Genomic DNA, 288,358 nt, shown 5'->3' with positions numbered 1-288,358 from the left:
TGTTAATTGTTTCTCTGTTTGGAACTTGCTGTTTTTACAGAAAATTTACTTGAATTTGCAGTGGTGTGATTGGGTTCTTGCTATGTGCCAAAGAAGGTCCACCGGTCAACTTCCTGACTCCTATAAATCCAATTGAAAAACTGAAAGGAGCTACAAAAGCTGGAAGGGAGATTAGATTTTATAATTCAGAGGTCCGTTCTCTTTAAAGAGTTACATAGGAATCTTCTTTTGCCAATATTTTTATTCACCCTGTCCTGCTTTTTATCCTAGTCTGCGGAACTTATTCCCAATGATGTGATCCAGAAATTCTAATTTCCCTTAATAACCTTCTCTGTTATGATGAAGTCTGTGCTATTTGTACTGTTCCTATTTTTTTTGTTCATCCCTTCTTTAAATACATTTAAATGCAACCCAGATGTGATTCCTTGTTCTATCTGGTAGCTAAGCAACCTGATTAATTCAATTGTTGAACAGATGCATAGGGCAGCATTTGTTCTTCCGACCTTTGCAAAGAGAGAGCTAGAAGCATATTGTGGTTCCACTGCAAGAGTAAGTTTTTCCAAACCTGGATAAGTGATAACCCTTCTTGTGATGTTTGCTTGACTGATTTGATGTTTTACCACAGTTTGAGAATATCTTTAATGCAACATTTACTTTCTGCCATCGCCTACTTTCTAAGATGAGTTGTTAGCTATCTCTTTCCATGATAACATAATCAGAACAACAGTCCACAATGTCACTGATTGATTGGTCCCTTCTCAGACTGCTTTCAATTATTGTGGAATCTAACGTCTTCACCTTAGGACTCAGTAATCTTTTTATGGACAATTGGCAGTAGTTGGTCTCCAGAGAAGGAATACAGGGGTTAAAAATGGATTGCTAAATTGTATTGAGGTATAGGCACCAAGTAAATATGATGACTTACCTTCTAAGTTGGTCGCGCTTGTTAGATCTTAGAAATGTTTTTTTATAAAAAATATGTTCAGCTATACTTAATGATTCTACTGTGCCGAACCTGGCTATGCTTCTTCCGTTTTCCAGTAATCAGAATTTGTGCACCATTTTGCAGGAACAGCCAGGGGAAACAGCGGCAACACCACCGAAGCTGACTGTTGCGCCAAACAGTGAAATTCTTACTGCATCCTAGACCAGGGTTCGTGTGGTGACCCATTTCGGGTTATCAAGAAACTATTCCCTCCCTCAGTATCCTCATTGGATAGCTACTTATGTACTATCACATATACATCCGTGGCATCGAGTTGCGAGCTGCATTGCGATGGACACATTACGAGGCATAAGTTAATAATCCCTGATCTGAACAGTGAAATGAGGTCCAAAAGCAGACCGAGCAATGTATGATATGAGCCTGATTTGATGCATTTCACATTGAATTTATCATATATATTTTTTGGCTGTGTTGATATGTGGTGGTCATTTAGCATCGCCAGGTGTGCATTGCAACATGCAATAACGAATACGATTGGCTTGAATTTTTGGCGTGGATCAAACCAGTGGACATTGTGTGGTTGTAGTGAGTAGTGACGTGCTGATATATTTTGCTGACCGTATTGTCTCGCCACCTGAGGAGTGAAGATTTGTCCACGAGGGATCTGGATGTATATTATGAGCTAATGGTGCCACGGCGATCTAATGCTTCTTGGTCATGGTACATGCGAGACTACATTTCTTTTCTCTGCTAGTCGATGAGCAAAGTTTGTATTCTAATCGAGTTAGAAGCACACTGATAAGCGTCACTTGGTCACGTACGTGCGAGACTACATTTTTTATTCTTCTCTACTCAGTCTGAAATGACAAGCAAGTTCAGGGATGATAATGGATACAGATTATTTATGTGTTTGTGGGTAAAAACTCTAATGGCCGTAGGTTTAGGTTACATTATTTATCCATAGGTTTGAGTACCAGATTGTATCTAAATCTAATGGGTACAAATACGTGGGCATAAAAAGAGTTTACTCGTGTCCACTTTACCTGCATACTTGCTCTAAGTACTGGGCATGTGTGTCTAAATACTTATAGGTGTGTGCTTGATTTTTGTCTTATTTTTTACTCTCGTTTTCTTGCTACTTTAGTTTTTTCAAACATAATTTGTAACCGGTACATCTTTAAATAGATGTTTCTATATTATCTAAACATAAGTACTACCAGAGACGTAATATCCGAAGCAAGTAACCGTCGGAGACACAACGACCCTTCTCTTATCGAAATATAAGGATTTGTGTAGTCTCTATCCGCGGGTTTTGTGCCTATTGCTACCCCTAAGCAGGTTATCCAAATAGGGAAAGAAATCTCTACCTCACCTGCAGATCCCATGAGCATGGGAAGCTACCAGAAGGGCAAAAAAATTGAAAAATAGATAGTGGCTAGAGTGGGTCCATGGTGCAGCTGCCTCTTATCCTTCCATCATCGAAAGCGGGCAATGTCTGTTTGAAAAAATTGCAGAAGGAGCAACATGTGGTGGGCCTCACGGTTGAACGGAAAAATAATTAACTGCGGAGCCACAATGGCTGTCATGTTGAATTGTTGTCGGTTGGAGCGTCTACGCATCTCCGGATCCACTTAAAAAGGTGTCATCCGTTGGAAGGAAGACACATTTTCCTTTATAAAGGGCTACGACTAGGGCTTTCACACCGCCCATTTGTTCCTAGCCACCAGGAGAGAGGGGGGGGGGGAGGTAGAAGAAAACGGCGAAGTCCTATCAAAATCTATCTCCGGCGAAGGTAAGCGTTATGTTCTTTGATTTTTTTACAAATAACTTAGGTTAGTCACCATATCTTAAACCAGAGAGGTGGTACTAAGGGCATCTTCAATAATTAGAGATAGTGTTAGTTTTTAGGTAAAAGAGTATTTTTTTAAAAGAATTATATTAATGTTGTCGTCCACAATTTTCTATACCTCACATAGAAGTGAAGAGTTGAGATAAGACCTACCCGTACTAACTCTTAAATATGACTGGTTCAGAAGCTGGCTTCCTTCCAAGTTTGTGTGGCTTCTCAACGAAATCGTCATTAGCTTCGGTCCTTCCAAATTTGCGGGATTCCTGTTTGATGAGAGTACTATATGACCTTTCAACTGTAATCCAGCAAAAATACTGTACAATTTCGGTTGCATGCCTTATGGAAATTTATGTTTTTGCTCTACTTCTCTAAATATTCCCGCAGTAGTTCTAGTAAAACGGGACAGTGTGATGCTAACTTTTATGGAACGGGACTGAAGTATCAATTGGTTGACCTTTCCTATTACTAATCTGAAATTCTGAAAATACCTGATGGAAAGAGTGCCTATAGTGGGGCATGCATCAGCTGGATTAATTGGCCTGAGTGGAGGTGTGAGATCACTGAGCAATGACTGACGAGGAGTGCAGGACTGGTAGGCAATGCACTGAAACAGCACAAGGAAAATGGGTGTGGCCTGGCAGTGGGAGTGTCTTAACCGATTGGAATTTGGAGAAGGGATAGGAAGTCCAATAATTATCAGGCTGTTACTGCACTGGAAATGGATTGGAATGCTATGTCACATAACTTTGTTATTTATTTTCTTTTCAGTTAGCAAGCTGTAGCTGTCAAGCAAGGATACTCCAATTAGGCATGTCATGGAAACGCGACATCCTTCTCTACAATGGAGGCTCCTGTACTACACATGCAGTTATCATGCAATCTTCCCTTCGCCGCGCATATAGTCGCATCGTTTCTTTAGTCAATGCAGATCTGGTGGCTATTGCACTCTGCATGTGTTAACGGTGCAGGAATTTTGACTGACAAACACTGGAAAAGAGGATGACTGCAATCATTGACAAGCACGAGTTTTGAAAATCTGGTATCTTTCGATGAGAGAGAAGAAATGAACGATCAATGCTGTTTTTTCAGTAGAAGAGGCCATCCGCCTCCCCACCTCAACAGCCTCCTCGCACGGTTGCCGCCGCCACCACCATCACCAGCACCAAGCGGTGGCCGTCGCGGCTTCCTTCTTCCCTTCTCAACCCCTCATCTTCCCCTTCATGTGGCTCCAAGTTAGTGCACCCGGTGGCCAGATCTACGCGTTCGGCATGACTGTGGCGCCTGACGACCGGATCCGCACGCCTGGCAGCCCAGAGGTGCATTGGAGCGTTGGTCGGTTCCGCGAGCTAGTGTCACGACACGATGGTGCTGGGCGGCGTGGCTACCCTACGACGTGGGGGCCGGATCGGCACGCTTAGCGGTGCGGTGTGACGGGCAGTGCAGGGGCCTGTTCCACGCGCCCGGTAGCGCGGCAAGGCGGTCTGACACGACGACGTGGTGGCGCGGGGACTAGATTTGCGCGCCCAGTGGTGCGGCACAACGGCCTGGTGACGAGGAGGTTGGATCCACATGCCAGACGGCATGCTTCCAGCCTCATGGCACTTGCTCTATCACGGCCTCCCAATGCCATTCTAGCTCCTCCCCTTATCGATATGTTTCTTCCCACCAGATCTGGCTCGTGGGGAGCTTGGTGACGGGTGGTGGCCGTGAGGATGACATGTGCATGATGTGTCGGCCGTAGCCTGGTTGGTGGGGCGGCCTTGGCAGTGGTGGCTCTGCAGTCACCGTGCGCAGTGGGTGGTTTTGGGGGAGGCACCATGCGCAGTGTGACTAGTTGCTGGTGCCAACAACGGCGACGCCTTCGAGCGCCGTTCTCATCCATAGAGGTGTTGTTGTGGCGCCTCCCCCTCTCCCACCTGTGGGACTCTCCAGGTGAAAACAGTGTCTGGGCTTTTGGATGGGTGATGGTGGCATTTAATATATCGCGTCCTCCTTGGAGGCGTCACCTTTGGAGGTCCATCGCTGTATATTGGTGGCTGCTGGTTTGGGTGAAGCGTGGTCGGTTTTGGCGGCGGCTTTGACCACTCTAGAAGGCGCATAAGTGTCGGCATGGTTGCTGCTTCTTTGCTGTTTTCGCTTTGTGTTCGGGTGGCGGTTGACACGCTTTAGGAGGAGCGTGCTAAGGTGGAGTCAAAGCTGCTGCATCGATAGGGTCCAATGGAGCTCGACAACGATGACACGAGGCACTGCTCTTTTTCGTGATGTCAGTAGTGGCCATGGGCGTGAGCGTAATAACAATGAGGCAGCAGTTGAGATCCGTTTTTAGAAGTCGGATCTGCTATGCTACTGGAGCGGCAGGATTTGCAACGATGGCCTGTACTGGTCTCTGTCTTCTGTCTTTTCGAGCTATGTTGAGTGATGTGCGAGCCACTTTTGGTCTAGTTATCTCCGTCGTCCAAAGTCCAAGGGTTTTAGTTGGTTTCCCTCTAATTAATCGTGGGTTTTAGTTGGTTTCCCTCTAATTAATCGTGCTGTTGTAAGAATTTTGGACTCGATTTTTCTCATAAATTAGATCAATTCTTTTCTCCTATGATAAAATAGACAGAACTCATGCCGTATTTTTGAAAAAAAAATGCTGTTTTTAGTAGTACCATGGTCTTTGTGAGATGAATGATACATTGCACCTATTTGGATGTCTGATTATCACTGTTATCGATTGTTCGTTGGAAGGTTAATTTGGTCACTCTCGGAGGTCAGCCTCGAGTTTGCTTTTGTAGATGTACCTTCTACGAGCTATTCTACTGGTGCATTTCCTGATTTAGACAGTGGAGAGGGTGAGTGTCACTCTGTTATTTGTTGGGGTCTTTAGTGACGTTGAAAAAAGAAAAGAAAAGTGGTGATGTGTTGGCAGCTACTTGTCAACCGTGCTATTTTTGTATTCCTCATGAGAGGTGGGTAGTTATGATTTCTCGATCACTGTTGTATATGTGCACTGTGCTCATTTTATATTGGAGTAAATGTGTGAATTCACTATATGCGCTGGTGCACTATGTAGTCTCTGGCCAGTTTCATTCATGTTCTTGAAACCAAAATTTAAACTGAATTTGTTGATGATGCCTTCCACTCTGAAGTAAACTCAGTGTCAGGAAACCTTTGCTGTGCATCCTCTCCTCTTCCCTGTGCATTCCAGGCATTCTTAAGGAATTGCAATCTTGCAGTTTCGCTCTGGCATCGTTGCGATTGTGATACCCTAACAGCTGTTCTTGTCGACACTCTATGTCCTGGGATCAGCGATGGATGGAAGGGTCCCCAGACGCATGCATGATGCACGCACCACATCATTTTTGTATCATTATCTGCAAAAAATGTCTTGTTTCCTTGCAGCTGTGGAGCCCAGATTTTCTTATCATATTGCATTCCTTCTTGTAACGTAGCAGTAGTGCCATGCTCTTGTGGTCATTCAACTTTTGCAGGCCAAGTTGCAGAGAAAGAGCTCTGAACATGCAGCGTTTATTCCAGCACCATCGGTTCACATATATATCTTTATGTTTATCGTTCTCATCAAAATTTTATAAACTGTTGCAGCTGCAGCTTCAGCTTGGCCGATTCCATCTCAGATGCTGCTGCCGTTTTGCACCATCTTCTCCTGTTTCTTCAGCTGCTTGTCTTTTGTACCCTCCTCGTACGCATAATGGGACTACTGACGAGGGGTGCTAACGGACTATTTTATACAGTGATGACACACTTTACCGATTAATTCCTTCGTTTTTTAGGCAGTTTCTGAAGGCATGAGTTGCATCAGCTTGATGCTATGCCCATGTCAGCCGACCAACCTTTTGAACTTTCTGAAACTAGCCGCGCAATTGCCTGGACGATGGATGATGGCAACCCTTATCCAGCCCCCAGCCCCCAAGGTTGGACGTTGCTCTGCCGGTCAGGACCGGCTTCGTTCTCCAGCTTCTTCCCACAGTGCAGTAGGCGGCTGATCATGACAGGTCTCTAACCATCCAAGTCATCCTCTTAGGCGTTTCTTTTCTTCTTCTACTTCTTTTTCCAATGCAGTTAGGCATTTCTTTGGCTTCTGTGTCGACGTCGTCGTCGACGACGACGGTAACATTGTCATCTTCTACGGTGCTCGACGGAAGGTACACAAGTGAAGTCAGGTACTCGGGCATATATAGCAGACAATATTTGCACACGATAGCCAACCTAAAGAAAAAAAAGGAGACATTGTAGGTCAAAGATACAACTGTTTGACAGTAGTACTATTTAAAGGGGAAATAAAAGATAAGTTTAACAGAAAAGAGGTTGAGTCATATTATTGTACGTTTCCCCGTCATACTACCTGATGAATGCGTGACAGGTCCTAATGACGCGTCAGATCAGATTACTTTTACCTTGTAATTAATAGTCTTGTTACAACATGCGAGTCCTCTTACCAAGACATCCGTCACTATCTAAAAAGTTGAAGCAAGCACATTTTAATTTGTTTGGGAGGGCTCATTCCAAGACAGAGTTAGCCAGGCTAACCCAGAAATAAGTCAAGAACTAGTTGTTCGTTGATGCAAGAATAGATACATAATTAAGCTATGAATTGACGAATCAACTGCTGATATATATAATATATATTTATGTCTGTCCAGAGCATGACGATGCAGGTAATGTTGTAGGCTTCTGGAGCCCTTAGTCTCTGCAGGCTTCTCTACCAGATTGATATTCTGATTCTAGTCTTGTACTGTATAAGGACACTTATAATTTTGGGGTCGGGTTTGGTGAACCGGGTCAAATTAAGTTTGATGATCGACGCGGTCTGTCCAAATCCACCGTAATTTTGACCTAAGTACTGTACTGAATCCTCGAAGTGAAACGTGCATATATACTCATGGAAAAAAATTAATAAATCATAAGCACGAATCGCCACACAAGCAAACGAGCTTATGGCTCACCGGTAAGACGCAAGGGCGCATTTTCACTGGTCTGGGGTTCGTTTTCTTTCCATGAATAAAGATGGCGTTTTATATTTTACTTAAAGTTGGATTACAATCTTGCAGTATATGAAACGATCTGCACGTATATAACTAACATCTTAGAAGTTTGAAATAATGTTTAGTGCATATATACATTTTTTTCTCATTCAGAAGAAAATCTAGCTACCTGCTACGTGAATATATACACGAGATGTATGTACGTACGCCTGCGTAATCGATCTCATATGTTGCGTTGTCTACCTTTTCGCAGATAGGGCAATCGATGCTGATCTGGCTAGACTTTTAAGGTTGAATGTTGAGGTTATGGACGAATTGAAACGGGATCTCGTGTTCGTTCCCATCGGCCTATAATTGTGCTGGTGCATGGATGGTAGCGAGTTCACGTGCGCAGCTAGCAACGTCGGGCTGTGGACGTGTCCCCTAATTTTGTCATCTTACCCTGTGAGGGTGTCCGGGTTTGTTTCTTCCTCTCTAAATGTTCTTATACCTACGCGCAATGAAACAAAATCGTATAACAATAATGTATGTACTTGTAGCAACGTACGTACCACTGGCATAAATAGATATGTAGCAAAGTACCACTGGCATAGATAGATACTTTAACGATGTGCCGGAGGGTTGAAATGCATGGTTGCACGAGAGTTGTATGTGAGGTATTATCTACCGTAACTATTGAAAGAGCTAGTGACCGCATTGAGTGATCGTACCATAATCATACGAGATATATATTCTAATGCAGTGATTATTATTTTTTAAACCTAACCGCTAGGAGAGCTGCCCAAAAAGAGGAAAGCCCAACGGGCTAAAGAACACAAGGTGACATGAGGGATCTCCGCGAACCAAAGGCCCCGAAACCCGAAAAATAGGAGCAATATAATCATACGAGAGAAGAAAAACAAAAGCATATTCTTACGACATGAAGCACCCTAAATGGTGCACCTAAAAAAAAAATCAAGATATCAGCCTCCTCAAGGATGATATTTAAGACTCCAACAACTGATTTTTCTTTGCTCTCAAAGGTGTGTCTGTTTCTTTCTTTCCAAATCTCCCATGAGACAAGTATTGTAAGTGTTCTCAAAGCCGTCCTAGAAGAGCAGACACAATTTGCTATTGAAGACCACCATTCAATCATAGATGCACTATACGTCCACGCCTCATGAAGGATGGCCGGCTGTTTCAGCTTCCTTGCTACCTTATGCCAGACCCTTCTAGGAAATGAGCATTCTGCAAGCAAATGAAGATAAGACTCTTGGGAATGCTTGCATAAGATGCATACAGGGTTGCAGGGCCATCCCCTACGACCAAGCCGATCCGTAGTCCAGATTCTATCTTGGACTGCAAACCACACGAAGAATTTGCACTTCAGCGGTGCCCACGCCTTCCAGATAAGCTTCATAAATATCATGCCAGCGGACCCTTTGGACATCAAGGAGTAAACGGATCAAGCAGTGTAGGTGCCCTGACTCAAGTACTTCCAAGTTTTGGAGTCAGGGGCAACATGTTGTAGGCTTATCTCCCTCGTAGCCTGCTAAAGCCAAATGAATTGGGAAACACGGTCCCGCGAAACATGCTACAACGAGGCCAAGTTGGATATCCAATGCCTCTGAGCCATTGCCTCCTGGAGGGAGCACCTTTTAGCATTAGAGATAGCAAAAAGTAGAGGGGCACGATCCTTAGGCCTAAGACCTTTATCCTATGGAGAGTGCCAAAAGGACACCCTTTCGCCATTTCCAACTATAATGGAGGTGGCGACCGCGAAGATGAGTCTGTCTGTGTTATCACATGGCACCTCGGTTCCCGCCTAAGTCTTCTACAATGAAGTCCATTCATGCCAGAGCCAGTGCTGCCTTAGCGCCCTTCCAAAGAGTTCAAGGTCAAGAACTCCAAGACCGTCAAGCGCTTTCACCCTACAAACTCTCTTCCAACTGACCTTGCACTTACCGCCCATGATAGGTTTGCAACCCGCCCAAAGAAATTGCTTCCTTGCCTTGTTGATTTGGCACAAGATCGAGGCCGGAGCTTTGATAGCTGAAAGGAAATGAATGGGCCGAGAAGTCATCACAGCTTTGATGAGTGATAGGCAACCCGATGATGACATATTCCTTCCTTTCCAAGAAGACATCTTTCCAATCACCTTATCGGCCATTGGCTACAAGGCCATGGCCTTAAGGTAGCCTAAGGAGAGAGGCAACCCAAGGTAACTAATCAGGAACTTGGAGATAATGACAGGCATGTCGGTGAGGATCGTGGCCAGGTCAACACCATCGCAATGGGTTGGTGAAACCAATGTCTTGGCGAAGTTGGTCTCGAGGCCAGAAGCCCTACCAAAAGAGTGTAAAATTCATGCTAGCATGGCCACATCCTGGGCATTTGGGGTGATGAACACCATCGTGTCATCAGCATACATGGAAACCCGCATCTTGTTTGAGTTGAAACAGATCCCAAACCCGCCAAGAAGTCCCCACCAAGTGGCCAGGGAGAGCAGGCGCTGAAGAGGATCGATGGCTAAGGTGAACAAGATGGGGGACAGAGTGTCCCCCTATCTTAAACCTCTTTCATGCGCAATGAGGGCTCCAGGGACTCCATTAAGGATGATTCTCGATGTGGAGGAGGCAAAGAGAATTGATAGAAGATCCCTCCATCTTTGTGGGAACCCTAGATTGGAGAGGAGATCTAGAAGGTAGTCCCAGCGGATGGAGTCAAACGCTTTGGAGATGTCCAACTTGAAGAGTAGGGTGGGGATGCGACTTCGATGTAGAAGCCTAGTCGCTCCCCTAACAGTCATGTAGTTATCATGAATGCATCATTGCTTGATGAAGGTGCTCTAACAGTCTGAGACCAACTAATCAAGTAGTGGAGCAAGCCATAGAGCCAGGATTTTGGAGACCTGCTTGGCGACAGAGTCGATCATGTGATTATCTAAATTCTGAGATCACCTCCGCCCCCACTTGTTTTTGGGAGTAGCAAAATATTTGCCGAATATAGAAGGTGGAGGCCAGGGTAGCGAAAGCCAAAGAAGGCCCTAACAACAGTTATCACGTCATGCTTGATGATGTGCTAGGAGGTCATGAAGAAACGCTCGGTGGAGCCATCTGGGACCGGTGCCTCATCCTGCGGCGATAGCTTAATGGTAGAGAGAATTTCTTCCTCAGATGGATGCCTGTCGAGGGAGGAAAGATCCACCTGTGGGAGGCCAAGAAGGTGCCAATTGATGTTAGTGTCCCTCTAACATGGCCTTGCCGTAAACTGCTGAAAATGAAGCTAGGCCACAGAAGCCATGTCCTCATGTGAAGTGGCCCACTGGTGCTCCGAGCGCAGCCATAAGTTTTGATTGCACTTCCTACAAACATTAACCATGTTGTGGAAGAATCTGGTGTTGGTATCACCTTATTTGAGAAAGACAATTCTCTAAGCCTACCTCTTTCTTGGATGCTCGATGGCGGCCAAGGAAAGCACCGTTCTTTTCAAACGTGCCCTGAAGGCTGTTTCCTATGGAGATAGGCTGCAGCGCTCTTGGGCAGAGTCCAGACAGAGGATAACCTCCAGAGCCATGATTAATTGAATCTTGGCGCATGATAATGGCATCTTGCTCCAAGCTCACAGACGGAATGCAGTGTTTTTAAGCTTTTGGTTAAGGATGTGGTAAGGGTCATTATGGCTAGTCTAAAGAAACCAAGCCAAGGATACAATTTCCAAGAAGTCGGGCATACGCGTGAGCAGTGATCTCAGTGGAGGAGGATAGGGCTTGCAGACCATGCAAGCTAAAGCTGGCATCCCATTCAGAGTTGCACATGAAGCGATCTAGCCTAACCAAGGTAGGGACATGCCTATTGTTTGACCATGTGAATTTTCTATTTTGCAGATGGATGTCTCTAAGCAGGCAGTGGTTGATGGTCATGCGGAAAAGCCTCATGTGATGCAGGTTGAGGTTGTTGTTATTCTTCTCAGCGGCCTTGTAAAAAATGTTGAAGTTACCAAGGATGAGCCAACAAGCTCCTTTCACTGGGTGCAGATGCTTAAGCTCATGGATGAAGGATGTGCGCAGGGCTTCAAGGTTGTTACGGTGGTGGAGATATGAAATGTTCCCATGGAGATACTGGAAGCCTCAACTACATTGTCATACTAGAGAATGAGAATTCCACCCCCTGAGCCACGGGGCATCAGAAGCTGGGCAGTGCACAAAGTTGGTAAGGTTTCTTCCACTAATGTAATGTGCAATTAGGTCATCTCACTACTACAGAACATGTCATAAGTAGCGCCTCATCAGTGTCAGTTCGAGGGTAACTGGTACAGTTAACGTATCAGTGCTAGTTCTTAAACTCTCGCACTTGAACCGTGATTGAGGCACCACGAACTGGCACTGGTAGTGCCTATTAGTGCTGGTTCTTGGTGCCTCAATTATTGTTCACGCGTGGAAGTTTAAGAACTGACACTGATGGTCACTATCAGTGTCGGTTGAAACTAGAACCGACACTGATGGTCACTATCAGTGCCGGTTGGAACTAGAACCGGCACTGATGCCTGTGTTATATTTATATCCAGCACTTAGCCGCTCTCCTCGTTTGCTCCATTCAGCCTGACACCGCTCATCCTCCCCGACTGCTGCCTCCTCCCCGTCCGTAGCCTTCTCGTCACGCGTCGGCTTGTCACCTCCTCGTCCTCATCATGCGTTGGCCCGTCGGCTCCTCCTCCTCATCGCGCGGTGACCGCCGCCTCCTCGTCCTTGTCGTGCGTCGTGTGTCGGCCCAGCACCGCCTCCTCCTCCTCTTCGCACACCGACCGCCGCCTCCTCATCCTCATCGTGCATCAGCCCACTGTTGCCTCCTCGTCCTCATCGCGCGCCTGCCCACCATCGCCTCCTTGATGTCCCTATGGCGAGCAACAACGATAGTGGAGGTGGAGGGTGTATATCTATGCAGCATGAGGCGGGCGCTCCATCTTATCTGGCTACTCGGGTTCGGGTGACCACCCTCGTACTCCTGGCCTCCAGATCCTCAACGGCGTATCCGCTTCCTACCCAGAAGGGTCACGAAACACCTGGGTTAGTTCTCAAATTCAAGTTAGCAAATTGTAGTTAGCAAATTATAGTTAGCAAATTGTAGTTAAAAAATTGTAGTTAGCTATTTTAGTTAGCCAATTTAGGCCCTGAAATCAAATATGTATTTTAGTTCAAAATATGTTGGCTTATTATTAGATGTGTATGTCATGATATTAGATGTGTATCGCTATATTGATGTTTTAGATGTTACTGTCACTTCCCGATGAGTAACTAGTTTGGTACTTCCTTGTTCTGCAATTGATGACTTGACATAATTGTGAGATTATCCACATGTGCGGATTGATACGGCATTGGCGTTTTTTCTATGGGCATATAGACATACCTATGACTTATTTTAGGTACATCTGCAGACTCAGAGATGAAGCCCTTTTCTATAAATTATAAGAAGGTCAATTAATATTGCAGTTTGTAGTTAACAAATTTAGAAAGTAACATGCCGATTGATGTAGATGCTTCCTTATCTACAATGGCTACATGACATTATTGTGGATCTTGGTGGCACACCACCTGTAGTGATTACCACATTGACTGATAACAATAAAATGAAGATCACTATCTCTTTTAGCATTGCTTGTTCTAAAGAAGGATATATTACTTTAACAACATCAAGTTCTGAAACAAACCAAAGACTTATAGATGAAAGATCTACCGGTCATGCACTTCTACAATCGGTCGGTTAAACTGCAACTTGGATATATGTTTCTGAACTACAACTCTTTCAAATTGAATATGTTTGAACAGAATGAGGATGTGCTTGCAATGACTCCTAGGCTCTCGCGCTTACATGCAGCTGAAACGGTTGGTGACATGAATTTATAGTTTGTAGCTAGGATTATTTCAATAATATTAAAATTTTCCTCTATATTATTGCTCTTTGTCCATAGGATTTTTACTGGAACACTTGGATGTGGATGGATTGTAGCTTGATTTTGATCTTACGTCTTCTTTTCCAGCAGTGGGGGTACACTTACTTAGTCCTCAATGTAGGAAGGTCTGGGAAGGAAAGTACTCGTCACACCTTAAGTTTCAGTGTGATAGTAACAGTTTCGAAAGTCCAATGGAACTTCTATTTGAAGCAACAGCTAGTGCGCTCATTTATGCACTGAATCATTTTGATGTAATATTTGGAGTTGAAATTTTAGATATCAATTATGCATGTAATGATATTTGATGTAATTTTAGAAATGACTATAGTTTGAATTAATGTATTAAGTGTTTACCGTGACTTAAACATTAAAAAATGGATACATGTGCATGTGATGTATTTTGGATTGTACAATTTTTTTGGCTGCCAAATATCTATCAATGTCAGTTCTATTTTAGAACCAACACTGATAATCAGTATCAGTGCCGGTTCCTAATAGGTAACCGATACTGATAATTCACTATCAATGCCGGTTTGTGAATAGAACTGGTACTGATAGCGATTTTTAGGATCAATTCTATATCCGATACTAATAATCACTGACTATCAGTGTTGAATAATCAGTATCGATTTAAAATCCACTACTGATGATAATTTAAGCTTTCCATTACTCAGCCGACTATTCTGCACTAGTTACTCGGCCACAACTGGATTATTCATCGCCATCGCCAAATATATACCGCCAGCTCCTTACAACCCCCACCCTCTTACATCTCATTTGCTCAGCTGCACCAACCCAACCCAAGCCACCCCCAATCCACCAAAGCTAGCTGCTTGAGCTATCTATTCGCCAGTTGAGCTTGTTAGGTACAGTCACGGAGTAAGACGGCCATTTTGCCATGGGCAACTGCGTCCAGAGCAGCAGCAGTAGTAGCTGCAGCTACGGCGCCAGTGAAGACCGCCTGGTGCAGCTGCAGAGGAGGAGGGGAACAAGCGGCGGCGAAGGGGAGGAAGACCAGCAAGGGGCGCCGTCGCCGCCGGTAGTGAAGATGAAGATCGTGTTGACCAAGGGCGAGCTCGCCGAGCTCGTGGCGCGGCTCAAGGGCGGCGACCGCCGCCTCGAGGACGTGCTCCACGAGATGGCGTGCAGGCGCGAGGGTCGGGCCAGCGGCGACGGGTGGCGGCCCAGCCTCGAGAGCATCGTCGAGTGCCCGGTCGAGACGGCCGCCGCAAGCTGCGATGATTAGTTAGCCGCTGCCATGCCTACTTCTTTCGCGTTAATTATCTCCTACCTGGTTCTGGTCTGCGGCCGGGTGGAAAATCTGTAGGACAGAGCAAGTTAATCGCTGAAGAGCGATCATTAGCCGCCGGGTTAAGTAGCATTTGCAGCCTTTTTTTGTGTGTATAGAGACTTGTGACGCCGCCGCCACCGCATACATGGTGATTAAGGGCTCGTTTGGCAGGGCTCCAGATTTTTTTAGAAACGTTTCGGTTTCAGATTTTTTCTGGAAACGTTTCTCCGGTGAATCACCCTTAATTTTCTGAAAACGTTTGGCAGGGATTCTGGATTCGGATTCTTGAAGAAAAATAAACTGAGTGATTCTAGAAACGGGTGAAACACCATTTTGGGTGATTCTACTCGTAGTGTTAAAAATGAGAAACGTTTCAGGTGATTCAAGGTGAAACGTTTCACATTTTAGTGCGTTTGACAGAGATTGTAGAGAATTACCAGAGAATCTGAAACGTTTCTTGCAACCAAATGAGACCTAAATAGAGGGATAAGTGCTGCACATACAGTGCTAGTTAAATTGCTTGTGCTAGCTAGCAGCTGCTTGCATGATCGCTTGTCCTTTCTAAAGTGCTTCGTCTCATTATTTGGAAGTTTGATCCCTAACTCTGTTCGATCTGTACTTTTATTTTGCTCCCAGTTCCCCTGAACTTATTTCGTCTTCTCTCTTTTTTCCTGTTCGTTTGGTCTTCCCTGGGCAAAAGAATTATATAAGATCGATCCATTTCTCAGTGCTTCCCACTACGTGAAAACTAGATGAAGGATCGTATAAATGAAGGATCATTGTTATGATCTATCATTTATAACTCGTCATTAATGATAAATTATCTTAGTTATTTATAAGTGACAGGTCAAGTTGTGATTTGTCACTATGATGAGTTATACTAGAGAGTCATTAGTGATATGTCACATCTAATATTTCAAGTATTGACTTGTCACTAATAACCAGTTAGATTAAACAAAACAGATGAAGAAATCTTAATTAGTCAATCATTAGATGTATTAGTCAATCAGTTTAATGAAACATTAGTCCATCAACTGTTCAATATTTTTACATAGTCGTGACATATCTAATATATATTTCATAATGTATCAATTATAAATCTAGCTACTATATTAATTAAAAATAATAACTATATAATAGTTGTCGAACAATGTATATTTCCTATATCCAACAGTAAAATTTGTATTTATTTGTAAACCATAAAATATGTAGTAAAATGGTAAAAGAAAATATCATTTCTAAAGCAATTTGATTTATTGTAGTGTATTCATAAATATTATTTATTTTTATTTTAGTTTTCTCTTATTTTTTCTCACCTTAGTAACACTAGAATATGAACCATTGTATATTTCTTCTCAAATTTGATGTAAGGGGAGCCTTCTATACACACAAACGCGATTCTAAAAACGGTGCAAAAACTTCCCGGGCAAGAACTCAATCTTCCAAGCTACTTTCGGCCTCAAAAAATTCACTGAACCCTACGAAGATGAGGAGAAACGGATGTAACTTTTTCTATAGATGTCCGTAGAGTAAAAAATATTGAAATCAAAGTCTGTATATAAAAATTATACCCGTTTAACCGAAGGTACTCTAAGTCAACTGTTATGTGTGTCTATTTTACAATGAACATTAGTGACGGGTCATAAAAATGACCTGTCACTTATTACAAGTCATAAGTGATAGGTCACAGCTATGAAAGTCACTTATGACTTTCAGTAAAAAGATTAAAAGGATAAAATAACCTGCTCCTTCAGAACGCACGTGAGGGTGAGGTGGTAAGGCTGCTACATGCGAGGGTATGTCGCGAGGTCGATTCCCACGGAACACACACTATTAAAACAGCTTGAAAAATAGCAAGTGACACATGGTGAGTGGGGATGGCCCTGGGTTAGGTTGGCTTGGGTGAATTTTTTTTTGACTTTTTTCATGTCCAAAATATGTGAAAATCTTTCATCAGTTATATGTGACGGGTCACGACCTGTAACGCCTTGATTTTTAGAATTTACAAGTTTTTAAAAAAATTCAAGATTGTTGAAGAGCTTCACCAGTAGAATAGGTTTAAAAACTATTTTCTTAACCATCAATCAATATAGTTTATTATTTTACGTACATTGCATGCTAAGTTTTGTTAGAAGCCAGGTAAATGCATAAAATTCCTTTTCTTTTTCTTTCTCTTTAGTGTTTCAAGTGAAAATGGTTTTAAAAAGGTTTTTGTAAAACTCAATAGTGAATAAGCTAAAGATCTTAATGGTTGGAATTCAAAATTTTCAATTCATCATCTATTCAATCATTAATCATATTTAATCATTCTCTAGTTCAATTCAAATTTCTCTGTAAAAGTTTCTTTTATAAACCCTAGATATACATAAAGAGTCTTTAGTCTCAATCTTTCTCAAGTCCAAACTCTTAGCTAAGTCTTCTAGAAATCCCAACAAAAAGATCCACAAAATCTGTAAATATTCGCAGAGTCCTAGATATCCTCTTCTCCGCACGCGGTTTCATAGTTCAAGACTAACTCAAATGCAAATCTTGACAATACCAAAGTTGTAGGTCTCGTTAAGAGCTTCGATTTGAACATATAGAAGTACCCTTTTGGATAATGGGTCTAGGAGTTATGGCCACTGAAATCAGTGCTATGCAGATAACTCTGAGTTCAAACAGTTTGCCTTTTGGTGCGTTTGTGAAAATTAAGATGGCATTTTGAGAAGTTTCAATGAATACCAAAGTTGTAGATCTTTTCGAGTAATACAATTTAGAGTCTAGAAATGTCCAATTTGGAGTCCGAACGGTAGAGATATTATCCTTGGAATATAGAGTTACGAAAAAGGAAATCGTAACCGACTCGAACTCGAACCTGAATCGTGTCCGGCTTGGACTTCACCTCAACTAGCCACCTCTAGCCCTATAAATAATAGTTGCATGCCCTCTACTACCCCTATTCCATGCCCCCAAGCCCTAGACACCGCTGCTGCCCTGTCCGTGTGCTACCGTTCACCGGAGCTACCGCCCGTGATGCGCTACGTCATCGTCTTCGCAAATCCTCTTTCCTCGACCATCGAAGCAAGGTGAGGACCCCTTCCTTTTCTCACTTACTACTATTTTATCATCATACTAAGTCCCTAGCCCTGGCCAAATCCCGATCTATGCAGTCATAGTTGTCACCGTCGCGGATAGTCGCGCCATTACCGATTGGCATCGACGTTCTCGGCAGACCATAGGTCTAATCACTATACCCTTTGTCCAGATCATGCCCCAGGATGTGTCCCATGCCCTCTCTAAATAGAACAGCTATTAGAGCACCGAAGCCCCTGGGAATACGATCACCATTCCTGCTGCCCCAGTCTGGACGCGTTCTGCACACGCACCAGATTTGCGTTAGCGTTCCCTGTCAATCCAGAAGCTGTATGGATGTGCCATCAGCATCACAGCGTGTCCCGTAGAGTCATATACTTGACCCTAGGATTCCTTCACAGTTTGAGAAGCGACACAATGAGAATGTTGTTGCCCACCACAGCATGTCACATCCGTCACCCGTCTCATCTCTGCCGATTGTTCTTCCTCTCAGGGGATGATCTGCCCAAACCCGTGCTATAACATTGTGTTTTCGGGAAATATAAACATCTCTATTCATATGGTTCCTTAAAACTCATAGCCAATCTACTGGAACGCGAGTGTCTTTGTTGCTGCATCTGTTCGTAGTCACTACCAAACCTAGTAGCAGTCGTCTCTGTTTTGCTGCTACCTTGGACGATCCGTTCCAAAACTGATCATGCCTTTGAGTTAGCCTTTCTGCGTTTTACACCATGTATCCCTCGTTTTGCTGAAATGCCACAGAAAACCAATGTCAATATCAATGGTCACACGCCCGATCACTATCTTCGATGAAACCCGAGCCATCGCTACTATGTAGACTTTCCGGTAGTATCCTTATCCTAGAAGCGTAACACCGGCTATTTGATCATGGGTGGTCAAGACTTGACCTCAACATACCTATTTTTTAATCCAAGTCGATGCTTGCATAACATGCCAAGTCAGCATCACATCTTCCTCCTTAGTCTAGTCAGACCTATACTTCTTGAACCATGCATAATGACATTGTCAAAGCCTAGCGAAATGATTGCACAATAAACACTTTTTCCATAGGAAGATAACTCTAGTAAACCTATACTTCTTGAACCATGCATAATGACATTGTCAAGCCTAGCAAAATGATTGCACAATAAACACTTTTTCCATAGGAAGATAACTCTAGTAAACCAGTCTTTCCTTTTTAGCCTAATCCATCTTCCGAAAGCCCATTCTCTTTCACCTTAACTCCGATTTAGACGATTCTTGTATCTAAATGTTTCTAAAATCATACCTATCCAACCATAGTATTTTTAAAGTGTTTTGATGATATTTGGTACGTTGTTCTTAGTGTTTGCTTTGTGTTGTTTGTCGGTAGTTTCTGTGATTAGTCAATAGCGTTCTGAAATAGTTCAAGGGACTTCAAGACCAAGGTTTCTTCAACACTGAGCAACGTTGGGTAAAGGCAAGTGTCCTTGATTATCTTGAACCTATGTTTTAAATGTTTTATTTTACAAAATTGTATGTAATGTCTATCAACTTGATGAGTAGTCACCTATGTTAGGGTTTACCTAGTTCTTCATTTACATTTCTTGAAGCTTAAGTGGTAGTTGATATAAGTCTCTTGGGTAGAATTAGTTAGCCATACTTTTGGGATGTTAGGAAGTGTCATATACATGTTTAGTGGATATATACAATATCGATGATGAACTTGTTTTAGTAACATGGAGCCCTAGGACTTGGGCAAGGAGTTGGTTTAATAATGGTGGTTCATGTGGTGGGCTTATGGATACGTTCCAAGAAAAGGAGTTAGGTTTTGTTGGTTATTTCCGCGCTGGATAGTCTTTGCCCAAGTGACACATATAAGGACCGATTCATAGAGTGACAACCCAAGAAATACTGTACCAAACACGAGGTCGATATGGGTAAGGTTTAACATATCAATTAGACACCTAGCTAGCATTCGTTGGAGTAACAGGACCTAATTGATGGACCATGCTTTGTAGTGATCTACTGGTGGCACACCACAGGCGTGTGTTAAGTGTTTGCACAACACGACATCATGGATATCACGACTTGTGGCTAAAAGTTGGACAACCTCTGCAGAGTATAAAACTGTTATAACAACCATGCCCACGGTTATGGGAGACTTGGATCCTCGTATAATTAGTTGGTCATGGTAATGGTTTGGCTATAGGTTGGTGATATGAGTGTTGGTTGGATGGTTATGGTATAATATAGGTGGTACTAGTTTGTTATGGTTTATAATACTTACGCAAATATATCATGTGTTAGCCTGTTCTTGTTGAAAGCCTACATGTTATTACTTTACCACACTTGCCGAGTACTCCATGTGCTCACCCTTTCTATCTCCCACAATACATATGTTGCTCAATGGAAGACTTTGAAGACTATCAAGATGAGGTTGTGATGTTCTAGACGCGTGTCTCCTGGTCGGTTGTCTGCGGTGTTGTTGGGCACCAATGCTTCTGTTCTGCTGTAGATATCTACATAGAAGACAATATATGTCAATTGTCAATATATGCCCTTATGTGTGTTGAACTTCCTGGGCACACATAAGTCGCACTTAGTTTTGTCCGTTAAAACCGGGTGTGACACGACTCATCACTGATGAATGTAATAAGTGACGGGCTAAATTTTGACTCGTCACTAATGACCTTATTGGTGACGGGTCCCCGTCACTTTTGAGCTTTTTTCACATAGTGTCGACTAGCTAGTTGTTCCTCAGTTCAATTGCCCTCAAGACCGTCAGTTCACTGACAGAGTGTGAGCTTAGATATGTCAAACTTATGCCAAATTGAACTGACGAGAGGGAAAATAATTTGACGTGGACTTTCTATGTGTAACCTTGAATTAATTTAGCTTAAGACCTCATGTGACGCCCGTTTTGCTTTGCCACCGGGCCGGCCCATCTTCCCGCGTGCCATGGACCGAGGCCAACTGAAGCCCAGCCCACTCCCTCCCTCTCTCCATCCCGCTGTCGTGCCGGGCCCACCCGTCAGCCCCTTCCTCCACCTCTAGCTGCACGCGTAACCGCTCGCCGAAATTGTCGGCACATGCCTCTACCCCCGCGCCCCACGTCTCTGCAACGGGCCACACCCTCTCCGCAGTATAATGGCCTCCGTAGCACCCCACCGCCCTCCTTTTCTCCCCCACCCCATCGCCAAACACGCTGAGCGCTATTGCCGACGCGCAAAGCACTGCCGCGCACTGTCCACCGCACCTGAGCCCTCCTCATCGCAATTAAGGACGTCGCCGACATCGTAGGAGCATGAGAAGCCTTCTCTTCCGCTCCTCAACGTCGTTTCACCACCGCAAGCCATTTCCCGCCGAGCTCCGGTAAGCATTTTCGCCCTTCGTCGTCGCTGGTTTCCCCGTTGCACCCCGAGGGCGCTAACACATCTTCGGCATCACACCGCTGACCAGCCTTCATAATCTTCAATTTCACTTCTCCATCACCGTAGCTGAGCCCCCGCTGAGCTCTGATCTCACCGCCACCATCTCACCGTTGTCGGCCACCACCGAGCCACCTTCGACCGCCTCAAAGCTCTTGGTGAGACCCCCTGTCCCTCCTCTTTATTTTGCGATGTTTCCCATCGTGTTTGGTAGCTCGTAGCACTAGATCGAGTTTCTCTAGTGACGCTTTGGCTATGCCCACAGCGGCGACACCGTTTTCCTGTCACCGTCGGTCACTAAACCCTCCCTAATCGCCCTAAGCCGTCGGATCCCTCACGTGCAGTCAAGATTAGAGGTTTGGATACCCCTTCGTTCCTTTGAATTGTGGTCGTCGGTTTTGAGATCAACGGATTAGATTTAAATAGAGGTAGCCCATTCAGCCTTGCCACGTCAGCGCCTCGTGTCGCAACAACATCAGCAGCCTTGTTAGCAATGACATCATGCTTACGCAATAAATAGGTTTTCAATACAAAAATTAACTCTTTTATTCCATGAAATTAGGTAATTTTACATTTAGGCCCCAAAACTTTTCTATTTTCACAAATAAGCCTTTATCAGCCACTGTTATTTTACTTTTAGCTCCATGTAATTTTGTTTATTTGCATATAGGTCCCTAAACTTTTACAAATAGTCCTTGAAACGTTTTGCTTTTTATCAAATAGCCCTTGTTCTTTTACAGAAAATCCCTTGTAGCTTAAAACCCTTATAACTTTTTGTTATTGCTCTGTTTTAGATGATTCTTGTGCTCCCGTGATCGTAGCAGCGAGTTCTCTCTGTTAGTAAGCTTTTATAGTGCTTTGCTACTGTTTGGTGTACTGTTATTAGATATTTCTACTTGCTTGTTTTTGGTTGTCACGATTGAATTAGGAGACGAGCAGTTCGTGAATATACAGGACCAGACATTGGAGGAGTTGAGCAACCCGTTGTTAAAGGCAAGTGTCCTTGATCACATTGACCCTATTGTAGGAAAGTGTATCTTTCACTTTCTAATTGCATGCTTTGTCAATATGAATCCCATATTTAGGGTTTATTAGTATTTTCCATGATTATCCTTGTCACCGGTGTTGTAGTTTGGGTGCCAAAAGGATAGAAATGCTTAGTTGTGCTGTCAAGTCGGGTGGAATAAATGTTAATTTGATTAATGGTCTATGCAACATGAACCAGTTTGGGTAATCTTTTGTAGTAACATGGACCATAGGGATCTAGGTAGGTTGGTTTGGTTGGTATGACTGCTATGTGCGTATTGGGTGATGTGCAAGTACCTGCTTTAGATGCTAAGGACCGGTTTGTGGAGCATGTTACCTGACTAAACAACACAACTATGAGGCTTATATGGGTACGGTCTGGCCAATTAATTAGATGTCATCCTTATTCTGTGTGCACCATTTGGCTGTTGAGTGACACAAGAGGGGGTCTCTATAGTGGATAGAATTATTGTTAAAGATGAAACTTTTGTGGGTGCATATGGATTTGGAGGCGCTTTGTAAAGGCCTTGTAGTGAGACCCGGGCTCAACACCTCGGAAGTGTGAAGCAAAACTGATCGATCAGCCATGCTCACGGTCAAGAGCGTGCTTCGACTTCTTCATGATTAGTGGGTATCTTGGATGGTTAGTTCTGGTAGTCGGGTGGTGGTAACTCGATGAGTTGGTAGCCGGATATGGAATATCTGGTGAGTTTGGTAGTCGAATAGAACCCGATGAGCTATTCTTGTGAAGTTAGTGTTGTCACACATATTAAATAGGATTGCTATGTCTTTTTGAGTCTTAGGCTAGGATGGCTTAGTTTCAGTAAACCTGAGTCAAGACTTTCTTGTCTTAAGCCTTCATATCATATTTTTTTCTACACTTTACTAATGGAAAAATCATTTTTACAGACGGTTCGGAAACCCCGTGTGGGAAAGTTTTTTGAACCGTCTATGGAAAAGAGTTTGTACAAATCAAATTTGTACATACGGGTTTTGAAATGTCTGTACAAAACTTTTGTACAGACGGCTTCAATCACTAGCCATCTATACTATGGAATATCACAGATGGCTCAGAGTCATGAGCCGTCTGTGATATAGTAATAGTACAGACAACTCCAAACAAGAGCCATCTGTACTGTGATATATTAATAGTACATACGGCTCGTTATTGGAGCCGTCTGTACTATGGGACAGTACAGACGATTCCAATTTCGATCCGTCTGTACTATATAACAGAGGCCATTATAAAAAGCATTTGTACAGACGGTTGTATTCCTAAAATCGTCTGTCCTGTCATATATACAGTACAAAATTCATGTATTACTTAATGTAAATGACATATCAACAACAAAATACACACAACAGTATGTCATACACACAACAAATCATTTGCATTCAAACTCCATACACTTTGTAAATCGAACATCTTCATTCAATATCACAAAGTAAATATTACAAAGCCTCGCAACATTACAAAGTCACAAAGTCACAAAGTTTTCGGGGTCATAAAATTTGTCGGTCTCCTTTATGATCTCTGCAAGTATGAAATGGATGAGCCAATTTTTAATATACATTAGACTGTCCTTCACGAGATTACCTGTAGGAAATTTATACGTTTGTAGAAGAAAATTTAAGTAGTTAGGCACACCGATGAAAAATGTATTTTAATATACTATAATTATACTAACCAGAGGATATACTGGTGGACTAGAGCCAACAATTTGCAGCATATACTGGGCAACATAGAACCCATAGAGGTTGGTGCCCTACGGCTGCCTGTGACACTGTAGAAATTTGTGCACGATACATTTAGTTCTATGGAATGCATATTATAACGGTAAATTGATGTGCAACAGAGGGAATTATTACTGAGAACTGATGTTGGTGGGAAGCCGAGGGTTTATCTCTATGTACAATCCCTTCCATCAAAACATAGTTTGCGAACGCCCTTGTCAACAAGTCTATCAGATCTGAATACCTCTCTGGGTCATAGTACATCGAGTCGAGGTATATGTACTGTTGATTGTGTGTATAGATACAAACTAGCATCCAATGATCTCGGTAGTTGTACGGTAGAAGAATAAGGTCCTTCGATCCACAAAGAGTGACCATGGCCTCCGCGACGTATTTCTCGACCACCCCCGGAGACCAAGTGATCATTGACCCACATACGACTTGTGGGTCGAGGAATCCAATTCTCGGATTCTCTCTCTTGGCTTCTTGAATCATAAGTCTACACATAAGAGTAATATAGATGAATGAGCATATCAATGAGTTAGGCGGTTCATTAAGCATAGACCGTGATTAATAACACTTTCAGTGTCCAGCATCTCAGTAGACCAACGTCCAGCTTGTCAAGATGGCAGAGGAGGAATAAATCCTCGAAGGTCATGAGGAAGGTTCCAGCTGGTTGCAGGAAATGTTATCGCTGGTACTTGGCGCTAAAACAAGGAGAAAGATGTTTCTCCTCATGGAACCTTTTCATGTATAGGTCGTGCAGAATCATACTTGTCCAGCCCAATTGCTCTAACTCTTTCTTGCTCAGTAATGGCTGGCCTGCCATGTAGGTGTTTGATAGAGGTTCTTATTCTACCACCTTCTTATCCTTCTATTTGTTGGCTCTACGCTTTTTGAGAGGTGCTATTTTGGCAGACTGTTGGCCAGATTTGCTAGAAAATTTTTGTTGCTCATGTGGCGCAGAAGGAGATTTGACCTTCAGCAGAGCACGTCGAAAAGATAAGTTGCTACCGTCACGTACTGGAGATAGAGGCTGCGGAGGTGGTGTAGGGGCAACCAGTTTTATGAACTTCTTCAGCCACTGGATGAAGGAGTGGACGGCCTCCTCAAGTGTCCTGACGTCATCCTCTAGGGGAATATGGAGTGGGATGGATGTGCAATTCGTGTACACCAAGTCCAGTGACACCCTAGTGTAACCAGGCTGTAGTGGGAGTTCGTGAATCGTCTGTTCCCCGCCACATGGGAATGCCAAGCTCGTGCCAGCCTCAATGATGTTATTGGAGCAAACAGTGGTGGGCAGTAGGATCTTGCACTTGGTGACCGCCTCTATGTCGTTGATGGGGTATCTCTTGCTAGGGACCTCTTTCTGAATGTTGTCGACAGGGAGGGGGGGGGGTCACCATCAAATCCGCCGATAGGGAAGTCATGTTGATCGAATATGTTATTTGGAGTGTTATCTGGTGTAGATGTGTAGCTGCTTCGATGCCGAGTCGGTGGAGATTCAAGTGTCGTGGCTGCAACCTGCTTCCTCATAGCCCGTACTCGCTCCTTGACCCGTTGTTCCATCCTTTCTACAAGCATATCCATATGTTCTTTCATCCTTGCTTCGACCTCAGTGACAATCTCCATTCTCATCCATTCACACTTGGCTGCTTCGCACTCAGCTTTGTTTCTCCTGCGGCTCCTATATGAATCGGCGTTGTTAGGGAATCCCAACTTCAATGGAACAAGAACACCTATGCCACACGTGCGACCTGGGTGCTCTTTGTTCCTCATAGCCGAGGTTAGTATGTCTTTTTCTCAAGATGACTAGAATGATCCTTGAGTGGATTCTTCCGAAAGTTGTAGGATCCTTTGAGCCACTTGCTCGTTTTCTTGCTTCCTGAAGGTGATAGAACCATCAGCCGAGCGTACAACCCTTCCTCGAACCAGTTCCAATCCCGCCTTTCCGGGATCTGTGAAAATGGTGTGGAGCGGTTCTCCCGAGCTGCATGCTCATCCTCCTTGTCCCAGTCTAACTCATTGCACACGTACCCACCAGTGCCGAGTCTGTGGTGGTGCATGTTGCGTGACTAACACGCCTTGTTAATCTGACTCTACTGCTGAAATTCCTCAAACTGGCACCTCGCCACAAACTCTGCCTATTGATCCGCCAAGTACCCATAAGCAATATTATTGGGTACGAGATCCTACTTCACATATGTGTTATACAACTCGCTCTTGAAAGTCTTCCATGCCTTGCCCATCTTGGCTATTGCCTGTCTTTCCATGTCCTCCAAGGAGCATCCTTCAGGGAAGTCAAATTGGGCTTTAATTTTTTCCCACAAGAAGTTTTTCTCACTCTGCGGCACGACCTTCTAGTTTGGGTAGGTTATCCTGACCCTTGTCCGTCTAAGTGAGGCGCATGCTCTACAAAATGCCGCCTGAGCTTGTTAAGGCTGTGTTGGCAAGCCTACCTCATTGACATGCATTATGGTGTAGTGACCCATGGGCATTTGGTTTTTGCCTCGACCACCTCGCTTTTGCTTCTACACCTAAGTTTTTTCTGTTTGCTCCTGAGAAGTGGCCTCTGCATCTTGTTGAGCAGTAACCCCGTCTGTTGTTGAGGAGAAGAGACCGGAGGCAGTTCAAGTTCATCTCCAGATGCCATCTTCAAAATAGGAAAAGTCACATGCTTATTAGGAACTTGTTATAATGGTAGTAGATTATTCACAAAAATAGAGGAAAGAAAAGGAATCAAGGTATGTGTTTTAACTAGATCCATCTATTTTGTAATGTTCCACTTCTAACTTATCAGGCTTAACTAGGTCACTTCTAGCAGTTGTATCATGGATAGGTCTCACCGAGGCTAAGGCACATCTCTCTCTCTCTCTCTCTCTCTCTCTCTCTCTCTCTCTCTCTCTCTCTCTCTCTCTCTCTCTCTCTCTAGTCTCCAGGAGTTGTATCATAAAAAGAGGGATTCTAGTAGCTGTATCATGAAAAGAGGGATTATGGATTTTCCTATTATAATTAAGATGGCCTATATTCTATAGATGCATTCAATCTTCATTCATTTAGATCTTAAAAAACAGGAAGCTAAGGTATGTTTCTTATCTATCATCCTAAATCTTTGTGCTAATTAACAATTTAACATTACAATAATGATTCCAATTCACATTTATATATTCATTTCAGTGGTAAATATTGTTTCACAAGATAAGCCAAATGCATGACATTCCTCCTCTTTACCAAGAACAAACATTTATACACTGGAAAAGTCTTACCACCATGATTGTTTGAGACTTTGAGCCTATCAGGCTACCATGCAACACTAGTTGGCTTGATCATATATCTCCGGAGTTCTATATACATGATATGGAAATAACAGAACTGTAAAACAACAGTGACAATAATAAACATCATGTATAGCTCAAGGAGCTAACAGTAAGCATTAAACATGTATGAAATTGCTCTCAGATTATGTATAACAATTGGCCCCAAGACATTAGGTGTCCTGCCTCCTAATTGTTCTGTTGAACTCATCATTGATTGGGCTATTATCTAAGTTCTCAACTAGCAAATAGAGCCTGGACACATATCAAAAGATTAATAGACAGTGCTGCTGTGATCAACAAAGGGCACAAACATGAATAGACTTAGATAATTCAAACTGATAGTAGCTAAAGGAACTGAATCAGTATCAACATCATACATAAACGAAATTAACAAGCCTCCTCTAAACCACAGTAGCTCTGCACCATAAATAAAACAACAGGTAGCACTTCGGTACTCCAACTACAGATGTGTATCAGTGAGCATGAACATATTAGATTATATCACCAACACAAAAGTCCAGGGCTACCGAACACAGGCTTAAATGTTATCGTACTTAGATAAAAGGCCCAATCTCAATTCAACTACTCATCACAGAGCAATACCCGCAAGCAACTCATGGCACGAAGGCTAATGAACCACAACAAGCCAACACGGCACAAAGGCCGGTGGAACACAACTAGCCACACCTCTCCAACAAGGCATGAAGGCCGGCGGACCACATCAAGCCAACATGACACGAAGGCCAGCGGACCACAGCAAGACAACACGGCACGAAGGCTGGCGGACCGCAACAAGCCAACACGACACGGAGGTCAGCGGAACTCATCGGGGAGTAGCACGGTCGCCGGGGAGCACTCGCGGGGAGGAGGGTATCGAGGAGGAGGGCCGTCGGGGAGGAATCACCGGGGAGGAGGGTTGTCGAGGAGGAGGGTCGTTGGGGAGGATTCGCCGGGGAGGAGGGCTGATGGGGAGGAGCACTGTCGCTATCATCAACCGGGAGGAGCACAAGAGGCAGCTAGGGTTTTTTGGAGAACTTGGTGCGGTGCGGGTTGGACGAAACGGTATATATAGCGGCTTAAGTATAGGCGGTTCTATAGTAAAAGCCGTCTGTAGTAATATATTTTAGATGAGTTATAACTTCAAACCGTCTGTACTAATATAGTACATATGGTTCTATAGTAAAAGTCATCTGTACTAATATATTACAGACGGGTTATAACTTCAAATCGTCTGTACTAATATATATGTACAGACAGTTCTATAGTAAAAGTCATCTGTACATATATTAGTACAGACGGCTTTTACTATAGAACCGTCTGTACTATTGATTTTTCATAATCATTAAAACTTACAAAATTCATAAATAATTCATACGTACTCCAAATGAGATGAAATTTTTATGTAAATTTTTTATTAAATATGTACAATCACATGGTGTAGGTATCATTCTTGTTACTGTAACAAAAAATTTAACTTGAATATTAAACCTAAATATTAAATTGAACTAAAACTAGCAAAATTCATAAATAATTCATATGAACTCCAAATTAATGAGATCAAATTTGTAAGTTAATTCATAACTAATTCTTTTTTACATATTATATTTCAATATATAGGTACATAAAAATCAAGTAACATCATATAGCTTTAACAATCAACCCTTCTTGATGATCGACGCACAGATAGCAAGCGGCCCCAGTTGGAAGTTGATCTTCGTTAAGGGCGATGCCATCTCCATGAGAGTACTCATCAAATTGATTACACTCTTCTTCGTCCAAGATATTCTCAACTCTGACAGTCCTTCTTTTTCCCTAAAGGACTACGTGAAGCTTTAGATTTACTGCGTCTTGCACATAAAAGACCTGGACAACTTGCTTAGCGAGTACAAATGGTTCGTGTTTATATGCGGCACGTTTGAGATCGACAGTAGTCATTATGTACTTGTCTACCTTAACACTTGAGAGTGTGACCCAATGACACCGAAAGAGGGGAATCTTGAAACGTACATAGTCGAGTTCCCAAATCATCTCTACGTACCCATAGTACGCACAGACCTCACGTTTATCTTAGAAGGCATTTATGTGCACACCATTGTTCTATACCGTGCTCTTACTATCCCGTACTCTGGTAAAAAGGTGTACCTATTTATGTCGTATGCTTGAAATGTCACGATTGTGTGACTTGGCCATCTTGCCAACCATCCAATATTATCCTCTGTTGAACTATTATTACTGAATCGCGTTGCCAACCAGTTATTGAAGCTGCAGTTGTGCTATTTTGTGATCCAAGCCTCCGTACGACCTGGATTCTCTCTACGTAGCACATCCTTTTGCATGTCGATATGCGGGGATACTTTAGTCATGTGTTGCAAGACTGTGAAATGGGCTTTAGATAATGTGGCAAAGTCAGCAATGATTGATTTCCTACCTATGGTCCCCTTCCCATCCAGTCTCCCCTCATGGCGAGACATGGGCACACCAATTGTTTTGAGCTGCTCCATGTAATCGATGCAGAACTCGACTACCTCTTTTGTTGTGTATCCTTGGACGATACTGCCCTCCGGACGAGATCGATTACGTACATACTTCTTGAGAATTCCCATGTACCTCTCAAAAGGGTAGATCTGACGTAGGAATACCAGGCCGCATATCTTTATCTCTCTCACGAGGTGAACGATAACATGTACCATGATATCGAAAAACGATGGAGGAAAGTACATCTCAAGATGACACAATGTCTTCAACACATCGGCCTGTAAAACATCAAGTACTTCGGGATCGATGACCTTCTGAGAAATTGTGTTGAAAAAGTAACACAACTTGGTGATTGTGTCTCGGAGATAGGTCGGCTGGATATTTCGGATTGAAACGGGAAGCATCTGTGTCATCAACACATGGAAATTATGGGACTTCATGCCAACTAATTTTAAATCTTGCATCGAAACAAGTTTCGAGATGTTGGCAGAGTAACCGAATGGAACTTTCACAACATGCAAGCACCAGCATAGTTCGGTTCTCTCAGTCTTTTTCAGATTATAGTAGGCAGGAGGAAGCATCATTCTACCTTTTACAAAGGGCTCAGGTGCCAACTCGGGCCTGATCTTCAAGTCAACCAAGTCAAGCCTTGCGTTGAGGCCGTCCTTTGTCTTCCCTGGAATATTAAGTAAAAGACCAACCAAGTTTTTGCACATGTTCTTCTCTACATGCATGACGTCGATGCAGTGGCAAACTTCAAGGTGCTTCCAATACGGTAGCTCCCACAATATCGATCTCTTCTTCCACATGCCACCGGTATTATTAGATTTTTTACTCCCCTTTCCAAATACAACATCGAGGTCTTTAACCATATTGTGGACCTCTAGACCACTGTAGTGGCTTATACATAAATCTCTCTCCCTCATTTCGTCAAATTGTTCCTTCATGTTGTGGTACGGGTGATACCTATTAAGGAACCTACGGTAGCACATTAACACCATTTTACACGAGTGGGGCAGCCACATACTTGCGGTACCATCTAAGCAATGAGGGCACACCGTGTCTACTTGTTTACTCTTGCCCGAAAAGTTACGTAGTGCAGGCAAATCATTGATTGTGTAGAACAACAAGACGCGTATAGTGAAATTCTCTCTTTTGTACGCATCCCATACTTGCGCCCCTTCGTTCCATAATCTTTTTAGATCTTCCACCAATGGTCTTAGGTATACATCAATATCGTTTCCAGGTTGTTTCGGGCCTTGGATAAGCAGCGACATCATCAAGTACTTCCGCTTCATACATAACCAAGAAGGTAGGTTGTAAATACTGAGAACAACTAGCCAAGTATTGTGCCTACTCCTCATGTTCCCAAAAGGATTCATCCTGTCCATGCTCAAAGCAAACCTTATATTCCTCGGTTCTACACCAAAGTCATCGAAGATCGTGTCGATGTTTCTCCACTGGAGTGAATTGGCAGGGTGCCTTAGCTTTCCATCTTGCTAGCAGCCCTCTGAGTGCCAGCACAACAATTTGGCTTCTTTTCGATTCGCAAACAAATGCTCAAGATGTGGAATTATAGGCAGATACCACACCATCTTAGCAGAAATTCCTTTCTTCACCTCGCTGTCATCTGATTGACTCTTACGCTTGTATTGAGATGCTTTGCACACTGGACATGAATGCAAGTATAATAGATCTTTATGGTAGAGGATACAGTCATTCGGATATGCATGTATCCTTTCTACATCCATCCCCAACGGACAAAGAACCTGCTTTGCTTCGTATGTGCTTTTGTGCAGCTCGTTTCCATCTGGACGCATATCCGATAGGAGTTCTAATAGCGTCGTGAAACTCTTGTCCGACCAACCATCACTTGCTTTCAATTTATGCAGTTCAAGCATGGATGACAACTTTGTGTATTCCGATTTGCATCCAGGGAACAACGGCTTCTCTGAGTCCTCAATCAAGCATATGAATTTGTTAAAGTGTCTCTGAGTACTCAAGTTTACGTCTGCATCGCACAGCATATGATCCAACCTATCATCGTTGCCTGCAACACCACAATCATCATCATCTACACCAAATTCCTCATTATCTTCTCTTCTTACGTCGACTTCGGGTTCTTCGATGATACCAACGTCTTCATGTAACACATTTTGCTCTTCATCATGTTTGGTCCAACACATGTAGTCCGGTTTGAAGCCCCTGATAATCAAGTGCTCTTGGATCTGTAGGGCTACGTTTTGTCTAAGAAAGGATCTTTCGTTTCTACAATCGCAACAAGGACAATATATAAATTCAATACCCTTCTCCAATTGATCCTCCTCAGCAGCTGCCAGAAAAGCCATCACACCATCAAGGTACTCTTGGTTCATACGAGAACCTTGCATCCAGCACGATCCATCTACAATGTACGAAGTAAATTAATGCAAATCAACCTAATAAAAAAGAGCAACCAAGCTTTTCGTCGAAAAAATGGAGCTACCATGCATACATGCATGAATGAACCATACAAATGACAATTAATTAGAAAATAATGAATGATTACCATTATATTATATACATGAATACCTAAAACTAAGGGCAAACATTAATTCAAATTGTCGTTAAATACTATATAGTTATTGATAATTTTATGTTTAAATACCAAAAATCCAAAATTTATCTGCAACACTACATTAAAGCTAGTCATCTATAGTATCACATAATTAAACCTTCATCTATACTTTGAGCTTCATATATACCTAGAACAACTAATATATTCTAGATCATCATGCAAAAAAATCTAAGTCTAGATGTAGATATATTTGATCTCTCAAGACTAAATTAGAACACAAATCTACATCATCTAATGAATAGAACAAAACTATGTCATTATGGAAAAAAATCTAGATCTAGATCTAGCTAGCTCTCCAAACCAAAATCTAGACCATGTAAACCAAAATAGAACATAATGCCTATCTTGGGGAAATAAATACCAATAAATCTTCAAATTTTAACCAAAATCTAACAAATTTTTTGGTCAAAATCGCCCTCCCCTCCAAAAGCTGCGCGCTGTTCTTTGGCGCCCCTGCTCTACTTCAATCTGGAGGTAGGAGATGATGTACTGTTCTAATATTACATATGGCTTCATGTTTAGAGCCGTCTATAATGAAGTGTCCCACCTCCCTTCGGCCATTTTCTCAGATGGCTCCAAATACGAGCCGACTGTATTAATTATACGGATGGTTCCTGTTTGGAGTCGGCTGTGATATCCTTTTTATTACACACGGTTCCAAACATGAGCCGTCTGTATTAATATTACAGATGACTCCAATTTGGAGCCATCTGTGTTATTGATTTTATTACAGATGGCTCGTATTTACAGCCATCTGTAATGTTAATATAGACAGTTCCCAACAGGAACCGTTTGCACTAAAAGCGTCCCATCACTTCCAGAGGGTCTTTTCATTATCACAGACGGTTCTTGTTTAGAGCCGTCTGTGATAATCTTTGCACAGACGGCTCCATAGAACCATCTATACAGGAGCATCCTACTAAATTATTTCTGTAGTAGTGCTTGCTGAGTACTCCATGTACTCATGCTTGTTTTCTCCTAACCTCTTGTTGCTGGTCAGAAGGAGAAGACTTTGATGAGCTCCTGGGTGATGGAGCTGAGTTCTACATGGATGAAGACTTCAACCCGGAGAAAGTGTTCTAGGCTGACGTTCCCCCAGACAACGCCTGAGGATGGATGAAAGACCCGCTACTGCTGAAAGTTATCTTAGTGTTTTCTTTAATACCAACGAGTCCTTTGTAATGAATTATATCGTTATGTAATGACACTGTAATAATTTCACTTATGACATCATTGCATGTATGGAAATTGATCCTGGCATACATATGGAATGCATATGATAAGTTCTCTTGAAACCGGGTGTGACAGAGGTGGTATCAGAATCTTGTTGACCGTAGGACGCAAGCTTAGTTAGAAATGGTCATCATTATGGACATATCTCTATCAATAACTAATTTCTGAAAATCTTTTACTCTACCAGTATCGTTTCTACCCTCATTACTATTGCTATTATTTATAAAATCTTTGTAAAATGGTTACCGACTCCTCTCTTTTTTTTGAAATTTTAGATGGCCCGCACGAAGTAGACGCCCCACAAGAAGGTTGGAGGTTTCGTTCTTGCTAGAGCTCACGTAGAGGCTACTTGGGCATTCCAGCTGCCTGAGAAGTTCCACTTTTCTGGACTTCAGGCGGGGGAGTTCCCTCGCAAGCTTTGGATGATCCTTGAGGGATTGGGCTACCATGAGGCCCTGATCTACAAAGAAACCAGGACCCCACTTAGCAACCACGATTATGCTTAGATGGTGGAGGTGATCATCTTTGAGAAGCTTCTGAGCGATGATGGACACAAGTTGCGTAGGATCCACTCAACCTTTGCCCCGAGAGAGACTTTCGCAGTTGGGTTCTGTGATGTAGCTCGCCAGGCACTTTTTGTCCTCTACGTAGAGTACCATAACACTATTTAGACTGCACAGTACAGCTACTACCCGCAGTGTAGGAGTGGTAGCTTGGAGGTCACCTTTGCCACCACCAACAGGGAGGGTGACGCCAAACTCGAGAAGCAGGTTTGCCTCACTGACACCTTGGCTCGGGAGATGTACAGAGTCCTTGTCGAGCTAGACAACATGCACCTGCGGCTTGCCGAGGTAGAGGAAAGGTTCGCACCCTTTAGGCTATGATAACTGATGACTCAGAGGAGGACCCAGAGGAGAGGCCTGAGCCAGAGTTGCCCCGCTCTCCCTCCCGCAAGAAGCTATGTTTGGATGCCGCTCTATATGTTGCACCGCAGGACCTTTCTGAGGGTAGAGACAACTCCTGAGCTAGTGGTCTACCCCAGTAGCAGCTTAGTGTCGTTTAGAGTAATTTGTTTCATGATGTAATGGACCTTTTTGCTTTCTATGCTGAGAACTTGTGTATTAGGTTTGTTTTGTGTGTGTCAATGTGATTTGAAGTTTGTCTTTTGCAGTTGTATCTGTCTTTAATATATATTAGCTTGTGAGTTCTTCGTCTTGCTTCATCTATCCTTGCTCTGTTCTCGTTTCCCAATCTCATGTTCTTGCAACTGTCAGATGATGAACACGAGGAAAGCGAACAATGCTGTCACCAATAGGAACAACGCCGAATGTAGCAACCCCAATGCTCACCCCCAAGATGACAACCAGGACGTCTTTCCTTCATGGAACATGTGGACCAACTGGAACCCAGTGGACCCAATGCAGATGATAGCCGCGTAGACTCAAATTTTGCAGGGACTGGTGCAGGCCGTGGCAAGACTTCAACAAGCACCACCACCACCACCACAAATGTAGTCGCAGAACAAACTAAAGGACTTCCTAAGCACCAAGCCACCTATGTTTGGACTGGCAGTCGAGCGAATGGACGATGATGATTGGCTCAAGACGATTGAGAGTAAGCTGTAGATTTCTCAGTGCACAAGTAGGGAAAGAGTCCTCTTTGCTTCTCATTAGCTTGTAGGACCAGCTTTAGATTGGTGGGTAGCTTACATTGCAACCCATTATGACCCGCATGAGATCACTGGGAGGGAATTCAAGCACATTTTCTACAAGCACCACATGCCAGTAGGGGAAGTGAAACTGAAACGGAAGGAGTTTCTTAGATTAAATCAAGGTCCCATGTCGGTGCGTAAATATCTTACCAAATTTATGCAGCTATCCCGCTATGCCCCCAGAGATATGGATATTGATGAGAAGAAACAAGACTGTTTCTTGGAAGGTTTGGACTCTGGACTCCAGTATTCTCTCTTAGCAATGAGTACCCAAGCTTCCAAAAGCTTGTTGATAGAGCCTTCACTCTTGCGAAGAAGAAATATAATTTAGGAGAGGAACGCAAGCGGTGATGTAGGGTCAGTTTTCAGGCAGCAACACCCATCCCTGCTTTGACCCACCACCCACAGGACAGGTGTACCATCAGACAGGCCAGAATCAACAACAGAGGGGACCCAACCAGTCTTCGAGATCTTTCAGTCAGCCAAGGCAGCAGTAGCCCCAGCACCAGCAGTGCTCCCGCTACCAGGCCCCACACCCAGTGAACTAGAACCAGAGAGCTATGCTAGCCTAAAACAAAAAACTTCTACCGCATTCACCCAGGAAACCATGCAAGTAGTAGATCATAGATTTTTACCACTTGACGCGCAGTGCACCGAAAGAAGAGTTGGGGTAGACAAATCCAATGTCGTGCGCGTCAAACTTCTCGAATAGCTTCTCGATCAGGTCTGTGACCAGCCTTGCGCAGGTGGTCACGCTCCTCGACCAGCTCCGAGCCGGTGGTCACACTCCTCAACTAGCTCCGAACAGTGTTGTCATGATCCGCGACCACGAAGGGAAATCTCGACCACGCCCTCGACCACGAAGAAGTAGTCAATCTCGTCGACCACCTTGTCGACCAGGTACTCGCACTCCTCGAGCACCCCTAAGCGGGTACATTGCACTCCTCGACGATAGAGCACGAACAACCCCGTAATCAGAGAACATGATCAGCACTGTGATCTTCATACCGAAGAGATCAGCATTGCAGTAGCAGCAACACCTCTATGGTATCCACACATACAGGGATGGAACGCTGTATGCCGGTGTGCTAGCACAGCACTCCTGACTAAGATTTCATAAGGAGTTTGGGAAGAGGTGGCAACCAGGGTTTTGGTGGTAAAATCAACTCATGCGCCCACGGCTCCTGCCTTCACTTATATAGAGTACACTAATGGGTCTCTAATCGTATTGAAGTCCATCATGACTCTAAATCCTAATGGGCATCCAATCATATTAAATCTCATTCGCAGATCCAATCTGCATACACAATCGCCTCTAGCGCATATCACTAACACATGGTGGGCCCTACCCTTGGTTGTTCCCTAACAATTCTACAAAATAGTAGGGATTTGTTATTCTCCCTAAATTTCTAACATTGCATGGTAGGGAAAATTTCTTTCCCATGGCCTTTCCAGAAGGGGAATGTTTAAACCGTAAGGGACACGGGGAGTTCCAGTAGTGAGATCCCGCAGCCATATTATATTTAATGGTTCAATTCTTGTGGCAAATTGAAGGTAACAACAATGGTTTGTGTGCACTTTTCAGTGGGTAGCTATGTTGATGTTGTGGATTGTGATGTGGTGCCAATGCAAGCATGTGTGTTGCTTCTTGGAAGGCCTTGACAGTATGACAATGACACAATTCGTTATGGTCGTTCCAACAAGTATTCATATATGCATAAGTAGAACAAGATTTCACTTGTTTCGATGACACCAGAAGAAATCATACAAAATGATTTAGATAGGGCTGAACGTGAGAAAAAAGAAAGAGAGATGAGTGATATCCACAAAATAGGGAGTGGGAGCCACAAACCCAAATTGAGAGAAAAGAAAGGAGAGAGTCAAAAGAAAAGAGAGATACAACTTAAGGGGCAGGTTTTATTAGCCACATAAAGTGAGATGCGAGAGCTAGAAACCCATGCTCGTGAGTGCTTTGCCCCTGTGTGCAAAGATGCTCTCTTTTCCACTCACACTTTATCGTCTACCTTGCCTATTTTGGCTGTCTCTTTGATGTAGGAGAATGTTGAAGTGTTTCTTGATGAGGATCTGGTAGGACTGCCACCGCTCTAAGGAATAGAACATCAAATTGACTTGATTCCAAGGGCAACTTTACCTAACCATCCTCCATACTGCACCAACCCCAAGGAGATGAAAGAGATTCAACGCCAAATGCAAGAACTTCTTGATAAAGGGTATGTCCATGAGAGCTTTAGTCCATGTGTTGTTCCTGTGTTACTTGTACCCAAGAAAGATGGATCATGGAAAATGTGTATAGATTGCAGAGCTATTAACAATATTACTATTTGATATTGTTATCCTATTCCTAGGTTAGATGATATGCTTGATGAATAGAGTGGCTCTATTATCTTTTCAAAGATAGACTTACGTAGTGGTTACCACTAAATTAGGATGAAGATGAATGGAAAACTTCTTTCAAGACTAAATTTGGATTATATGAGTGGTTGGTTATGCCTTTTGGACTTACAAACGCACCTAGTACCTTTATGCGATTGATGAACTAGGTGTTAAGAGCATTCATAGGAAAGCTTGTGGTTGTTTACTTTGACGATATACTCATTTATAGCAAGTCTATGAATGAACATTTGGGTCATTTGGGCCATTTTTTTTCCTTGCATTGAGAGAAGCACTCTTGTTTGCTAACCTTGAGAAGTGTACATTTTGCACAGATCAAATTGTTTTTCTAGGTTTTGTTGTGACTCTGCAGGGCATTGAGGTGGACAAGCAAAAGGTGTAAGCCATTAGCGCCTGTACTACACCTACAACCGTTACACAAGTGCGCAGTTTTCATGGACTCGCTAGTTTCTACCATAGGTTCATGAAAGATTTCAGCACACTCACTGCGCCACTCAATGCGTTGACAAAGAAAAATGTGCCTTTCAAGTGGGGACAAGCACAAGAGGACGCCTTCAACACACTGAAAGATAAGTTGACCAATGCACCACTCTTACAACTTCCTGATTTTAACAAAACTTTTGAGATAGAGTGTGATGCTAGTGGTGTTGGAATTGGCGGTGTTCTTATGCAAGATAAGAAACCCATTGCTTACTTTAGTGAAAAACTGAATGGTCTAGCGTTGAATTACTCCACATATGACAAGGAATTATATGCTTTGGTTAGAGTGCTAGAAACATGGCAACATTATCTTTGGCCAAAAGATTTTGTCATACATTCAAATCATGAATCATTAAAGCATATTCATAGCCAAAGTAAGTTGAATCAAAGGCATGCTAAGTGGATCGAATTTATTGAAACCTTCCCATATGTTGAAAAATATAAGAAAGGTAAGGATAACATAGTTGTCGATGCTTTGTCTAGGCGATACACATTGTTGTCCCAACTTGATTGTAAAATTCTTGGTTTGGAAGGTTTAAAAGAATTATATGCTACTGATGTTGACTTTAAAGGTATTTATTCTAATTGCAAAGAAGGAAGATGTTGGGATAAATATGTACCAAATGATGGCTATCTATATAGAGCTAATAAGCTTTGTGTTCCTGCAAGCTCTGTTCGTCTTTTATTGCTGAAGGAGGCTCATGGAGGTGGCTTGATGGGACATTTTAGGATACACAAAACTGAGGAAGTACTGGCCACCCATTTTTATTAGTCAAAGTTGAGGCATGACGTCAAGCGCTACGTGGGAAGATGCACTACATGTCGAACAGCTAAGTCTCAATTAAATCCATATGGTTTATATACTCCTCTACCTATCCCAAAAGTTCTTTGAGAGGATATTTTTATAGATTTTGTACTGAGATTATCAATGACTAGGAGGGGGAGAGACAATAAATTTGTTGTAGTTGATAGGTTTTCTAAGATGGCTCATTTTATTCCTTGCAACAAGAGCAATGATGCTACTCATGTTGTTGACTTATTTTCCAAGGAGGTCGTTCGTTTACATGGAGTACCTGTGATGCCAAGTACCTAAGCCACTTTTGGAGGACTCTGTGGGGGGAAGCTTGGAACAAACTCCTATGTTCAACTACTTGTCACCCTCAAACCGGTGGACAAACTGAAGTCGTCAATCGTACACTTGGTACTATGATGCGAGCTGTATTAAAAAAAAGAATTTGAAGCTTTGGGAGGACTGCTTACCACACATTGAGTTCGCCTACAATAGAGTTGTGCACTCTACCACAAAGCTTTGTCCTTTTGAAGTTGTTTATGGATTCAAACCAATAGCTCCTATTGATCTACTACCTCTACCACCTTTAGAAAGAAGTAATCCAGATGCTGAGAAGCATGTTGAGGTTATCTTTAAGCTGCATGAGACAACCAAGGCGAATATTGAGAAGGCGACCTAGTTTGCTTGCATTTACGCAAGGATCGGTTTCCAGAACAGCGCATGTCCAAAATAATGCCGTGAGGTGATGGACCATTCAAAGTGCTTGCAAAGATCAATGACAATTCTTACAAATTGGAGTTGCCTGATGAGTATGATGTGAGTGATACATTCAATGTGGCTGATTTATCACCATACTTAGGTGAATATAATGGGCTACAGTCGAGGTCGACCCTTTCTCACGAGGGGAGTATGATACAGACATCGCTAGCCCACATGGAGCATCCAACTATTGTACCAGACCCGATGACACGAGCTCGTGCGTGTTGTCTTGGACAACAGGTGAACATGTTACTTGGGAAAATGAATTTTCTAATTACAGGACATACGATATTACCTAATGATTCTTGTTTACTTGTTCTTACATGTGAAGGAAAATTGAATAAAGAGCTTGAGGCTGTATATGGAGGCCAAGCAAACCAGGTGAGAGAATATATAATACTGCCCACCTACAATTGCTGGCGTGAGAGAGTCAAGGAAGAAAAATAAATCAGCCTTTCCTATTTTTGTGTATCCAAAGGAAAGGAAACTATGTGCATGCATGCAGCTGATTTTGATCTGCCCACCATCCTTGCTGTTGTTGCTATTTTGGTGATGACAACAAAAGGAAATATGGATGCGCATGCATGCAGGAAGAGAACTGCCGCACAAACCAAAGGAAAACATCTAGTATTTGTTAGCTGGGTGGGGGAGGGGGAGGCAGACTTGATGTTATTTTGTTTTAGTGTTGCTGCTAGCCACTATGAACAATTGAGTCTCTCCAATTAAATCATCCATTGAGTGATTCTTCCGCTGTTGCTCTTGCGTTTTCTCCTAGAATTGCTCGAGCCGTTCTTCGTGAATAGGCCAATTGTGTTTGACATGATTGGTAACCAATCGAGGAGCGGTGTAGCGATTGCGAGGTTGCTGATCACGAACAGATCATGGTTAGCCTCTCCTTCGTCAACGTGCACTAAAGTTATTGGATTTTCTCCTACGACGGAAGATCAGGAAAATTTATTTGAGGCGTGCACATATCAGGCATCCGATAGAGTAATAGCCATGCGTCATGTCTTATCTCAATTAATCTCAGGAAAAGATGATTACAACTAGGGAGTGTATGGATATAATCCTAAGAATCTTAGTGAATCTGCATGTTTTATGTCCTGAAGCTCTAGCCGGATGAATCCGTCATCATATGATGTTGTCATAGATCTTCGCTAAGTGTTTCTGTTTCCTATCCGAATAGGCCTTCTCTGTTCTTCCCCTAAAGCTTCTCTAGGCTCTTGGCTTAGATTGGCTTGTCTCTAGCCTCGAATCGTCTCTCTTGGACGTACCCCTCCTTATATAATTAGGGCGATATAGTCGTAACCTACTCAGACTCCACCGAGCATAACCTTTCCAGTTTATACCTCTTTTGGATATCTGAAAGATTCTTTCCTAATCCAATGATGATTTCCTAGTCCAAATAAACAAGTGGAGGGAAGTAGTTTATACGGTAGGTGCTGCTGATCGAATTCTAGCACCGATCAGATTGATCAAACGTAGCATGCTATAACATAACAAGTCATAGGAAGAACTAAGCATAGTTCAGTTAGCTAGGGTCTAGTGTGGGATCCTGCAATTTTTCCGGGAACACCCATGTGGCCTACTGGTGTGGTGAAGCGTGTTCCAGTTCTAATAAAGCACAAGTGCTGCTGTGTATTTGGCGTTAACAGAATGGAAATTCGCTGGAAGAGTTCCATTTGAGGGGCCCTCCCGATCCTCAGATATCGAGAACTCGTAAGCATTAACTGAATTTGTACCTATAAATTCACTGGAACAAGACGTGTCTGTTATGTTCCTGGCTGTAATTGGTAGCTGAGAGAGAAGGAATAGAGTTTAGATTAGGATATAGCAAGGAATTTGGGTCAGAGTAACAAGAATTCGGAGAAAGATCAGAGGAGAGGGGAGCAGCACGAGACGGGGGAGGAAGACAGCAATACCGTTCTGTTCTTTTGTTTTTCCCGGAAAGACTATATGTATGTTTGGTTTTTTTTCCCACCTTTGTCTAGTCTTGCCTAATAAGGTTGGAGAAAAAGCAAATATATATGTTTGATTTTTTTTGCTTGGTTGAATTTTGATAAGGTGAGCAAGGATTTCCTTGCTTTGCTCAATTTCCAGGGAACGACATCAAAACCAATTTTGATCAACTGCATCAACTATTTACAGGGTTTGTATCAATTATTTTGATCTGTATCAACTGCTCCTTGTTGAACCTAATCAATTATTTTGTGATACATATCAAAATTCAGAATCGATTGTGATCTGTATTAACTGCATCAACTGTATCACACAGGTAAGGTCAGGTTTCTGCATCAACTGCATCAGAACCAATTTTGATCTATATCTCAAAATAATTGATCTGCAACAAGTTTAAAAACCAAGACCAAGCTATACTAACAATCACAGATTATTGGGAAACAGAAACACCTGAAACTTTTAGCCACCTTTCGGGTATTTTAACAGATTTAAATGGAAAAATATTCAACTATAAAGATGTAGATCTTATATAATGACAATTTTCATATAAAAATTATCTCCATTACAAATCATATGAAAAAATTATAAATATTTTTTGAATATCATCTGTATAACCCCTCCCTCATAGACAAGGACAGTTAGGAGTGGTGAGCCCAGAGGTAGAGCCTAACAGCTCTCTCGAAGATCAGTAAGAGCGGCATGAGTCTAACCGCTCTATAAGAGAGTGGTAAGGACTGTCTGTACTATCGTAACAAGTTTATCGTCCTCTGAAAGAACTGCAGTCCTTTGAGATGATGGTAGATGTTTATTTATATAAAATTTTCTATTCAAGATATATTTTTATAAATATTTATGTTAAAAATATAAATAAAAAACTCTTCAATGCCGATCTTCTTTAATACGCTGCTGTTGACTTGCATGGCCCAAAGGGCCAACCCATATGGCCCAAAGGGCTAACCCATCCTCCATTATGTAGCCCAGTTGTAGAGAGCCCGTGTCCATGACAGTGTCCACGGCGGATTGCCATAGCTTAGTCGTTCATAAGGTTAACGTCGCTGGAGACGGAGTCGAACATACGAGAAGAGGGCAACGTCGTCCATGCTGCCTCGATCATTCTTCTTCTTCTTCTTACTAATAACCATGGGCTGGACCCTTTTATGTAGTGTTGGGTCTGGCATGACGAAAGCCCAACAAAACCTATCAGAAACTAGGCCGTCTCTATTCAACAAGACACCAGTTGGAGCGCACCAAATTGATTTCTCGCTCCAGGAAATAGACTGTGGGCTTTGATCTCTGAACCCATTCAAGTACAAAAGGAAAAGCTTCCTGAAAGTTGCTAAACGTACCAGCAAATTTCTATCCAAAAAATGTACCAGAAAATTAAGTTAAAAACTATACCCTTTTAACTAACGATAACCATATAGTCCTTTCTTCTCATATTTTTTGAACGATTTTCTTCCATATTTGATGAACCTATATGCATAATACATTGAGTGAATTGCCAAAAAAATAAGTTTTTTTTCCATATCCTGACAATATACGTTGTTTTAGACTTACATAAAACACCAGGTTTTGGCCCCAACATTCTCACGCTACGCCAAGTTTAACTTCTCACCAAGCTTGAGTATCTTTTGGCTGCCATATGTGCGCAGCTAATCTAGATTTGGTGGGAGAATGGCAGGCTAAAATGGTGCTAAGCCTTATTAAAATAGCAGTTGCGTTTCTGTTTGTGCATACTAATCATATGGTTTTTACGTACATCAAAAAATTAAGACACCACAAACAGATAAAATGAGGCATTTAATGATGGTTTTACATTTCCTTCCTACATAGCACCACAATATTTTCAAATGATCACGAAGGTTTTACATTCTCTTATATACTATTTAGCACCATAATAGTTTCAGATAATCACGAAGGTCATCCTAAACTCTCTTAAAAATATTTAACCATCTCTCACCTTACCAACTACATAACCAGATATATTTGACTATGTACCATCACCTATTAACAAACTTTCAAATTTTGATTTGGTTAAGTGTGATAGCATTCAATCATGAAAGAAAACCCATGTGAAAACTTTCAATCCAAAATCTGATTATGACGCGTAGATATGGCAGCACACGTGGCCCATCCAAAGCATTTGTGCTACAACCATATGGGCCCAAGACTGGTGAGAGGTTAAACCTGATGTAATATGAGAAGGTTTGGACTAAAACTTGGTATTTTATTCAAGGAAATCTAAAACCTTACCACTACAAAAAGTAACCCTAATCAGATCCAAAAGGTTACCCAGTCGGTTGCAAAAATGGACTACATACTCTTTTCACAATTGGTTCATAAACTCTACCGTCTAAGATGGTCAAGTGGCTAAATAATTGACTATAATAAAGCATTATTTCAGTAGGTTTATGGCTAGAACCGACTAGAATAATAGCATTCTTATTCCCTTCGGTTCATGGCTAGAACCGAATAGAATAAAAACATTGTTATAGTTAGTTCATGGCTAGAACATGCTAGAATAAAAAAAATTATTATTCTAGTCAATTCTAGCCACAAACTGATTGTAATAATATCTTAATATAGTTGATTATGCTAATAAACTATCAATAATAATATTTTCATAATTAATAATTTTGATGAATAATATTTTTAAGTAATGTATATGAAAATATTTTCACAACTAATAATTCGTACGCCTATGGTTTGCAACTCATATAATTCCAATAAATATGTAGGAAAAAGAATGGTCAAAAGGAATACGTATCCTACTATAACACAAACTAAAGAGACCATTGTAATATTATCACAAGTATCATTTTGATGAAAAATATTTTCACAATTACTAGACTCAAACTAAAGAGATTATACTAATATTTTCACATAAATATTTTTAGTGAAATTGTGTGCGTGTAACATTGACCATAGAGACTAGTGAAATGATGATGAACCCAAGAAACTAGTATCGGTTCTAAGTCTATAGTGACATATAGTGACATATTTGAAAGTTCATAATGCATTCATACAAAATCGGATGGAAAAAATCTTTATATGAAAATTTTAGATGTTGATGATACTACAACTTCTAGTTGAGAACTTTTTCATTTGAAGCCATGCATCTAGATACTCAAATAATTGGTGAAAGGTTCAACCAACAAGGGTGAAAAGGAATAGAGCTCTAACTATAAGGACAACACTAGTATTGATATTCCTTAATTACTTCCCTTTTACTGACGATCAGTCTACAAGAGCTCTAACTATTTCTGAGAGTTCTATTTTTAAGTGGACAACGGTTTAGTTTATTTGCTTTACATTAATTTGTTTGTATACCAAAGGCCTTGTTGGTAATTCTTAGTCGGTTAATGTACTAAACTGTTGGCCACCAGCAAATAACCCTCGGAAAAAGTCAGAGATCTTGTAGACCATGCTTCACTTATAACTCCAACGAGTGCCTAACAAATTAAAAAGTTTTTGCCAAATTTAAACATCATCAAGAACAAGTGCAACCGGGCTACGACGAACCAGGATGCCGCACACAGTAAAGGCGCTTATATACATTCCAAGAACCACTAAAATATTCAGAATGAAAATAGATCAAACGGATCAACCATTAACGTAACCTCACGAAAATTACAAGAGCTCATCTGCCCCAAGAACAGATTACACATCGTTTCATCTACTTAGATAACCTGAGGAGACCTGCGGCCTCGCAGCCAAGGTAATGGAGAACAGGCAGCCTCTGCAGTGAAGACGCGCTCATTTCCATCAGCTGCTGTTGTTGATAATTAATGGTGAGGCGCTCCTACGGCTGCTCCGCCGAGCTTGCCATGGAAGAGATGGTCAAGGTTCTGGTGCGACGCCAGGAGCTTGTCCAAGATCGACCAGTCCGCGGCGGCAGCAGCAAAGCGGTCGCTGCCGTTCAGCAGCATGTCACCGGCAGTGCCACCGGACGTTGTCAGCTTCATCATATTGTGAGGAGAGCAGCCCATGTCGAGCTGATTCACGGTGATGGCTGGCGCGCCGGACATGAACGCCGGGGCGCCCGTCAGCGCCTCGGCGCTCGTGAGCTGCGGTAGGTGCACGGATGGGTCGAAGGTGGGGAAGCCACCGTGCATGAGCTGGTGGAAGCCGTGCTTCTGGTCCACCGGCGTTGCACCACCGACCGGGTAATGGAAGGACTGGAGCTCGTCGTCGTCGCCCGACACCGCAACACCCGGCTGGTCAAAGTCCCTCTGGATGCTCTTCTTCTTGAAAACCCTACACACTACCCATCCAATCTCCTGAAATCCACACATTTCAAGAACCACCATTAACCGACCTGTGAATATACTATCACTGCGCACTGCACCAAAATTACTAGTCGTGTGTTTAGTGCTTACCGTTACTGGCACCTCGACGTTGTCGTCATCGAGGCGGTACTCATGCATGATCCAGTCCGTCTTCTTGCCGTGCGGGGCCCTACCAGTGTAGAACACCAGCGTCTTCCTCAGGCCGATCCTCCTACCGGCGTTACAAAGGAAGATGGCCTTGTCCCGCCCCGTCGCTTTCCAGAACCCGGCTGTCGTCGCCCGGTTCTTGCGCGTCCCTGTCGGGTACTTCTTGTCCTCGTGGCTGAAGAAGTAACACTCCTCCTGAGGCCCCGTCTCAATCTTGCACCGATCTGTATGCTTGCACCATGAATAGCCCAGCAGGATTAACAGATAGCCATTAGCATCTTGCTTTTTACATGACATGGCTGGTTGCATCAGCAGTTACCTTTCAGATCCCATGGCTCAAGCTTGTTGAGGTCAATCTCCCTTATGACATCAAGATCAATGGGCTCATAAGCGACCTTCTTCCTCAGGTAGTAGTAGAGGAGCTCCTCGTCGGTCGGGTGGAATCGGAAGCCCGGCGGCACGAACAACGGCGAGCTGCTCGGATGCATATTTCTTGACCTGAGAAATCACATTCGTACATCAGAAGCTTGCTCAAGCTCCAACGAACAACATTATATAATCTCCCCACTGGACAAGGTAAAAACCCACGGGCATACCTTGAAAGACTCCTTTCCCTTAACTTTCTTTCGTTTTGCTCAGCTTGAAAGCAACAACAACAGCCTAGAGACAAGCAAGAGAACCAAGATCGTATATGAGTTATAAAGAGACGGCAGGTAGGGTTGGGGACTTTGGATATCAGCTGGGATGCTCATCACAAGAGCTGGGCAATAAAATATGTAAGGGCTGTGGAGGAATGGGAATTAGCTGTGAAATCCTGTAGAATGGATCAGTGCTCTGTACAGTGAGGATGTTTGCATTTGGTCATGACTGGTTTTGGAAGTACTAAAGGAAAAGAAGGGGGATTGTCTCTGGACTAGGGGACCTGCCACACAAATGGCCTCAGAGGGGAGCAATGGAATGTCTCCATCTGCAAATAGCTTCATCACGTGATCTTTTGCAATTATATCCTTGCAAGAGATGTTTAATTAGTCACTACGAATAAGTAGCACTCTTCACATAAACATCTTTTTAATGTATGCATGGATATTTTAAGCATGACAGGGAGCTTATGTAAAGTTTTAGTTCATGAGAACAAACTTTGGATCGTCTCTTTTGACCATCCGTATAGGAGTAAGTGTCACACAACCAAATATATTTCATATGTACGTCAGAATCAATTTATCATATATGTAGTGATTTCATCAATGATAAACAATATTATAATGAATAAAAACAATTTTATTGAAATAAATACTAGAGTTTTAAATAGCAGCGAAAAAACAAGAGAAAACTCCAACAAAAACTTCAGGGCACACCATAGGCAATCGACTGGGGCATCGCGACCTAGGATGCCTCTCCTTTATTGTTCTTGATCTCCGCGTAGACTTCTCCAACTGGGCAATATTTATTATTGAAAATAGCAAGTGTAAGTATATATCGTATTCCACAAGTGTGAGAAATTATGACATGAGGGTTTAAGACAAGAAAGATTTGTCTCAGGTTTACTGCATTTATGTCATCCTAAGACTAGGACACAAAAATGTACATCAGTCCTATTTACTATATGAGACAACACGACTTTAAAAGATACATTTCATCATATTCCATCTAACTACCAGACTCACCAGGTATTCTATAACCAGCTACCAACTCATTGCGTCACCACCACCCGACTACCAACCCACCATCCAAGATTTCCCACTAATCATGAAGAAGTTCAAGCTTGCTCTTGACCGTGAGCACGGCTGATATATCAGTTTTATACTCTGTAGAGGTTGCACACTTTACCCACGAGTCGTAATTCCCGAGTTGCTTCACACTTTCGAGGTGTAGAGCTGGCGTCTCACTACAAGGCCTTTACAAAGCGCTTCCTAATCTGTGTACACCCACTAAGATTTCACTGCCAACAGGGGTTTCATCCACTGCAAAGGCCCCCTCTTGTGCCACTTAACAGCCAACTAGTGCATACAAAATAAAGATGATATCTAATTAATTGGCCAGACCGTACTCATATAAGCCTCGTGGTTGCACTGTTGTGCAAGGTTACATGCTCCATAAACCATCCATAGAATCCCAAGCAAGTACTATCATCAGCCCACATTGCATACCCTCACCATCATTAAACCACATCCTACTCAGAATCCCTATGTTCTATGTTGTTAAAAAGATTGCCAGACCAGTTCATGTTGCATAGACCATTAAAAAATTAACATTTAAACCACCCAACTAGACATCACAACTAAGAAATTCTACCCACGACACCCAAACTATAACACAAGCGACAAGGATAACCATGAAAGAATCTAGTAAACCCTAGTCATAGGATTCATATTGACAAGCATGCAATAGAAATAAAATGCACACTTTTCTACAATGGGGTCAATGTGATCAAGGACACTTGCCTTCTCCGAAATACTGCTCAAAGTCATCGAAGTCTTGATCTTAAATATTCTTGAACGGCTCCGAGACATGATCGTCTACACACGGAGAGAACAACACACTAAGAACAAGCGTAAAATGAAGCTAACACAACAAACAAACGCTAGGGCTGGCTAGGGCACAATTTCAGGAAGATTTAGGTGCAAGAACCGCTCAAATCAAAGCTATGACGCGAAAGCTTTGGCTACATGAATTTTTAAATAGCTAAAAAACATAAAAACTATTTTTCTAGAATTAAACTTAATTTTTAAAAGGCCTAGATATTTATTTAAAATTTTCTAGAATTATTTCAGGAAAAAACTGAATAAAACAATTTTATAATTTTTTTTGCATTTTCTAGAACTAAAACTAATTTTATATGCAACAAAACATATTAAAAGCATTTATTTTACTAAATAAAACATATTTAAAACATTATTAGAATTATCTATATTTTCTAAACTATTTTCCAAAATAAAAACATTTATTCTAACATTAAAACTATTTTCAGAATAAAACATAATAAAAAACCTATTAAAAACATATATTTAAAACATATACTAATCTCTGGAATTTTCTATTAAAAGAAAACCTATTTTTTGGAATATTCTATTTTCACAAATTATTTTTCTAAATAAAATTTGAATTATTGTGCAACGATGATGTCATCGTTGACAGGGATGCTGACGTGGCAAGGGAACGCTGACTGGACCTGTGAGGGTGACGTGGACCGACACGTGGCACTGACCGGAGCACATAATCTGACTGGATTATGTGTACACGTGGCGGCTTCCTATTGGCTCACGAAGGGGTATCTCTACATCTAATCTTAGCAGTTGAAATCAAATCGGACGGGTCACCTTGGGTCTTCTTCCTTTGGGTGATGCGAACGATGGCGCGGGCTCTAGTGAGGCGGTGTAGGCTTGGGGAGGTCGCTAGAGTTGAGCTCTAGTGGCCGGTCTTCGACGGCGAGCGGGGAAACAAGGAGAAGAGACGATAGCGAACTCATTTGAGGGGCAAGTTTGCGTCGGGGCGGTATCCAGCAGCTCGACGACAGCGGTGACCTTTGGGGATTGTTCAACAGCTGTGAGGAACGGTGACGTCCTAAGAGGAGGGTGAATTAGGATACCTAGAAACTTAAAATAAATTGGCTTCAAACAACTTCATAAGATAAATCTATATCAATTTCTATCTAAATGTATTCTAGGTTTATCTAGTATCTCTACTTTACCGTTTAAGAGGATTGCGACTTACTCTAGCAAGGTAAATTGTAAATATGTAAATGCGGAAACGTAAGTAAGGTAGAAAGACAAACTCGACGCAAAGGATTTTTATCACGTGGTATCGATAACATGAATTTCACCCCTAGTCCATGTTAGAGTTTCACAAAGGATATGCTCTCGTTCAACACGACTCTTCCAGTCACAGCTCTTGAGGTACCAAGTCACCAAGACAAGGTCTCCACCACGATGAGCCACCAAGCCAAAGTCTCACTACTAGCATCTCTTTCAGTCACTTGCCATCGTGATCACTTCAGTGCTTGAGCCACCAAGATAAGGGTCTCTATGTCCCTATACACGTGTCTTACCACGGCTCCACACCAAGTCGGAGGGTCAACAAGCTTGAGCCACTAAGGCCCAAGATGCCAGTGAGTCACCAAGACTCCAATGCACTGATGTACCATTCGGTATAAACTAGGATCACTTTTTGATCCCTTCTTCAAGCTGCAGCAATTAGCTACAACTCACTCTAGGCCTATAAACACTAAACACTATCCAATTTTATGCTTAATTGCCTTGTATAATCACTTTAAGCACTTTAGTGCCTTGGATGTCTTCTCTAGACTCTAGTAGCACGCCACACGTCAAATGACTAAGTGAAGAGGTATTTATAGCCTAAAACCTACCAACTAGCTGTTTTCCCAATGGCTCAGAAAAAGCTGTTAGTACCGGATGATCCGGTGGGAAAAGTAGTACTAACACCGGATCATTCGGTGAGTACAAACTCAGAAACTAGCTATTGGAACTCCACTCAATGCCTTTGTGGACACTGGACATTTCGATATGCCTTTAAATCCATCACCGGACCTTTCAATGAGTTATCTTGAGCTAGACTGCGCCACTTCTTCTCTGTGTAAAATACTCTGATACATTCATCTATGTGATCACTAGACTATCCGGTGAGTTGATCTTCATTCTTCAGCACTTGCAGTCACCACTGTAAGAAATGCTCTGGTGCCATACTACGGTGTACACAAACCAAGCAGCAGACCTTCCGGTGCGTTGATCTTTAGTCTTCTGCACTCGTATTTTTCTTTGCAAGAAATGCTCCAGTGTTACCCAGTGCAGATCACCGGACTATATGGTGAGGTCCTCAGCCTTCTTCCCCTTTGTCAGAAATACTCTGGTGAGTTCAACACACAGGACACACAGAGCACCGGACTATCCGGTGAGGCTATCAGGCAATGTGCATAATGCTCCGGTGAGTGCAAACTCTACTGCACCGGACTATCCGGTGAGGTCAATTCTCCTGAGACTTCTCTAATTCAATCAAACTTTATCCCAGTTGTGGTGTCTTCTTGATGTATTGTATTCATGAGACCTACTAACATATATTCTTGATAATTATGTTAGTCCTAATGATTATATTATCATTAATCACCAAAATCACAATCATGGCCTAATAGGGGCATTTTCGCTACAGCGGCGGCTAGAGCTTCGTGCGGTGATCGAAACTCGATGACGAGCAGTTGGGGACGACAAGGTGTGAATGGAGAACACGGGCTAGCATTGGGGGAGGTTGGAGCAGCCCAGCGATGATGACGGGGTGTGGCGCAAGCGCTCTCGGGTGGGGAAAACCGATGGAATTTAGGGCCTATTTGGCAGAGCTCCCAGAGTAGCTTCCCGACTAGAATCAGGAGGAGCTCTGCCAAACAGTAGCTTTCAACTTTTCCCTGAGTGGAATCAGTGAGAGTGATTATTTGAAATGAACTAGAAACCGAGGAGCTGAAAAAAGCAGCTTCCTCTTATTCACTTCCCGCATAGAATCACTTCCTCCATATATTTTATTTTAGAGAATCACTTTCAGCCACATAATCACTTTCTCCAGAGAATCACTCCCCGCAAAGAATTTGGATCAGATCCTTGGTGGTCTTGGGCACAGTGGAGCGAGAGGAAGCTCGGCTGGGGGTCAATCACGAGTTTTATAGAGGGAGGGGGCGGTTGTGGAGATGAGGGGAGGAGGGCGTCGAGTCATGCGACAGTTTCGAGCGGAGTGGGGCGAGCGGGAGGTTAGTAGTGATGGTGGGGCCCACATGATAGAGAGAGATCAGAGGGAGGGGAAAACGAGCGTCATAGTTAGGGAGTTAATATCTTCCATTCCCTTAATATTCTACATTTCATTTCTATTCTCCTTCTATCCATCCCTCATGCTGCCTTATTTTATCACAATAGACTACTCACTCCGGTAAAAAAAAAATATCATTTTAGGCATCGATACAGTCACTAATACATTACTTTGATCACTAAATACTAGTAAAGATGTATGCAACATATAATCACATTGTAACCATGAAACCACTCTTTAAGATAAGTCTTCTTACTATTTTCAAAAATTCAATCAAAGTATTAAAAAATATATTAATGATCAAAATTTAAATAGGTTGACTCTACGCAACACAAACCAATACTCATTTTGTGACCGAAGGGAGTAAGAGTTCTATTCGTTGAGTGGCGACTAAATCACATTGATCAACACATGATTTACTTATCCAAGTATAGATCTACCGCTAATGTAAAATTGTCCTTACCAGACTTGGAATTAAATTCAGACATGGAATTTGACCAGCTTGTGTGAATTGTCTTATCCTTTTTCATTGTTGTCAAAATAAATCACATTTTGTTTGACATGCCTATCTAGCTTACCATACAACAATGGGTTATACTCCCTCTATTTGCAAATGTAGTTTGTTTTAGCCTCCTCAACTATTCTCTAAATATAAGTTATTCTCGAACTTTTATATATTTTTTTTTTCTTTTTTTCCCATCTTGTCCTTATTTAATAAATACTTCTACACTCACAAATGAATAAGTTATCTTTTCCAATACAGAATAAATAAAGGGCAACAAAGTTATTTGATCTACTTTCTTAATTCTTGTGCACCAATCTAAAACGATCTACATTTGCAATCGGAAGGAGTATTTAAAATAAACTGTAGGAGTTGAGACCTCAAAATGATTGATGGGGTATTGATGAGAATCGTGTCCTTTATATAGAGTATACATGAGGTCTAGGGTTTGGTTAAGTCTACCGACGTGCTACAGATCAGGCGATGGTTACAGAACGTGCAACGGTCGTGCACATGCAGTGGAGAAGCAACTCTTGAGGAGCAAGTGTGCTGCTGTCAGACTCGGTGAAGTAGTTGCACGTCTTGACAAAGTTGGTGCCGTCGTGACGAAGCCGTAGCCGTGTGAAGCGGTTTTCCTCAAAGAAACATAGTTGTCTATTCCCTTGTTTAGAAATAGTAAGTATATTTTTTGAGCTTGATCTTCAAAAATAAATTTTGATTAAATTTTTTCATAAAATATATCATTTATAATTACAAAACCTATATAGTGTAAAATCATTTTAAATTATGAATCCAGTTGTATATTTTTATACACTAGATATTCTTATAATTTAATTAAAACATATAAAATTTGATTTTTCTAAAAATATACATCTTCTATTTTTAAATGGAGTAAGTACTCGTCTTTGTTCCCAAAGCTTGCTATTCACTTCACAGAAGAAAAAAAAACCACTTACAAACGAAACTACACATTTTTCAAGACATGGCTGTCTAGTGCAGAGAGCGAGACAGAGACGGATTGAGATACTCTATCTTTACAGAGTAAAGTCATCGTGCTACAGTATCTCTGACTTTAGCTTTTTCGCGAGCTGTTGGATTGAGAATGGATGATCGAGATTTATTGCTATAACGAGGTTACAATACGAAGGTACTCGTGCTACATTGATTCACTGTAAATTACTGTAGCACCACTCATATTTTACTGCTTTAAATACTGTAGCACAATGACTTCACTGGGTAAAGGAGGTAAGGGTAAAGGATCTCAATCCGACAGAGACATAATCATAGAAAAAGCTAGAGTGAAAATTTCCATGAATGCATTGATCTCGAAGTTTGCTTGCGTTCTTGGCAAGCTTGCATGCGTACAGTACGCTAGTTACATTTTCTAGTGAAGATTACAGTGATCATATATACTAGTCAAGATGTGCAATTGCTAACTACTGACACTGATACAGTGCTTTAAGTCTGCTTCGCAAATATCACTCGCATTTGCGCACTACAATTGGTTAAGAGCGTGTATACATCTACACAAACACTAAAAAAAATATTTTTCGAAATACTTAGGGTAATTTTCTACATACGGTTTATTTGAAAAATCGTCTGAACAATTGGCGAGAACCTCCTACAGTTACGGATCGCCTGTGTAAATATATTTTATTTTCACAGGCGGTTCCTATAAAGAACCGCCTATAAAAATGGTCATTTCCACATGCGGTTCTTTATGTGAACCGTCTCTGCAAATGATCATCTATTAAAAAATTCATAAATTTTGTATATGAAGTCGGATGAGGAAAAAAATCTATATGAAAATTGTAGCTCTCGATGAGATATACAACTTTGCAGTTGACATTTGTTTTATTTGGAGTCATTTAGATATCCAAATAATCTTTTGAAGTTTCAAACAATTATTTAGGCATCTAAATGACTTCAAATGAAAAACTTTTCAACAAAAAGTTGTAGATCTCATTAAGGACTACAATTTTCGTATAAATTTATCCTCATCTGACTTCGTATAAAAAAATTATGAATTTTTGAAGATAAACTGTCACTCATTTTCACAGGCGGTTTTTTATGTGAACCGTCTATAGAAATGACCACATTATCGCAGGCGATTCGTTTAAGGAACCGCCTGTGGAAATAGGTGACAACTTACTTTTAAAAATTCATAATTTTTTTATACGAAGTTGGATGATGATAAAGTTTATATGAAAATTGTAATCCTCGACGAGATCTATAACTTTGTAGTTGAAAAGTTTTTCATTGGAAGTCATTTATATGCCTAAATAATCATTTAAAGTTTTGGATTGCAGATATCAAAAGAATTATATATGCTCATATATGATGGTGGGGAGGGTTCGCGCGACCCGACAGGTTTCGAGTTCGAGTGTCAAAAACCGCGTAGCGCGCGTATTTCGTGCGAAAAAACGCGTGACTTGTGACTTGCGACGTCGCGACCGCGTGGGGTTTCTGGTCGGTCAAATTTTTTTTTTTTTGCTTTTTTTGGTTAAAAAATATCGATTGAGGGACCGATTATCGCAGTTGGTCCGCTTAAAGAACCGCCTATGAAAATTGATTTTCACAAACGGTTCGCTTAAGGAATCGCCTGTGGAAACCTATTTTCACAGGCGGTTCCTTAAATAAACCGTCTGTGGTAATAGATTTATACAGACAGGCACTTTTGCGTCTGTAAAAATCATTCATTTCTACAGGTCTTCGATCGCAGGCGGGTACACTAAACGTCTGTGAAAATGAGTTATCATCCATTTTTAGAAATAATTTTTTAAGTAGTTAAAGTAAGTCTGTCCAGGTTTTGGATACCTAGGAGCATTGGATAATGACTTCGCTTGTGCGTTAAGCCGTTGACTAACTAGCTAGCTACACTTTTATCTAAGTTCCTGTACACTTTAGTTGCTGCCATGGCTATACGAAGATGTGCCACCAGTAGCCATGCATCTAGAATCCTAACTAGGTCTTGAGCACTGCGCCACAATGTCATCATCCGGCGCCGGCGCACAACTACCGTGCCATACCGGCCGGTTGCAGCTGCCTGCACATTGAAGGATGCAGGCGAGTACATTCATTAATCGGTACCTCAGATCGACCAACCTGGACGCATGTCAAGAACACCTAGAGCTAGGACTTAGCTCCTGTCATTCTTACACTGCCCACGGTACGAGTTTTAGCACGGCTTAAAACACAGGAGGACACAAAATATTTTAAGCTGGATCGACACGAGACAAACACGAGAGTTGTGCCGTGCTTAGGACCTTGATACGTGGTGGGTATGCCAGCATGCACGACACGATGGTTTAGATGATGCACGTGTCGGTACAATACGAAAAGAACCTGACATAATCTGTATGGTCATTTTTTCTATTTATTCTTTAATATCTCTTATACAAAAGATAAGATATTAAAAGAGATGTGTGATAAAGATATAAATACGAGATGGTAAAAGATAAATATATAAATATTATTAGACCATATGTAGTATATATGAGTATGAGAAATACAAGTATAAGATAATAAAAAATAAATATATAAGTATTATCAGACAATATAAACAGATTCGTATCTGGACTGACACGGTACGACAACATGACATAACGATTTGATCATATCTAGTGAATATGATACGGCGTGATATAAGACACGACAGGATCAGCGGTGCACGGCCAGCACAAGTCCCGGCGCTAAGAACAGCTAGCAAACATTCAGGTGTAGTGCACCGGCCGGTCAACTCACCGCGCGCGCAGCCGCCGGCCGGTCGACGGAAAAGATGGACGGGTGCGTGGCCATTAGCTGGCATATGCAGCTCGCCGGCGATCCCGCGCCAGCGGAGCGTGCGTGCATGCATTCATACGAAGCCAAGCGAAATTATTGGGGATGTGTGACCACTAGTGTATGCAGTGCATGAGTGCATGGCGCGGGAGGGAATGGAGAAATATTATCTTGATTTGTCGCTGTCGATCGATCACCGATCGATTACTTAATTGGCAAGCGGCAGGAGACCTGGAACTCGGGGGGTGGCACGGGTGTGTCGTTGCAGTTGCACGTGCACGTGCGCGCGCCGCGCGCTGATCGGCCTGTATCCCGCCGAGGCCGGGCCCTCAGTTTGAGGGACAAAAGAAAAGGAAAATCTGAAATCCATCATATCCTTACACGCACATTTAAGCTCAGATCGCTAGAAAAATGCTGCTGGTGCACTGACCTACCTTCTTGGATTATAAATACTTGATGTTTTAGATAATGACACCATAATTAAAATATTTGAGAAAATAAGTGGAAATGTGTATTGGTTCATGTGTGATGACAAGTTTATATGAATTTGGATTGATGATTTGACACTTTGACCATGGATTTTTATTGAATATACTTATAAAATTCAATAAACTTATATCATTATGTGAGAAAACAAGTGAAAATGTGCCTTGGTTCATGTGTGATGAGTGATTGATAAGTTTGTACGAATTTAGTTTGATGATTTTTGGATTACTTGAATATGTATATGTACTGTAATGATAATCGTGACTAATCAAAGTTAAAAAGAAATAGAGTAGGGAGTTTTATCTCTGTCTCAGGAAATTTACACACGTTGGAAGGTCTGGTGCACAAAAGTTTATGCACGTCGGATGATCCGATGATGAGGCATTAGGCACACCAAATTGTTCCAGAAGATGGAGCTCAGAAGATCAGTACATTGAATGGTCCGACGATGTAATCTTGTGAACGCCGGACTAATTCTTGCATAGAAGAAGTTTTCAAAGGAAATCAAGCCTTGAACGATGGTCCGGCGATGGAAGTATTGAACATTGGATGCTTCGCCAAAGCAATTCTTGCAGAGAGGTTGCAAGATTGCTGGTCCGGAGGAGTTGCATACGCCGGATGGTCCGGCGATTGGAGGTGTGCATGTTGGAGAATACGTCGGAACATTTTTTGTATAGAGGTTGTAGAAGTTGTTGGCTTGATGGTTCGCACACGCCGGATGGTCCGACGTTCAGGAGGTGTGCACGCCGGATCTTCTAGCGTTCATGATTTTTCTAAGATATGATTTAATGGAGGATTTTAATTATGGACTAATCTATAATGGAGTTGGAGATGTGTGTTTGCTTGTCTAATGTTGTGCATGTGATGGATGCAAGTTGGCGATCGATGACGGGATGATTAGGGCCAAGCAGGGTGCTTGGTGTTGGACGATCGAGGAGGTCAGGTGGAGTCAAATGTGATCCTAGCTGTGTACATGGAGGCCAAACAAAGTATGAAAGGAAGGATGAAGATAGTGTGTTGACAAAGTCAAAAGATGGGGACGCCGGTGCAAGTGACAAGGAGGTTCAAGAGATCAGGAGTGTGAGAGACTTGCCGGCAGTCAAGATCGCAAGACGGAGTACACACGTTGATATCAGGATGCTTGCTTGAGGTCAAAGCAAGCGGCAGTGAGTCACACTTTGAAAAGCATGCAAGGCGGTTTTGCGGTTTGGCCTCAAAATCGTGGAAGGATGGAGCGCACGTGGCATCATTGCGAAGCTTGCGTCGAGGCGAAGCTAAGTCATGAAGGTGCCACAGTCGTTCGATAGATGGATGAGAAAATGGACCAAAATTCTCTCGATTGTAGGTATGAGTGTACTGCAAAAGAGATATATTTTGGAAAAAAATAAAAAACTTAGGGGTTAAGGAACATAGCCTTATAAATAGAGGGGTAGGGCTATGTGAGAGGGGGAACTAGCCACTTGAGCCCCTGAGCTATCCATATGAGAGTCTTATGCTAGGGTTTTAGAGGAGATGAAGATGAGTGCTTAGCCTATGTATTATGTGGGAGTTTTGTGAGAAAAAACTTTGTAATCTGCTTAAAAGAGAGCTGACCTTTAGAAATAATGAAGTTTATTTTTCTTCTCATGCTTGTATTCACCTCTTTCTTCTAGTCTCCCTTTATTGGTTCCTTTACAAGTTTGCAAGTTTTTCGGTTTCTACTTGTGATTTTCGTTTTTATGCTTGTGCTGAAATTTTTCATCTTGTTGGAGTCATTTTTCTCGTTGCTAGAGGAATAAAATTCACGTACTATGGTGCAATATTGGGTTTTAAATTCTCTTGCCTCTAAACCATCAATTTGAGGAGTTTCTTCCCTTGGTCTCTATCCTTTTGGATCAAAGTGTTTCTTCCTTCAAGTTGCAATCTTTTGTGGTTATGACTCGTGAAATTAGTTTTAATGTAACATAGAGTTCATATACAACCATGAGAGCCATGATTTCATTTATGTTTTTGATTGCTACTTGCTTCTTCCCAGATTTTGCTTCTACTTGAGTTTTGAGGTGCGTTGGGTGAAACAAAGGAGAAGGCCATCCGATTCGAAAGAATTTGGTAAAATGCCTATTCACCCCCTCTAGTCATCATTCTCGTTCTTACAATTGGTATCAGAGCCAATTTGATCACCTCTTGACCTTAACCGACTTTGTGATCCGTAGGCGATAATGGAGAGAAGTGGGAAGATTTTGCTATTTAATGGTTGTGATTTTTTGTACTGGAAGGTGCGCATAGAGGCTTATCTTCTAATCTAAGGAAGTGCAATATGGGAAATAGTTGATTCTAACTATGAGATCCCTGTTGCTCGTAGGACTCAGGTTTAAATCGAACAGTATGAGGCCAAAAACAAGGCCAAAATTATTTTGTTCACTAGCCTGAGTCGAAATGAGTTAGACCGAGCTCAACACCGTTGTACTGCTTGTGAGATTTGGTCCACCCTCAGTGCCTTCCATGATGGCACGAACCCCAAATCAAGGCCAGGTGTCAAAGCACGTATAATCAAGAATACCAAATGTTTGTGCAAGGGCCCGATGAATCATTGGATTCCATGTTTATTTGTTTTGATGGAATTATGAGTAAACTTAGATCTACTGGTGTTTTGCCCTATTCTGATCATGAGAGGATGATCAAGCTTCTCTATGCTCTTGACTGTAGCATATGAGAACTAAAGATATCGAGCATTGAAGATTCACCACGTTACGATACGTTGACTTGTGATGAACTCTTCTGCAAGCTCAAGTCCATCGAGATAGCCAAGACGGTTCAGATTGGTCTTGGAAATCCACTATCTTAGAACATTACATTGGTTTTTGGACCTAGTGGTGGCAACCAGTCTGTAGTTGGTTTTTTTTATGCTAACGCTTCATATGGTGGATTTGATTTATCTTCCTTGGTTTCTATCATAGAGGAACAGGTGGATGCGTTTGATAATGATGACCTTGCGCTGATTGTAAAGAAGTTCACCCACTTCTATAACAATAGAAGAGACCGGAGGAGAGAGGGTTCTCGCGCTTGTTTTGTATGTGGTGATACCACTCACTTCAAAACAGATTGCCCCAAGTTCAAGAAGAGGGAAGACCGCGACCACAACTAGGACAAGTACAAGAAGAAGAGCAAGAAGCCCTTCTTCAAGAATAACCACGACAAGATGGCCAAGAAGGCAACCAAGGCGGCTTCAAGGGCGTTCGTAGCAACTCTCAGCAACATCGAGACCTCTTCAAGTGAGGAGGAAAGCTCTAAGGAGGAGGAGATGCCAGTGAAGGACAAGAAGAAGAAGAACAAGGACTTCACCAGCCTCTACTTAATGGCAGACGACAACGATAACTATAGCGACCCGAGCTCGATTCCTCAGAGGTATCACCTTCCTACGACCAACTTTCCATCCAAGTCAATAACTTAAATGATGCTCTCGTTAGCCAGGATATGTTACTTAAGAAAGTTGTACGTGAGTTGAAGGAGTTTAGTCCTAAGTATGAGTCTGTATCTACTGAACTTGCATTATTTAGGTCTAGGCCTGATGTTGAGGATTATGAGAGTTTTTTATTGTCATGGCTAAACTTACCAAGATTCGAAATGTGTATGCTTTAGTAGCCAGTCGGCTTGAGAGTGCCAAGAAAAAGCTCATTGACAAGGAGTCTAGGTCTACTGTCTTAGGTGCTTGCATGAATTGCCCTTTGCTTGAAAAGGATGTCAAACTGAAAGACACGCACTTTAAGGAGCTAGAATCTAGATTGGAGAGTGCTGGTTGTTCGAAGGACGTGCAGTCGAATTGTTCCACCTACATAGTCTTTCAGGACAAGCTCAACTGGGTTGAAGGGCAAGGTCAGAATCTCTTGACTGAGAATGAGTACTTCCTTTCTCTAGTAGATAAGTGCTTAGAGAGCAAAGAAAAAATGAATTTGATCTTGGCCAAGACTAAGATGTGTGCTGATAAAGACGGATTTGGCTCTTGAGTTGGTGTTTGAGAGGGTGGCTTACAATAGGGAGAGTCAGACTGTGATCACTACACTTACTACCATAGAAGTTGATGTTACACCCGGTTTTAAGGTCAAACCAAATGTAAACTATATTTATGCCAGGATCAGTTACACATAAATATAGTGACGTCATTAGTGGAAAGCAGACACAATGATCATTATTACAACATTTTTTTATTACAAAATGGCCACAAGGGTCTAAAAAAAACTTACATAGTAGCGGAAAGGAAACACAACATAATGCCCACTCCTCAAGCAGTCAACCAAAAGCTCCACAAACCTAGAACTCTGTGCTGTCTTCAGGATATTCTTCAAAAATTTCACCCTGAAAAGCATGTGTGAGCATTTCCAATACTTAGCAAGTGGGGGAAAGTATGACATGGAGGCTTAAACCAAGATTTCCTATCCTCTAAGGTTCAATTTGCATAAAAGCCAGTTTTTAGACTATAACTACAGAAAACAATTTTTAAAAAGGAAAGAAGTACAAAAGATCTCTTTTAACCTCTGAGAATTCAACAATATCTTTACCACGGTAAACATCCACCCAACTAATCATGTGAGCGTCCATGTCGCTTGTAACCATGAGCAAGGCTGAACATTTAGTTTGACACTCTGCAGAGGTTGTACACTTTACCCACGAGTTGTGATCAACTCTTTTACAGGTACCCATCTGTCGGAGGGTTAACTCATGTCGTAGGGATCCTGAGGGACCCCTTTTTAGAGATTCGGTCGGGGAGATGATCTTGAATATGTTTGTCGGAGAAATAAATGGGTATAAATACGATGGCCGGTGGGGTGGAATGATCTAGTGTGGAACGAAGTAAATGCACTGGGGTTTAGACAAGTTCGGACCGCACGGAGCGTAACACCCTACTCCTGTATGGATACTATAAATGCCCTGAGAATGTCCCTCAAGGATGTTGCTGGTTACAAGAATATTTATCTATCCTAGAGCTTGGGGCTCCTGGTTCTTCGGTCTGTGTGTATCCGTTGGCTTTGGGTGCTCTTGGGCTTCTCTTCCCTTCTCTACCCACTTCCTCTGGGATTTTCTCACTTCCGAGAGATTGTCTAACTTGTCGAGCGTCTTTCTCCCTTGTCTTTGTCCGTGCTGCCGGCTGCTTTAAATACCCACCGGCAGTAGCGTGCCCCGAACGGGAGGGCACGAGTTCCAAGGCACCATAAATGGAAAGGGCGCCATCATAGCCTCTGTGCGAAGTGATCGGGGGTGGAAAATACGTCCCGCGCCCGGTCATCCGTCACCATAAATGCACTGGCAACGGGCGCCGTAGAGAGGGCCACCGGGCAGCCGCAGAGCGGCCCGGCGTGCCCACCCTGTCTTGTTCTCCTGCCATAGCAGCGCGACAGACGGAACGCCTCGGCCCTCACGACGTTATCCCGAGACGGGCCGGATGGCACGGGATGGGACCCGTGCATTTAATGTCCCCACGCCCCTCTGCCAGAATGTGGTAGGAACTGACACCGAGCGTGGCGGGAGCAATTGGAGGTGACAGGCCACGCACGCTCTTAAATGTGGCCTTGAGCCTTTGACTGGCTGACACCTCATCAGTGGGCCCCTGTGGGGGCCATTGTCAGAGGGCTTCCTGGGTCATTGGGGAACCGAGTGCTTGGGGGTCACTGTTCACCTCCCCGAGCACTCTCTCCCGAGAATGCCCTTTTCTTGGTCCTCAGGGAACTGAGTGCTCGGGGGTTACTGTTCACCTCCTCGAGCACTGTCTCCCGGGCACGCTTGTATGGATCCTCGGGGGACCGAGTGCTCGGGGGCCGCTGCACGCAGCCCTGAGCGCTCTCTCCTGGAACTTTTTTCAGTGAGTCATCGGGATACTTGGGTGCCCAGGGGGCCACAGCTCGCGGCCCCAGGCACAGTTCTCCCAGTACTTAGCTTTCCTGGTCGTCGGGGGACTCGGGTGCTCGGGGGTCACCGTATACCTCCCCGAGTACTTTCTTCCCGGCACTTAGACTTCGCAGATCATCGGGGAACTTGGGTACTCGGGGACCACTGACTGTGGCCCCGAGCGCCCTCTCCCGGGACTTAATCTTTTTTGCTTTGCGGAGGCGACCCCGCGAAATAGCGCCACGTGGCGGATTGCTGGCCTGGCCTCGGGATTCGGGGACCCCCGGCTCCTGATTCACCGACACCGTCGGTACCTTCCAAACTTCTGAGGTGTACGCTTAGAGATCACTATGAGGCTTTTCCAAAGAGTTTCTCAGCATGTATTTGCCCACTGAGGTTTCACCGCTGTACATAAGTGGAGTAACCCACCACCCTAGAATCCCCCTCTTGTGCCAGGTAGAATTAGAAAGTACCCCTTCCTTCTCTACACATCCATCTGACTCATACACCACTGGGAGAATATCTAATTACTTAGCCAAGCTGTACCATATAGGTCTTGTGGTTGTATTGTTTTCATAGGTGGTCACCCCAAGAATCGGTCCTTAACATGGTCTGGGCTAAAACCCTTCTTGCCCAAACCCTAGATTACTTGTTGCTAAAACCCTTAACAACATTAATTATCACTTATCTCAACTTTTTAATTCCATAACTCATGATTCATCACCTATATACTACATGTTCATTTAAAAGCATGGCTAAGCAGTATACTCATGTTATCGAATAAAACATCTACACAGGAAAACTACATATGTTGCTAGTGTTTAATAAACCACCCAATTTCACCACAAAAATAGCATGCATGTTTTGTAAAACTGAATTTAATTGAAAACTAGGCTCACAACATGTTCAAGACACTTGCCTTCGTCAAGGTAATGCACGGTTCCTTCAAAGTCTTCTTCCTGGAGATTTCCAAACTGCTCTTGAACTAATTTGTCTACATGAGCACACAAACAACATAAGAACAGTACACCAAATAGTACTAACATTTGGTAAAAACCCTATAAAAATATTTTACACGTTGCTACGAGAATTTGAGCACAAAAATCGCCTAAAATGGAGCAACAAGCAAAAAGCTATAAGCATTTGAAGTTCTAGGGGTGTTTCCACAAATTTTCTTATTATCAGAGAAGTAACGAATTAATTTTTATACTGAAAAACTTATTTATTGCGCATGCTGACATCATTATTCATAATTGAAAAAAAAATTTATTATTGAAAAACACGTGGACTGGGTCTACGCGGCTGTGAACAGAAGGGGGGCCTCGGTCCACGGTGGACCAGAGGCGCCAGCGGATGGCTGGAGAGCGGCCGGAATGGCACTCCAACGGTTGGGGAGCTCTGACAAGCGATAGAAAAGGGAGAGGAGGTACCGCCAAGCTCACCCCGAGTGAGAACAAGGCCGAAGGGGGGTCCAGGCGGCCGGGCGACGGAGATGGAGATGACGAAGGGGTTCCATGGCTGAACGTCGATGAAAACCCACGGGATCGATTCTGGAGGGTCCTGCAATGCTGAAGAGGGAGATAGCTTGGCCGGAGACGGCACAAACATGAAGAATGGTGGTGGTGGAATTTCCTCACCGGAGATGATGAAGACGACGACGTCGATGGCAATTCGAGCGGTGAAAAGGGGTGTGAGATAGTGAAGGAGTTACGGAACCTCGTCGTGGAGGTAGAGGGTGGCTTAAATAGGGGAGAGGGTGAGCGAAGTAGCCGGAATTCAAAGGTGAAGGGGCGGCAACCATGGCTTTAAAGGCTGATGGTTTTCTCATTGATTCAACATTAAAGAGCGAATAAAGAGGGGGAAATGAGCGAGGGTGCCTTGATGGTGCTTAATGCCTCAAATTCTACCATTTCAGGGAGGAGAACGGGTGCAGGGAGGCGTGGATTTGAACGGCGGCCGGTGGAGGGGATCGAGCCGGGCGGGAGAAGGAAGAAGGCAAGCTGGCTCGGTCCGGCGGCTTAGCGGCTTGCCTCAGGCCCATGTGTGTGTGTGTGTGTGTGTGTGTGTGTGTGTGAGAGAGAGAGAGAGAGAGAGAGAGAGAGAGAGAGAGAGAGAGAGAGAGAGGGTGGCTCAACATGGGAGAGGGCTGGCTCGGCCGGACGGGCCAGCTAGCAGGGGAGAGGGGAGGGAAAGAGACTTGGCCTGGGCTGAGAGGAGAGGAGAAGAGAGGTTTTGGGCCGGATTTGAGAGGAAAAATAGTCCAGTTAAGATTTTAGAATTTGGAAAATCTTTTCTATTTGCTTTTGAACCATTTTTGCGAAAGGTTTTAAACGAGCTCCTTCTAGCGAACTTTTGCAAATATTTTTCACCAATAAAAACCTATTGCAAACTACAGCAGCACGAATGCATCAAGCATGGTTATAACCTATAGCAAATTCAATTTAGAAATTAATTTTCTTTCTAATTGAATAAAAACCTACTACCCCTATTTAATTCTAGCAAAATTTTATACTATTGAGAAAATTTGAAAGTTAGGGTGTTACAGCTGAAAAATCTAAGATTAATGTCACACCACAACCTATCAAGAAGAAACCCACACCACAATCCATCAAGAAGAAACCCACACCGTAACCCAAAAAAGCTCCACAACCTAAGGTGAGAGTCCCTGTGAGAGAGCCTAGAGTGACCGACAGTCGAATTTCCGAGAGATGCTCCCACTGCACCTACTGCCATTGAGAGGGTCACTTGATTAGGTATTGCTTTCGCCGTAGGAAAGATGAGCGGCGTGAGTGGGAGTGGAGCACTTGGGACATTTAGCGCCCCTCTGTTGTTGTACATGAGCTTTTTCCTCGCTCCCACTCATGAGTTTCAGACGCTCTTCAGCTCTCCTTTAGAGGCGGTGCCCGGTATGGATCATACCATGACTCATATAGTTTTGATTCACGCGTAAGAGGTTTTGAGTCCCAATGCTTTGACGGACCACGTTTTCCTCATCGTGCACTAGCCTTTACTACTTTGGGGCGGATGACCTTGTACTGGATTCCCAGGAGGTTTATAACTAACCCTAGTATTGAGCCATCCACCTACTATTCTTCTCATCTGTAGGTGGCAGGTGGATGTCTGGAGAACAAGTTGCTTATTGACTTTGGTTGTCCGCACCATATGACTGGAGATTCAGCATGGTTTCCCAGCCTCACCCCCGTGAAGCAACATGAGTACATCACATTTGGGAATGATTGAAAAGGAAGGGTGAAAGCCAAAGGTATGGTGAGGATAAATGAGAGTTTCACTCTCAAGGATATGGTTTTGGTGGAGCATCTGGGATACAAGATTCTCTTTGTATCTCAGTTGTTGGATGAGGACTTGGAAGTGCGTTTTAAATGCAATACTTTTCGAGTTCATGATTATTCTGGTGCTTTAATTTGTCAGATTTTTAGAGTTGGGAGAGTTTTTGGAGCAAATTTTCCTAAGGATGTTGGTTCTTCTCAATGCTTAATTGCTCAATTCTCTTCTGAGCTTTGGATATGGCATATGATACTAGGGCACATGAGTTTTGATTTATTTTCCCGTTTGAGTGCCCTAGGCTTGATCCGAGGATTGCCCAAGCTAAAGTTTGAGAAGAATCTTGTTTGTACTCCTTGTCCACATGACAAGATGGTTGTCACGTCTCACCTACCAGTTAATCTAGTGATGACTGAACGTCCAGGAGAATTTCTCCATATGGACACTGTCGGTCCTCCCCAGGTTTGTTCAGCGGGTGGAAAGTGATATGTACTTGTTATTGTTGATGATTTCTCTCACTATTCTTGGGACTTTTTTCTTGTGAGCAAGGATAAAGTGTTCTCACACTTTTGGAGCTTGATTTGGAGATTATTCAAGGAACTCCCTAGTGCATTGAATTTAATTAGCAATGATAATGGCACCGAGTTCAAGAACTATCTCTTTGATGCTTTCTGTCTTGAACATGACACTGAGCATCAATTTTTTGCCCCACGTGTTACTCAACAGAATGGCATGGTTGAGAGGAAGAATCAAACTTTGATAGAGATGGCTAGGACGATGCTCGATGAGCATATGACTCCTAGGAAGTTTTGGGCTGAGGCTATTAGCACCGCTTGCTACATCTCCAATCGAATTTTCTTGCACTCGATCTTAAATTTGACTTCTTATGAGTTGCGGTTTGGGAGGAAGCAAAATATTTCTTATTTGATAGTTTTTGGCTGTCGATGCTTTATTCTAAAGTGTGGCAATTGTGACAAGTCCAAGTCACATTCTTGCGATGGTATTTTCTTGGGGTATTCGCTTCATGGTCATTCTTACAGGGTTCTTAATTTTGACACTAACACCATCAGGGAGTCCTGTGATGTGACCTTTGATGAATCAACCCCTTGTGCTAGCCTTATTCTTGAGTGTGTAGGTGATCAGGAGATGAGCGAAAGCATCTTTGTAGATGGCGACCTTCCAACTCTCAGGGATAACGAGGATGATCCACTACTTTCTACTACCACACTTGCTCCCGAGCTGGTTCATGCTTCTTCTACACTGGCAAAGAGTCCTGTAGTCTCTACTTCCACTTCAGTGGCTTTCGAGCCTACACCAGCAGTGTTTGAGGGGGAGATCATCATGTAGTGTGAGGCTCCTCAACACATTCAGCGGTGACACCCTCCACAGATGATGATCGGTGACATCAATGAAAGGGTAACAATGTTGGCCATACATTATGCTCATTTCACTGATTCTACATTTGTTGCTTATTTTGAGCCCCATGATGTTGGCCATACTTTATCTGATTTAAATTGGGTCAGTGTCATACATGAAGAACTAGAAAACTTTTAGAGAAACCAAGTTTGGGTCCCTGTAGAGCCGCCCCCTAACATTCACACCATATGCATTAAATGGGTCTTCAAGAGCAAACAGGGGGCGGATGGGTCTATAGTGAGAAACAAGGCTAGACTTGTGGCTTAAGGTTTCACTCAAGTAGAGGAGATAGATTTTGGAGAGACCTTTGCTCTTGTAGCTAGACTAGAAGCAATTAGAATCATCCTTACATTTGCGGTATCCTAAGGGTTCAAGTTGTATCAAATGGATGTCAAAAGTGCTTTTCTAAATGGTTTCATAGAAGAAGAGTTCTATACTAAGCAGCCCCCAACTTTGAGCACCCCAAATACCCACATAGAGTGTTGAAGCTTCAGAAAGTTTTGTATAGGCTTAAGCAGGTACCTAGGACTTGGTATGATAGACTTAAGTCATTTTTGCTAGAGCACGGGTATAAGATAGGGTCCATGGATAAAACCTTGTTCATATTTAGGCATGGTAAATATTTTCTACTTGTTCAGATATATGTGGATGATATTATTTTTTAGGGCTCTTCTCATGCACTTATGGCCAAGTTTGCAGAAACTATGAGCAGAGAGTTTGAGATATTGATGATTGGCAAGCTCAACTTCTTCCTTGGGCTTCAAATTAAGCAATGCAAATAAGGTACATTTGTTCATCAGACGAAGTACACCAAAGACTTGCTAAAGCAGTTCTACATGAGCGACGCAAATCCCTTGGTAACACCAATGGCTACCTCGACCGTGCTTGATCCAGATGAAGGTGGCAAGGAGGTAGACCAGTGGGAGTATAACAGCATGATTGGCTCCCTCCTGTACTTGACGGCGATAAGACCTGACATCCACTTCGCCGTCTGTTTGTGTGCCCGCTTCCAAGCATCACCAAGGACTTCTCACTGCTAAGCGGTGAAGCACATATTGAGCTATCTCAAACACACCATTGAATATGGTCTTTGGTTTTCTGCTTCCTCTTCGCTTTCTCTTTGAGGTTTTTCGGATGCCGACTTTGTTGGTTGTAGAATTGACCGGAAGAGCACCTCCGATACTTATCATTTCTTGGGTACTTCTCTTGTGTGTTGGTCTTCTCGCAAACAGTCTAGTATTGCACAATTAACTACTGAAGCTGAATATGTTACTGTCGCTACCTGTTGTTCTCAGATTTTGTGGATGGTTGCTATCTTGAGGGATTTTGGGTTGAATTTTCAAGAGTATGCCACTTTTATGTGACAACTCCAATGCCATAAGCTTAGCTAATAACCCAGTTCAACACTCCAGAACTAAACACGTAGATGTGATATTCCACTTCTCGAGAGATCACAATGAGAAGAGAGACATTGAGTTGAGCTACATAGATACCTAACATCAGCTAGCCGGCGTCTTCACCAAGCCTCTTGATGCAACCAGATTTACCTATTTGAGGGGAGAGATTGTAGTGTGCCATCCCTATGGCATTGTGTGAGGGAAAGTTGTCTATGTACACACTTTATCTTACTTTTGTTGTTTTTGCATCGTATAGCATTTTGTAAGATAATCATAGTAGTTGAGCTTCACTTATATGTTTATTGCATTTTGTTGTACTAGTTGTGAATTTGTGCTAAGTGAAATAGATTTATAACAATCTATGCAAGCTTAGACTCTTTTTGAAACATGGCATAAAATCTATTGGGAAATGTTGAATTTTCTAAGCACAAACTTGAAATATGAATCTAATCACCTATCACCATTGAGTATTTGCTTTAGCTTAATCAGTGCTTACATTAGGGCTAGTTCTGTGAAAATTTTGTGCTGGGTCGCTTTGTTTAGTTCAGCGGATTGGAGGTCTTTGACCTTTGTCTATGTAAATATTTAGCCCATGATTAACCCTTGGGAGAGCATGTGCTCTTTTGTGTCTCAAAGGCACAACTTGTTTTGGTTTTGTGAAACATTGCATATCTTCAATCCTATGCTGAGTTAATTAAATAAATGATCAAGTTTTTGAGCTAAAATTGAATCCAATACGATGACTTAAGGTTTCATGTGGTTTGCCAATGAAGTGAACCCATGGTTGCTTAAGTTCACTTGAGGATAGTTAAATGATTAACTGATAAAGCTAACTTTTGCTTTTTAATGTGCTAAGAATGATCCTTTTTATCTTATCAAACTAAGTCTTGGATTGTTATGTGGGTGTTTGCATAGCCCATCAGGTTGAATTTGGTTGCCTAGTTTGAACTTGACATAGAACTAATTTCTCTAATCTTTGCGCTGATTATGACACTGTGGATGCTCTTGTGGTGACATATGTTGGATAATTAAACAACTTGATCAAAACTTACTTCACTCCCGATGCTTATGACTTGGAATCACTTTGAGACTTTGTGCGCCTTTGAGTCATATTGCTTACTCCTCATAGTGGTTTGACATCTCTAGTCCTTGCAAGCACTTTGTGATCTATATGTAAAGCTTTGTAGGCCTGCATTTTATTTGCACATTGCATGGAATTTTATCTCAAAGGAGGAGAAAGTTTGTCCTTGATGTTTGCATTGCCAAACAGGGAGAAAATATGCATTAATCCACAAAGAAAAATCTTGCATAATAAAAGGGGGAGAAAATCCATAATGAAAAATGTGCATTCATCAAGGGGAGCATGGAGCATATGCATTTGATCTTTTGAGGTTTTTGGCTTGCCTCTCTTCTCTTCTTGGGTTGTTGCAATCTCTTTTATGCCTAGTGAAATGTTTTGCTCTTTCTTGAGTTTGTTTTGTCAATGAGCTTCTCGTGTTGGTGTTGTTCAATCCAAATTCTTTGTGCTTTGAGAGTTGTCGATGCACTCATCAAGGGGGAGGTTGAGAAACCAAGTGGAAATGTGTCTTGGTTCATGTGTGATGAGTGATTGACAAGTTTGTGTTAATTTGGTTCGATGATTTTTGGATTGCTTAAACATGTATATGTAATGCAATGATAATCATGACTAACTAAAGTTGGAAAGAAATGGACTTGGAAGTTTTGTCTCTATCCCAGGAAATTTACACACGCTAGAAGGTCTGGTGCAGAGAGGTTTATGCATGTTGCATGGTCCAGAGATGAGGAATTAAGCATGCCGGATTGTTCCAGGAGGTGGAGCTTAGAAGATCAGTACATCAGATGGTCCGGCGATGTACTCTTATGAATGTCGGACTAATTCTTGCAGAGAAGAAGTTTTCGAAGGAAATCGAGCCTTGAACATCGGATGGTCCGGCGATGGAAGTATTGAATGCTGGATGCTTTACCGGAGTAATTTTTTCAGAGAGGTCGCAAGATTGCTAGTCCGGAGGAGTTGCATACGACGGATAGTCCGACGATTGGAAGTGTGCATGCTGGAGAATACGTTAGAGCATTTTATGCAGAGAGGTTGCAGAAGTTATTGACTTGATAGTTTGCACACACCGGATGATGTGGTGCTCAATAGGCGTGCACACCGGACCATCTGACGTTCACGATTTTTCTGAGATGTGCTTTAACTGAGGATTTTAATTATGGGCTAATCTATAATGGAGTTGAAGATGTGTGTTTGCTTGTCTAATATTGTCCAGGTGATGGATGCAAGTTGGAGGTCAGGCGGAGTCAAGGGTGATTCTAGCTATGCACATGGAGGCCAAGCAAAGCATGAGAGAAAGGATAAAGATAGCGTGTTAACATAGTCAAGAGATGGGGATGCTGATGTAAGTGACAATGCAGTCCAAGGGATCGGGAGCGCGAGAATACACGTGTCGACATTAGGATGCTTAATTAAGGTCAAAGCAAGCGGCATTGAGTCACGCTTTGAGAAATGTACAAGACGGTTTCACGGTTTGACCTCAGAACCATGGAAGGATGGAGTGCACATGGCATCATCGTGAAGCTTGCATTGCGGCATAGCTAAGTCATGAAGGCGCCATGGTCGTTCAATGGATGATGAAAAAATGGACCAAAATACTCTCAGTGCTATATAGGAGTGTACTAAAAAAGAAGGGTATTTTGGGAAAAAGCTAGGAAACTTAGGGGTTAAGGAACATATGCCTATAAATAGAGGGGTAGGGCTATGTGAGAGGGGGAACCAGCTACTTGAGCCCCTTGAGCTATCCATATGACAGTCTTGTGGTAGGGTTTTAAAGGAGAGAAAGAGGTTTGTGAGGAATTTTTTTTAATCTGCTTAAAATAGGGCTAACCTTTGGAAGTAATAAAATTCATTTTTCTTCTCATGCTTGTTTTCACCATCTTCTAGTTTCTCTTTATTGGTTTTCTTACAAGTTTGCAAGTTTTTTAGTTTCCGACTGTGATTTTTGTTTTTACGCTTCTGCTAACATTTTTCACCTTGTTGGAATCATTCTTCTCATTGCTAGAGGCATAAAATTCGTGTACTAAGGTACAAAATTGGGTCTTGAATTCGCTTGCCTCTGAATCATCTTGGAGAGTTTCTTCTCCCGGTGTCTATCCTTTTGAATCAAAGTGTTTCCTCCTTCAAGTTCTTTCTTGGTTATGACTCGTGGAATTGGTTTCAATGGAACCTAGGGTTTATATACAACCATAAGAGCCATGATTTCATTTATGTTCTTAATTACTACTTGCTTCTTTCTAGATTTTTCTTCCGCTTGATTTTTGAGGCGTGTTGGGTGAAACAAAGGAGAATGCTTTCCGATTTGAAAGAATTTGGTAAGGCACCCATTCACCCTCTCTAGTCGTCATTCTTGTTCCTACATTATGAAAGTGCATCTCGAAAAACATCTATCGTGTTTCAACATACATATTTTGAAAGATATTGATCATCAAAGTTTTAAAGTTAACGCAAGCCTTATCCAAACTGTCGTGTATTTGTGATTGAATGAAGTAATTACCTCATATAGCCATATTTAGAAAAAGTTAATAATAGTAAACAAAACACTTGTATGATTTTGAGTAGTATCGAAGAGACGAGAAAGCCCAGTAGGAGAGCACCAGAGGCATCTGAATGCTCAATTGTTTTTTCAATTATTGTTCTTTAGGTTGTTGTCACACCCCAAAATTCTAATTTTGGGTTGCGAGCATTTTAAAAACAATAAAATAATATTTTTCTGAAATTTGAAAGCTTTTCCAATTTTTTTTAGAGTTGAAATAGAATTTATTTTGTATGTTGAAACATGTATTTATAAAATATTAGAATAGGTTAAGGAATTTCAAAGTTGGATAAAATCCTTGTTCTATTTTTCCAATATTATCCAAAATCCCTATATCAATTTCTTTCATTTTATATCTTGTCACCCTTCTCCAAAGCTCTGAAATTCTTTATCTTTATTTCTCCCTAATTCCTTCCCATACAAAGATAGCCTAAGCTGCCCTGTCCCTTCTTCTATCTCTAGATCAATAGGAGGACATGAATGATGCCATTCACCTTCCCGACTCTGTGACTGCTCATTGGAGCTCCCAAAATCGATGAATTTATTGTGCACTCATGTCGTTTAATTACCAAAATTGAACATGTTGTTGTCATCATTCAATCCCCTCATCATTTATCTCTTTATTTCCCTCAATTTAAGGTCATAACAGATGCTTTAATTGTCTCTAATGGCCATTACAGCGGCTGTCAGTTACTCCTCGCCACCCAGCCTCATCTTCTCGTGCAGTTTTGGTGTTCCAGACGGCCTCAAATGCAAATCTTAACAATACCAAAGTTGTAGGTCTCGTCGAGAGCTTCGATTTGAACCTATGGAAGTCAACATTTGGATAATGGATCTAAGAATTATTGCCCTCAGTCGATTGCCTGTGGTGTGCCCAGAAGATCCATATGAGTCCTCTTGTGTTCTTTCGCTTCTGTTTTGTAAACTCTGATATTTATTTTAATAAAGTTATTTTACTCGATATAGAACTGTATATCGATAATGTCACCGCATATATGATGAAACTGATCCTGACATACATGTGGAATGCTCCGGGTTAGTCTTTTGAAATACCAGGCGTGACAAGTGGTATCAGAGCTATATGTTAGTTGTAGGAACGTGACCCTAGATAGCATGGATATTTGGAACCCTTGTTGCTGAAGGTGAAGGTTCATTGCTAAAGATGAAGGTTCGTTGCTGAACATGAAGGTTCATCGCCGCTGAAGATAAAGATTCGATTTTGAAGATTCTCCTTAACAACTAATTTGCTCCACTCACTTAGGTTCCCTTTTTGTTTAGTGATTAAAAGGCCATCCTTGTAAACAACGAAATAGTAAATGTTGTTTGGTGTTTCCTTATCGAACAAATTTTTAAGGGGTAGCTGATCTCATGACAAACCATAATCCCACATGCTCTTCCTTCTAATCTCTCTAGTCCACTCAAATCTTGGGGTGAGATTTTTTTTAAGGGGGGTATTTTGTCACACCCTAAAATTCTGATTTTGGGTTGTGAGCATTTTATAAACAATAAAATAATATTTTCCTAAAATTTGAAAGCTTTTCTAAAAAATTAGAATTTAAATAGAATTTGTTTTGTGTGATGAAAAATATATTTATAAAATATTAGAATACGTTAAGGAATTTCAAAGTTGGATAAATTCTTGTTCCATTTCACCAATGTTATCCAAAATCCCTATCTCAATTTCTTTTATTTTATATCTTGTCACTCTTTCTCCAAAGCTCCGAAGTTTCTTATCTTTATTTCTTCTTAATTCCTTCCTATACCAAAGATGGTCCAAGCTGTCATGTCTCTTCTTTCATCTCCAGATTGATAGGAGGACATGAAAAATGCCATTCACCTTTTTGACTCCATGATTGCTCATTGGAGCTCCCAAAACCGATAAATTCATTATGCACTCATGTCGTTTAATTGTTAAAATTGAACATGTTGTTGTCCTCATTCAATTCCCTCTTTATTTTCCTTAATTCAAGGTTATAACCGACACTTTAATTGTCTCTAATGGCTATTACTCCGGCTGCCAGTTACTCGTTGTCGCCCAGCCTCATCTTCTCGTGCAGTTTCGGTGTTCAAGACGGCCTCAAATGCAAATCTTGACAATACCAAAGTTGTAGGTCTCGTCGTGAGCTTCGATTTGAACCTATGGAAGTCTACATTTGAATAATGCATCTAAGAGTTATTGCCCCAGTTGATTTCCTGTGGTGTGCCCAGAAGATCCTTAGGAGTCCTCTTGTGTTCTTCCGTTGCTGTCTTGTAAACTCTTGTATTTATTTCAATAAAGTTATTTTGTTCAATACATAACTGTATATCACTGATAATATCACCGTATGTATGATGAGATTGATCCTGACATACATATAAAATGTTTCTAGTTAGTCTTTTGAAAAACCGGGCGTGATAGTTGTAAAAAGTTTTGTTAGAACTTAAGTATTATACTCTATCTGTCTCAAAACAGATAACATTTTAATCTCTTCTACAATATTCAAAATGCACGACATTCTACAATTTCAAGATAACTTTAGCCTAAGTTTTTCAATCTTACCTCTTCATTAAGTAACTTACTTCCCAATGCAAGTCACATTTTCCATGCAATAAATGGTACTCCATTCGTATCAAAATAGATGACGTTTTAGAATTGTGCACGAATATTAATGTGAACAATAAAATGATCATCTTACCCTCTTTTAATACTATTTATTATGTGGAAAATAAGACTTGCATGGGAGAAGTTACTTAATGTAGAGGATAAAATTGAAAAACTTAGGCTAAAGTTACCTGAAAATCATTGAACGTATTGTATTTTGAACACTGTAGAAGAGACTAAAACATCATCTATTTTGTGACAGGGTAGTATTAAAAAGGGTAAGATTGTCATTTTATGGTTCGTCTTAATATTTATACTACTCTAAAATATTATCTATTTTAAGATAAGGAGATTATCAAATAAAATTATATGATGTAGTTAGCTTAGAGCATCTACAAAGTGGTGACATCAGCTCTATAAAATGTCGTCTCGTAAGCAAGAGATAGTTTGTAGCACGTGAAACAAAATAAGATGTCTATTATACTGCATTTATTACGAGACAATATTAATAGACAATAACTTGTGTAATTTGTCTTTTAAACTGTCACTAGATTACATAGATGGTACTATAGTCATAAGCTGTCTTTGTCATGCCCTTTCATACTCCATCGTCTCGTCTGCTTACGTTTCACCCTTGACTGAAAAGTGCTCCAGGTCACTCCTAATACTTTATTTTTTAATGATATCTTACAGAAGAGGGAGAGTTAATATATGGTGCCTCTATACGTGTTTTTTTATGTCTCTTAAAATAATTAATGATTATATGTAGTTTGGTCAAAACCATTATTTTGATCATATGGTCATCTGTGTTATTTTACGGGGAGAGCAAAAGTAAGTAGTACTTGTTTCCTAAGGACGTAGAGGATTAAATGTGAAAAGATAAAAATCATAAGGAAGAAACTGTAATATTTCAATATGATGTCTTACGTCTTGAATGGCTAAATCAACCAATTTCTTTAATAAAAAATAAGTTTTATCTCTTCTTTTTAAATAACTTATCACGTTAACTATTTACTTATATAAACAACTAATTAATACGAAAGAAATCAGTCATGTTGGATGTTAGAGTATCGGCAGTGGCGTCGCTAGCTGGGTGCATTCATATTGGTACTACTACTACTAGTACTTTTTCTCCATTTCGTGTACACTGCATTCGTTAGCTAACTTATCTACACAAAGTTACTCTCCTTTTCTTTTCGAAGACTTCGCTCGAAGTTCCATGATTACAGATTTTTATCATATCATTTTACTTACATAATTAATAATATTTGGGGTCTTGATCGCCGGCCGGAGGGATTCTCACGCTATCTAAAATGCACGAGCTCCGATGCACGCGTGTGGCAGGGTCAAACATGCATGGAGCCCAGAACTTACTATTTTATTTGTTCAGAAATAGTATGCATAATTTTTTAAATTTGGTATTTAAAGTTGGAGTTTGATTATAGTTTTCTTACAAAAATATATTCTTTATAGATACAAAACATATATAATGTGAAATTATTTTGAATTTTGAATCTAGTTATATAATTTACACACTAGATATTCTTATAATATAATTAAATATTAGTCAAAGTATATAAAATTTGATTTTTTTCAAAAAAATATACATTCTATTTTTTAACGGAGGGAGTAGTAATGAGGGAGCCAAGGCATCTAAATGCTACAGTGCAAAGATCATGCTCAAACCTAGCCAATTGGACCTCTCGGACCGACTTGGCACAACCCATCAAGCTTGGCTAACTAAACGGACCGTGCCGTGCCAACTCGTGTGCCGGAGGCTCGGCCCACGACACGCCTCGTGAGAGACTGTGCTGTGACGGGCGGCGGAACGACACGAAGGCACGGCGAGGTGACGACAGGTAGAGCAGGGCAAGGGCGAGGTGAAGTCACGACAGGGCAATGATAGACACGACAGCCAAGTTTGAGTCGTGTCGTGCTTGAGCCGTGCCTATAATAACCAGCCTCGTACAAGCCCAGTTAGCCAACTCCAATCATGCTATTGTTCCGACTTCAGAGAAGCGAGATGTGTTGTCAGGTGGAGCGCTATGTGTTGTCAGGTGGACTTGTGCGAGGCAGATCGAGTGCACCTATGATCCACCGTTAACCGCTGAGCTATCGACGGTTGGGTTGGCTGCACGTGAGGGATCTAACAGTTGCGCACACCTAGGGGTACACGTCAGACATGGGCTAGCGAGGCCTCCGTTTCCCGGTGCCATTAGGAATATTATATTAAACACATGCATGAGATCAAACTAACCACAACTCTTCACTACATGAAAAACAAACAAATATGACATAATTTAGTGACGAGTAATTATATGACACATCATTTATGTCACATCCTGTCAGGACTGGGTATAGACCTGTCATTGATTTTAGGTCATAGCTAATAGGTTATAATATTATCCGTCACTTATTATATGTGATGGGTTATAATTACACATGTCACTTATGACTTGGTCATAGGTGACGGGTCTCCCTGCATAAGTAGTAAGTGACAGGTCATATTACGATCTGTCACTTATAACTTGGTATAAGTTATGGGTCTCCCTGCATAAGTAATAAGTGATGAGTCATATTATGACTCGTCACTTATGACTTAGATCTGTTATAAGATCTGGCCTACTACTGTTCATGCTCAACAGTTAGAGACTATCTAGCACTGTGCACACACAATAGATCGGCAATTTTCTCTGATTCCACCAAAGACTCTCTAATATTTTGTTGATTTGAAGCTTGAATTGGTGCTAGGTCTTTGAAGGTTTGTATCTCCCTCTTTACCCCTTCTCTAATCCCTATTTGGTAGATTTATTGTGCTTTGAGTTGTAATTGGTCGTTTTACATGTTTATCCAAAATCTTAGTACAAGTGAGTTGTATTTATATTAGATTTGGTATTAGTTTGCCCGATCTACCGTGAGATGTCATAGATCTAGTGTAATTATATAAAATTTTTAATCGTATGCTTAACCATGCAATTAAGGTAATTGTTAATGAATAATGAATATTTTTAAATTAATTGTAGATAACAGACAGAAGTTGGATGTACCTTGAGACCCGGACTTGTCCGGAGTACCTGAGCGGGGTGAAGCATTTCATGAGTGTTGCCTTGGCGGATATGAAAGATCATGGTAAAATGACAATGCATTATCCATGTCACCACTGCATGAATGATAAGAAGTTCCCGAAACTAGACAATAGGCATGCACATTTGGTCATGCGTGGATTTAAAGATAATTATATATGTTGGAACAAATATGGCGAGAAAGGCATTAACAAGGGAGAGATGGATCGAGCCTTCCGTACCAACAATGTGGATCAAGGATTTACACCTAGTGAAATGGATCATGATCTTAGGGATATGGACATATTAGGTTTTAATGATAATGATCTCGAGGATTTTATGGAGAATATGGACCAGATGGTGCGGGATGTCGAGCGGCACGACGAGTATAACAATGGTAAGTTTGCTAAATTTTGTCCGGGATTCCAAGACCCCTATTTATCCCAACTATAAAAAGAAGTACATACGGATATTTAGAAATCTAAAGCTTCTACTGCTGAAGGTAACCAATGGTTGGACTGACAAGAGTTTTGAAGCATTACTGGATCTACTAAGGGACATGCTACCGGATGAGAACTTGGTGCCCGAGAGCGTTTACTGGATCTGCTAAGGGACTGCAAAGAAGATAATTTGTTCTTTACAACTGGAAATAAAAAAAATACATGCATGTAAGCAGGATTGTATCTTGTTTCGTGGAGAGTATGCAGAGCTGGATCAATGCCCTGTTTATGGAACCCATCAACATAAGTGTAGAAATGACGGTGGTGATGGGGATGGAGGCAAGAAAAGTAAAGGGCCTCCTAGGATGGTGGTGTGGTATTTTCCTATAATTCCTCATCTGAAGCGCTTGTTTGCTAATGGAAAGGAGGCTCAATTGGTGCGTTGGTATAAGGAGGATCATAAGAACGACGCCATGATATGGCACCCAATGGATTCCACTCTGTGGCGAATCATTGATTCCACATTTGGTTGGTTCACTAAAGAATTGATAAATATTAGGTTTGCTATGAACATAGATGGCATGAATCTATTCGATAACATGAGTACCTCACATAGCATCTGGCCTGCTGTATTATCGATCTACAACCTTCTACCCTGGCTTTGTAACAAGCAGAAAAACATTATGTTGCCAATCTTGATATCAAGACCGAAACAACCTAGCAACGATATCGATGTGTACCTCAAGACTTTAGTTGATGATCTTAAGAAACTCTGGTCAGAAGACATCGAGGTTTGGGATCAGCCCAAGCAAGAGTACTTTACATTGCATGCCATGTTGTTCGTCACTATCAATGATATGCTAGCACTTCGTAACTTGTCAGATCAGAGCAAAAGAAAAAGGTGAAGCTTACCCCCATTGCTTAGATAACACATGCAGTTTAGGTTGACCAACTCAAACAAAATAGTGTACATGCGACATCTACGTTTCCTTCCCAGGAAGCACCCATACTGAAACATGGACAAACATTTCGATGGCACAAGGGAGAAAGCGTTACCTCCAAAGCATTTCAGCAGGGAAGATGTCCACAATCAGGTTAAGAATATCAATGTTGTCCTTAAAAAGCGAAAACAATCCTCCAAGGATGATGAACAAAAAGGAATATTGAACAAAAAATTAATACTATTCGAGCTAGAGTATTAGGAAAAAATAGATGTTCGTCACTCTATCGATAGCATGCATGTAAAGAAGAATATATGCAAAAGTCTGATCGGTACATTGCTCCAACTGAAGGGAAAAGGAAAGGATCGTGAGAACGCATGAGCTAACCTTGAAGAAATGGGCTTAAGACCGGAGCTCCATGCACATGATACGGACAAAAGAAAGCACTTACCCCTAATAGCTATCACTCTATCCAAGGAGAAAAAAGAATTTTGCTAGTTCTTACACAACATGAAAGTTCCCTCCGGTTACTCGTCCAATATTGCAAGACTTGTTTCAGTGAAAGAGCTAAAAATGAATTTGACCATGATAAAGTCCCATGATTGCCATGTGATGATGACGTTAGTGCTTGCGGTAGTTATTAGGAACATCCTCCCAAATAAGGTTCACAAGGCTATCCTGAGCCTGTGGTTTTTCTTCACTACAATTGAACAAAAGATGCTCGATCCAGACTCGCTAGAGGAGCTGGAAATATGACACTTTGAGATTTTATGTATTCTTGAGCTGTATTTCCCACCATCCTTTTATGATATCATAGTATATCTCACCGCTCACCTTGTGAAGGAGATACACTACCTTGGCCCTGTGTTCCTGCATCATATGTTTCCATATGAGAGATATATGGGATTTCTTAAGTCATACGTAAGGAATTGAGCCTTTTCTAAGGGATACATTGTTCATGGTTATGCGGCGGAGGAGAAATTGGAGTGGTTTGTTGATTACATTGACCCAAATAACCCAATTGACGTGCATAAGGCTCGCATGTGTGGCAGTTGGAAGATGGCAATATCTCCTGATCCGCAGGCATACGACCAAGCTCATTTCCTTGTGCTGCAACAAATGAGTGAAGTGTGCTCATATGTCGATTAGCACAAGTAGATGCTACTTGAAGAGAATCCGGGGCAGACTGAAGCTTGGGTTGCGAGGCAACTTATGCGAAGGTTCACAACTTGGTTCCAAGATTGAATCAGACAATCGAGTACTCATACAAGTGCTCTGATAAAAAAAACTAGTATCGGGAATCCTTGGTTGCATTTCTCGGAATGATCACATTCATATTTGCATGCAAGGGGTGAGCTGTCCGAAAGTGGAGAAATCACGATCAGAAATAGCGAAACCTAGTCAGTCACAGAAAAAGTAAAAGAAAAGGCAGCTGAAGCTAGCCAAGGTTCTTTCACCGGGGTCAGGGAACAAGATGTTCCCTCAACGGTGCTTGGAAACCCAGAGCACCCAGGTCGAGTGCGAGGTGTATCAAGTTTCTAGGGCTGGAAATACGGCTTTCCCGAAGACCTCGGAATGTACAAGAAGAGGAAAAGGTCTACAGTGGACGTGGATGCAATTGCACAGGACATCACTTGAAATGTTTATGCAAGCATCATGGGGCAGCTTGCATCACAGGGAATAGAGATTTCCTTGCCATGGTAAGCTAGCCCCGAAGCTACAGGGAAGAGTAGTTACGCATCCAAGGAGGTCAATCAACAAGTATCTTCTACCGTGACTAAGCCAGATACGATTGACCTGCTAGAAGGGCACACACCCTGCAGCCTTGTAATCATGCCTCACGGGTATCTCATAGAGGTTGCAAGGGGCCAAATGCTTCCAAAAGTTTGTATCTTACATACGGTCCCGATACATGATGGCTACATCGTGGTTACGGTGGACATGGTACATAGCAATATCACCGATCACGTGTTAGAGCTCACCCCAAAGATGAAGTCACAACTTTGGGTGAAGCTCTTCATCAAAGGATCTAGTGGAAGATAGGTGATATCATGGTCTCCAATGCATCTCAATCTGGACGAGCTTCAAGTGCACCGCCACCACGCCCCTCGCTTCCAGATAAGGCAGCTTCACTGCCTTCTCCTTCTCTAGAGAAGCTAGCTTCACTGCCTTCTCCTCTACATATGGTAGCCTCACTTCTAGATCAAATTCCGTCTCCCCCAGAGAGCCCAAAGAAGAAGGAAAAGGAGGCCGAGAATAAAGGCTCTAAGAAGCATTTGCCAGAGAGGTTGAAGGCCATTGTATCAGTGAAGAAGTCTACAGATATTGGAGCAGCATGGACTAGTGCCAACACGAAATTCCAATATGCGAAGCCCTTGATGATGGTAGCTGACCTAACAAGGCTGAGAAAAGCATGTGTCGACCTACATAATTACTACATACAGACTTCTAGAGACAATAATGCTGAAACCATAGTCGTACAGTACAAACGACAACACTTCTTAACTAATGACAACATCTACTTCATTGTGGGTTTCAATGACTTATATGACCTCTTCAACCTTGATGGCTTGGACGTATCATTATTATGGATCTTCACATTGTAAGTCTCTTGAAATTGGACATTCATTAATTAATACCACTAAGTCTTGAATCTAACTATGTTCTTATTTATAAACACTTGATGAAAGAAACAAAGAAGAACAAGGAGCCCATAGCATTTCTTGACCCTGAGGCCATTACAATATCAGATATCCAACTTCACCTAACTATGCTGTGGACCATGTGCCAGGGCAATGCTACAATATTCCAAAATGCACTACATGTTGGGCGCCCACAACACCGGTGGCCATTGGATCTTACTGGTTATTTGCCTCAAGTGAAACTTGGTGTGGTATCTCGACTCGTCAAGACCAGTAGGACCAAAAGGCAAACTTAGGCAGCGTGATAATAGCGGTGTAAAAGGACTCCTCGACGCGTAAGTTCTGCCTGACTTAGTATACATATTTAACTTTTCTAATATTCAAATGCTTCATAATCAATCCCTCTTTATGCAGGACTTTTGACAAGTACCTTCTTGCTCAACCTGACTATAATGCAAAAGACGACCGCAGACTAACACAAGACCGGGTTTGAAGTAAGTGTTACCAAACATATTATCAAATGCTCTCTATTGCAGTTTTTTTCCTTTTGATCTAACACTAAATTTTCTTTTCAGCAGTACCACCAATAACCATCGGGCAATGCCTGCGGATTCTATGTTGAGTGGAACATGCTCCTCATGCTCCGCATGAAGGATATCAAATCCATCGATGTATGTTCAATACAAGATTATTCGTAACTAATTTCAGTAATGTTGGGGGAAAAAATTCCTAACAATGATTCCGGGGTATATCGGACGATGGGTACATGATCTTTGTTTGGGAAGTGCCTACTGAATTTGTTTGTGTGTGTGTGTGACTCAAGAATACCAAGAATTATTCAGGTTCAGGCCCCCTATAGGGTAATAGCCCTACATCCTATGTATTCTTTTCTGGTGGACTAAGTTGGTTACAGATGATCTTCTTTCCCAGCATTCTTCTCCCTCCCTTTATATATCAGAGGCAGAGAGGATTTACACATGAGTCATGACATAGACCCAGGCCTAGCTAGAGCTTCCCACCTAGGCCCATCATTACTAAGAGCAGATGTATCCCACTTGCTCTATGGTGCTACAGAGCCCGTTCCATCGCTCCATTGCCTGCGTCATCCCGGTTACCTAGACTGCTCCGTCCCGTCCCCACGCACCTGCAAAAAACCTCCTGACATGCCTGTCAGGCCATCCCATAGCATTTAATGCTACGGGACGGGACACGATAGCTCTGCGCCAACCACGCCTTGGTTGACTAGAAAGAGGACATGGGGAAGAAAAATACTCGAGTGAAAATACATTTAGTGTGATTAGACTGTTTAAACACATACCTGCCTCGCGACCCGAGGAGACTGGTCATGGGGTTTGCTCCTGAGACCTGGTGAGTGGTCACGGGGTTTGCTCCTGAGACCTGGTGACTGGTCGCGGGGTTTGCTCCTGAGACCTGGTGACTGGTCGCGGGGTTTGCTCCTGAGACCTAGTGACTGGTCGCGGAGCTTGGTCGGAAAGCCTGGTTGCGTGGTCGCTGGCTGGTCGCGTGACCCGGACAAATGTGTCATACAGTACCTGCTGATATCTTACCGGTGTGGGTCCACATGCGAGGGGACCCCACTATTCTTTACACCGACAGTAGCCCCCAATCTCCTTCGTGGATACGATAGACTAAGCAGTTTGTCAAATGGTCGTGGTTGGACCCAGTCGAACCACTTGGGCCCTATGTGAACATAAGTTCACCTGCGGAGTGGTCAGCGATACGGTCCACTTTCGTGGTTAGCCCCGAAAACCGCATCCCGAGGGGAGGTTAATCGTCTATAGAAAAAGGATAGTGGGAGAAAGAAAATAGGGAAGCGTGCACAAGGGAGAGAATCGTGGGAGAGAGGAACCTTAATGGACACTGGATTTCAAGGGAATTTTGGTTCCCCAGATGGATCCTCGGGAGCCAGGGCGGTGGAACCGAGTTGATCCTATAAATGGGAGGACAGAAGGTCCCAGAAATCTCTCCGCCATCCAAGTCCTCACGCTAGAGACCTTCGCCTCCAGTCCCCACCAGAGTCTTTCAAACAACCACCACTGCATCCCCATGGCACCGCGCACTGGAAAGGAGGTCGACTTCCCGAAGTCCAAATGCATCGCCGCGAAGCTAAAGCAAATGTACGAGAATCGACTGCTTCCGTGTTGCCTGTCCTCCGGGTACCGCGCTGGGGGAGAAGTTCTAGCTCCCCACCAGGGGAGATTGTAATCTTTGCTTCGTTTTTCTTGGCAAGTCTCATCCCCTCCTTCTTCGAGTTCTTCTGCATTGTCATTTTCTTCTATGACATTTGCCATCTTCATCTAAACCCCAACTCCAGCATCATGCTGAGCATCTTCGCTCACATGTGCAAGAACTTAATTGGGGTCGAGCAATGTCTCGATCTCTTCAGATTTTTCTATGTGGCCCGGCTGCAGCCATGGTCGGCCATCGGGAGCTACAATTTTCGTCTTCGAGACAGTGTTGCCAGCTCTTACTTGGAGATGAACCTAAAATCGTCGTGGTCGGGCTAGAGGGAGGCGTGATTCTACCTCACAACCATCGATTCCCTCGACAACCTTTGCGTGCCCGAAGCACCGGCATGCCTTGCAGAGAGTTGGGCGAGCTCTCCCACACCGATCGTCGAGCTACTATCCCTTGCCAACCGGGTCAGGGCGCTTGCAAAAGCTGATCTGTCGGGGCCTAATGTCTTCCACGACTTCATCAAGCGCCGGATGTGCCCCTTACAGCGAAGGGTGCGCTCGGCCTACCTGTACACCAGAAGCGATGATGATACCCGGGAGAGCTCCGCAGGTAATATTACAACCGTCCCCTTGCCTCGAGAGGCTTGATTGAGTGGTGTTTTACTATCATTGTTTTCAGATCTTCCTGATGAGATCATCGACCTGCGGGTCCGATCGCTGATGGCAGTGGCCGCCAGGAAAGGTGGCCCTTCGTGTATCCCTCTATGTGAGCTCCATCCAGTGGAGAGGGCTCGGGTTAGGCTGGTATGTTTAGTATTTTCCCAAAATTTCCTATTCCAAGTTTTTTCCTTGGTCAGAGTTTTATTTTCTGAGCTATCTTCATCATCTTCCCGAGGTCGATGCCCTGAGGCCAATAATTAACGAGGTCGATGAGGACCTTCGGGGGATCGATTGGGAAGTGTATGCCCCCACCCTGGACGTCCCCCATCCTAGTTGCGCTTCGCACCCAACTGGGCCGGGAGGCAGCCAACCTCCGCAGGGTCAGGTGGTGGTCGAGGGCGACGGCCCCGTGAGTGCTGCCTGTCAGCAGGAGGCCGACCAGTTGCCCTGTGATAGGTCCAGGACTGACCCGGCGTCTCGCGCCCTGACCGGGACGAACAAGGCGTCCCGCGGCCAGTCTGGGACCGACCCGATGCCCCGCGACCAGATTGGGACCGACCCGGTGCCCCTGCGACCAGACCCACCCTAGCCAAGCGTGGTCCGACCCCGCCGCCGTGGACCTAGCATATGCACGGTGCGGGAAGAGGGCAGCGGAAGGATCGTCGGATGCAGAGGCGTCAAAACATCCCTGCGAACCCCGAGTGCCAGCGGCCCACCCGCGGGGTTGTCCTCTCCGACCAGCCGATCTGGCGGTTTCGTGAGGACCAAGCTGGGGCTCCGTCCTCCGTCGCTGAGGTAAGCTTTTCTAGGCAGGTGTCGATACTTTGAATTGCTCTTTTCTTCTTGCTTCCGCAACTTTGCTCGTTTGTCATAGGCCCTCGACGACCACCATGACACCCCCCCCCCCCCGACGGTGCCCCGGCCAGATACCCCCGCCCCTCTGTCAGCTTTGGCCTTGACCCTCGAAGCACCGACGGTGGCTCCAGGCCCCATGGGCTCGCTTGAGGAGTCCGTTTCGACTCCTGACTTACTCTCATGGGTTAGCAATTTCCCGGCTACCGTCTGCCAGCTGGTCAAAGAGAAGGAGACGGCAACCAGCAGATGCACCAAACTTGAGAAGCAGCTGGTCATTGAGCGCTCTCAGCTCAAGGAGGATGAACGCACTACCCTCAACATCCTCCAGGAAGCCTTCAGAGCGCTAGGGGATCCCCTGGGTAGCCTCGGGTTGGGGGTGATTGAGCCGAAAGATGACCGCACCACTCGAGCCTGGGCCTACGCCCTCCGGGTCCTTGCGGAGCACTTCTCTGGGCTCCCAGCCACCCTGGCATTGAGGTGCACGGAAGACGTCTCGCAGGCGACGAGGGCGACCGCAGAGTATATCTTCCGGTGCTACCGCAGCCGTGACCCCAACTTCAACCTGGACTTGGTCTGGGAAGGGGCCATGGTTGCCAGACCCGAAGCCGAGGAGAGACTTCAGCAGGAGTGCCAGGGGGCAGTGGACTACGTGATGTCCATATTACGGGTGGAGGCCGCCAAGGTGTAAAAAACTCGATTGTAACCTTTGTTATATAATATTTTTTTAATAGAGCCCCCATGCCTTTGTTTCCTGAAAAGTTTGTGTCATTGTGGTTGTAGAGTTCCCGGAGTGTCCGAGCCCTCCGCCCGAACTGATCCCCTACCTATGCTGATTGGCCCTCCAGCCCTCATCGAATCCCTGACCATATCCGTCGACCACCCTTCCGACCGATATTTCTTGGAGGCGGTGGCTAGATGTGGGCAGGGGTCTATTGCCGAGCGAGCGAGGACGTCGAGCGACCATTAAGGTGCATTGCACCGACCACCCGCATCACGTGATGGTTCTAGGTTACACATGTAGGATTCGACCGGCTGACACTAGTGTGGATTTCGCTCTGTTTTTTGACTTGCCTGTCAGGAGGAGTTACTCGGGGCACAGAGGGACTTGGAACGGGTGACCAGGGAAAGTACCTAGTAGAGAGAGGAGTTCTACGACCGCCTTCGCTGCTGCCAGGAAGATCTGCATGCAGTACAAAAAGAACTCGAGTGGCTGACCAAGGAGAGCGACGAGCGGCGAGTGGCGTTCCACGACCAACTTAGCCGAGCTTTTACCCCTTTTGACTGATTGCTTTGGTCCGCCGGTGTCTAGGTTCGTTCGACCCTTGGGAACACCGTGACCAATCATATTGAGTGGTTTCTAGCGGCCTCCGAGGAGGCAGGTGGCTTCGAGCAGAGGATTCGCGAGACCGTCGGAGACCATCTTTTCAAGGTCGGAGTCTCCGGTGCCTGCTTGGCCCTTGCCTGTGTCCGTGAACACTTCCCCGACCTGGACCTCTTGCCGGCAGTCGGTACTAGTTTTGAGGGTACTCGGATGACCGCGGAGGAACTTGACGTCCGTGCTGATTCATTTTTGTATGTCGTTCGTTCCTGTCTTTGGACCGTCCGGTTCGACCCTCTCAGGGGTGTTTTTGGGTCCTAGGTGGAATGTCGTAGGTTCATCTGGAACCAGTCCTCAGGCTTTGTAATGACATGCATTGGCCTTTATGTGGGTCTTTTCCGTGTTTGGATGATGAATAGCCTTCGGAGTGCCTGTATCACTTAGGGAGGATCGCATCAAGCCGCTCGTGAGCAACATTCCTGGTGCTGAGGGAGACCCTTAGCACGACGAGCCTTTCAGTGGTGATCAGCGCTCGACCCGATTTAGTACTTGTGGCCTTATGGTCGTTAACACTCGAGCGCCTTTACCCTGTCATCGTGCGAGTGGGTTAGCTTCGGATCTCATCCCATCAATACGAGCGAGTGGGCTAAACAAATCTTGGAATTTGGTGGGGACCGTGTTTGTCTGTGGAGTCCTACAACATAGAGAGTTCGATTACTTGGATTTGGAAAAACTTACAAGTCATGTCCACGCTCGTCCGGAAGGTCCTGTAAAATATACAAACAAGCTTGTCTCCAAGCAGCCTCATACATAGAGCTGTATGGTCGGCGACCGACCACCCTGGTAAAACCGACCACGTGAGGCCAGGAAACTGGAGGTCGCCAGTGACCTGCGACCAATTTTGCGCGTGGTGGTAACGGTCGTGCCTGAGGGTAGGAATTTAGGATTGCCTGGGGCTTTAGCGAATGGTCCCACAATGTCCAGCCTCTAGACAGTGAAAAGCTGAGAGAGTGGTATAGTTTGCAGTGACCGGGCTGGTAGGATGGTATTCCGGTCGTGGTGCTGGCACGACCCGCACCTTTTCACCTGCTCGCGAGCATCCTGGAGGGCGGTGGGAGGTTCGGCCTCCATGTCTACCTCCGAGGATGTTAGGGAGTGTTGTGCTCCCCTCATCCTGAGCGATGTATTTCAGTAAAAGGTCGTTGCTCCCTTGGTGGTAGAGGCGTCCCTCTACCAAGGAGGATTCTCGCTGTTAGTCCGTGTGACCTTTTTTGCTGACACATCGCCGTCAGGGGTTGCTTGATTCTGAAGGTAGTCTGAGATCTGATCCATCCAGGTCATACCCAAATCAAGCAGGGCGACCATATGATGGCCACCTGAGGTTGACGGCACCGAGAGAAGGGTTGCCTCCAAAGGTATTGCCTCTGGTGTTCCGTTTCCAAGCGGAGCATCCCTTCCACGTCAGCCCGAGACTGCAACGAGTGGCCGTGTGAGTCTTTTTCTCAAAGACTTCAACCGGGACAGGTTCGCAAGAAGAGGTTAGACGGTTTAGCCTATCGGCCAGGGAAGAAATCCTTGCGAGGGGCGTGTGTGACTTCCCAGCCGATCGATCATTGCTCTAGCTTTCTCACTTCGGAGAGTTATGTCGCTATCGTCTGGTCCGAGTATTGAAAAACTCTCGGCGACAGGGTTATACCTAGTAGTAGGCGTTTTTCCCAAGCGCGGGTGATGCTCGTGTTCCAGTTAAGAGGCCCTCATACTCCACTTCACATTTAATAATTGGAAAAAACAAAACTAAACCATGTACCTGATGATTCATGGTCCTGTGCTCACTCCTTCCTTGTCGGAGGAAAGCATTCCTCGCTTTAGCGACCAATACCATGTCCGTGGCCCTTTGAAATCCTGCAAGATAGAACAAGGATTCCCCATTCTAATCGAAAGGTGGTCAGCATCGGGAAAGGAGAGGGTTACCTTTCTAAGATTCTGGTAAGCTGCCTCCCTTTCTAGTACCCAACGAGGAGTGGTCGTTACTCATGCCAAAAGTTCAAGGTGTAGACCCTTCTATTCGTCCTTGGGTTGAACCTGCTCGGAGAAACGACACACGTGATTAGTTCCCCGATACTCTTTCGCCGGATCGAATCATACCTGCCTGATGGTGTCGGTTCGTGTCACGAGGCTGGGGGGTGGCAGTCCTGACACGGTGAGAACTCTTTCAGATGGGGCTACCACCAAAGAAGCTCGTTCCTCCAGAGCTTGCAGTCCGTGAGCTCTCCTTGGCGTCGGGAGCATGGATGCCTCTGCTGCCTCCCGTCGCCTCCCAAAGACCTCGGATCCTGATCCGATGTCCTGAGTTTTGGACGTATCGACTCCGTCTGGGTCGTACCCAATGAAGAACACCTCACAGCAACTCAGATCCCGAACTCGGAAACGCAGCCCCCTACCTGGCGCGCCAGTTGTCGGGGGAAAAATTCCTGACAATGATTCCAGGGTGTATCGGACGACGGGTGCGTGATCTTTGTTCGGGAAGTGCCTACTGAATTTGTTTGTGTGTGTGTGTGACTCAAGAACACCGAGAATTATCCAGGTTCAGGCCCCCTTTAGGATAATAGCCCTACATCCTGTGTATTATTTTCTTGTGGACTAAGTTGGTTATAGATGATCTTCTTTCCCAGCCTTCTTCTCCCTCCCTTTATATATCAGAGAAAGAGAGAGGATTTACACGTGAGTCATGACATAGACCCAGGCCTAGCTAGAGCTTCCCACCTAAGCCCATTATTACTAAACGCAGGCGTATCCCACTTGCTCTACGGTGCTACAGAGCCTGTGCCATCGCTCCATCGCCTGCGTCATCTTGATTGCCTGGACTGCCCCATCCCGTCCCCACGCACCGCCTGCGCACCTGCAAAAAACCTCCTGACATGCCTGTCAGGCCGTCCCATAGCGTTTAATGCTACGGGATGGGACACGGCAGCTCTGAGCCAACCACACCTTAGTCGACCAGAAAGGGGACCTAGGAAAGGAAAATACTCGAGTGAAAAAATATTTACTGTGATTAGACTGTTTAGACACATACATGCCCTGCGACCTAAGGAGACTGGTCACGGGATTTGCTCCTGCGATCTAGTGACTGGTCGCGGAGCTTGGTCGGAGAGCCTAGTTGCGTGGTCGCTGGCTGGTCGCGCGACCCGGACAAACGTGGCATACAACACCTGCTGATATCTTACCGGCGTGGGTCCACCTACAAGGGGACCCCACTATTCTTTACACTGACAAGTAATATGTTTAATTCCATAATAATATGACATTGGTTACGCGTCAAATTATATAGGAATTTGATGCTTGTTTTTTTGATGATGGTGCACTCCCGGAGATTGGACGATGGATCACTGAGTTCATTGTGTCTGAAGTCATCAGCCCACACGGCGAGTTTCACTATAGAATCCCTAGGTTGTGAGGTCATATGTATTATGAGTTGATCGAAACTTTGTAACATTTGTGATTCTATAATGAATTGATTAGAACTTTGTAACCTTTGCGATTCTGTGACGATGTGAGTTCTTTTATAAGTGTGTTTGTCGATATGGATTTGGATGCGTTGCTGTTGTTTCTAGGGAGAAGAAGGCTACCAAATCCTAGCTACGCTACAGGATGCAGCCTGAAAGCAAAACAATCTAGCAGGATAACATACACATAAGTGACAGGTGAAGAGGTTATCCATCATAAGTTATTCTCCCCATCTCATGTAGACGTTTATAAGTGACGGGTTCTTACCCGTCACTTATAACTAGTTAGTCATCAGTAACACATTCAGGGTGACAGATACGAGACCCGTCACCCATGCTGGGTATAACCCATCACCCATAACCTTTTTTCCTGTAGTGCTTTTAAAGTTATCATTTTAATTGTTATCATGTCCTATATACATCTTTGATAACTAATATATTTAATTTTATGCAAGTGAATAATATCGAAAAGTTGATCGTATAGAAGTATTCCCTGCAAATGTATTATATTTACATGTGAGAAATTTAAATTCCCTTAAAACATTTCAGGAATTGGAAGTATATCTATTTTGAGATGGATGTACGTAGTAGTAGGTTAGATATGCAACATATATATATATATATATATATATATATATATATTATTTGGAATTCTAAACTATATATCGATCAGATAATAGGCATATATATTGGATAAATACTATCAAGGTCGTCATCTAAACAGGACCTCAGTTTTCCTACACGTTTTACATACTACACTCCGTTTGTCGATTCATGTGAGACTTTTTGGGTCCTTAATTACTGCCAGGAAAGATTATTACCTTTGCACAGTAAGTGATCAAATAATGTATCAGTAGATCTTTTCTCAGTACAGCTTGCACACTTTGGAGTGATAGGTACTTATATATAATAAATTGTACATATATTAATATAGAAAAGGTCATCTATACCTTATTATCACTGTCGGTACTATTATAACCGACAGTGATAATTTATCACTGCCAGTTCATAAACTCAAGGGACACAGAAAAAGTCAAGCTAACAAGAACCGGCAGTGATAGTGATTATCACTGCCGGTGCGTAGATGGAACCAGCAGTGATAATCAACTTATCACTACTGACGCGTAGATAGAACTGACAGTGATGCTTGTTCGTAAAAAGATAATGATAGCCCAAAAACTGTATGGCTTCCATCCCTCGCCTGCTCAGCTTCTCTTGAACGCTTTTAAATTTAACTCTCTAGCGCTGATCACTCGGCTTACTCTCACTCTCACACGTGCGCACTCTCTCTCCCTATCTCTCTTCCGCCCTCTCCCCTCCACCGCTGCCGCCATTGTGCGATGGAAACTCCACCACCATCTCCCGCTCTAGCCACTCCACCACCCCTCCAACATCATCATATCCTGCCACACCACCCACCCCCGCGCCTTTGTCTGACGATGAGGCTCCGATGCTGCCGAAGAGCTCAGATGAGGAACAGTCCTCGGACTCCGGATCGGTGGGGTCCCACTCCAATGATGACGTTTGGGATTACTTCATCGATGAGCCGCAGTCGAAGAGGCTCTAGGACAACTCGGATGGAGACAACGATGAGGAGGAGGAGGAGGAGGAAGACAAAGATAGCGAGGAGGAGGACGATGATAGTGGTGGCAACGACGACAGTGACTACTGCTTCGTCTCGTCGTGACCGACTCCAACTGGCCATGGTAGATGCACGCAACAGGTGCAACTAGTAGCCTTTTGTGGTGACAGTGAACTGGCAGTTTTAGAGTTCATTTGTGTGTGCGTGGCTGCATCTTTTGTTTTTGGTATATACTGATTCTAGAGACGAAGAATTATTAGTGATTTAATTAATTATTAGTGTGATTTAAACCAATAATTTAAGAGATTAATAAAATAAGGCTTAGATAAATTATTGCCTGCTTATTTAAATTTTATTTTTTCGGAGATTGAGTATCACTGTCGGATCGTCGCTGGAACCGACAGTGATAAGTATAATCAATCGACAGATTAAGCTCCGATAGTAGTACAAACTATCACTATCAGCTCTTGGATCCAACCGGTACTGATAATGAATATCAGTGTCGATTCTCGAGCTGACAGTGACAACCTATGATTATCACTGCCGTTTAATCACTATTAGTTAAAAACCAGCATAAGCACTATTAATTAAAAACTAACAGTAATATAGTTTTTAAACCAACAATGATATCGTTTCTGTGACATGTGCACTGTTCAGAGCATTATTGTTCCTTCCCAAACCATTCCATCTACAGCTCAGAGCGTTGTTCCTTCCCGAATTATTCCATCTCTTGCAGATCATTAGTCTTGTGTTGCACTGACTTCCAACTATACTGTTCCTACGACTGGTGTAATTTTGAACAGATTGCGTACAGGCATATTACAGTTCACAGCAAGCAGGTCGTCTAAGGATAGATGTATTTCTCTATTGTTTTTTGTCCCGTTGGCCTGTGGACACACGCGCAAACATTGAATAATAGCGATCAATTCTTGCAATCTTTATATGATCAGTGTGTGTATGCATCTGAACATCTGATCAGTTTACAACGAAACGAGCCGTTAAGCCGGCCATTTAGTTTGATCATAGTTTAATTGGTTAGGAACTGCTAGCTAGTACTAATAACAAAAAGTCTCATGACTCGATCGATCAGGAAGATCTAGCGGCCGGTCAATAGTCATGGGTCGCAAGTAAGGGGTTGTGGGCCATACTGTGTTCCTACGGCTGCTTATCTTAATCTATATATGTATATACAGGTATTGTTTTTCTTGTGATCTAGGTTACATATATACTAATTACTATTTTGTGCAGGTCGGTCGGCACTTTTCAGGGGATGGTGTTGGAAAACGTCTCTGCAGCATGTGCATGCATGTCAAGTGCGTAGCGTTTTTCGGCATCACTTGCTAGCATGGATTATTCACAATGCATCAGAGCCACAAACTTTTTTTTTTTCAAAATTTAATCTAACGGAAACTGATTACATGATTACCTAAAACATTAAACATTTGGGGTCTGTTTGGGAGCATTGTAAATTTTTGCACCTGTAATTGCATTCCACCTGTGTATTTTCCCGTGTACAAGAATATCCCTGGAATTAGCATTGTAAATTTTTGCACCTGTAATTGCATTCCACCTGTGTATTTTCCTGTGTACAAGAATACCCCTGGAATTCAAAGGATTTTTACACCCCTAGAAAATGTTGTTTGGGGAGGAAAAAAGGCAGCCCTATAAATATGGTGAGTACAAAGCAACGTTGACATCGGCATGCATGCAGCCATCTCCCGGTTACAATTCTAATTCAAAAAACACTTCACTTCAAAATATATAGTGCAAGATCAATGGCCCTAGCAGTGGGTTAATATGATTTTAGTGATTAATATTAACATAGTCAATACAACTAAAATTATTTACTAGTATACAAGATTTAGTCTCATATATTCTATTTGATGAACTTGATTTTCAAACATCTTAAAAGGATGAACGTCAATGTCAAAGAAGAGCTTCAAGAAGATATAGGTACCTGTCGGAGGGTGAACTCCTCAAGCACTTGGTCTTCTTAGATCATCAGGGAACCCGGGTACTCGGGGACCACTGTTCATGACCCCGAGCACCCTCTCCCGGGACTTAGTCTTCTCGTACCTCGCGGAGATTATCCCCGCGGAAGGTCGTCACGTGGGAAATTGCTGATCTGGCCTCGGGACTCGGGGACCCCTGGTTCCTGATTCACCGACAGTACCGGTGTTGGAAGCCTAACTTGTGTTGATAAGTTTGTTTTCTTTGGCCCTACCATAAATAGGGATTTGGGTTTAGTAGTTTGATCTAATATCTTTATATTGGTTATTAAGTAAGTGTTGCATACTAAGTTTAGCTAGCTCTAATAAGCCAGAATGAAGACCCAAGGCATCAAGTAAGAGAAGCCATAAAGATTGCAACTTGAGATGGATTGAATTGGATAAGTCACCTATGAAAAGCTTGTCACTATATCTTATGTTTTCTTTTCTATTTGGATATGGTGCTGCCTCACTCTGATGCATTGTGACCGAAACATGAGTCTTATCTTGGAATGGCAACGGGGTGAGGCAGGGCCGTGGGGTGCCCCCATCCCCGCCTCAACCCAGAAAGGCGTATCAAGGCAAAAGATGACCCTGTCTCTGGCCCCACCGGACCCTCGAACTCTGGCAGGGACCACGGCTCTCGGTGAGCAACGCGTGGCGAGCGGTGAGTATGAGGAGGAGGAGAGCTTGCCAGCTCTAGCTGCGGCGATGGTGGGGAGCGTGAAGTGCAGGTGTGTGCTGCTACGGGCTCAAGGAGGAGGCAAAGGGTGTGCGGTTTAGGGGCGTGCGACAGCAGCGATGAGGGCAATGGGCGGCAGAGATTCATGACCCGCAGCGGCGCCACCGCATGTAGCTTGACACTTTCGACACTACCGAGGAGGCTGCCGCCGCATATGATATCGCGTGCCTTCGCATCCGCAACCCCGGAGCCGCCACCAACCTATCGCCTACGCATCGCCCCGCTGTGGCCCTGCCACTGCGCCCCCCGTCATGACCACCTCCGCTTGAGAAGCTGCTGCAGACTCCACCGGCTCGAGGCCCCATGGAGTCCCATGGGGAAAACTCTATCCTTACCCCACCTCGACCTGGACTCGGGGCCCTACCCCATGAGCCCCACAGGAGGAAAACTCGACCCATCCCTTCCCCGTTCAGAGCGGATCCCTGCCTCCATGGGAAAAATTGCCATACCTAGTCTTATCTATTGCACCTAAACAGTTCTACAAGGAGGAAAAGCTATTACTAATTGAGAAATAAAAGAAAATGGCAGAATTTGCTAGCTGCACAACTTTATGGCATTTCTTCCTCAAAGTATGGTCTAAAGTGTGGATTGGATGATATTTTCCGGTATGTCTCAGTTGATGGAGGCTTCATAAAATCAAATGTTAATGACGTGATTGCATCAAAGCATGCACCAACATGCTTGTATATTGTTTCTCTACTATGTTGAAACCTGTTACCTAGTGCTCGAAAACCAGCATTTCGTGCAAGCATGTACATAAATATAGCAAGCTGCTCTTCTACTGTAACATCTCTTGTACTCCCTTCCCCGTTCAGAGCGGATCCCTGCCTCCATGGGAAAAATTGCCATACCTAGTCTTATCTATTGCACCTAAACAATTTTACAAGGGGAAAAAGCTATTACTAATTGAGAAATAAAAGAAAATGGCAGAATTTGCTAGCTGCACAACTTTATGGCATTTCTTCCTCAAAGTATGGTCTAAAGTGTGGATTGGATGATATTTTCCAGTATGTCTCAATTGATGGAGGCTTCATAAAATCAAATGTTAATGACGTGATTGCATCAAAGCATGCACCAACATGCTTGTATATTGTTTCTCTACTATGTTGAAACCTGTTACCTAGTGCTCGAAAACCAGCATTTCGTGCAAGCATGTACATAAATATAGCAAGCTGCTCTTCTACTATAACACCTCTTGTACTCCGCAAAAGATTTTTTGAACTAAGGTAATCCGAGAGTGTCTGAAAAATGCGCGGCTCCATTGGAAGATTGTTATAACATCGACTCCAATGGCCCTCAAGAATTTCACAAGTATATTATGCACCACTAAGCTTTTGACGTATGGCAAGAAGTTTTGATTTAGGTAGAAACTACATATAATTTTAGAAAGACAAGCATCATCATTTCGTCATCTTCTTCTTCCTCGGAATCAGATTCAGTCACTGTACAGTCTTGCTCGTCCATTTTCCGGATGTATCTACTAGCACTCGAGAAAATCAAACTTAAAATGAAGCATTACTAATGATCAATAAAACAATTAAAAGCAATTTATTAGCGCCCAATTTATTAGAGTCCCCTCCAGTCCAGCCCACTATGTTGACCCCTGCTGGAATTAGGCCCAAGCTCCGCCAAGGCATACAGGTATATATATGAAGTTTGAGAACAAAGCAACATCATATCCCGTTGCTATTGTTTTGATCGACGCAGTGCATGCCTCGTATGATCCGATCAGGGAACAATTAGTTTTTAGTGATATGAAACCAAAGAAGAATTCCACGCACGTCGATAGGTTCTTCGCCAGGTGAACTAATTCAATACATAAATATGGTTTTTTAAAAGAAAGAAAATTGTTTCCAAGCTACGCTTAGCGGCCTAGGGTCCATCGTTATTTGTGGCTGGTTATCTGCGAGCAGCATGATGGGCCGTGAAGACCTAGACTGAAATATGCGACCTTTTGCAAATCAATGAGAGCATTACTCTGCAGGCCGTACCTTCTCCGATGCTCGATGTTGTTTGTTAGGCCTTTGTGGGTGTGCCATCTCTCTTTACTGAGAGGCCTCGACAGAATCATCTCTGGAATAAAATACTCCATCTGATTACAAATATAAGTTGTTTTAGTCACTTCAACTATTCTCTAAATATAAATTATTTTTGAACTTTTATATATTTTTTCTCTTTTTTCCTACCTTGCCTTTTTTAATAAATACTACCACTCTCACAAATAAATTAATTATCTTTTTCAATGTAGAATAAATAAAAAATAACAAAATCATTTGACCTGCTTTTTTTAATCCTTATACACAAGTCATTTACTCGTTCGTGTAAAGCAACAATGCACAAGCTAATGCTTCTCCCGAGAGAGACATGGATCTCTCACGTTCAAGTACTTGCAAGTGGGTGGGATGGAGCCAGTTGACAGCTCTCGCGAACCAGCAACCACCAAGCTCCACCACACCAAAATATACCAAAATCCACAAATCCCACACCCAGATCCTACTAAACCCCACCCTGATCCAAGCCCTCTGCACCACCCGTGGCCCCATCCCCACCCCAGCTTTCGTTTTCTCCAGGGCCCATGAAGAGGTGCAAGCAATTCATGAGACTCCAGATCTACAGCTTTCGGAAGGATCTTGATAGAAATCTAGCAATTCCAAGGCAGGATCTGTTGGACTAAAACTCGGACATCTGGCAGCCAATGGAAGCTGAGCTATGCAAAGGTCAGTTAATGAAGCCGTCAGCAATGCCCCCCTTGCTCGATCCCCTTGTGCTTGACCTTCAAAGGCGCAAGTTTTCATGTCTTGGGCGGTGAAGATGACCAGTCGCCCCCATCCCTTCGGCATGCTGTCCTATCAGAGCTGGATCTGATCGAGTGAGGAAAGGCAAGATATAGTGCTCCATTCAAGAGGGACAGAGTAGATCGGCGCCGTGTTTAGGGTTTGCAGCATTCAACAATGGTAGATAAACATCACCTCCCTTTTTCTGAGCAGAGTTTAGCGTGCCACATTCACTCCATGGAGCTTTCTAGTTAAGCGGATGCAGATGCACCGCTACCTGATCGCAACTATCATCCAAGCATCTGCAAGGCTGGACGAATGTGGCCAGGGTCCTCTATCATCGCCACCCCGATGGGGAACAGCTCCTTGACGCGACTGGACAGAGTTACTCTGGCATGGGAGCTGGATCTCCCTCAAGTTCTTCGCTCCGTTCAAGATACTCAAAAATCAATTCTGAGCGACCCTGGACCCAGCCGAGCACAGTCAGCCGAGCACCAGTCTCAGAGCAGAGCTCTTCTTTCTGCGGAAACCTCAACACCTACTGCCAGAAGGGCTAGCTGTAGAGCCACAAAGGATATTGACGAGGGCTGGACTTTGGTGAGGCATACGCATTGGTGGAGAAAACCTGTGTCTCATTCACTATGTCGAACTCTAGCCCGTGCTTTAGTTGCTGGGGAGATGTAGCTCAGGAAGAAGGATTTCTTTTGCAGAGGCCATGGGAAATGCTTCAATTGCCTCTTTCCACATCACAGAGTAGCAGCCTACCGTGAACTACCGCGATGCTGGAAATGCAAGAGGTCCGGACACCGGCCTTTTGAGTGCCTCACCGAAGCCCCTGCTACTCCAACTGCCACCTCCAGCACTACTATCCCAAGGCACCCTCCGGCACTGATGCCCTACTTTTCTCCAACCAACGAGCAGCCGCACCCCTCCTACAAAAAAGTCATGTTAGGATCTTCACCCCACAAGCCACTCCTCAGCCGGCCCCCCACGCAATGCCAGCACCCAAGCAGCTATGGCTGCCTTCCGGGGAGATCTAGCGGCCAGACCTCTTGAGGATGAAGTTGTCGTCTCTACGACTAGAGCTATGACGCGTCGGATGAAGAAACTGCAGGACCGTATAGCAGTGTGCTGGCTGGCTGGGAGCAAGCCAGACACGGAGGAAATTCTCCCTGCTGATGCACTGGTAGTGGAATTTGGTGTTGCTGTCCATGAGTGCCAGGTGGTTAAGCACCATCCGGAATACTTCCTTATTGTCTTCAGTAATTGTCGCAAGTAGGATGAGGTCATCTCTTCGCGCAGCCTGCTGTACGATGGGCAAGATTTCTGCTTCGCCAGCTGGTCTGAGAGGCGGTATGTGGAAGGGACCCATTTTGATTATCACATTCATCTAAGGCTCAAGGGCCTTCCGGCCCACTATTTCTTTGAGGAGATTGCCGTCTAGATCATCGGCAAGCACTGTACCATCCATTATGTGAAGGAACATTCACAAAGACGGGAGAGAACTTGGATTTATGATCTTTGGGCATGGTGCAAGAACCTAAGCCAAATTCCTAGAATCGTCTGGCTCACCGTTCTAGAGGGCGATAAGGAGCTACCATCAACTGACATTCCTCTTCTGCAACTGCAAATCCATCACGATGCACCATCTGGGCTCAAGAAGGGTCAGAACTACTGGTGCTTTGTTCATCTGGAGGTGGTCCACGACTTGGCCTTCCTCACTGATGATTCGTCGAGGGAGCCAGACAGCGTGAGGCGCTGGGAAAGAATCCTTGCCTGGATCTATGGTTCACTGGATGTTGGCATGGCTGTGCCATTTGTTCCACCTTCAAGGTCTTGCCGCAAGGACGATATGCCTCGGCGAGGCCATGATGATGAGGCAGATGAGGATCATAGCAGGTGGGGCGTACGGAGGCACCGTAGTCGCCCTCTCTGGTCCCACCTGTCTAGGCCTTGTAGGGACTCAAGGGACTTTATCAAGGAGCACGTTGACCGCGGCCTCCTGTTCTCCCACAATTTTGAGGTCAAACTGTGAAACCTTAGCACACTTCTCAAAGCGTGACTAGCCTACACTTCTTCCACCTGAAGCTAGTGCTCCGATTATGACGCATATCCTCCGTCTTTCGATCTTAACCATCGGCAAGTCTCTCCCGTTCCCAATCCCTCGAGCCGCCTTGTCACTTGCACCGACATCTCTTTCGCTTGGCTTTGTCAACACACTATTTTGATCATTTGTTTCTTGTTTTGCTTGGCTTTCGTGTGTACAGTTAGGATCACCCTTGACTCTGTCCGACCCTCCTTGATCCTCCGGCACCAAGCACCATCTAGCCTCGATCTCTCGCCGTTGACCGTCAAGTTGTATCCGTCACCTGCACACCTTGAAATAAGCAAAAATATTTCTTCATACTCCAAAACATTTTCAAGTTAATATTAAATCAAAAACTTCAACTCAGAGCACATCCTACAGAAAACGTGAACACTGGATGTTCCGGTGTGTTCTGCTCCTTACGACCAGACCATCTGGTGAGTGTAACATTATCTGTTCCAGGAAAACTTTGCTCTCTGCAAGAAAAGATCCGGTGAAAGCTTCCGGTGATCTCATGTCCATTACTGGATAATCCGATGTGTGTCAATCCATTGAGCCACCCTTCTGCATCCTCTCTGCAACAAAATACCTGGTGCATTATCTGGTGTTCACAATCTCAACACCGGACTATCCGGCGTACATAATCAAACTTGGCACCAAAAATCTCCTCTGTAGAAAATACTCTGGTGCTCTCAAAGTCCATCACTAGACCATCTGGTGTTTGCTTTCATTTCTGCTTTAGTACTAAAAATGCTTCGGTGATACCCTCCGGTGTATTCATCACACTCACCGGACCTTCCGGTGCATTGATCTCTAATTTCGCTCAAAAAATGCTCTCTGCAAGAGATAGTCCAGCGAGTATACACTGTCTATACCAGAACTTCTGGTGAACTCCGGAACATCTGATGTTCACACTAGAACTTCCGATGTGTGTAATTTTTCTGTGTATAGAGAAAAATTCGCTAATTCCAAACACCGTTAACTCGAGTTAGACATGAACAAGAATAAACATCTATAAACACATGCTAACTAAGTTCAAAACACAAACTATTTTCAATACCTCATCATATGCAAACCAAGGCACTTCTCCACTTGGTTTCTCAAATTTTCCCTTGATAAGTATATTGACAACCCTCAAAGTATAAAGATTTGGGATAGAAAAAGTGAAGCACATCTAAGTGACCAAAAACTCAAAAAAGAGTAACATAATTCACTTGGCATAAGATAGATTGCAAAAGGCCGAAGATAGGCAAAGACAAGTTAAAACCTCAAAAGAGCAAGAAAAGCTCAAAAACTTAAAAACAAATGCTCCCCCTTTATGAATGCATATTTTTCATTTTTCTTTGAGATTTGTTGCAAATTTTCTTATTTCTCCTCCTTTGTAGCATATTCTCTTTTTTTGCATATGCTCTCCCCCTTTGGTAACGCAAATATCAAAAATAAAATATTATGCAATGCATGAAGATGCAATCCTAGTGAGCTTTCACAAGTATACCACAAAGTATTTGTAAGTGCTAGAAATGTCAAAAGGGCTTCAGAAAGGAGAGGATGAAGCTCACAATTGCATAGAGGCTCAAAAAGAGACTGTGACATAAGAACATGAAGCTTGACAAGCTAAACCCGAAGAGTTGATTGACGCATTTAATTTCACATAACTGAATCATGTGCAAGGTGACCACCACATAAGCATACACTCATGCCAAGTCAATACAAGCATTATGAAGTAGCTAACTTCAATCTCAAACTAGGCAAACAAGCATTCATGATAATAGGCTTTGCAAATACTCTCATATGAAACCAAGACTTAGTTAGATCAAGTGATTAAAAGAAAATTGATCATTTAGGCGCATTTCTTTCATTTTTTAATCCTCAAGTTGACTCTTATCCAAGTAAAGTGTTGCACAACTGGTTACGGTAAACACCTAGAGGCTTCAAGATAACTGTATTAGATCACATTTGAGCACAAGATACTTGAATTCACCAGAATATTCATATTTTCACAACGAAACAAGTTTTTACATTATCAAGTCAAGAAGTGTCTTTGCGACACAAGGAACACATGTTCCCCTAAGGTTCTATCATGAGTTAAATATTTGACAAAGACAGAAAACATAGTGTAATATTCCTCAATTCACAATCTTGAATCAAGAAGCCAAGAGAGAGGTATCCATCAAGCTACCCTTAATAGAAGTATTGACTAAGTCAAAGCAATTATGAATATTGTGATCAAGAATGTAGCATTTCATAGTCTACATGATTCATAAAATTGCCAAATTTTATTTTAACAAAAACTAGCTTGCTTGAAATGTATCATGTCAAAGTATCAAAAAGAGTCTAAGGTTAAGAGCTTGCTACACACAACTACTCAACTTAGTCCAAATTCAAGTCTAACAACTGAAAATGCTAAATACATACAAGTCAAAGCTCAACTACAATGATCATCCTACGTAATAAAATGTAATACAAATGCAATAAAAGTAAGATAGAGTATGTACAAATGATAACTTGTTCTGACACAATATCATAGGGATGGCACACACCAAGCTTTCCTCTTAAAAAGGCAAATATTATAGCATCTAGAGGCTTGGTGAATATATCGGCTAGCTGATGGTTGGTATCTATATAGCTCAACTCAATATCTCCCTTCTCAATGTGGTCTCTTAGAATGTGGAATCTAACATCTATGTGTTTGGTTCTGAAGTGTTGAACTGGGTTGTTGGTTAAGCTTATGGCACTGGTGTTGATGAGGACATCCCAACCAACACCACACCAAAACCGGTTACACACGTATTGGAAGGACCGATTACGTGCAACCGGGCAAAGAAGCTACAACAACAGGTGAACGTGCTACTCTCTTAAATATGTTTTAATATTGATGAGAATTACATAGCCTAAGTCATGTATATTGCTCTTGCTCAGATATATGCATGAGGCTGCTCTGGAACAAAAGGATTATGAGGAGATGGAGATGGGTTACGCGGGAGACCGGTTCTGCGAACTGACACATGCCTCCGCTCCCACGAGTCACACCACCTAGTCTGTTGTGAATCAGTATGCATAATATACATGGTTGGAAAGCTTATCAAGTCTACTTTCACCTCCAAAAAATGGCTTGTCATTTGGATTTCCGAGGAGGGAGTAATGACCATTTAACTAAAGACTGCACATGAGCCAAACAGATGCACGAGAACTCGAGAACTAAAGACATGTTTAATGACCAACAATCTGCTCCTTTTCACCTCCTAAACATGATGACTTGTGTTCATACCTTGTTGGGAGGGTTGTTCCTAGTATAAATATCTCCTATGTTTTACCATTCAGTAGCTTTTGATCATTGGATAAATCGATATATGGTACCGCAGTCGAGCTGTTGAGTGTCTTACACTTTTGCTTGTTAGTTCTCTTGGGCTTGTGAGAGATCCCTCTGGGATCCCCTAATTCATGCTCCAGGCTTTTGGGCCTTTTGTGTGGATTAGTTCTAGATTGTGGTTCTGTGAACGTTCGGAGATCGAGTTAGAGTCCAGGAGGCTTCCGATCGTTTCTCCCCGTCGCTTGGTCGCATGACATGTTAAAGCTATTTACCCTTACTGTTCGCGGCTAGTTATCCTTAGTTCATCCACCTACTACAGTGAAGATCGGGCCACCTCTAGTGTGTTCCCATCATTGGTATCAGAGCTTAGGTTATCACTGTAGGTTTGTCACCCACAAATTAGTCTTTTTAGTTTATCACTAGTCCATGTGTTTTTTGTTGTTTTGTTCCCTGTCCTAGAGTCCAGAACTGAAACCCACCACAAAAAAATTACTAAGCCTTTGTTTAGTATTGTTATTCTTGTGTCGTTTGTGTTCTTCTAGTTCATGGTTACCATCGTTGTTGCACCGTGTTAATTTTTTCTTCATATCCACACTCCCCATATTTTAGTTCTTTTATTTGCTAGTTAGTGTCAAAAAAGAAGAAGAAAAAGAAAACAAAAAGTGCGAAAGAAAAATAAAAAAAGTGAGGAAGAAAGAAAAAAAAAGAATAGTAGATAAAAGCTAAAAGGGGTTGTGTTGATGATCGTTTAATCACAAGTTTCAGTTTTGTAGCCCTCAATTCTTGGTTCATCTGATCAGCAACGTTTTTTCATCCTTTGGGTGCGAAACAGCACTTGATAGCGGTACTACATCCCCTCCTTGATCAGCCTTCCAAGCTCCACCAAAACCCATAGACAGATCTTTTCAACTCGTAATCCTTTGGATCACGGGATCACAGCTGTGGTACTGTCGCCTTTGCACACTCGTGGTCCTTTGGGAACACATAAGAACATTCGTGAGTAAGAGGTGAGGTTGTGTGATTCCACAAAAGTTACTTATTCCACTTTCTTCGCTTTCGCTAACATGGCAGGATCTGACCCAAGTGTTCATGGTGAAAATCATGGAGAGGAAGAGGTTCCAGTTGAGGTGTGACAACTACAGACGATGATTCAAGCTATGGAGAGGCTGCTCAATGAGTGCCTCCCCGCTGCTGGAGGTAGGGTTCTACAGCAACATGACCCTGCTGCTAGTAATATTGTGGTCCATGATGAGCACTCCATGGATGGCGCTGAAGATGAGTTTGATGATGGCCGAGCAGCTGGTCATAGACAGCAGCGACCTCATCATCGTGGTGCTATCCATGGTGATGGAGGCCACCATCGTGGTCATCATGATAGGTATAATCCAAACAATATTGCTCGAATCAAGCTGAGTGTTCCAAAGTTTACTGGAAGAGAAGACAGTGATGCCTATCTTGACTGGGAAGAGCAGTGTGATCAGATTTTTAGTGTCCATAATCTTTTGGGACAATTGTAAATTTGCCACTGTTTTGAACTGTTATTGCAAATTTGCCACTAAAAAATTGCAAAAATGCCACCAGAACTGTCATTCGAATGGCATTCTTGCAAAAAATAAAAAACCAGTGGCAAATTTGCAAAAAGCCCCTAGATGAGAAACGGGTAAATCTTGCTTTTGTTGAGTTCTCAGGTTATTCTCTCTCTTGGTGGAATCAAATACAGGAGAATCAACTTGCATTGGGGTATGATTATATCAATATAAGGGTTGTGATGAAGCAAGTGATGAGAAGGTGTTTTGTTCCTTCCAGCTATCAGCATGACCTCCGCAATAGGTTGCAAGCTTTGAGACAAGGATCTAGATCAGTAGATGAGTACTATAAGGAAATGGAGTTGCTCTTGATCCGTTCTGGAATTAGAGAAGACCCTGAATCCAAGATGGCCAGATTTTTGCATGGTCTTAATGATAACATCTCATGATTTGTTGAGATATTTCCTTATAATAATATGCAAGATCTTGTTGATCAGGCTATGCGCACCAAAAGGAAAATTCAGCAAGAAGGATGTGGACGGTCGTTTGGGAGCCGTTCAATTACAACACCATGGCGTCGACAGCAACCAAGTGCATCTTTTGCTGGTGGCTGTTCTCAGGGTGCTGCAGCTAGGACTTCTCCATCTAATCCTGTTGCAAAGGCACCACCATCTTTGGCTTCTTCTCCTTCACCTAACAATGATAATCGTCGTCCTGCTGCAAACATTGGGGCGTCTTCTGCTACATCGGCAGTGGCATCCACCTCTCGAACCCGTGCAATATTGTGTCACAAGTGCAGGGGGCGTGGTCACATTTCTTTTGAGTGTCCTAGTAGGACAATGTTTGTCAACGAACAAGGTGAATGGGAATCTGAAAGTGAACCGGAGGAGGATGGATTACATGAGGAAACATTGGCTCATGAAAAAATTGAATATGATGATATTCAAGCTGATGATGGAGACAACAATTGCTTTGTCTCTCGTCGTGTGCTCAGTGTCAATGTTGGGAAAGAAGAGAACAACCAGCGCTATAACATTTTTCATACTCGTGGTACCATCAAAAACATTATATGCAGAATTATTGTTGATAATGGCAGCTACAATAATATTGCAAGTTTGGAATTGGTGGAAAGAATGGGATTAAAGCAACGATGACACCAAGCTCCATACAAGATGCAATGGCTTAATGATTATGGAACGTTGCGGGTGACAACAATGTGACAGTCCAATTCTTTATTGGAAAGTATCAAGTTTAGGTGGTGTGTGATGTGGTTCCAATGCAAGCATGTCAACAACTTCTGGCACGGCCTTGGTTATATGATCTGATGTTCAGATTAGTGGCCGAGCAAACAAGCTTGCTTTTATGTATAAAGGGGAGCGTATCTCTTTGCTTCCTTTAACTTCAGAGGAAATAATGATGGATGATCTGAAAAAGAAACAGCGAGAGAGCGAGAAACACTTGAGTGAGAACACAAACATAGTGAGCGAGTGATTACAAAACCAAACAAATCTCCACAACCACAAATAGCTAAGCCACGAGGAAAAGAGGGATTAATAATGAGGACTAGGAAAGGGGATATGAAAGAATTGAGAGAACCCAATGCCATGTTCTTTGTACTCTTGTACAAGGAAACCCTTTTATCAACTAGGACTTACCCTTTACTTTGCCTAGTAATATTTTTGATCTCTTGCAGGGCTATGAAGATGTGTTTCCCGATGAAGTACCACCTGGGCTGCCACCCAAAAGAGGCATTGAGTATCAAATCGATCTTGTTCCAGGTGCTCCACTCCCCAACTGACCACCATACTGCACAAACCCGGAGGAAACCAAAGAAATTCAGTGTCAAGTTCAAGACTTACTCAACAAAAGGTATGTGAAAGAAGTCTCTCACCTTGTGTTGTACCGGTTCTTTTAGTTCCAAAGAAAGATGGCTCACGGAGAATGTGTGTTGATTGTCGGGCCATTAACAACATAGTGGTGAGGTATAGGCATCCAATACCTAGACTTGATGACATGCTTGATGAGCTCAGTTGTTCTATCATCTTATCTAAAATTGATTTGCGAAGTGGTTACCACCAAATTCGAATGAAAGAGGGTGATGAGTGAAAAACTGCTTTCAAAACAAAATTTGGCCTGTATGAATGGTTAGTCATGCCTTTTGGATTGACCAATGCACCTAGTACTTTCATGAGGTTCATAAATCATGTGCTTAGAGCTTTTATTGGCAAGTTTATTGTGGTTTACTTTGATGATATCTTAATTTACAGCAAGACCCATAAAAACATATTGAACATATCGAATGTGTGCTTACTGTCCTGAGGGTGAAAAAATTATATGCTAACCTTGCCAAGTGCACATTTTGCACCCACAAGGTAGTTTTTCTTGGCTTTGTTGTGTCAGATCAAGGTGTGGAGGTGGATGAGGAAAAGATCAAAGCTATTCGTGAGTGGCTACCTCTGCAAAATGTGAGCCAAGTGCGGAGCTTCCTTGGCCTTGCTAGTTTCTACCGTCAGTTTGTGAAGGACTTTAGCACCATTGCTACCCCAATCAATGAGTTACTAAAGAAAGAAGTGCCTTTTCAATGGGATGACACACAAAATAAGGCATTTGAGGAGCTGAAAGCTAAGTTGATAGCAGCACCACTCCTTGCACTACCAGATTTCGGTAAGACTTTTGAAATTGAATGTGATGCAAGTGGTGTAGGGATTGGAGGAGTGATTATGTAGGAAAGTAGGCCTATTGCTTATTTTAGTAAAAAGCTTAGCGGACCAACTCTCAATTACTCTGTTTATGATAAAGAACTGTATTCACTTCTGAGAGTTTTGGAAACTTGGCAACACTATATATGGCCTAAGGAATTTGTGATACATTCAAATCACTAATCTTTGAAACATCTTAAGGGTCAACTGAAGCTGAATCGAAGGCTTGCGAAATGGAGTGAATTTATAGAATCGTTCCCTTACATTGTCAAGTAAAAAAAAAAAAGGAAGGATAATGTTGTAGCTGATGCTTTATCTAGACACCATGCTTTATTTTCTCAATTTGATGCTAAAATTCTTGGATTAGAAAGTATCAAGGACTTATATGCTAATGATTCATATTTTGCTGAACCATATTCCAAGTGTGGTAATGGAAAGGGCTGGGAAAAGTATCACTTGCATGATTAATTTTTGTTTCGAAGTAACAAACTTGCATTCCAGATTGCTTTGTACGTCTATTGCTTTTGCAGGAACCTCATGCAGGTGGACTTATGGGTCATTTTGGTGCCAAGAAGACTGAGAATGTGTTGGCTGATCATTTCTTTTGGCCAAAGATGAGGTGCGATGTTGAGAGATACGTCCAGCGATGTGAGACATGCCATAAAGCTAAGTCCCATTTTGAACCCTCATGGCTTGCACCGTGGGAAGATATTTCAATGGATTTGTTCTTGATTTACCTCATACTAAAAGGGGAAGGGACTCAATTTTTGTCATTGTTGATAGATTTAGCAAGATGTCTCACTTTATTCATTGTCATAAGAGCGATGATGCTTCATTCATTGTTGAATTGTTTTTCAAGGACATCATGCAGCTACATGGTGTACCACACACCATTGTTTCAGATCGTGACACCAAATTTCTGAGCTACTTTCAGAAGACCTTATGGGGGAAGCTTGGAACTAAACTACTATTTTCTACAGCATGTCATGCCCAAACCGATGGAAAAACTGAAGTAGTAAACCTCACATTATCAATGTTGCTGCGAGCTGTCCTAAAGAAGAATCTGAAGATGTGGGAAGAGAGTCTACCTCATGTGGAATTTGCATATAATAGGGCAATACATTCGACCACTAAGTTTTGTCCATTTGAGATAGTATATGGTTTCAAACCCACTGCCCCCATAGATCTTTTGCCTTTGCCTATGTAGGAGCGTGTTAACTCTGATGCAAGAAAGCATGCTAAAATTGTCAAGAAGATTCATGAACAGGCACAAGAGAACACTGAGAAGATGACCAGGCTGTACGAGATGTGTGCCAACAAGGGACAAAAGAAGATGTTGTTTTCACCGGGGGATTTTGTCTGGGTGCATCTACGCAAGGATCATTTTCCTGAACAACGCAAGTGCAAGCTACAACCACGAGCAGATGGACCTTTCAAAGTGCTTCAAAAGATCAATGACAATGCTTATGAAATTGATCTTCCAAGCGAGTACGGCATAAGTAAGACCTTCAATGTTTTTGACCTCTCTCTGTTCTTTGGATCAATAGAGTCGAGGATGACTCCTTTTCAAGAGGGGGAGAACGATGAGGACATCCCAACCAACACCAAACAAAAACCGGTTACACAAGTTTTGGAAGGACCGATTACGTGCAACCAAGCAAAGAAGCTACAACAACAGGTGAACACGCTCCTCTCTGAAATACATTTTAATATTGATGAGAATTATATATTTCCTAAGTCATGTACATTGCTCTTACTCAGATATATGCGTGAGGCTGCTCTGGAACAAAAGGGTTACGAGAAGATGGAGATGGATTACGCGGGAGACCGGTTCTGCCAGCTAACACATGCCTCCAATCCCATGAGTCACACCACCTAGCCTGTTGTGAATCAGTATGCATAATACACATAGTTGGAAAGCTTATCAAGTCTACTTTAACCTCCAAAAAATGGCTTTTCATTTGGACTTCTGAGGAGGGAGTAATGACTATTTAATTGAAGATTGCACAAGAGCCAAACAGACGCACGAGAACTCGATATATGGTATTGCAGCTGAGCTGCTGAGTGTCTTACACCTTTGTTCTTGTGAGTTCTCTTGGGCTTGTAAGAGATCCCTCTGGGGTCCCCTAATTCGTGCTACATCCTTTTGGGCCTTTTGTGTAGATTAGTCTTGGATTGTGGTTCTGTGATCGTTCAGAGATCGAGTTAGAGTCCAGGAGGCTTCGGATCATTTCTCCCTATCGCTTGGTCGCATCCAACCTTGGAAGGTTAAAGATATTTACCCTTGCTGCTTGCAGTTAGTTATCCTTGGTTCATCCACCTACTGCCGTGAAGATCAGGCCACCCCTAGTGTGTTCCCATCAGGTGTTATCACACAAAAGTGGCACACTCCTGAAATTCAACCCAAAATCCCTCAATGTAGCAACCATCTACAAAATCTGTGAGCAACAGCTAGGAGCAGCTACATATTTAGCTTCAACAATAGACTACACAATGCTAGACTGTTTGCAAAAAAACCAACACACAAGAGAAGTACCTAAGAAGTGTCAAGTACTGGAGGTACTTTTCCTATCAATTCTACAATCAGCAAAATCCGTATCCAAAAACCTTGAAGAAAAAGTGAAGAGGAAGCAGAAAACTAAAACCCATACTCGAGAGTGTGCTTGAGGTACCTCAGAATGTGTTTCACCTCTTGGCGGTGAGATATACTTGGTGAAGCCTGGAAATGAGCACATAAGCAGACAACAAAGTGGATGTCGGGTCTTGTCACCATCAAGTACAGGAGAGAGCCGGTCATGCTTCTATACTCCCGCTGGTCCACCTCCTCGACATCTTTATCTAGATCAATCACGGTCGGGGTATCCATCAGTGTTGCTAAGAGCTTTGCATCACTCATGTCAAACTTATTTAGTAAATCCTTATTGTATTTCGTCTGGTGGACGAATGTACCTTGCTTGCATTGCTTGATTTGCAGCCCAAGGAAGAAGTTGAGGTCGCCACATCATTGATATCTCGAACTCTCTGCTCATAGTTTTTGCAAAGTTGGCTACAAGTGCATGAGAAGGGCCACCAAAAATGATATCATCCATATATATTTGAACAAGTAAGAAATCATTATCATGCCTGAGAGTGAAAAAAAATTTATCAGCTGACCCCATCACATACCCATGCTCTAGCAAGAAAAAATGAAGCCATACCAAGCTCTAGGTGTCTGCTTAAGCCCATATAAAGTCTTTCTAAGCTTGTAAACTCTATGTGGGTATTTGGGATGCTCAAAGCCTAGGGGTTGCCTAACATAGATCTCTTTCTGAATGAAACTATTTAGGAAAGCACTCTTGGCATACATTTGATACAACTTGAAAGCCTTGGATGCTGCGAATGCAAGAAGGATCCTAATGGCTTCTAGCCTAGCTACGGGTGCAAAGGTTTCTCCAAAGTCTATCCCCTCTACCTGAGTGAAACACTGAGCTACTAGTCTAGCATTGTTTCTCACTATAGACCCATCCTCCACCTGTTTGTTTTTAAAATCCTATTTTGTGCATATGATGCAAACATTGGGAGGTGGCTCTACAAGAACTCAAACTTGGTTTCTCTCAAAATTTTCTAAATCTTCATGCATGGCATTGACCCAACTTGAATTAGAAAGAGCATGTCCAACATCATATAGTTAAAAAAAAGCAAGGAATGGAGAATTAGTAAAATGAGCATGAGAAGTGGTCTTGAAACTTGTTACCCTCTCATCAAGATCTCCGATCATCATGTGGCCATGTTATCTCAGCAGGTGGAGTAGTTGCAGATCCAAGCAAAGTTAAAAAAGTTTTGAATTGGAAGCCACCTCAGTCTGTCTCAGAGATCTGGAGTTTTCTTGGATTAGCTAGGTATTATCGTCGATTCATAGAAGGTTTTTCTAAGATAGCCAAGCTGCTCACGGAATTGTTAGAGAAGGACAAGAAGTTTCAATGGTCTGAAGCTTGTCGAGCCAGTTTTGAAGAGTTGAAGAACAGATTAACTACAGCCCCAGTGCTCATTCTACCGGATGTTCGTAATAACTTTCATATCTATTGTGATGCTTCTTGACAAGGTCTTGGATGCGTTCTTATGCAAGAAGGAAAGTCGTGGCTTACGCATCAAAGCAATTGAGGAATCATGAGAAGAACTATCCGACTCATGATTTAGAGCTAGCCACAGTCGTTCATGCTTTGAAGATTTGGAGGTATTATCTTGTCGGCAATCGGTGTGAAATCTATACGAATCACAAGAGCCCGAAATAAATCTTCACTCAGTTAGACCTAAATCTAAGGCAATGCAGATGGCTGGAATTGATCAAGGACTACGATGTAGGAATCCACTACCATCTTGGTAAAGCCAACGTAGTCGCAGATGCTTTGAGTTGGAAGGTGTATTGCAACACTATCATGGTACAAGAATCTCAACCAGCTCTGTACGAGGAATTCCGGTGACTCAACTTGGGATTTGTCATGGATAAAGGACATTTAGTCATGGAAATCGAGCCTACCTTAAATGACGATATCCGTAAAGGACAGCTAGAAGATGAGAAAATCAAAGAGATCAAGCAGAATATAAAGGAAGACAAAGCCTCTGGATTTTTCGAGGATGATCAAGGTATCATATGGTTTGGAAAGCGCATTTGTGTACCAGATAAAAAAGAGTTTAAGGATGTAATCCTGAAGGAGGCCCACGAGTCAGCCTACTCCATCCATCCAAGTAGAACCAAGATGTACCAAGATTTGAAAGCACGCTATTGGTGGTATGACATGAAGCGTGATGTCACAGAATATGTAGCTATGTGTGACACATGTTAGAGAGTAAAGGCAGAACATCAGAGACCTGCTAGATTACTTCAACTCTTAAAGGTTCCTGAATAGAAATGGGAAGAGATTGGTATAGATTTCATCATTGGGTTACCTCGCAACCAGTCTAGCTATGATTCAATATGGGTGGTAGTAGATCATTTGACAAAGGTTGCTCACTTCATCCCAGTCAAGACCACATATACAAGTGCACAGCTTGCAGAACTGTATATGTCACAGATTGTTTGTCTACATGGTGTACCCAAGAAGATTGTGTCAGATCGAGGCACTCAGTTCACTTCGTGATTCTGGCAGAAACTTCATGAGTCCATGGATACAAAGTTAAACTTCAGCTCATCATACCATCCTCAAACCGATGGCCAGACAGAAAGGACAAATCAGATCTTAGAAGATATGTTGAGGGCATATGCTCTGAAATATAGACGCAGTTGGGATAAGAGTCTTCCATATGCAGAAGTCTCTTATAACAACAGTTATCATGCCAGTCTCAAGATGTCTCCATTTGAAGCCCTGTACGGTAAAAAGTGCAGAACTCCGTTATATTGGAATGAAACTGGAGAAAGTCAAGTGTTTGGACTGTAAGTATTGCAGAATGCAGAAAAGCAAGACCAAATGATCCGAGATAATCTAAGAATTGCACAGTCAAGGAAGAAGAGCTACGCTAATAATAGATGTAGAGAATTGACTTTTGAAATTGGAGATCTCATGTATCTCAAAGTCTCACCTATTAGAGGACCTCGAAGGTTCAAAGTCAAGGGAAAACTAGCACCCAGATATATTGGACCATTCAAGGTGTTGAACAGAAGAGGAGAAGTGGCATATCAACTAGAGTTACCATCTCAACTCTCAGATGTACATGATGTCTTTCATATCTCTCAGTTGAAGAAATGCCTACGAGTTCCTGAAGAATAGTTGCCTATGGAGGATTTGGATGTTCGAGAAGATCTCAAATACTCAAAGCACCCAGTCAAGATTCTTGAAACATCTGAGAGGGTTACTAGAAGGAAAGTGATTCACATGTGCAAAGTGCAGTAGAGTCATCATTCTAAGGAGGAAGCTACTTGGGAAAGAGAAGATCTTAAGGCAGAATTTCCCTAGGTGTTTGGAGATCATCCCGAATCTCGAGGACGAGATTCATCCTAAGGGGGTAGGTTTGTCACGCCCGTTTCTTCCTCCCTCTGATTTCTCTATGTCATGTGGGTCCTGCAGGTCATCCCTCTCCTCTCCCCGATTCCCCTCCTTCCTTTGCTGTGAGTTGCATCATCCACCCATTTGATTTCCATCGATCCTGCGCGCATTCAAGCCGTTTCAATGCCAATTGAAGACACCCATGGAATCTCCCGGCCTCTAACTACAGCATGACATCAATTTGGCGAAGGAAATCGACGGGAGAAAAGGAAATCGAGCCACATTTCTTGCCGCCGCATTATGACCCCATCGGTCGATTCAATTCGCCCTCCTCCCACTATAAAACCCGAATCAAACCTTCGACTGAGTTTCTTTGCACTCCACCGCGGCGAAGCCCTCAAACCTCAAGGAGTTTCCTCCACCCGAGAGCTCTTGCGCCGTCACCAAAGTTTCGTCGCACCCAGCCGTCATCGCCGGTTATCTCCAAGCCTCCTTGACACCATCCGAGTGTGCGGTGGTGTTCTCTGTCCACATCTCGTCATCCCGACCAACCGCCGTCGAGTTCTGCCGCCGTAGCCAATCTCCTAAGGTCGGCGAACCTTCGCTGTTGAAGCCCGTCATCGCCGAGTCTCTGCGGTCTTCCTCGACTCTGTCCAAGCCCTCAAATGTGTTCGCCGTCACCCACTCGAGCTCCTCCGCCGTTCTCCGTTGTCCTCTGAGCGTCGCAACGCCGTTTCTTCCCTTCGTCAGTCGTTCTCCGTCGTTCCGAGCTCGCCGTCGTTGCTTGTTTTGCCAGAGCTGACGTACGTCGCTTCTCCACTGTCCGATCGCATTTGTGTGGTTAGGATTAGATGGTAGATACCCTGTCACCTCAAGTATATATCGGCCCTCCATTTAGAATCTTGCGGCTCCGATTTAATGTATACCTCGTCAGCTCTTTTGGCCACGTTAGTGTGCCACGTGTGCGGCAACGTAGGCGTCCATATCTTGCATGGCAGTCCAGTCAACTAGCCCAAGCTCAGTCAGCCATCTGCGTCAGTAGTGACGTCAGCGATTCTGCAATAAACTCAATTTTCCTTTAGAAAAATAATTCATGGTAATTCATGAAAATAGGAAATGCTTTATATAAATGTTTAATATGTTTTTAATAGGTTTTAATTATGTTTCATTTTTGAAAAATAGTTTTAAGGTTAGAATAAATGTTTTTACTTTGGAAAATAGTTTAGAAAATATATATTAATTCTTTGATAAAATAGATACTTTTAATTTGTTTTGATGCATATAAAAATTGTTTTATTTCCAAAAATGCAAATAAATTTCATAAAATTGTTTTAATCAATTTCATGCTATAAAATAATTCTACAAAAAATTAATAAATGTTTTAGGCCTTTAAAAATTAGGTTTAATTCCAGAAAAATAGATTTTGTCATTTTAGTCGATATGACATTCGTTTAGCCGTAGTTTTGTATCATTGCTCCGATTTGGGCGGTTCTTGCATCTAAATCTTCCTAAAATCGTGCTCTACCTTGTTCTAGTGTTTGTTTTTAGTTTTTTCTTTGTGTAGTGTTTATTCATAATGGTGCTTGTTTGCTCACTTCTAGAGGAGTTTGTCCCAGAGGCGTTTGAGAATTATCCAGGATCAATCCAGTGTCCTTTAACATTTTGTACCTATTTTTATAAAGTTTTCTTTTACAAATTGCATGCTCGTCAAACATGATATCACATTGTTAGGTTTTACTAGTTTTTCATAACCTTCCTTGTAGCCGTAGTCTGGTTGTCATGTTCTAGGTAAAGAATGCTTAGTTGTGCTTACTCATGGGTAGCATAGGAAAAATATGTTTTGGTTAATAATGATGAACTTTGATAGAAGTCTTTTGACTTGGAAAGTAGGGTCTGGGCAAGTTAGCATGTTTGTTGGCCTGTGGATGTGTTTCAGGCAGAAATGTTAGTTTTTGGATAATTGGTTATTACCCTATTGTTGGGTTGATAGCGGTCTTGCCTAGACCATATTAAGGACTGGTTCATGGAGCGATCACCCATAAAAATAGTACAACCATAAGCCTAGTATGGGACGGGCCTAGCTGAGTAATTTGCTATCCTCTCAGCATTGTGAAGGTCATTTGGTGGTACGGGAATAGAAATGTGTACTTCCTAGAACCATAAGGTGCAAGAGGGGGCTTCTGGGGTGGAGGGTGTACTCCACTTATGTACGGCGATGAAACCTTAGCAGATCGTCACTTGCTGAGAGAGGCGTTAGAAAGGCTTTGCAGTGAAATCCTGGCCACACACCTTGGAAGTGTGTAAGTGTTTGATCAACACGGGCAAGAAGGATGACACGTCTTGCGGGTAAAGTGTATGACCTCTACAGAGTGAAAACTAATATATCAGCCATGCTCACGGTCATGAGTGGTGTGGACTCCTCATATGATTAGTTATGTGGTTCCCGGGGTGGTTTGGAATTGGATCTGGTGGATCACAGTGGTGGGAATTGTGATTCAAGTTAGCTTTATTTAGAGTTGGTTGGAACCTCGGTTGGGGAGCCAGGTGGTCAGAACCTTGGCTCAGGTCTTAAAGAATCATTCACTTAGAAAATAGATTGCTTTGATAACTGTTTTATTACTAAAATGACATTAACGCAAACAAACCCTTGAGTTAAGCCTATCTTGACTTTTGACCCACATGTCATATTTTTTCCACACTTTCTGAGTATTCCATATACTCACGCTTTCTCTCTCTCCCATAATCTTGTTACTGCTCAGAAGGCGAAGACTACGAGGACTTCCTAGAAGATAGAGCTAAGTTCTAAGCAGGTGACTTTTCGATCGATTGCCTGTGGAGTTGGGCATCGTGCTAAGTTTATTTCTACTGCTTTGTAATCTTCTTATAGACTCTTTGGTCATTGATGTAATAAAGTAACATTATAGTAATGGATATTGTGTCTGCTACTCACTTATGACGTCACTATTTGTATGTAATTTGATCCTGGTATATATGTAGTTTACAATCGGTTTAGTATTAAAACAGGGTGTGACAAAGCATCAAAAAGATAGTTTTTGAACTCGGTGCCATTATCACTGCGAATTGCTTTCAATGTACGAGGGAGTTCCTTGAACAATCTCAAAGCTAAGCTCTGAAAATATGAGAACACTTCATCCTTTCTCACAAGAAAGAGGTCCCAAGAGTAGAGAGAGAAGTCATCAACAATGACAAGAACATACCACTTCCCACCCGCCGAACGAACCCGAGAAGTACCAACAATGTGTATATGGAGAAGTTCAACTGGTCGTTCAGTCATCACCAGATTCACTAGTGGGTGGGAGGTAGCAACCATCTTGCCATGTCGACAAGGACCACAAATAAGATTTTTCTCAAACTTTAGCTTGGACAATCCTCGAATCAAGCCTAGGGCACTCAAAAGAGTAAGCAAATCAAAGCTCATGTTCCCTAGTCTCCTATACCACATCCAAAGCTCAAAAGAAGATTGAGTAATCAAGCAACGAGAAGAACCAAGAGACTCAGAAAAATCAGCTCCTAAAACTCGCCCAACTCGAGAAATCTTGCAAATCAAAGTGGCAGAAGAATCTAGAACTCGAGAAGTATCACGTTTGAAATGCACTTCTAGGTCCTCCTCCAACAACTGAGATACAGAGAGAAGGTTGTACCCCATATGCTCCACCAAAGATACATCCTTGAGAGTATAACTCTCATTCACCCTTACCATTCATTTGGCTTTGACCCTTCCTTTCCGATCATCCCTGAATGTGATGTACTCGTGTCGCTTCACAGGGGTGAGGTTGGAGAACTATGACGAATCTCCGGTCATGTGGCATGAACAACCGGAGTCAATGAGTCACTTGTTCTCCAGGCTCAGTACTGGGGTTAGTCAAAAACCTCTTGGGAATCCAGTACTGTGTGATCCACCCTGAAGTGGTAAAAGCAGGTGCAGGTAAAATAGTTCTAATACGCTGAGAGCTAGTACCACGATGAGGAAAATGCGGTCTGCCAAAGCGCTGAGACTCAAAGCTTCTTACACGTGGACCAAAACCATATGAGTCATGGCAAAATCCACGCCGGGCAACACCTCTAGGAAGAAACTGAAAAACACTAGGGACCCATGAGTGGAAGCGAGGAAAATGCTCATGTACATCAATAGAGGGGCGGTACATGTCCCGGGTGCTCCAATCCCACTCACATCACTCATCTCTCCTATGTCAAAAGCAAAACCCAACCAAGTGACTCTCTCTCTCTAGCAGTAGGTGCAGTGGTAGCGTCTCTCGGGAACTCGTCTGCTGGTCACTTAGGGCTCTCTTATCTTAGGCTATGGAGATCTCTTGAGTTGTGGTGTGAGTTTCTTCTTTGTGGGTTGAGGAATATGTTTGTTGATGGGTTGTGGTGTGGCATTGATTTTGGACTTCTTAGCTTCTAGGGTAATAGCTATGGTGAATATAGTCTTACTCTCCCCATTGTAAGCTACCCTCTCAAAACTCAACACAAGAGTCAAACCCGCCTTATCAGCACGCATCTTGGTCTTATCCAAGATCAAATTTATTTTCTCTTTGCCCTTTGAGCATTTCTCCACCAGAGAAAGGCGGTACTCATTCTCAATCAAAAGCTTTTGAACTTGCCCTCTAACCCAACTGAGTTTGTCCTGAAAGATGGTGCAGATGGAACAATTTGGTTGCACATCCTTAGAACTCTCTAATCTAGACTCTAGCTTCTCCGGGCGCTTGTCTTTCAATTCAACATCCTTTGCAAGCAAAGGACAATTCTTACAAGCACCTAAGAGAGTAGACCTAGATTCCTCCTCAAGGAGCTTCTTCTCGGTACTCTCAAGTTGACTGGCGACTTGAGCATGCACATTACAAACCTCAGCAAGTTCAGCCATGACAATTAGGCAGCTCTCACACTCCTCAACATCAGGCCTAGACCTAAGTAATGCAAGTTTAGTAGAGACAAAATCATACTTAGGCCTAAGATCCTTCAACTCACGCATAGCTTTTTTAAGTAACCTATCCTGCTAACTAGAGCATCATTCAAGGTATTGACTTAGATGAAAAGCTAGTCGTAGGAAGGCAATACCTTGGAAGGATCCAGCTTGGGGTCGCTGCCGTCGTTGTTGTCGTCCGCCATGAAGCAGAGGCTAGTGAAGTCTTTGGCCTTCTTCTTGTTCTTTGCTTACGGTTCATCCTCCTCCAAGCTCTCCTATTGATGGAAGAAGTGTCAATGTCACTAAGAGCCACCACGAATGCCCTAAAAGCTACCTTGGCCGCCTTCTTGGCCATCTTATTCTGATTCTTCTTGAAGATGGGCTTCTTGTTCTTATTATAGTCATGGTCATCGTCCTCCCTCTTCTTGAGCTTGGGGTAGTCTGCCTTGAAGTTGGTAGTGTCACCACACTCAAAGCAAGCATGAGAACCACCCCTCCTCCGGTCTCAGCAATTGTTGTAGAAGCGGATGAACTTCTTCATGATCAGTGCAAGGTCCTCATCATCTAGCTCGTTCACGTGCTCCTCTAAGACAGAAACCAAGGAAGAAAAAGAAAATCCACACAATGAAGTGTTAGCACAAGAAAAGCCAGCTACAGATTGATTGCCACCACCAGGTCTAGAAACCAACGCCATGTTCTGAGACATGGGATTTTCGAGACCGATCTGAGCAGCCTTTGCTATCTCGGTGGATTTGAGCTTGCTGAAGAGCTCATCATAAGTCAACGTGTTGTAACTTGAAGACTCTTCAATGCTCGAGATCTTCACTTCCCATATGCTACGTTCAAGAGTATAGAGAAGCTTGATCGCTCTCTTGTGGTCAGAATAGGGCAAAACACCAGTTGATCGAAGATTGCTAACAATCCCATCAAAGCGAGAAAATATCGCATCCAAAGACTCTCCGGGGCCTTGCACAAACATTTCGTATTCTTGGTTGTATGTGCTTTGGCATCTAGCCTTAATCTGATTAGTACCTTCATGAAAGACTCAGAGTATTCCAGATCTCCCAGGCAGTACGAAGGTGCTGGATCCTGTCAAACTCATTTCGACTCAAGCTAGTGAACAAAATATTTCTAGCCTTGTTGTTGGCCTCATACTATTCAATTTGAACCTGAGTCGTGCGAGTAGTAGGGATCTCCTAGTTGGAATCAACTACTTCCCATATTGCACTTTCTTGGCTTAGAAGATAAGCCTCCATGCGCACCTTCTAGTACGAAAAATCACGACCATCAAACATTGGAATCTTTTCACTTCTCTCCATGTTGTCTACGGATCATAAAGCCGGTTAAGGTCAACAAGTGATCAAACTATCTCTGGTACCAATTGTAGGAACAAGATTGATGACTAGAAGGGGGTGAATAGGTGCCTCAACAAATTTTTTTGCGAAATCGATGGTCTTCTTGTATTTGGATCACCCAACGCACCTCAAAACTCAAGTGAAAGCAAAAATAGAGAGATGTTTTAACAAGAGAAAATCAAGGCAACATGAATCCACGGATGGTATATGAATCATAGGTTCCATTTAAGATCAATCCATGTGTCTTAGCACTCGAAAGATCACAACTAGCAAAAAAAAAAGATGAACACTGAGCAACGAAACTCTCCAAGTTGATTGTTAGATAAGGGAATTCAAGAACCCATCATATAAGTGTGTGTATACGAATTTTATGCCTCTAGCAACAAGAAGAATAACCTTACAAGGTGCTGAAATTTCAGCCCAAGAACCAAAACGAAAATCAAAATCAAAAAGGAAAAACTTGCACACAAGGCAAGGGAACCAAGAGAGGGAAACTAGAAGGAGGGGAATTCAAGCATATAAAACAAAATAAATTTGATTACTCAAAGAGATCAGCACTATTTTAGATGGATTACAAAGATTTTCCTCTCAAAACTCTCACATATTACATAGGTTTAGCACTCATCCTCATCTCCTCTAAAACCCTAGCACAATGCTCTCATACGGGTGGCACAAGGGGTTCAAATGGCTGGTTCATCATCTTTCATAGCCCTACCCCTCTATTTATAGGCTAGAAAACTTAACCCTTAAGTTTCCTAGCTTTTCCCCAAAATACCCTTCTCTTATAGTACACTTCTACTTATCACCAACGGCCGTGGCACCTTTACGACTTAGCTTTGCCTCAACACAAGTTTCACGATGGTGCCATGTACTCCTCCTGTCCTCCCACGGTTTTGAGACCAAACCATGAAACTCTAGCACAATTCTCAAAGCGTGACTAGCCGCCACTTGCTTCCACCTGAAGCTAGTGCTCTGATGATAATGCGTGTCCTCCGTCTTGCGATTTTGACCACTGGTAAGTCTCTCCCGCTCTTGATTCCTTGAGCCACCTTGTCACTTGCACCGACTTTCCCTTCGCTTAACTTTGTCAACATGCCATCTTCATTCCTCGTTTCATGCTTTGCTTGACCTTCATGTGTACAGGTAGGATCACCCTTGACTCTGTCCGACCCTCCTTGATCATCTGGCACCAAGCACCAGCTTAGCCTCGATCACCTGTCATCGATCGCCAAGTTGCATCCGTCACCTGCACATCTTAAAACAAGCAAACACATATCTCCACACTCCAAAACATCTTCAGGTTAGCTTTAAATAAAAAACTTCAACTCAGAGCACATCCTGTAGAAAATGTGAACACCGGATGTTCCGGTGTATTCTTCTCCTGAACACCGGACCATCTAGTGAGTGTAACACTATCTGTTCCAGAAAACTTTGCTCTCGACAAGAAAAGGTCTGGTGAAAGCTTCCGGTAATCTCATGTCCATCACCGGATAATCCGGTGTGTCCTAATCCACCAAATCACCCTTCTGCAACAAAAGGTCTGGTGCATTCTCTGGTGTTCAGAATCTCAGCACCAGACTATCCGGCGTATATAACCAAACTTGGCGCAAAAAATCTCCTCTCTGTAGAAAATACTCTGACGCTCTCAAAGTCGATTACAGGGTCATTTGGTGTTTGCTTGCATTTCTGCTTCAACACTGAAAATGCTCTGGTGATACCCTCTAGTGTAGCTACCACACTTACCAGACCATCCGGTGTATTGATCTCCAATTTCACCTGAAAAATTTCTCTTTGCAAGAGATGGTCTAACGAGTATACATTGCCCACACCGGAACTTCCGGTGAACACTGTTATATCCGATGTTCACAATGGAACTTCCGATGTGTGTAATTTTTCTACGTATAGAGAAGAATTCGCTAATTCCAAACATAACCAACTGGAATTAGATATGAACAAGAACAATTGATTTGCAAACCATAAAATGTGTAAAATCATAAAAACAAATATCATTTTTCTAAAGCAATTTGATTTATAGTTGTATATTCACAAATATTTTTATTTTTCTCTTATTTTTTTCTCACCTCACAAACACTAGAATAGGAACCATTGTATATTTCTGCTTAAGTTTGATGTAAGGGATGGCGGCTATCGACACAAACGCGCATTCCGGAAATGATGCAGAAACTTTCGAGGGTGAGAACTTCCAAGCCATTTTTAGCCTCGAAAAATTCACCAAACCTGACAAAGTCGGGGCAAAACAAATGTAACTTTTTCTGTAAATGTCTATATAATAAAAAAATGTCAAAATCGAAGTCCGTGTGTAAAAGTTATACCCGTTTAACCAAAGATACTCCGAATCAACTGATTTGTATGTTTATTGTACAAAGCTCAAAAGTGACAAGTCGTAATTATGACCCGTCACTTATTACATGTCAAAAGTGATCACTTATGATCTTCGGCAAAAAGGCTAATAGGATAAAATATCCTGCTCCTTTCGGAATGCAAGGGAGGGTGAAGTGGTAAAGCGGAGACGCGCACGATGGTAGATCATGTTCGATTCCCACGGTATGCATATTATGAAAATAGCTTGAAAAATAGGAAGGGACATGTGGCGAGTGGTGATGGCTCTGAGTTGGGTTGACTCGGGTAAAAATATATTTTTTGACTTTTTTCATATAAAAAAACGTGAAAATAGTTCATCAGATATAAATAATGAGTCATAATTGTGACCCATCACTTATAACTTGTAATAAGTGACGGGTTTACGACCCGTCACTTATAAAGATTATAAGTGATGGGTTAAATTTTTATCCGTCGTTAATGACTTTATTGATGATGGATCTTTAACCGTTATTTATGACTTTTCATTAGTAATGTGTTCGAGATGACGAGCGTGAGATCTGACACTCATAGCAATTATGACTCATTAGTTTAGAGTTTTTTTTTTAACGTAGTGAGTCGTTGGCTAGTTAAGTTTCTTAGCTTGTAGCTCTAGTTGCTTAAGGTGCAGCGTATAGTCCTTTCTGTTACTCGAGTTGTGGAGCACTCAGTTTGGGACTCCAAAGGATAGCTCGGACTTCTCTGCATGCAGTATGTGGCTTGCATGCTGCCTATAACCTTACGGATGTTTCAAAAAAAAAATGCTTGCAAGTGGGGCAATAATATTACTAGTCACACTTTTATATAAAAAAAAATAGTAGTAGTCACACCGCCGATACGCTGATTGCTAAGATACGAGGACGACCTCATCAGAACCAACTGCAGGCAAAGTTTGACTAGTTTGTGAGTGTGACTCCGAGTCTCCGGTCCCTAGTTGGAATTATTCCAACCATACTTGTAGTTCCACTTTGATGATCATTCCATTTTTCTTACTTACTGGGTCATTCCTATATGTTACTGTATCATTGTGCCTAATAAAAATAAAGTTTAAATACATAAAAGCTTGGTAGAAGCCCAATTTTTTTTTACATTGCTTGTAAGGTTTTAAAAAAATATACAAGTTTTTTTTAACCAAATTTATGATGACATCAAGGGACAATATATACTTCCCGCAACAATTTGAGCAAATGCTTGCAGCACACGTGTACTCGGAATAGGATGCGCAACATGAGGACTGCATGCCTGGATCGATCCCTTGGGTAGCTCTGACCTCTTCGCTTGATACTAGTTTATGCATGCGGACTAGTTCATCCGATGATAGAGTCAAATAATGTCAGTGCACTCCAGGATCTGATGAACATCACTGGAAGCAGGCTCTTGTGTTGCTGGTGTGCAGACTGCACAAGATGCATGTTTCGAAGGAAAGGGAAAGACGAAGATGCATGTACTATCACTACACTCATATGGGGTGTGGTGCAGCAGCGAGGAAGATGAAGAGCCGTCAAAGTGAGCGCTTGACCAGGTTGCGCACGTGCGCCAGGAACGAGCCGTTCCCAAAAGTTGACCGTCGCCTGACCAGACGACCAGTCATACGCCTCATTGGCCCACCACATGACCAAGCCACCTCTCTTACTGCCATGTCGGCCCCGCCACCTTTTAGCCCGACTTGTCACTGTCCACGTCACTATTCACTTCCTGCAACTTGCAAACCTACCAGAGTAGGCTAGTAGTACCTGTACGTATATATAATGAGCCCAAAAGCCCTTCTTCATCAACACATCCGACCTAGCTAGCAACATACGTCGAGTGAGCCAAGGAAGAAAGAAGCATGGACAAGAACGGCGGCGTCAAGGTCACCTACATCGAAACGATGTTCGTCACCTCCGACGCCACCAGCTTCAAGGGCCTCGTGCAGCGCCTCACCGGAAAGTCCAGCGCCGCGCCCGTCCCTGCCGCTCTGCACAGGCCGCAGCCGCCCCGCGCTGGCGCCGACTCCGGGAGGAGCGCTGCTGCGCCGCAAGCTGGCTATTACTCAGTGGCGCCACCATGCCTGGAGGATCTGCACCAGATGGGCGACTTCTCCGACCTGTTCTACGCCACTGCCAGCGAACGGCCCCATGGGCACAGTGGCGGCTACAACGATTTCCCATATTGATCGACGGCCACCAGCGATTTCATTTTTAGAATAGTGTGTCCTCTGTGTTAACGGAACAGTCCCATTCAGGACCATGCGTCTGCATACATCCGCGTCCACAGCGCCAGGAAGCCACGCCGGATCACGACCAGAGCTGGAGATTAGTTTCCTTGATTAGGCGATTGTTTAGCATTTCTGTTAGGGAGTTTTCTTGACATGTATGATACGGCCGGCACTGTATACCGTTGTACCTATATATGTCGATCCATGCAATACAGATCGCTAAAAGCAATAATGCAATTCGCCTGCATGGTATCAGATTTGTTACCATTGTAACCACCTCTTTCCACCTACCTCTTCCTAACGCTCCCATGGCGCCGACCCTATCCTATGCTGACAAGGCTGTCGCCGCCGAGCAGCTCGCAGCCTTACCCAAGGCTGAGCTCAAGGCCAAGGCCTCCCTCTGGGTGCAGGCCGTCGCCGTCTCCAGCGTCAAGCTACTCATTCCCCTCACCCTTGATCTTTAAGCGGACAACAATGCCCAATGACATGGCCTCTTCGAGGTTGCCCTCGAGAAGTTTGCCCTCGACGATCACATTCATGCGGCTACTCCCTCTTCTCCCAACGCACAATGGCTTCGTCTCGACGCCCTCCTCCGTTCTTGGTTCTATGCCGTCATCTCCGCCGATCTCCTCGCCATGGTGATGGACACCATGGCCACCGCGCACGACATCTGGTCGCACATTGAGGGTCTCTACCGTGACAACACCAACACACATGCCATCTACCTCGAGCAGGAGTTTCATGGCCTCATGTAGGGTTCTATATATGTCTGTGGCAGATTATTATCGCAAGCAGAAAACCCTCACTGATGAGCTCATTGTCGTTGGCATGCCAATCGTTGACAAAAGCCTCGTCCTCAACGCTCTTTGTGGCTTGAATTGGCGGTTCGCCCACATTCGCACCCTACTCTCCATGCAACGACCAACACCGACATTCCTCATTGTTTGCTTGGCTCTCCTCCTCGAAGAGCTCACCATGGCGTCTGAGGAATCGATACCCTCGGCCCTTGTCGCGAAGACCAGGGACGCCTCCATGTCAACTTCTTCCAGCTCCTCTTCCTCGCCTCTAGTGGTGGTTCTTCTCGCGGCACACCCACCACTGGAGGCGGTGACTCCGGCCATCGCTCCAACAATGGCAGCAATCATCGTTGCAACCGTAACCGCGGCGGCCACATATCAAACGGTGGTAGCGCATGCAACACAGCGCAATCCAGTGGCTGCAGCAACACGCGTGCCTCTTGGCCCTCCTTCTAGCACCCCTGGCCAGGGTCGATCCACATGAGGCCCAGCCAGGGTCCTTGTCCTAGCCAGGTCCTCCTGTGCCCCTGTCCTACCGGTACTTTCACAGCCTAACTGCCAGAACAGGCACCCTCACTCTGTTAGGCCTAGCCCAAGGCTATGTACTAACCCGCCTATGCTCCTGGGCCTACTGCTCCTCAACCGGCTTCATGGGATCAGCAGCAACTCATGCAAACCTTCAACATGACAACATTGACGAACCATCCTTCGATTGGATCATGGACTCTGGCGCATCCACTCATATGACCTCGGACAGTGGTAACCTCTCATCTTCCTATCCAATTCCCTCCATGACATCCCCTTATGTTGTTGTAGGTAATGGGTCTCACATTCTGATCACCCACACCAGCATCGCCTCCTATTTCCCCACCATTCTTTCAAATGTCATCGTCACTCCTTCACTTATTAAAAACCTTATTTATGTTCACCATTTCACCATTGTTGATCACTGTTATGTTGAATTTGACCCGTTTGATCTCTGTGTGAAGGATCTTCACACCAAGAATGTGATCATCAGGTGCAATAGCCATAGCGACCTCTACACCCTTGAGTGGCCACCATCTACTCCTCATGCACTCTTCATCACTACTCCGCCCACCACGTTATGGCATCGTCATCTAGGACATCCCGGCAAACAAGCTTTGTCTCATCTAGCTAGTGCTTCTCATATTCCATGCAATAAAGTAGCGGCAGATCTTCTGTGTCATGCCTGCCAGTTGGGCAAACAAGCATGTCTCTTATTTTATCCTTCTCAAACTCGCACTACTAGAGCTTTTGAGTTGCTACATTGTGATATTTGGACCTCGCCAATTCTAAACATATCTGGTTACAAGTACTATCTTATTGTCCTAGATGATTTTACACATTACTTGTGGACCTTCCCACTCCGTCTAAAATCTGAAGTATTCGACGCATTTCACAATTTCTTTGCTTATGTCAGTACATGGTTTTCTTCGATTGGTCGTGGGATCTAGTGTGACAATGGTTGTGAGTTTGATAACCACACCATGCGCCTCCACCTCCTTTCTCATGGCATTGCACTTCGTGTGTCATGTCCACATACATCTCAGGACAACGACAAAGCAGAATGCATCATTCGCTCCACCAATGATATACTCCACTCCCGTCTCTTCCAGTCTAGCATGCTGCCTCCCTACTAGGTTGACACTCTCCATACATCCACACACCTTCTTAAGCTCCACCCCACCAAGTCCCTAAACTTCGGTATACCCATCAATCTCTCTTTGGTTCACTACCCAACTACTCTCATCTTTGGGTCTTTCACCTATCGCCCTGTTGCATCAGACCGTGTCAGACCTACTCTGACCAGATGGGCATGAGAGAGTACTCAGAAGTTGGCCAGTGGGCGCCCTTGCGCGTGCTAAAGTTGGGACGTGAAGACTGATGGGACTGTCCGAGGGGTGCATTTTTAACCCTCTGTAACATCAAATGTAGACCCATGATGGTTGTTTTCATTTATTATTTACGGGAACTTGTGCCTTCGTTCTGGGCACTCCGTGGAGGGCCTCCCCCGGTAGATAAAAGGGGGGAGCACTTCATAGACAAAGAAGGAGAGAATCGGAAGCTGTCGGTGTATCAGGAACCGGGGGTCCCCGAATCCCGAGGCCAGGCCAGCCATCCGCCACATGGCACCATCCCATGGAGTCTCTCCCGCAAGATGAGAAAAGATCAAGTCCCGGGAGAAGGCGCTCGGGGCTGCAGTCCGTGGCCCCCGAGTACCCCAGTGCCCCGATGATCCACGAAATCTAAGTACCGGGAAGAAAGTGCTCGGGAAGGTGTACAGTGGCCCCCGAGCAACCTAGTCCCTCGACGATCAGGAGAAACGTGCCCGGGGCCGCCGGCAGTGGCCCCTGGGCACCCAAGTATCCCGAGGACCCACCGAAGGAAGTTCCGGGAGAGAGTGCTTGGGACTACGTGCAGCAGCCCCCGAGCACTCGGTTCCCCGAGGATCCGTACAAGTGTGCCCCGGAGGTGAACAGTACCCCCGAGCACTCGGTTCCCCGAGGACGAGAAAGGGCATTCTCGGGAGAGGGTGCTCGGGGAGATGAACAGTACCCCCCGAGCACTCGGTACCCAGACGACCCAGAAAGCCCCCTGGTGGAGGCCCCCGAGGGGCCCACCGATGAGGTGTCAGCCAGTCAAAGGCCCGAGGCCGCATTTAAAGAGCGTACGTGGCCTGTCACCTCCAACTGCTCCCGCCGCGCTCAGCGTCAGTTCCTACCGCGTTCTGGCAGAGAGGCGTGGGGTTATTAATTGCACGGGTCCCGTCCCGTGCCATCCGGCCCGTCTCAGGATAACGTTGTGAGGGTCGAGGCGTTCCGTCTGCTGCGCTGCTATGGCAGGGGAACAAGACAGGGCGAGCACGCCGGGCTGCTCTGCGGCTGCCCGGTGGGCCCTCTCCACGACGCCCGTTGCCAGGCCATTTATTGTGACAGATGACCGGGCTTGTGCCACATTTTCCACCCCCAGTCACTTTGCTCAGAGGAAATGATGACGCCCTTTCCATTTATGGTGTCTCGGAACTCATGCCCACTCCTTCCCCATTCGGGGCACGTTGCTGCCGGCGGGTACTTAAAGCAGCCAGCGGCCCAGAAGCATATATAGCTGAATGCATCCGGAAAGGGTATGAAAAAAGAGAGGGCGCACAAGCATAGACAAGAACACAGCACAAGAGAAACACGGTTGAGGAGTGAGCAGCACGAGACAGGCCGAAGAACAGAGAGCCTCAGGCTCTAGGATAGACCAACATTCTTGTAACCAGCAACATACTTGAGGGACTTCCTCAGGGCATTTACGATATCCATATAGGAGTAGGGTGTTACGCCCCCATGCGGCCCGAACCTGTCTAAATTCGGGTGCATTTACTTCTTTTTGCACTAGATCATTCCACCACCATCGGCAGTTGCATTCATTCCTATTTATTTCTCCGACGAACATACTCAGGATCATCCCCCCGGCCGAATCTCTAAAAAGGGGTCTCTCAGGATCCTTGCGACTGGAGTTAATCCTCCGACAGCTAGCGCGCCAGGTAGAGGGGAAGCATCCCTGAATCTGTTTGTTTGTTTTCTTCCGTAGAAAAAATGGCCGGTGGTCATCGCCTCCTGCGTTCCAGCTCCAGTTCCAGCGGGGAAATGCAACCCCTCACACAGGAGGCCCCAGCCGCTGCTGCGTCCCAGCAGCAGCCGCGATCTGCATGCGCGGCGTTCCCCTCCGAAGGGGACCAGGGCGCCGGGCCCATGAGGCCCACCGCCGCCGTCGCCGGTGCACCATCCGACCCCCAGTCGGTGGTCGAAACTCCTGCCGCCAGGTCCGCGTCTGGACAGCGCCTGGCGCCTCTCCGGCGTAGGCTCGCCTTCGGCGACGTCAGCCCCGGGAGCGAGCTGCTTGTAGCGCACGCCCTCCTCAGGCATCCGCCAATCCAGGCAACGGGGGAAACCCCGGAGGGCTGCTGGCTCCAAGAAGTCGCTGCCCTGGTCGGCACTGCCCACCGCCAGGCGCTGGCCGAGAGTTCTCGCGCCACCACCCAGTGTGGCGCCGCTGGGACCGGCCCATCGTCAGGTGGCGTTCGCGCTGGCCGGGGAGCCTCCAGGCGGAGCGCCGTCCCCCAGGCCGTTTCTGGAGCCCATGACCTCCGCTTGCACCTCAATGAGCGGAGGGGCATCGAAGACGCGCGCGTCACTCTTGAGCGCCAGCGGGAGACCCGGCAGGAGGCCGAAGCTGAGGACCAGAATTTCTCTTTGCCGGCCTATGATCACCGGGGCTCCCCGGCTCGCCGGCGTTCACCGCCCAAGGGTGCTGCCTGCGTCACAGGGTACGGCACCGGCTACCGTGCCTTCACTAGTGAGCTCCGCCGGGTCAAATGGCCCACCAAGTTCCGCCCCGAGCTGCCAGAGAAGTACGACGGGTCCATCGACCCCGTTGAGTTCCTCCAGATATACACCACTGCTGTCCAGGCGGCTGGTGGCAGCGAAAAGGTGATGGCTAACTACTTTCATATTGCCTTGAGGGGCTCTGCCCGCTCTTGGCTTATGAACTTACCCCCAGGGTCTATCAGTTCCTGGGATGATCTTTGCCACCAGTTCGTGGCTAACTTTCAGGGCACGTTCACGCGCCCCAGCCTGGAGTGCGACCTCCATGCCGTCAAGCAGCAGGAGGGGGAGACGCTGCGGCGCTTTATTCAGCGCTTCAGCCAGGTCAGCAACACTATCCCGCAGATAACCCCCCACGCTGTCATCGTCGCTTTCCGGCAAGGCGTCCGCGACGAGCGAATGCTCGAGAAGCTAGGCACGCATGAGGTCAAGACCACTGCGGAACTTTTCGCGCTGGCCGACAAGTGCGCTAAGGCGGCGGAAGCTCGGGCTTGGCACGTTTCATGCCCTGAGCACCCCGCTGCCGATCAACCAGGTTCTTCCCGCTTTGACAAGCAGGAAAAGAAAAAGAGAACGAGGCGCGAGGCCGTCCCCGTCGAGCCGGCCCAGGGCCCCGCCCGAAGGCCGGCCCAAGAGCCCGACCGCCGGCAAGCACGCCGGGCAGCCACCGACAGACGGCCTGCGCCCGCGAGAGCCCCGGCCTGGGCCCCTCCTAGGGCTCCGGCTCCCGCAAGGGCTCCGGGCCCCGCCCGGGCTCCCGCTCCAGCAAGGGCCCCCGCTCCTGCGGGGCCCGAGCCAGGCAAGTGGTGCCCGATTCACCAGACCAGGTGGCATGACCTCACGAAGTGCCGCACGGTCAAGGGCCTCGTCGAGCAGCGCCAGAGAGACCGCGATGAGCTCCGCGGGGGTGGTGACGATGAAGCCGCCCCCAACAACACTGAACTCGGCTTCCAGGAGCCCGAGCACCTCGTTGCCTTCATCGACGGAGGTGCGTACACGCCCTCCTCCCGACGCAGTATCAAAACCATGCGGCGTGAGGTGTGCTCGGTGACCCCGTGTGAAGAGGTCATAAGGCCCCTGAAATGGTCAGACGCTCCGATCACGTTCAGCTTGGCCGACCACCCCGCCAGTACTGCAGGAGTGGGGCGACTACCCCTGGTAGTGTCCCCCACCTTCTGCAATGTGAAGGTCAGTAGAGTGCTGATCGATGGGGGAGCGGGCCTTAACCTCCTCTCCAAGGAGGCTTTCGAGAAGATGCAGGTGCCCTCTAGGCGCCTAAAGCTATCGCTCCCGTTTTACGGGGTGACGCCCGGGCATTCCCTGCCCCTCGGGCAGGTCGAGTTGCCTGTGACATTTGGGAGCTGGGACAACTTTCGGATGGAGAACGTCATCTTCGACGTCGTGGAGCTCCCCCTCCCCTACAATGCCATCCTCGGGCGCCCAGCGCTCGCTCGGTTCATGGTGGTTACGCACTACGCGTACCTCACGGTCAAGATGCCGGGCCCAGCGGGCCCCATCTCCGTATCCGCCGAGACCAGCAGCGCCGCCTCCTGCGCCGAGCAGTTATACTCGGCCTTGATCTCAGCCTGAGCTGAGGTCAAAGGTCGTCCAGGGGGCCTGGGACTCTCTACATCCAAACCCCAACTCGCTGCCGACGCCTCTGTTCCTACGAAGGAGGTCGTGGTGGGCGAAGGCACCTCCCAGGTCGTCCGAATCGGCGGTGACTTGGACGGCAAATAGGAAAGCGTGCTCGTCGCCTTCCTCCAGGCTAACGTCGACGTGTTTGCATGGCAGCCGTCCGATATGCCTGGGATCCCTAGGGAGGTGATCGAGCAACACCTGGCTGTGCGTCCGGACGCACGCCCGGTGAAGCAGAAGGTCCGACGGCAGGCGCTTGAGCGCCAGGAGTTCATCCGGGAGCACGTCAGCAAGCTCCTTGACGCCGGATTTATCCGAGAGGTCCTCCACCCCGAGTGGTTGGCAAACCCAGTTGTCGTCCCGAAGGCCAACGGCAAGCTCTGCATGTGCGTGGACTACACCGATCTAAATAAGGCTTGTCCCAAAGATCCTTTTCCTTTGCCCCGCATAGATCAAATTGTAGATGCAACCGCGGGATGTGATCTTTTGTGTTTTTTAGATGCAAACTCTGGTTATCACCAGATTCGCATGGCCATAGAGGATGAAGAAAAAACTGCTTTTACCACTCCGGTGGGGACTTATTGCTATGTGCCAATGCCTTTTGGTTTGCGCAACGCTGGGTCTTCTTTCCAGCACGCTATCCGCATCACCCTTGATTCGCAGGTTGGCCGCAACGTCGAGGCCTACATCGACGATCTCGTGGTCAAGTCCCTAGACCGCGCCACCCTACTCGAAGACCTTGCCGAGACTTTCAACAATCTCCGCACCACCCGCCTGAAGCTCAACCCTGAGAAGTGTGTCTTTGGGGTACCTACGGGCAAGCTCCTCGGATTCTTGGTTTCCAGCCGAGGGATCGAGGCCAATCCAGAGAAGAGCTAGGCCATCGAGCAGATGCGACCCCCGGTTCGACTAAAAGAGGTCCAGCGTCTTACCGGCTGCATGGCGGCCCTCGGGCGCTTCATCTCCAAATTTGGGGAGCGGGGGCTCCCCCTCTTCAAGCTTCTGAAGAAGACCGGTCGTTTCGACTGGACGCCGGAGGCCGAGCAGGCCTTCCGCGATCTGAAGAAGTATCTCACCTCACCACCCGTGCTGGTGGCCCCGTCCGAAGGCGAGCCACTGCTACTCTACGTATCGGCCACTCCTCAGGTCATCAGCATGGTGCTGGTGGTAAAGCGCGATGAGTGCATGGGGTCAGGTGCTGGGTCCTAGCTCCCAGTCGCCCCCGGGCACTCCTCCATCCTCGTGGCACCTCCCGAGCAGGGGGTCGAGCCCGAGCACTTGGCTCCTCCCGAGCAGGGAGTCGAGTCCGAGCACTTGGCTCTTCCCGACCAGGGAGTAGAGCCCGAACACCCGGTCAGCCCCAACCATGTCGCCGAGCCTGGGGGCTGTAGCAGGCCCTCAGGCGAGGCCGCAATCCGGGCCCACCGGGTACAACGACCGGTGTACTTCGTCAGTGAAGTCCTCCGGGAGGCCAAAACAAGGTACCCCCAGGTTTAGAAGCTACTCTACGCCGTGCTCATCGCCTCCTGAAAGCTGCGCCACTACTTCCTAGTGCACAAGGTCTCGGTGGTTACCACGTACCCACTGGGGCCCATCCTCCAGAACCGAGAAGGCACCGGGCGTGTAGTCAAGTGGGCGGTGGAGCTGGCGGAGTTCGACCTGCACTTTGTCAGCCGCCAGGTGATCAAAAGCTAGGCACTCTCTGACTTTGTGGCAGAGTGGACGCCCGTCCCTGAGGCCGTCCCAGAAGAGATCTCCACATACCCTGGGCACGATTCACCCGGGTACTGGATCATGCATTTCAACGGTTCCCTCACGCTGAAAGGCGCGGGGGCCGGAGTGGTTCTCACCTCCCCAACGGGTGAAGAAGTCCGGTACGTCATGCAGCTGCTGTTCCGCGCATCCAACAACATGGCGGAATACGAGGGCCTTATCGCCGGCCTCCGAGCCACGGTGGGCCTCGGGATTCGTCACCTCCTGGTCAAGGGGGACTCCCAGCTGGTGGTAAACAAGGTATCTAAAGAGTACCAGTGCACAGATCCTCAAATGGCGGCGTACGTGGCGGCAGTCAGGAAGCTAGAGAAGCGCTTCGATGGCCTGGAGCTGCGGTACATCCCTCACCGCGATAACGCTCTGGCCGACGACCTCTCCCGCCTGGCCTCCTCCCATGCGCGCGTCCCTGCCGGAGTCTTTGAAGAAAGATTTACACGGCCTTCTGTCCTGCCTGCCGAACAGGACGAAGGGGAAACCTTGAGCTTAATTCAGGAGACCCCGGCGGCGCCCTCAGTGGGGAGCCCCGACAGGGTGTCGCCGTCCGGCGAGTGCACTGCGCTTGCTCATTGTTCTCAAGATGCCTCGTGGATGGACGAGATTCGAGAGTACTTGAAGGAAAAGTTCCTCCCCGGGGATGAGGCGTCTGCCAAAAGAGTTGCTCGGCAGTCCAAACGCTATGCCATAGTAGATGGGGATCTCTACCAGCGTAGCGCAGGCAGCATTCTCCTGAAATGCATCTCCTGGGAAGAAGGCGGCGAGCTTCTCGCTGAGGTCCACGAGGGCGAGTGCGGTGGCCATGCATCGTTCCGCATGCTGGTCGGGAAGGCCTTCCGGCAAGGTTTCTACTGGCCTACAGCCCTCCAGGATGCTTTCGAGCTGGTTCGGCGCTGCAGAGCATGCCAGTTCCATGCAAAGCAGGTTCACCAGCCAGCTCAGGCTCTTCAAACCATCCCCCTGTCATGGCCTTTCGCGGTCTGGGGACTGGACATTCTGGGTCCATTCCCCCGAGCAATCGGGGGCTATGAGTACCTTTACGTCGCCATCGACAAATTCACCAAGTGGCCGGAGGCGGTCCCAGTCATCAAGATGACCAAGAACACGGCGCTCCAGTTTATCCGCGGCATCACCAGTCGATTCGGTGTCCCGAACCGGATCATCACCGACAACGGCACCCAGTTCACAAGTGCCCTGTTCGGGGACTACTGCGAAGACCTCGGCATCAAGCTCTACTTCGCCTCTGTCGCTCATCCTTGGAGCAATGGGCAAGTCGAGCGCGCCAACACGGAGATACGGAATGTGCTCAAAACCCGGACCTACAACGTGCTCGCAAAGCATGGGAAAGGGTGGATCGACGAGCTGCCTGCTGTGCTATGGGCCAACCAGACCACGCCAAGTCGCGCTACCGGGGAGACTCCTTTCTTCCTTGTGTACGGCGCTGAGGCGGTCCTCCCCTCCGAGCTCACTCTAGGCTCCCCTCGGATGCATGCCTACTCTGAAGGCAAACAGGAGCAGCAGAGGCGCGACGATGTCGACTATTTGGAAGAGCGCCGGTGTTATGCCGCCGTCCGAGCAGCCTGCTACCAGCAAAGCCTGCGGTGCTACCATCAGTGCCACGTCCGGGCCCGGTCTCTCGAGGTGGGGGATCTAGTTCTCCGACACATCCAGTCGCGCGAAGGAAGGAATAAGCTGTCCCCTATGTGGGAAGGCCCCTTTACCGTGATCAGTGTCCCGCGAGAAGGCTCTTATCGGTTGGCTGCAGAAGATGGGCAGCCGCTCCCCAACGCGTGGAACATCGAGCACCTGCGCAAGTTCTTCCCGTAGATGGCCATGTTTGCAGGCTCAGGTCACCCAGGCCGGGGGCTTCCCCCCGCCCAAGTTGACCGGGGGCTACCACTAACTGGGTAAGTCACCCAACCTTGTAAAAAAAATTGTCAATACAGTATGTATATCAATGTGCAATCATATGTCAATTTCATTTTTCTAGATTCCATATGTTTAATCAGTCTGGTGAGATGCTCGATTGTGCAAGAAAAATTTGCTCTCTCATTTTCCCCGCTGATAAAAGAATCCCGATCGGTATGCACGCAGTTAGTTGTGCTGACTTACATCTGTTGTGGTAGGCTGTGGTGTTCGGTGTCGTGACAGTCTCCCAGGCACTACCGAGTCCCTGGGGCTCTCGGGTAATCCTATCGCTCGAGCCGCTCGAGTAGTCTGGAGTCTAGGCCCCAGGGGCGGGCTGTCGGTGCTCGGTCTGGTCTGTCATACCCGGGCGCCACCGAACCATAGGACCTCTGGGTTATGCCTCTGTCTGCTCTTGTCCGCCGGTCTGGGCATTCGAGAGGTCTCAGTCTACAATAAGTACCGCACTAACAGAGCGCACCAAGCAAAGAATTTCTCTATTTTTTCTCAAGTCACAGATCGACAATCAAAAGTAAAAGCAGGTCGACCGCGAGGGCCTCCGTGCCCAGGTCGCTGCTCGGCCCCAAGGGTCCTCGGGTGGTCCTACCGCTCAGGCGTGAGCGGTCGGGATCGCCTGATCCCAGGCTCCTCATGCGCCCCCTGGTGCTCGGGCACCCCGGCCGTGGGAACCAAGTTCCCGGGCACCCCGAGATCGGAGCGCGTGCCCCTCCTGGATCGGATGGCCGAAAGGCTGACAGCTATCCGGTGAGTGGTTAAATTCAGACGAATTTACATTAAGTAATATATTGTTCCCGAGTCATCCTCGGGGGCCCTCGTACTCTAATCTGCTCGGTGAGATGGTCTCCTCGCGCACAAAACCCTGCCGCGTGTCCACTTTTTCCTAGAACGACAGAATAGTCTGTAGAAAGGTGTACCGTATGTGCGGTAATATCCGATCAAAGTCTTTCATGGTGGTCGTGGTGTTCAGTCCGCTTGTAGGGCCCCGAGCACTACCGAGTCCCTGGGGTTCTCGGGTAATCCTATCGCTCGAGCCGCTCGAGTAGTCCGGAGCCTAGGCCACAGGGACGGGCTGTCGGTGCTCGGTCCGGTCCGTCCTAAGCCCGGGCACCACCGAACCGTGGGGACTCTTGGTCGCATTACCTCCCGCGCATGTCTCCAGTCTACTAGCTGAGTGGTCGTAAGGTGGAAAAGTGTTCACCGATCATGGCGTGCTCCGTGCTGGATCGATCTATTTCCCGAGCAAGGAAGATCGTGCATTTGTCTTTTGACTTAGCTGTTGCGGACTCGCGAGGGCTCGGGGGTTGAACGCGCCGAGAAGGACGGTCGGGGCGATTTCATTCTCGGGGAAGGAAAGGTCGGGGTCGGTCCGACTGAGTACTCCTCGGGGCATCAAGATAAAACGGCAGAAACTTCATCAAGCACTCAGAAGAATACTGGAGTTGTGACCCCAAAGAAAGGCTTCCGTTATATTCACAAAAGGGGCAGCTGTTCTGAGGGATCACTCCCATATTTACATCAAGACAAAGAAAAAGAAAAACTAAAAAAGCCTACTCTAAGTTGGAGCCCTCGCCGTTGCTCCCCGGGTCTGAGGTTGGCGGTGCCTCGCACGTAAAGCAGGCCGCCACTTCGGTGGCGACGCCCCGAACTGCCTCCCGGGCAGCCTCCTCCTCGGCTTCAACCACCCCTTCCCGAGCTGGTTCCAGTGAGAAGTTCGGGTACCGGCTTCGGTAGCAGGCCAGGACATGTTCGGCCACTGCCTGGGCCAAACCCTGCCCTTCCCGGGCGGCGAGTTCCTGGACGGCCTGGGGCAGTGCCTCGAGGCGCTGGCTGATCCTCTGGAAGCCGAGGGCAACCTGGCCAAGGCCAGTCCCCTTCGCTTCCACATCAACTCGCCTGAGCCCAGTCGCCCTCACGGACCTCCGCATATGTCGGAAGATGTCTTCCATCATCCGCTTCACATTGGCCCGTTCGGTCTCGGCGGCATCGAGCTCCTCCGCCGCGTGCCACAGCCGCTCCTCGAAGCCCTGTTCCCCGGCCGCGCCGGTCGCCTGGGCTTCAGCCCGCTTCACCCGCTCTGCAAGGACGGAAAGGGTCTGCTCGCGGGCGGTCACCTCGGACTCCCACTTGGTGGCCCGCTCCTCCCGACCGGCCGTGGCTAGCACCGCCTCAACGGCCTTCGTCTCTCAACGAATCAGCAGTTCCTCCCAGGCTTCCAGGTCCGCCATCGTAATGCCGACATCGGACTCCCTGATGGCGACGTCCTCCTCCCGGCTCTGGAGCTCCTCCTCTCGGTGTTGGAGTTCGGCGCGGACCTGGTCAGCCTCGCCTTTCAGGCGGGCCAATTCAGCTTGGGAGGCTTCCGCCGCCCTCTCGCGGACCAGAACCGTCTCCTCCCGCGCCTGCGCCTGCCTCTCCCTGGCGAACGCCTCGGCAGCCTGCTGCTGCAACGCCTCGGCCAGACGGACGGCTTCTTCCCATTCCCGCGCAGCCTCTGCGCAGGTGCCCTCTAGGGCCTTCCGCTCCTCCTCCAGGGCGCGCCGCTCGCCCTCGTTGGCGGCGCGTGCCGCGGCGACGCGGGCCTCAAAAAGGCGCCAGCCCACGACAAGCCGTGCCCTCTCCGCAGCAGGGCGGCGCGGTCTGCCTCAAGCTGCATCATCTCCCCCGCCACAGCTGCCTCCAGCCGCCCGATCACCTCCCGGTCGCTTCCCAGCATGACTGCGAGGGGGTCAGCGGGCTGGCTGGGTGACGGCTGGGCGCTAGGTCCCCTGCGAGCCTCCTTCGAGGGGCTCGGGGTCCCCGAAAATTGCCATGCAGGCACCACCCACGACGAGGTTGACCGCCCCACGCTCGACACGCTCGGGGCGGACTCAGCTGGCACCGGCTGCTCGGGCACAGCCGCTGCCACCCGCTCGGGGCTGGGCGACACCAGTGTCTCCTTCTCGGCCGGCGCGCTCAGCAACTCTGGCTCCACCAGCGCACTTGGCTCAGGTGTGCTCGGCTCAGGGGCTGGAACCGGCCTCGGCGCCTCCGCCGGTGGCCTGCAAAAGAAAAACGAAGGTTAGTCTTCAAAGCCGCTCTGGGCGAAGTACACTCACAAAGGGAAGGGGGAAAACTTATGTAGATTTGGGTCCTCTGTATTGCCATCTCGATGCCGGGATCCTGTACCCCGGGCCCGATGACATGGGCCCGGAGTCCTCCCTCCTCCGCTTCAGCGGGGGGCTCTGCGGGGCCGCCGTGCGGTCTCCGGGCTCCAGACCAGGCCCAAGCAGATCAAAGTCTGGTTCCAGAACCGCAAATGCCGCCCCCGCCGATGGCCCCGCGCTGGATGACTGACCGCCCCGGCCTCCCTCCTCGCCAGGCGACGGCGACGACGGGGACACCGGCGCAGGAACAAAAGTCCGGGGGCGCTTCCCTCTGTCCCCCGGCGCTATCGCCGCCCCGCTGTGGGCGGCACCTCCTCCTCCGGTCTGGCGGCTGCTGCCCGCAGTAGCCCCACCGCTGGCCTGCCGCTCGCCGCATGCGGCGCCCGGGCCACCAATCTGCGCCGGATCGCTTGCGGCCTCCTCGCCGGCCGCTTCGTCCGCTCCGGGGATCTGAATGGTCCCGGGGTTTTGGCGCCCTGGCCTATCGACCAGCCCCTGGGCGTTGAACTCTGGCAGCTTCGCCTGCAGCGCCACCCGGTCCGGATTGACGCAGAGCGCCATCTCCTTCCACGAGAGCTCCGCTCGGCTCATATCATCCACCCCGATCACCACCCGGAGCAGTCCCTTCAGCGCCGGCCTGCCCAAGTCCCACTCCTCGCCGATCTGTGTCCGGGTGATGTCCTGGGGGCCGGTGTAAAACCTGCAGGGCTGGGCCCGCTCCCGCAGGGGCGCCAGGCGACGGCGCAGGTAGTCCGCCACCACCATTACCGAAGTGAGCCCGGCCTGGCGCAGGAATTCGATGCGCTCCAGGACCGGCGCCATCCGCGCGTCCATCTGTGGTGGCACCTCCCAGGCCATCCTGCAGCCAGAAGTTGCAGCAGCCGGCGACATCCGCGGTGGAGAAGCCCCTATTCTTCCCGGCCGACCGCAGCACGAAGAAGTGCCGAAAGAGCGTCACCGATGCCGGCACCCCCACGAACATCTCGTAGAGGTGGATGAAGACCGCCAGGATGACGACGGAGTTGGGGCTGAGATGCATCAACTGGATCCCGAATGTCTCCAGGACCTGAAGGAAGAACGCTGAAAGTGGAGGCACCAACCCGGCCGCCACGAAGGAAGTGAAGAGGACGATGCGCCCCGGGCGGTTTGTCACCGGCAGGAAGCTCGCCGGCGTCACCACCGAGACCCCCCACTAGCCCTCGGGGACCATCAGCTTCTGAACCCTGTCCGACGCCTCCTCGTTCACCAGGCGGGACTCTGGCAGTACGCTGTCGGGAGTCCTGTCGCGGCGGCTCCCTCCTGCTCTTGACATCTCGTCGGGGTGGGGGATGATCTGGACAGTGGGGAAAGGAAGGTGCTCTGATCGCCTAAGGAAAGTCTAGGGCTCAAGAGCGCAAAGAGGGCAAGAGCTTGATCACAAGATGGCGTAAAGAGGGGGACGGTTCGTTTCCCTCCTCCTTTTATACCCCAGGGGGATTCAAACGTCACTTGCCACAGCGCGCTCGGCGGGACGGTTTCCTCGAACAACGCAACCGCCAGGCGAATCTCCCACAGATCGTGCGGTGTCAACAGTTGCCAGGCGTATTTTTCTCGATTTGCGCGGCTGCCGCTCGTGCCGCCTGCTCCGTCATCACGCGCCGCCCGTCCCGTTGTCACACGCCTCGAGAGCCGTTTGGACGCGCATCCGTTCGGCTCCCCGTTGGGCCATACCAAAGGCCCAGACCGGAGGGACCACCTTCTGAAAGCTCGCCACGTGGCGTCAGTGCCGACTTCGGCCTCGTTCTCGACGAATGGCCCATCTGCAGTCTCTGGGCCATTGCCTGCTAATGGGCCCGGGGGCTGCTGTCGGTGTATCAGGAACCGGGGGTCCCCAAATCCTGAGGCCAGGCCAGCCATCCACCACATGGCGCCATCCCACGGAGTCTCTCCCGCAAGATGAGAAAAGATCAAGTCCCGGGAGAAGGCGCTCGGGGCTGCAGTCCGTGGCCCCCGAGTACCCCAATGCCCCGATGATCCACGAAATCTAAGTACCGGGAAGAAAGTGCTCGAAAAGGTGTACGGTGGCCCCTGAGCACCTTAGTCCCTCGACGATCAGGAGAGCTAAGTACCGGGAGAAACGTGCCCGAGGCCGCCGGCGGTGGCCCTTGGGCACCCAAGTATCCCGAGGACCCACTGAAGGAAGTTCCGTCTGCCGCACTGCTGTGGCAGGGGAACAAGACAGGGCGGGTACGCCGGGCCGCTCTGCGGCTGCCCGGTGGGCCCTCTCCACGGCGCCCGTTGCCAGGCCATTTATGGTGACGGATGACCGGGCGTGTGCCGCATTTTCCACCCCCGATCACTTCGCCCAGAGGAAATGATGACACCCTTTCCATTTATGGTGTCTCGAAACTCATGCCCCCTCCCTCCCGTTCTGGGCACGTTGCTGCCGGCGGGTACTTAAAGCAGCCGGCGGCCCAGAAGCATATATAGCTGAATGCATCCGGAAAGGGTATGAAAAAAGAGAGGGCGCACAAGCATAGACAAGAACACAGCACAAGAGAAACACGACCGAGGAGTGAGCAGCACGAGATAGGCCGAAGAACAGAGAGCCAAAGGCTCTAGGATAGACCAACATTCTTGTAACCAGCAACATCCTTGAGGGACTTCCTCAGGGCATTTACGATATCCATACAGGAGTAGGGTGTTACGCCCCCGTGCGGCCCGAACCTGTCTAAATTCCGGTGCATTTACTTCTTTTTGCACTAGGTCATTCCACCACCACCGGCAGTTGCATTCATTCCTATTTATTTCTCCGACGAACATACTCAGGATCATCCCCCTGGCCGAATCTCTAAAAAGGGGTCTCTCGGGATCCCTGCGACTAGAGTTAATCCTCCGACAGAAGCTCAAGACTTCAAACACAACCGATAGAACAGAAGGCCCCAAACCTTGTAAGACAGAGAAAAACAAGAGTGTTAGAGATCCAGAGAAAGACATTCGAAGAGCATTGATAATATACTAGACACACAGGAGTAGGGTATTACGCCTCTATACGGCCTAAACCTGTCTAAACTCTTGGTGCATTCATTACTACTAGCCAACAACGATTCATCCCGTCTAAGTCCCACATGCATTAACCCCACGTACGAGGTAGATCTAGGACCAGCCCCCCAGCCGAATCTCAAAGGAGATCTTTGTACCTCTTGGAGTGCCACCTTCTGTTGTGCTGGTTCTGCCTATTGCCAATGATCATTCCATGATGATATCACATCCCAAAATCTTAATCTAGTCATTAAGCATGCATAATCATCATGACATCCTGTTTTGCGTGGATAATTTTAAATTGAGTATTTAAACATGTTTCAAAAATTATATGTTAAGGATTGATGCGCGTTTTCCTACCATATTATAATTATTTTTATGAGTGGAAATGGTTTAGAGTTAGTTAGAAAGACCCAAAGACTTTGGAAAAGGAGAAGAAAAGGAAAAAGGAAGAAACAAGAAGAAGAACCAGGCTTCCAGTATAAGGACCATGACCGCGGTCTGACCGAGAGTCCCCGTGATCTGATTGCCAGAGCGTAGAGGCTTTTAACTTAAAGCCCATTGACCGGACATCGTTCTTCTCTCTCGATTCTTTTCACTCTCACTTGCTCTTCCTCACCCAAACCAAGAGAGAGGGAGGGAGAGACCACCTCGACATCCCCGATGGCCGAAGATCAACGAAGACGACTTCCCTAAGCTCCCCAAAGCTTTCCCTTAGCTCCTCTCCCTCATCTCCATCGCTGGAGACATTTTTACACAAGATTCCCCACTTCAAGGCCATCAACCACCACAAAGCCCAATCTACAAAATCGAAGCTTCCTTGGAGTTGTCTTATCCAATAGGAAGCTTCCCCACGCTGAGGTGAGCCTTCCCGTACCCTTTTCTCATTGTTCCCAAACTCTTACCGGTCTCCATTTCATTTAGACCGAGCTCAACCCTAGCTATAGATCTCATCCATGAGGTTTTTTGAGTTTGGCCCAGTGCATGTCATCCAAACCACCCTAGAAACACTCCCCTAGTCTCGTAGAGCATTTTGGTACCCTTTATGGTCGAAGGCATCGCTGGAGCCTTTGGTGGCGGCCTCACCAAGATGGCACCGGTAGGACCCAGCGGTCTGACCATCGTTACAGCCAGTCTGATTGCCAGTTGAGACTAGGTCAGTTCAAGCTTTCAATTAAAACTCTAGGGTTAGGAGTCAGACCGCCACTTGGCCGGTCTGACCGCCAGCCACAGTCTGACCACCATTGTCCAGTCTGACTGTCAGCTTTACTAAGTACCAAATTGCTCTCTGTTCGATTCTCACAGTCTAACCGCCATGCCTCCGGTCTGATCGCCAGCGACACAGAACTTTGTGAACATAGGTTCTTTTATATGAGGTTCAAACCTTTCAAAACCCGAATCATTTAGCGTTCTTTGCAAATGTTTTCAAAACATGAAGCCTTTCATATCGTTCACAAGCGTGCATCATAAGCATACATTTCCATCATTTGTTGGTTTATTCGATGCATTCTTGAATCGTCTAGAGAGTGACAAGCCGACGGTTCTCGCGGTCGAGGCTGACACCAAACCGGATTTCGTGAGCGAAGCGTTGGAGCAACAAGGCAAGAATCTAAGCATATTCTACCTTATACTTTGGATCATGTGATGTCTAAATTGATAAATTATCGCTTTATGTATGTTATGCATGTTAGTGAGTCAATATCGGGTTTTGTGAGTAGAACCTATGTTGATGCATTGTTCCTACCATGAATTATTGATAATCTCTATCCTTGTAACCTGGGTATAACAATGTTGTTGTCTAACTTAAAAGTTATCCGAGATGCTTAGAAATGCATAGGTTCTTGGTAGAAGTCGAGTGGTAGTTTGACCATCGTTCATGAGCTATAGGCTTAATTATTGTTTACAAAGATATTGATTATTTTGGGAAACATGAGTGTGAGGATGAGATGAGAGGTGGGCGGTGCTAGGGGTCGGTCGGGAGAGGAACCTGAATGTCATAGACCACTTGCGTCAAGTAAGCACCAATCGTTGTTTGCTGTTAGCTTAACCACTTTTCGTACTTCCACATATTCAACAAATGTACGAATGAGCCAATTATCATACGACATACTAATGCTTGACATGCGTCCCTATGACGTGTAAGAGAAAAAGAATAAGGAGAAGAAAAGTGGCGGGGAGCCAGAGGTGTCCGGGACACGCTTGCGGTAGCCCTGGTGCCATAGGGGCATATGCAAGTGGGTAGTTCTGGGTATGAGAAAGGTTATCTCGAGGGCCAAGAGGATAGACCCGAGTTTTGTGTGTAAAGATGTACCCCTGCTGGGTGTAAAATCAATTCGAATTACCACACTCTCGGTTATGAGCATGCTCCTATCCATCTGCATCAATCATAGTTTTCATTGTTGGGGGTGATGGTATGTTGGGAAATGGATAGTGATGGTTGATGATGAGTTGAGCTGGTTCAAGTGGTAATTATGTTTATGTTGATGAGCTCAGGATCGGAGGATACAATTATTAGGTTGTAGATGCTCAAACTTTTGATTTGATAAAATGCTTTTGCATATGAGATCATTTAACCTTATGGCAGATTCCTTGCTACACATCCTCAAATACATGATTATTGAAGTCAGGTTATTATATGTACCCATTATGGATTAAGTGTTGTGAGTACCTTCGTATTCACGTTTGTTTTGACGAGTCTTGTAGGTGAGGGAGAATTAGTGTTTGGTTACTTCGCACCTACTGATGTTGGTAACGGGCAAAAGTAGTGCGAGCTATTTCGAAAACATTGTTTTGGGGTTGTGCCTCAGGGCTAATGGTGATACCCATCTTTTGTTGTTTATACTTTATTTTTTTCCGCTGCGTAGTAACTCTAGCCAGCTAGGAGTGGAAATTGTTTTTTTTTTGTCCTCCTAGTGTTCGTATTACGTAAATGGTTGAAACTGTAATCACTTAAGGACTTGTAATATATTTTCATTACTCACTCTTTATTATGTCCTAATGTGATGAAGCTATTGTAAAGGCGTGTGTTCCGATCTTGGGCATAAAACATATGTTGGGACTACCGTGATTGGATTCTAGTTAATTATTACGGTCGTGATTATGTAAATGATCATCCTAATAATTAATTAGAATACAATTTGGTCAGTTTCTCACAGACGACTCAGGGGAAGCGAGGTTTTCATCAACCAGTTGATCGGTTGAACCTCCATGTTGCTGCTCCTTCACCCATCCCACGCACGTACCACACGGCTCTCATAGATGATAATTGGTGTCTCACTATGGAGAGCAAGTTTAATGCTTTTTGCGCTAACCATACGTGGGATCTTGTTCCACGTCCTGCTGGTGCTAATGTTGTTATAGGAAAATGGATTTATCGACACAAGTTGAAGCTTGATGGCTCCTTGGATCAATACAAGGCACGTTGTGTCCTCCGGGGCTTCTCTCGGTGCCTTGGCATTGACTTTGAGGAGATGTTCAGTCCGGTTGTGAAAGCGGCCACTGTGCGCACCATCCTCACCATTGTGTTCACCAACAGATGGCCGGTTCATCACATGGACGTCAACATGCTATCAGAGATCGTCTACTGCCAGCTACCACCTAGCTTCATCAACCCCAAGCACAGCACTCATGTTTGCTGCCTCAACCGATTGTTGTACGGGCTCAAGCAGGCGCCCCAGGCTTGGTTTAGTCGTTTTGCAATTTACCTCGCATCCCTGGGCTTCACGACATCAAAGGCTGATCCCTCCCTATTCACATACCACCACAGTGGGGACACGATCTACCTCATCCAGTACATCGACAACATCATCCTCACTGTCTCTTCCTCGAGCCTGCTTCAATGTGTCATCGACTCCCTGTGCTGTGAGTTCTCCCTCAAGGACCTCGGCGACCTTCATTTTTTTCTCAGCGTCTCCGTCCAATGGACGAACCTTGGGTTCTTCTTATCGCAACACCAGTACATAAAGGACATTCTCGCACGTGCCGGCATGTCCAGCTGCATGCCTTGCAGTACCCCTATCGACACTAGCGCTAAGCTCCCTTCCGCCGACGACCTAGTGGCGAACCCCACTGACTACAAGAGCATTTTGGCACACTACAGTACCTGACGTTCACATGCCTAGACATCGCCAATGCCGTATAGCAAGCCTGTCTTCACATGCATTATCCTCGTGAGCCACATGCCAATCTTCTAAAGCATATTCTTCGCTACCTCAAAGGCACCATCAACTACGGATTGTAGCTTCATCGCACTTCACCGACTTCACTCATAGCCTACACGAACGCCGACTAGGCAGGTTGCCCCGACACTCAGAAGTCCACATTAGGCTACAACATTTTCCTCGGCGACAATCTCATCTCTCTTCTAAGCGGCAACAGATGGTCTCACATTCCAATGCCGAAGTGAAGTACTATGCAGCTACTAACGTGGTCACCGAAGCATGTTGGTTGCGATAGCTACTTGCTGAGCTACACTGTCCCCTACGCCAGGCTACAGTTGTCTTTTGTGACAACATTTGCGTGGTCTATCTTTTGACAAACCTCGTCCAACACCAGCAGACGAAACATGTCAAGATCGATCTGCATTTCGTACGGGAACACGTGGCTCTCAGCAAGGTCCGTGTGCTTCATTTGCCCACAAGCTCGCAGTACACTGACATCTTCACCAATGGTCTTTCGTCATCGCTCTTCAAAGAGTTATGTTCCAGCTTGAACGTTCGCCCCAACTACAGGGAGGTGTGTGTTAGCGGAATAGTCCCAAGCAAGACCATGCATTTCCCACGCAGGACTATATATATATATATATATATATATATATATATATATATATATATAGACACACATAACGAAATGAGTCTATTATGCGCCTAGCCGCGCTATAATTTACCATTGCTCGCACTCCAAGTTACAACTCAAAAAATTACGAATTACAATCCGCTAGGTAGACTAGTTACAACCGTACGTCTAGAAATACATAAGTGCAACATGAGAGTCTAATAAGTTACAATTAATATATATATATATATATGTATATATGTATAGGTATATATATATATATGTGTGTGTGTATATTATATATCTATGATGTGCTTAGACGTACCCAAGTTCACTGTTGCGCCACCCTCTAGTTACGATCCCAAAAATGGTATAGTTGCGATCCACAAGATAAGTCAATTACTACAAATATATATGATCGACCAGTTACGATGCCAAAAGCAGTATAGTTGTGATCCACAAGATATGTCAGTTACTACAAAAGCAGTGCCATGTTGTAACTGTATAACAATCCGAAAACTTCATCAAAATATAGTCTTAATGGATCTTATTTTGTTAAGCATATTTTTTCCCAATAATATGCTTCAAACGGATCGAAAATTGGATCTATAATTTTAGAGATATTATATTTTAACGATTCGAATCAACAAAAGGAATCTCTGTTGCATGCTATGGTGGGTGGAGTTTGATGTGTGTGGCATCAGCGGATTGGTTTGTTGACTCACGAAAGGCTCAGCTGGCTCAATCGGCCATAATGGCGCAACACAAGTCTGTTCTGCGCCTAAACGCAGTGTGTGTCTATATATATATATATATATATATATATATGAAAGTCTGTTCCTTAAATTGTATATCACTAGGTAAGGATTTCGTTAGAAGGTATGTTCATCTATAATATAATTGCAACTTAATTTTTTTATTTACGTCTAGTTGTAACTTTTGTCTTGCGAATTACAATTCTACTATTTTTTAGATTGTAACTTAGGTGACACAACAGTAACTAAAGTTAAACCTTGATACATTAATTATATATATATACACTACAGTGTAATATAATATTCTATACTTAACACAACAAATAATCTGGTTTAACCTAACTAACCAACAAATCAACCCAATCTACTTCTCTTCCCCACTATTTACTGTAGCATATGAGCCAACCCACACCTACACAGGTTATTGTAGCATATGGACCAACCCATACCCACACATATTATTGTAGTATATGAGTCAATTCACATCCACATAAATTATTGTAGCATGTGGCCGACTCATCCCCGCTCTCTCGCTAGACCGTGCGCCCGGAGGCCCGTGCCTGCTTTTCCGCGCGCCCACAGCAGCAGCCCAGCGCGCCCGCCTGCTTGCCCGCACTAGCCGTTTCTATTGGCTAGCGCACGTTCCTGCCCCCTGGCCCGCCCAACAGCGCGCTCCCGCGCTGGCACTCGTGTTCCTCGCACCACGTGCCCGCCCATGAGTGGATCTGTCTCCCTCCCCGCCAGCAACTTTTAGTAGAGGTAGTGCTACGGACACCCGATAAAAACAAATATTTCTCTGCAGCTGCAAGGAAAAAGATTCAAGAGTAAAAGCACTGAGAGCAAACATGTGTTACCGTACACAACGAACCAAGTGTGGATAATAATGGCCTTGGTTTTCAGAGGACAGAAGAAAGTTGGGGCACCTTAACAGTGCAAAACAGAGGTAATCAAAGACAGCGCATGTAATGTTAATTTGCATCTTGATCTAATAGACTGACAGTACAAATTGTACAAGTTCAACCAAGACCGATCATTGACCAGGGTCTATGGCGAAGCTCGGCACTGAGCACATTAATATGAGGATGTTCAGTGGTTATACTAGTAATTGTTTAGTAATTTGAAATCATAAAAAAATTATTTAATAGTATTAATAGTCATCAATAGTTTAGTATTCAGTAGTTTTAAGTTATAGTATAATTATTTAACAATTTATGTCAGTAATGTTAGTAGTTGTCAATACTATCAATAGTTTGTTTAATAGTGTTAATAGTCTTTCTTTAGTAGCGTCAGTAGTTGTTAGTAATCCTGTTTAGTAGTTATGTCAGTAGTTTCAAATTATATCGAGTCGTTAAACATATTTTTTATAAGAAATTTTTGGTGCATATTGTAGTTTTTTTTCAGTAGCACATGTAGCAAATTGTTCAATAGTTTATGTCAGTAGTTATCAGTAATTGCTAATAGTATTTGTAGTTTATCTAGTAATATCAGTAATTTTGTTCAGTAGTGTCAGTAATTGTTTAGTAGTTTTTGTCAGTAGTTGTCAATAATATTAGTAGTTTTTTTAGTAGTGTTAATAGTTTTTATTTAGTAGTTTATTTCATTAGTTGTCAATACCTGGTTCATACCTCGGTGGTCAGTAATTGTCAATATCAATAGTTGTTTAATAGTGTTAATAGTTATTAATCAGTAGTTTTGTTAAGTAGTGTTATAGTAGTATCAGTATTGAGTAATATCATGGTAATATTAGTGGTATCAATTTGAGAACAATGTTATTTTAGTTATGAATCAAGAGCGTTCTTATTCTAAAATAATCAAATCCATCTAAACATTTGATTCCACACTGACTATCTATACAATAGATTGATGTGATTGAAAAGGAATAGATGCAGTCAGCCACTCCATAATAAATAAAAATAATATAGGAGTATGCATTTAGACTACTAGTAGTACGAGTGGCCACCTCCTGCATGCAGGCCCCTGGACGTCTCCGTGCACGAGTCACCCCATGCTGAGTAATTCCTTCATGCTTGATGCATTGCGTCCTTCTCGCGCGTGGCGTCCCTTCATCACCATCTGGACGCTCCGTGCACGAACCACGGGGGGCGAGAAAAAATGCGCGGCACACAAGGTGCCGGCGCGCTTTGTCCGCACGCGAGGGCGAGCGTGGCGCGGGAGGGCACGTGGGGTGGGGCCCACGTGGCGCGAGCGTGGGGTGCCGACACGGCTGATGCGTGACTGGCTGGCTCGAGCGGGTTTTGGGCCGATGGGCTCTTTCGGGTGTGGGTGGGCTACGATGGGTACAGAATAGTTATTTTATATTTTAGGTGTAGAATAGTGCTGATATATATAGTGATGGATTGAGACTAAATTTTTAAGGGATTGGGCCGCTCGTTGCGCCGCCCAGTCGAGCCACCTGCCACGCCTCCCGTCGCCCATATGCTTACATGACCTGTCTCCTTCTAACTTCCATCCTTCCCTAGGGTAGGGGCGCTCGTTGGCCGAGCTCCCACCCCCGCAGCCAGCGCTGTCCTCAAAAGTAGGGGGGGTGGGGGCTCAAGCCCTCTCTCAAGATCCACCACTACATATATATGTAAAATCTTTTTGTAAATTTTTGAACTAAGCAATAATTTTGGCTCTGAAGAAATACTCTCAAGCCTGAAACTGGACTGCCTCGATCTCAATTAGAATCAATCATGTAATCAACTAGTATAAAACATATATATCCATGAAGTATCATGTCGCAGTAGTGTAACGCGCAGATACTCGTTTGATCAGTATGACACCATAAAGACAACCTCATAACGAGTCACCAACAGGCCAGGGTTGAAGAATTCGTCTCCAAGAAAACAGAACAGAGATTCCATTGCTGAGATGATCATACCGTGAGACAAGAAACTCACCAAAGAACTCAAGTAGAGGAACAAAACCAATCAATAAACTCTAGCTAACGGCTAACCTAATGCGTTCCCCGTTTTAGTTTAGTTGTTGCCACTGGCGAAACGAATGCCGAATGATGTTGATCCTCTGCACATCTTTGACAGCAGATTAAACAGCCGATAACCAGAGTGCCTACCGACTACAGCCAATAACCATGTGCATGAAATCAGTTACAACTGGGAGCAGTGTATGTAAGATGCTTCAGTGCTTTCAGACGAGGACCATCCACCCTACCTCCGGCATTGTAATAGCGTGAGCCCATTTTTTAGGAAGCTGGTATGCTGAATATGCTGAGGATGTCTTTGACTCTATGTTCCTGATTGAGAAAGAATTTAATTAGCAGGAAAAAAAAAGATATGATGAATTGGCAGCCATCAGTTGAAGCGTGATATTGGATGAGTCATTTTCTGTGATCATTGTTTTGATTTCGCATAGTTGTAGCAGATGATTCATCTTAGCCACATGAATTTTCTGTAACAGTTGTGACACTCACCACTGAAATGAAATGCTATTTTATTTCGCCATCCCACAATTATCATTTGTATCTGCTTTTGTGATATGAGTTTAATAGCATCAATTGTTGAAAGATTTGCAGGGAAGTTTTTTCAAGCATGCTTTTATCGAATTATGTGATAGGTTCATGTTTTATCCCTCTTTGTCCTTTAAAAAAACAACACACCATCTCAAACTTTCATTTGGCAAGATGCCAGATGAATTGTTCTTATGTTTGACACTGAAATCAAGTTAATATTCTAGATCAGTCTCCTGCAAAATGTTTATGATTGGTGATCATCTGATCTGACCACAAAGAAGGATTCCTATGGGGTGTGGTGCAGCAGCGGGGAAGGTGAAGATCTCAGCGAGGGAGAGGGCCGTCGAAGTGAGCACGAGCGCTTGACCACCTATCTGCTCCGGAACGATCCGTCCCCAAAAGCTGACCGTCGCCTTCTCGCTGCAGTCAGCGACCCCGTCAAACGCATCAACTTGCTACTTGCACACCTTCCCCTCTCTCACTGCCATGCCGGCCCCACGAGCTTTTAGCACCACGTCACTTTTCGCTTCCTGCAACTTGCAAACCTACCAGAGTAGGCTAGTGCGTGTATATGAAGAGCCCAAGAGCCTCTTCACCAACACATCCGACCTAGCTAGCAACATACAGATACGTACGTCGAGTGAGCCAAGGGAGGGCGAAGCATGGACAAGAACGGCGGCGTCAAGGTCACCTACATCGAGACGCTGTTCGTCACCTCCGACGCCACCAGCTTCAAGGGCCTCGTGCAGCGCCTCACCGGAAGGTCCGGCGCCGCGCCCGTCCCGGCCGCTCTGCACAGGCCGCAGCCGCCCCGCGCCGGCGCCGGCGCCGACTCCGGGAGGAGCGCTGCTGCGCCACAAGCTGGTTATTACTCAGTGGCGCCACCGTGCCTGGAGGACCTGCACGAGATGGGCGACCTCTCCGACCTGCTCTACGCCACTGCCAGCGAACGGCGCCATGGGCACAATGGCGGCTACAGCGAATTCCCATATTGATCGACGGCCACCAGCGATTTCATTTTTAGAATAGTGTGTCCTCTGTGTTAGCGGAACAGTCCCATTCAGGACCATGCGTCTGCATACATCCGCGTCCACAGCGCCAGGAAGCCACGCCGGATCACGACCAGAGCTGGAGATTAGTTTCCTTGATTAGGCGATTGTTTAGCATTTCTGTTAGGGAGTTTTCTTGACATGTATGATACGGCCGGCCACTGTATACCGTTGTACCTATATATGTCGATCCATGCAATACAGATCGCTAAAAGCGATAATCCAATTCGCCTCCATGGTATCAGATTTGTTACCATTGTAACCACCTCTTTCCACCTACCTCTTCCTAACGCTCCCATGGCGCCAGCTCTATCCTATGCTGACAAGGCTGTCGCCGCGGAGCAGCGCAGCCTTGCCCAAGGCTGAGCTCAAGGCCAAGGCCTCCCTTCGGGCGCAGGCCGTCGCCGTCTCCAGCGTCAAGCTACTCATTCCTCTCACCCTTGATCTTTAAGCGGACAACTATGCCCAATGACATGGCCTCTTCGAGGTTGCCCTCGAGAAGTTTGCCCTTGATGATCACATTCATGCGGCTACTCCCTCTTCTCCCAACGCACAATGGCTTCGTCTCGACGCCCTCCTCCGTTCTTGGTTCTATGCCGTCATCTCTGTCGATCTCCTCGCCATGGTGATGGACACCATGGCCACCGTGCATGACATCTGGTCGCACATTGAGGGTCTCTACCGTGACAACACCAACACACATGCCATCTACCTCGAGCAGGAGTTTCATGGCCTCATGTAGGGTTCTATATATGTCTGTGGCAGATTATTATCGCAAGCAGAAAGCCCTCACTGATGAGCTCATTGTCATTGGCATGCCAATCGTCGACAAAAGCCTCGTCCTCAATGCTCTTTGTGGCTTGAATTGGCGGTTCGCCCACATTCGCACCCTACTCTCCATGGAACGACCAACACCGACATTCCTCGTTGTTTGCTTGGCTCTCCTCCTCGAAGAGCTCACCATGGCCTCTGAGGAATCGATACCCTTGGCCCTTGTCGCGAAGACCAGGAACGCCTCCATGTCAACTTCTTCCAGCTCCTCTTCCTCGCCTCTAGTGGTGGTTCTTCTCGCGGCACACCCACCACTGGAGGCGGTGACTCCGGCCATCGCTCCAACAATGGCAGCAATCGCCGTTGCAACCGTAACCGCGGCGGCCACACATCAAACGATGGTAGCGCATGCAACACAGCGCAATCTAGCGGCTGCAACAACACGCATGCCTCTTGGCCATTCTTCTAGCACCCCTGGCCGGGGTTGATCCACATGAGGCCCAGCTAGGGTCCTCGTCCTAGCCAAGTCCTCCTGTGCCCCTGTCCTACCGGTACTTTCACAGCCTAACTGCCAGAACAGGCACCCTCACTCTGTTAGGCCCAGCCCAGGGCTATGTACTAACCTGCCTATGCTCCTGGGCCTACTGCTCCTCAACTGGCTTCATGGGATCAGTAGTAGCTCATGCAAACCTTCAACATGACAACATTGATGAACCATCCTTCGATTGGATCATGGACTCTGGCACATCCACTCATATGACATCGGACAGTGGTAACCTCTCATCTTCCTCTCCAATTCCCTCCATGACATCCCCTTATGTTGTTGTAGGTAATGGGTCTCACATTTTGATCACCCACACCAGCATCGCCTCCTATTTCCCCACCATTCTTTCAAATGTCATCGTCACTCCTTCACTTATTAAAAACCTTATTTCTGTTCACCATTTCACCATTGTTGATAACTGTTATGTTGAATTTGACCCGTTTGATCTCTGTGTGAAGGATCTTCACACCAAGAATGTGATCATCAGGTGCAATAGCCATAGTGACCTCTACACCCTTGAGTGGCCACCATCTACTCCTCATGCACTCTTCATCACTACTCCGCCCACCACGTTATGGCATCGTCATCTAGGACATCCCGTCAAACAAGCTTTGTCTCATCTAGCTAGTGCTTCTCATATTCCATGCAATAAAGTAGCGGCAGATCTTTTGTGTCATGCCTGCCAGTTGGGCAAACAAGCATGTCTCTTATTTTATCCTTCTCAAACTCGCACTACTAGAGCTTTTGAGTTACTACATTGTGATATTTGGACCTCGCCAATTCTAAACATATTTGGTTACAAGTACTATCTTATTGTCCTAGATGATTTTACACATTACTTGTGGACCTTCCCACTCCGTCTAAAATCTGAAGTATTCGATGCACTTCACAATTTCTTTGCTTATGTCAGTACATGGTTTTCTTCGATTGGTCGTGGGATCTAGTGTGACAATGGTTGTGAGTTTGATAACCACACCATGCGCCTCCACCTCCTTTCTCATGGCATTGCACTTCGTGTGTCATGTCCACATACATCTCAGCACAATGACAAAGCGGAATGCATCATTCGCTCGACCAATGATATACTCCACTCCCGTCTCTTCCAGTCTAGCATGCTGCCTTCCTACTAGGTTGACGCTCTCCATACATCCACACACCTTCTTAAGCTCCACCCCACCAAGTCCCTAAACTTCGGTATACCCATCAATCTCTCTTTGGTTCACTACCCAACTACTCTCATCTTTGGGTCTTTCGCCTATCGCCCTGTTACATCTGACCGTGTCAGACCTACTCTGACCAGACGGGCATGAGAGAGTACTCAGAAGTTGGCCAGTGGGCGCCCCTGCGCCTGCTAAAGTTGGGACGTGAAGACCGATGGGACCGTCCGAGGGGTGCATTTTCAACCCTCTATAACATCAAATGTAGACCCATGATGGTTGTTTTTCATTTATTATTTACGGGAACTTGTGCCCTCGTTCTGGGCACTCCCTGGAGGACCTCCCCCCGGTAGATAAAAGGGGGGGAGCACTTCGTAGACAAAGAAGGAGAGAATCAGAAGCTCAAGACTTCGAACACAGCCGATAGAACAGAAGGCCCCAAACCTTGTAAGACAGAGAAAAACGAGAGTGCTAGAGATCCAGAGAAAGGCATTCGAAGAGCATTGATAATATACTAGACACACAGGAGTAGGGTATTACGCCTCTGTACGGCCTGAACCTGTCTAAACTCTTGGTGCATTCATTACTACTAGCCAACAACGATTCATCCCGCCTAAGTCCCACACGCATTAACCCCACGTACGAGGTAGATCTAGTTCCAGCCCCCGGCTGAATCTCAAAGGAGGTCTTTGTACCTCTTGGAGTGCCACCTTATGTTGTGCTGGTTCTGCCTATTGCCAATGATCATTCCATGACGATATCACATCCCAAAATCTTAATCTAGTCATTAAGCATGCATAATCATCATGACATCCTGTTTTGCGTGGATAATTTTAAATTGAGTATTTAAACATGTTTCAAAAATTATATGTTAAGGATTGATGCGTGTTTCCCTACCATATTATAATTATTTTTATGAGTGGAAATGGTTTAGAGTTAGTTAGAAAGACCCAAAGACTTTGGAAAAGGAGAAGAAAAGGAAAAAGGAAGAAACGAGAAGAAGAACCAGGCTTCCAGTATAAGGACCATGACCGCGGTCTGACCGAGAGTCCCCGTGATCTGATCGCCAGAGCGTAGAGGCTTTTAACTTAAAGCCCATCGACCGGACATCGTTCGTCTCTCTCGATTCTTTTCACTCTCACTTGCTCTTCCTCACCCAAACCAAGAGAGAGGGAGGGAGAGACCACCTCGACATCCCCGATGGCCGGAAATCAACGAAGACGACTTCCCCAAGGTACCCAAAGCTTTCCCTGAGCTCCTCTCCCTCATCTCCATCGCTGGAGACATTTTTACACAAGATTCCCCACCTCAAGGCCATCAACCACCACAGAGCCCAATCTACAAATCGAAGCTTCCTTGGAGTTGTCTTATCCAATAGGAAGCTTCCCCACGCTGAGGTGAGCCTTACCGTACCCTTTTATCATTGTTCCCAAGCTCTTATCGGTCTCCATTTCATTTACTCCGAGCTCAACCCTAGCTATGGATCTCATCCATGAGGTTTTTTGAGTTTGGCCCAGTGCATGTCATCCAAACCACCCTAAAAACACTTCCCTAGTCTCGTAGAGCATTTTGGTACCCTTTATGGTCGAAGGCATCGCTGGAGCCTTCGGTGGCAGCCTCACCAAGATGGCACTGGCAGGACCCAGTGGTCTGACCATCATTACAGCCAGTCTGATCGCCAGTTGAGACTAGGTCAGTTCAAGCTTTCAATCAAAACTCTAGGGTTAGGAGTCAAACCGCCACTTGGCCGGTCTGACTGCCGGCCACAGTCTGACCACCATTGTCCAGTTTGACTGTCAGCTTTACTCAGTACCAAATTGCTCTCTGTTCGATTCTCACAGTCTAACCGCCATGCCTCCGGTCTGATCGCCAGCTACACAGAACTTTGTGAACATAGGTTCTTTTATATGAGGTTCAAACCTTTCAGAACCCGAATCATTTAGCGTTCTTTGCAAATGTTTTCAAAACATGAAGCCTTTCATATCGTTCACAAGCATGCATCATAAGCATACATTTCCATCATTTGTTGGTTTATTCGATGCATTCTTGAATTGTCTAGAGAGTGACAAGCCGACGGTTCTCGCGGTCGAGGCTGACAGCAAACCGGATTTCGTGAGCGAAGCGTTGGAGCAATAAGGCAAGAATCTAAGCATATTCTACCTTATACTTTGGATCATGTGATGTATAAATTGATAAATTATCGCTTTATGTATGTTATGCATGTTAGTGAGTCAATATCGGGTTTTGTGAGTAGAACCTATATTGATGCATTGTTCCTACCATGAATTATGGATAATCTCTATCCTTGTAACCTGGGTATAACAATGTTGTTGTCCAACTTAAAAGTTATCCGAGATGCTTAGCAATGCATAGGTCCTTGGTAGAAGTCGAGTGGTAGTTTGACCATCGTTCGTGAGCTATAGGCTTAATTATTGTTTACAAAGATATTGATTATTTTGGGAAATATGAGTGTGAGGATGAGATGGGAGGTGGGCGGTGCTAGGGGTCGGTCGGGAGAGGAACCCGAATGTCATAGACCACTTGCATCGAGTAAGAACCAATCGTTGTTTGCTGTTAGCTTAACCACTTTTCGTACTTCCACATATTCAATAAATGTACGAATGAGCCAATTATCATACGCCATACTAATTCTTGACATGCGTCCCTATGACGTGTAAGAGAAAAAGAATAAGGAGAAGAAAAGTGGCGGGGAGGCAGAGGTGTCCGGGACACGCTTGCGGTAGCCCTGGTGCCATAGGGGCATATGCAAGTGGGTAGTTCTGGGTATGAGAAAGGTTATCTCGAGGGCCAAGAGGATAGATCCGAGTTTTGTGGGTAAAGATGTACCCCTGCTGGGTGTAATATCAATTCGAATTACCACACTCTCGGTTATGAGCATGCTTCTATCCATCTGCATCAATCATAGTTTTCGTTGTTGGGGGTGATGGTATGTTGGGAAATGGATAGTGATGGTTGATGACGAGTTGAGCTGGTTCAAGTGGTAATTATGTTTATGTTGATGAGCTCAGGATCGGAGGATACAATTATTAGGTTGTAGATGCTCACACTTTTGATTTGATAAAATGCTTTTGCATATGAGATCATTTAACCTTATGGCCGATTCCTTGCTACGCATCCTCAAATACATGATTATTGAAGTCAGGTTATTATATGTACCTATTATGGATTAAGTCTTGTGAGTACCTTCATATTCACATTTGTTTTGACGAGTCTTGTAGGTGAGAGAGAATTAGTGTTTGGTTACTTCGCACCTACCGATGTTGGTAACGGGTAAAAGTAGTGCGAGCTATTTAGAAAACATTGTTTTGGGGTTGTGCCTCAGGGCTAATGGTGATACCCATCTTTTGTTGTTTATACTTTATTTTTTTCCGCTGCATAGTAACTCTAGCCAGCTAGGAGTGAAAATTGTTTTTTTTTGTCATCCTAGTGTTCGTATTACGTAAATGGTTGAAACTGTAATCACTTAAGGACTTGTAATATATTTTCATTACTCGCTCTTTATTATGTCCTAATGTGATGAAGCTATTGTAAAAGCGTGTGTTCCGATCTTGGGCATAAAACCTATGTTGGGACTACCGTGATTGGATTCTAGTTAATTATTACGGTCGTGATTATGTAAATGATCATCCTAATAATTAATTAGAATACAATTTGGTCAGTTCCTCATAGACGACTCAAGGGAAGCGAGGTTTTCGTCAACCAGTTGATCGGTTGAACCTCCATGTTGCTGCTCCTTCACCCATCCCACGCACGTACCACACGGCTCTCACAGATGATAATTGGTGTCTCACTATGGAGAGCAAGTTTAATGCTTTTTGCGCTAACCATACGTGGGATCTTGTTCCACGTCCTGCTGGTGCTAATGTTGTTACAGGAAAATGGATTTATCGACACAAGTTGAAGCTTGATGGCTCCTTGGATCAATACAAGGCACGCTGTGTCCTCTAGGGCTTCTCTCGGTGACTTGGCATTGACTTTGAGGAGACGTTTAGTCCGGTTGTGAAAGCGGCCATTGTGCGCACCATCCTCACCATTGTGTTCACCAATAGATGGCTGGTTCATCACATGGACGCCAACACGCTATCAGAGACCGTCTACTGCCAGCAACCGCCTAGCTTCATCAACCCCAAGCGCAGCACTCATGTTTGCTGCCTCAATCTATTGTTGTACGGGCTCAAGCAGGCGCCCCAAGCTTGGTTTAGTCGTTTTGCAATTTACCTTGCATCCCTGAGCTTCACGACATCAAAGGCTGATCCCTGCCTATTCACATACCACCACAGTGGGGACACGGTCTACCTCATCCAGTACATCGACAACATCATCCTCACTGTCTCTTCCTTGAGCCTGCTTCAATGTGTCATCGACTCCTTGCGCTGTGAGTTCTCCCTCAAGGACCTCGGCGACCTTCATTTTTTTCTCGGCATCTCCGTCCAATGGACAAACCTTGGGTTCTTCTTATCACAACACCAGTACATAAAGGACATTCTCGCATGTGCCAGCATGTCCAACTGCATGCCTTGCAGTACCCCTATCGACACCAGCGCTAAGCTCCCTTCCGCCGACGACCTAGTGGCGAACCCCACTGACTACAAGAGCATTTTGGCACACTACAGTACCTGACGTTCACATGCCTAGACATCGCCAATGCCGTATAGCAAGCCTGTCTTCACATGCATTATCCTCGCGAGCCACATGCCAATCTTCTGAAGCATATTCTTCGCTACCTCAAAGGCACCATCAACTACGGATTGTAGCTTCATCGCACTTCACCGACTTCACTCATAGCCTACACAGACGTCGACTAGGTAGGTTGCCCCAACATTCAGAAGTCCACATTAGGCTACAACATTTTCCTCAGCGACAATCTCATCTCTCTTCTAAGCGGCAACAGACGGTCTCACATTCCAATGCCGAAGTGAAGTACTATGCAGCTACCAACATGGTCACCGAAGCATGTTGGTTGCGATAGCTACTTGCTGAGCTACACTGTCCCCTACGCCAGGCTACAGTTGTCTTTTGTGACAACATTCATGTGGTCTATCTTTTGACAAACCTCGTCCAACACCAGCAGACGAAACATGTCAAGATCGATCTGCATTTCGTACGGGAACACGTGGCTCTCAGAAAGGTCTATGTGCTTCATTTGCCCACAAGCTCGCAGTACGCTGACATCTTCACCAATGGTCTTCCTATCTTCTTCTACCTTCCATCCTTCCCCAGGGTAGGGGCGTTCGTTGGTCGAGCTCCCGTCCCCGGCAGCCAGCGCCGTCCTCAAAAGTGTGTGTGGGGGAGGGGGTGGGGGCTGGGGGCTCAAGCCCCCTCTGGAGAAATACTCTCGAGCCTGAAACTGCACTGCCTGGACCTCAATTAGAATCAATCATGTAACCAACTCGCATAAAACATATATATCCATGGAAGATCATGTCGCAGCAGTGTAACACGCAGATACTCGTTTGATCAGTATGACACCATAAAGACAACCTCATAACGAGTCACCAACAGGCCAGGGTTGAAGAATTCGTCTCCAAGAAAACAGAACAGAGATTCCATTGCTGAGATGATCATACCATGAGACGAGAAACTCACCAAAGAACTCAAGTAGAGGAACAAAACCAATCGGTAAACTCTAGCTAACGGCTAACCTAATGCGTTCCCCGTTTTAGTTTAGTTGTTGCCACTGGCGAAACGAATGCCGAATGATGTTGATCCTCTGCACATCTTTGACAGCAGATTAAACAGCCGATAACCAGAGTGCCTACAGACTACAGCCAATAACCATGTGCATGAACTCAGTTACAACTGGGAGTAGTGTATGTAAGAAGCTTCAGTGCTTTCAGACGAGGACCATGCAACCTACCTCCGGCATTGTAATAGCGTGAGCCCATTTCTGAGGAAGCTGGAGTGCTGAATATCCTGAGGATGTCTTTGACTCTATGTTCCTGATTGAGAAAGAATTTAATTAGCAAAGAAAAAAATATGATCAATTGGCAGCCATCAGTTGAAGCGTGATATTGGATTAGTCATTTTCTGTGATCATTGTTTTGATTTCGCATAGTTGTAGCAGATGATTCATCTTAGCCACATGATTCTTCCGTAACAGTTGCGACACTCACCACTGGAACGAAATGCTTTTTTATTTCGCCATTCCACAATTATCATTTGTATCTGCTTTTGTGATTTGAGTTTAATGGCATCAATTGTTCAAAGATTTGCAGGGAAGTTTCTTCAAGCATGCTTTTATCGAATTATGTGATAGGTTCATGTTTTATCCCTCTTTGTCCTGTAAAAAACAACACACCATCTCAAACTTTCATTTGGCAAGATGCCAGCTGATGAATTGTTCTTATGTTAGACACTGAAATCAAGTTAATATTCTAGATCAGTCTCCTGCAAAATGTTTATGGTTGGTGATCATCTGATCTGACCACAAAGAAGGATTCTTATGGGGTGTGGTGCAGCAGCGGGGAAGGTGAAGATCTCAGCGAGGGAGAGGGCCGTCCAAGTGAGCACGAGCGCTTGACCACCTATCTGCTCCGGAACGATCCGTCCCCAAAAGCTGACCGTCGCCTTCTCGCTGCAGTCAGCGACCCCGTCAAACGCATCAACTTGCTACTTGCACACCTTCCCCTCTCTCACTGCCATGCCGGCCCCACGAGCTTTTAGCACCACGTCACTTTTCGCTTCCTGCAACTTGCAAACCTACCAGAGTAGGCTAGTGCGTGTATATGAAGAGCCCAAGAGCCTCTTCACCAACACATCCGACCTAGCTAGCAACATACAGATACGTACGTCGAGTGAGCCAAGGGAGGACGAAGCATGGACAAGAACGGCGGCGTCAAGGTCACCTACATCGAGACGCTGTTCGTCACCTCCGACGCCACCAGCTTCAAGGGCCTCGTGCAGCGCCTCACCGGAAGGTCCGGCGCCGCGCCCGTCCCGGCCGCTCTGCACAGGCCGCAGCCACCCCGCGCCGGCGCCGGCGCCGGCGCCGACTCCGGGAGGAGCGCTGCTGCGCCGCAAGCTGGTTATTACTCAGTGGCGCCACCGTGCCTGGAGGACCTGCACGAGATGGGCGACTTCTCCGACCTGCTCTACGCCACTGCCAGCGAACGGCGCCATGGGCACAATGGCGGCTACAGCGAATTCCCATATTGATCGACGGCCATCAGCGATTTCATTTTTAGAATAGTGTGTCGTCTGTACTTCTACCCATGTTAGAGAATATATATATAATCTTTTTTGTAAATTTTGGAACTAAGCGATATTTTTGGTTTTGATGAAATACTCTCCCAGTCTGAAACTGGAGTGCCTCGACCTCAATTAGAATCAATCATGTAATCAACTCGCATAAAACATAAATATCCATAGAGGATCATGTCGCAGCCGTGCAACACGCAGATACTCGTTAGATCAGTTGGACACCATTACTAAAGACAACCTCGTAACGAGTCACCAACAGATCAGGGTTGAAGAATTCGTCTCCAAGAAAACAGAACAGAGATTCCACTGCTGAGATGATCATACCATGAGACAAGAAACTCACCAAAGAACTCAAGTAGACGAACAAAACCAATCAGTAAACTCTAGCTAACGGCTCACCTAATGGGTTCCCCTTTTTAGTTTAGTTGTTACCACTGGTGAAACCAACGTCGAAGGATGCTGATCCTCTGCACATTTTTGAAAGCAGATTAAACAGCCGATAACCAGAGTGCCTACAGAAGTCTAGCCGCTACTGATTCCTGTATTGTTGTAACGTCATTGCTACGGGATCAAAAGTTCACTTGATTGCGTGGTTACATCGAGCATTCATCAATCTTGCTTTTGGTCAGCTGGAAAGCTGGAATCACCCAGGTCCCGCAGGTGCACTGCATGCCTGCCCAGTTGAACTGCCCCAGTAGAGCTTTGCATCCCATGCAATAGAGCTTCTGACACATATCCTTCTTCCACTGCTAACAACACACGGTTTAAGCGAAAGATGTCAGATGTTAATGACAAACAGTCTGAGGCAAAAAAAAGAAAGATTAAAGAATCCTGGATGGGGAACAAACCAGCTTGCATCCATTTCATGGGTTCCACAAAGATACAAATACATTCAGGTTTTTTTTCATCATCATCCACATAAAACTTTTTGCGTGTTTTGAAGCTCTCCTCACCTCGACCTACGTTATGAGTAACAACAAACTCTCGTGTTGCAACCATTTGTCGACATCTTTTGAAGCGGTACATACCGCCTGGATTTTGATTGACCTCTGATCCTGACTTCTGTTGAATTCCTGATTTTGACGCCTGACTGGTTTCCATCTCCTTTAAACAACATTATATCAGTCATGCGAAATTTAAATGCTGACACGCTACAACCCTACAATACACAATATAAAATTAGCTTACCATGCTGTTGAAACTTGAGAGTAAAGGCTCCACAAGCGTACTGAAAATTGATTGGATTCTGCTCACACCTGCAGTGCTAACAGACAAACCATAAGAGATCGTGCATAACGCTGTAGCATATAAACCAAACAAGTGCCAGACATATTGCAAATTAAACGGAAATTTAAAAATGCCAGGTTTAGTGACCAGGAGAAATATCAGCCCAAAGTGATTGCACGAATACGATATTGCGATCTTTTCCCAGTAGCTGCCAACATATTATTGATTAATGCGAATAAAATTATGGAAAGCTAATGTTCAGCTATCCATCAGTTGTCGTTAAGGACATGATTTACACAAAATGCATTCTGTAATTTCTGTGCACTGTTGTTCTGTGATTTTAGTGGAAATCATCATGACATTGTGAGTTGTGACTACAACAAGAATGTCCTACAATTCTATACTCCGAATAGTTTCTCTGAGCATCATTAACTACAATTCTATATCACGTGAGGCAATAAACTCTTTTTGACAATTCAAGTTTGTCAAGTGGCAATGCCAATTGCCAAGTACAAGAAACTTTTCTTTAAGTGAAACCAAGTACAAGAAAGTAGAAACATATCAGTACCAAGTTTTTTTTTATCAGTGTACACCTCCCGATAGACACTAAATTATTTAGCAATACTATCCATTGAATCAGTCAGATTTGTTAACCCTGCTCCTCGGTCGGCTCCCGACGACACTTGGAGCGACACCTTCTCCACACGTGACAGCAGCCTCTGCCTCCTCCAGCCCGCCGTCTCCCTCCCTCCCTCCACTCAACGGTGTTGCCGCTCTTTGCGCTGTCCCCTCCACCTCCCTACCTCTCCTCTCCTCTCCCCTATCTGCGGCTGCCGCACCCGATAGCATGATGACTTGGTGCGGAGGAGGAGAACAACCTTGTGTGCCTCGCCTAGCTCCACGCCCGCGCCGGGTGGCCGGTGGAGGAGGAGGAGGAGGGCACGGCTGCAGCGCTGGGGAAATGGAGATCGGGTGGCCCACTGACGTCCGCCACGTCGCGAACATCACCTTCGACCGCTTCCATGGCTTCCTCGACCTCCCAGTCGAGTTCGAGGTCGAGATGCCCTGCTGCGTCCCCAGTGCCAGGTGAGTAACCACGGCCACCACCAGCCTCCCCTTCCTCCTCGTTGAGATTTCAATTGAAGCTTCCATGTAGAATCTTGGGTTTCGGAGCCCAAATCATGGTGAAAATTTTGAACTTTTTATTAAGAGATGGTTCTGACTTTCAGTGGTCCCAATTTTGAGCAGCTCCTTGATCTGAGGATGCAGTTTCTTCAGATAACTCACTCAAGCAGCTTAAGTTTCTGCAATAATATGCCTATATTTGCACAATGCTGGAGCAATTTTGAATTTTGATATGCTTAATTTGAATTTTCCTCTGAGCTTCCACTAATATATTGTTGATATGCTTAATTTGTATTTTCCTCTGAGTTTCCACTGTTGTCACAAAACATTGATGAATTAACAAAACAAACCAAAACAATCCAAAAAATTATATTAATTCCTCTGTCCAACTATGCTATATAATCTCCAATGATACTTACTCTTCAATTTTTGTTCTTACGAACCACAAAACATCACTTATTAATATGATCTGATATGTCTATTGAAAATTCTTTTATAATTCATGGTATACTGGAGTAACACTCGGCCTGGACTTTGCCTCTGGGGAGACAAATTGATGTCTTATCATATAGTGGAAAGCATGTATTTTTAATGTAGTTTTTTTTAGAACTGTGCCTTTAATGTAGTTAGAATTGCTCTGTAATTATATGTAGTATTATGCTACTGAATCCTTTCTGATGTTCATAGAAAAAAAAGGAGAGTGTATTTCACATGTTTCGCCATTTTTTTGTTTTGGTAGGTTATCCCAAGAGAGTGTTTTTACCTTGCAGTAGATTGCTTCAATGGGAAAGAAAAACTGGAAGAGAAAGATGCCTGAGGCCAAGAATATGAAAGTAGCAGGTATGGTACACATTGCATGCTTACCATGATCTGTGTAACTAGAGCATGCTTACATCTGAATATGTGATATCTATCTGAGTCAAATTCGTTATAAAGATAAGTTATAAAGACAATTACATGTAAAATTGTGATACTTATACACCTTAAATGCCAAGGCTTCATATGTATGTCCAGTTGATTCTTACACAAAATGGTTGATTCTCAATTACTACTATCTGCTGCACTAATCTTCAGCACTTCCTATTTTAGCTAACCTATTTTGCTAATTTTGCAGGTGCCATACTATTTTGTTGAATTTGTACATTGATAGCTCCAGATCTATACAATGATCTCATATAAATTCAGACATCCAGCACCATTTTTCGCATTGTCTTATCAGGCATCACTGTAATCGTCGAATATGTTAGCTTATCTTCATGTCAGTTCCATTATGAACTCATCAATTTTATATGCTGTGTGTGAGAGGCTGCCCAAATGCTCAACATAGTGTATCAAGGTATTGCTATTTTTATTTCCATACCCATATTGGTGAAAAGTAGCTGCAGCTCCACCTTATACAACCATCATATTTGGATAGCTTACCTTTATTAGAGGCTACAGAGCAATATTAGGTACTAGATTTTGGGCATCAACCCAATCGATGATGAGCATAAGACTATTTCATGTCTTCTTTTCAAAGCACACTGATAGATGGGAAATTTTAGCCATTTTAAGCATGATATTTCATGCATGCTGCTAAAGTATTTGGTTCTCCATTGCCACTGAAGGATAGCAGCAACAAAATTCTAATGTTTTTGGGCAGCCTCTGCTGCCTAGCTGTGCAATAGTTGTGCCCATCCATAAGTCATAACATTTACCAGTCTTTCAATCTCAAATAGGAATACACAATTATAAATCAATTGATCAATAGATATTAAGAGCATTAGTGCCTAGTGGTGTGCTCTAATTTATATGTGGTTATGATACAAGAGTTGCCAAAGTAGCCATTAATTTTCTTGAATTGATTTGTAATAGATTTTTTTTACGAAGACTTCAGAACTTGTATACACTTCTTTACCTATGCACTTTTAAATGTTAAATTTCCAAAATAATATACTGTATCGATGATGGGTCATAGGGCGCACCAACAGCGTGCCATTTTTCTAGTGTTGTAATCAAGCCCTGAATCATGGACTCTTCATCCGATTCCGAAGCAGCGCAGGTTTCTAGGTCAGGCTTTCTTTCCGGAAACACAACCAGAACCTTGCACTTAGATGAATATACGCAGTAGGTCTCCCAAATCGATCAAGACCCAAAACCTCACTAAACCCCAATGACAATTGACAAGAAGCAGGGGGCGGACGTAGCGTGTGAAATTAGGCGTTTAGTTGAACCCCCAAATTCTTTGGAAAATAAACTGCACCACACATTTGCTCCCAAGTCCTATGGCTATGGTGTCAATCGAGATCATCTTGCGCGCGCTAAAGAAGAACTTAATAGAAACCTAACAATATGGGCCATATAATGGGTAATTGGCTGAGGAATGGGAGAGATAATACTAAATCATAGATTCTAGTAGGGGTATCAGTCATCTTTTGGTTTATATGGTTCTGTCGTAATGATATTGTTTTCAATAAAAAAAATCTAATATGATTTTCATGTAGGTAATTTTTAAGAAAATATATTGGTTGTATTTCTGAAAGTTGCTATAAAAGTAAACACAAAGGGAAGATATTATGAAGGCATATTATTGTTTGGAGGTGGTGGCAATACAATTCTTCACCAAGAATGGATGATCATACAATTATAGGATATGTGGTTAAAGTTTTTTGCTTGTTTTCTTTATGATGAAACATTGTAATAATGAATGCAGGCTGTATGTATCGGTTGATGCAAAAAGCCGAATTTTTTTTCTTTATCTAAAAATGAAGAACAACATAATCGAACCGAACCAAAACAACGGATCCTTGATGGATGGAATAAGTTAGTACTCCACCACGCAACGAAGAAATCTGCCACTAATTGATGGAGTGAAAGGAAGATTTTGGTTCAACTGGTTACAGCAATTAGAACATTACAAACCCACTATTATAAATAACAAAAAAAAAATCTGTCAAAGCAAGCTAGGGTTCCTTACCACGAGAATAAATCAATACCAAGTCCGGAGGGATCTCCACTCCGTGCCAATCCAACACCAGCAGAGGCCAGAGGGGGAGGAGTGAGACGGAAGAGTTCTCTCGGGTGGCTGGCGCGATTGAGTTGGAGACGGCTTGCGACCGGTTAGGCGGTGCAGACGCGGCCGAAGAGGACGACGTCATGGGCCATGTAACGTGATCAATTAACAGCCGTACCACATCCATATCTCAAAATTACAAATTCGTTCTTCTTTTCTTAGCGTCCAATGCGAATTCGATCGAAATCGAACAAAAATACGAATCAGATATCTTTTTTCAGCAGGTTGAATCCAGGCCTCCGCATAGTTAATTTATAGAATGTAAGATAACCAGTAGATTATATAATCTACTCTTCGAGTGTGTATAATAAGGGCGTTCACTCTATAAAATTCGTAGAAGCTCATTCTCATTCGATTGTGATTTGTTGAATTTTATAGTATAATTTGAGTTGTGAATTATAAGAATCAATGTTTATATTATAACCATTTGTTTTCTTTTGTTTTTGGGCTAGAATCTATAATCAAAATAAAAAACAAATAATTGCTAAGTCATTGTAATGTAATAATTAAGTCAACAGAAAATAAATAAATAGATATTACACATGAAAAGTTTCTAATTGATTAAATGTGTTACAACAAAATACGTTGAGGAATCCAAATGTCGATAGCACAACTTTTGTATAAAACCATGTCTACACTTCGTTTCCCTCTTTGCCAAGTATGAATACAATTACGAATAGTGTGAGACCATTGTTCTGACGGGAAAATCTATATTGGGTTCCCACCGTACTGAGTTTGATCACTAAATAATCTGTATATAATTTTAAAATCGTACAGCTATCTAATTTTTTAAACTTTGATTTTCGTACACGTGTGAAGCACACACCAACTGCATTCTCCAGAAAAGAGAGTCATGCATTCAAAGAAAAAGAAAACACCACAACCAACACCGAACTAAAAAAATCTGAAGAAGCACCCCGTGTCGCCCTCAGGGACGGCTCAGGCGGAACGTCGCACTCCAGCGCCACTGCCTCCTTCTCTCCTCTCTTGCGCCTCGCCGCCGCTCAAGCAGGCTGCCGGAAGCCCATGCAGCCGCAATGATGATGGCGTCGGGGCTCCTATTGGCTCATTCTCCGAATGGCCATGACCACGACGGCCTGCTCCAGTGGCGGCCGGCCGTGTTGGTCTGCAGTGGTGTTAGATCTGGCGCCTTCTTGGCCGGATTTGGTGCCCCCACACAGGGATAACGTGGTGTTGATGGCGGCGACGACGGGTAATGGTGGCTTCCCATGGGCGACGGCGGGGGGCCTTTTGGCGCCGAGGCGGCCTGGCGATGACAACCTAGTCACAGGGTTCAGGGTCTCGCGCGCGGGTGGGTTTTGGTGTTCTGCACGTCGACCCAGGCCATGTTGGTGGTGACGCGATGGCGACGCACTGCATTGGTGCTCGCCAATGCGTGCTCCTCTGCCCTTCTAGGTCTCTGAGCTGCTTGAGCCGCCACTGAGCCTACTGCTACTCTTGTGCACTGCTGCTCGGTCGTGTGAGGCGTGCTATCGTGCTCGTCGTCGGTCGAAGGGCTATGTTGCTACATGCATTGTCTGTGCGCACCTTCGTGCATGCTTTTGCAGGCGATCTTGGGCGTGCGCGTCCTTGGCCCTTCGTGCGCACCGCATTGCAGGTGACCACGCTGTGTGTGTGCCCTGTCGCTGCGGTTGGGACGTCGTTGGTCACTACGGCTATTGTTGGGCTGCCGTTGCAGTTGCTGCTCTGCTTTAGTAATTGTTGCCTCTGTGCTCCAGTGCGCTTCCACGAGGCTTGTGGCTCTAGCATGTGCCTTGCTCGTGCCGTGTTCCGCTTCTGCCGCTCCTGACCTTATGTTGTTCGTCCATCATGATCTCTGATTTCGTTGTGCTCCTCCCCTTTGCCGATCTGTCTCCTTCCCCTAGATCTGGCCTGTGGGGTGCTTAGCGGCTGGTGGTGACCACGTGGACCGCGTTTGAGTGTGGTGTCAACGGCTTGGCTTGTTTGCACGATGGGTGAGATGGGGAGCTGCAGGCGAAAGCCTAGCTCGACTTTCTACCGGTGCCGACGATGGTGACGCTTTTGGGTGTCGCTAACCTTCTTGAAGGCGTTGTCATGGTGCCTCCCCCTCTGCCTAGAGGAACTTTGCGGGTGAAAACCCATATCCGGGTTTTCGGATGGGCGATGGCGGCATCTTCGATGTCATGCTCCTTGGAGACATCGTCTTGGAGTTCCTTCCGCATCCTTGGGCACCTCGGTGCTACTTCATGCTTCGCAGTGGTAGTCTGCCTTGGGTGAGAGGAGTTTTCTATTTGTCGTAGTGGCGGAGCTCAACAACGATGACAGGCGGCAAGCTCCTTCTCGCATGTGTCTAGGTGATCGCTACGTCTTGCTGTGTGGTGGTGCTTTGCCTTAGACGGTCGTCCCGTCCGCTTTCGACCACCGTGGATTTTACCAATTTTTCCTTTTAATAAACCATACGGTTGTATGATTTTTAAACTCGGTTTTTTTCATAAACTAGGTCAACTCAATTCTAGTGAATTGCAGTAACTCTCTGGCCTTTTCGGAAAAGAAAAAGAAAACACCACTGCTGAAAATGGGAAGAAAATTCAGGTCACTGGACGGCTGGACCCATGTACAACCCAAGTTTGTGAACTCGAAATACGCTACGTAATTCGCTCATTTGAGAAAAAATTCCAGTCACCAGAGCTTGTTATGTTTTCTGATGAACTCAAGATGTCCCATTACAAATAAGCACGGAGACATGGCCAAAACCAACACACAAAGGAACTTGGGGGAGTGTATGGACTCATTGATGGACAGCTTGGAGGTAGTTAACCTCTGGATGTGCCGGCGCACTGGGCGTTCTGCTGTGTCGACCATCCTCTTTGAAGTTGAAGAGCTGAGTTCTGGTTTTACTTCGTTTTCAGTTCAGTTTAGTAGGCGTTCTAGTAATTCGGTTGCTCATTATATTGCCAAGTTTGCACGTGTACAAGAGATGCCAATACGCTGGCTATCTTCGTGCCCTGCATTCTTGCTCACTTGCCTACGGGCTGATTGTTCCCAGACTCTTTTAAGTTAATAAAGCTCTGAACTTCCCTGCAAAAAAAAAAAAAAAGTATATGGACTCATTTCGCCGCTTGGCTGCAGCAGGAACTCAGCATGCGCTTCAAAGACGCAAACAAAACTTCGACATATTGTGAGATTACTTGGATATCGCCAACAAAACAGAGCGAATTAACTGAAATTCTTAGGATTCTGAGAATGGATGTTTTCCTATAATCCATTCAGCATCTTCCCATTATATCCAACTCAAGCTGCCTTCTGTAGTTCTGTTCGTCGCAGATAATACAACTGTAGTTTGGTTGCAGGAATATTTGACTACAGTACTAAAAGAAACGAAAACAAAGAAATGATATTTTTCCAGGTATACACTATACACAACAATACCGCTTATACCCTTTTCCTGCTCTGCCTGTTCTTTGTTTCTCGCACTCCAAACAGGGGGTTAATTCGTAGAAAAATAATTTTTCAGGCATCATATTGGCAAAGCTCAGAGCCTCCGACCATGGTTTGCCAAGCTGAAGAACATTCTCCCATCTGAAAAGCCTCAGACCATGTTCGAGGACGATCGAGTTCTTCATCAACAGTAACCCGTCATATACTGCATGCAAGTGTGTTCCACTTCCATAATAGCAGGGGATGAAGCAGCATTCTTTCCTTGGTTGACGAATACATTTAGTCATACATTCTGGGCTGGTCTACTTCAGCAATTGTTTTGTTCATGTAATGATATACCTTCCGTAGGCCATGGATCCAGGTCAATTGCACAGGAGGAGCACATGTCCCCTAACAGCAGTACCAGCTCTCATTTGCCTCCGTCCACCTCTTCTCGAAAAACCAATAAATTAGCCAATTTGCATATGCTGGAGCACCCACCTAAACCATCTTAACAAAAAGTTACAGTTAGGCCACATAAAACAAGGAAAAAAACAGTTGCTAAGAAATTTATTGGTTAGACATCTAGTTGGCCTTTACAGGTGACATAATATGATATCATACTTCTGCTCACGAGCACTATCACATCATCTCAGGCGCCATCTTTCACGTTCATATGGCAGTTCATAATAACTTGCTTTGCCACGATCTAAACTGATGGGCATTGGCCTCTAAATACTCAGTTCTCGCAGCAAGATGGTGACAGATACTAGCATCTGGAAAACGGGAAATGAAGACATCCAGAACAGTAAAGAGAGTACAAGACAAACTTGAAAAGGCTGAATCCAGTTTCTGTTGCCGCTTAGATTTCCTAAAAGAATGATCAGACTAAAATCATTATTTCCCTGCACATTCAGGACAAATTTCAAACGAAAATATGCCAATGTGGATCATTGAGATAAACTTCCACTATACCACAAAATCCTGAGTTCAAATAAACATTTTTTTCATCATCAATACTCCATTTGTTGAAGAATGAGTAGACTGAACTACATGTACATAAACTTGCAAGGTGGGTTCAAGCAGGTCCACGAGCTTGAAAACTAGGCATTTAGGTTCATCAGTTTGTAAAACTGTTTGAGGGAAGTCTAAAATGTTTTGCTGCTTACATGGCTTCCACGCTGGTAAGAGCACTGAGGTGGCTTCACATGGTAGAAAACGAGATATGACCTTAAAAATCCATCCCTGCTTTTCAACTGCCTGTGTACCTTGGCAGACAATCAAGAGAATTGATGCTTGTCACTACCCCTTATACTTAATTTTCATGATTGTGTTGTTTTCTCCCCACAATATTTACCTGTGGATCTGATTTTCAAGCTCATGTGGCATGAAATCTCCCAACTTTTCCTTGCCATTTCTGGGATCTTTTGGGTATTTATATAGGATTAGATCTCGCATAATTTAATTTGTGTAGATCCAAACATAAGGTATGACCCCCGTTCCATTTAAGAAACGTAAGTAACAAGCATCCAGGTTCACAGCATGTATGCACAAGTTCGCTGCCACAACCAATTTAATTTGTGTAGATGAAATGGAAGATCTAGCATTTGTACACAAGGAGTGTCTGGGAGAAGCGAGGGAGTTGGAGTTCAAGTCCACTCAGATTTTGGTGTGAAACTTGCAACTACAGCAGCCTGGGCTTCTCCTTGGTTGAGATCCTCACCTATTTCTTGTCTGCATTTTCTACTCCTTTCTCTCCCTGTGTGTCTACTTCATCAGGTCAGGTGGTGTTGATTCCTGTGTGTGCATGATAGCCAGCCATGGTTCGTGGGTCGATGCATGAAGCAGCCCCAGCCATGGTCCCCAAAGCAGCGCAGTGATGAGCCTGGCCGCTAGCTTTGCTCATTCTCAGAGGGAGAAGCAGAAGGAAGAAAAGAGGGGAAGGTGGAGTGGATGATGTGTGCCACATAAACATCTAGTGTCACATGTATCAGGCTAGGCAAAACCACCTTTAGGCCACTTTGAACCACTTATACAGGTCCGTGGATATAAAATCCAGAGCATAAGTTTATGGACCTACTTACACCCATCCCACAAGGTTGCAGACCTACCGTGCAATTTACTCTTCAAGGATAAATATATGACCCTTTGGACAAGATATGGTCTTCAATAAGCAATTTCAATCATCAATTTCTATAGTAGTACGTTAGTAAAAGGTATTAAAACATTATATTTTGAAAGTAATTCTCACAAATATCTAATGGTACTATTCCCATGTGATCAATCAATATAGATTTGTATATATTACTGACCGAAGTAAAGGAAGTTTGACACATCATGTATTTCTGAATGGAGGTAGTAGTTTGCAAATATCTCTCACATAAACCATTATACCGTACTTGTTAAACACTTTGTTGACATGTAACATCTAATTTGCAAAACAAGTGTGCATCATCAACAGCCCCACAGTGTTACCGGAACACGAGTGCGGGTGTTAGAGTCCAACTCGGGTGCGGGTGTCCGATTCGGCAATATCTAGAAAATAGGATTCGGGGATTCGTCTAATATATATTAATTTTTATTAAAAATATATTGTATATATTCTGAGTAGTAAATAATATAAGTATATATTTGGACTAACATATGAATTTGTGGTTAAAACACCTGTAAACATCCATTTACATGTATAAAGGATGTGTCACTCGTAAACTGCACAAAAGTTGTAGAGATTAGAAAAGGAAAGGAAAAAAAGAGAAAAGATGTTGCCCAGCCCAACAGAACCAGCTAGCCCGATCCATTCACCTTTCCTACTGCCAAAGCCCACCAGCAGAGTAGCCCACTAGGGCTTTTTTTACCTCTCAAGTCACAGCAGCCCACAGGCACACGAAACACACCACACAGAGAGGCGGGAGAGCTGCCGCCGCCGCCGCAGCTTCGCACGCGCGGATGGAGGGCGAGCTGCCGCCGGAGTTGCTGTCCGCAAACCGTAGCCCTCCTCACTCACGTTCTCCTCCGATTTGTCATCTTGTCTCCTTCCCGCTCGATACGAGGGCGTGCATTAACGGCGGCGGTGGAGATGACAAGCAGCGACGGCCACATCAACGAAGGCATGAAGACGTGAAGTGACGGCTGCGACCTGGGTTAGCTCATTCCCCACTCTTCCATCCTCAAGCAGCGCCTCTGTTATCTCTGTCGCTTGGACTCGCTGGAGAAGTGTCCGATGCGTGTTGGATCGTGTCTGGTGCGTATCGACTCGGGGATACGCGTCGACGCGGCAAAATTTTTTTGGACATGCGTGTCCCTGTATCGAGCGCTGCGATAACAATGCTTTGATCTCTCTAATACAAAAATGGTGACAATCAAACACAAATCCGACACGTTCCTCGCCAAAACATGACGCTTAACAGGCCATCTAAGCTAAATGCAAACATAGCAAGGAATTAATTCACAAAACAATCATTAAATGAGGGAAATTGCCTCTTCCTTCAAATTCATTTCCACCCTTACTGCCCAAATAAATATCCCACGATCCCGAAACACCGTTCACTAAAGCAGCAAGGTGCATCAGTCAAAATATGGAGATAATTTTTTTCCTCACCAGTTTTATTGAGAATTGTGAGAAAAAGCAAAAAAGTGATTCTACTGATATGTGCTATGATAAATACCATCCAGGGACAGCAGAGACATAAAATGGTTCCATGGTGTAGTGGTTATCACTCCAGACTTTGAATCTGGCAACCTAGGTTCGAATCCTGGTGGGACCTACTTTTTTGAGGGAAAAAAAAGAGAATTGGTGCTATGCCACTCAAAAGATCCAATCTTTTGGAAAATACAAATAGATTTACCTGGTTCACTTTAATACCATTCGGAAAAAAAAGATCATCATTAGTTCCAGACAAGGAATTAATTCAAAAAACAATCATCAAATTGGAGGGAAATTGCCTCTTCATTCGAATTCATTTCCTCCCTTACTGTCCAAATAAATATCCCACTATCCCTAAACACCGTTCTATGAAGTAGCAAGGTGCATCAGTTAAAATATGGAAAATAGTTTTTTCCTCACCTGATTTTATTGAGAACGGCAAGCAAAAGCAAAAGGTTGTTCTATGGATAAATGCTATGATAAATATCCAAGGGCAGTAGACATAAAATGGTTCCATGGTGTAGTGGTCATCACTCCAGACTTTGAATCTGGCAACCTGGGTTCGAATCCCGGTGGGACCTACTTTTTTTAGAGAAAAAAAATGAGAATTGGTGATATTCCACTCAAAAGATCCAATTTTTGGAAAATACAATTAGATTTCCCTGCTTCACTTTAATACCATTCAGAAAGTTTTTCATCATCTATTGCATGTTTTATGTGCTTGGGATAGAGATCGTACTAGGAATGAACGAGAGGTAGATGAAAGTAGCTTTATGACCTTGCATCCTGCAGCAAGGGTTAAGATGGAGGGGATAGGAATTGTGCACAATATAGAAGGGGAATAGGACAGCTCGGCTGTAGAGAAACAACATACTTGAGATAGAAAGAGGGAGATAAGCAAGTTGACTCCCTGTTGTCCTTCCTTGTCCCGTTAATTAGAGATAGATGTAACAAACTTAGCTAGAGAAAATATTGGAGTAATTAAATGATAGTTTGAAACAAAGCTAAATGAGAATTATCAAAATCTCACAAGTTTAGGCGCTTCTAGTTGCTCACCCCACAACATGTCTTGCACGGGGGGAAATGTTGTGGCACGCAAGAGCAGCAACAGCAGGCATGTATTATGTTAAGTATGTTAGATAACTACAGCTAAACAAAGCAACCATAAAAGAAATAAAGGGAATGCCCAGAACTCAACGGTGAGCAAGCCTCTGCATGTGACATCTAATTAGAGGCATTAAAAAGTAATAAGCATATCAAATGTTGATAAAAGTACCAAAAACATATAAGCATTGGGACAAGACATTACAACAAATAATTGACCTTTCTCCATATGTTCCTTAAACATGTCAAACAAAATCTTGCAGTCATAAACATCATGATCCATGCAATGAGATGGCACTAACCATTCCCTAAAATGTATCAGCACTATTTAGAATGAAGAACATATAACCCTCACAAGTATGCTATAGAAAAATGGAATGCGGCAACAAGTAGGCCAAAGAGAGATGAGGTTGAGGATGTTGTCAAGGTACAGTACAGCACATTGCCAGCTTGATGCCATAGGATAGACATTGGCGTCAGTGACTCTGGCCTCGTGTTGCGGACCATGTAGGCTACATCACATAGCACATTCCTAATTTTTTTACCCAAGTTAAGTAGCTTTGAATATATTCCAGGGTTACACTCACCAGGTTAGGTTTCAAGATTATCAATTTATGAGAATTACACACTTCACTACTATAATCAAACAAAATTGTAATGATGTAGTCCTTCCTTTGATTACAGACCATATTTCCATATATTGATTTAATTGTAATAATGTTACGAAGATCTGCAAAAAAGCACATGTATTACATGAAGGGATTCCTTGAATTTCTCATATATTATTATGTTCCCGTATTAAGGCCTTGTTTGGTTGGGCTTTTCCTGGCTTCTGCAGGCTACTGAGAAAGCTGGCTTTTAAAAAACTGAAAAACTGGCTTATGAGGAAATGAACTAAAAGCTGATAAGATTGTTGAAATGACTTTTCTAGCTTTTGGCGTGCTGAGAAGCTGGTTGAAAGGAGTTTTTGGCTTTTGGCTTTTGGCTTTTGGTGTGAACATGGTTCTCAAGAGCATCTCGCTAGAATTAATCTCTCCATTTATAGTAGTTAAGAGGATTAAATATCAATAAAGAGAGAGGAAAATGTGGGGTTCAATGCTAGTAGCATTCATGGTCTGAAAGGAGGACAACACTCATTGTTGCGAGATGTAGAACATAAGATAGAGGGAGCACGAGCAATAGGCTCTGATACCATAAAAAACTAATACATGGCACACACTGTTGCATTATATTTGAACATATGCAAGCACATGTGTTGAGTGTTTATTGAACAAACAGGGCATAAAAGAGGAAATATAGGCTTCCTTGTTACAAAAGATTTCAGACTCAGCAGCAGAAAAGCGTAGCTGACGGTCCTACGGTTCTACCATTGTTGCATCCAAAAGAAAATTAATGTAAAACCCTACTGCAGTGTTGATATATCTTTATTCACAAACCCTTACAAGATCTCATGCCTTTTGGACCCACAATTTGAAGAACAAATAAGGTGGCAAGATTGTGCAGTGCCAATATAGGATGCCAATGAATTAACAATAGAAATTGACATAGTTCCTTCAATGACCACATTAATTGAAATCTACATGCATTTTCCTAAACTTCATACAGAGATACAAATATAGCAAAAACAATATTGGCAAGTAACTACAAATGACCTTTTTTTTTACCAAAGATTACTTATGAGGAAAAACATGCAAGTAATTACTGCACCACATAGGCAGGGATCGAATATGAAACACTCCATTACATACCATCGCTGATAACCATAACCTAAGTCAGTTGGCTTTATTTACACTCATGCAAATCAACATTATATGCATAGAATGAATGGCCTAGAAAGAACAAGAAAAACCATCATTAAAACTTAGGAGGAAAAAATATTACTGAACGTGTGAACATATGAGTGAAATAAATGGATGCAAATGAATGTTGCAGGCAGTATGTGAGTTTAACTTTCAAAAAAGCATCCATTGCATTTGAATTCATATATCACAAAAGACCTACCTAAATGAAAACAAGTGCAAAAGGAATCTAACCTCTGACAAATAATGGAAACAAGCTTCAGTTCTGTTGGTGGATGAAAACAGTTTAAAACTAAGAGTCCAGTAACAATTAAATAGTCATTTTTTACAAATTTTCAACACCTTTGCCTGGCAATATCTAAAGATTAGTGAGTGGTCATCAACTGGAAGATAAACCGCAATTCCCTAAGGTATATAAGGAAGGAAGCGTCTGCAAATTATTGTTTCACTAGGTCTTGGAAAGAGGTTCTTACAATCTGTTTTAGGAGACAAACGAGGTTCAAACAAGATAAGATGTTCGGTGCTGCAAGATGTAGGAATCAAGCCAAGCAAGACGGCGTAACTTGTTTGCAAAGAAACCGCTGTAACAAATACAACGGACATACCTAGAGCACAACGGTGATGCTACCTAATAACCATCAGAAATTACCTAGCATGTCGAATTTTGAGCATAGCCCAATGAACCTACACGCTTGGCAGGCACAGCAGAAACAGAGCCTGGCATCATCCACAAGTTCCTAACCCACCTCGTCCAGAATTCCGCAATCTGTAAACGCCATGATCCTATCAATGAGGCAACCCAGCCTTATCAACCCTGAACAACTAACTGGCTAAAGTTAATAAAGCGAAACCCTCACATGCAATGCTTTGGCAGATTAAACAGGACGCGGCGAGGGGTTGGTCACCTGGTTGAATGGGTTCGAACCCGGCGGAGGGAGAGGTCATCGAGGACAGCGGCGGAAGCGATATCGACACCCCAGGCTATGCGCCGGGGACGGCGACCTCGGCCCCCGCGTGGCGGAGCACGCCGCGGGCAGGGACCGCTCGGTCGCCCCTCGAGCAGCGGCGCCATTGGATACCGCGAAGAGAGAGAGAGAAGCCACGGAGGCTACGATGCTTGCATTGGCCCGAGGACCAGACGCCATTGTACGGGCTAGGGTTGAAATGCAGCGGCGAAATGGCGGCACCGACGGGGAGCGGCAGCCGTGAGGCAAGGGTACCTTTTTATTTATTTCGGCAATCGGCAGTATTGATAAAATAGATAATATATGTAATTTATATTGAAAAAAAGATAATATATTATTGTATTTGTAAATATAGCATATGTATTTGACATCTTACTCACCAAAAATGAATTTTTGATATACACCATACATAAAAAAAGGGATCTAAGTGTTTTTAACACCTCATATGACAAATATGATACTGTGCACCATATTCGACATATAAGGTGTCGAATATTTTACACCGTATTCGATATATGAGGTATTGAATACCTTCCATTTGATGATTCACCTTTTTCCCTATTCGCTGTGTGATGGAGAAGCCACCCCATCCGTCGGCCACCCACTTGCACGTTTTGGTTTGTCATTTTGTTTAGCAAGCGTATTCGTCACTAGCAGTGGGAGGCTCATGTGTATTCAGCACCTGAGGTGCCAAATACAATGCACAGTACCGTATTTGGCATATGAGGTACTGAAAATACCATGTCTCTTTTTTAGTGCACGGTGTACCGAAAACTTGTTTTCAATGAATGAGGTATCAAATACACATGCTATATTTGCAAATATGACAACATATTATCTATTTTTACAATATAGGTTCCGTATATTATCTATTTTGTCGATGTTGCCTTTTTTTCTTTTGAGGGAAAGAGGGAGGGGAACTTGGAGGACCTCCTTCCTATATACGCCATTCAGATTGGCATCCCTCCGGTCGGACAGTCCATGTCACACCCGGTTTAAAAAGAACAACCTAGATATGTTTCATTTGTATGTTAGGATCATGTTCCATACATACGGTGACGTCATAAGTGAAATCATTACAGTGTAATTACATTACGTTAAAATTCACTACAAAATGACCCATATGTCTTAAAGAAAACACTATGCCTCTAGCGATAGCGGGTCTTCCATTATCCACATGAGTTGTTCGGGGGAGCACCAACTTATAACATGGTCTTCGGGTCCAAGCCTTCCTCTTGGAACTCCACTTCATCACCAAGGTCTGAACAACAATTGGTCGCAGTCGGAAAAGGGAAAAGGAAAAAAGTGAGTACATAGAGTACTTAGCAAGTGTGGAAAAGTATGGTATAAGGGCTTAAGATAATAAAGGTTTGACTTAGGTTTACTGTAGCTATGTCATCCTAAACTAGGACTCCAAAAGACATGGTAGTCATGCTGTAAAATCTCAAAACTCTAATTGCATAATTAGGCATGTATAAGTATCATGGCGCTTTAAAATCGTGTTTTAAGTGTTTAAAACGTTTTGGAAACGTATGTCTTTAGCTTATATACCTTTCACCATATGGTGTTAGGTATTCCTAACCAATCCAAAACCCTTTAGGAAGGAATTAGGAAAAGACCCTCCTGGCGGTCCAACCACGCCACCGTCGGTCTGACCGTCAGATGTGAGCAGAGCCACTTTGTCCTCTGACCCGGGGCGGTCTGGCCCCCCGAGCTTGCGGTCTGACCACCACTGTCCAAAACTGCCACTGAAGCCATCGACCAAACTCTTATCCGCTCAACCACCCACTCAGTCGTTCTTCCTCATCCGAGTGAGAGAAAGGGAGAGAGAGAAAGGAGAGAGGAGAGAGAGAGGAGGAGGGAGAGGAGATCCTCCACTCGAGTTTAATGGAGGCCGGAGATTGAATGAGGAGATCATCCACAAGTCCCTCACATCATCTCCGAGCTCGTCCCCAAGCTTCCCCTTCGTCGGAGCAAGCCCCAAGCCGGAGGAGAGAAGAGAACTCCACCTCTACCACCACGATGTCTGGAGATCGGCGGAGATGACTTTCCTGAGCTCCCTAGAGGCTTCCACGAGTTCATCCCCGTCATCTTCTTACTGGAGAGGTCTCCCGCATCTTCATCGACCTTTTTGTCCGGTCAGAGCATCCTAAAGCCGATCTCCAAATCGGAGCCCCTCCGGATCGAACCAATCCGATAGGAAGTTCCCCCGCGCCAAGGTGAGACATCCCCTACTGTTTCCCCATCATTCTCGAGCTTGAATCAGTCCTCATTTTGTTTAAGACCCAAGTTCAACCTTAGCTTAGATCCCATTCGTAGAGTTTTCCATGTTTGGCTCAGTGAAAGTTATCCAAACAACCCTACAAGCACTCCACTAATTTCATAGAGCATTTTGGTACCCTTCATGGTTGAAGGTTTTGTCAGAGCCTTCATTGGCTGCCTCGTAAAGTGGCGCCGTCAGGACCTCATGGTCTGGACCACCAATAGGGCTGGTCTGACCGCTAAATGGCGGTCTGACCACCGACATACTGTCGGTCTGACCACCAGAGGCTAAAACCTTCTGCACGTCGGTGGTCTGACCGCTACTTCAAAACCGGTCTGACCGCCAGCCCCTTCAAGCTATATGCACTTAGGTTGTCTTATCTAGAGTTTCAAACTTCGGAAACCTAATTATTTGGCGGTCTTTTGCAAATATTTTCAAAACATGACGCTCAATTATTATTTAAGTAAGCATCATTTGCACATTTTTCCATCGTTCATTTGTTTATACAATGCATTCTTTTTCGTTTAGAGAGTGTCACACCAACTATCCAAGCGAGTGATGGCGACGCCAATCTACCAGAGTTCCATGAGTATTGCGTCAAGAGTATCAGGCAACCGCCAGAGCAGCAAGACAAACATCTAAGAATATTGCCCCCTTTAGTTTAATTGATGAAGTCTAAATTGTCAAGTTGTCGTTGATAAATGTTTGCATATTTAGTGATGTCGATGTCAGGTTTATATGGGTAGAACCTATATTGATTTGCATTACCTCTACCTTGAGTTATTGATTATCCCTATCTTTGTATCCTTGATAACTTTGTTGGTGTCTGACTTAAGAGTTATTTGGAAAACTTAGCAATGCTTAAGTCCTCGGTAGAAGACGAGCAATGGTTCAAATATTGTTCGTGAGCTTAGGGCTTACTTATGGTTTACTAACACAATGATAATGATATGGATTGTATGAGATGCGAGAATGAGGCGAAATGTGGGCAGTGCTAGGGGTATTTTTTTCACCGGAGGAGTTTCTCGGTATAGTTCAGGAAAGGAGCTCGGATTCTATAGACCGTTTGCATCTTTTAAGCACCGTTTGTCGGTGTTGTTGGCTTTAGCACTTTCCGTATAACTACATATTCAGATAATGGATGAATGAGACGAGTATCATACGCCATTCTGACGCTTGTCGTGCATCCTTGTGACGCATAAAAAAATAAAGGAGAAACAAGGTGACGGGGAGCCGGAGGTGTCCGTGACATGCTTGCGGTAACCTTGATGCCATAGGGGCATGTGCAAGTGGGTAGTTCCGGGTATGAGAAAGGTTATCTCAGGGGCTAAAAGGATGAACACAGGTCGTGTGGTAAAGTTGTATCCTCTACAGGGTGTAAAAATAATTCAAATTGCTACACTTTCGGTCATGAGCATGCTTCTATCTATCTGCATCAGTCATAGAGTTCAAGGAATTGGGGGTGTTTGGTATGGTTTTTTGGGCATGGTTGGTAATGGTTTTGGTTCATATGAGTTGGTTCCATTTACATTTCTGTGCAAGTAGTTGGTTACAAGGTAGAAAGAATTTTTTTGTTAAGTATAGATGCTCACACATAGGTGGTAAGGTTGCCTATGCATAGGAGTTTACTTAACATTGTGGCCTGCACCTTGCTAATGACTCGTTGCATAATCCTTGGAGTCGGGTTATCTATATGTAATTAGTATAGATTAAGTCTTGTGAGTATCTCCGTACTCATGCTACTCTTTTAGGTTCTACAGAGAGGAGGAGCTCGTGTTTGGCTACTTCACGCCTTCCAATGTAGGTGGCGAGAATGAGTAGTGTAAACTACTCGTGTGACGTGCTTTTGGGCAGAGCCTAAGGACATATGGCTTCATCTAGCTTTTGGTGTTGATAGATGTTACTTTTTTGCTACGTAGTTTCTCTAATATTTTGTTCTAAATTATTGTAAATGGTCAAATGCTTAAGAACTTGTAATAGAATTTAATTACTCGCTTTTTCTTAAGCTTTGTTACGATGCTATATGTTGGAAAGGCATGCGTTTCGATCTTGGGCACAAAACATGTGCCAGGATTATAGGATGGTATTCCAGTTAATCATTGTGATCGTGATTAAGCAAATGATTATCCTAATGATTAATTGGAATACTATTTGGATGGTTTCTCACAGTGCGATATCAGAGCTTGGTTTAATAAAGTAGCCTAAAAACATTTAAGACCTAGGTTAGTAGGGTGTCAACATCACAAAGCAACCTATTAAAGTTTCTTTCGTACCTCCTCTTGCTAATATGTCTAAATTTGCTATATTATAACCCTAATGGAACAAGTCCAATTCATCTCTCTGAATTTGTCATATAATCTGATTTACTCCTGAACTAAAAAAACTAGAAATTATACATCTCTCAACTCTCCCTCTACACTCGTTTCACACTGGCCATATGCCACGTCACCTGATTTTCATGCCACATCACCTAGGTTGGGCCCACTCGTCAGCATCCTCATCCTCAATATGTCTCCATGCCCCCTAACTTCGCCACTGTGAGGCCCATCAAAATCCTGCTGAGAAATTTGATTATATATCTTAAAGTTAATCAACATTTTATAATATATCCGAAGTTGATCATCATGTAATCATATATCCAACTTTGAACATATGATCTCAAAGTTGATCAACATATGATCAAAGAATGATCAACTTCAGATATATTATCAAAGGTTCATCAACTTTAATGCATATAATCAAAATTTCCAAATCTGTTACTATCTTTGCTGAGCCCCTCCTCGTCTTCTACCTCTCACTCGGGGGTGACAAGGCCCCGTTTAGTTAGGCTTATTTCTAGCTTCTCACCTTAAAAACTAGAATACAACCAAACACTTTTCAAAGCCACTTCTCAGAAGCTGGTCTCCTCCGAAAAACCAGTTTTGAACTGGACCCGAGAAGCATGGTTCGGCAGACTTCTCTAGCTTTTGTGGGAGATGGTTAGAGCGTCTCCAAGAGACTCTCTAAAATTTGTTCCCTATATCTCCATATAGGGAGACATCCCTAAAATATTTACTCCCTAAAATCTTTTCCCCTTAAACAGATACCCTATTTGTGACTCCCTATATTCTAAAATTCATTGGAAGTTCCAACCGCTTGGTCATACGACGCGCCTTGTCTCCCTGTGCACACCCATTTCCGCCCCTGTTGTCTCCCTTCCAATGATCTCGAGTGACGTCACGCCATCTCCTATGGTCACACCGTCACACCAGCGATCCCAAGGATCATCTCTTACGGACGCGTCATGCGGTCGTTCCCAAGCGGCGTGAGCCAAATCCATGCACGAATCGTGGATCGCGAGCGACCACACGCCGTCGATCCCGAGCGGACATGCCGTCGATACCGTGCATACGTAGGCTCTCGTCTGCTGCCCCGGCCTCTCGTGTGCATGCAACACCCGAGGAGAAATTGATTTGTTTTGTGATAAGTTGTTGTAGCTTTCTCATGCAAGAGGTCTTAGATTCGTTGTCATCCGATGACGATAATGAATTCTGTAACATCCTAAGTTTAACACGTTAATTAATTGCAAATTTTGCTCTATATTAAAACTTTTTTTGATTGATTAGGCTAACTAAAATTAAGGAGATATGCATATGAATGTATATATGCTAGTATATATATACATTCATATATTAAATATATTAAGTTGACCAGGTATTCCAAAATGCACTAAAATTATTTCTAAAATAATCCCTACATTAAATTGGTTCATGTGAATTAGTTTATGGTTTTATGGTTCTTTGTGTGGAGATTTGAAATTGAATATCTCTCAATTTCAAATCTATTCTTAGTTTCTATTCAGCCCAAATCCAAATTGAATTTGAATCCTCCCTCACGAATCAAGATCCAAGTCCAAATCACAATTCAAATATCTTTATTTGAATTGATATTAATCCAAAGTCAAATCCAAATTCAAATACCTCAATTTTAATTTAAACCTAATTCCTTATTCCATTTTCCTTTTTCTCACTACCCGGACCGAACTTATTTCCCTTCTCTCTCGCGCGGCCCATGGCAACCGACCCGACCTTCCTTTCTCCCCCCCCCTCCTTCCTTCCCCACACTAGATCACGACCGCGCCACTCGGCCTGCTCACCCTCACGCTGGACCGCCTGCCCACACCCGCGCACCTCGGCCGTCCGCGTGTCAGCCATCCACCGCGTGCCCGTACGCCCTCTCCCTTCTCCCCCTCCACCTCACCGCGACGCTGGCCGCTGTTTCCCCTCTTCGGGAAATATCCTGACCGGCCTCCGCTTCTCCCGCTCTCTCCTTCCTCTCTCTGCCCAAGCCCGCACGCCCATGCCATGCGACTTACACACACCGCTCGCGCATGGACGGCGCAAAGTGTACACACCGCGGGAAACGCAATGGGCGCTGCCCTACCACCTCACCGCTGCACTCCCCGCCGACGTTCGCCTGACGTCACGCACGCACCACCTCTCTGTGCGCCTCCCTCGCCTCTATAAATAGGGCCCCTCAGTTTCCCTCTCTCTCTTTCTCTGTTCGCCATGCCACACCATCGTTATCATTCACGCCACCGCACCTCCACCGTCGCCAATCCGTCGTCCATAAGCTGTCGAGGAGCTCTAGGGAGCAATTGCCATCCCTGTGCCATTGTCCATTCACCGAAAGCTCGATGGGAGGCCGTCCGAGCCAAAGCCAAGCCATCCACTGCTTTGACATCGTCGTGACTGTGTATGGTGAGCCTCCTTGGATCCCTTAGCGTCCCTCCTAGATAACAAGTCATCGACCTCATGCTCTTTCTTTTCCGCATGCCGCGCGCCGCCATGTGTTTGCCTTCTACCGCCATACTTTTGCTCATCACCAGCATGCTGGTGCTCCGTGTGTATGGTTGACCATCATGTTGTGATACCTAGGGGCCTCAGGCCCCTTTTCTTTTCAGGTTGGCAGCTCCCAGTGCAGGGGAGGTGCTGTCTGATTTTTCCTAAACTATTTTCCCTTCTCCTACCGCCGTTTGGTATCACTCCCGCCACTGGCCATCGACGTTGATCCCACCACCGAGTCTGTCATGTTGTGTAGATCCCTAGCGTGGATTCCCATCACAAAACCCTGGCCGGAACGCATCGCCGGCGAGCCTACCGACGACCCCTGCTATAATCCCTCATCACCACTGTTCTCTCCCCATTCTCCGTCGCACGCCCACCCGCGTGTGTGGCTAGGCTCGCCCGCTTGCTGCTCGGCCTAGCCTACAGGCCTGGCTCGACCCAGTAGCGGCCGACCTGCTAGGCTAGCCTAGCCGCCCACAGGCTGCACCCCCATAGGTGGCCTAGCTCCCGTAGCCCGCTAAGTTGCTCAGCCCAAACACGAGTGAGCTAATACTGTGCGGACCAATACTGTGTAGCCCAAAGCCCAACCTAATCTAAGCCCATGTTGGCCCACATGGTACTGTTCATATGGGCCGAGGCTACTGTTCAGTAAGAATTCACCTATCCCAATAACAAATAAACCTGACTGGGCCCCATCCGTGGGTCACACCTATGAATAGTATTATTTCATAATTTCTCTATTTAAATTTAGTTTTAATCTTCCGAGAGTCACAATTCCGGCGATTCTTCTGCCGAAAATCATCTAAATTCTAGATCTACCTATCTATCATAGTGTGATATTCATTAGGGCTCATTGACTTTCCATTTGGTGTTATTTGATTCTTCTCTAGTATAGCTTGTTAATAATCACAGTTACAATTGTAGAACTGCCATAATTCTGCGAGTGCTGCGTGAGAATTGTTAGGGGCGAGGAAGATCCTGACTTCAACGAAGAATTCGTGGAAAACTCTGGAGAAGGCAAATCCTATCTCCTTGATCATATTGAACATATGTTTTCAACTAATCTACATGATCAACTAAAACTAGACTTATATCGTATGTGCTATGTATTGCATTTTTACAAACTTCTTGTAGTAGTTAATCCTATTAACACTTGTCATGCCATAAATGTTATCATCTAAAATACATATCTCCCTAGGATTACCTGTTGTTATCTATATTAATGACATACGACGTCTTAATATCTAGCATGCTTAGAATTGAATACGTCTCCTCAGAAACGTCATTTTTAAAACACCTCTCATCGGAGATAAGATTTATTGTTTTCAATGATAACTTATATACCATAAATCCTTGATGGTTGTGAATTATGTGATAGTTGTGAAATTATTAATGTCGTGTGGGATATGGTGGGTGATGTGTAAAAATAGGTAAAAAGTATTTGGCGGGGGCAGGTGGAGTAGTACTCTAGATGAGGATGCTTCTGGGGGCTTGAGTGACCTTTGTGGTGTTCATTGCCAGAAGATACCTACCCTGGCCGCTTAAGGATCGAGTCATTGCACCGTCTAGCCTAGCCACCCCGTGCAACCATACGTCCTGAATGGACAGGACTTGACTTCTCCTTCACCGGACTAAGTTGGGCATCATACTAGGAGGCTGAGAGTAGCGAGTAGTCAAGTGGCAATCTATCCCTCTGTTTGGAGGTTTTCAGTACTGGCCTAGGCTTAAAAAGGGAACTGACCTTCAGTACATGGACTCTGGCGCTTGGGGGTAAATCTCATAGAAAAGTCCATTAGGAAAGTTGATTGGAGTGTCTCGGTATGATTCTCTCCTCTGCTTGCAACGGTTGGAGGCTGAGCATATTTCATGGGTAAAACTGTACAACATCTGCAGAGTGTAAACCTGTTCAAATAGCCATATCCATGGTCATGAATATGCGAAAGCAACAATCACGTTGACTAGACTCTAGGTGCGTATGTCTTGACGAGTGAGTGTGTGGAGTACCAAAATAATGAAAGGTACTACGGAGTGAGGTGTAGCTCCTCACAGGACCGAAAACCCCCCAGATATAGCTTGTTACCTGGTTTTGAATTGTTTAAACTGTTTTTAAGTCAATCCTAGATGATACAATTAGATACCTACATAAACTGCTTTATGCTTAAAACTAAACCGTAAAGTTTTATTCTTGAATTACCCCTTTATGCATCTATCAACACTCTGAAGTAGTATAGGGCTTGCTGAGTACCTTTCGTACTCATTCTTGCTGTCATTCAAATGAGGAAGTCGATGCTGACTTCGCCAGAGGTCAAGGTAAAGATGAAGAATAGTCTTAGAAGTCGCGTCAGCATCCTAAGCTGCTTGTGTCTTGGGCTTTTGCTTTCCGTTGTTTATTTTGCCTCTCGGCCAAGATTGTAATATACAGTATGGGTTGTAATCTTTTGTACTCTGAACTTTAGTAATTATGTATAAAATTTGACTGTGATACTACAATTGTTATACTGTATGTATCAGCTACTTGATCTAGGGACTGATACAAGAGGTATAGGCGATTCCGGGATTGGGGTCTTACAAATTCATTATTGCTGCAGCACACATAGCACACAATCAATATCAGTTTGACAAGGAACCGCACCATGGCGGATCTGTCCTTGGGCATCAAGTAGTTCATTGGAACAGAGATGCAGGGCATTTGAGACTGTATCAAGACTACTTCTCGAATGATCCTATGTACGGCCCTACTTTGTTCAGGTGCGGGTTTGTGATTAGTACATATATTTTTATTTGTTTTTGTTGTAGATCGTGATATGTATGGCTCATTCTTATCATACCCGTGCAGGTTTAGAATGAGACACTCTCTGTTTGTACGCATAATGTGTGCTGTAGAAGAACATGATGACTACTTTGTGCAAAAAAGAAATGCAGCTGGTAAACTTGAGTTAAGTTGTTTGCAAAAGATTACCGTATCATTCCGTATGCTAACTTATGGAGTAGCATCGGATGCTACGGATGATTATATTTGTATCGGAGAAAGTGCTACTATAGATAGTCTAAAAAGGCTTATCAAATCTATTATTGAAGTATTTGGAGGCGAGAATTTGAGATCACCAAATGAGAATGATACTGCTAGATTACTTGCACTTGGGGAGGCAAGAGGTTTTTCTGGAATGCTAGGATCCATCAATTGTATGCATTGGAAATGGAAGAATTGCCCGGCTGCATAGAAAGGTATGTACAACGGCCATATTCATGAGCCTACAATCATTTTAGAAGTCGTTGCTTCACAAGATCTCTGGATTTAACATGTTTTCTTTGGTTTACCAGGGTCTCACAATGATATCAATGTTCTTGAATGCTCCCCACTCTTTGCGAAGCTAGCTAAAGGTCATGCTCTAAAAGTAAATTATACCATCAATTGTCACAATTATACAATGGGATATTACCTTGCATATGGCACATATCCTATATGGGCCACATTTGTAAAGACAATATCATCTCCATTAGGCAATAAGAAGAAATATTTCGCCAAAGCTCAAGAAGCAGTTATGAAGGACGTGGAATGAGCATTTGGGGTTCTACAAGCTCGTTTTGCCATTGTTTGAGGACCAGCACGATTTTGGGATCAAGACACACTCGAACAAATTATGAGAGCTTGTGTAATTATGCATAACATGATCATTGAAGATGAGTGGGAGAAAGGACCAAAAAACTTCAATTATGATCAAGTAGGAGAAAAGGTAGAACCTTCCCATGAGGATGCGCCTGAACTTCATGAGTTCATTGAAACACAAAAAAATTAGAGACAAGGAAACTCACTCACAACTTCAAATTGACCTAGTGGAGCACCTGTGGCATCAACATGGAGATCATTATTAATGATAATTATAGGGGGAAATAGCTAGCCCTGGTGTCCCGCAACATTTCACTCTTTGCTATGTATATATGTATCTGGATACTAGCCCAAATTTGAGTCAACAATCATATATGCAAAATTTGAGTCCACAATCATATATACTTTCTTGTGTTGCATAAGAGCCCAAATTAAAAATATGATTAGGTTGCAAGCGGCATTGGTCTAAAGTTGTATTTTACACACAATACAGGTTCAGCTCACCCTTGATTGTCACCTGGAGAACGAACAGAAATGCTACACCAGTATATCTGACCATATGGTGCTACAATAAGGTCAAGATTAGTACATTGCAGCTAATCCCTAACTACTCCGTAGTTGTTTGGAACTGATTAGCAAATCCAATGATCTTTACAACCGAGGAATCTCCTAGTTTAAGGGAAAGATTGCTCATTCTACAAGCTAGAGGATTATACATAGCCAACAAGTTTCGGCCTAGTAAAAAATATGGCACAACATGCCACACAATGGTAGAATCAGCCTGGAAGAAAACATGCAGACAGATTTATACCAATTCACCAGACAATCCGAGTAACATTCATCAGTAAGGTCAAGAGCAGTCGATCAATTCACAACTCACAATAAGAATAAGATAGTAACAAAATCAGTCATACTAATCTTATCAATTGTCCAACATGACACTATGGCAAGTCACTATTACTGAGACTCAAACTAAAATTAAAATAACACAGACTTCATATGGATCAGCACACAAATAGCAACAGCAGCACCCAGCACAAGTAGCAGCAGCAGCACACAAGTAACATCAGTAGCACCCAGCACAAGCAGTAGCAGCAGCACACACAAGTAACATCAGCAGCACTAGCACACATCTTATGGATCAACTCGAGCTGTTCAAACGTCGAGTCACTATCTCATCCTGCAAGCTCCTACAATATTGCTGTTGCGGGCCAGATATGCCACTAATGTCTATTGATATAATTCTCTCTTCGTCTAACATTCTCTTAAACTCGAACTCTTTGCTCTTTAACTCTAGATTTTCTTTTTCAAGTTCAACCCTCTCTTGTTCCAATGCATATACTTGTTTGTATCTCTCATCTTTCTTGAGCTCTTTCTCCACATCAGCCTCTTTCTTCTTAGCCCACAAATTATCTAATACCTCCATGTACACAAGATCTCCACCTTAATGTAATTTTTCTTTGTCTCTCTTTTTACCTATTGGTCTCTTCGATATAGAATATTCTGGAGCTGCAGCCTCACTTTCATCAGGCTAATAGTAGTAGATGTAGCCGGAGTTGAAGTATCAGATGTCTTCTATTTTTTGTGAGATGACTTTTGTGTCTGTCTATCAATCCACTTTGGTTGTGTTCTTAAGAGGTTCTAGCAATGCATGAATTGAAATGACTTATTGGTCTTATCTTTCGACTTAAACAAAGTGCATGCCTGCACAAGCTATACAAGTCTAAAACAAAGTCAGTACATTAAACACCAATTCATGTTGATGTATAGACAATAAAAAGTATATGGAAAACTTGTCAATAACCTTGTCTTGGTAAGAGACTCCGCTTTGCTTTCTACCCTCAATCCGGCTTAGACATCCGGCAAACTTGTTGACATTTTCTTGAATAGCAGACTAACGGTGCATGAGGGAATTTTGAGTGCGATCTGAGATGAAGTCCTTGTTGGAGTGGAAATAATCATAAATTCTCTTCCAATATATAGAACGAGATTGAACGGTGCCTTGGACTACATCCATACTGATATTGAGCCATGTCGACATCAATATTTCGTCTTCCTTCTCACTGAAATTCTTTGATCTTTTTTTGGTTTGGTCTCACGATGGGAGTAACTTCCACAACTGGTGTTACTTGCTCCTCAGGTGGGCTACTCAGTTCATCCGAAGCCAGTTCATTGCTCTCTTCATTCATCAAGATAATATAATATCCACTTCCGTCTATAGTCCCTATTAAATTCATAAAAAATGTCAATTGTTTTAGAACACTATGCAGGACAACTATGTCAACTATGCAATTCTAAAACTATTGTATAAGACCTAGAAAGAGGCTCATGCACTTAGTAAAAATCAACCTTAATGAAGATATAATACCATGTAGGGAGTATGTCTCATATCAGTGAAAAAGTCAATCCTAATTATTGCTTAATTGGAGCAATTACTCAAAATGTCATGTAAACAGACATCACATCTACTAGAGAAATTGAATCATGCAACCCATCGCAAATCAATATTGCGTTTGAAAGTGTGTGATTCACTAGGGTAGCACATCTTAAACAAGTTTCTACGACACTACAACGATGACATATGCAGACCACAATGCAACAATTTACCCGATGAACTAAGGAAGTATTGCAGTAGAGGCAAGGAGATACTGCAACTACTGCAAACAACCTAGAATTACAGCAAAATCAGTACCACAAACAACCTCACAGTCGGAAATTTTCTCAAGGATTGGACTATTGCTGCTATGATACAATAGCATATAGTTGTACAATTGTAATTGACAATGGACCATCAACCTACCCACAAGAATCACCGTTGATCTGATTTTGTGTGGTCGTTTCAACCATAGATGGATCAGCCTATTCATTAGAGAGCAGGAAAAGGGAAGTGTTGTGAAATTGACCTTGCAGTGGGAAGGAGGAGGGGCCTCGGGCCGGGCCAGGGTCGTTGCGGTCCGTGACGTCAACGGCGCGAGGGCGGGGTCGGTGCATCGACAACACACGACAGGAGCGTGGGGTCATCGCGGTCGGTGTGTCTACGACATACGGCGGGAGCGCGGAAGTCATCGTGGTCAGGGGCGTCGACAGCACACAACGGGAGGCGGGGGTCGTCACGGTCGGGATGTCGACGGCACACAACGGGAGGGCGGGAGCCGCCGCTTGGGTTCCGAGTTGGCGTGAGAAAGGGAGCGGGAACACACGTCTAGCGTGGGAACCCAACAGGGGGAGGGATTGGGAACAAAGTTCGCTCTGTAGATATAGAGATGATATGAATGTATTTAGGGGTTGGTAAAAATAACGATTCATTTTGGTAGCTGTTGGAATATACTTTTTAGTGAAAAATCCGTGGTAAGCTCCCCTCCCTCCTCATCTAATTTGCTTCTCGGATATTTGTTTCCTCTCTGGGTTTCTGAATAGCATGTGTATTTGGACGGCAATAAGGCAGAGTAGGATTGAACGAAGCTGGCCCCTATTTATTTCCATGATATAAACTCATTTTATGCTAGCAAATCCATTGCTTTCTGAATGTTTCAATCACTAGATGTGTATTTTTTTGGTGGTCAGATGGAGATTTGTTGGAATTTTATCTGTTTTGGATTTTACCTTGGATGGTGGAATAGTGAGTTTAGCTTAAACAATTTATCCCCAGTGATTAGATTTTTGGGGCTGCAATGCCGGAGTAGATTGATCTTGCGAGATAAAAACCTTTTGATTGGTCATTGCTTACATTATGCACACAGATGTATTAGCTTGTTGGGATCTCGTCAGTGATCATAATTTTGGTGGATTCCGAGTTATTTGCAGAGGGACGTGAGCCTGTCGATTTCCGGTTTTTGTTCTGTTGTTAGAATTCACAAGGTGCATTGTTGATTTTGACAATTATATGCTGCATTGTTGATTTCCGGTTTTTGTGTTCCTCTTGCATTCTGTTTGACTGCCTGAGTGGTGTGATTGCAGTTGCTTTGTGTCTAAGTTCATTTTCAGACTGCATGGCATGGTTATACAAATTGATTGGTAAATATTAGTGCACGATTCAGGCATGTCTGTGTTAGTGACTAATATAACTATGAAAGTGCATGTGGTATCTGTTTGCGGTAAATAATTTGAATAAGAACCTTGAATTGGAGTACTAGTTAAGCTCTGAATATTTGTTGCCTCCTTCCCTGCTTATGACTCTTTTTGTGCGTGCCTGTGATTTTTGTTGCAGATCTTGGTGATTGTTCTTGAAAGCACTTCACTGGAAGCTCTCTAGAGTTTGACAGTCATACAATGTGTCCAAGTTCAGAACAACTGCAACTTGAAGGATAGCTGCAAGTTGAATTATTTGCTTTACGAATCTGCTGTATTGTGATGAATGCCCCTTTCAAACATTGAATTGTAGTTGTTATGATAGGATAAACAACTAAAAAGTTTATGCGCACATCTTTTCTGCAGCATTTTGGCATAAATTGAGTTACTTGGCTACTACATTTGTTGTTTTGATGAGATGGTTGAAAGTTGTTGTAGCTTTGATGATTTCAGAGTATTGTCTTGTTTGTTCACTGCTGGTGCTGGCCCCATGATTAGATTATATTGCAAACTATTATGCTTGCAAGGATGATCCATGATTTTGCCGGGGCAATATCACATGTCTAGGCTGTTGATGGGGTTTCATTTGATCAATGCTCTATTCTATGCTATCGACCCCTTAAGCCACTAAGCTAGCATGAATGAATTTATGTGCATGTAGAAAATCGCAGGAAAGAATACACGTGGTGAAGGAAAGAATACACGTGGTGAAGCGAGAAATAAACGTGATAATGGATGGTCAACTATTTACATTGCTAATTAATACTAGTTACGTTTATATACACCATATATATTAGTTTTTCACTTTAAATATTAATATCAGTTACTAAAACAGTTCATAGAAATAAATAAATTCACTCAAAATAACCAGGGACATTACAAATATTATACATTCTATTCAGCTCAAAAACTATAAGCTAACAAAATTACCAAACTGACTATCATCGGCGAGAAGCAGCTTTTGGAAGCCGCCCACGATTCCATTTCTCCCGTCCGAGCAAAGGGAGCGGCTGGTGCTGCATAGCAACCGCGCGCAGATGTCGGCACAGGCCATATCCGCCTGCATCGCGGGAGCCGCACAGGGAAGCTGTGCGGTGGCCGTCGCCTTCAATCCGGCGTCCATAGCTGCGAGCCTCGCGTAGATCTGCTTTCTCGTGCTCCCCAACTTGGATCCTCATCACGACCATCGAAATCCTTGCCGCCGACGAGTTCCTCCACTTCATCACGGTCTTCCGTGAGTGCATCTCCTCAAGCCCCGACCTGGCTCACGGTGGTGTCGAGCTGCTGCCTTGCCGTTGGTCCGGAGGAATAGGACATGAAGGCTGACAGGTGGGCCCGGTCTGGGACGTGGCACGGAACCAGGGTGAAAAGAGTTGAGGTGTGTACGATTTCTGATTTTGGAGTTCAGGGTAAATCAGATTCCGTGACAAGTTCACGAGGTGAATTGGACTTTGTTCCTTTGTTCCTATTCTAATTGTTTACATGTGTGTGTACATACAATTTCACACAGCTCATTTCTTCACAAGAATGCACACCATGTTCACACAAAAGCTGCAGTTGAGAATCACAACCCTGACAGGTTTGTAATCAGAGAATCAGAAGCTGCTAAAAAAGACAGTCTGTATCACATTTCTTGAACACAATATACATGATCATCTGTGTGTTACATTTTTCATATTTATACCACCTGACAAGTCAAGAAATCAAGCTTTTGGCAGCCCCTATACCACCCTTTGTACCCCCACATCAACGAATTCAATCAAATGGAGATATACATGTATGCAACATTGGAACCGTATGGAAGAACTACTTTCCCTACTCCATTTTTTCAGCGCGCCACTTTGATACACTCTACAACAGAATGGCGTGCTCACGAGGACTGAATGATCGGTTGGTCCGCGAAGGGGCCATATATCCAGCCTTTGGCGATATGGCGGTAAGCAGCCTCCGTCAAGTGAATGCCGTCCCAGCTCCAGTGGGTCGTTGGATCAGCACATGCAGTTGCACCAGGCTCGCCACATTTGGCCGTCACATTGAAGTTGTAAGCGGCTTTCTCAGGAGTCGACGGAGCCCCACAACATGCCCTAGGTAGTTGCTTGTAAAATCCTGAAGTTAAAACCATAAGTTGTTAGGTCCCTGAATATACGTAATATGTGCATTGGAATCAAAGGAGTAATGCTTGAAAGAAAGGTGCCTTCCGTTTTAATCGACAATAACACATCTGCCTCCTTTTTTCTCCAGCAGTTGAGACAGAAAAACTGTCTCCGTCAGCAAAAAATTGTGTTGGTGAATGCATGCCTAATAAAGTACAGCATGTGCTAGCTACTACAAGGCAACGATGAAATGGAAATTCTAGAAATCGGCTATATGTGACATGGCCTAAGGAAATCTCATCCAACGATGGGCAGAATCACCATTAACTATACAAAAGATTTCCTGGTTCTAGAAGCTGATGGCTATTATCCCCCTTTTTCCTGTTCTTTTGATTAAAAAAAACTATATGCGTAAAGCAAAACAGAGGTCCATTGTCAGCAAGGAAAGAAAGCAACAGATAGAAACAAAGGTGATCACCCAAAACGATGGCTCAGCTAACTTAGCAGTTCCTAGATGTTTGTACTTGCCGCAACAAGGACTTGTTAAAATTTGTGATTCGGCTATTATTAGAAAGCGGAGTAGCAAAAGTAAGTAGGTTAGGTAGCAAAGTTTCATCATATTATTTAATTGCAATTATGCATAGACACACTTGCCGTTATGAAATGCCTATTTTAACAACACTTAGACAAGTAAAATTTTCTAACGAGATTCTAATACCAAAAAAAAAAATGTGGCTACCATTCATTTTATTTAATTGCAATTATGCTTGTTTAAATTAGGTATACAAGGACATTATAGTAGCTAGTTCAGCTCATAACACAAAGTTGTACAAGGATTAGTGGTGAAACCGTCATGCCAAAAGGAACAGGGTTACCGTGACCATGATTTTTAACCAGGTAGGGGTGTGGTGCAAGTTCTGATACATAATTAGGCTGCCTGAAGAAAAAACTTGGGCTCAGGTGTATACCCGAATGACCCAGGAAGTACTCAAACAAAGTGACAACTATAATAGCAGTGGTAGCTAATAGCCCCTTTACAGACTAGATAACAGGTTCCAAATGAGCAAGACGTGAATAACTATGCATTCAAGATACTCTGAACATGAAGCTAGCCCGACTGATTTGAACTGACAAGTTTTGTACTGTCCTTTCAAATCATGATTTGTATATTCTGAAATGTTATATTGGGGAAGGCTAAAGGTACCTCTACCGAGACCTAAACTATGTAAGTATAATATGTTGTGTCTTTCAAGGAGAACAGTAGGAAATAGTTGACTCTGAGTAACAGCTGACTCAACATCTAAGCATCTAAGGAAAAAAAAGCACATAAACAAGATCAAGAATCTAAGAACTCACCAAACTTCTTAGGCTGGAGCACAAACTGGATGACTGGTGTGTAGTAATCTCCATATATGATCCTCACATTGGGGTGTTTAACCCGGAGCTTCTCAAGTGCAGCCTTGAGATGTGCATTGTGCACCCAAGAGAATGTGTTGAACCGACGGACACACCCGCTGCGGGAGCCATACCCGTCGGCCGCTTCATCAAGCATGTTCAAGTACACCGGGAAGCATCCGGTGGGCATCACCCCAGGCACAATCAGCTCCACTGCCCCTTCAGCAATCAATGCCTGCACCCCGCACAAACAATTGCAGTTGGAACCACATCCCATGACAAGCAACATTCAAGAATACACAACACAGGGAAGCAAGCGCTACCTCGACGCCGTCGGATATGCCCTGGATGACATCCGGCATGAACTTGTAGGCCTCCGTGATGCCCTTCCCTGCAAAGAGGGGCGCATTGTAGTCGTTGCCGCCGAACTCACCGACCACGAACAGCGCCTTGGCAAAGAACTCCTTGCATTCTGCAATAAGAAAAGCATCAATCGAACCAAGATGCACAGGCATTTTCCCAATTTATCACATATCACATCACCGCCGGTATAGCTAAGCTACAAAAGGTGGGATTTTTAGCACTCACCCTGGGTGGAGTTGCAGAAGAAGGGCTTGAGATCGCGGAACCACTGGATTTGGGTCATGAGCGCGCCGGAGTTCCAGATGACGGCGCCGAGCCCCTTGGCCTCGAAGTAGGGCGTGTCGAGCGCCGTGGCGCCAGTGATGGCGAAGTTGGCCCCGTGCGCGAAGCTAGCGTTCTTGGCCTTGGACGGCGGCGGCAGCGGCAGCCCGAACTCTTGCGCTGCGGACCAAATGCAAGAAACCAAATCAGCCGTCAAAGAAGCCAAATCTGGGGAGGAAGCCACGAAGAAGCAGCCAAGACACCGTACCGAGGTGGTCGACGACGAGGCGGCCGTCGGAGCAGCGGCCGGTGGCTCTGCCGAAGTAGGTCTGGCCGTAGGGCAGGCGCGCGGTGGCGAGGAAGTCCGGGGTGCCGTTCTGGATGAGGTTGCCGGCGTCGGCCAGCGAGTCCCCGAAGTTGAACAGCGCGTGGTACCTCCCCTTCGCCGCCGCCTCCGCCGCCGCCTCAACGCCGCCGGCCGCCGCCGCAAGAACCACCACCGCCGCCGCGAGCATCGCGCCCCTTCCTCCCATCGCCGCGCGCTCCCTGTCTCCCGGCTTTCTTGGATCCTCCCCAATGAACGGAACGGAGCAGGAAGGAGGAGGCGAGGAGGGAGAGGGGTGGGAGCTAGGTAGCCGTCGGCGGTCACACGGTCACAGTCGGGTGGGGGGGGGGTCTTGTAGGAGAGGGAAAGCAAGGAAGAAAGGGTTGGTGGTGGAGGCGTTTTCTTGGCTCGGCTTCCTTGCTGCCGCTACTGCTGCGTGTGGTGGCGTGGTTCACTCGGTGTTTGGCGATTAATTAATTTAGTAAGGCATGTGGAGTTATTGCGGAGGTGGGCAGCAGGGGAAGAAAATGGCTCAAGGAAGAAGCGAAGCGAGGACGAAGGTGACGACTGGGGTCTGCTGCGGCTCTGCCCTCTGCCTGTGGGATGGACGGTCGTCTGCGTCAGGAAAAGTGGACTACACGGTTTGACTTCGAGCGTTTTCCGGCTTCCGGACCATTTTCCGGTTCGGCCTAATTCCATTGGACCTTCGACCTAACCAAACCGAACAAAACCACCGTCATTAGAGAAGCAATGTTTACAAGGCCGTCTACGAGGGACGGCAGGAAATCCTATTCAGCAGGCCGCCGCGAAGGTTACTGTGCTCGAGCTGAGTCCCGGTTTGGAACTGCTAGCCATGATTATGCTATTGAAGCTAAACTAGGTTTTACTCTCTGGACAACCAGCGCAAATTCTTTTCTCAAAGTTCTTTCCCATTGTTCAATTGTTGGTGGCACTTGGTTGAAGATCATAACACAAATAAATTTTACTTGCCATTTTCCACAGCAAGTAACACTGTTTTATTGACTCTCAAACTTTCCCTAGAATAAATGGATAGTAAAAACAACATCCTTATTATCATAGTGGTCAAATTTAGTCATATTCAATACCAACCAAAAGAAAATGAATACAATGTGCTACCAACCATTATGAACCAACCGTTTCTTTTTTAGATGAATGAAACCCTAGTCCATATTAGGAGGACCCCTCGGTGTCGCTCTCAAGGCGACAGCTAAACCTCTAAGTCACACCACCTTGCCTCCCCTCCTTGCTGTCGTCGTCGGATCTGATGGTAGCACCAAGTGGCATCCGCCGTCCTCTTTCCCCTCCCTCTATCTCCCTCCTCTCTCTTCCTAGACCCATTCAGGGGGCATGGTTCGCTTGTGGATGCCGGTATGATGGTTGCCGGCATGGTGGCAGCCGGATCCACGTGGATTTGAGGTGGTCATCATTCCTTTAATCACAGACACGAGCTACAACTTCATTGGTTTCCGCATGCTCCTCTTCACGCTGCACAACACATTCTCGTTCTTCCTGCTTATCCTTGCATGAGGCATCTTCCCTTGCCCGTTGTGGGCGCAACCTGCTGTGTGGTCGCCGTTAGTAGCTACTTGGTGCCTTTTGCGGTGTTTTGGTTGAGGATGGAAGAGGAGGTCGTGGGGGATCTTGCGTTCAGTGTGGATGTGGTAGTCGGCGTGGTGCATCCATGTGGTGGTGAAGCCCCTTGTTACCGGTCCTCTTCTTCTCGTGGGCTCGCCCCATCTTGACCTCGTGGCACCGCATTAGCTCCTCTCCTTATCGGATTTGTCTCTCTTCCCCAAAATATGCCATGTAGGGAGCTTTGTGTCTTATGTTGTATGGTGTCTTTGAGGACGGTGCGCCTGTGAGGAGTCGGTGACCGCCTCGTCTACGCGGATGGTGGGGTGTGGGGGCTTCGAGCAAAATCCTTACCTGACTTTTTCTGCTGGAGCTGGTGATGGCGACGCCCTCAGGCGTTGTTTCCCTCCTTTCGAGGCAACGTCATGGTGCTTTCCCCCTACCATGGGAATTCTCTGGGTGAAAACCCAATTTTGGCTCTCTGGATGGGCGACTGCGGTGTCTTCGACATTGTGTCCTTCTTGAAAGTGTCGCTTTGGAGGTTCCTCACATTTGGGTGTCCTCTAACTTGGGTCCTCTGTTTGTTAGCTTGGCGGCGGCCTTGCCCACATCAGGCCTATTATAGCTAGGTAGTTGGGTAGGTGTTGCGGATTAGGTCGTTTGGCGGTGCTCCGGGCCTAGGTTGTTTGTCTGCAGTGCTTGTGGTTTTAGCCCCTTTTTTCCTAGTTAATCGAGTGTTGTACGGTTCGGTCTCGTTTCTCGTAATATGAAGCAACTTCTTCTTACATGAAACAACATTGCTCCTACCATTAGTTAAATAAAAAGAAACAAAGAGAACAAAGCTAGAATAGTGACAGTTCATGGATAACACTAGATGAGTCAAGAACAAGTGGTTTAAAATTTTTAGGTGAAGCAATTCTATCCCAGCTGCCATCCATACTTGCTCCCATAACATGCGTCACCGAGTCAGCTACACTACAAAAACCGTTTGATTAGTCCCCATGTTTAACTAATCGCTCCTTAATTATTATTTCTTGTAATCTGAGCATCCAATTCCTCCCAAGTGGTTTGGTGAGAGGTCAGCAGCCAGCACCAAACCCTTCCAAAGCGAGTTGGTCCAACCATAAAAAAAATTGGCGTAAGGGGGGTTGTTTCCTCTGCGAACATTGTTGTCAAGTCGTTGCCAAATGCACGTCGAGTTTTTTCTAATGGTTCTGCCATGTGCAGCTCCTTTTTTCTTCTAAAATAAAGCTAGTACAAAAACCTAATCTGATAGCAGCGGCGTGGTCAAATGATTAAAAGGAAAGGCGTGAAACTAATGTGGCAAATTATGAGAGATCCCGGTGGCAACCTTTTGGGAGAATCAGCAGCTTGATGTATGGTAGTGGTAACCGGTATTACGTGCACATGGATGGAGTGGGAATTTTGTAACATTCGCTAGCCTGGAAAGGTCCTTCGATTTTACCTGTGTCCAATTTTTTTTCAAATGAAATTTAGCCTCTTTGTAACGTCATGTTTGTACACATATATAGTAACACCACCTGGTAACAACAAAGATTCTACCGTATTAATCGCTGATGAGTAAAAAATGGGTTAAATAATTCTCCTTGCAGAGCGCATGTGTTATGTATGCTATGGTAATGTGAGTAATGCCTTATAATTGGGTAGCATTCACATCAGAAGTTTTGGTTCTACTTGCTTTCACATTTTCTTTCACACCATAATATGCAGCCCGTAACAGCTCACAAGAAGTTTCTTCCCTTTGTCCGCATAATCCAACGCATCTGACAGTCTAGCATCTCAATAATGTATCACCACGTTCCTCGAAACGGAAACGCAACACCACATTTTTGTTCTGACGCTGCCTGTAAGCTAGCAACTAGCTACGGCCTCGGATACCGTCATCTAGCATGGGTACGCGAATCAGGTTACTTGGGTAGGACCCTAATTTCTCTCTTGCTTTGACCTGTTGGGCTAAACTGTTCAAGAACATTTGCAAATTACAACTGATTTCACAAGAAACAGATTAATCAACGGCATAAGCATCATGCATTGCGTTCATGATTGGTTTCTTTGGCATTTTGTAATGCTCATACGGCACCTGAAGTTCCACCTCTTTTGTCAGGAGCCGAAAATATTGCATGCTACCATAGCACTCTTTGAAGTCCAACCACTTGACCGATCATAGTCCATAAACTGGAACTGATTGGTTAACCGTATGCGAGAATCTAAATGATCTTAGAAAGAAAATTGCTAGTATATGCTGTTTCAGTTTAATTCGATGGATATAAATGTACGTTCGTAGCCTGTAGGCTGACTCACGAGGAAAGCTCAATTCCTCTGCACCTAGCTCAACTGATATAAGCTCCTGCATCTGCTTATGTAGATGAATCTATTTATCAATCATTCGCTTATGCAGACAAATCATTTATTTATGCAGACAAATTCACTTGTTAGTGTCACAAAATCACCGTCATACGAGTAACTAATCATAATCTTAACTTTTAAATCTACTCATGTAATCTCATATTCGATCAATCAAACAGAAACTTAACTCAACCGATTTAAATAGATACAATCAACTAAACACTATTTTTTTTAACAAATATAACTCCACTAAATCTATATATACGATCTATACAGACAAAACCTATACGAACAATCAATCACACACTTAGTTACATGTCTGCAGTTGCAGCCCAGCCTTCACGTATGCTCATCACACCAGCAGTTCCTGCCCTACGTCAGGCACCTTCACTAATCAAATGCGAAGCAAAAACAGCGCAGAAAGTGCAACAGCATTTTAACTGAAATGGGTAGCCATCTTTAACTGAACCAAATTTAAGGATAGCAAGGAACCATGATGAGCAGGGAGGTTCCCTGCTACCCATCCAATAAGAAACGAGATCCAACATGGGAAGAACTAGGTGCCACTCATCCAATAAGCTGAACCATTCTTTGTGCAACATACTCGATTCCAAATCAGCATTCATCACCCCAGAAAAGGCCGGACCATCATTGGCCATACATCATCGGTGCCACTAAATTTTATCCGAATCAAGAATGATAATTTACAACAGTGTCAATAAAACACAATAGACAATGGACCCAGAACATTACCTGGTATTCCAGAGAAGATGCAGGACTAAAAGGTAAATCAGGGTTATATGGCTTGTCAATGTTCAGTTCGAAAAGAGGAAAAAATGGCTTGTCAATTCATACAACAGTCACCTTCCTACATACTGCAATCAACACAGCTAAACATAATGCCCAAGCTGCAGCTAATGTACAGGCTACTGAGCCAAAGGGCTCCTAGAAACACAGCGGTGTACGGATAGAACAAGTGTCAGCAAGCCTGTCTTATTAGGCGGTACACCCCAGAACCTTCAGCCGGGGAATCCACATACACAGCTATGCAAAATACAGAGGATTTTCCTAAGCCAGAGAAGGCAAACATGTACAATTCTTACTGATGCATTGTCATGTCAAATACAATTAGGTGGTTATTGTCTACTCAACAAACTTCTGAACCTGCAAATCAGAAGAAGGTAACTGTTATTACAACTGAACTTATCTGAACTTATCTCAACAAAATAGAAGAACCATTGTGGAACAAGTTAAATAAATCAAGTACAAATACATCTAATTAGACAGTTGTGGAAAAAATTGTAGTCGAAAGTTGTGGAAAAAAATAATTCAATAGAATGTTAACAATGAAATAACGACCAAGAAAACATAACTGACAATATGATTAACTCTCTGCAGAGTCTGCAGTTCTGCACTGACAGCTGTAGAAAACAAATACAGGACCAACTTTGTTCCACTACGGCATTGACTACTCCATCTAAAAGACTTATAGCGATGCAAAATATTATAGACACTAATTGTCCAGATGCAGACACAAATTGTTGATACAAGCACGTATTTGTATGGTTTATGAAAAAATTGTCAGGTCCTTGAATTGTTTATGATACTAATACTCTCTCCAACCTTTCATTTTCTGATACTCTACATAAGAACTGGTGACATCAACTACAAGAAAGATCAAAGGAAGCCTTCATGACCAAAACTGCACAAGTCATCTTATTCAAGGACATTGTTATTGCATGACACGTGCGCTATGACCACGTGTTAGCAGAGAGCATGACACCTTGCTTTCTCCGCTCGACCTCTCTCCCCCTCCACCCCCCTTCTTCCTCCAACCATTGCCGCCTCACCCCCTCCACTGCCACTCCCACCCCACCCTGCCACAGCACCCTTGCCATCACCGGCGCTACAGCTGCCCCTTGTGCTGCCCCCAACCTCACCAGCGTCCATTTATTTTAAAAAGGTGTCTGAATGGTCCATTTTTAATTTGCTTAAAGTTATTTACTAGAAAATGCTTCCTCACATTAGGCAACAAATAAAATCTTGAACCAGCAACTATGTGCAAAGCAGAAGTCCAAATATATGCACTCTGTTTTGACAGGAAGTTCAGAAATGAAGCTCAACCCAACAAACAGAACAACTAACTCAAAACATAAGACCGAATTGGTTCCATGACGAATGAATGGGTTTAGTTCCATAACAAAAGCATAAGAGTGCAATGTATTAGACAAAATACATCCTTTTTATAAAAGAAAAACATCAAGGCCTCATTTTGATGGGTTCAGAAGAGACCAAAACATGGAAGAAACTTTACTGATAGAATTAAACTTGTGGCATAATCTTTTCATCTATTCATTTTTTTTTCCATTCTAATATGACTGGAAAGCAGGGATACCGGCAATAAGTTAACCGTTTCGGTGCTTCCAGCTAACAGGAAGAACCTCTCCTACAGAACGATTAAATCCAAAACAATGGACACTAGGAGTCTAGGACAGGCAATATAACCATCCCTGTGCTAAGAAATTTCCTTAGACAGCTGAATAAGCCTATGTTTTTCACTTTTGTGGGATTTGATTTTAAAAAAATAAGGAAACTAAGTCTTTCGCTTCACAGTACAGTTGGAACTGTGTTATAATGTTTTTTCCTTAACAGTAGTGCATGAAGTAACACCAAAATATATAATGTTTTCCTTAACAAGATGTTTTCATAATTCCACACCAAAATAGAACATCCAGAAAAAAGATTAACTACCATGAAAGCTGATGGAGAGTCTCTAAAGCAATACCAGATCAGCACGATATCTGATTGCTCGAACAGACAGACCCACTGGATGGCTCTCCAGAATGAAGAAATGTTTAATGATGTAGTCATGTACTTGTGTTTATCCTATTTTTGTCTCGTTTAGTAAGAATCACACGTTGTGAGCCTAGGTTATGGGTAAGGGGGGCACTAAGCCATTGATCTGTGGGTTAGGAAGCTCTTCTCCATGCTGTCAATACAAAGCTCTGAGGCCAAGCCTGCAATACAATACAGGATGGAAGCCACAGTTTGATTCCTAGGAAGGAGGCAATAGGGCACGATGGCAGAACTGTGCTGCACAAGAGGAGGCTAGAAAGGCTTTACTGACAGCAGGTAGCAAGGTGAGCCAAAGCGAAACAGTGACGTTTGACACCACGTGGTGCAACAGTGTTGGGATAAATGTGTTGAAGCACCGATCTGATATGCATCTGCCACCACAATCCACACAAATAGCACGGTCCTGGCAGGCCATGCCAAAAGGACAGTCATGGAGCCTGCTCTTGGGCTATGACCGCAATAATCCCTTGCTTCAACTTCACAACAAAAACATCAAGTTCGCCAAATCGGACACAATCTTGTCAAGTGTCCTTGAAATTAGTGGAGCCCAAGTGTTACAGATAAGGCATTATGGCCAGGGATGGATCACACACCATTGATCAGTTCACCAGGCTCATCCTCATGTTATCTACATGGCTCTAAGGCCATGTGAATGAATAGGGATAGACCACAAGAAGTATGACGCGTCTGAAACAGTTTCCTCTTTCATCTTTGCTTGACCAGAAAAATAAGGATTACCTCCAATGGTCGTCGGCAACTAATGGAAACTAACTTTTAGGAAACATAACAAACATGAATTATCTTTTCAGGAATTTTTTTCTGAATTACGTGAAACGTAACATATGGGAGCTAATTCATTCCTAACAAAAAAAACTGAACTTCCTATTTATAAACTCCCGGAGTCATCATATGCTAGTAACGAGAAACTAGAGCAAAAAGGTGTCGGGGGGGGGGGGGCACGGAATAGAAGGCATGAAATTTTAAGACACCAAGGTCTGTATTGGGATTTTCTTTTTTTATCTTCTACACACCTCTTTTTTTTCCCAGTCTACTCTGGTTGCAATTTCTAACTACACCTCCATAACATTATCATCTGGTTTGATATCATATTTGGTAGTATATAGTAATGTGCCATCCCAGATCCCACATAATTGGATGGTTAGCTGGTCGCATAAAGGTTGCATTGAAAGGTGGGTGACTAACCAAGAACTGGTAAATGTGGCTTTAGAATATTACGCTTTACCATATATATTCACAATATACATGTTAATGCCTAACAAATACTGTTAATTAAGCATGTGTATCAGAGAATACCGTACTTCTAAGTGTAAAAAATCAGAGATGCAAAAACATAGCATAGTATATAGTATTGGCGACCCCACACAACATAGTATAAATAATACTTAGCTGTTGCTTTCAATGTTATTTGAAACAACAGTATTGGCATTCGCATGGAAACAATTTTAAGTGAATTAAACAACAGGATAATTGAAAAAAACAAAATGCACTTAAAAGTAACTTGTGTGGTATACATTAGTGCACACAAAGTAATAGCACATACACCTTACATTCATTCACTAAGCAATCAAAATTACAATTAACTAGGTACCTTGGTACAATAGTAACAACAAAAAAAGTTCTTATTGGTACGCACCTATATCTCAAGATGAATTGGCAGCATCAGATCCATCTGAAGAGGAACTATCACTGTCTGAGTCTGCCAAAATGGAATTGGTAAATGATTAGGTTATCAAGCTATTTATACATTTTATCACAAGTAATGCAAACACCTGCATGTAACAGTTATGATCTAAAAGTTAACAAGAGAAGTGAAAGGAAGTATTACCACTAGAAGACGATCCAGAATCACTGCTGGAGCTGCTTGAATTGCTTGAACTACTTGTGTTCTGTCTGTTATTATCATTTTGATCCGGGGCAGAAGTTGCCAATTGCTCGCTTACCATCAAATCTGTTCGTAACAAAAATATAAACTTATTCTCTAATTTGTAATGCGTTTTTAAGATAAAGTAGAAAATAGACCAAACCTTTAACACTTTGCTTTGGAGATTTTTCACCAACATTAGGTTCTTGGGTGACTTGGGTCTGCAACACAAGAAAATGTAATTTTCAGTACCCCTGATAATTTTGCTCACCATAGTACTATTGCTAAAGATGAACGATTGAATGCTCATACTGGTTGTGGTTGCGGTTGCGGTACAGCATATTGTGCATGCAACTCTGCATCTTGCCTTGCAAGCATTGCACGCTCAGCCTTTCTCTTCTGCTTGCTCAGGTTCTTCTTGTAGTTAGCCACAAATCTATCAAGCTCCCAAAGTGTCTCGGCATCCATGCTATCAATTTCTACCTCAATCTCATCATCATGCTGCCTAACTGACAAATTCTTGTTCTTAATGATTTGCACAACAGCATCAAGCCTCTCTGGGGGCAAGTTCTGGAGGTTATCGCTAAGTTTACGCTTCTCTTCTATTGTCATGTCTCTCTTATTTGGATCCTTTGCCCTGGGTTTCTTCATTGATGGAGTCCGGGTATAAGTGGGAGTATGACTTATCGGCCTTGAATTAGAATCCAATGCCATATGATGTCTTATGGAATCTGACCTCTCTAGGAAGCGCAAGTCAATCGGAGGAGGTGGAAACTTCTTTGGCAATGGAGGACATGATGCAAGATAGTTAACCTCAGCCTCAATCTCAGGCCACTGCGCCTCAAAGATACCTGACAACTGCTCCGCCATGATATGAACATCCTGTCCCCTGGGGTTATATGTCATGGCATTATGGAAAGTGAGCCGCACGTCTTCAGCAAACTCCTTTGGGTTCCTGTACTGCCCACGGCTGAGCCGCCCCCTTATCGTGCCAAGGTCCATTGGGTGCTTGATAATGGAAAAATAGTCATGCAAGCCAAGTGCAACTGGATCGACAGGCTTGTTGAACACCCAACCAAACTTGTGTTTCATTAACCGGCTCAATAGGGATGAAGACTTCTTGAACGCGTGAGAGTATAACCTCCTTTCACCATGAGCTTCTAGGGACCGGTGTTTCTTCTTGTGGTGCTTGGATTTCTTGCGTCCATGTGAATCTGAGGGTGGGATCTTATCCTTGGCAAGCAGAAACTCTGAATTTTGGTACAACTGATTTGCCTTTGGCGTCCGTTTCTCCTTCTCAAAGGATTCTGTGTGAACCACAGACACAGTTAACGGCTGGCGTTGCAGCAGTGAACGGACAGGAGGAACCGCAGCAACAAGCTGGGCAGACATGGGCGTCACCATATCACCGGCTGAGAACTGCGACTGCACATAGCCAGCATCCACCACCTGCGGCGGCGGCACCACCATGGGCAAAGGCACGGGCGCGGGAGCCTCCTGCGCCAAGGCCTCGGCAGCCTCCTTCAGCCGCTTGGAGAGCACACGCACCTGGTCGAGCTCCCCAGCGAGCTGCCGCCGCAGCTCGCTCCTCGCCCTGCGCTTCCGAGCCTTCTCGGCCTTCTCCGCAGCTGCCGCCCGGTCGTCCCCATGGCCGTTGGGAACAACGCCGCCGTCCCGGTTCAGCCCCGAAGAGAGGTCCACCGAGGCGGCAGCGGGTTCGCCGTGCGACGTGGGGACGGGATCGAAGGTCGCCGCCACCGAATCGGGCCGCGCCGCGGCGACAACGGCCTCTCCGCGGCGAATGGAGCGACGAATCGAGGATAGGGTTTCGGAAAGGGGATTAGGGTTAGGGACGGGAGCAGGTTCCGCGGGAGGAGGTTTAGGGTTTTTGCGGGGGTACTTGCGGGAGTAGACCTTGATCTCCGACGCCCACCGCGACCTGGCTGGGGTGGACGAGGCGGCCGCCGCGGCCGGGGCCAGGGCGGGGCCCGCCGTCAGCTCATCCCCGCCGGCGCCGTCGCCGAGAGGGGCCGAAGCCATGCATAAACCCTAAATCCGGGACCCGGGGGCGGGCCGGATTGGGGAATTCGAAGACTTAGCGGCGAGGGTTTTGCGAGGAAACTGCGGCTATGGCGGTGGAGCGAGCAGGGGTTGGTGGCGGCGGCGGACGCGTCTCTGCTTTTTGTGGGCGACGGGTAGAGCCGGCTCGAAGAGGGAGGGGGGCTAGGTGCTCGTGTAATCCTGGCCGTTAGAATCTATTGATGGCTAATTGGATATCGGATTTGACTCTGGTCTGGCATGTTCTTCTGCTCTGCCCTGCTTGCTGCTGATTCCTCTGCTCCACCGGTAAGTTTGCTACCAGGATATAATCATTTTTAATGTTGGATACGTTTTGTCCTGCCTTTTGTTTTACCTCTATCCCTACATGGTAAAATTTTGTCTTTAAATGTTGCCCACTAGAGCATGGCCAAGTATAGAAAAGTGAAAAACCTGTGACGTTGAAGAGGGAGAAATCCCTAGAATAAACTAATTGACTCCGAAAATGACGAGCATATGTAATTAATATTATATATTCTATAAACATCGTATATTTATAAAAGTTATACGAGGATCATCCGTATTCTATAAAAAGTTATATGCACATAGTTGTTATGGAGTAGGACATGTAGATAAAGCGTAAGAAAAACTAATAGTACCGAATAAAGAAGTTATCTTCTATTTCGGAAGGAATTTGTAGATGTTTGGAATCTAGCGGTTTGAATAGATTACGCCTAGAGAAATCCGAGTAGATCACGCTTTAGTTTCCCTGACTATATAAGGTGGAGAGAGGGGCACATCCAAAACAATCGAAACGCATCGAATAGAAGCTAATCAGAACCCTTACCATAAGCAACTCGCGCCTTCAGATCTTAAAAGTTACAAACCCCAAATCAAGTCTAGCTGGATAGAAGATCGACACCCATTGAAGATCCATGATAGAAGCAATCTACATCTGACTAGCAGTAGGAACACATAAATCCGCCCAGTTCTTATGATTACATACACACACAACCCCTTTGCACCTTTTGATCCTAAGTATAATCAAGGCAATGTATGATGTAGTGTTATTATCTAATTCAGTGGTTTGAACCTGTATAAATCTGTCTCTTTTTGCAATATTCTTTGACAACTACACATGTATCTTTATTTTTCATATTTTTATAATAGATAGTCGTGTACAAATCATTGACAGAAAGATAGAGTAATTCACGCAAATAGGGTAATTCCTATGGCCATTTTAATTCCTTAATATAACATCGACCATGCAAAACTTGCTTGCTTCCTCTAACTTAAATGAAAGGGCAATGCTTCTGCACATGGTTTTCAAAAAAAAAAAAAAAATCCTAGGGCCAACACACATATGCACCCAATTCAAAGGGAATAAATAGTAGGCACATGCTCACTTGTAGTTGTCCTCTGTGGCGTCTTTGTTGCCACCATCCTTGAACTCACCTTGGTAAAGTCACCGTGCTCTAACTATCAACATGTGATCCTCGCTGTTGCATGTTCCTTGATTTTTTTAACAATGATATTTTATAGAAAAATTGCAAAAATAATAGAAGGTTTCATAAAATTATAGGAGTAACATACTGTCCCTAGGTCAATTGGTGATTAGGGACCTGTCGCAATACCATATAGCGATATATATTAATCACTAACTGGTCTGGTGACATGTTATGGACCATGACAATAAATATAGCAGTAGTTGCGACAGGTTCCTTGTCGCCATATGGTATGATGATAGGTCTGTCATTATATGATATGGCGACATGATGCTTTTAAGGTCTCAGGCGCGCGGCTCACGCGGCCACGCACAACACCGCACCACCCTCTCCCTCGCCTAGGGGCCGCATCGTCCTGTTCAGGCGCCGCCCCTGTGACCCTTGTGGCGTGCCTCACTGGTGGCCTATGCAGCTATGCACCACTGTTGTGCCGCTTGACTGGGGAAGGAAGAAGGAGCCGGAGGACGAGGAGAGAAGGAGGAAGGAAGAAGAAGGAAGGAAGGGTAAAGTTTTTTGGTTATTTATATTTGTAGAAATTTCAGAAACTAGTTAGAAATAGTGTAAGAAATTTAGAGTATATTAGAAATTTTAGAAATTAGTTTATAATAATTTATAAATCGAGAGTAGTTTAGAAATTTTAGAAATTGGTATAGTTGCGGTTAAATATTTAGCATGATTTATGAAATATTTTAGATATTTGTGCATTAGTTTTGAATGAGCGTGATAAATTTTAGCAGTTATAGTACCAATAAATATTTCAATTGAAGCGTGATAGGTAAAGTGTTGCGTGATTAAGGAATACTTTTCTAAGAAATATTAGCAATAATTCTTGAAATATCAGAGTGATGTTGGTAGAAGTGTAGCGTGATTTAGAAATAAATTGTTAAAAAATATTAGCAATAATTCTTGGAATGTAAGCGTAGTATATGAATAATTAAATGTTAGGATATCTAAGAATTAACAGACAATAATATGATTTTGGAGTAATTAAATGTTAGCAATAATTAAATATTGATTTAGGAATAATTTTAACAATATTAGTAGCAATAAAGTTTAAAATGTTAAGAAATTAACAGACAATAATATGATTTTGCATTTGGATGTCGGGAGGAGTGGTTTTTAGTGTGTATTATGGTGAAGTGTATGTTCAACAATGCGATAATAGGGTAGATTTAAGTAATTTCCGGGGTTTGACTATTACTTTGAATAACCCGGTGAAATGCGGCGTAGTCAAGTGATAGGTTTGTTGCATGATGCGTTGAAAATTAGCACGTCGGAGCAGCATCTGTCGTTCAAGGTTATGTTTCCTAAGTTATTTGAGACTGGGTGGAAGTGGACTTTACGGGAATGTGAAAATACACCTCAGTGGAGGCAATTTGTGAGGTCAGGATTGCAACGGGGTTTAGTCCATGTCATGCTCGTAGAAGCAACAACTTTAGATTATAAAGTAGGTCCGTCACATGCTGTTGGTGAAAATGTTGTCAATGAGAAAGTGCAGGAAAGTGTGGTTCCGGAGGTTCTCCCAGGGACTAGTGCAACAGTTGAGGTATAGATGACAAGAGAATAACGTAATGACGAGGAAGATAGTCAGACTGCAATGCATGCTGATAAGGGAGAGCGAGACGAGGCACTTGTGGACTAGATGGAGGTAGCTGATGACGAGTTCTATGAATTTGTGGACTCAGGTGTAGGAAGTCAGGATGAATGGTCGAATTTTGCATTGAAGAAGTTGACGGTGGATGATGGACACGAGTCATCATGGGCATATGATTCGATCGTGGTGACCAAATGCAAGATGTTTTATGATAAAGTCCATTTGCAGCATGCAGTGAAGAGATGGTATTTCTCGGAGAAGAGGGAGTTCAAGGTGGTAATTTTCAATCCTCGGGCATACGACGTGAAATGTTTAGATGAAGGTTGCACATGGTGAGTTCATGGATTCTTGTTGAGGTATGACACTGTATGGTTAGCATTCATTATTGAGCCGCATACTTGCAACTTGAGCTGACCTCTGTGCGCACATAGGAACATGACCGCTGCTTATCTTGCAAATGTGATGTACCCAGAGATTTTGAAGAAGACTAGTATGTTGCCATTTGGAGTTATGTATGCTATCAACACAAGATTTGGGTACGATATTTCGTATGAAATGGCATAGAGAGCGAAACAGAAGGTGTTAGAGAAGAGGTTTGACACATATAAGGATTCCTACCACAAGCTACTACCATTGCTAGAGGTTATTCAGGGTAGGAACCCGAACACCTGCATTGCTACTCATGATTTTATCAATTAGGATAGAGATCTATTTCTTCAATGTGCATTTTGGTTGTTCGGTTGTATGATCGAGGCATTCCGATATTGCTGATCGTTGATGTGCATGGATGGGACATTCCTCATGGACAAATATAGGGGTAGATACTCACAGCTATCGGGGTAGATGGTGAGAACTAGGTTGTACCTTTGGCTTTTGCATCCATCAAACGTGAGTCTATGGATAGTTGGCTGTGGTTCTTGTAGTGGGTTAAGAGAGGTATTGCTGGTAACAAGCCTAACATGTGTGTACTCCACAATCATCATGCAGGCTTGTTGAACGCTATCAACACATTGCAAAGTGGTACATGCGGAGTATTGCCGTGACTAGATTTGCATAGTCGTTGGTGTATGCGACATCTTGGAGCAAACTTCTACAAACAATTTAGGAGCAAGAGGTTGATGCATCTTTTTAAGAAGCTATGCAAACAGAATCAAAGAAGAAAGTTTGATACTCTGTGGGAAGAGTTGGATAAACTAACTGGTAGACACATGGATGAAGTTTTGAAGAAGCTAGTTGTACCAAGGGAGGAGGAGCCCGAGGGCCTAGAGCCTTTACCACTTGAGCCGTAGAGTGTGACCAAGAGAAGGAAGGGTGGAAGGAGAGTTTAGTGTTCCTCTAACTGGATTAGACATGAATTGTTGGAGAAATGGGCACTCATTGCAGACACTGATGGCTCATGTTATGGAATTATGACAATTAATCTCGTCGAGGTTTACAATTAGGTAATGAAGGAGAATAGGTCACTACCATTGGTGGAAATTGTGGAGAAGGTCACTCATGGAACGCAACAACATCTCTGAGAGTGTTACAACAAGGCCGTGCTCCATATGGGCAACCTGCAAGGTCACTCGTGGAATGCAACAGTATCTCTGAGAGTGTTACAACAAGGCCGTGCTCCATATGGGCAAACACTCGTGGAATGCAACAGTATCTCTGAGAGTGTTACAACAAGGCCGTGCTTCATATGGGCAACCTGCAAAGGGTGTACATGGAGAAGATAACATCTTACATGGAAGAGAAGAGCAAGAAGGGCCAATCCCACAAGGTTCATGTTGTTGGTAACCGTCAGCATGTGTTCAAGGTGATGTTGTGTGAGAAGGGCAGACTCAGTATCGGAAGGCATGAAATTACAATAGAATGCAGGTTGTGACCAGTGAACAACAAGTGTGAGTGCAAATGCAACAAGCCATCACTGATGCATTTGCCTTGCTCTCATGTGCTAGCTTGTTACACGAAGGGCATCATAGAGTCGGAGCATTTTATGTCCCCATACTATCACAAGGAAGCCGTAGAAAGTACTTGGGTCGGTGAGTTACTTGGGTGGCAGGAGGTAAAGGACTTCACAAATCCGCCTGGACAAGGTTCGTCTTGGATTCTTGATCCAAATAACAAGGTTGACACAAGGGGGCGACTCAAGACTCAACGTATCAGGAATGATATGAACTTAGCTGAGGGAGATCGAGGCCACCAGGAGTGCCTGGTATGTGGAGGTCCGCATTTGAGAGGTTAGTGCGATCAGTATCTTGTGGACACTCTAGCGTCAGGCATGTCCTGGTATGCAAGCCGAAGAAGAAGAAAAATCCTTCGAACGAGACTCGTATTTGAAGCACAGCGTGCATGTTTCCATGTTGTATTACTAAATTTATGGTGCCCTAAGTTTGTAATATTCATCAAACTATGTGTTTAACTTTTGTCGTATTACCACATTGTTGTATTATATAATATTCGGACAACTTGAGTATGTGTTGTAATATTTAAACTATGTTGTAATATTTGGAGCATGTATTATTTGGACTACCAGATAACCTAACTTATATACCATGTGTTGGACTATGAATTCATTTAAACTTGTATTGTTGTATTTGGAAGTATCTCATGTTATTATTCTATTAAACTATTATTGCAGGTATGGTGAAGCTTATGCCGATTGATTCGGTGATCAATGGTAAACATCGATCACATTTGAGAGACGGTGTCTTGCACTCCACTCTTCGCCTTCGGACACCAGAGTGCTACTGGCTCATAGACTCACAATGGGTACCCAGGTAATTAATAGTTACATACGTTCTGTACAAACAAAGATTGAGGTATTACTACTTTCTAAATTATCTGAACTGCATGTTGATCGCAACTGGTTTGCTACCGTTCGCGAGACTGATGTTGCCAGGTCGGGATGGTTCTCCCTGGTTCCTGATCAATGCATCACTGATCACTGCATGGGTCGACCTGTGGAGGTCAGAGATGCACACGTTTCACCTTATAGTTGGTGAGATGGCACCGACACTGCAGGACGTCTCCATGCTTCTTGGGTTGCCCTTATTTGGGCTAGCAGTCGGCCCAGTCATGGTGGAGGCAGGATAGAAGGCGGAGATGCTCGAGCGGTTCGACGATGTCTTGTAGGAGGACCCAGAGCAGTTGGCCTTTACTGGGGAGCATGGTCCCGCTAAGGCTTGGCTCGAGCAGTTCCACACCACGCGCTTGGCCCCAGGCGCAGAGGACTAGAGAGTACATAGGCACATAGATGCCTACTTGTTATGGTTGTTTGGTTGGGTGGTGTTCACCAGTTCCCACTATGACTTGGTCAATAAACACACGATCCACTATGCGAGGGAGATCACAGACAGTCCTTTGGAGGCGGTCTTGTAGTACAGCTGGGGTTCTATCATCCTGGCAGCGACTTACCATGGACGGACGCATGTGTATGGACCATGGAAGGGAGTATCATGACCGGGTGCCCACTCCTACTGAAGTTGTGGTCGTTCGAGCGGTTCAACATCGGTCGACCCACCTTTCATCCTTTGCGCCTTACAGAGCAGAGTTCTACCAATTTGCGGAGTATGGCATGTCTAACCCAGAGGACGGACTAACGATGGGCTCGCTTTTGTCAGGACCCCGAACCTGGGTCCCCCTGTGCCTCCTGTATCAGTCCCTGGATCAAGTAGCTGATACGCACAGAATTCAACAGAATGATATCAAATACATACTTCGAATACAAATAAGTAAAATAAATATCTGAAAAGCGAAAAGATGGTCCGGTGGACAAGAATCCACAACAGACCAGCTAGGCAAAGAGCCTACAGCGCAACGGAGCGAAACGACGATGCAACCCAATGCCACAGGCAACTCGGGTGCGGACGTGACCTTAGACTTCTTCTCTTCGACTTCTTCTGGGTTGAGGTTGAACTCCAACTCAACAATCTGAAAGCAACAAGACTGAGTACGGAAGGTACTCAACAAGTCCTATACTACTTCAAGGGCGTTGATAGATGCATAATGAATATTTCAAGGATATGGCTTTACGGCACAGTTTCAAGCGTAAAGCAGGTTTTATGCAGGTATCCAGTTATATTCTACATTGTTAACCTTTTGAAATAAATGTAACAAAGCTTTTGAAAACAAAGGCATGTATTTTCTGTTGGTATTGAGTATCACCTCAAGTCCCCAACGTATTAGAAGGTAACCTGGTAGCAAAGCTGTCAAAATGGTTTTAAAAGTAAAACAGTTCAGGCATCTTCTGTTGGTACTGAGTATCACCTCAAGTCCCCAATGTATTAGAAGGTAACCTGGTAGCAAAGCTGTCAAAACGGTTTTAAAAGTAAAACAGTTCAGGCATCTTCTGTTGGTACTGAGTATCACCTCAAGTCCCCAACGTTTTAGAAGGTGACCTGACAGCAAAGCTGTCAAAACAATTTTAAAAGTAAAACAGTTCAGGCATCTTCTGTTGGTACTGAGTATCACCTCAAGTCCCCAACGTATTAGAAGGTGACCTGATAACAAAGCTATCGAAATAGTTTTAAAACCAAAACCAGGGTAACAAGTTGTATCTGGGGGTTTTCAGTCCTGAGAGGGGCTATACCTCACTCCGCAGTCCCTTTTATCACATCTGGTGTACCTCTAGTACCACACAACTTCTGGCGGATCGAGCCAAGAACAACATCATACGGACATCTAGTCCACACACTCACTCATCAAGACTCACGCACCCAGAGTCTAGTCAAAACGGTTACTGCTGTCGCATATCCATAACCGTGGACATGGTTATTCGAATAGGTTTACACTCTGCAGAGGTTGTACAGCTTTACCCATACGATATGCTCAGCCTCCACCATAGCTAGCGGAGGAGCGAATCATACCGAGACCCTCCATAACACCTTTCATGCCGGGCTTTTCCACGTGATCCATCAAGTACCAGAGGCCATGTTCCGAAGGCCAGTCCCATTTTTAAGCCTAAGCCAGCTAGCAATCTCCAAACATCAGGACAACTGGTAACTTGGCTCAAGCGCTGCTCTCAGCCTCCTGGTATTATGCCCAACTCAGTCTGGTGAAAGAAAAGTCAAGTCCTGCCCATACAGGACGCATGGTTGCACGGGGTGGCTAAGCATGACGGCGCATTGACTCGGTCCTTAAGCGACCAGGACAGGTATCTTCCAGCAATGAGTACCCCCACGATACCTCACGCCCCCAAGAGCACCCTCCCCGGAGGACTACTCTACCTGCCCTCGCCAAAGCAGTTTTCACCCATTTTTACACATCACCTTCCATGTCCCATATGACATCAAGGATTTCCCGACCATCACGGAATTCACAACCATCAAGGAAGCATGGTATATGAGTTATCATTGATAATAGTAAATCTTGCCTCTGAAGAGAAGTGTTTTAAAAGCGATATCTCCGAGGAGATGTATTTTAAAAGCGACATCTCCAAGGAGACGTATTCAATCCTAAGCATACTAGATATCAAGATGTCATCTATTGTTAATATATTTAACAACATGTATTCGTAGGGTGATATGTATTCTGAATGATGACATATAAGGCATGGCAGTGTTGATAGGATTAACTACTACAAGTAGTTTGAAAGAAAAATGCAATATATAGCACATGCGATAATAAGTCCGGTTTTAGTTGATCATGTACATTATTTGAAAACCATAGGTTCAATATGATCAAGGAGATAGGACTTGCCTTCTTGAAGGGTCAATTCAAGATTGGTCTTGTCTCTTGAGTTTCCCGAGTTCTTCTTCATCGCTAGATCTTGCCTTCAGTTCCTTCCTTGCGCTCTTGCTTAGAACCATGACTTCGAGCCTACGTAGATTAATGACAAAAAGCGCACAACGACTAAGTAAATGAACACAAGAACAAAACCAAGAAATACCAAAACGGAAGAAGAATAACGGAGAAAACGATAAAAGCTAAACCTAGCGGAAGACGATCGGCAACTCTAATCAATATGAAACTAATACACAGAGAATAACGGGATCATCTAGCGAAGCTAGGCTAGGCTATTAACCTAGTTGTTTTATCAACTTAAGAGAAAACCTGAACAAATCACGATTAACTAGGTGAACTCTTAGTAGATTAACTGCCGGAAGGCGACAGCTAGAGATTCTACGTGTAGGTGAGTGTACATGTACAGATATGAATATATGTGTAATACTCATGTCTATAAATATGTGAGCATGTATACATATACACGTAAGTATAACTTTAGACAATTATCTGTGCTTAAGTGTAGAGATTAATATTCTAATCTATAGCACTAAATATAGTTATTTAATGATTAATCTTAAATGTTTAGTGTTGTTTAATTGCCACACTAAATAAGGTATATTTATTGCTATCATAAAAGCATACAGGTAATTAATTAATTAGATTAATCTATCCTTTGAATCTAATTAATTAATTATTAAAAGGGTATTCAATTAATTAATTACCAACGATAAAATATTCTATCATATTCTAATGATTGATATTTATTTATTTATCAGCTACACGAGCTAATTTATTACCTTAATTGAACTAAGATTAAATCTATAAACTATCACATGGAATATCACATGAAATATCAATTTATTCTTAAACACTTAATTGAAACAACTTTTAGTTATTCTTATTAAGAAAAGGAATTAACCTACTTAAGCTAGGTTATCACATGCGACAATATTACGATTACAACCTAAACATCATTATCGAATTATCTAACTTGACATTATTTATTATAAGGCGAAATCTAAATCTAGATTAAGCGCTGCAACACGAAATAATTATTGAATGAGAAATTAAATGAACTTCAAAAATTACAAAATTTGGCATGAAGGTAGATTATGATTTTAGAGAAATATCGGAGAAAGAATCACCGAAATCGGGGTTAAAACGGAGGAGTTATAGCGGACGGAAGATTGCCGGAATAGAAAATCCTGGAATTTAGAAAATGCCACTGTTTCACGAACTTGGTCTATGGAATTTGTGAACCGTGGGTATTTGTGAGGGGAGTCCACCGTAGATCGGCTCGGGTGGAATAGGTTCATGGTCCGTGGGCCGGTGTGGGCTTTGGGTGTGTGGTCCACCGTAGACCGGACGTGTGGACCGGGGCCGGTGGGGGAAAGGATAAGGCCGATCGGCCTTTTCCCGTGTGGCACAGAGAGGCAGAGTGAGGGGCAGCCAGAGAGAGGGAGTGGCGGTGGCAGCACCGGAGAGAGGAGGGGAGCCGGTGGAGAGATGCGCCAGAGAGGGGAGAAGAAAGGGAGGCTCACCGGGGTGGCGCGCGGGTGGAGCTCGCAGGAGGGAGAAAGAGTAGCCGGCGTGGCTGAGGCCGGAGCTCGCCGGAGTCGGCACAAGAGGAGACAACCGGATAGGAGCGCCCCAGGGGAGAGAGGAGCCGAGGAAGAGCTCGGCGGCGGGGATTCCAGTCGAGCTCGTCGGCGGCGATGGGAGACTGGTGGGGAACTCGGCCTAGCGGCGTGAGGTAAGGACATTGGCGCGTTCGACACCGAGCACGACGACGGTGAGCAGGGTGGCTCGGCGCGACATCGCAGCTGAGTGGCACGGCGTAGCGACGACAGTACGGTGGGATGCACTGCTTCGCGCGGATGAACAACGGCGCGGTGGAGCACACGGCGCTGCGCGTGCCGACCAGCTCGGCGGCAGCGGTGGCAAGACGGCGCCACGGCGGAGGAATGTGTGGGCGCAGGGGAAGGGAGCTCGGTGGGATGCCTGGGTGTATGTATGCATGTTTGTGTGTATGTGGTTGTGTGTGTGAGGAAGAGGAGGCTTGCAGATGAAGCTTGAGGAGGGCAATTGGCCAATTTGTTTTGCCTGCTCGGGTGTGATCTTTGCTGGTGCAGATGAGAGAGAGCAGGGAGGGAGGTGGAGCTCGTGGTGGAAAGATTAGAGGGAGAGGGAGAGGAGCATGGGCCTGCCTTGGTCGGTGATCACACAGAGAGAAGCATGGGGAAGGGGATGGGCTGAGAGAGAAAGAGAGATGAGAGAGAAAAGATATTTGTGACAATTTCAATTGATGTATTTGAGTTTGTAATGATTCAATTTGAATAGGTTCAATTGAATCGAATTGGCATAATTTAAATGAGTTTGAATTAGAAATTGATAAGACTTTGTAATGAGGATTCAAATTGCATGTTGATTGAATAAACGTATTCGAATTCGAAAACAGACGAATGGTCATTGAAGGAATGATTTCAATTGAATTTTTGAAATGATAGAACTGGAAGAATTGAATATAATGCGAATTATTCGAATTGCATGCGGGTACGAAATCGATAATGATTGATGAATCTGGATTTGAGATTGATTCAAAAAGAGTAATCGAATTTGGATTTGAAATGAAGTTAGGCATAATTCAAATAATGGTATTTGAATTAGGAATAATATTTGAACCGAAAGCATCGGGATTTGGATTAGGAAATTGCCGAGAAGAACTAAAATGGATTCGAATTGAGAGAACTTCAAATTCGAATTGCCACACAATGAACCATAAGAACGAATAAACCAAAATGCATATGATCAATTCATTGCAACGATTAATTTAGAACTAACTTGATACTTTCTGGAATACTTAGCCCAAAATAATATATTTGAATGTATACATACGAGTATATATACATCAAATATATACTTCCTTGATTTTATACAAGTTTAATAATTAGAAAAAGTTTTAATTTAGAGCGAATTTTGTTGTATTTTTATATGCTAAAATTCAGGGTGTTATAGCTTTGGTGCAAATGCGATGTAAGTATTTTAAATAGTGTTTTAGTTGCATTTATATTTTGGTATTATTTATGTATTTATGCTGACGCGCTGTTTGTGTGCAACCAAGGTGGATTTCTAGTATTGCACGTGGCGTCTACTCGTTCTTCGTCGCATGCATTGACTAGCTGACAGACAACAGCATGCGGTGGACACCATACATGGTTGCTAATGTTGCCGCACGTGCACCCATCAAGCTAACCTCACTATGCAGTAGAGGCATGCCCTTCTGGCTGATGAGGAGGAACCTCGTGTTTGACATCCACGTTGAGCCCTACAACTCAGACTAGGTTTTTTGGCAGTTCAGGAGGGCACAAGAGTTTCCTCTGCTGAGGGTGGAGTGTGTGCCACAGTCAATTCATATATCTTTTGTACTATACTTCGATTAGTCTTCATTTACTTAATTAAGATATCTTTTGTACTATATTTTGATTAGTCTTTATGTACTTAACTATGACTATACAATATTACTATTTTTAGACTATCAAGGGAAGGGTTTGGGTTGACCCACGATGGCACATTCGTCACGAAGCTGGGGAAGTGGGTGGAGGGTTGGCTTGAGTCTGCCACTTGCGTGTACCATTATCCCAGGGATTACGACCCCTCGACGTACCCGGTGTACATCCGATGGTTTCGTGGGGCGACGCGTTGGAGGTGCATCCCAGAGCAAAAGGCTGGTCCTCAACAGGCGAGTGTCAGCGACATGTTCGTCATGCAGCCCCCTGCCGTATACAATGAACTGGTTAGTATTCAGAGCATATATTTGTAAATTGCAAAGTGCATTCCATAACTTTGAATTTTAAATGTGCCTCAGACGGACATTTGTGAGGAGGTACAAGCCGACCTTGTTGCCTTTGTAAACAAGCTTGTTGCCTTTGTAGACAATCTTGATGCACATCCACCGGGAGTGGACCAAGGCGAGCTGAGCAGTGGTCTACATTGGCTTGCACGGCGCTGTCAGGATATGTTACATCATGTTTCGTGCAGGGGAGGACGTGACGATGTGCCTGGGCCATCTAGGAGGAGGTCCCCACCACCAGTTACTGCGTCGAGCACCTCCTACATGTCGAGGGGGGTCATCGTCTCAGGTGCCACAGCCTGGCCTCACTTTCATCTCCACACCAGGGTGGATGGGAGGCTTACCTGGTAAGTTCTAGCGTTCCTACAAAATTTGTTTTGTTTTCACGTTTTCATCTCTTACAAGTATCGTTTGTACTAACAGATGCTTATTGGGATGACACAGATGCATATGTATCATCTACTTCTCATTCAGTGGATGACTGGGGGTATCAGTAGGCTTTTTTTGCAGGAGTCTGAACAACTGGTTTGCAGAGCCTCTCGTCACTCAGGGCTTGTCTCAGTGGGTTGATGCCTTGGTGCCTACGCAGCCTACTCAGGAGGAGGCGGCCACCCCGGAGGATGCGGCATGCCCTAGACATCAATCGGACCACTTGACGTATTCATCACAGCAGATACGTCACCGAGCTAGAGGAGGGCCTAACAAATGGGCCAAAGGACGTGCTTAGACTTGTACTCAGTGCTACTGTTGTACTTGTACTCTGTGCTATTATTTATTTTATGTTGTTGTCATATCATGTTGGATGTTTATGTTGCTTCTTTGTTATCAGCCATGTTTTTATTACCTGTCATAATTTTTTTACTGTACCATGTTTTTGTTTTGTGATTCTATTCGGACCATTGACTTGTACAACGATCATTCCATAACAATCATAATAAACATATCGACCGAACATACAATGACATATACAATACCCCTAGTGGTGTACCGGCGCTTCACGTAACATGCCTTAGGGATTAAAAAACAATATAAGTCAAATACGAAATCAAATCCCCCCTCGGCGGCTAGAACACATCGATACTACTCTCAGTTGTTCCTCCGGCCCTCCATGCGAGGCAGGATATAGCATCTTCTAATGTTCCTAGCTCTCTCTTGGTTGAATTATTCATGTAGTTCCTTGATGACGATGTGAAGGTGACGGATGTACTCTTGAACGTGTGGTTCTATCCGCGGGTCAATCCAGGAATGGAACCCATAATCATCCGTCTGGAAAAAGTGATAGATGAGATAAGTAAATGGTGTTGAGACAATAGGAAAGAAAGTGAGTATTATTTGTTCGTACTCTGAAATGTGGAAATGGAAGAATCGACATCTTATGTCACTGAAATGCTCATAAACTTGGACTACAACATCATCTCCATATCAACATGGTGGCCAAAATGAGCAAGGAAGAGCATTGTAGTTTCCATAGAAATCTTTACTATAGACGTCTAAATGGGGGTATGGAGATGGTGGATCGATGAGGCCATCAAGAGGATGAGGATATGCCATTGTCTCGATGCAATTCAAGGTTAGGAGATGTGTGAGTAGAGAATCGATTGTGAGTTGTTTTTATACGAGAAGTCCTGGCGGTAGTGGATAGATGTGGCAGCACTGAAAAACCTATTGGCTAGACTGCACCAAACTATTAGGGGTAGCACTAAAAACTCTTTTCGCTACCCTGCACTGCACTGCAACATTGAATCATAGACAAGTTTTCCCTTCCATTGCAGTAACATATGCTAATGATCTTACCAGAGTATCCGATGCCCTTCATCAATATAACACACTACTTTATTGACTCATGCATAGGTTTCTCCCTACCGTTGCAGTGAAGCACCATATGAGTGTACCAGAGTATCTGATGCCCTTCGTCTATATAAGGCATCTCCATGCAACTTTCCATATCATAACCTTTCGTGTTACGAACCCTACCACTATCACCGTGCAAATAAAATACAACGTTACATGACAGGATACAATTTATTCAATTACAAACAACATCTCTCACTACAAAAAATCTGTTATTCCGTGACCATAAGCTTTCATCACTGATTATTGAATATTTGTCGTGGTATGAAATTTGTGACGGTTGTATAACGAAAATTTGTTTGTAACCTTTCTTGCGTCTCTAATAAAATTCTGTGATAAATTAAAGCTTTTTTGTCATAGAAATTATAACGATATTGTATCATCATTACTTTTATGATGTTCTGCATCGTCACTGTTGAAACAAAAACGTCGCAAGTTGGTGGTTGTGGTGCTGCCATGTGGATAGCGGTCATCATAAATTATGCAACCTAGTGACATGGATCTGATGTGGCAAAATGTTGTGACGAATTATGGATCTGACGTGGTAAAATATTGTGATGAATTTTGTCGTCATGATTTAGCGAAAGGCCCATGTGATTACTGAGTCTATGTTGATTGCTGAGCCCAAGTAATGTGGGCTCAGCCCATTCTGAGGCCTAATTTGGTTTTGACCGAACCCATTTTGAGGCCAAATTCAGTTTTTTGCTAAACCCATTTTGAGGCACAAAATGCTATCACCGGACTATCCGGTGAATGCAATCTTCAGAAATCCTAGATTTCAAGCTTTGTTTTCACCGGATAAATCGATGTGAACAAAATGCTAGCGCCAGAGTTTTATGTTTACGCTGTACAATTACTCAAAAGCGTTTCGGGAAATCCTTCTTAACACCAGATGTCTTACGACCTACCGGAGGTCTGCTCTTTGTCTTGTGTTCACAATATCCGCTGCAACTCCTCTCCTCCATCTTCTATACATCGGATGATTTGGTGATGACACTAGAGTATTCACCGAACTAAAAGTCAGAGAGTAAATTCTAATTTGAATTTACTGGATGATCTTGTGTTTAAAACGATCTATCACCGGACTATCCGGTGTTCGCATTAATTTTAACCTGAGCCAAATTTGAATATTAACACTAGTTTATAAGCCCTAATTCTATAGTTTATATGATTTACAATTGCATAGCTCCCACAGACCAAAATACAATAATAATGTTCACATACCGTAGATAGAATGAAACAACCACAAGTTCACATAATATACTGTCTCATAGGTCTCAAAACCATGGAAATAGAAACCACATCAGTTCACCAACAGTTGGAGCTACATCAACTTGATAAGTAGAACCTAGAAATTTTAGGGAGTAGATAGACCTAACCCTGATTGAAGCTTAGCAGTTGACGAAGGAGGGCATTTGTTTCTTGTGCTGTCTTCTTCAAACTATCAATCTCTTTTGACTGGTTTTTCGTTGCTGTTTCTGATTCTTGTGCCTGCTTCTTCAAGGTATCTAACTCTTGCTGATGAGCATCAATTTGTTGTCAAATTATTGTTTCTCGGTCTCAAGTTCAGCCTGAAGCTCTTCTACCTACGAAGAAACGCCACCTTTGGAGGTTTTCTTGGAGGTTGACTGAAGGCCCACATTTTGAAGAAATGTACTTGATTGCTGAACTTGAGAAATAGCTTCAGTAGCAGACTTTGGTTCCTGTCCATCTTGTACTGGTTCAACCATGATTGCTTCCATATCAGTCTAGTAATAGAAGGATTACAACTCAGACTTCCATCTTGTACTTAGACTTTTTCAAGTGTACTTCATGTATAAAAGGAAAAAAAAAGGAAACATGGACTTACAATAGCTTTCTTTACTGGCTCACTAAAACCAATATTCTTGCTGCAATGGTAGTCCTTGAAAAGATCAATCGCGGTGGGCTTTACATCTTTATATTTATCTTGCTTCTAAAATGATGTGCAAAGAATTTCAAACTGTTAGCTTGGAACATGATCATGATTTCATGAGTAGTGATGACAAACATCATTTGTTTAGTTTCTTACCACGACATGGGCCTGTGCAATGTAGCACCGAGAGCTTGTCCACTGTTGAAATCAGACATTCTCATGATGCATTTGGTTTTTGATACACTTGTCCTGCAGATGATACATTTGTATAAGATAGACTAATAAAAATACTAAATACTAAAAAAAAATACTCCAATGATTCAACTCTTCATGAAAATACAGGACAACATTTAGAAGCAACAGTGCCATATATGCATGTGACATCCCAAGAATGTCCAAACTTCATTAAACAAAAAGTGTGCAGTTTAGCAGCACACATCTTACTTAACCATTAATCCATATGTTCCGGTCCGTGCTAAATTCAAGTGTTCTAAAAAATAGTTTTTTGGTTGCATATTTTTATCTGATTGACAAACAGCATTTGTAACATAGGAGGAATCCAAATCTGAAACTCAGTTGAACAAAACTCATACCTTGTGCTTTGAGCTTGACCACATCTCCACTAGTTCTCTCCATTGGGCGTCAGTCATACACCTCGTAGGCGATGTGGTTCTCACTTCATTTATTGGTACACCATTGAACTATTTTTTCAGCTTGTACCTCATTTGTCGTTGTCCACCCTTTAGCATATCAACACATGCATTTCTCGCTACCTTACTATTGGTGTCTATGGTAAATTGGCCCTAGAAAGAGCATGAACATCAGGAAAAGAGAATGCAAAGGATGCATTGAACTTTGACATAACAAGTAAAATAGAAATTGACTTCACTGTTGGGCAAGAGTTGGTATACTTACATCAACTTTGCCAATGTAGTTTGTAAGATGAAACTCATTCTTCTTGTACTCCTTCCAGTGTGTAAGGATTGGTATATGCTACCTAAGTATGATCCCACCCTTTGATGCAAGCTTTGCAGCTTGCATAGGTGCCTTCGGCCGTCTCTTCCCTTCAGAAATATGGATTGCAATCTTACTGCATAACCCTTTGCTTATCCTATCAAGATCTTTCCCCATTCTTCTTCCCCTTTGCCCTTGTTGTGTACTGGCAGTTGGTGCACCTGACAAAATTACATTCATAGAGTGAGTGTAAATCATTTAGTTGCTATTTGCAATAGTGTTAAGAATATTTGCCTTGCACAAAGGAGATACAATCACTTGCCTTTATCGCTCATCTGGAGCTGGTCCTCATGTTGGGTTGGAGAATTAGCAGATACCAGTGCATCATGTGTGGTGGTAGACATGCTTAGGGTGGGCACTTCTTGTGGATCTGGACTCGTACCATGGAAAACTTTCTCAGTTGAAGTCAATTCTCATGTACTCTGCCTAGTGACTCTAGTAGGTTGCTCTTGTTACTCAGGTGCCACCACTCTCTTGATGCTCTTACACCTCCAATAGACATACTACCAATCTACTTGGCACACTTGTTAGGTAGATCCTTAGAAACCTGTGAGGCCTCAATAGGCATAATACAAGAAGAATTGGATCCAAATTAAAAAAAATTACATAATCAAAGCTAATGAGAAATAACACTGCAATAGTGATAGCACAAACTTGCATATGCAAAAAAGAATTAATACCTTATCAACTTTCTCTTGTTCAGAGTCCTTGTTTTCTTGAGGGTTATACAAAGAACATGAATCTTCGGGACCAATACCCTTGGTCTTTCAAAATGTATTGTTAACTATTGATGCTAATGCAGTGACACCAAGTCTTTGCAACACTTGATTGTTCCTCATCATAGTTTAAGCCCTCATTTTGTCATATTCAATAAGTGGAGCTTCTATACATTCGTAAAAAAAACAAATAAGTGTAAGATTGTTTGAAATGTGTTGGGGGGAAAATAAACCAGCTTGAGGATAATGGTTGAAGATTACCCTCCAGGTCCCTTCAGAGTCTTGATCTTCGGACCCTCAGTTAAATGCTCGATCTCCGAAATTATCATATCCCTTCACAGTACCCCTTTCGTACCTGTGAATCCTTCCCTTGGCTCAGCCGGCTTGGTCTCCCGAAGCTTCCCAAAAACCCGACCACCCGAAGCCTCGGTCCCTCGAAGCTTCGGCCTTTGAAGCCCCAGCCTTCTGGAGTCCTGCTTCCCAAAGCTTTCACCTCCCGGTTCCATGCCTCCCGAGGCCCCCACCTCGGGCTGCCTTCCCAAAGGCAGCAAGGTGAGTCAGTAGGCCTTAGAAAAGATCTGCCAGAAGGGGAGCACCAGTCGTGCTTTGCCTGCAAGGAAATGACCGGCATTAAAAGTCTAGGCTAATGGACGCCGCTTTGACACCCTGGTATGATGGAGGCTATCCTGACACCCCTGACAGTGTGGCACCGAGCCGCAATCGGTGACCAACTCGCCCCCTTCAGGTGGTAGGCACCACGATAATTACCACAGTGGATATTTATCTCCCCGATAGGGTAGAGGGTAGTTATCTGGGATAAGGCCCAGTAATTCGGTTAGATCTCGGATATTTGTACATTAAGATAACTTGTACGTCAAGCTACGCGTGACCCTATAAATAGGAGGCCATGGTCCTCTGGGCAGGGGACGGGCAAGACAGCAAAAAAGACACAAAGGTGAAAACACACCAAGTCACGCTGTGATACTTCTCCCAGAGCGATCCATTTTTTCTACCATGAATACATTCGTGGTGTTCCTTTCTCTTAAACTTCGTCTCCAAGCTTGAGTCTCCTCCTTAGAAGAAACTCTCGCCGTACTTGCTGGGGCAAGACAAACTCTTGCTCCAACAGCATGCTGTCCATGGGGACTCGAACACAGAAGTGCTAAGAGAGGTAGGAATCCACCTGGAAAACCACCAAAGAGTTAGCTAAAACCGTCATACCCACCGTTGGAAGTATGCAACCATATGCATGGCTGCCTCAGCCATATGCACCGTATGCATGCTCCAGCCTCGCTGCCGTGTGGGAAGGCGTTCCTCCGACCTTGGCCAACTCAGAACCCTGGGTGGGTACAAGAACTCCAGACGGCGTGGAGGCCTTCCAGCCTTTGCACGACGAAGACCTCACCTCCTCAGGAGAGGACGCGGCCGAAGCCACGGCCAAGCAGGCTGCCTTCCAATGGTTCTGGACGGTCCAACCCAGGAGTACTCCCACCTGGACTTGGTCCCTAGGTATCCCCTTCGACCACACCTAGGATACCCCGAGCGAGCCAACATCTTTGAAAAGTTTGTCCACCCAGCGCCCTCCTCGGGCCCCTCAGGCGAGAGAGGGTTCCAAGGAGACAGAGGGCTCCGGGGTGCGCGGACCCCACCAGCGCCTCCGACGTCACCCTCACAACGCCAACTGTGCACACTGAACCCCAAGCCCACCTCATTCGGGGAGGCATAGTCTGAACCATTTTGGCCCTAAAAGCCGGTGCACCGGGTAGCTTCGATGGTCTCCCAAAGGGGAAGAAGACCTGGGGAAAACCATAGGCTCCGGGACACACCGCCTTCAGCCGTGACCCCAACGACAACTCCAAGCTCCGGCGCCCCCAGAGGCACACGGGTGCGTCCTGCACGGACTAGGGCGCGGCCACAATACCAACGACTGCCGCACCCTCAATACCTTCCGGGAGGAATACCTTGGAAGGCAAGCAGAATACCTAGCCGCAGAAGGAGTGGGCGAAGGACGGCGCAGGGTCTGGAGGCTCGGGGCCAACTCCCGGGCAGATCCCCGGCACCTCAACCCTACACCATCGCTACCGACCCTACCAACGGTACCACGTCTAGCATCGAGAACTGAGTTGCGGACACGACATCGCCAGGCTCCGGACGGAGCACCTCCGGAGCTGGGCAGCGGCTAAGGGCCGAGGTGGTTGAGGACTGCCTCTCCCGACTAACCTTCGACTATGGCTCCAACATGCTATCGCCAGGCTCCGGACGGATTACCTCCAGAGTCGGGCAACAACTAAAGGCTGAGGGAGTCAAGAACCACCTTTCCTAGCCTAGCCACAGGCTTCGAGGCCACCAAGCCTCGTAATAGAGGCCTTATTCCTATAAAGGTACTCCCGCTATTAACCACCAAGTAGTTTACCTAGTGATCCGTCTTTCATACGGCTACGTTAAAGTCTGTTGGAGGCCTCGAACCTTACTGCTAGAAGTCTTTTTTTAATAGATAGCCACTAGGTAGAAGCAGTAGAACTTAAGTTACATTCTCATTTAGCATGAACAGTTATATAACCTAGCTATATTCTACGCTACTGCTAGCTTCTTATTGCCAACAGTAGATTGCAAAACTTAGCTAGTATAACCATGCACAATCCCTACACTCCCACAGACGCATCGTGCCTAGGTCGCCTGGGGGGCGTGTCTGCCCAGGTTTCCTGAAAGGCATTGTGCGGTCTCGGAAGTGTAGTAGCCACGTATCAAGGGATTTTCTTGATAGACCATGTTGCGGCGCCACCTGTAGGACATCTTCCGGTGGCATGACAAGCCCACGTACTGTGGACGTAGCATGCCTAGGTCACCTGGAAGGCAAGACTGCCTAGATTTCCTGGAAGGCATTGCGTACTCTTGGTTGAGAGTGAGGCCCACACACCGCGGGCGCCACTTATGCCTAGGTCAGCTGCAAAGCAGATTATGCCCAGGGTGCCCTGGAAGGCATTTGCATAGCCTCGGGTGTCGAAGCCACGCCCGGGGGATTTCCTCGGTGGCAGAGTTGCGGTGCTCCGAGGAATGCTGTCGCAAGGAATCCTCATTGCACGACATGCCTACACACCACGGGCGTAGCATGCCTAGGTCACCTGGAAGGCAAGACTGTCTAGGTTTTCTGGAAGGTATTGTGTAGCCTCGATAGTGTGCAGATGCTGGTTATCAAGGGACTTCCTTGGTAATGTAGTTGCGGCGCCCCCGAGGGATTTCTCCAGAGGCGTGACAAGCCCACTCACCAGTAAGCATTGCTTGCCTAAACCCAAGGTTACCTAAAAAGGTTTCCCGGAGGGTAGGCTTTGCCCTGATAGAAAGTGAAGCCTACACACCGCAGGTGTAGCATACCTAGGTCACCTGGAAGGCAAGACTGCCTATTTTTCCAGGAAGGTATTGTGTAGCCTCGATAGTGTGTGGACGCCGCATATCAGGGGACTACCCTGATATGAGGATGCGGTGCTCTAAGGAATGCTGTCGTAAGAAATCCTCTCTGCACGACATGCTTATATACCGCAGGCGCCGCTTGTGCCTAGGTCACCCGCAAGGCAGATTATGCCTAGGGTGCCCTGGAAGGCATTGCATAGCTACGGTCATATAAATGCCACGCGCCAGGGCACATCCTTGGTGGATAGTGTTGCGGTGCACCCTGGGTGTTTCCTCGGGAGCACGACAAGCCTACACACCACGGCCGTAGCATGCCTAGGTCATTTGGAAGGCAAGACTGCCTAGGTTTCCTGGAAGGTATTGTGTAGCTCCGATAGTGTGTAGGACCTTCGGCATTAATACATGCCAAGGAGTCTTACAAAAACATCCGGCAAAAACGGAGAGTCTTACAAAAACCTCCGACAAAAACGGAGAGTCTTACACAAACCTCCGACAAAAATGGAGAGTCTTACAAAAACCTCAACAAAAATAGAGAGTCTGAAAAAAATCTCCGACAAAAACGGAGAGTCTTACAAATCTCCGGCAAAAACGGAGAGTCTTACAAAAAATCTCTGACAAAAACGGAGAACTTTACAAAACCTCCGACAAAAACGGAGAGTCTTACAAAAAACCCCGACAAAAACGGAGAGTCTTATACAAACCTCCAACAAAAATGGAGAGTCTTACAAAAACCTCCGACAAAAACAGAGAGTCTTACAAACCTCCGGCAAAAACGGAGAACTTTACAAAACCTCCGACAAAAACGGAGAGTCTTACAAACCTCCGGCAAAAGCGGAGAACTTTACAAAACCTCCGACAAAAACAGAGAGTCTTACAAAAACCTTCGACAAAAATGGAGAGTCTTACAAACCTCCGGTAAAAATGGAGAACTTTACAAAACCTCCGACAAAAACGAAGAGTCTTACAAAACCTCTGATAAAAACGGAGAGTCTTACAAAACCTCTGCACAATGGAGAGCTTCACCAAACCTCCGGCAAAAACGGAGAGCTTTACCAAACCTCCGGTAAAAATGGAGAGCTTTACCAAAACTCCGCACAACGGAGAGCTTTACCAAACCTCCGGCAAAAAACGGAGAGCTTTACCAAACTTCCGCAGAATGGAGAGCCTTACAAAACCTTCGGCAAAACAGAGAGACTTCCAAAATCCCCACGATGGGGATGTTTTTTGAAAACTCCGTCAGGCGAAAACGTTCTGAAAGGACCTAACGGGAAGAATACCCCGGCATCTTGAAGGCTAATGTCTCTGTGCCGAAGGGATATGAAACCCGCTGGCCTCCAAAGAGCACAGCACACAGATCAAAGGGGTATAAAAATCCCCCTCTCTACAGGGAAAGGTATGACCCGTGTGACTCAAACACGTATGGTAAAAAGTAGAATCATTACCCTACCATCTCCCTTAAAGACACTTTTCATACGCCATTTTATGAGTGTTATACTAATATTTAATAAAAGCCTGCGCTTCGTGGCATGGGAAGCATAGTGGAACCCTCGACTACCCATTGCAGAGAACGCAATTCACGGCAGCGGCTAAGGGCCGAGGGGGTCACAGACCACCTCTCCCACCTAACCTTCGGCTTCGCCTCCAACGCGCCATCGCCAGGCTCTGGACGAAGTACCTCCGGAGCCGGGTAGCGGCTAAGGGCCGAGGGGGTCCGGACCACCTCTCCCACCTAGCCTTCGGCTTTGCCTCTGACGCACCGTCGCCAGGCTCTGGACGGAGTACCTTCGGAGCTAGGCAGCGGCTAAGGGCCGAGGGGGTCGCGGACCACCTCTCCCACTTAGCCTTTGGCTTCGCCTTCGACGCGCCGTCGCCAGGCTCCGGACGACAGCAGCTCAGAGCCGAGGGGGTCACAAACCACCTCTCCCACCTAGCCTTCAGCTTCGCCTCTGACGCGCCATCGCCAGGCTCACCTCCGGAGTCGGGCAGCGGATAAGAGCTGAGGGGGTTGCGAACCACCTCTCCCGCCTAGCCTTCAGCTTCACCTCCGACGCACTGTCACCAGGCTCTGGACGGAGTACCTCCAGAGCCGCGCATCGGCTAAGGGCCAAGGGGGTCACAGACCACCTCTCCCGCCTAGCCTTCGGCTTCACTTCTGACCCGCCGTCGCCAAGCTCCGAACGGAGTACCTCCGGAGCCGAGCAACGGCTAAGGGCCGAGGGGGTCGCGGACCACCTCTCCCACCTAGCCTTCAGCTGCGCCTCCGACACGCCGTCGCCAGGCTCCGGACGGAGTACCTCTAGATTCAGGCTATGGCTAAGGGCCGAGGGGGGTCGCAGACCACCTCTCCTGCCTAGCCTTCGGCTGCGCCTCCGACACATCATCGCCTTCAACCTGGGAAGTCGCTAAGGAACCCGAAGGGTCAAGGACCACCTCCGGAGCTCGTCTCCAAAGGTTCCAGATGGACTTCGCTGAGTCAGAAATCTAGAACAAATTGGGAAGAAGGCCCTACCAGTGCTAGGCCCGAGGAGTACGCAATAACCGGGGACGACGAGGTCGCCACTGCTGCACCCGGTTCTCCTTAGTTACCCTACGTATGTATCACCACTAGATTCATGATGCCACCTCTCCCCGAGAAGGAACAAAATCAGCGATGATCTATGCGAAGGCTCGGTGCCCCGGTCGTCAAAAAAACTAGTCATCGCCTTTGAAGGGGATGAAGAAGCATGGTTTGGAGGTACGAAGGCACGCGCGCATGCAGTCACCTGTTCGAAAGATCCCCTCGCACTTCGATACGGAAGGAGACACGACCATTCCTGAAGGTCCATGTTATATTATTAAACAATAAGTACATCCAAGGGTCACATACTGGAGCAACAGTGCAGAAATTGCCATGAAGAAGATAGATCCCTACGGAGCAAAACAGGGCGAGAAAGAGTACAAGGTGACTAAGTTCAGCCATGAGCCCACATCAAGGCCGACCATGAGACGTGGATATATCACGGCGTCACCAAGTACGCCATCCCGGAGACCGCCTTCACCTCCTACGGGTCCTGGTAGGGGCCACGCATGGGACGGCGTATGTGCCTCATCTGCGGCCTGCCGTTGCGAAATCCGATACAGTAGCCGACTCCCGAGCTGTCGGAGGATGCTATAGAGTCTGAGGAGATCACCGGTGGGGCCTTCTCCCTCACCTTCTCGACCTCCTCCTTCGCTGCCGGCTCCACAGACGCCTACTCGCTCTCCCCCCGCAGGAGATCCTAGTCGATCTCCTCATCGTCATCAGAGATATCGATGATCTCGATAGGCATGGCCTCCCCAGCCAAAGGTCGGGCTGGAGCGGCAGGCAACTGCCTCCTCTGCAGAGATGGAAGCGGCATGACCACCGGCACCTTGGTCCAGCTCCCGAAGAAGCCGTCGAGATCATCGACATATCCGAAGAGGATAAGGAGGAACATGATGCCATACTCAAGTCAAGGTTAACTGCTCGCTCATGAGGCTATGGAGACTCCAGCCGGGTAACCCCAGCTTTATACCCGGGCCAGGCAGCCACGTAGGTCCGGAAGATGAAGTGGAACCAACACCGCCGTGTCCCCCTATTGAATACCTCGAGGGGGGGGGGGGGCGTGGCCATATCTGGGTTTCCTCCAACACGTGGCAGTGCTCCACGATGAATGCCTCATTTTTTCGCATGGACGTCCCGTCACATTAATAATCCAAACCCCTTTCGGCGCGTGACAGGGGCGTGGGCACAAGACCCTAAATAAACCCCCACATTATCCAGTTAGAATGCGACAGTGGCACATCTTGTCCCGCCAGGCAAACACGTGGGATCCTCCAATCCCATACGTAACCTCTACTCTAGCGACCTCAAAGGGCAAGAAGAGCCATACCGAAGGAATCCGGATACCCTATATCGGTCTCAACACGGACCCCAAAAGGACACCACATCCATCGACGTCCCTCTAACCCAGGGTCCCTACGCCACGCTTGATAGCTCCAAAAAGCTCTAGGGTAAATTGCCACCACCAGTACGCCATCAGCCTTGAGCTCGCTATCGACGTTCAAGGTTTCAAAAATGAAAAACTTCTTAAAGGACAGAGAATTGCCATCAGGCATCCTTGATGCTATACCAGGCTGGGGTTGATTTTTCCTCTGCATCCTCTCCCCCCTCCGAAATATCAGGGCTCAAGAATGAGGGGGTACTGTTGGGGGAAAAATAATCTAACCTGAGGATAATGGTTGAAGATTACCCTCCAGGTCCTTCCGAAGCCTTGATCTCTGGACCCTCAGTTAAAGGCTCGACCTCTGAAGTCATCAGATCCCTTCACGGTACCCCTTCATACCTGCGAAGCCTTCCCTTGGCTAAGCCGGCTCAGTCTCCCGAAGCCTCCCAAAAACCCGACCTCCCGAAGCCTTGATCCCCCGAAGCTTCGGCCTCCTGAAGCCTAGGCCTTTCGGAGTCTTGCTTCCCAAAGCTTTCACCTCCCGGTTCCATGCCTCCCGAGGCCCCCGCCTCGGGCTGCTCGAGCTGCCTTCCCAAAGGTAGCAAGGTGAGTCGGTAGGCCGTAGGAAAGACCTGCCGGAAGGGGAGCACTGGTCGTACTTTGCCTGCAAGGAAGTGACCGGCATTAAAAGTCTAGGCTAATGGACGCTGCTCTGACACCCCAGCATGATGGAGGCTATCCTGACACCCCTGACAGTGCGGCGCCGGGCCATAATCGGCGATCGGCTCACCCCCTTCAGGGGCAAGCACCACGATAATTACCACAGTGGGTATTTATCTCCCATGTAGGGTAGAGGGTAGTTATCCGGGATAAGGCCCAGTAATTCGGTTAGATCCGGGATATTTGTACATTAATATAACTTGTACGCCAAGCTACGCCTGACCCTATAATTAGGAGGCCATGGTCCTCTGGGCAGGGGACGTGCAAGACAACAAAAAAGACACAAAGGTGAAAACACACCAAGTCACGCTGTGATACTCCTCCCAGAGCGATCCATTTTTTCTACCATGAATACATTTGTGGTATTCTTTCCTCTTAAACTTCATCTCCAAGCTTGAGTCTCCTCCTTAGAAGAAACTCTCATCATACTTGCTGGGGAAAGTCGAACTCTTGCTCCAACAAAATGCATGTAGAAGCAAGTCAACTCAATGTAAGCATCCAAATATATAACTATACTATATGAGTGCAGTAAGCTTTAAATACAATTTCAAGTTAATATAGCACTACTATATGTGTGGATCCAAGCTCTATTTGCATTTCAGTAGTATGAAGAATTTCAGATGAATAATCATCACTGTTTCAGTATTCAAAAGAGAAAGATACAATTGCAGTTAATAATGATTCACACAGTAACTAATGTAAGCAACAATATTGATATATATTATTTAAGATAGAACATGCTAATTGGAGATGATTTAGCCTAATGGGTTGCCTGGCTGGTGGCCTCTTTGATGGGTCAAACAAATTAGCTACAAACATATGAATTCTGCATTCTTTAACATGTGAACGACCAAATCGAGCAATGAAACAAGATTAAAAAGCAAGAACAAAAACCAGCGACCCAGTCTTTCATCAACCTACAACCTACCAACTTTCGTTGAATAAGTGGCACCTTCCGCCCTGGTGCCATTGGGGTCTTTGGAGGGAGAAGGATTGATCATCGGTGGTCATTGGGAGGAAGAAGGGGATGAGGCAGGGAACAGCGAGGGGACGATTGGGGATGGCGGTGAGGGGAAGATTGGGGACAGGGCAGGAAACATCAAGTGGAAGATTGGGGATGGTGGAGATGGAAAGATTTATATTTGCCGATTGCCCTCAGATGTTTAGCAAAACACCCTTGTTGTGGTGTGGCACGTCCAAGGAAGATTTTGGGAAGGTAGGAACAAAATAGACATTTCGCATATAATTTTGGGTGGCTGTCTAGTGGGGTAAATTTTGGCACATGAAATTTTGTAAAGCAAAACATGCAAAACGGAATTTTGGCGGGGTGGCTTTTCACGGGTGGAGCGTGAAGCAAAACGGAGGGCCTGGCCACGCTTGATCGACCGTAGCATCGCCTATGCTCCAGACTTGTCGGCGTGCCAAAGACATCAAAGTCCAACGCCTGAACGCCACTACTTTTTGAGGCTTTGGCTTCCTTCGCAGCGCACTGACAGGCCACCCTCTTGTGTTCATCTACAACGCACTAACAAGCCATCCTCTCCTCCTCCTCCTGGGTATGCTTACAGGACGCTGCTTCTTGCTCCTTCGTAGCGCACAGCTGATGGGCTTGTCTCTGATTCTCCTCCTCCTAGTCACACTTACGGGCCACTGCTTCTTGCTCCTCCTTCGCTGTAACACCCAGTTTTAAAGCAATAAAACCAAGTACAACACATGTATGTTAGGATCAAGTTTTCATACATGCGTTACATCATCAGTGTATCATCATAGTGCCATTATTATAATAACATTATGAACTTATTACAAAAGGACCTAAGGTCTAAAAGAAAATACAGTGGAAAAAGAGAGCTTCAGCGCTAGAGGATCTTCCATCTTCCACAGGCGTCCACTGGGGGCACACCAGCCTAGAACAGGAGCTCCGGGTCGAAGTCGTCCTCATTGAAGGATGCTGCTTCATTGAGGGCTTCTGAACAGCAAAAGTGGTGCAAGAAATGGGACAATAGGTGTGAGTACAATAGTGTACTCCGCAAGTGTAGGAAAGTATGATATGGGGCTTAAGTCAAGGAAAGGTTAGGCACTGGTTAACGATACTAAGCATCCCTAACCTATGACTTCAACAATAGGCATCCTATTTACTAAGTGTGAAGACATAGCTATAACAAAAGGAATGACTCATCGGCCATCCAACTACCAAGACTCACCAGGTAATTCCATTACCCGGCTACCCGAGCATCCATACCAAAACCTTGATCCCAGCTAATCAAGAAGAAGTCCAAGATCGCTCTTGTCCGTGAGCATGACTGATCGATCAGTTTGATACTCTGTAGAGTTTGCACAATTTTTCTCATGAGTTGTGATTCCCGTGCTGCTTCACGGAGAAGCCTCCTCTTGTGCCACTCAATCGTCTATTGGTGCCCACAGAACTGGAGGGGTGGATAATGAATGGTCAGGTTGTACCCATATAAGCCTCGTGGTTGTGCAGTTTAACTTGGTTACAGGCTTCAAGAATAGGTCCTTAAGATCCCACACAAGAACATCCACAAACCAACTGTGCATTACCCGCACACATGCATTCCTGCACCATCATCACACAAATATCCTATTAGGATCCCTATACCATGTTGCTACAAAAGATTATCATACCTGGTTCTTGTTGTATAAATATTAGTCAAGTTTAACATTTACCCCAACCATGACTGCAACTAGCATACCCACCCTTTTATTACCCATGACTCATCAACGGCAACAAGGATAATCATATAAAATCTAGTAAAGCCTAACATGGGATTCTAATTTAAACAAGCATGCAATGAAGGAATAAATAACTACATATAAATCCGAAAATAGGAGCAAGGTGTTCAAGGACACTTGCCTTCAGTTGAGGGTTGCTCGAAGTCTTCAAAGGCTTGATCTTGCAGGTTCAAGAAACTGATTACCTCCTAACCGACATACTGGAAAAGTATACAAGAGAAACCACTAAGATCAGTACACCAAACTGTACTAAAATTAGATAAAAACGCTGTAAAAAGATTCTACACGTCGCTACAAGAATTTGAGAGTGAAAATTGCCTAAAACGGAGCTACGAGCAAAAAGATATCAGGTTTTGAATGTATAAGGACTTATTTGAAAATAAACTAAACTACAAGGGCCAAACTACAAAAAGATAGGGGCTAAAAAGTTATTTATAAAGGTCTAGGGGCGGTTTTCTCTAAAGGACATGACCTAAACCTAATATCCAAAGAGTCTAGGGGGTTTTCTACAAAAAGAATAGGACCAGAAAAAGTCTAAGGGCTTAGATACAAAACTAGAGGTCTTAAACAAAAATAAAAGGATTTCTAGGGATTATGCGCAAAACTAGGGCTGACTAGCTTGGGTGGTTGAGGTGGCAAGTGATGTGGCACCATGTGGTGCCACCTAGGCTGCTGACTCGGATTATGAAGCACTGACTCAGCAAAAGGAAGGGATAAGCAAACTTTTAATCCTAACCACCATCACAAAATGGACAGCTCTCGGTGCTCCACTGGTCTCTAGCTACCGTCGGTGGCTTAGGACAGCAGCACTGCCGGGACATCGCCGGAACCTCACTGGAGGCGCTCGAACTAGCACATCAGGCCACATAATACGACGGGAAATGCCGCAAAAGAAAGAGGAGCACACGGGGGGTCTTTACCAAGGGGTTCGCGATGACTGAGAAGGGCGATGTATGATCGGCAATGGAGCGGCAATGGTGGTCGATGGAGCTTGGCGAGGATGGTGCTCCGGGGGTCAGGTGACGTCGAGGAGTGGCGGGACGACCCTCAGGTGGCCCTGCAACGCTAGAGAGAGAGAGAGAGAGAGAGAGAGAGAGAGAGAGAGAGAGAGAGAGAGAGAGAGAGGAGAAAAGAGGTTAGAGGGGGCTCGACCGCGAAGGAAAATGTGGTGGCAGAGCTCTTATCGGTGACGGGGACGAAAGGCACGATGACGGTGCAAGAGCGAAGGAGAAAGGGTAAAACTACCGGATGAAACAAGGAACGGTCGCAAGGTGGTCAGGGTGGGCTTATAAGGGGAGAAGGGAGCTTGGGGAGGGGAAACACAGCTCGTCCTGGGTGGTTTCCAAACCGGCGAATGCATGCCATAAATCGAAGAAGGAAGGAGGGGAGGGGGCCCGAACGGTTTCCATGCGGTGCATAAAGGAGAGCGCGGGGATCGCGGCACAGGTTTGACTCGGCGAGAAACGGCTCAAGGAGGCGCCAGATTTTAAATCCGCGGTGAGATTTTGGGAGCAGTAATGGCAGAGAGAGGAGGAAAAAGAAGAGCCGGGTGGAGCAGCTTGACTTGGGTCCACACAGCAGAGAGACAGGGAGCGGCTTGGCACGGGATGGCTTGAGCCGCTTGGCCAGACGGGCCAGCGCACAGGAGAGGGAGGGCACACGAGGAAGAGGCTGAGCTGAGGCCCAAGCGGGAGAAGGAGGTGAAGAATGGCCCGAAAAAGAAATGAAGGGAGGTAAATAAAAGATTTGGGCCAGATTAGAGAGAGAAATCAGCCCGGGTCGGTTTTGCAAAATTAAAATGGCTTTTCTATTTATATTTCAAACCATTTTCAAAAGAGGTTTAAACGAGTGCCTTCTAGCAAACTTTTGCAAACTTTTTTCACGCATAAAATCCTATTGCAACTACTGCAGCATGAATGCAATAAACTTAACTATAACCTATGACAAATTTAAATTTAGAAAATAATTTCTTTCTATTTGATCAAAAATTACAACTCCTATTTAATTATAGCAAAATTTTGAAGTATTGCAAAAATTGAAAATTTAGGGTGTTACATTCGCATCATTGTTGGAAGGCCATTTTGTCGAAGAGTCGTCCGACAGTACCAACTCCGAAAGCCGGTCGAGGCCGATGCTCCACGGTCCCACCTTTTGCCCTGCCTCTAAGGTTGAGAGGCCCAAAGTTAGCACCTGAGCACAAAGGCCAGGGGAAATCAGTACAAGACACATTACATTACTTATCCATACATACAAGTAGCTTGTCCATACATGAAAACCACATAAGATATCACATATCTAGCACTCTGCTCTCTCTACTCCCCCTAAATATCTACCTCTTTGGCATCTGGGGCCGGAGAAGAAGGAGGCATCACTGTTGTAGTAGAAGGATGAACCTCAATCCTGGAACTGGAGCTGAGGCCAGAGTCGTGCTCGGCCTTGTTAGAATAAGAAAGGGCATCGAAGTCAGGAGACAAAGGTCTCGTAGAGGAAGTAGGTGCGGTAGCCACAACAAGATCCTCCGAAGCAGGTGCACTGACAGCAGGAGCAGGAGTAGGTGCGGCCTCTACAACAGGATCCTCCAGAGCAGGTGTACTAACACCAGGAGCAGGAGTAGGTGTGGTCGCCATAACAAGATCCTCCAAAGCAGGTGCAGGAGTAGGTGCGGTCGCGGAGACAGAAGTAGAAGTGCTAACATTAAGAGCCACTGAGACAGTGACCTCAAGTACTGGAGCAGCAGGTGACTCGGAGCTAGAAAACCACAACACCTTACATGACCATCTCCTTGGCTATCTGAGTGTTCACATGCCTAAGTGCTGATTCTGTCTATCTAAGTCCAAACTCAGGCTACTGAACTGGAGGTGTGGGACCAACTATGGCACTTAGACCAGGCAGAGTCGACCGAGGTGTCTCCTCAAAAGTGAGTGGAGCTGTAGATAGTGAAGGGGATACCTGAGAGGTAACTGGTAGTGAAAAAGGTCCACCTGGTCAAGGCAACGACTCTGTCTAAAGAAATGGAGACAGTGGGATCGAAGACAAGGGTGTCGGGACTGACCCGCCAACACTGCTCGGTGGTGGAGTCAAAGCTAGAGCTGAACTAGGTGCTGGCACTACAAACTATGGTGGTGGTAATCCGATCGACTGATGCATGTGATTGATGCAGCCAGAGATGATCAAGAACATTTTGATCATGGAATGCTGAACTGCTGCAAGTGACGCCTCATGCAGCTGCGTCAACTACTCTAGCAAGGCTGTCTGTCGCTCCTCCTGATGTGCCTATCGATCCGGATCGATAGGCACATCAGGAGGAGCGACAGACAGCCTTGCTAGAGTAGTTGACGCAGCTGCATGAGGCGTCACTTGCTGCATGAGTCTGTCGCTCCTCCTGATGTGCCTATTAGTCTCTAAGGAATAGCATCAAGCTTTGACGGCTGACTGGCTTTGGCAACAGTGACCAGAGGTGGTGGTGATGCTGAAACTGGTGCTACAGAGCCTGAGCCATTGGCCTCATGGTCATGTGTGCCTCTGACAGGAGGTAGATACTCAACATCGTCACTGTCATTGTCTCTATCAAGGTCCACATCAAAGTAAGCAGGCAACTGTGCCTCTGCCTCTACAAGTGCTTGGTCCTCCTGAGTAGCTGCCTCACGCTTCACCTTAGTGAGTTACTCCTGGGCCCGCCTCATGGCCCTCTAGCCATGGCGTCTGTCTCCTGGTGCAGATGGCCTGTACGAGTGGAATTGTGTCCTGGACAACTGGTACACCTGCACGTACTCTGGGTGGTGAAGCTGGCTTAGAATGTAGGAGATGAAGTGAGCGCATGGCTTATGTCGGGCCATGCCATCGAAGATCACATTCTCAATCTCACAAATAAGAAAGTTTACAATATCAAACTTTTCGTGACTAAGGATGGACAAAAGAAGCCACTACTGAAGACTAGTGATGGCCTCAGCATGGCCGATCCATGGCAACAAGCTCCTCCTCATTGCCAGGTGAACCAAATAAGCAAGTCAGGCGAGCGGTTCAATCCAGCACAGAATGACTACTTTAAAAGCGGACACATCTGATCATCTGTAGGGAAGTTACCACCAACCAAAGCACGGCGAGGTGGGTTAGCATCCCCATAGACTATGTTTTGTAGAGACCTGATGCTCTCCTCAACTCCAAGCATCTGAGCTAGCTAAGGTTTGTAGAGTCTGAACTACCAGCCATCAAACATGAACTGAATATATTCTTGGCACTTAGGAATCTAGAGTGTAGAATATAAAACTCTGACCCAATCCTCAACAAATATGTCATGCTCTGAAAGCAAAGCAGTCAATCCGGGGAAGCGATCAAAGTATCCCTGTATGTTCACACCCCTGAAGCTCTGTGTAGACCACTGCAGTGTAGTGTCTTCTGGTCCAACAACTTGATGCACATCAACTTATAGGAGGTATAGAAACTCTCCTCAAGTAGAGTCCAACACATCGAATTGGCCTGAGTATCATGACCCTGTGGAAACCACTCTTCAACTGGCACAAGTTGAATTGTGTCTCAACATTATCAAAGTACCTTGAGCAATATGTCAAGCACGCATTTGCAACATATGCTTCTGCAATGGATCCTTCAGGTCTTGCTTTGTTTCTCACATAATGCTTCAATGTACATAGCCTTCTTTCAACTGGATACATCCATTCATATATTGTACTGGGCCTCTAAGGATTGTATCATCAAGTAAATGAACAGCCAAGTGCACCATAATATCAAAGAAGGCAGGAAGAAAAATTTTCTCAAGCTTGCACAAAATAATTGGGATCTCAGCTTTCAATTTATGCAAAACATCTAACTTCAGAGTTTTACAACATATTTGCCGAAAGAAGTTTCCCAATTTAGCAATTGCTTCATATATCTCTTTATCCATGATCCTTGGACGGCAGCAGGCAAAATCCTTTGGAGAAGGATATGACTATCATGAGTTTTCAGTCTTTGGAGTTTGCATCCATCAACAGCAATACATCTTGCTAAGTTAGAAGCATATCCATCTAGAAATTTGACCTCTCTTATAAATTCACAAAATTCCTTATGTTGGTTTTTACTCATTGTATACCAGGCTTTTGGCACACTGTATGAATCTCTATCGGGCTTCAAATGATACAATGATCTTATTCCCATGTCTTTCAAATCAAGCATAGCATTAAGCATGTCCTTTGTCTTCCCAACAATCTTGAGAAATGTTCCAAGAAGGTTTTCACATATTTTTTTTCGATATGCATGACATAAGAATTATGCCGTAGCTTCAAACTTGTCCAATATGACAAGTCAACCCTTCGGCTTGAACATTGGTAATTGACTCCCTGCTTCCTTTTCTTCCCTCCAGGATGCTTTCCTGGTCTAACATCTTTGACCTTCTCCAGTTGCTCCAGTAGCTCCTTTGCACTAAATTCCCTTGGCTTCTCACGTGTTTTAGCTTGACCATTAAAAACTTTCCTTCTTCTCCATGGATGTTCCCATGGAAGGAAACGATAGTGTCCAATATAACATATTTTGTCCTTATTTTCTTTTGAGCAAGGATCTTTGTCACAATGCACACAAGCATAATAACCTTTTGTGACTCGCCTTGATAATGTACTCAATGATGGATAATCATGAATGCACCATATAATTGCAGCATGTAGATCAAACATTCTACCACTAAATGCATCGTAAATATGACACCCTTCCAAAGCTCAAGCAACTCTTCAAAGAGAATCTCCATGAACACATCAAAATCCTTTCCTGGAGAATTTGGACCCGGGATGACTAAGGCCATCATTAAGTTGGATTGTTCCATACATTCCCATGGTGGCAGGTTGTAAGGCACAACAAATACTAGCCACATGCTATATGAGGAGGTCATGTTGCCAAATGGATTGAAATCATCAGTCGCAAGGCCAAGTCTCAAGTTCCTAGCAGCTTATGCAAACCACCCAAATTTTCTATCGAAGTCTTTCCATGCCTCACCTTCAGCTGGATGGCTAAGTTCATTCTCCACTAGTTGTCGCTTCAACTTGTGCCATTGTGCCTCCTCTATTGTTTTCTTAGAAGCAAGCATCCCCTTCAGCATTGGAATCAATGGGAAATCTCTCAATACCTTCTTAGGAATGCGCTTGCTTCCATCTGCATCTTTCCATCTTGATGCACCACATACGGAGCACTCATCATTTTTTACATACTCCTTCCGAAATAAGACACAATTATTCTTGCACACATGGATTGAATCATATCCAAATCCAATGGAATGAAGAAAGTTCCTTACTTCATTGTAAGATGCTGGAAGAGAGCAAGTCAGGAATGCTAAGGATAACAACTTCAATAGTGCAGTAAATGCAACATTGTTGATCCGATAGAATGACTTCATATGAAGTAACTTCACAACAAATGAAAATATAGTAAAACCAGCACATACAAGGGTTCCCGCTTTAACTCTTCTATTACATTTGCAAACATTGTTTGCCCGCCACCATGGCCTTCAGTTGTGTACATCTCCTCTATCATATCAGGAATTCTATCATCAATGTCTTCATCCTCATTGAAACCAACATCCTCTTGACCACTAATACATTCATCCTGATTGTGTGCATTTTCATGAACTCCAGCATCAAATGGTTCTCCATGATGGATCCACCTATTTTATATGCTTATTATCCCATAAATATATAAGTGATCCTCCACATGTTCTTGAGGTCGATGAATCCGATTCAGACATTTACGATATGGGCAAAGTATTTCTTTATTCTCATCAAATCTTTCCCTAACAAACTTCATGAAATCGATGACCCCATTAATATGTGCCTTGCTAAATTGTCTACCATTTATCCAACTTCTGTGCATTTGTCAAATATTCAAATAAGAAAAATTAATAGCTCATTACAACGCCCAGAATAAATCAACATTATTGTTCATGCTTTATAAATCTTTGTACCGTGCAACATAAATCACAAAAAATGGTTCCATGACAGAAGAAATTATAAAATCCACAAACACAATCTCAATTCAGTTATTTATTAGAATATACTCAAATTAAACAATGTACTATATGAAATGGCATAGACATGTGCCACAATCTACAATATCACCATTATTCAAGCAAAATCTAGGCACTGAGAAGCAAGGGATATTACTGAAACCAATACCCACTGGAGGGCAACCATACCTTCGTTGGAAGACTAACTAGACAAGTTGCTACTGCCGGATGGCAAGTCGTGTGGGCAAACATCACTGCCAAGGAAGACAAGCCATGGGGCGGTAGAGGTGTGGTTGTTGCGCCAGCCTGCATTGCAAGGCAGCGCCACCGGTGTGCGCTACCATCTCTGCCAGGATGCGCCACCTAGCTGTGCCACCATGGTGTGCCGCCTGGCTACGCCGCCATGGGGCATTGCAAATCCGCACTACGAGGTGCGCACTGTCTCCTTTGGTTTGCGCCACTGGAGTGCGCCATCGTCACTACAACTTCTCTTTTTTTAAGGGGGTGCACCACCGTCTCAGCACTGAGGGTGCGATCTATTTTCTCGTCAAGTCCCAAAATAGACTTGTTGCTCTGGCCTGCAACTGACACGAAGGCCACAAATTTATGTATATATAGAATTTTAGATGTGAAGGATTCGAAGTCCCTCCATAGCTCAGTGGTTGTGCTGACCTTCCTCATCCGATTGGTCCCAGGTTCGAACCTTGGGATGGGTTGTTTTTTCTATTATGCCTCCCTACGTTTCACCTCATACTTACATGTGGGACCCTGGCTAGCTGGTGGGCCATGCTTGTTTTATTCACGCTAGAATTTTATGACAATAGAACTTTGTCACAGGTGCTAACCAAACTCTTATGACAAAATCGTTTCGTCACAACACTTTGGTGTATCAGTCTATGACAATTTTTGTTTGGCCTTAGTGACGGTTGTGCCACTGTTCATCACTAAAATGCAAGGTTACAACCACAAATTAATTCTTATGACACTTTCTAGAAAAAATGTCATAAATCAATGACGGTTTACAACATTGTCACATAGTTTTCATCTAAGATTAGCATATTTGTTGAAGTGTCTATCGTGAATCAGGATTTAGATATGAAGTGACCACACGACTCAGCTTTAACCATGAAATGACAATACGTCTGTCGTGAATCAGGCTTTAGATATGAAGTGACCACACGATTCAGTTTTAACCATAAAATGACAATACTAAGTACTAAGTAACAATTGCCTCTTTCTTTCGAGAGCTACCTCAACACATGCATGGGCTTTTAAGGGTAACCCATCTATGTTACCCTTGTATCATTGATGATTAGTTGATATTGTTCCTGCATGATTCCCTAAGACCCACCCTGACATCGCAATAACTCTTCATCCAACACACTGAACAGTTCCTAGTTGTATTCCCTCCTTGTGTTCATAAGGGTAACCCATCCATGACTACTTTATCTCCAACACAGTCCATGCACCAGCCTCTATAAATAACCCCACTCTCATCTATGGATAGATCACTCATTCCTTGGCTCTCTCAACTGCAATATCTTTCTCAGCTCCACCAAGCCCACGCAAAAAACATTAGGGAATTTTCATCCCCCAGAGGGTCGAACCACCGATGTGCTTCTATGGCGATCCTTGTAGGCTTCGTGAATCCCAGAACATCTCCTACACCTATGGCCTACGTTTCTTTATATGTGTCAACTACCAATATGACAAGCCTCGATATGGACTGTACGAGTACCCACCAGTAAAGCGACATAGATCACTCATGTGGCACTTTCTATAAAATTTTATGTACTGCCTTACTAATCTCCCATCTTATTTCATTTATCCAGTCTCCTCCACCTATCTATGATTTCATAGAATGGTTGAATATGGAGCAAAATGAGCACCAAAAGCACTGGATCGACATGGAGATGCAGTGGAGGAGGGAAGCTTACGAATGCTGTGAGTATGAGCAATATCAGAAGGAACTACGAATGAAGCGGCAAGAGGAGTAGCGTATCAGGAATGCCGCAAAGGAGCGTGCCGCGGTTGAAGCACGTGAAGCAGAGAGGGAAAGGAAGCGAGAGAAGGCTAGTTGTGCTAAGGCGGAGGGCCTCGATGCCCTAAGAAAGGCCAAATATCCTAGGTGCACTTAGTAGAGAGCATGTACTGTAACCCGGCATATTTTTATTCCCTAAGGTATGTTAGAATTAGCAGCGACACGCTATTAGGTTAGTCTTTAGGTATACTATACATGCTAACGTTTGTTATCGTCATCTATTTATGGTTAGGGTCTATTCATGCAGCAATGATAAACCCCATGTCCCATATAATATTTGTCAGGCGTATGTAACCTATGTACCGAGTTACTATTGTTCGAAAAATTATATTTTTTACAATTTTCCTATAAAATAATATTATTACAAACAAAAAACAAATTAAAATAGAAAATGACCTATCGCCAATCCATATGGTGACAGGAACCTACAATAATCCTGTCGCCAAAAGGTAGGGTCATGTCGCCATATGAGTTGGCAACAAGTCCTCTCACCACACAGCCCTAACGATAGGATCAACTTGTCTCCAGATTAGTTGGCGATTAGTACCTGTCGCCATATGGTATGACGATAGGTTGCTAGTCGCCATCTGGTCTAACGATAGTATACTATTATTACAATTTTGAAAAATCACTTATTATTTTGCAATTTTCCAATAAAATATTATTATTAAAAAATCCATGTTCCTTATAGTCGACGTTAGTAGATTTCGAGATGTCCACCTTTTGTTCCATGGTCTTGTCATTTCTGCCTTTATCTTGTCAGAGCTACAAGTGACGGGTCGTTGGCATGGTCTTAGTTCTCTCAACACGTTGGTGAATTAGGTGTCAACAAGGCTGAATTTGTAGTGGTGGAGAAAAATCAATTGCAAGGCAAATATTTAGGGACCTAGGTGAGGGGAGAGTGAGAGGGACCTACATGGTTATAATTTCTATGTTAAAATGTGATTAGTCCAAGTTGGATAGAGCATGGCTCGTGTCGGTGCAAAATATTGAAGAAAATTGGCATTCGCTAATGTGTCGATCTTATATTGTTGTAGGAGCCATATCGTATGAAGATGAAGTTTCGATTCTTAACACTACCAATGTTATATTGATTGCGGCTGAAGTTTTTTTGTTAACATACCAATGCCAATCCAATTTGTGGTTGACTATGCTTGCTTTATGTCTTCTTTTTTCCTTCAAAAGACTAGAGGACTATAGTCGATTATCACTATCTGACATTTTATTTAGGCCCTTGTAGTGAATTTGTGGGGATTTATGTAAATTGCAAGATGGAAACTATGGGCTGATTGGCACCCCAGAATTAAAAGTAAAATTCTTAGAAATGCACTACATTTAGTGGGGGGGGGGGGTGGCTATAGCAGGAACATACGCTGCTACGTGTTGAAGCAAATGATTTCGGACAACAGAATGACAACTTTATCTCCCTCTCCTCCCCCTTCTTCCTCCTCCACCCTCCATCTCGTCATGTCCAATACCGTCACCGCTGCATCCTTCCACCACCTGTCCTACCTCTGAAAGGATCGAGTAGCTTAAAAGAGGGGTGAATTAGACTCTAATTAAAACTACTTCAATCAAATTCTAGAACAAGTAGCAATCTTATTCTAGATGAAAGCTAATGCAACTACACGAACAAGCTAGTAGAAGTCAATTAAACAAGCAATCTAGAATAAAAAAGTAAATTATGGAATTAAAGGCTTGCAAGAATGTAAATGCTCAAAGTAAATACGAGAAAGTAAAGAGATGGACAAGAAGATACCGATTTTCACCGAGGTGTCGAGGAGTTCGCACTCTCCCAAGTCCTCGTTGAAGCATCTACTAAGGATATCGCTCCCCTTTAAGCCATCAAGACTCAAGTGCTTCCTCATGATTGCCACTTCTCTATCTCCAGATTAGCGGGCATCAAACCAAGTACATCACTCTTCTCGGGACTCCCACAACAACTTTAAGATCTCACCAAGACACATCTAATCACCAAGACTGGCTAGGTGTTGCCAACCACTAAGAGTAAAAAGCCAATAATTTCACTTGACCAAGATCTAGCCTAAACTACAGCTAGATGTACACTTGCTACTCTCTATGCACTAATGATGTCCTTAATCTTCAATTAAGAACTTTGTAAATCACTCTAGTGCACTCTATTACTTCTTAATGACACACACACAGTGTATAGGCACCTCTTGATTCACAAGTGTTACTTAGTGAGATGAAATGACAGAGTATTTATTGGCTAGAGGTCCAAATCTAGTCGTTACCTAACCACCAACATTTTCTATGAACACCAGATGATCCGGTGTTCACCATCTCATACACACTAGTCCATTCGGTGTGCACTTTTTCCCTAAAGCTTGCAGAGCCAGCTGGCACTAGCCGTTACTGCTGAAATATGCTCCGGTGTAGTCTTCTATTCACACACCAAACCATTCAGTGTGTTCAACTCCTCATTGCACCGAGACACAAACTTTGGGAAATACTTTGGTGTGCATATCACAATCCATCCGAGATATTCAACTCCATCTTCTGAGAAAATGCACAAGTTCTATAAAACACTCAAGTGTGCATATTGCATCAACACCAGACCATCCGATGAAGTCTTCATCTTTCCGCACAGAGCCAAAAATACTCTAGTGTAAATAACCTCCTAATTACCGGACTATCCAGTGTATGTATTTTCTTATGAACTCATCCAATTCGACCATTCTCGAGTTCTAACTTCTCGACATCTCATCCATAGGCTTCAGAGAGCTACCTAGTGCTAGAATTTCATAAGTGTGCATCCAACAAAGTCTACACTTAACTAGATCAAGCTACTACTCTTAGCCCGTTTTTATATAACGGTCAAAAAACTAAGAAAAGAGACATATGCTACTCTAAGTGTCCTTCATCTCATTATGACACTTAGAACTAGAAGATCCTTAATCTTGATGCTGATATCATTTGAACGTCCATAGAATCAACTTTAGGGACCAAGAAAATCCAATTATCATTATGAACTAAATTTTTAATAACCTTCAAAATAAATTTGTTAGTCACAATGATACGGTTGTCATTAATCACCGAAACACTTACCACTTACCTAAATGCCTAGATGCTACAATCTCCCCCTATCATACTAGGCAATTATGGCATATAACAATTAAACAAGAGAAAGCCTAGCATTAGAACAACCTATCATGCTAGTTGAATTAGAATTAAACTAGGCATGAAAGGAAACACAATGTGATGACAAGCAAAACACATCAATGAAGAGAGCCAAATAGCCTATCATTACATCAAAATCCATAAATATCCAACAATCTGAACCTAACTACCCAAACTCCTAAGATCCCACTGAAACTGAGAAACCTCTCTAGACACAAGCTAACTCTCTCTCTCTCTCTCTCTCTCTCTCTCTCTCTCTCTCTCAACTCCTCATAACACTAGACTCTCTCCCCCTTTGGCATCTAAGCACCGAAAAGAGAACACATCTAAACATCTGAGGCCAGAGGAGACGAGGAAGCTGACACTGTCGAAGAAGGATGCACCACGAACTGAGACCTTGAATCGGAGTCTAAGTCAGACATAGAAGAAGCGATCTCGGTGGCAGCGACGTCAATGATAGGTGATAGAGATCTTGTTGAAGGCTCGATAGAAACAGACTGAGCAGGAACCTCTGAAGAAATTGCATCTAGATGAGGGTCAGAACTGGAGGAACCGTGACCCTGGGCGGCCAACTTATGAAGTGTGTCATCTAGCTCATCAAACGCTGACTACACAACTGGAGGATGCTCAACTTACAGGGACAGTCAGCTGCGGAGAGTCCTCAAAGTTGAGAGGTCCAGTAGTCAAAGGTGTCATCAATGAAGTAAACACTGGCATATGAGAAGTCCTGGCAGGCAGAGAGAAGATTCCCGTAGAGAAGAGCAGTGAAAGCGGGAAGCCTAACATCAGAGTACCCAAGAAACCACTAACACTCCATGGGAGAGGACTCGGGGCTAGAGTAGGTGCTCGAGGTGCAGCTAACAGCTGAAGACCTAAAGCCTAAAATAGAGAGCCCAAACAACCCGAGATAAAGGTGAACATCCTTTCATTGTTCTCTCTGTCAGATTGAAGTGCTGCAAACATGACCTGATGCTATTGCTGGAGTGACTGCATAAGCACTAGCAACTGCTCATGCTGGCGAATCATATCTGCCTAAGCTTCACTTGCATCTCTGTTTGAACTGCCGGTTGCTGTTGCATCTGCTGAAGTATGATAGTAAACTCCGAAGGTGGTGTAGCAGGAGCTTCGGGAGGTGCCATCTTAGGTGCTAAAGAGTGTGGAGCTGAAGTCTGAGGAACTGCCTGAGAAGACCCTCCTGCCTTAGCGTCGTGTGACCTTACGATCAGAGGGAAGTACTCAATATCATCCAATTTTGAATCGTTGTCGCTGTCAAACATCGCGCGAGGGAGCTTTGCCTTGGCCTCTGCTAAGGCCTGATCCTCAACTGCTCTCTCACACGATCTCTCTCTCTCTCTCTCTCTCTCTCTCTCTCTCTCTCTCTCTCTCTCTCTCTCTCTCTCTCTCTCTCGGCAACTAGAATCTACTCCTGAGCGTGAAATATGGCACACTGACCTCGGCGTCTGTCAGAAGGTGCAGTAGGTGAATACTGCCTGAAGTAACTCGGAGACTACTCGTAGGTCTGAAAAAACTCAAGAAACCTGACATATAAAATCAGGTGCATGGGTTGTTGTCTGTCCAAGGTCATCCCATCTGCTATCACATCCTCTATCTCACACAAGGTCAAGTCTACTATATCAAACTGCTGGTGAGTTAGGATAGGAAGAATCAGCCACTGTTGTATACTAGTGATAGCCTCTACATATCTAGTCCTCGGCATTAGGCTATGTCTCATCGCCATATGAATGGCCTTCACCTTAGGTGTAAGCATATCAGGAAGTCTCAACGAACGTGGAGTGAAGGGCTGCCTGAACAACGGTCTGATCTCATCATCAGTAGGGAAGACACCTCCAACCAGAGGGTGGCGAGGGGGTTGACGTTCGGATGAATGATCTCATGAAGGTACCGGGCACTCGCCTAAACCTCTAGAACCTCAAGCATGTTGTTTCTGTAAAGTCTCATCTGCTCGCCTTGGAACATAAACTGAATGTAGTCCCTCTGTGGTGCAATCCACACTATAGCATAGAACACTCTGATCCACTCCTCAACATATCTCTTCACGTCCGTGAGTAGAGCTAAAAGACCTAGGAAGGCGTCAAAGTGCTGCCTTATGTCCACTCCCCCTACGCTAACTGCATGTAATGCCAGTTGAGTGTCTTGTGCTCACTCAAACTGACCTTCCTCCTTAGATAGGACTCATGGAAGCTCTCCTGCAGTATAGTCCATAACCTAAGATTTACCCCCTCATCTCTCTATGTGATAAACCGCTCTCTGATAGGCAAAAACCTTAGGTTCTTAATCCTTGGTGACGTGTACGACATCAAGTCAAGCAAGTGAATCTTTGCATGTGCTGGAGGCTGCTCTGACTGCTACTGTTGCTCCTCCTCCTCTAGCTTTGGCTCCTGATGAGCCCTCTTTTGGCTGTCTGACTGGCTGGAAGGCATCAAGCCTAACCCCACGAAAAAATGAGTGCGGGTGGACCGACGCGGTGGAGAAGAGTCATCTCTAATCCAAAATCTTCTCTGGGTGCCTGACACATCTACAGTAGCTATAGCACGATCACACTCTTTCTGCTCCTTTGACTTCTTCTTAGGAGGCTCAACTGCCTTGCCCTTGTCACGGCACTCACGACCCATTTGACAGAGAGAATAAATGAAAAACGGATGAGCGAGCGCTTCGGGTTTTATGAGATTGACATGAAATTTCCCCGAAATCAAGCCCTAAGCATGTTTTGGATGAGAACTGAGACAAACATGCTATGGATTGAAGAGTGCAACTCTAGAATTGATCAATTGCAAGAGATTTGAACCAGATTTGAATGAATTGATCAATTTTAGCACAATAATTGACCAAATCTTGCCCGAAATTCATGATATTGCTCATTAGATCAAACTAGGGCATGCAAAAATTTGAAGGATCGGACGAATATGTGCTCACCATGAAGAAAACGAGGAAAAACCGGCGGTGAGGGAGGAGCACAGCGGCAGGAGGAACTGACGGTGACACTTGCAGTGCTAGGGCATGGCGGTAGCAGGGCTGGCGCAAGGGTGGTGGTGCTACACTGCGGTGAGGTGGCTATGGCACTGCACTGTGGCGAGGTGGTTGTGGCGGAGCAGGACGACGACGCAAGGTGGCTACGGTGGAGCGGGACGGCAATGCAAGGTGTTGGGTGACGGTGAATTGACGACTTAGCGAGGCAGCGGGAGAGCTCAGGCGATGGCGCAACAAATCGAAAAAGCGAAGGAAACGGTTGAGCCTGAGAAGAAATATGACACGTTGGTCCCATGAAAATCGTGAGCACTGGAAGGTCCGTTGATGCACAGACTGAACACAAGACAGATCCATCGTACTAAATTCCCGGAGAATTGCCAAAATTGAGCTGAAACTACTCTTTCAAGCACCGGATTATCTACTGACCACTGCATCTGAGCACTAGACCTTTTCTGAGAAATTTTTCAATCTTGAACACCGGAAGGTCCGATGATGAAAAAATTGCACGCATCGGACTGTTCTCCAGGACTTGTGATTTTGTTGTTACTGACTGAGCACTGGAAGGTCCAGTGATTAACTCACAGCACATGTTGGACCTTTTTTTAGGGAAGTTGCAGATCTGACAGAACAGAATGCCAGATGGTCCTTTGAGAAGAAAGAAAGAAACATGAGACCATCTAGCGAAAAGAGAGACTCTCTACTAAACTAAAATCTCTCACTGAGTCCAAACTTCAAATAACCACTCAACAAAAATATATATTTGGACCAGTTTGAGTGAAGCTCTTACCCTCTCAAACACTCATTTGCAAATATTTTCCCAAAAAGACTATACTATACATAATTTTCGCAATAGGCAATAAGAACCAAAAGAAAGCAGGAAGAAAACTCCATGGAAATGTATGAGACATGTTGCCTATGAATTCAAAGATTAAGACTTTAAATTCGTTAGGACATGACTCAATAGGCACTAAGCACAAACATCTATTTAATCACACTTATAGATGTGTATGTTCACATTGAGAGCGAACAACAATCTCAAAGAGTGATATTCTCCTTTGTGATCTCTCTATCGCCAATGTACATGCAATGCAAAAATATGCATGAAAGTAAATATGAGTGCAAGCTATATGACATGTGAATGCATGGCATAAAATAAATTTATCTTTTCATATTACTTCCCTTCTCAAGCTTCTTCATGGTGAACCCAACAACATGCCTTGAGTGAAACTAGGGGGCCACCAACTCAAGCAAAACCCATGTTTACCACTATCTTGAGAAGGTTAGACAATCACCTATAATGAATGCATCTATATAAGAAGACATCACATGACGTTTGAAGCATCTATCATGTTCAACTCACTTCACAATCTACAAAATATGGCTTCATCTAGAAGTTTTGTGAACATATCTGCCAATTGATCTACTGACCTTACACGACTAAGAGAAATATCATTTTTAGCCACATGATCTCTAAGGAAGTGATGACGGATATCAATGTACTTTGTGCGAGAGTGTTGAACGGGATTATTTGTAAGTTTTATAGCACTCTCGTTGTCACAAAGGAGTGAAATCTTCTCTAGACAAACACCAAAGTCTAACAGTGTTTGCCTCATATAAAGGATTTGAGCACAACATGTTCCGGTGGCTATGTATTCTGCTTCTGCAGTGGACAAGGCTATGGAGTTTTTCTTCTTAGAACACAGTGAAACTAGGGACCTCCCTAGCAAGTGGCACCCACCCGATGTACTCTTACGATCCACACATTATCTGGTAAAGTCCGAATCTGAGTAACCCAACAGTAAGAAACTAGCATCTTTGGGGTACCATAAGCTTATGTTAAGTGTATGCTTTAGGTATCTAATGATTCTCTTAACCGTGCTAAGATATGACTCCTTAGGATTAGCCTGAAAATGAGCGCACATGCATATACTAAACATAATATCAGGCCTAGATGTGATAAGGTAAATAAGTGACCCAATTATAGAACGATAAAGCTTTTGGTCAACCGGTTTACCCGTTTCATCCATGTCGAGATGTCAATTAGTAGACATGGGGGTCTTGATTGGCTTGTTATCATCTATCTTGAACTTCTTAAGGATGTCCTTCGTATACTTCTCTTGATGGATGAACGTCCCTTGCTTTAATTTCTTGATTTAATATTCAAGGAAGTAGTTGAGCTCGCCAATTATCGACATCTCAAACTCACCAGACATCATGTCACCAAATTCTTTGAAAACTCTTTGTTAGTTGAACCAAATATTATATCATCAATATAGATTTGACATAAGAAAAGCTCATTGTTGATGATCTTTGTAAACAATGTAGTATCCACCCTCTTGATCTTAAATCTTTGGTTGATGAGGAAGTCACGTAGGCGTTCATACCAAGCTCTTGGGATTTGCTTGAGTCCATAAAGCTCCTTGTGCAACCTATAAACATGATTAGAATATCTAGGATCTTCAAAACTAGGTGGTTGTTCAACATAAATGAGTTTATTAATAAAGCCATTTAAAAATACACTCTTCACATCCATTTGATAAAGTTTAATGTTATGATGTGAAGCAAATGCAAGAAGGATACGTATGGCTTCAAGCCTTGTCTCGGGACCAAATATTTTACCAAAATCTAAACCTTCAACTTATGCAATTCCTTGTGCGACGAGTCTTGCCTTGTTGCGTACCACCACACCATGTTCATCTTGCTTGTTACGAAGGACCCACTTGATTCCAATCACGTTCTTGTCTTGAGGCATCTCTTTTATAATTCATACTTCATTGCGGGTGAAGTTGTTGAGTTCTTTTTCCATTGAATCACCCAATCCAGATCTTCAAGAGCCTCATCTGCATGTGTGGGCTCCAAACAAGAGAAAAACTTGTAATATCCATAAAATGAAGTATATTGATGAGAGCGTATTCTTACTCCGCTAGATGGACTCCCAATGATCAAGTCAATTGGGTGATCCTTGGAAATGTATGTTTGCTTCATTTATGTTTCTTAAGGTGGTCCAACATCTTAAGGTTGAGGTTGAGCTTCCTCTTGAGAGATATGAACATCTTATGATGGAAGTGGTTAATCATGCTTCTCATCATCTTGATCAAGTTGAGGCGCCATAGAGGTGTGTAGAGTGGAAGTAGAAGTTACATCTTCATCCTCCTCCTTTGGCTTGATGCCCTAATTGTCACCTTCTTCATCACATCTTTCAAGGGTTCATCACCTACATCATCACAAGAAACACATTCTCCTTGAGAGTCATTAGATCCATCAAACTCTACATCACAAGTTTCCTCAATAAAACCGATGCAATTGTTGAATACTCGATATGCTTTGGAGTTTGATGCATAACTAACAAGAAAACCAATATCACAACAACGCTCAAACTTTCCTATGCGTTCTCTTTTCTTGAAGATAAAGCACTTACAGCAGAACACCCAAAAGTAGGAGATATTGTGTTTCCTCCTAATGAGAAGCTCGTATGACGTCTTCTTCAAGAGTCGATGGAGGTACACTCGGTTGGATGCATGACACGTCGTGTTGATTGCTTCCGCCCAAAACTTCTCCGACTTGCCATACTCATCTGACATAGCTCTTGCTAGCATGATCAACGTGTTGTTCTTACTCTCCACCACACCATTTTGTTGAGGGGTGAAGGTTGATGAGAACTCATACTTGATGCCTCTATCATCACAATATTCTTCAACTTGTGTGTTTTTAAACTCCATCCCGTTGTCACTTCGGATCTTCACAAGTGTGGCCTCAAATTTATTTTGAGCCCTCTTCGTGAACTTCTTAAAGATCCAAATGGTCTTACTCTTGTCATCTAAAAAGAAAGTCGAAGTGTATCTTATATAATCATCAACAATAATAAGGCAATAGAGATTACCACAAAGACTTTTTTAGGTAGTTGGTCCGAAGAGATCCATGTGTAGAAGCTCTAGGGGTCTTGATGTAGACATCATGGACTTATATGGATGAGAGTTTGCAATTTGCTTCCCTGCTTGGCAAACACTACACAACTTGTCCTTCTTGAATACAACTTCCTTCAAACCAACCACCATTCCATTCTTGACACCTTCTTGAGTTGGCTCATTCCAATGTGTGCAAGTCGACAATGCCAAAGTCAACCCATTGAAGTCTTGGTTAAGAGGCACATTGTCAAGCCAGCTTCATTAGAGGAAAAATCCATAAGATAGATGTGTACATGTCTAAAGCTTTAAAGATTTGATCACTATATTTCTTGCTAGTTATGACAACATCAACATCACTAAATAAGTATGTGAAGCATAGATCACATAGTTGAGCTACAAAAAGTAAATTAAAGCTAAAAGACTCTACTAAAAGCACATTAGAGATAGAAAGATCATTAGAGATTGCCACCTTACCCAAACCTACCACATTTGCCTTATAATTATCACCAAAATTGATTTTGTCATAATTTCTCACTTCATCTTCTAGTGAGATGAACATCTTTACATTGTCAGTCATATGTTGTGTGCATCCACTATCAAGCACCCAATGCTTACCACCGATTTTGTAGTTCACCTATACATAAGAGATCAAGCTTGTTGTTTAGGTACCTAAATAAGTTTGGTACCCTTGATGTGATACACAAGAGCTTTAGGCACCTAAAGTTACCTAGGAAACTTGCCCCTAGCTTGAGTTCCAATAAATTTAGCCATAATTTTACTACTCTTAAGCTTATACAATAAGAAATGATTGTCATTGAAAGTGGACTTGTAGTTAGAAGGCAATGTATGGAGGGGTTAAATAGGAATTAGACACTCTTGTATGGTGACTGGTGACTTCACAATGTTGGCAATATGAACCAACTTCCTTAATGAAACAATTTTTGATCTGCTGTGACTTGATGATGTTTTTCACCATATTGAGAAAGCACCTAAGACCTCTCTTGTTATAGTATATTGCATTCTTCATAAGGATTTCCTTATTCTTATACTCCCCCTTAGTCAACTGGGCCACACACAAATTGAGACTAGCAATCTCATCTTTGAGGTCTTGCTCACTTACATGGTTAGTCTTAGAAGACGATAAATTATCACATGAAGAGAAGCATGACATATCAAGAAGATTATCACAAGAAGTATATACATTGACCATAACAATATCAACAGTACATAATTCATTAATGCTAGGATCAATGGCATCATAAGCTAGCTCAAGTTCTTGATATTTGCATTTCAAGTCTATATGCTCAAGTTTTAGCTTTTTGTTTCTCTCTTCAAGAGACTTGCTAAATGCAACTACTTCATCATATTTTTTAAGCATATTGTTGTATTTAGCAGGTAACTCATCATGACTAGAGTTAAGCTTAGCATTAACATTTTTAAAAGATGTGATTTTAGCTTTTTGCTTCTTGATGACAATAGCATAGTCATTTATAAGGTTAGATAGATTATTAGGAGAAAGACAATCATCATCACTACTACTATCATCTTCCTCGCTACTCACCTTGTTGTTACCTTTTACCATGAGGCATATAGGCGGTGGAGGAAGTGGTGGATCATTGGTGATGGCGAGGCCCGCGAAGTTGTTATCTTTATCATCGCTTGAATCATCACTTAAGCTCTCATCAGAGATCCATTCACCAACAATATAAGCCTTGTGGCCTTCACATTTCTTGTTGAAGAGCTTCTTCTTCTTGTCTTGACCCTTCTTGTGCTTGTCCTCATCATCACTTGCATCATTTGGCTTTCTCTTACTTGTTTCTCTTGTCAAGATGAGGACAAACATGACATGTGGACCTAGTCACCACAATTGTAGCACGTCTTCTTGTCTCCGCCACCGGACTTGTCAAATTTCTTTGAGAGAAATTTGTTCTTCTTGAGATCATAGTTGTAGCCCTTCTTGTCCAACTTGGATATCACCCTTGTGGTTCTTCTCATGAAGAGGGCAAGCTTGGTGTTGGAGTTGTCATCGTCAATATCATCATCTTCATCACTTGCTCTTGATGATGGAAGCTTCATCTTCTTCTTCACCTTGTCACCCATCTTGGACTTGAGAGTAAGATTCTTCTTGGATGAAGACATTTCGCCTTGATCTCCAAATAAGAACATCTCATGAGCACAAATCTTTACAACGGTATCGGTGACGGTCATATCATTGATATCCCTTTCATGAAGAAGAGAGATGATGATATTGTATTGCGACTTGGGAAGCACCATCAAGATCCTACGAATAATATCTCCTTGAAACAATTGAGTAAGTTCAAGAGAATTAATTTCCTCAATAAGCATATTCATGCGAGAATACATATCACTGCATAACTCATTGGGAATCATTACACACTATCGTTATTCCCGGGAGCCATTGTTCAAGGATGTTAAGCCTATCAAGAGAACAAGACCCTGATACCAAATGAAATGATCGAATGGCCTAAGAGGGGGTGAATTGGGCTCTAATTAAAACTACTTCTATCAAATTCTAGAACAAGTAGTAACCTTATCCTAGATAAAAGATAATGTAACTGCACAAACAAGCTAGTGGAAGGCAATTAACAGCTAGAACACAAAGTAAATTGCGGAATTGAAGGCTTGCAAGAATGTAAATGCTCAAATTAAATACGGGGGAGTAAAGAGATGGACAAGAAGACACCAATTTTTTCTTAAGGTATCGAGGAGTTGTCACTCCCCCTTAGTCCTCGTTGGAGCATCTACTAAGGATATCACTTCCCCTTGAGCCACCAAGACTCAAGTGCTCCATCAGGATTGCCACTTCTCCACCTCTGGATTAGCGGGCATCAAACTAAGTACATCGCTCATCTCAAGGCTCCCACAAAAACTTCAAGACCTCACCAAGACACCTCCGATCACTAAGACTGGCTATGTGTTGCCAATCACCAAGAGTAATAAGTCAATAGCTTTACTTGAACAAGATCAAGCCTAAACTATAGCTAGATGCACACATGTTACTCTCTATGCACTAATGATGTCCTTAATCTTCAATTAAAGCCTTTGCAAATCACTCTAGTGCATTCTCTTGTTTCTTAATGACACACACAGTGTATAGGCTCCTCTCGGTTCGCAAGAGTTCCTTAGTGACATGAAATGAGAGGGTATTTATTGGCTAGAGGTTCAAATCTAGTTGTTACCCAACCACCCACATTTTCTATGAATACCGGATGATCCGGTGTACACCATCTCATACACATCGGACCATCCGGCGTGCACTTTTTCTCAAAAGCTGGCAGAGTCAGCTGACACTAGCCGTTACTGTTGAAATATGCTCCGGTGTAGTCTTCTACTCACACATCGGACCATCTGGTGTGTTCAACTCCTCACTGCATCGAGACACAAACTTTGGAAAATACTCCGGTGTGCATATCACAATCCATCCGATGTATTCAACTTCATCTTTTGAGAAAATACACAAGTTCTGTAAAACACTCTGGTGTGCATACTGCTTCAATATCGGACCATCCGGTGAAGTCTTCATCTCTCTGCATAGAGCCAAAAATACTTCGGTGTGAATAACCTCCCGATCACCAGACTATCCAGTGTATACATTTTCTTTTGAACTCGTCCAATTGAACCATTCTCGAGTTCTAACTTCTCGGCATCTCATCTATAGGCTTCACAGAGCTACCTAGTGCTAGAATTTTACAAGTGTGCATCCAACCAAGTTTAGACTCAACTAGATTAAGCTACTACTCTTAGTCCCTCTTTATAGAACGGTCAAAAGACTAAAAAAAGAGAAATATACTACTCTAAGTATCCTTCATTTCTTTATGATACTTAGAACTAGAAGATCTTTAATATTAATGCTCATATCCTTTGATCTTCCATAGAATCAACTTTAGGAACCAAGAAAACTCAATCATCATTGTGAACTAAATTTTTAGTAACCTTCAAAACAAATTTGTTAGTCACAATGATACGGTTGTCATTAATCACCAAAGCACTTACAACTTATCTAGGAGCCTAGATGCTACAACCTCACCACTGTGTCTGCCATTGATGCCATTGTCGATGGCCGAAAAAAACTTTAAACGGATTTCAAGAACACTTTTGATTCAAAAACTTTCGAACCAATTAATAAAACCTTTCCAATTGATTTAGAATAACTTCCAGTTCAAAAACTTCCTTGCAATCCACAAAACATTTGATTTGATCCAAAAAAAACTTTCTAGGATTACGAGGAAGGTCGAGGCAGGGTAGCAGGACGACAACAACTTTTGACGCAATGCAGCTTCACCTCCGACACAAATGGCATGATGCACACGTGGATCAAACATGGAGTTCACGGGCAGAGCACGTGGATCCAACTAGGAGGGAGCCACGATGACTCATATCTGACTAGAAAAAGAGAGCTGTGCAATACGGATCCACATGGCTAGGTCTAGATGGCAACATCCTCATCGGTCGCTGATTTGGTTTGTGTGCGAGAGGAGAGAGGGGAAAGGAGGGGGAGATGGCAACATCATTGATTGAAAATGGGGAACGGCAGGTTGGTATCTTGGTGGGCTGATGTTTTCATTTTTGGGCCATTAGGCTGTTCGCTGCAATGCCAACAAACGCATGCGCACCCTATAGCGCAATGTGGGTACCTTAGAGGTGTCCTTGATCCAAAGTAACTAGTGTGCCTACATAGAAATGACAACCATCACAAGCGCATGTCCTACATCTCCCACCCTTGCCCATGACCTGTTTTTGAAAGTTATCAGTGAAGAACATATATTGCGCTACCACCCCTAGCAATCCACGGAAAATAGTACAAAGTCTTGTAAATTCCAAAAAGATTGATAATATTGACGCAAACCGCATCCGACTCATTGGAGATTCCACTCTGGACCCAAGCCATTCCTTGGTCCAATATTTGGTGCTTACCCATCCCTTCTGCAATCGGAGTCCACTTGCGTTCTTCGATGATTCTGTCGTTGAACCATTTCTCTGGTTAGATCATCTCTAATCATATTTCCTTCATTTCGTTCTCTTCCTGATTCTCTTCCCCGTTCTCATTTTTTTATTTTCTCTCATCTCTAACTTCTCTTCAAGAGGAATTATGAAGGAAAAAGAGATAGAATCTCGTCCTGAAGGAAATGATCTGAAAATCCCTTCGTAACGAGAACCGTAAAAAGAAACCGTTAGAACGTTGAAAGGAAAAAAAATCCCTTCACGACGGGATTTTTGCCCACGACAGGAATCCCTTGAAAATAGTCTTCCTGTTATGTCCATTCCAAGCATTCAAATAGAGATGCTCAAGAACATGGATTAACACAACTGTCTCTGTATGCTTCCGTTCAATTTTCAAAAGTCAAAATAAGATGCAAGTAAACATGCCACTCCATCTAATCTTATCAGCCTCAAACACACAAATTAGCAAATATTACACACACCTAATACACATCGGTGGACAGATTTTCAAGGACAGATGTGTGGCTCAGTTTTTTGGAGCACAGTAGATAAACTGTTCAAACCGCTCGAATTGGAAGCAAGAATTCTGCATGTTCGGTTGCTTAACTCAATTTTCCCCGTTTTTGTGCCAGCGACAGTTTGGAGGTGGCCAGATACAAAATTGGAAGAAACCAGCCAATGACAAATAGGATGAGGTAAGAAAGTGTGCCAAACCAGATTTGTGTCGGCTAACCACATTCTAGCCACTACAAGTAAAAAATTACCTACTATGACTGTCGCACATTTTGTCATACCAAACACCTCATATCCAGTCAAATATGCTTGGAGGGAGGAACACCCAGCATACACCAGCACACAAGCAGTAAGGAAGCACCAAAATCGAAAGCATGAACTTTTTCTTGCTTCCAGTGACAACCTACCACTACCATCTACCTAGGAGTTTAACTAAGCGAGAGAAGATAAACATGTACACAATCTAACTAGGCATTGCCATGCCAAATACAACTCATGAGTTCCTACTTGACGAACTCCTGAATCTGCAAATCACCAGAAGGTAATTGTTATTACAATTTGTAATTGAAATCAACTCATGAAAATAACAGAGCTAGTTCAATAAAGCAAGCATGAACGGCTCATTAGACAGTCATGGAACATAAGTAATTCCAGGTAATGTTAACATTGAAAAAGCAGCAGAAAAAAAGAGGAAGGTGAAAGTACAACTTTGACTGACTCTGTCTAAAAGAATTCTAGGAAGATGAATGCACAACATTGACTGACTCCGTCTAAAAGATTTCTAGTATACTTCCAGAACCCCAAAATAATCATATAACATAAACACAGGAATTCTCTCATAAGTTCTGTTCTTCCAAGAAAAACAATTAACAAAAACTCTAAGATTAGCTGATACCAATCCATCAATGACTCATAGTTGGAAAGAAGATAACTAAGTTTGAAGAGGATGGAACCTAAAGTTCCACAGATTTACAATTTCCCTGTATACAACAATGATGACAAGAAGAACCAACTATAGTGTTCACCATCAACGACTCAGGCGACTGACACATCAAAGCAAACCAAGCTTTACAATGAAGATGGAACTCATTCGTCTTCATATGCAGGATAGACAGAGTGAGATTAAAATATTATATTCAATTGTTATTTTTAGTTGGATCTTGTGGGTTTCATCTCTAGCCTACCCGAACTTGCTTTGGCATCCCCACGATACAGGCTTTGGCATCAGCGAGTGGGTACATTTCAGAAAAAAAAAAAAGGTACGTGAAAGGTCCATCTTGACCTCTATTTTAAATAAGAGTATTTTACTAGAAAAAACTTAAGTCGCATTATTGACGCACAGAAAAATTCCCTGAACAAGCAATTATGTGCAAAGCAGTGGTCACAAATCTATGCACTCTTTTGACTGAAAGTTCACAATGGAAACCTTCAAATAACAATAGATTCAAGCTTAATGCAAAAAGAAACAGAACTACCAACTTTAAATCCAGCTAGATAGGCTCAATGAATCCTGTTAATGAACGGATTTAGTCCACATTCCATAAAAGAAGTATATAGCATGGAATTATCATATAAGACATACAGCGCCTAGGGAATCAGCCACGCTGCTTGGTTAACCTTTTTGGGCATGGCAAAAATGAAAGCGCAAGCAATCGGTGTGTTTTGGATGTACATGGGATCTGGGATCTGTCAATTATCTTCTATTTTTTCATTGACGTGCTTCCATTCTTATAACTACAAATTCAACCAAGTGAAAATGGACATCCACATGATGGCAAGGGGGTAAGCCCCTGAATAACTAAATTAGTTCACAGAAAAAAAAGGAAGAAACAGATATTGTCCAATCCCTGTGCCACGATAGCAAAAATGATTTTTCATTCTTCTTTTTTTTTTTTTTTTTTTGCACTGAGCAGAGGCGGCAGGACAATGCAAAAAGATTTCTAGCAAAGAGAAAGTATTTGAATAATTGAAGATAAAACATTTAACACTTAGATGGCTGTTCGGGTGGATTAGGACAATGCAAGAAGAAGCAATTTTGCTAGCAGAATCCAACTTGTGACCTAATCTGTTCCTCTACAATCCTCATACTTGTTAAGTTATAATAGCATCCATTAGCAATGTTTTGCTCATCTCCTATAAACAGGAAGAACCTCTCTGACTCAGAGCACGGAAGGACAAAAGGATCAAATCCCATACAAAGGACAGGAAACATAAATGGTGTTAAGCAAGTTTCTTGCGACAGCTAACTATGCTTTTTTTCCCTGGGGGTTCTGATTCAAATAAATAAGTCAAGTCTTTTGGTTCACAGCAAAATGGAATTTTTTTTATTGTGTATCTTTTTTGTTTGAAAGTAATGCATGGAGTAAAACCAAAATATCTAAGATTTGAATTCTTCCAGCAAGGCATTACTAAAGGAACAATTGATCATCCTAATAAATTACTACCATGAGAGCAGATGAGGAATCTCTGTACCAATGTCAGCCCCGCACAATATCTGATTGCTATAGACAAACAAGATGGCTCTTTAAATTGAGGAAATGTTTATTAATGTAGTTGCATACTTATGTTTATCCTATTTTTCTTGCTAATCAAGAATCACGTGTCACATGTCTTGGTTACAGGTAAGGGCCAGGGATAGGGCACCAGCCATTTATCTGTTGGGATCTTTCTCATGCTGCCAATACAAAACTCTGAGGCGTGTGGCAGAGCGAGTGGAAAACTAGAAGAACCAAGTGGGAGTCCAGAACCTTTTCTATTTTCACCTTTCCTTGACAATAAAGATAACACTCTTCCCCCTTCTAGAAAAACCCATCTCTAGTATATACAAGCCTAAAAGATGGAACCTAATCAAAACCCATCCCTAGTATATAGAAGCCTAGTAGATGGAACCTAATCATTTCCTAAAAAGAACATCCAAATCATCCCAAGGCCAGCAACAAAAAATTCACTCTTGTGGATAGCCAGCTCATGCTCGAGCTGCAAGCCTGCGATACAGGATGGAAACCATGGTTGAATGCTTGGGTGATGGGATAATGGCAAAAGGGCGGTTGTAGTGCCAAAATGCACAAGAGAAAGCTGTCAAGGCTCTGGTGACAGCAGGTAGTATGGGGTGAGAAGCAGAACAATGAAGGAACACTTCAAATTGCGCCACAGACCACAGTTTTGGGAGAAAAAGAGTGAAGTAAGAATCTGCCTCTACTATCAAAACCACAGAAATTGAAATGGCCCTGTTCAAGACGGCAAACATCTTGCTCCCCATCCTGGCTTCATACCATAGCCACCAATCTCACCATAATCGAACATGGTCATGTTGAGCATTGTCACCAAGTTATGAATGAGGCCTGGCCAAGCATATAGCACTTGGTTTGGCTCTTCTTCATGTCATGAAAACAAAGCTCTGAGGCCATGCAGATTTTCTTGTTTCATCTACGCTTGACCATAAAAATAAGGGCCACCTCCTGATACAAAGGTCCCTAAAAATTAGTGGAAACCAAAGAGGGAGAATTAATCCTTTCCTAATATAATATCTAAACTTTCTATTTATAAAATCTCCAAGTCCTTGCCGTGACTAACACATAAGCAGACAACATGGGAGCATAAATACGGATCATGATTTTTTTAGAAACCAAGGTATGTCTCGGGGATTCCTTTCCCTTTAACTGGTTTGATAAAATAATCATCTTATTGACATCATAGTTGGCAATATACAATGAACATGGCCTCACAGTTCCAGCATGATCTGATCCGATCGTAAGGCCTTATAATCGGTCTGTAGTTACCTGATCCATGGTTCTTGGGTTTGCAATATGCGTCCATGGTCGTCACTTCATAAAACAAGGTTTGTCAGATGGTATGCCTCTTCGGTTCGCAAAGCAGGAAAGGGGTTTGCAAACCCAATAATTATGGTTCACTATAGGAAAATATACAAAGAAAATACCAAATATAACATAGGATTGCATGATAGTGTGTATATGCAGAAGCAAGTAGCCACATAAGATTCCTAGATGAACCATATAAAAGACACTAAAATTAGACAGCCTGAACATTAGGCCAGCCCAGGCCAACAAGCCCAGGTGTCACCCTCTCTCCCTCTCGGCATGCCCTAAAGCAATCAGCCACTGCTCCTTTCCTGTTTAACCCTGACACACCCTATCCGGGGTACTCCTTCGCTGCACATGCCCATCAACCAGAGCCACCTCCAATTCACGCTGCCGCCACCCCCACTGCTCCCACCATGCTGTCGCCACCCCCTCCACATCGAAGACGATGAGAACGACTAAGGTGGCATGACGCTGAGATGGTTGAGCTTTCCAATCCTAAGAGATCTGGTATTCTCCTCTCTTCTTCTCTCCGGTTGCTCTGCTTTTTTTAGTAGTGCACCTGCTTTAGGTTTGCCAACCTGGCGAATTGTTCTGCAAACCAGCGGTGATTCAGATCACATGCCAACTGCGAATTGGTTTGCACGATTGGAATCACAGTTCACAGGGTGTTAGCGTGAATCACAGTTACACACCATACACGGATGACCGACCAAGTACCAGCTACAATTTATTTTGCAGAACATTGCGCTTTACCATAAATATTCACAGTATGCATGCTGATGACCTTCAAATACTGTTTCATTTTAGTATGTGTATCAGAAAATTAAGGATTCTCCAAATGTAAAAGGTAAGCGATGCGAAAACATGACATAGGTGATTGCACACAACATGATACATATAATACCTAGCAATTGCTTTCAAAGTTCTTGGAAATAACAGTACACTATTTGCGTAAAAACAATTTTTATTTGAACAAAATATCAGTAAAAGTGAACAAACAAAACTCAACTGAAGGAAAATAGTGAGATAAAAATTAATGTGCACACAATAAACCACAAATGCCTTACATTTATTCACTAGCCATCAACATTATAGTTAAATAGGTACAAGTAAAAAAAATGTTCTCATTGGAACTTACCTATATTTCAAGATTACTTAGCAGCATCCGATCCATCTGTAGAAGAGCAATCGCTGTCTGAGTTTGCCAAAAAAGGAATGTTAAGTGATTTGGCTACAATGCAATCCAAATATCTTCTCAATAGCCAATACTAGTGTACATGCCAAAGAAGTTATTAATCAGAAGCCAGCAACAAAAGCGAAAGGACACAGAAATATTACCACTAGAAGACGACCCTGAATCACTGCTGGAGCTGCTAGCACTGCTTGAACTACTTGCATTCTGTCCAGTGTTGTCATTTTGTTTTGGCACCGAAGATGCCAATTGTCCGCCCACCATCAAATCTTTGGTAAGAAAAGTTATACATTTATTAACTTCCTTGCAATGTGCTCTTAAGACGATTAACGAAAAATAGAGCAAACCAATCTTACTTTGCATTGGAGATTTGCCACCAATATTAGGTTCTTGAGTCTGCAACAAAAGGAAGTAGTAATTTTCAGCACCAATGACAATTTTGCTTACAATAATACTACAGTTAAATTAGTCATGATTGAATGCTCATACTGGTTGTGGTTGCGGTTGTTGTGCAGCATACTGTGCACGCAACTCTGCATCTTGCCTTGCAAGCATTGCACGCTCAGCCTTTCTCTTTCGCTTGCTCAGGTTCTTCTTGTAGTTAGCCACAAACCTATCAAGCTCCCAAAGTGTCTCGGCATCCATGCTATCAATTTCGACCTCAATCTCATCATCATGCTGCCTAACTGACAAATTCTTGTTCTTAATGATTTGCACAACAGCATCAAGCCTCTCCGGGGGCAAGTTCTGGAGGTTATCGCTAAGTTTACGCTTCTCTTCTATTGTCATGTCTCTCTTATTTGGATCCTTTGCCCTAGGTTTCTTCATTGATGGAGTCCTAGTATAAGTGGGAGTATGACTTATCGGCCTTGAATTAGAGTCCAACGCCATATGGTGTCTTACGGAATCTGACCTCTCTAGGAAGCGCAAGTCAATCGGAGGAGGTGGAAACTTCTCTGGCAATGGAGGACATGACGCAAGATAGTTAACCTCAGCCTCAATCTCAGGCCACTGCGCCTCAAAGATACCTGACAACTGCTCCGCCATGATATGCACATCCTGTCCCCTGGGGTTATATGTCATGGCATTATGGAAAGTGAGCCGCACGTCTTCAGCAAACTCCTTCGGGTTCCTGTAGTGCCCACGGCTGAGCCGCCCCCTTATCGTGCCAAGATCCATCGGGTGCTTGATAATAGCAAAATAGTCATGCAAGCCAAGTGCAACTGGATTGACAGGCTTGTTGAACACCCACCCAAACTTGTGCTTCATTAGCTGGCTCAAAAGAGACGAAGACTTCTTGAGTGCGTGAGAGTATAACCTCCGCTCAGCATCGTAGCCTACACCATGAGCTTCTAGGGACCTGTGCTTCTTCTTGTGATGCTTGGATTTCTTGGGTCCATGTGAGTCTGCAGATGGGAACTTATCTTTGGCAAGCAAGAACTTTGAGTTTTGGTAGAACTGATTCGCCTTTGGAGTCCGTTTCTCCTTGTCGAAGCGTTCTGTGTGAACCACCGACACAGTTAGTGGCCCGCGCTGCAGCAGTGATCTGACAGGAGCAACTGCAGTGGCCTGGGCAGGCACGGGCGTCACTGGACCAGTAGGTGAGAACTGAGAGCGCATGTACCCAGCATCCAACACCTCCGATGGTGGCACCAGCAAGGCCAAAGGCATGGGCGTGGAAGCCTCCTGCGCCAAGGCCTCAGCAGCTGCCTTCAGCCGCTTGGAGAGCACACGCACCTTGTCAAGCTCCAACGCAAGCTGCCGCCGCAGCTCACTCGTTCTGCGCTTCCGTGCTTTCTCAGCTTTCTCAGCTGCGACCACCGCCCGGTCATTGCCATGGCCGTTGGGAACAGTGGCACCGTCCCGGTTAAGCCTTGAAATGTCACCAGAGGCGGGAGTAGGTTCCCCAGGCGATGCCGGGGCGGGAGGCAGAGGGGAAGGGGACGTAGGGACCACCGGGTCGGGAGGCGGAGGGGGAGGGGACGTCGGCACCGCCGTGTTGGAAGCCGGAGGGGGAGGGGACGTCGGCACCGCTGTGTCGGGAGGCGAAGGGGGAGGCGGAGGGCGAGGTGGACTCGAACTCGGCGCCGCCGGATCGGGCTGCGCCTCCGCAGCAGCAACCCCAGGCTCTGGGCGACGGACGGGGCGACGAATCAAGGATAGGGTTTCCGAGAGGGGATTCGGGTTGGGGCTAGAGTCCGGAGAAGGTTTAGGGTTTTTGCTGGAGTACTTGCGGGAGTAGACCTTGATCTCCGACGCCCACCGGGACCTGGCCGAGGCGGGGGCGGCCGAGGGCGAGGCCGAGGCGGGGGCGGCCGAGGGCGAGGCCGAGGCGGGGCCTGCCGCCAGCTCCTCCCCGCCGGTGCCGTCGTCGCCGGGAGGGGCCGACGCCATGGATAAACCGTAAATCCGGGACTCCGGCGGGGCCGGACTGGGGGGATTCGGGAGTGAGCGGCGAGGATTTCACGAAGAACCCTAGAAAATTTTCATATTTCTGCGGCTATGGCGGTGGTGCGGGTGGCGTTGGTGGCGGCGCCGGGCGCGTCGGTTCATTTTGTGGGCGACGGCTCGGAGAGGAAAGGGACGTGCAATCCTGGCCGTAAGAATCTAATGGGTCGGGTTAGAATCTAAGATCATTTTCTACCATATTTTCTTTATTTCATTTTCATTCCGATTCTCTTTATCGTTCCTATTCTCTTTATTTTCTCTCGTTTTCAACAGCTTTCCTCTGAGAGGAATCGCGGAGGAAAAGGAGAGAGAATCTCATCCTGAAGAGAATGACCTTAGGAATCCCTTCGTGACGGGAACCGTGAAGGAAAACCATTGGAGCGCTGAAAGGAACGAAAATCTCTTCACGACGGGAATTTCACCCGCGAGGGGAATCCCTTGGGCGTGGTCTAAAGGCTCCATGGCAGTGAAGTGCATACCTGTTTAAATGGATCTAACGGGCTGACCTGGCAGAGACCCGGCTAGACACGGTCTGATTAAGGTAAGACTCATTAAAGTTAATAGGCCGTATCATACCAGTCCATGTGCCGAAGGTGCAGCCCAAGACACAGCCCGAGCACGATTGTAGTATGCCGAGGATGGCGGCACGATTGGCCTGACGACACTATGAGGCACGGCGAGGCCTGATGGGCACAGCGGCATAGGCTGCTCGCGTGCTGGTCTAACGGCACATGGTATGTAGTGAAATTATGAAAATTGGATCATATGTTCCTGACCATCTCTAGTGTTATCTATAAATTTTATAGATTTTTTAGAGAACTCTTAGATCACTAGAAAAAATCGAGAATAAAAAGAAGAAAACAAACTTTTGTGTACAACGAATAAAAGCTAGCTAGCTTCCTTCTTCCTCCTCCCAACCGGACACACAAAAAAACTCGACCGTGTTGCCATTGTCATTTCCTCCGTCCAGCGCCATCAGCTCCTCTCTCTTGGCTCTCCCTCCATGTTGTCCTCGTCTACCATCAAGAATATGGCCCCTTCCCCAGCCTTATCTCTTCCGCCGGCCCTCCTACTCGTTCTCTCTGTCTCCATTATTCCCCACTGAGCAGCACAACACCAAGCCATATTTGATGTCGCCTAGCCAACCGGGGGTCAGGAGTCCAAAGGAGAACCACCCCGATCTTCTCCGCCATTTCCTCATCGTCGAGTCCGCAAGCTTGGTGAGCACATATGCTGCCTCTTCCTCCATGCCTTGCCTCGCCGGGCCACCGGCGTGCCATGCTCGTGCCAGCCCGTCTCCCCCAGGGTGGGCCATGTTGGAATGACATGCTACAACCTCGGCCCAAGCACGACCCATCCTCATCTACTGTGCCAGCCCGACCCGACTAACTTCGGGTCGTGTCGTGCCTGGGTTGTGCTTGCAGTGGCGGGCCTGAGGCTAGCCCAGTAGGCATTGCCCAGTTGACCAACTTTACTCAAGTGCCTGTGCAAGGGAAAAAACTAAGTAGGCCCTAGCAGGTTTCACAATTCTATCAAATGGATTTTCAAAATCCAGTTATGAAGATTTCAAATTTATACTTTCAAATAAGGTTTATAAACTTTTATATGAGATCTCAAACTTTTGAATTGAGTGTAAGGACTTTCGAATGGGACTTACAAGCTTTTCATTGGGATTAATTTTTTTAATGGATTCAAATACTTTGAAATGAGATTCAAGAACTTTTGAAAGATTGGAACCTTCTTCCTAACCCTACACATGGCACAAGCCTAGGGCACCATCAGATCGACACCAATTCGTGCTTGCTAGGTTCCAAGGGGAAGGCGGGAAGGGCTAGGCCAAATGAGGCATGGGGAGGTGGGACGTGTGACTTCCTTGGTGACATCACACTGGACTTTAATCAACATCTACAATGAAGGTATGTGGGAGGAAGTATAGTCTGGTAGAGAAAGTGAGAAAGTTTAAGATGTAGAATGATGTTGTCATGTGAACATGGGAAAGCGATACAAAACTATAGTGCATGCTAGGTTGTAACACCCCGGTATACCGCATACACGGGTGCTACTAAAACTACGCTACAACGTTTGCTGGATTAAGTTCTGGCAACATCTCCCTTGAAAAAAGGTGATGTGGAAGCAACCAAAGATAGAATGATACATAAAAAAATGTAAATAATTTAATAAATAATGGGAAAGTGTCGAACATTAAAACAAATTTCCTGTAAAGTTTATCAATTAAAAAATTATATTTAAACCATCATGCTCTACTAAATTTTTATTGCAACACAATGACTGGATAAATAAAGTGATGGTATGCGAAGTGTCACTACTCCCATGCTAAATGCCCGCCAACTGAAGATAAACTTGAAAGAGATTATAAAATATTGATGATACACCTTAGCAAGCAAACATCAATGAAACTTAACAACTAAAATACATATATGTTCAACATGTTAACCTTATACCTTAAACAATATTAATTCATCAATGTAATCATGTCATGGCAAGTGTAAAATGCATAAGAATGCCATACCATGCTTCAACCATGCCCTTCCGTAGGCAACACAAGAGAGTACATCATGCCCTTCAGCAAGCAACAAATGATGCAAAGTACTGGTACAAGTCGCAACTAGGTGCGACGACATTTAACTTCTTATGCAACTGTAAATGCAATGCATGTATGCACCATATACGAAAAATCGAATACTTCTACGTATTGAGTATAAATATTAAGTGCATACTAAATTTAAATAGTTCATCTTGAACAAGCATATAAAATAACTATTAAAGTACATAGAAAAGGTAATGCCAAAACGCTTAGTTACCTTTACCAATGACGAACTGAGGCTACGGGTGTTCCGAAGCAAAACCCCCTATTCATAAACATAAACTCAGTACTACTCTTCACAAAAATACATAAGAATAGTAAGTAAAGTACTCCGATGCTTGAATCCCAATGTTGAACTAAAAACGAAGACACTTAAGATCACTTATTGGAGGACTGCATCTTGTCTTTTTCATATTTATTTTTCTACTACAGCCATGATAGCAAGCAACCACAATTTTGAAAAATACAGAGAAGTACCTACAACTTTTGTATTCAATGCATAATTTTATTCTTCAATCTTCATAGCCTAAACTGTAGTACAAACTAGTGTACTGAATCTTCTTGAGAATACAAGCAGTCAACTTCAGCAGACCATAACTTCCAAATCACATAGGCTAAAATAGCAAACTCTATGTTCACATAAACATAAAAATATTATCTACAACCTTTTTTCTAATGCTAGAAAACCCAAAAAATCATTTAATTTTCCTAAACAGTAGTTGAACAGAGACTACCGGGAACCAGCAAATAGAAAATCTATCGACTCTAAAAGGAAGATTACTCCCAATCCACTTATCCACAAAATGCCACAAAAATACAATTTGGAAAGCTTGCAGAAGCCTCTACAACTTTGGTAGTCATGACATAAATTAGTTTGGTCACCTATAATTTTTAATCTAATGCCTGCTAACTAAAGATAAACCTGAAAGAGTTTATAAACTTAAAAGTGTCATGACAAGTGTAAAATGCATAAGGATGCTATGCCATGCTTCAATCTCCCTCGCCCTTCCACAGGAAACACAAGTGAGTGCATCATGTCCTTCCTTATGCAACACAAGATACAAAGTACTGGTACAAGTCACGACTAGGTCCGGCGATAATCAACTTTTTATGCAACTACAAATGCAATGCAAGTATGCAACATATATGCAAAATTGAATATTTATATGTATTGAGCATAAATATTAAGTGCATACAAAACATAAATACCTCATCTTGAACAAGGAATGTACAATAACTATTACTTGCCTTCACTGATGACGACCACCACATTTAGTTGCCTTCACCGATGACGGATTGAGGCTACAGACATTCTAGAGTACAACCCCCTATTTATAAACATAAACTCAGTATGACTCTTCGCAAAACACTATAAGAATAGTACGTACAATGCTCCTATGCCTAAACCTGGCATTGAACTAAGAACAAAAACACTTAAGATGGTTTATTGGAGCACTGCAGTTTGTCTTTTTTGTATCAATTTTTTACTATGGACATGATAGCAAACAACACACTTTCAAAAACTACAAAGAAGGACCTACAACTTTCATGTTCAGTGCATAATTTTATTCTTCCATCTTCATGGCCTAAACTGCAATACAAAACAACATATTGAATCTACTTGAAAGTACAAATAGTCAACTTCAGCGAGCCATAACTTCCAAACCACATAGGATAAAATAGCAAACTCTATGTTCACAGAAAGATAAAAATATGATCTACAACTTCTTCTAATGCTGGAAAACCTAGAAAAATAATTTACATTTCCTAAATAGCAGTTGAATAGAGATTATCGAGAACTATCAAATAGAAAATCTGCTGACTCTAAAAGGATGATTACTCCCAATCCACTCATCCACAAAAAATACAATTTGGAAAACTTACAGAAGCCTCTACAACTTTGGTACTCACGACATAAATTAGTTTGGTCATCTACATTGGTTAATCTAATGTCCGCCAACTCAAGGTAAACCGGAAAGAGATTATAAAACAGTGAGGATACACCTCACAATGAAACTTAGCAACTAAAATACATACATGTTCAACATGTTAACCTCATATAGGAAACAATATTAATTCATCAATGTAATCATGTCATGACAAGTATAAAATGCATAAGGATGTCATGCCACGCTTCAACCTCCCTTGCCCTTTCACAGGCAATACAAGGGGGAGTGCATCCTACCCTTCCATGGGCAACACAGGATGCAAAGTACCGGTATAAGTTATGGTTAGGTGCGGCGATATTCAAATTCTTATGCAACTGCAAATGCAATGAAAGTATGCACCATATATGCAAAATCAAATACTTCTATGTATTGAGCATAAATATTAAATGCATACTGTCGGTGATATGGGAACCAGGGGTTCCCGAGTCCAGAGGCCAGGACAGCGCAGTGCCACATGGGGCCCTCCCTCGGGGACCATCTCCCCGAGGGCCCGAGAAAAGCCAAGTCCGGGAGGGGGTGCTCGGGGCCAAGAACAGTTGGTCCCCGAGTACCCAGAGTTCCTTGAGGACCTGAGAAGAGCCAGATCCGGGAGGGGGCTCTCGGAGCCATGAACAGTTAGTCCCCGAGTACCCAGAGTTTCCCGAGGACCTGAGAAGAGCCAGATCCGAGAGGGGGTGCTCGGGGCCAAGAATAGTTGGTCCCCGAGTACTCAAAGTTCCCCGAGGACCCGAGAAGCCCCTTGCTAGTGGACCCCGCAAGAACTCCATGGTGAGGTGTCGAACGGTGGGAGGTCCGATGTTGCATTTAAGGGGGAGCGTGACCGGTCACATTCAACCACTCCTCCCATGCCTGTCATACTGAGTACGTCAGTCCCTGTCACCGCCTGGCAGGAAGACGTGGGAACAATTAATGCGACGGGTCCCATCGCATGTCCCCACGCGGGGCCCATAAAGGAAGATGGCTTGAAGATATCTGCGATGGGCTCGAGGATTATCGCCTATCCCCCGTTGCTTCAGACCGTGTCAGACCTACTCTGACCGGACGGGCATGAGAGGATACTCAGTGGCTGGCCGGTGGGCCCCCCTGCACCTGCTAAAGTTGGGGCGTAAAGACCAACGGGACCGTCTGAGGAGCACATTTTCAACCCCTGTAACATCAAACTGTAGACCTATGATGGTTGTTTTTCATTTATTATTTACGGGAACTTGTGCCCTCGTTCTGGGCACGCCCTGGAGGGCCTCCCCCCTGATAGGATAAAAGGGGGGGGGAGCACTTCGTACAAAGGGACCCGGGCACTTGAAGCTGAAGCTAACAAGCTCTCAAGATGACCGAAGTTCAAGACTTGATAGATAGACCAAAAAACCTTGTAACACAGAGATCCAGAGAAAGGCATTCCAAGGGCATTAATAATACACCAGACACACAGGAGTAGAGTATTACGTCTCCGTACGGCCCGAATCTATCTAAATCCCTTGTGTATTTACTCCTACTAGCCGACGATCATTCATCCTGCCTAAGTCCCATACACACGCATTAACCCCACGCACGAGGTAGATTCAGAATCAGCCCCCCGGCCGAATCTCAAAGGGGGTCCCTCAGGATCCCCGCTTGCGGTGTTCATCCACCGACAGCTGGCGCGCTAGGTAGGGGGTTGCATCCCTGAATCCGCCTCGTTTTTGGAAGGAAAAATGGCGGGCGGACATCGTCTTCAGCGCACTAACTCGAACTCGAGCGAGGAAGTGGAAAACGAGGCCCAGGGGGCCCCGGTTCCTGCTGGTCCTCAGCAGCGTTAGCAGTCGGCCCGTACGGCGCCTCCCTACATTGGAGACAATGGCGCCGGGCCCAGCAGGGCCGCGACCGCCGCAGGCGGGCCGCCAAACCCGCAGCAAGCGGCAATCTCCCCTGCCGCAAGGTCGGTAGCCGGACAACGCCGGGCGCCGTTACGGTGTAAACTCAACTTCGGTGACGCCAGCCCTGGGAGTGCTTTGCTTGCGGCGCAAGCACTCCTTAGGCACCCTCCTGTCCAGGCAGCGGGGGAAACACCAGAGGACCATTGGCTACGGGAGGTGATCGACTTGGTGGGCACTGCTCACAGGCAAGGACTTGCCGAAAGTTCCCGTGCCACCTCCCACCACGGCGCAACAAGAGCCGGAGCATCTTCGGGTGGCGGCAGAACCAGTCGGGGGGGCTCCAAACGGAGTGCCGCCCCCTGGTCACGACGGGAGCTCAGGACCTCCGCTTGCACCTCAATGAGCGGAGGGCCGTCGAGGATGCGCGCGTCACCCTCGAGCGCCGTCGGGAGTCCCGGCGCGAGGCCGAGGCAGAGGACCAAGCTTACTCTATGTCGGCCCACGACCGCCGGGGTTCCCCGGCGCGCCAGCGTTCACCCCCCAAGGGCACAGCCGGCGTCGTGGGTTCACCAGCGAGCTCCACCGGGTCAACTGGCCCACGAAGTTCCGGCCTGAACTATCGGAGAAGTACGACGGGTCCATCGACCCCGTCAAGTTCCTCCAGATCTACACCACCGCTGTCCAAGCGGCGGGCGGGAATGAAAAGGTGATGGCCAACTACTTCTACGTGGCATTGAGGGGCTCTGCCTACTATTGGCTTATGAACTTACCCCCAGGCTCTATTTTCTCCTGGGATGATTTGTGCCACCAGTTTGTGGTGAATTTTCAGGGCACTTTCGCGCGCCCCGGCCTGGAGTGTGACCTCCATGCCGTCAAGCAGCGGGAGGGAGAGACACTGAGGTGGTTCATACAGCGTTTCAGTCAGGTCCGCAACACCATCTCGCGGATCACCCCCCAAGCCATCATTGTCGCCTTCCGGCAGGGCATCCGCGACAAGCGGATGCTCGAAAAGCTAGGTACGCACGAAGTCGAGACCATCGCAGAGCTTTTTGCGAGGGCCGACAAGTGCGCCAAGGCGGCAGAAGCTCGGGCGTGGCATGTTCCGCGCCCCGAGCAACCCGCAGCCAACAAAGTAGGTCCTTCCCGCTCCGATAAGTGGGAAAAGAAAAAGAGGAAGAAGCGCGATGTTGCCCCTGTCCTGCCGGCGGAAGGCGCCGCACGCAGGCGGCACGCCGGGCAGCTGTCGAGAAAAGCCCGCTCCCGCGAGGCCAGAGGTGGGGAAATGGTGCGAAATCCACCAAACCGACTGGCACGACCTCATCGAGTGCCAATCGGTCAAGGGTCTCATGGAGCGGCGCCAGAAGGAGCGCGAGGAGCACCGCAAGGGTGGCGACAACAAAGCTGCCCCCGAAAACCAAGAGCTCGGGTTTCAAGAGCCCGAGCACACTGTCGCCTTCATCGACAGAGGCGCGTACACACCCTCCTCTCACCGCTGCATCAAAATAATGCGGCGTGAGGTGTGCTCAGCAACCCTGGGTGCTGCGGTCGTAAGGCCCCTCAAGTGGTTGGAGACCCCGATCACCTTCAGTCAGGTGGACCATCCCGCGAGTACTGCAGGGGTGGGGCGACTGCCTCTGATAGTATCCCCCACCATCTACAATGTGAAGGTCAGCTGAGTGCTGATCGACGGGGGTGCAGGCCTGAACCTCCTGTCCCAGGAGGCGTTCAAGAAGCTGCAGGTGCCTCCGAAGCACCTAAAGCCGTCCCTCCCCTTTTATGGGGTGACACCGGGACACACACTACCCCTCAGGCAGGTCGAGCTGCCCGTCACCTTCGGGAACCGGGACAACTTCTGGACGGAGAACGTCGTCTTTGACGTCGCGGAGGTCCCTCTCCCCTACAATGCAATCCTCGGGCGCCCGGCGCTCGCCCGGTTTATGGTGGCGACATATTACGCCTACCTCATGGTGAAGATGCCAGGTCCGGCCGGCCCCATCTCTGTGCCCGCTGAAACCGGCAGCGCCGTCTCGTGCGCCGAGAAGCTATACTCGGCCTTGGTCTCTGCTCGGGCCAAGGTCGAAGGACACCCAGGGGGTCTGGAACCCTCTTCATCCAAATCTCGACTCGCCGCTGACGCCTCTATCCCCATGAAGGAGGTCGCGGTGGGCGAAGACCCGTCTAAGGTCACCAGAATCAGTGGTGACCTGGACGACAAATAGGAAAGCGCGTTCGTCGCCTTTCTCCAGGCTAACGCTGACGTGTTTGCTTGGTAGCCGTCGGATATGCTCGGGATCCCTAGGGAGGTGATCGAGCACCACCTTGCTGTGCGCCCAGACGCATGGCCGATGAGGAAGAAGATTCGCCGGTAGGCGCCTGAGCGCCAGGAGTTCATTCGGGAGCAAGTCAACAAGCCCCTCGATGCTGGCTTCATCCGAGAAGTCCTCCACTCGGAGTGGCTAGCAAACCCCGTTGTCGTCCCGAAGGCCAACGGCAAGCTGAGGATGTGCGTCGACTACACCGACCTTAATAAGGCTTGCCCAAAAGATCTTTTCCCTCTACCTCGCATAGACCAGATTGTCGATTCCACTGCGGGGTGCGATCTTTTGAGCTTTCTTGGTGCAAATTTGGGTTATCACCAAATTCGCATGGCCAAGCAAGATGAAGAAAAAACATCTTTTATTTCCCCGGTGGGGACTTATTGCAGTCGTGGAATCGAAGCCAATCCTGAGAAGATCTAGGCCATCGAGCAGATGTGTCCCCCGGCTCGGCTCAAAGAGGTACAACGCCTTGCTGGGTGCATGGCGGCCTTGGGGCGCTTCATCTCCAAGCTCGGGGAGTGGGGGCTCCCACTCTTTAAATTGCTGAAGAAGACCGGTCATTTCGACTGGACACTAGAGGCCAAGCAGGCCTTCCAAGACTTGAAGAAATATCTCACCTCACCGCCCATACTGGTGGCCCCCACAAGGGCGAACCTTTATTGCTCTACATCTCGGCCACTCCTCAGGTCGTGAGCATGGTGCTGGTGGTGGAGCGTGATGAGTGCTCGGGGCAAGGTGCTGGGTCTGAGCTCCCGGCCGCCCCCGAGCAGCCTCCAGGGCTCGGGATCGATCCCGACCAGGGGGTCGAGCCCTGGACCTCGGTAGGCCTCGAACACTGCGTCGAGCTCGGGGGCTGTGACAAGTCCTCGGGTGAGGCCACAGTCGGGGCCCGCCGAATACAGCGACAGGTGTACTTCGTCAGTGAAGTCCTCCGAGATGCCAAGACAAGATACCCCCCAAGCACAGAAAATGCTCTATGCAGTGCTTATCGCTTCCAAGAAGTTGCACCACTACTTCCAGGCGCACAAGGTCTCGGTGGTGACCACATACCCACTGGGACCAATCCTGCGGAACCGGGAAGGTACTGGGCGTATCGACAAGTGGGCAGTCGAGCTTGCGGAATTTGATCTGCACTTCATCAATCGCCACGCGATCAAAAGCCAGGCCCTGTCCGACTTCGTGGCGGAGTGGACGCCGGTCCCCGAGATCAACAATGAAGAATTATCCCCTTACCTCGGGCAAGACGGACCCAGGTACTGGGTCATGCACTTTGATGGCTCCCTCACGCTGAAAGGCGAGGGGGCCAACCAGGTCAGGGGCCTTCCCCCTGCCCAAATTGGCCGGGGGCTGCCACCAACCATGTAAGTTAGCACTTGCTATTTATTTTCGTCACTTCTGTATGAATCATTAATATACGCCCATATTACTATTATTCCGAGTTTTTCCTCTGGAATCCATATGTTAATCTGCTTGGTAAGATACTCGACTCGTGCGAGAAAAACACGCTCTCTCTCATTTCCCCGCTGATAAAAACGGATGCCGGTCGGTATGCGGCGTAGGCAGCGATCGCTGACCTAAGTCTGTTGTGGTAGGCTGTGGTGCCCGGCTGCTGTGGTAGTACCCCGAGCACTACCTTGCCTCTGAGGTTCTCGGGTAATCCTACCGCTCGAACATGAGTGGTCGGGACCACCTAGACCCCAGGGGCGGGTTGTCGGTGCTCGGCCTGGTCAGTCCTACCCCGGGCACCACCGAACTATGGGACCTCTTGGTCATATCTCTATCTGTACACTTCGCCGGTCCGGGCATTCGAGAGGTCGCGAGTCAAAAATGAGAGCAAGCTATAATGAGTACCGCACTGACAAAGCGCACCAAGCAAAGAATATTTGCCTATTTTTAAGGTTACAGATAAATGCTCGAGAGCCAAGCAGCCCGAACACAAGGGACTCAGCGCCCAGGGCGTTGCCGAGCCTCTGGGGTCCTCGGGTAATCCTACCGGTCGGACATGAGTGGTCGGGACCGCCTTGCCCCTGGTTTCATTACCGGGTTTGCAGTACTCGGGTGCTAAAAGGATGACCTGGGGACTAAAGCGCTCTGCACAAGGGAATCCATGTTCCCGGGCGCCCCGAGCTCAGGGCATCTACCCTTTCCTGGCCTGGTTGGCCGGAAGGCTGACACCGACTCGGTGAGTCACTAAAGTCATATGAATGTCCTTTCATACATACGCAATAAACTATTGTTCCAGAGTTATCCTCGGGACCCTCGTATGCAAATTTAGTTCGGTGAGGTAGTCTCCTCGCGTGCAAAACCCCGCCCTCGTTTTCGCTTTTTCGGAATGACAAAGACAAACAGTGTCGGTGTACCGCACAGGCGGCGATGGCTGACCTAGGCCCTTTATGGTGGCTGTGGTGCCCGGCCAGCATTGCAGTACCCTGAGCACTACCGAGCCTTTGGGGTTCTCGGGTGGTTCTACTGCTCGAACATGAGTGGTCGGGACCGCCTAGACCCCGGGGGCGGGCTGTCGGTCCTTGGCCTGGTCAGTCCTACCCCAGACACCACCAAACCGTGGGAACTCTTGGTTGCATTTCCGCCTGTGCGCGTCTCCGGTCTATTTGTTTGAGAGGTCACGGGGCGAAAAGCGTTCACTGGTTGTAGCGTGTACCGTGCCAGGTGGACTCGTTTCCCAAGCAAAGAAATTTGTGTCTGTCTGTGTTTATTTGACTCAGCAGCCGCGTACTTGCAAGCGCCCTGGGGCCGCGCGCCCGCGGCACCGGATCCCACGCAAGGGCTCGGGGGCTGGACGCTTCGGTGGTCCCGTTGCTCGAACATGAGTGGCCGGGGTGACCTTGTTCCCAAGGGCAAACTGCCGGTGCTCGGCCTGGCCAGTGCCTCCTGGGACATCAGAACAAATAACATCAAGGAAAAACAAGCACAAAACGGAGTTTGATTCCAAGGATGGCTTCTATTATGCTGAAAGGAACCATTCAGAAGGGAATCACTCCCATATTTACAACTTTAAAAAAAAATGAAACCCCTAACTTTTTACAGGCTATGGAGGAGGGCACGCATCGCCACTGCTATCACTGCCAGGGGTCGGCTCCCGCACAAAAAATTCCACCACATCGGTGGCGACGTCGCGGACAGCTGTCCGGGTGGCGGCTTCCTCTGCCTCCACCGCACCCTGCCGGGCTGGCTCCAGCGGGAAGGCCGGGTCTCGGTTGCGGTAGCAGGCGAGAACGTGCTCGGTCACACCTTGGGCCAGCGCACGCCCCTCCCGGGTCGCCAACTCCTAGACAGCGGCAAGGAGAGCCTCGAGGAGCCGGGCGATCTCCGAGAACCCAAGGGCGAGATGGCCTAGCGTTTCCAGCCCCTGGGCACCCACAGATACGAACCCAAGCCCGACCGCCTCCACAGAGTCTTGCGCCCGCCGAAGGACATCCTGCATCATCGCCTTGACATTCGTCCACTCTTCGTGGATGGCATTAAGGTCCTCCACGGCTTTCTCCAGCTGAGCTTCAAGACGTTTTCCGTCGGTGGTGCTGGCAGGGGCGTCCTTCGCGGCCCGTACCTCCTCGAGTTGGGCAGCCACCTCGATCCGAACCTACTCCACTCGCTCAGCCCGGACCTCGACAGCCTGCTCCTGGGCAGTTAAGCTTGCCTCCTGGTTGGCGACGTTCTCCTCCCGGGCGGCAAGCGCTGATGACGCCAAATCAACATCTGTCTCACGCAATGCGACCTGCTCCTCCCGGTGGAGAATGTCGGTGCGGCCGCACTTGAGATCATTGGCTTGGCGGCAGAGGTCCGCCTGGGCAGACCTCACGGCTTCCTCCCTCTTGCCGACCGCCTCCTCCCGTGAGGCAATTTGCCGCTCGTGTCGGGCAAGTTGCTCCTCGCGAGCGGCCAACTCGCCGATGCGCTTCCTCGATGCTTGGTCGCGCTCCGCTGTGAGCCGCCCCAAGCGGTTAGCTTCCTCATGTGTGGCGACGGCCTCTTCGTGGGCCTCCTCCAGTGCCTCCTGCTCCACGGCCAGCTCTTGCATGGACCTTTCGTAGGCCGAGCGAGCCGTGGCCACGCGGGTCTCCAGCAGTTTACGGGCCTCCTCCAGCCAGCCCCTTTCGTCGACTAGGGCGGTGCGCTCCCCTTCGAGCTCAGCCCGCTCCACCGTAATGGCCGCTTCGAGCCGCCCGATGACCTCCCGGGTGCTTCCCAACACCTCGGGGAGGGGTTCCGGGGCCTGGCCAAGGGATGGCCGAGGGCTGGGTCCCCTACGAGCCTTCTCAGCAGAGGCGCTCGGGGACCCCGACGGAGGCTGTGCCAGCGCCACTCTTGTCACAACGGCCTCCCCTGACACCGGTTGCTCCTCCTTAGTCGGAGGGCTCAGGGCAGAGCCAGCCGAGGCTCTTGACTCAGGGACAGGCGAGGGCCTCGGTTGCTTCGGGGATGTCCGGCCTCCTGCAAAGTCCTTGGGTGGCCTGGAACGAAAATAGGTTAACCCCCAGCCAAGACACGGGCAAAACGAGCTCGAGAAAGAAAAGGGAGCTTACGTGGTTTTGGGCCCGTGGTACCACCATCGGGACTGCGGGATCTGAAACTCTGGGGCCTGCGGCCTGGGCTCCGGCCTTCTCCTCTTAGGGGGCGGGCTCTGGCCCCCGGGCCACTGTGAGCTGGTCCCAGCCTCCGCCCCGGAACCTGCTCCCGAGGACTGGCCAGTTCGGCCGCCAGCCGTCGCGTCGCCAGCCGTCGGCCAGGGTCCTCGACGCCGGGATTACGGAGGTGATGGCGACGAAGAGGACGAGGATAGTTGGGGGATAAACACCCGGGGACGCTTCGCCTTGTCGCCTCGTCTCGGCGGCCTGCTGTCGTCGGCGGTGGCGCCCCGCCCTCCATTGTTGTCCGCCCCGGGGATGTGCAGAGTCCCAGGTTCTCGGCGCCCCGGGCGGTCAATCGGCCCCTGGGTGTCAAAGGCCGGCATCGACTCTTGCAGAGCTGCCCGACCCGGGTTTGAGCAAAGCGCCAGGTCCTCGCGTGGCAGGACCGCCCGGGCAAGGTCTTCAACTCCGGTCCCCACCTTAAACAGCGTCGCCAGGGCCCTCTCGTCGAGGTCCCCATCCTCGCCTACGCACGTCCTCGTCACATCACGAGGCCCGGTGTACATCCAGGCGAAGCGGGCGCGTTCCCTCAGGGGGGCCAGCCGGCGGTGCAGGAAGTCGGCGACCACCATGAGCGAGGTAAGCCCCGCCCGGCGTAGGTCTTTGATGCGGTTCAGCATCGGGCGCAGGCGGGCATCCTCCGTGGGGGCGGACTCCTAGATCGGTTTGTTGGGCTCCGCCGGCGATCGGGGCAGCGAAAGGCGATCGTGGGGGCTGACGTCGATGTAGACCCAGTCCTGGCGCCAATCGTCCCACTTGCCGTGCAACACCTGCGGGATGTAGGCGTCGCCGAATCCCTCCCGCGGGCGAAAGTTGCAGCAGCCCATGACCTCCACGTCGTCCGACCCCTTCTTCCCGGCAGCTCGAAGGATGAAGAAATGCCGAAAGAGCGCGACCGACGGTGGCACCCCCATGAACATCTCGCAGAGGTGGACGAAGACCGCCAGGATGACCACCGAATTTGGGCTCAAGTGGGCCAGCTAGACACCATAAGTGTCCAACACTTGCAAGAAGAACGCCGAGAACGGCGGCACCACTCCGGCGGTGACGAAGGAGGCGAAGATTACGATCTGCCCGGGCCTGCGCGGGGTGGGCGGATGGGTGGCCGGCGTCACCACCGACGCTCCCCGCTGGCCAGCGGGGACCATCAGCTTACAAACCTTCTCCGCGCCCTCCTCGTTTAGGAGGTGGGATTTCGGTAGGATGCCCCTGACACTCGATGCTTCCTGACGACCGCTTCCTGCCCTTGGCATTTTCGGGGGTGGGAAGTGCGCTGGAGGAGACTGGAGTCAAAGTGCACTGAGGACTGGAGAGAAGGCTCCCAGTGCACAAGAAAGACAAAGGCGAGAATGGCAACTGCAAGAATGGCGAATGAGGGGGTAACGGTCCGTTGCCCCTCCCCTTTTTCTATCGTTGGGAGTTCAAACGCCTTATTCCTCAACGCAATAAGTGAGGCGCATCTTCCTCGATCCGTGCAGTTTCCAGGGGCAACTCCCACCTCATCATCACTTTCCTCGAAAGTCGGAAGGGCACGCGCCTTTTCGGCTCCTCCTTGGGCTATACCAAGAGCCTGGGCCAAAAAACTGCAAGGCCCGCAAAGATTTCGACACTGGGCGACATAAAGCCACGTGGCACCAATGCTGTGATCGGCCTCGAAGAAATAGGGCCCCATCCGCAGTCTCTGGGCCATCGCCTGCCAATGGGCCCGGAGGCTGCTGTCGGTGATATGCGAACCGGGGGTTCCCGAGTCCCGAGACCATGACAATGCAGTGTCACATGGTGCCCTCCCTTGGGGACCATCTCCCCGAGGGCCCGAGAAAAGCCAAGTCCGGGAGGGGGTGCTCGGGGCCAAGAACAGTTGATCACCGAGTACCCAGAGTTCCCCGAGGACCCAAGAAAAGCCAGATGCGGGAGGGGGCTCTCGGAGCCATGAACAGTTGGTCCCCGAGTACCCAGAGTTCCCCGAGGACCCGAGAAGAGCCAGATGCGAGAGGGGCTGCTCGGTGCCAAGAATAGTTGGTCCTCGAGTACCCAGAGTTCCCCGAGGACCCGAGAAGCCCCTTGCTGGTGGACCCCGCAAGGACTCCACGGTGAGGTGTCGAACGGTGGGAGGTCCGATGCTGCATTTAAGGGGGAGCGTGGCCGGTCACATCCAACCACTCCCCCCCACACCTGTCATACTGAGTACGTCTGTCCCTGCCACTGCCTGGCAGGAAGGCGTGGGAACAATTTATGCGACGGGTCCCATCGCATGTCCCCTCGTGGGGCCCATAAAGGAAGACGGCTTGAAGATATCTGCGATGGGCTCGAGGATTATCGCCTATCGCCCTGTTGCTTCAGACCGTGTCAGACGTACTCTGACCGGACGGGCATGAGAGGATACTCAGTGGCTGGCCGGTGGGCCCCCCTGCACCTGCTAAAGTTGGGGCGTAAAGACCGACGGGACCGTTCGAGGGGCACATTTTCAACCCCTATAACATCAAACTGTAGACCCATGATGGTTATTTTCTATTTATTGTTTACGAGAACTTGTGCCCTCGTTCTGGGCACGCCCTGGAGGGCCTCCCCCTTGGTAGGATAAAAGGGGGGAGCACTTCGTAGAAAGGGACCCGGGCACTTGAAGCTGAAGCTAACAAACTCTCAAGACGACCGAAGTTCAAGACTTGATAGATAGATCAAAAAATCTTGTAACACAGAGATCCAGATAAAAGCATTTCAAGGGCATTAATAAAACACCAGACACACAGGAGTAGGGTATTACGTCTCCGTACGGTCCGAACCTGTCTAAATCTCTTGTGCATTTACTCCTACTAGCCGACGATCATTTGTCCCACCTAAGTCCCATACACACGCATTAACCCACGCACGAGGTAGATTCAGAATCAGCCCTCCGGCCGAATCTCAAAGGGGGTCCCTCAGGATCCCCGCTTGCAGTGTTCATCCACCGATACATACAAAACATAATTACTTAATCTTGAACAAGGCATGTAAAATAACTATTAAATGATATAGAAAAAGGTACAAAAATCATATTTATTTGCCTTCACCGATGATGGACCGAGGCTATGGATGTTTCGGAGCACGACTCCTATTCATAAACATAAACTCAGTACTACTTTTCATAAAAACCCATAAGAATAATAAGTACAACGCTCCTACTCTGAATCCCGATGTTGAAGCAAAAACAAAAACACTTAAGATGGCTTATTGGAGGACTGGAGCTTATCTTTTTTTTATCTATTTTTCTACTACAGACATGATAGAAAACAACCATACTTTCGAAAATTACAGAGAAGTACATACAACATTTGTGTTCAACTCATAATTTTATTATGCAACCTTCATTCTCTAAACTGCAGTACAAAACAGTGTACTAAATTTGCTCCAGAATACAAAGTTAACTTCAACAGACCATAACTTCCAAAGCACATAGGATAAATAGCAAACTCTATGTTCAAAGGAAGATAAAAATATTATCTACAACTTCTTCTATTTCTGAAAAACCCAGAAAAATCATTATGTTTCCTAAGCAGCGGTTGAACAGACTGCTAAGAACCGGCAAACATAAATCCCGCCGAGGCTAAAAAGACGATTACTCTCAATCCGCTTAACCACAAATGCCACAAAAATACAATTTGGAAAGTTTTCAAAAGCGTCAACAACTTTGGTAGTTATGACATAATCTAGTTTGGTCATCTACTTTGTTTAATCTAAGGTGCAAAACATGAATCAAACTATCGACAATTAGTAGAGTCAGTTATTCAAATACTTATATAAAATAGAGATACTTATTCATTAACTGTGCATATTAAAGAGGAGGATACGCGATTTTATATAGGTGCGGGCCACCCTTAGAATCATAGTCCTACGTCCTTTGCTGTCTTGATTAATCTCAAGATAAAACAATTACAATGATCATGTATCTAGATCTACTGCTATGAATCTCGGCAAGTTTTCTCGTGTTCTTGTTCCTAAAACTCTTAATAGATGAATCTAATTGTGACTTGGATCTACTGTGGATCTCAATGGGTTATTTTTATTTCTATCCGACCTCTTCTTTGAGGTACCCTATTTCTTCCTTATATAATCGACTCGGGGAGGCATATTGTATGCAGAGCCTTGAGGGTAACCTTCTCGGATTGTGTTATTTAGATTATTCTTTCCTAATCATATGCCTAACTGCACGTCCTTTATTTACGTCACGATGGTTATTAAAGCTACCGACGATGAATAATGGATAGTTACCATATCTGGAGACCCAGAGTTTCTCATAATTCTCGGAACATATCTTTATCTCGGGAAAGAGAATCCCTAGAAGAAAGGAAACTATATGCAAATAAATAAGGTGTCCCATAACTAGAAAGATCTATCTCTAAAAATAGGAAGGAAGAGTCTAGATGACGTACGACATATCCATATATATATGGAGCCAATGGACCTTCTGAGGAGAAGGACCACAAGATATACAAATCTAAGCAAGTCATTAAAAGCTAAGGAGGAAGTCGTCGACTAAATTTATATTCATCTAGACTAGTTACACCTCATTTGTAACATGCTCAGATCAATATAAAATAAATATAACGTAGGGTTATTATCCTTTAGGAGATCCGAACCTGTCAAAACCCTTTTGTCTCCCTTGTGATGTCTACTCAAAACATCTCTTAATTCTTCAACCAGTTCATTAGATGGGGGTTTATAAATCATCCACACTCACCGTACAAGGTAACAGATACATATACAATGATACTACATCCTCAAGATATACCGTACTTCTAGTAAATCCTCAATTATTAATTATCAAATCCTTATCACTACTGTTTTGAGACCCGTGCTATCTATTGTATTTAGCAGATGTGTATTTTTACATAAAAAAATGCGTTCTTTGTATTTTATTTGTACGTGGGATCTGGTATTGACACACGGGCACCTTCTGTTACATTTTTTTTTAATTCGAAGTCTTTGTTCTCGATTCTTTTATTAAAATGTGCCACAAATTTTCAACTATATAAAATGACAATATGGATACACGTGGATCAAAATTTTGCATATGTTTTGCTTTCTTGGTGCACGTAACATCAAAAAATGCACGTGACATATTTTCTATTACACATATTTCACACTGTGTATCAAATCTTTCAGATGTACTTCATATCGAACTATGCATATTTCTTATTTGAGAATGGCATCAACATATTAGGCATCAAAAGTAGTTTGTGTTACTATGATGTTATTATGTTTTATCACTATATATATTTGAGAAAATAGTGATCAAATGCACATGTAGACGGATAAAAAGAAAAAAAAAACTCACTGCTAGCATACACCTTTTCCCATCGGATAATCAAAAGTAGTAATGTTGCAGGCCACATGCATGGACAGAAGTAAACTCCATTGACATCGTGGGAAACATGGTAGCAATCAGTATGTTGCATAATGGCACCTCTCTCTCTCTCTCTCTCTGATCTCACGTAACATGGAAGCCACAAACATTGAGAAGAACAAAAGTGTCCTAGAAGATTAACATTAGCAACCCTTGATTAACGCAAAATTAAGGAAAGTTCAGCGAGATCACAGAGAGTTTACTCTTGACGCGGACACTTAGTGATGCTGAGGATTGGGTCCTCCTGGGCTGATCCTCTTCGAGCTCTCGTACACCATCTCCGAAACCTCTTGGGGCCGGTCAGCGGCAGCGACGCTGGTGCCTTTGCTCGCCGCCGAGGCTGGCGCCGGGCCGGCAACTATGATGGCGGCATCTTCAGGCTGGAGACGCTGGACCGGGCAGCGGTTGGAAAGGGGGACGGCGGAGGAGACGACAAGGAGGACGCAGAGGCAGAAACACAGAATTAGCTTCGTCATGAATACAGAACACTCGACGGAGCTTAATTAGTTCTGAGCTTAATTAGTTTGACGTTAGCTCGATGGAGACATCTATTTATAGGCAGTGGCCGAGCTCTACGTCCATAAGATCTGGACCAATATGTAAACTCTCTGTGAAGCGAGCTTAATTAAGCGCTTAAATCATCCAAACTGAGTCACATACCAATATATAAAAAATAGCAGTAAAAAAATGCAAAACACATCAAGAAATTAACATTACCACTAATTTAGCACAATTTTCTTCAATCGTGATAATAGCCCACTATTCTTCATTTTTTGCGATAATAGCATATCTAATCAACTAATCTAGCATACAATACTAAAAAATATTTTTAGAGACGGGTGGTATTTTTATATACATGTGATTGAAGGCCCGGAAAATAGATGATTTTTACAAGTGCAAAAAAGATCACGTATGGAAATCTATTACTATAGACGGTTTACTTAAGGAACCATTTGTGATAATCGGTCCCTAAATTGATATTTTTTGTCCAAAAATAGCGAATTTTTTGGACCGACCGGGCACCCCTGTGGCCGCGACGTCGCAAGTCACAAGTTTTTTCGAGCAAAATACACGCGCGTGTGGTTCTTGGCAGTCGAACTTGAAACCTCTCAGCTCGCGTGAACATTCCTTTTGATATCTTCTATCCGAAACTTGAAATGATTATTTGGGCATCTAAATGACTTTAAATGAAAAATATTTCAACTACAAAGTCGTAGATCTTGTCGAGGGCTTCAATTTTCATGTAAAATTTATCCTCATTTGACTTCATATGAAAAAGTTATTTTTTTTAAGATAAGCTGATATCCATTTTCAAAAGCGGTTCACATAAGCAACCCCCTATAAAAATGGAGAGTCATTTCTACAGACGGTTCACATAAGGAATCGTCTATGAAAATAGATGACAACTTATCTTAAAAATTCATAAATTTTTTATAAGAACTCAGATGGGATCAAACTTTATAGGAAAATTGTAACCCTCGATGGGATCTACAACTTTATAGTTGAATTTTCTTTTTTCATTTGAAGTCATTTAGATGCCTAGATAACCGTTTAAAGTTTCGGATAGAAGATATCAATAAAAAGGAGTGCATATGCTATTGTTATCACTACTATTTCTATAAGCAAGTCTTATTGTTGATAGTGGGAGTCTTTGATCTCCTTTTTTATTGATCTTGTCGGAGATATTAGAGTTGGTAGT

At 44.8% G+C, this 288,358-nt stretch overlaps 7 protein-coding genes, 2 long non-coding RNA genes, 2 other non-coding genes and 2 pseudogenes across 25 annotated transcripts in view; 7 read left to right on the top strand and 6 right to left on the bottom strand.

Annotated features, from left to right (window-relative positions):
- Positions 1 to 1,423, top strand: part of LOC133918737 (spermine synthase-like) — a 14,812-nt gene extending 13,389 nt beyond the window's left edge. Inside the window, exons 10-12 of one of the 2 annotated variants that reach the window (XM_062362770.1) lie at positions 62 to 191; positions 475 to 549; positions 1,070 to 1,423. In XM_062362770.1, coding sequence (XP_062218754.1) covers positions 62 to 191; positions 475 to 549; positions 1,070 to 1,147 — 283 coding nt within the window. In that variant the 3' untranslated portion in view covers positions 1,148 to 1,423. Of the gene's footprint in view, positions 1 to 61; positions 192 to 474; positions 550 to 1,069 lie in introns of those variants that run through there. The other variant, XM_062362771.1, reaches the window with a different exon arrangement.
- Positions 1,424 to 14,471: 13,048 nt separating this feature from the next.
- Positions 14,472 to 15,151, top strand: LOC133917443 (uncharacterized). The gene has a single exon (XM_062361344.1). The coding sequence runs from the start codon at positions 14,607 to 14,609 to the stop codon at positions 14,952 to 14,954; it is 348 nt and encodes a 115-aa protein (XP_062217328.1). The 5' UTR covers positions 14,472 to 14,606; the 3' UTR covers positions 14,955 to 15,151.
- Positions 15,152 to 45,523: 30,372 nt separating this feature from the next.
- LOC133917442 (NAC domain-containing protein 76-like) lies at positions 45,524 to 47,158 on the bottom strand. Its single transcript, XM_062361343.1, has 4 exons — positions 47,027 to 47,158; positions 46,750 to 46,928; positions 46,374 to 46,654; positions 45,524 to 46,274 (listed from the first exon to the last, which is right to left on the bottom strand). The coding sequence occupies exons 2-4, from the start codon at positions 46,916 to 46,918 to the stop codon at positions 45,780 to 45,782; spliced, it is 945 nt and encodes a 314-aa protein (XP_062217327.1). The 5' UTR covers positions 46,919 to 46,928; positions 47,027 to 47,158; the 3' UTR covers positions 45,524 to 45,779.
- A 103,403-nt stretch (positions 47,159 to 150,561) lies between these two features.
- On the top strand, positions 150,562 to 151,278 carry LOC133917440 (uncharacterized). Its single transcript, XM_062361342.1, has one exon. The coding sequence runs from the start codon at positions 150,630 to 150,632 to the stop codon at positions 150,960 to 150,962; it is 333 nt and encodes a 110-aa protein (XP_062217326.1). The 5' UTR covers positions 150,562 to 150,629; the 3' UTR covers positions 150,963 to 151,278.
- An 8,933-nt stretch (positions 151,279 to 160,211) lies between these two features.
- On the top strand, positions 160,212 to 160,818 carry LOC133917439 (uncharacterized). The gene has a single exon (XM_062361341.1). The coding sequence runs from the start codon at positions 160,326 to 160,328 to the stop codon at positions 160,662 to 160,664; it is 339 nt and encodes a 112-aa protein (XP_062217325.1). The 5' UTR covers positions 160,212 to 160,325; the 3' UTR covers positions 160,665 to 160,818.
- A 1,822-nt stretch (positions 160,819 to 162,640) lies between these two features.
- LOC133917438 (uncharacterized) lies at positions 162,641 to 165,411 on the top strand. Its single transcript, XR_009909673.1, has 3 exons — positions 162,641 to 163,022; positions 163,801 to 163,901; positions 164,176 to 165,411. It is a non-coding gene; the product is annotated as an uncharacterized LOC133917438 (long non-coding RNA).
- Positions 165,412 to 169,345: 3,934 nt separating this feature from the next.
- Positions 169,346 to 177,267, bottom strand: LOC133918736 (uncharacterized). Of its 4 annotated transcripts, XR_009909834.1 has the most exons (3): positions 176,964 to 177,267; positions 169,873 to 176,872; positions 169,346 to 169,789 (listed from the first exon to the last, which is right to left on the bottom strand). It is a non-coding gene; the product is annotated as an uncharacterized LOC133918736 (long non-coding RNA). The 4 variants fall into 4 exon arrangements; XR_009909832.1 differs by having other exon boundaries at positions 169,346 to 176,872; XR_009909831.1 differs by having other exon boundaries at positions 169,346 to 176,841.
- Positions 173,205 to 173,276, top strand: TRNAQ-UUG (transfer RNA glutamine (anticodon UUG)). Its single transcript has one exon. It is a non-coding gene; the product is annotated as a tRNA-Gln (tRNA).
- On the top strand, positions 173,665 to 173,736 carry TRNAQ-UUG (transfer RNA glutamine (anticodon UUG)). The gene has a single exon. It is a non-coding gene; the product is annotated as a tRNA-Gln (tRNA).
- An 11,403-nt stretch (positions 177,268 to 188,670) lies between the features above and the next one.
- Positions 188,671 to 192,910, bottom strand: LOC133917810 (glutathione S-transferase T3-like; annotated as a pseudogene).
- A 480-nt stretch (positions 192,911 to 193,390) lies between these two features.
- On the bottom strand, positions 193,391 to 196,766 carry LOC133918733 (GDSL esterase/lipase At5g45910-like). Its single transcript, XM_062362757.1, has 5 exons — positions 196,168 to 196,766; positions 195,864 to 196,079; positions 195,599 to 195,747; positions 195,237 to 195,510; positions 193,391 to 193,893 (listed from the first exon to the last, which is right to left on the bottom strand). Exons 1-5 carry the CDS (start codon positions 196,430 to 196,432, stop codon positions 193,658 to 193,660), a joined length of 1,140 nt encoding a protein of 379 aa, XP_062218741.1. The 5' UTR covers positions 196,433 to 196,766; the 3' UTR covers positions 193,391 to 193,657.
- A 4,097-nt stretch (positions 196,767 to 200,863) lies between these two features.
- On the bottom strand, positions 200,864 to 268,068 carry LOC133918734 (transcription factor GTE4-like). Of its 11 annotated transcripts, none has more exons than XM_062362758.1 (5): positions 265,953 to 268,066; positions 205,086 to 205,143; positions 204,887 to 205,009; positions 204,695 to 204,757; positions 200,864 to 201,348 (listed from the first exon to the last, which is right to left on the bottom strand). In XM_062362758.1, exons 1-4 carry the CDS (start codon positions 267,855 to 267,857, stop codon positions 204,702 to 204,704), a joined length of 2,142 nt encoding a protein of 713 aa, XP_062218742.1. In that variant the 5' UTR covers positions 267,858 to 268,066; the 3' UTR covers positions 200,864 to 201,348; positions 204,695 to 204,701. The 11 variants fall into 11 exon arrangements, with proteins under 11 accessions (XP_062218742.1, XP_062218752.1, XP_062218743.1 ...); XM_062362768.1 differs by lacking the exon at positions 265,953 to 268,066 and adding an exon at positions 205,235 to 207,146; XM_062362759.1 differs by lacking the exons at positions 200,864 to 201,348; positions 204,695 to 204,757; positions 204,887 to 205,009; positions 205,086 to 205,143 and adding exons at positions 260,721 to 260,974; positions 265,410 to 265,466; positions 265,610 to 265,732; positions 265,820 to 265,859 and having other exon boundaries at positions 265,953 to 268,068.
- LOC133917437 (uncharacterized) lies at positions 222,846 to 224,603 on the bottom strand (annotated as a pseudogene).
- Positions 268,069 to 288,358: the final 20,290 nt, after the last annotated feature.

Source organism: Phragmites australis, chromosome 5, assembly GCF_958298935.1.
Source record: "Phragmites australis chromosome 5, lpPhrAust1.1, whole genome shotgun sequence".
Taxonomy (NCBI): domain Eukaryota; kingdom Viridiplantae; phylum Streptophyta; class Magnoliopsida; order Poales; family Poaceae; genus Phragmites; species Phragmites australis.
The sequence above is the reverse complement of the archived record's forward strand: the minus strand, read 5'-3'. Positions and strand labels throughout refer to the sequence as shown.

Coding starts and splice junctions, on each gene's coding strand:
- LOC133917442 (XM_062361343.1), bottom strand. CDS start 46,918: ATGCATCCGAGCAGCTCGCCGTTGTTCGTGCCGCCGGGCTTCCGATTC. Junction 46,655..46,749: donor TGAGCCATGGGATCTGAAAG/GTAACTGCTGAT, acceptor GCAAGCATACAG/ATCGGTGCAAGATTGAGACG. Junction 46,275..46,373: donor ACGTCGAGGTGCCAGTAACG/GTAAGCACTAAA, acceptor TGTGGATTTCAG/GAGATTGGATGGGTAGTGTG.
- LOC133918733 (XM_062362757.1), bottom strand. CDS start 196,432: ATGGGAGGAAGGGGCGCGATGCTCGCGGCGGCGGTGGTGGTTCTTGCG. Junction 195,511..195,598: donor GCATATCCGACGGCGTCGAG/GTAGCGCTTGCT, acceptor TGCGGGGTGCAG/GCATTGATTGCTGAAGGGGC. Junction 193,894..195,236: donor GCTCCAGCCTAAGAAGTTTG/GTGAGTTCTTAG, acceptor TTTTAACTTCAG/GATTTTACAAGCAACTACCT.
- LOC133917443 (XM_062361344.1), top strand. CDS start 14,607: ATGGGCAACTGCGTCCAGAGCAGCAGCAGTAGTAGCTGCAGCTACGGC.
- LOC133918734 (XM_062362758.1), bottom strand. CDS start 267,857: ATGGCGTCGGCCCCTCCCGGCGACGACGGCACCGGCGGGGAGGAGCTG. Junction 205,144..265,952: donor AACAACCGCAACCACAACCA/GTATGAGCATTC, acceptor CTTGTGTTGCAG/ACCCAAGTCACCCAAGAACC. Junction 204,758..204,886: donor TTCTGGATCGTCTTCTAGTG/GTAATACTTCCT, acceptor CCATTTTGGCAG/ACTCAGACAGTGATAGTTCC.
- LOC133917439 (XM_062361341.1), top strand. CDS start 160,326: ATGGACAAGAACGGCGGCGTCAAGGTCACCTACATCGAGACGCTGTTC.
- LOC133917440 (XM_062361342.1), top strand. CDS start 150,630: ATGGACAAGAACGGCGGCGTCAAGGTCACCTACATCGAGACGCTGTTC.